General features: G+C 40.3%; 2 protein-coding genes across 4 annotated transcripts in view; one reads left to right on the top strand and one right to left on the bottom strand.

Moving 5' to 3' along the window:
- The window catches only part of HHAT (hedgehog acyltransferase), a 146695-nt gene extending 53093 nt beyond the window's left edge, over positions 1-93602 (top strand). For all 3 annotated transcript variants that reach the window (XM_033055749.1, XM_033055748.1, XM_033055750.1), the window contains 3 exons: positions 20906-21107; positions 35608-35752; positions 91316-93602. In XM_033055749.1, the coding sequence (XP_032911640.1) occupies positions 20906-21107; positions 35608-35752; positions 91316-91407 (439 nt within the window). In that variant the 3' untranslated portion in view covers positions 91408-93602. The remainder of the gene's footprint in view (positions 1-20905; positions 21108-35607; positions 35753-91315) is intronic.
- Positions 93603-101265: 7663 nt separating this feature from the next.
- Positions 101266-274770, bottom strand: KCNH1 (potassium voltage-gated channel subfamily H member 1). The gene is made up of 12 exons (XM_033055360.2): positions 274643-274770; positions 262489-262612; positions 262137-262243; positions 252331-252459; positions 244701-244819; positions 237104-237496; positions 223317-223746; positions 189834-190033; positions 186019-186271; positions 173432-173628; positions 107258-108301; positions 101266-103399 (listed from the first exon to the last, which is right to left on the bottom strand). The coding sequence occupies exons 1-11, from the start codon at positions 274713-274715 to the stop codon at positions 107453-107455; spliced, it is 2874 nt and encodes a 957-aa protein (XP_032911251.1). The 5' UTR covers positions 274716-274770; the 3' UTR covers positions 101266-103399; positions 107258-107452.
- Positions 274771-288358: the final 13588 nt, after the last annotated feature.

Below are 288358 nucleotides of genomic sequence, written 5' to 3'. Positions count from 1 at the left end.
ATATATGACTCAAGTGTCAGGGGAGGACAGGACAGGATTTGGAACTAGATTCTGGGGCAGCACTGCTTTTGTTCAGTGTTTTAGATGTTGTTTAGTGTTTTGTATTTTTTCACTGATTGCCTTTTATACCATGCAGACAGTCTTGATAGTCTCTAGCTTAGCTATCTTCAACAGCACAATATAGTGTGTCCTTGAAACCTTATTGTTACACTCACAGAATGCTCTGTCCTTTTTTAGCTTTTCTTGCTGAGAACCTTTATTCCTTGATATAGTGCCACACTGTGATGATGTAAATGGAATGGTCCAGTTGATACTGAGTACTGAAATATTTTCACTACCATGGGCCTGCCATTAACGTTCTGTGTACTTCTACCCTACTCAGTACTAATCAAGTTCAAATTTTGGACCATGTGGGGATGAGAGACCCAAAAGATTTCATTGTGAAGATGTGGGAGGCCAACCAGGGTCAGCAACTCTAAACACCAAAGATAATGAATCTTTCTACATGCACATTGAAGATTGATTTTTCCGGGAGTTTAATTCATTTGGTCACACCTTGGTAGTGAGCACCTACCCAAACTAAGGGCCACAATTTCACCTTTTTGTCCATGCATTTTGGAAAATGTATGCAGTCTCCCTTTGTGCCATACTGCTGAGCTGTATTGCACACACATTTTTCCCTCTGATGAGTGAGTAAGCCACAGAGTATGGTGGGTTCAGTTTTGGGGTTTTGTGGGTTTGTTCCTTTGTTCATAGATACTTCGTTTTTTAAAGCCACAACCAGAGTGCATTCAGGTATGTAGTGATGGGTCTAGGATAAGAGCTTTTGTAGAACAAAATGTTTGAACAAGCACAGAGTGTTTCAATGAAATACAGAACACTTACCAGTGCCTGAAATTGGCTTTGGAAGGAGCATAGGTCTTTTTGAGTATTGTGTTGAATAGATACAATATCCTGAATCAGACATGACTTGCAGAGAAGAAACTATGTTAAGATGACATTCAGTGTAACTTGTGTGACAGAACAGAATCTGCATTTTAACCATGACAGTTATGACAAATCTTGTTTAATCTGGTATCTGATGTGATATGGCTTTCCATGTATCTATTTCATGCATCCGTGTATGTGAAGCTTTACTGAACCGTATTAGATCAGATTGCATGTTTGAAAGTTATTTTCCTGTGCATTTTAAGACTGATTCCAACATGGTAATTTATCTGCTTGAAAGTAACTTTCCCAAATATGGACAAGAAAGTAATATATCTTTAGACAAGTCTAGAAATTCGTTAGAAAAAATCTTTAGCATGACACGTCAGTGGAAAATTCATAGATAAGCTGGAGGGTCTAGAGAATAAAGAACTACTAGCTGTGTTCTTCCTATATGTTATTTCATCCCTAGAGAGATATGTGTTCATACATTGATAATAATGACACTTTGGACTTGAATCACTTTCTAATTTCCAGGTGCTGCACCAGTTTTAATTAGTGTCTCACCTTGTTTCCAGTCAGCTCATTCTCACCGAGTCAGAACACATTATTCCTCAGTATGCAATGTTTCAGCATAATCAACTTTCAGGTTGCAGTCTAAAATCTGTTCTTTCTACTGTACAAGCGGTTCTTGAGAGTTATACATGGCAAGGTCAGTTGCATTTGAATAATTATGATATAATTTGAGAATATAATTACCATATGGGTAGTAAATCCATTTCCATCATTATTGGTCAAATGTCAAATTTCTAGGATACACTTAATTTCTGTCTCTCATTCCACTGCACTCTGCTTTAATTTTCATAAATTGAGTCTTGTATTTTAGTTGTATAGGAAGAAAATGATGCTGAAAAGAAACAAAAAAGTACGCTGGGTTTTTGTCCTTCTGCAGTTCATCTCCACATTGAATTCTTTTCACAGTCTTTTCTCCACTTCTGCAAACCTGCTGATGAGCAGAAGTAGGGTGCTGGCAAATGGTGCCAGCACAGTCAGACAGATCCTTATCTGTGTTTGCTTTAAGTGTGAGTTCAATCACTTAGCTATTGGATGAAGCTGATGTTAAAACTTTGGGTCTATATGAAATGGTTTGGGGAGTTTGTTCAGTCATGTTATTTCTGTTGTTAATGTCAGAATCATGATAACTTCAGAAAGCCTAGGATTTGAAGGTGAGCAATTATTTTCATACTATAATAGATGTCAATAGAGAATGTTTGACAACTTGAATTTTTTTGCATATTTGATCAACCCTTGCCAGCAGCAAATACAAATGAGAGAATGCAAATGAGAGGCAGTGCTTCATGCCTACCTCTGAACTAGTCAAATGCTGTCAGTAAAACATTCTTTTCTGTCCTGGTTTAGGATAAATTTGGAAGGGAGCAAGGGGACTTCCCAAAGGGATGTTTTCCTAAAGGGCAGAATTCAGCAGCACATTCCCCAACTGGTTCAGGCGATAATCTCCTTAGGAAAAAGTGGAAAAAACTGTTTATTTAACAAACATGAAAAAATGAATAATATTAAACACTGAAGCCTCTCGTTGTTGTGAAGAGATGGTAAATTCAGAAAGTCCTTCTGTGGTTCAGAGAAAGCGAGTCCTTTTGTGGGGTGTGGCTTGGCTCGCTCAGTCTCTCTCAGTCCCTCTGGGGCTCGGACCCGGTGTCCAGGCTGCAGAGCAGCTTTAGGTGGGGCAGGGGTCCCACACCACTGTCCTGGTGTTCTGGGCCAGACAGAAGCCAAACAGTTCCAGGAAAAAAAAAACCAACCCTGGAAACACCTTTCTTGACATAGCTAATAAGGAAAACCAGCAAAAATCAGAAAAACTCCCTGTTTCTCTCTGTGGTGGAGAACTGAGAGATCACTGCCTCATGTTCAGAGAAAGCTGAACTTTTATCTCTATGTTTTGAATACAGTGTGAAAAAAATTAATTGATCCCCTCCTTCTTTCTCTCTCTCTGGGCTTAGCTTAAAGCTACAATACCCATTTCTGAGCAAAAAGGCAGACGATGGGGATACCAGCATCCTAAAGTCACCCCAGGACATTTTCTTTCCTTTTCTCTCTCACGTGTACGTGGAGAAATTCACATGGAGTTAGCAGATAGCTGATGGGATACAGACCTTGCTGTGCTCCTTAGAGCTCTGATAAGCCCAGCACAGCGTGACCTGACAGAGAGATACTAAGACTTCCTCAGAAATGGAACCAAGGTAGCCTTGTAAAATCCTGCCTGGGCCTTGCTGGTGTCCTACCAAAGTGTGAGATGCACTGAATGTTGAGTCAGGGACATTGGATATTGGCTTGGGAGTGGTAGAATTGCACTGTGCAAGTCACGATGCTGTCCTAGTTTGTGACCTTTTCCAGAGGCAGCGATGGGATAGTTCAATGCTTCGCACTTAGTGCTGGATCAGTCTGTGCTTTAGATTTGGTGAGTGGTAGTCCTAAAGGGGTTTGGTTTTTGAGAGAGTCCTCCAGGCATGGCAAATAGAGACAAACTTGCAGAAGTGAGTATGTTGGAGAAGAGTACTGTCTGTGCAGTCCAGGAGCCTGTGAGAAACAGAAAAAATTGCTGTCACTTACTACTTGTTTAAAAAGAGGGTGAATATATGAATGGAAAGCCTTGGTTCACTTGAAAAGGTTTGGGTTCTACATGTTGTGTAAGTACATGTGACTTGTTAAACATGTGCATGCTGTCCAATTATGCAAGACAGGTCTGTGCCTAACATGGAATCCGTAGAGTTTAAATACCCCATTGGTTTATACTCACATCACTTGTCTTGTTCCTTCACATAATGGTTTTCAGAGCCAGCAATGGCAGAACAGGCTTTGTACTGTAATGATTTCGTCTGAACTGGCAAAATGTTAAACCTAAATAGCGTTTTCAACTTGAAAATTTTGAAACATGGACAGGCTTGTCTCACATGTCAAGCACTCTGTACAGGCTCTGCCTGATTTTGGATACTATCTGCAGACTGTGTGGTATCGTTGATCCTTGCAGGATTATGTACAGAGAAGATAAAATGCTTGGATTAAACAAAAGGTTCTTTGCTGCTTTATTTTTTTGCTATAATGAATGTGAAAAGAGAATGCTTTTAAAATTACTGAATTGGAATGACTAGACTAGAAGTGACACTGAAATAATGCTGGCATGTTAATTTTCAATATTACACTTCAGTTTTAAATAAAGCAGGACAGAAGTGAATCAGTTAAATGGATTACACAGTAAACAATTGATGCAGTCCATTTTTTCATCTTGTTTGCACCCAGTGCAAAAAAACCCAAGAGGGAGGAATCAACAGCATAGCAGCACACAAAAAGTATTTTCCGTGTTTGGTTCACAAAACCAAAGATTGATCATAAATATGTTTTCTTGACCATTTTACCTTTCAAGAATTCTGAGTTAAAATGTGTGGTGGTTTTTCATATTGCTGTTTTCCTTTAGAAAATGAAAAAGCATAGCAAAGGCAGTTGAAGGTAGAAGATGGAGAAGAATGCCCTTGCTATTGATTTGCTGAGTCTACCTACTCAGCAAAAGAGTCACAGGAATCACAGCTAGGCTACCATCACAGAATGTACTCAGATTTAATATTCAACTGTATTAACAAGGTAAAAAATGCTATGTGATAATTATGAACAGGTTTTCTTTCTCAGATACAGCTAGCATAGCATAATATCTCCTGTACAAAGAGCCTGTTGAACACAGGTGTTATCGTTGAGAAGAAATGTGCATTTACACAACCAGAATTAGGTGTAAAACTCAATTTATAATTTAAATTTTTGTTCATTCTTCATGGTTGTTACACTAGGAGCTAAAACTCACCTCCAGTTCTGAATGGCAGCAGCCTGCTGGAAATCCTCGACCTTCTGCCAGCAGTGGGTGCTTTAGAGGTTATAACACCAACTGTTACTGGCTTTATGCTGTCCCCTATAGCTTTAAAGGGATTTTGGAGCTTGCTTAAATGAGTCTGTGTTCAGATCCTTTTGATTTCCAACCTTTCTCATCATGCCAGGCAGGAGCAGAAAAGCCATTGCCTATTGAGATCTCAGGAGTAGCCCCGGCAGCTTGTGTGTTCCAGCTCAGAGGAGAGGTGATGAGGGAGTGCGGGAGCAATGGCTGTCCAAGAGGAATTACCTCAGGAGGCTGTGTCATATGCTCAGCTTGTCCCATAAAGACACAGAAGAGAGATACAGAGCACAGTGTTTGCATGTTTGTTCTTTAAGGAAAATTGGAGCTTAACACTGATACCTCACAGCTTCGCTGCTAAGTTAGTGGCATGCATGTGCTCAGAAGAGGATTTAAGTGGCAACCTTAATGTTGGGGACTGCAGTTTAGTTTGCACTGTATTTTCTTGCTGGTTTCTCTATCCTATCAGATAATTACTTCTCAATAAATATGCAAGTAAAAATATCAATAGATTGTGGAAGCATAGTAAGAGTGACCATGCAGGAAGGCTTAGAAGATGAAAACTCTTCAGCTAGGTCATAATTATGTACAGTTATTCTGCCCAGTGCATGAGATGAGAAAATCATTGTATCTTGCATGTGGTATTCAATTTTTATAATGAAGAGTTTTTAATTTAGGAAACATTGCTTTTAACTATAAAATGGAAATCTTTTAATGCATGTGCTCTGGAAATTGAACTAACTTTCAAACAGAAAGAATTATCTGTCAAGTTCACTCTGCTAAATCCAATCTCCAGACTAAGTTAGTGGTAAATTAATATATTTTTATCCTGCTGCTTTGCTAAATGTCTGGTCTTCTTGATGAACCCTACGCCTGCATCCAAAAACCTCAGAAAACATGCAAGGGTCCAGGCAAAGCATTTGTGTGAATACATGTAGAAAAAGAAGTATAAACACACAATTATTCAATGCTTTTTTCTCTTGAAATAGCAGTTAATTGTAGCACGATCTCTGAAACTATGAAAGGTCAAGAAATCTTTGATTCTTCAGTCCTCTCATTTTGAAGATATTTTGTTTGGCTAATTTTAGGGGTAGAGCAGAAGATGCTTGGTGCAAAAGGTATTTGGAAATTAAAACAAGCACATAATCCAGATCCTTATCCATCTGAAACTGATAGGAAAAAAATCTTGCTGACAATGAAAGAAAATATAGTCTGTCTTTTTCTTGTAGGAGCGAATAAACTCATCTTAATTCTCACTGTACAGGATATGATGGAGACTGAGACAACCATGGAATTGCCAGATGGTCTCAAGAAGAGGTTGGAGTGGGCTGCTGTTGTGGGACTAGAGAATATTTAGTTTGTAGAAAAAGGTGAGAAACAAGTGAATGCAGCTTAGCATTGCTAATGGGCAAATGTGCGAGCAAGTAAAAAAGAGAAAGTATTGTTTTATGCCCCCTCAGCTTCACATTAATAAACAGTACTGTAGTGATAGATCATCATTATCAATCCTTGCAGTGGTGCTGTCAAACAAAACATTTGCATTGTAAACAGAAAATGTTCCAACATGTTGTCAACATGCTTGACCCCACATAATTACATTTGGCTTTTTGGTATTCATGAATTCTATGCATATGACTCTGCTCTGCCACTGTATGAGCTCATAACTGAGAATTGTGAGGTTTAGGTAAGAGGTAGGGGAGAATGGGAAACTACTCCTTAAATTGGCTGAGCTTATCTAGTCTACTTCAGGGCGAAGAGTCTAATCACTGGTGAGGTTATACCTGAAATTCAGGTACCTTTTCATTGCTTCTTAGCTTTTGGTCTCAACCAGGAGCTGATGGATGCTGTACCCCCACATCCTTCCTTCTGAAGTAACCTGTTGTGGAAAGGGAAGGTGCTCATGGAGGCAGAGATCTGCTGCAGTGTGAAGGCAGAAAGTGTTGGGTAATACTCTGCTTGCAGCTCTCCAGCTTGAGTGACATCCTTGTGGGTGATGACTTGTGACCGTGAAAACCCGTTTTCCAGTGAAGGACCACTCTCTGCAAGATGGTGGAAAATCAATAGCAGAGAGCAGTGGTAGCCTACTGCCTTCCAGCTGAGGCTGGGGTCAAGGGCAAATGTTCCACTTCCATCCAGCATCATCCATGGTTTGGGGTGCAGAGCCTTGTGTTTCCTTTTAATGTGGTGGGACGTTGTCTATTTGTGCATGCACTTTTTTTGGTCATCTTCACTGCTTCATGGCAAAACTGCAGTGGGATGGAGGGATTTTGTTCTGTCTGATTCTCTCCCAGGTGTGGAGCATTCAACCCAGCAAGCTACTTGCATCCTTTTGCTGAGGGGTAGCAGTTATTGAATATTGAAGCAGTTTAAATGCTTTGTTCAATATTTGTTGAATAATTCAAACAGTTTAAAAGCTAATCCATAGCTATCTTACCATGACATTCTTTAGATTGCTTGTTAGATTTTAACTTACAGATTTGTTTTTTTTCTTGAGTTTTTTAGGGAAAATAAGCCAGTTTGGTGTTGATGATTCTATTTAACTCTTTGAAGCTACACCACCTCTTTGAATGCTATTTCTTAGCTGGTTAGCCCTCAGTCCTAAGGATGAGGTGAGCTACTATTTTTGTAGTGTGTTCCCAGGTACCACCAAGGAATTTGCTGAGCAGTTCTCAAGCTGGATGAAATTTTCTTATTCTTGTTGGTAACCCCCACTTTTGAAGAAAGAAAAGGAGTTAGTTTTCTTTTTACAGTCTGTTGAAATCTCAAGAAGTGGAAAACATGAAAAACAAGGACTGGTGACCCAATGTGTAAACCAGATGCTTCCTTGAATACCTTTCAGAGAATTTCATCAAGGCACACTGGCTAGAATGCTGCTGATCTCCTTAATGGTCTTTAACCTGTTTTCTCTCTTTTCTGGCCTGCATTTGTACTTAACAGTTAAAACTAGTTTTGTTGATTCACCCTGTTGGGGCTTTTCATGAGGATCAATGCAAAATCATTATTTCATCAACTTGCCTGTCTTTCTAACAAAAAGACTACATTTAGACAACTGGAGAGATAAACAGCTTGGTGTTGTAGCAGGATAAGAAGATTTATGGTACATTTTCTACTTAACTTTCCATAACACCTTAACTGATGATTTTTCCCTGGCACTTTTACCATTCCCTTTTCCTTGAATATGCACCTGGCTTTTGTCTCATTTTTTTACTGTTTTTTCCCCATCCTTACATATATATTTAAATTTCTGGCTGCAACTACATCTTTCTCAAGTTCTACCTTTGCACTGGAATTATTTCTTGCTGTGTGTTTAAAACTTACTGGTTTGTTTAGCTCTAGCCCCTGTTGCTACTGACTTCACAGGAACTGTCATTTTCCATTTAAGTTTTTATCTGGAGTGAACTCTGTTCTTGGTGGTTGTTAGGGGAGTATGTCTAATCTTTGTTTACAAGTGAGAAAAAAGGAGATCATCATTATTTAAGGGTGCTACTTCAACAGAAGTAAATATTTTGCTTCACTTTGCTTAATGAAATTTATATTCATTCTCACTTATATAACAATTAGACAACATTGATTTGGACTGATAAATGTGTATTGTACTCTACATCAGAGGTGATTTAACTCTGCTGGTGTTTGAAGGGTTTTTGACACAGGCTGAAGAATGTAGACAAATTCTTTATTGTGGAAGGTGCTGTATAATCTTAAGTGATTCCAACTTTACCTAGACATCTCAATGCCTTAGCTGTACTTTATAAATAGTCATTTCCCAGAACTACAAAGTGCATTTTCTAAGAAATGTGAGCTCTAGAGAAGTGAGTGACTTACTCAGTTTGGAATAATGTCAAAAATCTAACTCTGCAAACTTTGTGCTCGTGCAGTTTGAAGGAATATGTAATGCTATGCTCTCCTTAAGCAGATACTTTCATATTAGTCAAGTTTCCTGCCATATTCCTGCAACGTCTTCTCTGTATTTCCGCTTTTCATTAAAATTACATGCCTTTATTTCAGAGATCCATTGAAATATATTTTGTTGATGTTGGTTTGTCTTCACTAACTTTGGGACTTCAGACATTATTCTGGTCACACACAAATTTGTATTTCTGATGTACCCAAGTGAAATTCGTCTGACTTCTTGATTTCTGTTTGTCTGTAGAACTATACAGCCCAGTGAAGCAAAGGTATTTCACAGCTTGGTAAAACTGCTGTGTGGTCTGTGGATACTAACAATGCCCTTTGACTTGCCTGTGTACAGAGGGATATAAAAATGCAAAAGAATCATCAAACTCTCCACAAAGGAGTCTGCAAAGATTAAACAGTCTTCCTGTTACCTAGCAAATTTTAGAGTGCTATTCAACTTTATCACCTTGTCTCCAAGCAAAAATGGTTTAATAAGGAAAATAAATAGGTTCTGTTGTAGTGACTGCATTTCGTGCACTCCTTTGACAGAGGCATGCTGGAAAAGGTAGCTGTTAAGTGCATGGTGATGAGTGTATTTTAAACATCTGAATTCACACATGTGGATGAATCCACATTTTTTCTGATGTACCTGGCATACTAAGATTAGCAGAATGGCTAAATAGCTTGTGCTTACACCTATGGAATTTAAATCAGCTTTCTAAGAAAAGGGAGAAAACACAGTACTTCATTCTTGGCATGGTTAAAGCAACAAATGACAATATTTAACAGTTTTTCACTAACTGTACCACAAATAGTTCAATATGTGCAGTCACATGCAGAGGAAGAACTGTTACTTGTTGCTTCAGCTGTAGTTGAAATCTACTACAAAATGTGCTTTTTGAATGTACTCTTATGAAGAGGTGAGATGGCAGGGGAATAGATTTGTTGCAAAGGGTTTATTTGTGTGGGAAAATTATGCCTATGCATCCTTCAGTTGAGGTATGCAGAGTTGGGAATTTTGAGCTGGGCCCTCTGGTATAGAAATAGTCCAGGTTATAAACTTTCTAGCACAATTTGAAGTATTAGAAAGCAGGCATTCTTTATTACAGCACTGGACAATTTTGGAGGATTTTCCCTCTGATTGAATGTGTGTTGTGAAACTTTACAACAGTATTTAATCCATTGTGATCATACACATTCATTACAATGTACTTCCTAGCTAATACATAAACATCCCTTTCCCTAGAACTCGTTTACATGCATCTACCTCTTACTGTAAGTCTTTTTATGGTCCTAAAGGGTTATCTAAAGGGGTCTAAAGTGTCATATTTATGGAGAGCCCCCAATTTTCTAAATAACCTTGCCTTGAACTTCTCTTAGGGCATGCACTGTTGTTTCTTGTTACATAACTTTGCCACAGAAACCACTTAGGTTCCTCATTATCTATTTATCCACTGCTTCCAACTACCTTTAACATCCTGTGTGTCTACTTTTACATTCTTTAATCTAATTTTCTAGCTTTTAATTTTAGTGTAGTTTTCTAGCTTTTCTAGTCTTTAAGCTCTATTTTGCAACTTCAAGGGAACTGGAAGTTTATATTCTCTGTGTTTTCTGTCAAGTCCCTCCTTTTCTTGAGACTGTCTTTTTTCAGATAAGTCTCACTGCTTCATTTTGTAGCACAAACTGTTATATCTATAACATTAAATCATAATACAAGCAAGTAAAATTACTACAATGATTACAATGACTGCCACAGGTGCATTTTGTCTCAGTCCCCAGTTTGGTAGCCATGAAGTAAGCCAATCCCACCAAGAAGAATTTTCCTCTTTCTGCTAGTCTGCTACTGCTCTTTCTATCAGGATGATTCCTGTCTGTTGGGTTTCAAACCCATCCCTGATCTAAGTGTAACACTCCTGTCCTAAAACAGCACACATTGCTCTCTAGCTAGCAAGCAGATAATCTAAGGGTGTGCAGTTCTATACAGCCATGATTCATGTTTGCTGGAGCTCATAGGATGAACAGTTTGATATTTTAATAGTATTATTTACCACTTCTTCTAATCATGTATTTAGTTTGTTAATATAAATTCCATAGTTGAAGGCAGCACGCATGGGGTGAATGTGCAGTGTTTTATCTAAAGATGTAGGTAGTAATTGAGGTCTTGCACCCCCTTAACCATGCACATCCCTTGGGATGTAGGAGTTTGATAGGGTTGACCTATAGAGCAGCTTGTAGGGACTTCGTTTTTCTGTGCCCTTGGGTTGGATCCTAATTCTCAACAAAGCAATTGGGAGTGTTTGTACCCAAGTCAATGAGGTTTCTTGACAGATTTTACTGAGTTGCAGCTTAATAGCGTAATTCATCCTTTCTGCTTTTCTGCTAGCTTGTGGTCAGTAGGGAGTAGGTAATTCCCACTGAATTCCCAGGGCCTTGCTAACTTGTTCCACTATTTTTGCTGTAAAATGAGACCCTCTGTCTCATGACATTTCTAAAGGAAATCCAAAGTGTGGAGTTATTTGATTTTACAACATTTTTACTTCTTTCGCCGTGTTGGTGTAACAGGGAACCACTTCAGGTCACCCAGAAAAGCTATCCAGTAAGACTAAAATATATTTATAGCTCTTTTCATATGTGGAAGTTCTGTAAAGTCAATTTGCCAATAATCTCCTGGGGAGTTACCAGATTTGATAGTCCCTATTACCACTTTGTTTTCAGTATTGGGATTGTTTCTTTTACGTGTGCCACGCTTTTGAGTCTTAAATGTTTTAAAGACTTTTCTGCACTCCAATGTGTAAACTGATGCTCTCTGTCTACTATTTCTCTCATAATTTTCTTGAGAACTGTTACTTTCCCAGGAGGGGTGACTGCCCATCCACTGGGGCAAAATCAAGCTTCTAATGCTTCGATTAACTGACAAGCTTTTGCACTATATTCTGGCTTCATATCTGGTAGACTAATCTCTTGTTGCGGAACCAAAATGTGGATGCCTTTTTCTGCAGCCTCTTTAGCTGCTCCGTCAGCCAAATAATTTCCACACTTTGGCCCATTTCCACATTTTGTTTGTCTGGTGTGTTCTACAGTGCCCAGTTGCAACTTCAGCTGGTTTTTGTACTGCTTCCAATAAGTGTAATGTTTGATTGATGTACCTTGTGCTGATAACAAGCATTTCTTCTTCCAAATTTTCCTGTGAGCATGCACTACACTGAAAGCATACCTAGCATCCATGCAGATATTTTCTTCCAATGTCTTGTTAAAGTAACCAGCCTTCTGTGCTGAAACATCTGACTTTAGAGCCTTAGATTCTATTACCTTGCTTGTATTCTGACCCGTGTTTTCTGTTGCAAACAAAGCTACTTCCATCCCACATACTTCTCAATCTGGATCCTGTATTTGGGATATCCTTTAAATCTGATCTTCTGCAATAAACGTCAATCTTTTGTAGGCATTCATCTTCTAAAGTGCTGTCTACTTCAGTGGCTGACAGAAACATAACAGGATTAATAATAGAGGTGGATTTGAGGGTGATGGTGCCTTCTTTTATTCTAATTTGCTAGTTAGTCTTTAAGCTCTTTTTTCAACTTCAAGGGAACTGAAAATTTCTCTGTGTTGTCTGTTACATCCAGTGTAAGAGCTGGGAGAAGTAAAGAAAATAAGTGGGGAAAAATAATTCTTTTGTTCATGCTGTTGCTTATGTATTTTGTCTAGTAATTGTTTAGGGCACAATGAGCAATTCCTGATGCAGAAAGCTGGACTGGAATATCTGCATCTCTCTGAGTAATGTCTTAGCCACAGACTTGTTTTTTCTTGCATATTCACTCTTTGAATCTCATTTTCTTTTCTGCCTGGTGGCAGCCTGGTAACAGACAGCTGGAGCACTCCTCTGAGAGGCAAGGTATGTTGGTCTCCCTGGCAAAGAGCCTGACCTCTACCATTTTATAAGCAGAGAGTGACAGTGATATTAATAAATCCCTCTTCTAGCTGCATTTTCAAGGGAGTATATAGCCTACTTGTTGTGCTGCTGAGCCTAGGTATCATCAGCAAATAGTAGGTGTATTATGAATATCAGGAGTGAATTGGGCCCCTGAGGGGAGTTGGGTTCAGAACAGTTTCAGGGAGCTCTGCAGGCTCCTTATGGGAGGAGGCAGGAGTGCCTCCATCTGTCAGCTGGGGACACAGCCCTCTCCCACCCAAAAGGTGAGCTGTAGGTGGTTAACTAGGTTGTTTTGGCAAACCTAGGCTTCTACTGTCATCAAAATATTTGGGGTGCTGGTTTGAACTTAATGCTATAACCAGTCTTTTGGCTCTTTGGTCATCTGGAAACTCTCCCATTTCCATTCTGATCAAAGGCATCTGACTGGTAGTTTTGCATTTGACTGCAAACAGGTGGTGGTAGGCAGGGTTTCTTTCTTTCCTAGATACAGCTGGAAGAAAACTAAACACAGCAGTCCATCAGTAATGAAACTTTTTTCCACTAGAATGAAATATTATGATTTAGATTAAAAATTCATTTTAAATAAATGAGTCTCTGAAAACATGAGCTTCCTTGGAAGAGTGAATTCAAAATGATTTATTCAGTATTCTGCAGTTATCTGCCCTTTGACATATGGACTCAACTCATAACATTTTTTTTTGTGTTGAATGCAAGGAAAGAAAAGTACTTTAAACGCTTCTTGGTTTTTTAGTAGGAAACTTCACACTCAATCTTTGCTGGGAAACATGCTAACAATTGTGAAGTGAATGAGAATTCAGGTCATTTCATAAAGCTGAGTGTTCTTGCATATGAATATTCTCATTAATGCTTTGTAAACCAAATGGACTTAATTTCTCATTAAACATTTTTGTGGTAATGCAACAAGACTTGCCTGCGGCCAACATCAACTTAAATATTTTAAAGGGTCTGCATTTGTCAAGGTCTCTAAACATCAGGTTAAGCTGGTGAGGTGAGAGAGTCTTACAGAGCTGAAAAAGCTTTGCCAACAACCAGCAAAATTGTTGGAGTGTGAGAAATGGAGTTTCACAGAACAAGGCTTAGTCTCCTAATGGAAACTTTTCAAAATGGTATTTCAAATATCTCTGGTTATTTCTTTATTTCAGGTGCAAATATGCGTGGCTTAGCCTTCAAAGTCATGTTTATGGGAGATGTTTCTGTGATTTAAAACAGATTTATATGCCTGTAGGACCCAGTCTTGCACAGGTGTGCTGTATTTAGCCACTCTGCATAGCTCCATTCAAGTCAGTGACAGCTTGAAGTGACAAAACAGGAATCATAAGAACTCACCCAGAACTAAGAATTTGCAGAACTGCACCTGACATCTTTTTATTATGCAGCAGAAAAAAAGGCGGTGGTTTAAGGCCATGAAGGGAGTATTAAAAATAAACAAATTAAGGAGGCCCAGCACCTGCATAATGCTTCCTGGACAAGATTTTTTACGCATGTCCACTCTCACTGTACAGAGCCTCAAGTGATTTCTGATGTCAGGATGCAAGATGGAAGACTGCATTATCGCTTTTTAAACTGTTGCTGTGTCGTCTCTGTAATTGCCCAACTCAGAAGAGTATGATAGTCACACAGTTAACCCTTGAATGCTTTGAGATTTACAGGGACATTGGAATTTTGGGTGTCAAATGTTCCCTGAAATAAAACACAAAATCCTCATATATTAATTGTATTTACTTTGCCATTACTAGCAAATTAACTTTTTCTTTTTTCTATTTTTTTACGTTTCACCTTGTTCTGGATTAGATGTTCCAAGACCAATGCCTAGGAGAGGGGAAAAAGTAATGGATAGCATGCATCTTGCTGTATGACCTTATTTCAGAAAGAAATTCAGGCACATGTTGAAGAAAGGTCCTGGACATTGCAGCAGTTAGAGTGCTTTATTTGCACTTCCTTCAAGATATAAGTATGTTTAAAATTACATGCATGTACAAGTAAGAGCTGTATGTGGAGGTCTCAAGGAACAATAGCCCTCCTGAATGATTCTTAACTGATTACAAATGCTCCTCTTAGAGGTTTTCTAAAGTTACCAGAATAAAAACTTTGTTATGTAGAGTCATTGAAAGAAAAGAAACTGTGTGTTTTTCAAGGGAATGGTTGTCAGATCTCTTATGATTGTTCTGGAGATTACTACTTCAAGAAAGCTAACAAAATGGTTATTGGATTTGAAAGGTATTCTCTGTAAGTAAATGTCACTTTTAAGTACTCCAGCTATTATGTTTGTGTTTGCATTACTGTAGGGATTTAAATGGTACCATTTGCATATATTATCGAGTTCTCTAATGTTCACTTAGTGAGTTAAAATTAAGATAAGTTGTGTAAATGAAACAGCTTGCTGGCTGTAGATAAGGTCATTTAAACTGCTGTACCTGGACTAAAAGTAATACACTTGGGGGAAGACATATACACACACTAGGCTTTGTTTGTGGAAGTAGTGTGTTCAATCGCATGTAAGTTTTAGTTTGAAATCAAAACAGAACTAGAAAGATAGAAAACACAGAAATATGTGTAAGAGTGACATCTTTGCCTTGGGAGGGGAAGGCTAGGAACATATAGTCATGTCAGATCTGGGGGTGTACATACAAACAATTTTCACTATAAAACATTCTCTCAATGTTTGTACTTACGTGCTTCAAACACACCCCAGATGTTTTGAGATTTTAATGATGTGGATTTCTCTTCCCCCTTCTCTCCATGTTACATGCATAATGTTTTCTTCTGACAGCATGGAATACTTTTCCTTGTTGTCCTTAATTGTGGTCTAGCCAGACCCAGACTAGGAATGGTTGGCAAAGCCTGGCCTATGGCATTCACATGTTCCTCTCTGATAGTCTGCCTAGAAATCTCTATTCTTTCACCTTCAAATTTCTCCTTTGAAATTTTGGCAGTGATTGACTTCTGGCCTCCAAAATTAATGTTTTTTTTAAATACTCACCTTGCCTGCGTTTTTTTATGCTAAACATTTTCCATAGGTCTAATTTTCATGGATCTTAACGGGTACCATTGACGGCCATGCCTCTAACACAGCCTGGAGACACGTGACCAATTACTACTCTCAAATCTGCTTAACTCGACATCCTTTTCTCCTTGCAAAATACTTTGCTGCTTTCCTTAGTCCACCTTTGGCTCATTGATGACCAATAACTGCTGAGTTTTCTTTTTCTGTATGTGAGTTAAGATAAATTTGTTGTATATTAGTGCCACATTTTTCATCTTCTCTGCCTTCCTTGCACATACAGAATAAATGTGTCATCTGTTTAAGAGCTGTTAAGAAACTCTACTACAAGGGTGTTCCTTTGAGTTGTGTTAGGCTGCTGTGAGTACCCATGGTTACTTTTATGTGCTAATAGTCCCTGAACTAGGGATTTTGAACTTCTCTGTGGATTTTCTGTGATTAGAAACGGGAATCATCTTAAAAGCTGCATGAAAGCTTAAAATGAGATATTTATGTAATGCTGTTCTACTTATGGTGCAGCAGATCAGCATGTTCTACAGCAACCTCTCCATTTGTGTAAATCCTGAGTACAGTACAGGATTTACAGACCAAAGGGACTGCAGGGATAGATTGCAGGTAGATGGAAGTATTAGGAAGAAGAAGAAGAAGAAAAGTTAGGAAGCATGCAGATACAAAATACATCGATTTGTTGTAGCCATTACCCCTAAAATTCTTTCCCTGCCTCCTTCCTTCCCTCCTCACGGATTTTCTTAGCAAACTGGAGGGCACCACAACTTTCTGAATGCACTGTAGGAAATTCTTTTCCTTCCCCATCCCATGGGGAAGGGTGTGTGGGCTATAGCTGCTGGACAAGGTTAAACCACAGCAAATTGTCAGTTACAAAGTGTGTGTTTTGTTTTATAGATGATAATACAGAACTAATATATTTCTTCTGTCATCTGGCTTAACTATGCTTTTCACAGGGTTATTTCCCCTCACATTTAAGGGTTTCTCTTTGTAGCTTTTTGTAATCAAATGGGTACTGTGTAAATACATAGGGAAGGTATAGAGAAATTGGATTCTAAACTACCCAGTTGCTCTAAAATAAGCAAAATGCATCTTTGCAGCAATGAGAGTTCTGGCATGGTTCTTTTGCGAGACAGTTTTGGTTATCAGAGTACTTTGGTAATCTCAGAGCACAGAGTGCCTGGTTTTGAGCCAGGCTCTGCCCCTGGCTGCACATGAGTTGCCTGTTGCTTGTATGCAGGCCTGGCAGTGCAGCAGTTACGCACGTGTACATCACATGGATATGATGTCCATGGATGATAAGGTAGCAAATATTTTTTTTCCCTTACGTGTTATGTAATGTAGTAATGACTTTGTATGAGATTTTTCTGTGTGAAAAACACAGGAATTTACAGAATTGCTCTTCACACTAGTCAAGATAAATGACTCTCAACATTTATCAGTCCTTTATAACCACTTTAAAACTGCCACTGGGAATGCCCTGACAGGGGAAGGCAAGACCACACAATCTGAGAGTGCTTACTGCCCTTGTGGCAAGGAATGGCAGCCAGCTGCCTGCCCATTTCCTTATGGCACTAGCAAGGTAGGAGAGAGGCATTACTTTCTGTTTTCCATTTCTCCTCTGGCAGGGAGGCAGATTCTCCACAGTACTGGAGGGGAAGGTCAAAGTGAAAATTTTATTATTCCTTTTGGCTTCTGTTCTTCTTCAAACAGGTCTTCACACAGTGGATTTTCCGTTGCACATTTGCCATCAGCCTCACTAGGAGCTAAAACTTCACTAACCTCTAACATTACAGTAAATTCACGAATACAAGCCGCACGGAGTATAAGCCGCATATCCGGTGTGTTGGCAACATTGATGTCTTTGTCAATAAATAAGCCGCACCCGGAATATTAGCCGCACTTTAGTTCGCCACGAACTTTCACAAAGTCGTCATTTAGTAACACAATCACGGGATCGCCAGGGCTTATTGGCTTACTGCTGACCTCGGAAACATTGTTTCCAAGTGAAAAAAGACACACCCTTTATTTACAAGCCGAAAAAGACAGGAACAATAGTGTGGTCATTTTGCGAGCATTCCCAATGGATCCGCGTTGCCTTTAAACAGCCACTCAGCCACGCGGGCAGGCAGCTGAGCTCCGAGCGGAGCCACATCTCCATGCTGGCACAGGAGCGGCCATTGTAGCCCTTGCGGCCCGTGGGGCGAGCGGCCGTTGTAGCCCTCACAGCCCCGCGGGGGGAGCGGCCATTGTAGCCCTCGCGGCCCGTGGGGCGAGCGGCCGTTGTAGCCCTCACAGCCCCGCGGGGGGAGCGGCCGTTGTAGCCCTCGCGGCCCGTGGGGCGAGCGGCCGTTGTAGCCCTCACAGCCCCGCGGGGGGAGCGGCCATTGTAGCCCTCGCGGCCCGTGGGGCGAGCGGCCGTTGTAGCCCTCGCAGCCCCGCGGGGGGAGTGGCCGTTGTAGCCCTCTCCCTGCGGGCTGAGCGGCTCCCCCAGCCCTCTCCCTGCAAGCCCAGCCAGCCCCGTAGCCACACAAGACTGAAAACACTTTAAAAAGTACAGAGAAATATCACACACTTTTATCGAACTGCCGAGGTAACTCGCCGAGGTAACTCACCCCGATAACAACCCCCGCCCCTCAGTAACGCCGCCATCCACAGGCAGGCAATAAGCTGTTCTCTGATTGGTTCATTGTCGGAACAACGGGAAACCATGGATTTCAAACTGTTTCGGCTCGGGACTGGACTGGTATGATACTAGGTAAGGGCAGATATCACATTTTTGTTCATAGATTAGCCGCACCCAAATATTAGCCGCACTTCTGGGTTTCCACCAAAATTTTTGTCTAATTACTGTGGCTTGTATTCGTGAAATTACTGTAATCAGAATTATGAGTTGTTGCTGCTCAATTATTTAGCTGCTGTTGTTAAACACTAAAAATCAGAAACTACTCTGTTTTTCTCTGCACAGTAAGCTGAAAGCCCTTCAGGCCAACCAAAACTGAGCTGCAGTTGGAAACACATGAGTTGATGTTGCTGAGCTCTTCCTGGCAATGCCATTGCCAGTGGAGGCTGCCTGTGCTGGCAAGATGGATGGAGCCTACACAACAGGGACTGTACAGAAACCTGAAGATAGCTCTGCAGCAAAAGCTACCTTTTGTGCCATGCATTTAACCTAGGGCCCTATGGATCAGCGGAAAGGTTTCTTTGGGAGTTAAAGTCAGATCTGTGTCACAGAGATGTGTCTTTTTGATAGTGCCTGGGTTCCTTTGAAGTGCTGTGTTTCAGAGATGAGCTCCGTTGGTTGGAGCATGGTGCTAACAGGGCCAAGGTTGTGGGTTTGATCCCTACAGGCCATTCACTGAAGAATTGGATTTGATGGTTGTTGTGGGTCCCAGACGATTCTGTGAATTGACAGAGATGAATCAGGTGGCAATTAAATCCCTAAATGTATAACAGAGGGCTTTGCTAAGCATGGCAGGGCTGGCAGTGTCCTGCTTTGGGCTCCTCTGGGTGCAGCTCTGTGAAATGAGGCGCTGCTTAAAAATGAAACTAATCAGCCTTTAAAAAGGGAGAGGAAAGGTGTTGGGAAAGTCTGTCCTAAGAGTACTGAGCCGCTTAGCCTCTAATGTCTGTAATCCTTTGTGTAAAAGGAATTTGCTGAAGCAGCAGAGTCTGTGGCTCTTTACCCTCTTTGCCACAGCCCTGCAGGAAATTCTCTGCTTGCAAACTGCTAAGATAAACCTCTCTGCCATTAGATTAATTGATTGCAACTGCAAGTGTCTGTTACTGCCACACTGTTCAAACATAGGAAGGGGAAAGGGAAGAAAAGCACAACATAAATAGGAACTATTGATTTTAATTTCTATTTATTTTCATATGTTTTGTGAAAAAGCACACCTACACTGAAAAACATGTAATCAGATGTTCCCTGTAGCAGATTGAAGTAAAAAGGTGAATTGATGTTATGCTAAGAAATAATTTGGAACATTTGATGCTTGTTTTTTTAATGACATTTTTGTTTACCCTTTAATTATGTTCATCACTGTCTTTTACCCCATTATTTGTTTTCTTATATCCTAAGATTAGGAATAAAGCAGTATGTTAATTTCCCATTTAAATTTTAAAAATAATATTTATCTCTGAATAGGAAAACTGATAACCAGAGATAAAAATTTCACTGGAAAAAAAAAAATCATTGAATTATCTTAGCAAGTAGGAATAGTCTCAACTATGAGTACAGTGTCATGCCAAAGGAATGACAGCTGAGGAGAGCTGTCACTGGTGGTTCTCAGATACCACATCTCCTTGTTGGTACCCATGAGCTGGGTGGTGACTCCCCTGCCTGATGGGCTTCTTCAAAGTGTTGACAGAAATATGCAACTCTTTCAGCAAATGTCTGGCCAGTGGTCATGCCTTAATCAGAAAATTGAGGGGGTGGATGTAGCTTTTCAGGCTGGAAGTGAAATGACACACAGAATAGTGTCAGCTTTAAGAGTCCCATTGCTTCTGGCATGTTTTCTGAAGGAGTACTGCTTTCTGGAGACTTATAAGCATCAGTTAATGACTAAGGTTATGACTCCTGGGTTCAGTTTAAATGCAGAATGTAACTGCATGCAGAGTGCTTCAAATGGATTTCCAGGCTTTTTCTGGTATGAGTGTTCCAAAAGTCATCAGACTGACATGATCCTGAAAGTATAATAAAAGAACCAGATAGGAAATATTTGCAGTTCACATAATTTTTAATGAAATATTTAAAGAAAAAAGAAATTGAAATTACAACCTTTTAGAAATAAAGTGTTTGCATGCCTCTACATTTCTGACATAAGTCTATGGGTTGTGACTGTATATGTGTAAATTCTGTAGTTGACTTAGAATTATTTAAGAAAATTTGAATGTTTGCTATTTGCAGTTTTGAAATTATAGTTTGTGCTATATATCTGCCTAATGTAGAGTTCCCAGGACCACAAAATTGTCCTTTTGCCAAGTGGTACATATTTATGTAGTATTCCATGAAATGGTCTACAACTTTGCAGAAAATAGGACAAGCTCTGTAAATAGAGCATGTCAGGTACTTTTTTTGCTACAAATTGACACATTTGTTCTGTGGTGGATGTTTTCCTGAGATTTCTGTGAAATCTCTAACAGCATTGCTTATTTGTCATTTTACCTACAGGTACATTTATGTTCCAATGGGAGGATCTCAGTCCAGTTTGCTTGGAACGCTGTTATCTACAGCCCTCACTTTTGCCTTTGTAAGCTACTGGCATGGAGGACAGAGTTATTTGTGGTACTGGGGCGCACTTAATTGGCTCGGAGTGATTGTGGAAAATGGCACCAAGAGGATACTTTCAATTTCACTTATTCAAGATTTAATTGTAAGTTGAATCTCTGTGCATTTCATATTCTTGCTTCCTGGCTCCATGTTCATTTGAAGTTTCTCATTACTAGTTTGGTTTAACCAAGATTAAAAGTCATGGATAACACATAGAATTAGCATTCCTAACTAACTGCCCACCCTCCAGTATCTGAGGTAATAACTAGTTCATATCACCAGAATTTTGCAAAGTAGCAGCAAAGCAGATGGTGAAATATGCATGGTCTTAAAAGCTTCCTCTACAGTCCTAGAGTAAGCAAATGCTTGTCACGTTGTATATGGAGGAACAGAAGCCAGTTTTAACATTTGTATTCTGATTTCACTCAGGATGGCCTTAAAATATTCATCTTCACTAAAATTAGGAGTGTATATTTCTAACCATGTGTTTCCTGGACAAATGTGTGTGTAGCAGCTGCTTGCATCTGGGAATAAGCTTACACTGGGAAAACTTATGCCACTTAAGAGCCAAGCAAAGAAAACATTATTTTGCCTTGAAATACTGTGAAATTTTCATTTTACTTACACTTTTGACCTTCATACTGTAATTTCCAACAGACAAAATTTGACTTTGACATGCAATTAGATGCAAAAACCACTGTTTTAATTTTGATGGTTATTTTCATCTGCAGGTTTGCTCGCTACTAAATTCTAAATCTAGTAACTGTTTGTAAGAGTAAATAATTCATGTGTCTTGTGTCCTTACTAGTGATAATTACACAGAATTCATACTCCTATATATTGTTGTTTTGGTGGAGACTCACTCTGCAGCCTGTTGAAGTCCTAATGCTCAAGGAATGATTCTTCTTGTTCTTCCTACCCATTTCAGTTTCACTGTTGTGCCATCCTGTGTGTGGCAGCTGATACAGCTCAGTAATTTAGTAGGCAGTGCTACCTTATATCACCCAATTGTCCATCACTGCAGTTTCAGTGATGGTCTGGAAGCAGATTTTTGCCTTTCTAGAGAATGAATTTATCAGATCCATTAATACTCTCTCTAGGGTGGAACTCAGCTTCACCATCTGATCAACTGCAGATGTTTGTCTCTGGACTGGAAGACAACATGATTTTTTAGGCATCCAGTTATAAGAGGAAATAAAAGTGTGGGGGCTTGCTTTTTGTATCTGATGTCACTGTATTAGAAATTTTAATTGAACTCCTAGGGAATTAAGTTCTTAAATATCATAGGAATTATAATGATGATATTATAAAGGTGGGGTTATATATGTTGGATTAATTTCTAACACGTATTTCTAATTATAGTTAACTGATGCTGGCAGTAGGGTTGTTTTTTGTATAAATTAAATCCCTAGCCGAGTGCGTTTTAGCTCTTTCCTCCACCTTGTTTTCATCTAGCATTTTAAAGGACTTATCCAGTGTCTTCCATGTTCCCTTTGTTTCTCATTTCTATTTGGAAATATAGTTGTAGACTTTCTTTAGAAGACCCTTTCATATCTTTTCCAGAAATAATTCTGAAGCCAGTATTTTTAAATGCATAGTTTTGGCATCTACATTGGTGCGTGAGGCAGATCTCACTGCAGCTATGGCTGAGTCATGATTTGCCTTGTGCCTTGAAGGTTTCTCTACAAGAACATGAGCTATAAACCACTCACTGTTGCTCCCTCCTCACTTGTCTAACTCCCATTTCCTTCTTGAATACTGATACTGGGGAGCAGATGAGTAGTTGGACTTCATAATTTCCTTATCAAGGGGTGGAGTGATATGACTTTCTCTGAGATGCACCACATTTAAAAGAAACTGAAAATTTCCTAATGCCCTGTACAAATTTCCTCTTCCCTCTTTTAATCTGTTTTTTGGAAACATTCCTATAATCCTGTCTCAGTGAGGGGTATGCTGCAGGTCTAATCACTGTGTGTTGAAGACCCTCCTCTGGAGGATGGGTTTTTCACTTACATTTCATCTGTTGACAAGCTGAAATACATTGCATTCTTGTGCTTCACTCAGTTGCTGTGTTGGCTCTTGAGGGCTATTTTTGAAAAGGAAAGTCTATTTTTGTCTTCAGAATAGCAGACCAGTTTTTGAAAAAATACAGAGCACAGGTTTATGCTTTTTTTAAACCCATTCTGTTCACCAAACCTCTTCATATATTATTCTCAAAGTTGAGAAACATAATTCAGTTGAGCAGGAGGTGTTTAATTGGTAAAAAAAAATCTAGGGGTATAAGTTGAATTTTAATTCTACTCTGTTTCTAAGATTGAACTGATCTCTAAGAGTAACAAGAATGGTATCAAAACTGCCTCATTTTTTTCCCTCACACTATATTGTCTCAATTCTCTCACAAAGGGAAGATTAAAAATCAAAATACAGCATAGTCAGGTCTCATCTTTCCCTGAATCCTTGTGCTGACTAAATATATATATGTATATATTGCCTATATTTATGCAGATTTTATGGTAATTTCAGTCCAAATGCTTGAAACTGACGCAGTATGAGGAAATAACACTCTTGTAGCAGTCTGGCAGGTTTTAAATATTATCTCAGGCATATTGAGCTAGAATGAACAAAGCAACACAGTCGTTATTTGTGAGAAGTAATATCAACATATAAACAAATATGTACTGAAAACAGTAAATTCCAGAACCAATTTTTTGGGACAGGGAACTTTTATTTGAACTAGTTTCAAACCAGTGGCTGGTTTCGTGCATTCAGCTCTAGAAGAGCTGATGCTCTTACATCCTTTTCAGTTTACACTCTTCTGAACTTCAGTGTTTCAGTAAGTTGTGTGAGGAGAAGTTATTTCCATGTCTTTTTTCCCCCTATTGATTACATGTTAGCTCTCAGTAAGTTAGAGCTGAATGAATTAATACTGTTTTTTCAGCAAGACGTTATGTATAAAACAACAATAAATGCTAGACTTTCTAAGATAGGGCAGATCTGGGGACTTCATATTAAATGGGAGAAGTTTCATGATGCTTATGTCAGATTTTTTTCTTACTCTTTCTGATCATATTTAGATCTGTACTGAGCAAAGTAGTGCTTTGCTTCACTGTTTCTATATTAATTTCTTACAGATTAACAGACTCGAGTAGTAACTCATTTAAAATCAGTGACAGAATTTGTATTGACTTTTAATAAATAATATGTCTGATTTGTGAAAGAAAATGCTAATGGTTAATGTTCTCCCAGTGATTTAAAGTTTTTCCTTCTCTTTCCTTAAGGAAAATGATCTATAGAGAAACAGATCTATAAAAAAATTAGATCTTGGTATAAAAATAGATTTTAAATTAGTTAATCCTTAGAGTAGCTGGCAACACCTTTAAGTTAATGGATTTTTGAAAAAGAAATATTTGGAAATCATCCAAAAGGAAGATGTAGCAAAGGGAGTGAAGCTGGCAGATTGATAAAATTAATGTTTTAATCTGAATTGAAATAGCAACATTTATCTTTTTAGTTCTTTAGTTAAGTGAAAACATGTCATTCAGTCTAGTTAGGATTTTTAAATTCAGACATAAAGATCTCTCTTCTCAAAATCATACTAAGATGAATTTCTTGTTTAAGATTTTATTTTTAGATTTATTTGGTAAGATGCCATAAACAATTCATTTTGGGAAACCAACTAATTTTATGTATGGCATATTTTAAATTTTTACTATCCTTGTAAGTGTTTTGGTTTTTTAAAGTATAGAATACTTTGATTTTTACATTGCCATTTATGGCTGCAATGAGGTGCACTAATTAAGTTCATTTCAATATGCTGTCATTTCCTACCCAGGCCTGCTTTGCAAAAGGGGAAGTAATTTATATGATGTCCGTGGTTTTCTTAGTGGTTTAGATTAGACTTTGTTAGTGTGTTAGATGATTCTTTTCCCAAGAGGAATGAACTCCTTGTATTTGTCTCTGTAGTTAAAAGATCACCATTATTTTGTGCACCAAAGATGAGGTCAATGACAACTGGTATTCTCAGCTTTCCAGAGAGTGAAATTTTAGATGATTTTCATAGTTTGGGTGGGGTGAGGCATTTTTCGTCTGTTTTTTCCCACTCTGCTTAATTTTGTTTGCCCTATTTGTTCATCTAGATGGGTTGCAGTTGCTACAGTTATTCATACTAAGTTATGCATTGTGCAGTGATCCTGCAGACAGCTGGTGTGGAGCATGGAAAGGTTCTAAGTGTTTCTGATTGGGCTCTGGTTCCACAGGGAATTAAACTGAACTAAAAACTCATTGCTGTTGAAGGGGGAAAGGTTTAATTTCTCTTTCCTCCCTTCCTTGCAGTCTTACCACTGCCTCCTCCTCACACCTTCCTGCTGGAATCTTTGCTCAGTTGATCTAGCTCTTTATCCCAGCAGAAAGCTCTACTTCCTTGGTTTATTTTGTTGCTAGATGCTTTGACTCACAGAGAGGAATCTGAAAAGCACCCAAAGCAGTATGGCGTAAGAGACAAAAGCCAAGGAAAGGAAATGGAAGACGAGGAGCTCGACTGCTTGGAACCTTCTGCTTGTAAATGTGCTTTAACACATGTGGGGTAGCAGACTGAACCTCTGTATTTAAGAGCACTGAGACAAAGAAGCTAATTGGGTCCTACTGCATTATTACTGCTATGCTAGGGCACACATTCAGCCTAACCAAGATGGAAATGCCTGTATTTTGCAACCATGTACATATACAATGTTTATTAAATGTATATGTCCCATATATATTAAAAAATGAGTAATTATTTCCTTTAAATGTCAGAATTTCCTTTTGCAAGTATAACTCACTTTAAACTACCATGAGACAAGTAAAGTTTCCTTCTTCAGTAGAGACAAGATCGGACTATTATGAAGTCATTCAGGGAGGTATGTTTGTTGACCACCTTGCAAGATTAAATCTTTAATAAGATCTCTGCAATAAATAAAGATCCTAACAGCTGTTCTTCAACATGCACTGGGCTTTGATCTTCCTCTTACTTCATTTGGTGGAAAAAGTATTTATGTCACTTGTTTACTGTTGTTGAGCCAGTCTGGCCTTTTCCTTTTTTTCAATAGTTTTATATAATTCTTACATTGCAGCGTGGTGATTTGGCTAAGTGACAAGCATTGGTACTCTCTTCATAACATCTTTATGTACTTGCTGTAGAATTGTGTTGAGTTTGTTACTTCACTTTCTAAGAATGAACAAATTCCCTTAATCTGACTCTTATTCTCTAATGCAGAGTTGGTTTTTGAGACTTGATACCAACCATAATGTCAAAACCCAGACTAGGGGAAGGGCTTTGCCACCTGCTTCCTACTCCCCACCCTGACTTTGAGTTCAGCCATATCATTGCTCTAACCAGAAATCTTTGCAATACAAAGTAGACATACTCTTACTCAAAATTGGTGGAAACTTGTTCCTCTACATATGAGCATTAGTCAGAACAAAGTTGTGGCTACTGATCTTTGGTACTAAGATGCAGCAAGCTGAGTCAAGGTGCTGTTTTGTACTGAGATGCTGAATGACCATCAAAGGTAAATACGGATTGGCTGATGCATCCTAGTCAGTGCAGTGACTTCTAACTTTGCTGACAGTAGTTCTGAGTCAAGCAATTCTTGCCATGTTTCTGCTTTTGCTTGGTTTTGTTTTCTTCTCTTTTTTCCACTCTCCTGTGGAAAGGTTTCATTTCTCTTAATGGAAGTAAATCCCTAAATGTTTTGAGTGCCCTGCTAAGAAGTGTTCACACAGTCGCACACTTGCATTGAGGCACTGGTTTTCTTTGCTGAGGGAACTTCTCATCTTGAACTCAGTAACAAAAACTGAAAATGTAGTAGAAGGACAAGCATATGCAATATGAGACAGACTTTTGTGTGGTGAATGACAAAAATGACTGCAGAAATATTTCAGAGATAGCATTCTATTGTTTTCTACCTTTTGAGGCTTTTTTTTTGTCCAATCTTTGCAAGAAATATTATTTTTAATGCCAGAAGTGAAGAAACTGTTGTGATTTTTCTGGTATGATTCCTGCTCTGCTCCAGACAATATCAGCTGGGAAGCCCCTGGCATAGCTGCTTGGTTGTCATTAAAAAACCCATTTCTCCCACCTACTAGCATTATTTACTTCCTCTTCCATTTTGGAGACATTGGGCAGTTTTCTGGTGCTTGGTCAGTAATGCTGTTTGAAGAGCACGTAAATCATGCTACAATGTGAAAACAAGGCAAAATGATGCTGCTTATGTGCTTCTTTGTTACTGTTACATGAATATAGCCTCCCTGTGTGGTTTGCCTCAAAAATTAGTCCAGGCCATAGATGTCAGCAATTATAGAAATATGAGTTAAAGTCTGAGGAGTGGTTGCACTCTGGTCTTCCTGCTCTGCCTTGAGCTGCAGAACCTTGCTGCAGGGAAAGCATTGTCTTGATTTGCTGAGAGTGTTTATCAAATGTCTCCATAGGGGTTATTGCTTGTGTTATTTATTTGGTAACAGTCATAAGAGACAAAATCAAAATTCAGTACTAATAGCTGGTGAAGCTTGATCCCTTCCCAGCTGGATTACGATTTAAAAGGTAAAAAATGTTAAAATGTGGATGAGAGAACTGAGAGAACCAACATGGGCAGAATGAGAACCCAAAGAACAAAAGCAGGGATGTCAAGGATCTGGACACAGAGAAGAATGCACAAATCTCTCGATCAGTGAGAGCTGAGACACATTTACAAGAGTATGTACACTGCCATTACTTGGCTAAGTTCCCTGCTTTAAACATAAAACAGAAAAGAGGATGGTGCATTTCACTGCTGTTGATTTTGCTCTTTTCACAAGCTGCCACTTAAATAAGAATAAATGGGCAGGTTCTTTGAGAGCGAAGAATTAAATGTAGAAGTACAGAAATTTACTTGTGTGTATGTCAAACTTTCACACATGAATCTGTAAGTATAGTGGATACAGAAGAGCTGGTAGGAGGCTTTCTTCAAACAGAAGGGGGAGTTGGCTGTTTGCTGAGAGATGCTATAAATGTAGATCTTTTGGAAAATCTAAAAATGAAATGGTGCTAGTGCAAGACAGCGTTTTGTTGAGTGAAATGTTTAGTAAGACATCAATAGAGAAGATGAGTATCTTCTCAAATACTATATATAGCATTTATTCCTAAATTCAGAATCAAGTTCTGTTTGTGAAAATAGATCTTAATTGACAGCTGCTTGATTTTAATTGTGTGGTCCTCTTTTTATAGGAGTTATGTAGGGAATTACAGGTTGTTTGCATCATCCTGTCTCTTGGAAAAATGGTGTCAGTTCCTGCTTTCATGTGTGAACTTTCCAGGAGCTAATTTTTACCTTTGCTGTGGAAGGAAAGTATATACCTTGAAAAGAAATGGGATATGACCTCAAGGCACAGTTCAGGTTGGGTAGAAGGGAGGGAAAAACTGCAAGCAAAATGAAATGCCAGAAAAATGAAGCAAACTGAAGTAAAGGGGATGTTTCTGGGTTAGAGTTAGGTGAAGAACAGAACCAACAGGAATGATTGCCATGATTACTGAAGGGTACAGTGTATGCTGATGAGGAAGTAAATTTGTCCTTCTGTTTAGTGTGAAAGTTATTGATAGATAAGATCTGGTAGCACATCTTGTTCACTTTCTTCTTGCAGATCTGTTTTTATCTTGGTACGTTGCAGCCCTAGGGATTCCATAATTTCTTTTAGATTATTTAATAAATTAATATTTTGTACAGGTGTTCAACCATAATTCTTTATTTTTGTTGCTCTTCTGTTCTGTGCTACAGTCTCTACTCTTTCTCTGTTGAACATCTGTTCCTCAGCTTTGGACTGCAGGAATGTGTACCATATTGAGATGTCAATGAGATGCCTTTCCCTGGCTCCTGTTGATCTTCAAGCATGACTTCTACTATCATTAATGAGCATGTGTAGTCCCTCCCTTTGGTTCCGCAGTCTCCCAAACACACTTTTGTCACTATGACCCATTGCCCACTGACAATATGTATTAACAAACATAAGATGCTCCATTGCTTGGACCCAACTCATCTTTATTTCTACTGCTCACTTTAAAAATTAAATAAATTGACATTCTGTTTGGCAGAGCTTTGTCACAATTTTCAGCCTTTCCTCCGTCCCATCTGCTCCCCCAGCTGCTCAGTCACACCCTGCCCTCCATTTTCAGTGTGCCAAACTGCAGATAGATAAAATCGCCGGTAACTGTTAGTCAGGATGTGTCGCCTCCCTTCCCACTGTCCCATCTGCTCCTCGCTCTCTTTCAGCTTTTCACCCATGCTCCTGGATCTTTTTTTGCTGTCCCATTATTTTTGGCAAATGGCTGCATTGCGGATGACCCAGATTCAGGATATGTATTGGGGTGTTCGCTCTTGCAGTGGTGTGGCAATTCCTGGGGTCCAGGGGCATTGAGGAGTTGGCTTGTCATTTACCTGAGCGCATTTTCTGAATGAAAGTACTTGAGGAAGACTGGGACCTTTGAGATGGACTGGGTGGTATCCCTTCTTTAGAAAAGTATGGAAGTTTGAGAGGGGCTTACCCTTTAGTTGGGGTACAACGGAGGGTGAAAATTGAAGCTCAGAAAATTGCACTAGTAAAATAAACTTTGAGACTTTTTCTAAGCTCTCTGCTGATGTGCATAAGAACATCACCTGTACCCCTCCTGTACTGGGCAGCTTTACTCACAAATATTTTACTCATTCATCCCCTCCCCGCAAAAAGTCCTTGTAAACCCTAAATAGCAGACTATTGCAAAGAACATTTAACTTAGTTTTTGTGACGTAAAGATGAGTCAACATTGCATCAGATTTTAAGCATTGTTTGTCTAATAAAAACCTTGAGGAGATTGAAAGGATGGAATTGTAGGAAGCACACTTAGTCTCCTCTAATACACCAGGAGAGGCAATGAAAGATAAGGCAGGACTAGGTGTTATTTTCATGATAGTTAATTTGCTCTATTTTTTGAACACAAAAAATAGTGGAGTCTCTATATCTTATTTGGCTGATAGGTTTGAGTGGGAGAGAATGAAGTCTGTAGCACAGATAGTAATAAAATATTGTATGCTTTTAAAAAAAGAATTCTGATCTAAAAGTTGTTCTAGATTATCTTGATCCTTAAAAAACAAAGGCAGTTGAAAATAGAATAATGTAATCTCAAGTTTTGCAGTTTGTAGTATCAGGTATGTTTCATGTCACTCTGGTCACAGTATCTGACAGTCTTCTTCCACAGTGCATATGTTCACATAAGAAATAATTCAGCTACTTCTCCAATTTTACCATACGCTCTTGTTTTGCCATGTGCTTGGATCATCAGTTCTCTGGATGGGTAGTTCATAAAGATATAAATGTTGCAAATCTCTGCTTTACTCCACAAAGATAGATTCTTGCTTAAATTGCAGGAAATTTAATTCCTTTACATGGGACTTGTTAAAGTATTTTTAGTATAAGCAAGCTTGATAATGTCGCTGACTTTATGGAGAAGTTTTCTTTAATCTGTCCCAGAACAGCTCTATAAATGAGATGTTTTGCAAACGCAGCACATGTAGATGTTTTCCATCTTATGAGTGTTTGCCAAGAAGTTACCAGCTAATGTCTGTCAGGGGAGACTTCCTGCCACTTGTCACTCTGTCATCAAGCTGGGTGTGCAGCATGGTAGAAAACATGTGTCCCTATTCCTGAGCCCTGCCTAACTCACCATGATGCATGGGACCTGCTTCTAGAAAAAGCCACTGCAGTTGGATTTGGTGGCCCTCTCAATAACAAGCCTTTGGGATATGCCAAATCGTCATGATTGTCACCATTTTTGCCAGAAAAAGTTTTGGAGTGGTTGGTGTAGGAAAATGTAGGATTGCTTCCCTGATAGAATACTGAGTAATCTATTTCTGTAAAAAAACTTCTGTGTGATATTGTGTATAGGACTGCCTGGTTTTTACTGCTGTACAGAATTCAGTCTTAGGTGTCTCCTCAACTTCATAGAATTGTAGAATAGTTAGTTTGAGTTGGAAGGGACCTTAGAGATCATTCAGTTCCAACCCCTTGCTGTGCGGGACACTTTTTACTGGATCAGATTCTTCAGAGCTCCATCCATTCTGGCCTTGAACTCTTCCACGGTTGGGGCATCCACAATTTCTCTGGGCAACCAGTGCCTCATCACCCTTGCTGTAAAAAGTGTTTTTCTAATACCTAATCTAAAGCTACACTCTCAGTTTGAAACCACTCTCTTGTCCTGTCACTGCATGTGGCTTGTCCTGTCACTACCAGCTTCCACCTGGAAGGCTGGATAAATTATTCTGGTCAGTCTTCCCCACAGCATGTGTTGTTGGCTAGTTGAGATAACTGAATGCATTTGCCTGGACCCTCAGTTTAATCTTTCCATGCCATTCAGTGATATCTTTGTGAACAGTCCTGCAAAAACGTGAATTTACTGTTGGTAGCTGTAACTGACCCTGGAGAGAAGTTCCTTTAAATTCTGCTTTTCTACCTGGAGCCACTTCTTCTGCCATGTTTGTGTATTTTGTGCTCATAGTGGTGTAATTAACTTGCATGGAAAATTAAATAAGTATTTTCTCTCTAATGTAAAATTACACCATGTCCTTTACCTTAACTCAGTTCTCACCTAAATGATCTATTCTGGTGCATGTTGTCCTTCATCAGCTTTCTCAAGAGACAACCATTATACAAGCTTCCCATTTCTGTCTTGGTTTTCTCTTAGAGGCTAAATGTGACATGCATGTGTAAGTGGAAATGGATTTAGAAATAGAAATATTTGGACCGTGCAATTTCTTTTCACACCGGTCTTCCTCCTCCATTCTCAAACATAAGATTTGCTTATCAAGATGCCCCACGACATGATAGTACCTTTTTTTTTTGTAAGATGGCTGCAAAGCTGGGAGAGCTCTGATGGCAGCCAATTTTGCTAGACCAAACAATGTGCAGAGGGAAGTTTTTCCAACATCTGGCAAAAATGTTTCAGGCTAATCTTCATGTACAGCAGGAATGGGTTTGGAATAATAACCTGAACTCCATTCAGTTCCAGGACAGGTTACCTGAACCACAGTTTTACAAGTTACCTTCTGTGTCATACTGCATGCATTTGGGCTGAGTATCATGACTGTATGTCTTTTTTTTTGTCTAGTTTAAGTGCTACAGTCCATTTATTTCACCATGTGTGGGGGAGATGGGGATGCTAAAAGTAAAGTATGGTAAAGTATTGATGTGAGATTGTAAGATGGAGTATTGAGGAGGGATGCAAATCAGGGTTTCTGCCGGGCAGCTATGGTTTCATTGTCATTTTAACACAAGATTGCCACTCTATCTTCTGGCTGTATTTCCAACAAGAAAGTGGAGAGAGAAAGAGACAGCAGTAAAATCCAGAGAAACACCACAAATCCATTGTTTATATCACTGTAATGGAACATATTGGTAAAAGCATTAAATGGCATAATGAAGAGTTGTCGGTGTTGAAGGTTTTTTAAATTTTGCTTTGATGTAAACAACTTGCTGTACATTCACAAAATTTACAGCCTTGTAGGTATATAAATAAAATTCTTGTTATGGGTTATCTAGACCAACCTAATTTCTTTTTCATTGCTAAATAATGCTTCCACTATATTAATTTGAGCACACTACCTGCTTGGGTACTTTCCCAGTTAGCTTATTCTAGATGACTTGAGATGTTTAAAGAAAGTTCTCTTTTATACTTTCATAGCAGCTGAGTAAAATCTGCATTGACATCAAAGACTGTCAGGAATATGTGTACTGCTTTTTGGATCAATGCCTAGCAAAGCTAATGGAAATTAGCTACAGCAAAACCCAGTGAAGATTCAGTGATTGTCTAAACTGTGTCTGTCATAAACTGCTTTTTTATACCTTATAAATGGCTAAGGGCTTTTATGGTCTATACTACATTTAACTTGCCTTGTTTAACGTGCAGCACTTCTGTGCAAGGTGATGTACTATATGTGACAGTTTAATTTATTCTTTTAGTAACTGTATTCATTTAGGGGGGGAAAGGTAGCAAAACTTTTTTAGCTGTTTTTGTTGTTTTAGTTGTACTGCTTTGGGTTGTAAAACAAGCAACTTTAGAAACTTACCAAGTCTGATCAGTACCTTGATGGAAAATGCAGTTGTCTGATGGGTTATCCATCTCCATCTCTTTCTACTGCTTCAGCAGAGGATTTTTTCCTTTTCTTAATTAAAACTGTTTCTTCTTTAGAGCTGACAAATAACTTTGATAGACAAAGGGAGAGTGAACGATAGATCAGATGACAGAAAATGCCATATTTGAGCTGCAGGTTAATTCAAGCTAGCATGATCATAACTTGTCCTTATTGAAACTTTGCTGGTAACATGGATTTCATAGCAAGATTTCAAATGTTTTCTCTGTGTGCCCACACTTACACATTCTGAAAAGGCATACATTTTTCATGTGTGGGACCATACATTCAAACTATGCCTTTCAGGAAGAGACAAGCTGTCCTCTATGTGTGTGTGAACAGAAGAATGCATTGGAAGTCCTTGGATAGCTTTGGAGATGTGAAGTACTACAAAGGGAAAGAGTTATTTCACTAACTCAGCTGTCTGTGTCTGTGAATTTTTATATAATTGTTATATTCTCTACCTCTCTCTTATCATGCCCTAGTTTTCATCCAGAATTTTCAGAGAAAAATCTCAGTCTCTCTTTTCATACATGACTGTTTTTCATAGCACAATGTGGAAGACTGGCTATTGCTTTATTGTACATACTGACTGATCTAGAGCACTTATCCTTAAACCTTATCTGTCCTCATTTTTGTGCTGACTCAGACTGACTCATATACTAGATATCGTTCTGACCAAGGCTAATGTTCAATTTTCCAGAGATTACTTTGCAGTAATGAGTTGAAATTGTGTTTCTATGCCTGTAACTGTCATTTATTTGAAGATTTGTCTCCTTATAATCTAGCAGTTGAAACATTTGTTTTGATGCTTACAGAAGCAGCAATTTAATTGTCTAGAAATATATTTTTAGGTGTGTTTTAAGCATGCTTTTATATTGTTTCAGGTATCTGAGCATGAACTCTGGTCTACCTGTAGCTATTAAAGATTAATTACTGCTCTTTTTTTTGTTGTTGTTTGTTTGGTTTTTTGGATGCTACCATCACAAGACTTTTTTTTTTTTTTGCAATGTCACCATTTATGACATGAAGGCTGAGCAGCTCCCGATACTTCCCTTTTTTTCCATGCCCTGGAAGATGCTCATCACTTCACACAAAGCATTCAATCTTTTGTAAATTCAAGCACTGTGTACAGAAGCTTTCAGCCTGGGGCCACAATGTGCAGGATATTTTTTTCCTTGTGTAGTAATGAGACAATATTTCTTGGTGAAGTACTGTAATGTCCTTTAAAATTTCCTCTAGCAACTGGATAATGGAGGAAGCTAAAACTTCCTCATTCTTCTTTTACCATCTTCTTGCAGTCTCCATGCTGCACTCACACCTCAGGTGATAATGCAAAATCAGGTTCAGAAAAATGTAAACTAGTATGTGGTGGAGAGAGACCTACTTTACTTGTGTCATTAGAGCTAGTTATCAACAGTACCAAAATCTGGATAATTATGCTTCTTGAACATGAGCAGTAACATTTGCACTGAAAGGAAAATTTGAGATTGCATGTATATGTGAACCTTTTTTAGAGGTATCTATTTGTTGAGAGTCATTGCTATGACCAGATGTAATCTGATTCTAGAATCTTTCAGTGATGTCTTCTTAACCAATCACTGGATTAATTACTTCTGAAGCTGTTTGATGCTGTTTACTGTGTACTGAAGTACTTTACTCTATGTTGAATCCTACTGGAAGTATCACTCACGCTAGAAGCAAGTTGTTCACATCTGTCAGCAAAAATGCATCAAGGAGCATATTTTGTAAAATAAGAATTGATTCACTGAATGTATAGAACTGTGTCCTGTTCTGGGCTCCTCACAACATGGACATGCTGGAGTGAGTCCAGCCAAGGGACTGGTAGTAAATGGACTGAAACCTCTGCCTTAATAGGAGAAGCTGGGAGAGCTGGGGCTGGCCAGCCTGGAGGAAAGAAGGCTCAGGGGAGTCTTATCCATGTGTATAAATACCCAACTGCAGGCTTTTCTAAGTGTTACTCAGTGACAGGAGAAAAGGCAGGGGGCACATACTGAAATCCAATTTAAATATACAAGAAACCATCTAAACACAAAAAAATCTCTTTTGTTATGAGGGGTTGCTAAGTGAGGTTGTGCAGTCTTCATCACTGAAGATATTCAAAACCCAAACAGATACAGCCCTGAGCAGACTTCTCTAGCTGACCCTGCTTTGATCTTTCCAAGTAACCTCCAGAGGTCACTTCCAGCCATAGTTATGATTTGAGACTGCTTTTAATCAGGAAGTCTTACTCCAATTTGAATGGCATTGATGAGAGGTTCTGTTAGATTTTTAAAAATGTTTGGGATCTGTTCTGTAAGGATTTGAACTTCTGTATGAAAGTTGTTTGTTGTAATATCAATGTCTTTTTTTAATGCTGCTTGAAAATTTGCAGGGATTGTTAACTTCATCTGCACCTTTTGTTTTGCCCCTCAGGAACGTTTCTTCTCGCCAAGATTTCGTCGTCGACTTCATGCTGTCCTAGCATCTGTTAGCACTTCAATGCTGATTTTATCAAATCTAATATTTCTTGGAGGAAATCAAGTTGGAAAAATCTACTGGAACAGGATCTTTATGGAAGGCAAGTTTATTTTTATGTGTTTTCTAGATAACAGAAGGTTCCAAATGTTACCTTGGGTGGGCTGAGCCAGGTTTTTCTGTCAGTGCACTAACTGGGAGTTAATTTTTTTCTGGTCAAAACTATCAAAAATCTGAGAAAATTTAAATATTTCTGCAGGCTGCATGACTACAAAGTTGCCTTTCTCCCATTCAAGTCTAGAAGGAGGGCTGTCAGGCTTCTCTGTCAAGTGAAATCACTGAAGATCATGTAATAAATGTGTGACAAATTACCAAGCTGAATTTTTTCTCCACTCTGCATTTCACACACATCAGTAAGAACAGGCCTACTAAAGCCAACTCCATAGATTCTGAGGACAGTTAGTGGGTATGATCTCATAATACAGCATAATTGAGCAATAAATGGCTTTTTTTTAAGTGAATGTGATTTCAGGTTGGGGACCAGCTGACTATTGAGGACAAGTGTGGGGACAGGGAAACTTGGGTGACAGTGGCAGCCTGTGATGCTGCTGGATAAGCAGTATGGGATGTTGTGCTCTGAGCTGACTCAGGAGACAAGTCAGGCTTTATTTTTGTTTTACCAGAGGTCAATGTAAGTAGGACCAGTTTTCTTTTTAGGTTTTTACTGGTGCCAGTCTTGTAGAGGAGTATTTCTTCCTTTTGAAGGAGGTACTAATAGGCTTCTGTGCCTAGAAGTGCTCTTAAAAAGACCACCACTGTCTATTGCAGTGTTTTCTCCTCTTTTCCTTTCAATGGCTTAGAAATCAGCTCTGGGGTTCCAAGATCCTACTTAAGCATCCCAAAATAGTGAAACTCTTTAAGAGTGAGTTATGTACATGAGTGGAACAATTTATCCTCTGAACTAAAGGAAAAAAAACATTCAAGGAGCTTGAAGAAGGGAACATTTTTAGCTTGAAACATAGTGAATCTTTCTGTTAATATTGGGCAGGAAAGAGGGAGTACTAGTTTTTGCACTTTAAAGCATAAAATACTTGTTTTCTATTTTTTTTAAAGGCTTTGTTTTCTCTTGTTTCCTTTCAGTTAGTTGGCTAGTGGTAGAAAATAAGCTGAGAGAAAAGGTTAAAAGTAAATTTAGACATCTCTTCTTATTTATTAAAAAAAAAGGACTAGTGAAGTTATCTATCTCAGGCTTATAGCTCCATACAAATGATTTCCATAATGCAATCTGTATATTAAATGAGAATTTATATCAAGAAGGTATGCCTTCCTTGTTAGAAGGGCTAGCAGTTGAGCTGGGGTTTGCAACTGATGAAGGATAATGTTTTATCAAGTATAGCAATATTTAATTAAACCAGAATCAATTATTGATTGTTTTTCTAGGTTTGTGTTTTTTCTTTGGGGAGGGGTAGTTCTTTGATCTATTCCTCCTGCACTTGAATACATTGAGTTACTTAAGAATTAGGTACCAGTCATCTAAGACAGGAATAGGAAATTAGTTTAGTCATTTGCATCTTTGTTTCCATGATGTTTTAATCAAATTAACTTTATTTTTAGAACATGAAAGCTTTTGCTTAGTGCAACTCATACTCCATGAGTGGAAATCTCAGTGTTTAGCTTTGTGAGCTTTATATGCCTTTATTATTTGATCTCTGAGATGACTGTGAGTGTATTGTTTAACTGCGTTGTTGATTTGACAACACCTATGTGCAAACTGAAACATCCAATAAAATTTGATTGCATCTACACACCTGACCCATTGTGGTTTTCTTACTGTGCAACAAATGGGGTGAACTCTGGTACCAGTCCAGTTTAGGGAATGAACAGATAGAGAGCAGCTCAGCAGTGAGAGGCTTGGGGGTGCTGGTGGATGAAAAGCTGGAAATGACCCAGCCATGTGCGCTGCAGTGCTGTGTCCATCTCTGGGCTCCTCAGCACAGGAAGGACATGGACCTCTTGAAGCAGGTCCACAAAAATGAGCAGAACGATGGAGCGCCTCTCCTGTGAGGAAAGGCTGAGAGAGTTGGGATTTTCAGCCTGGAGAAGAGAAGGATTTGGGGTGACCCTAATTGTGGCCTTCTAGTACCTGAAGGGAGCCTACATGAAAGATGGAGAGTGACTTTTAAAAAGAGTCTGTAGTGACAGGACAAGGGGGACTGGCTTCAAAATGAAAGAGGATAAGTTTAGAATAGATACTAGGAAGAAATTCTTCCCTGTAAGGGTGGGGATGAACTGGAGCATGTCCAGAGAAGTTGTGGATGCCCCATCCCTGGAAGTATCCTAAGTTAGACTGGATGGATCTCTGAGCAACCTGGGAATTAGTGGGAGGTGCCCCTGCCCATGTCAGAGGGCTAAACTGGATATTCTTTAAGGTCCCTTCCAACTCAAGCTATTCAATGATTCTATGATTGATGGCCAGTCAAATCCAGAAGGACTATTCAGAACTTGGTCTTCAGTTTCAACTAAATTTAAGTGCTGGTCTGTAGGAGAGACAACAAAATCTACATTTCGAGTCTGCAATGTTAAAAGCTAAAGTTAAATAAATTTGTTTGTATTCTGCACTGTTCTAGTTTATCCAATTTATTGATATTTACAGACCAAACTAAACACTACAAATACATAATCTTTGATCATTCTTTTGTCAGCCCAAGAACAGATGAGATGATCTAGCTACTTGGCTTGAACTCAAGCTTTTGTCTTTACCTTTATAAAAAATTCAGTGTGGATATGCTTGACTTGTTGGAACTAAGGGTGGTTGTGGGTGGGTGTTCTGTGGGGCAGGAGGGCATTTATTTGGGTTTTTATCTTTGTACTTAATTTCTGGTGTGATGCAAGCAATAAAAAGTTCCCAAGAATGAAGATTTTCATCTGTGCATTGTGATTCTGGAGACCTTTGATTAGAACAGATGTTGACATTCTGTCATTGTCTTGTGGAGAATAGTCTAGATATCTGGCAAAGGACCCCCAGTGCTCTTTTGTACATAATACCCAAATCTGTGTCCTTTAACTTAGTAGACAAAGCAATGTTGCAATGTCCAGTATGTTACTGAGATCTGCTAAATATGTATCTAGTTGGTTTGAGTCAGTAATTGTTAGCTATGGGTCAAGAGGAAAGAATATAGTCTGTGAATCTCAGGTTAAAATATTAGAAATAATATTCTCTATTTAAAAGCTTTTTGATCTCTTTGAAATCTGCCTTGGTTTAGGAAACCCAAGTAGGGTTTTGCACTACTCTAAAACCAGAGAGTAGACATTTGCATTGGAAGGACATCTCTACATTCTCATGAACCCACTAGCAGAACTTGAGATTGGTTGACTGAGGTGGCAGAAGGCTCTGCAGCACTAGTGTGACATAAAATCCCTCTGAGGTCAGGAATAGAGAGATGTGGAAACAAAACTGACCACCTATGCACTATCAGCTGCAAAGAGTAGTCAGTTCCTTTCCTTTGTGCAAGTCCCACAGAATTATGTCTACAGAGATCTGTACATGTATGGGTAGGAAAAAAAATAGGAGAACGGATGTGTGCTTCACAGTTTGTAAATGTACTTGGCATTTATAGGTCACTAAAAAAGTTAGCCAAGAACATATATGCTAAACTCCAGCAATAAAATGCATCTCAGAGCAGAAACAGTTCTGCAGGTTTAGGTGGAACATAAGGTGTTGTGTGTGGCAGTTTCAGGTCTGGCAAGTCAATGAGCCTCAGAATATCAGTAAGGCCCTAAATACCCAGCCTACAGCACTTCATAGTCAGAAATTAGCAGATCTGTTGTATAATACCAGAAACCAGTTTTTGAAGAGCAACTTCCTGCTAGCATGTGTGTGATAGTGATGCAAATTTAAACTAACAATCTCTTAAAAGTTTTACTGACACTTAAGATGTATGAAATGCACTTCTAGTTTTGCCCTTTGGTTACTGAAGAAGATCTGCTCTATTCTTTTGCAAAGACTGACTATTGTCAAAAACCTCTACAATTTTGGAGACTGGAGAAGAAAAGATATGGATATGAAAGCACTCAGGGCCAGCACAGTCAGTTCAAGGACAATCATGGAAGTGGGATACCTTTGTTATCAAAGCTTTGCTTTGAATTGCATTTTAGGAACAGGATTTAGAAGTTTCCTGGGATCCTTATTTGACTGATGCTTGAACTGTTTTGAAGTGCTTTGGCAGTACTTTGCACAGTTCCCATACCATAAACAAGGAGAATTGATATCTAAGCATGTATTTTTCAGTGTTTCTTTTCTTTCCTCATGTGAAAAATAGATTAAATTTATCTGGCTTTAAAAATAATTTTGTGCATCATTAAAATCACTGGTGTCAAAATTATGAGAGCAGAGGTCTTGTGTCATGTATATTTGTTCTTAATTTTGTTCTCAAAATTCTCTCTGTTCTTTCTGTTCAGAACAGCCTTTGTGCTTGTTTCTAAAATGTAATCTGACCCTGTTATTTGCAAGGGAAAAAAGTTCATATAGCAAGCATAGGCACTTTGATCTTTATTTAGTAAAAGTTTTCTCATGAGGGACAGTGTCACAAATATCTAATAAGAAAGAAGGAGAAATATCTTCTATGTAACAAACCATTTTTTAATCCTGTATTCTCTGTAATTAATTAAGACTTCTTCAAAATGAGATGTTTCAACGAGAAGGGTTCTCTTTGGAAGGGCTCACTCCTGCAACCAGCACTGTGCAGTGCTTTTGGTTAAGAGACTGAAATATTTTATCAAGCATGGACAAAGACATTAGACTGGGAGGAGACATAAGTGTATTGGGTGACAAAAGTCTAGAATTCTTCCTGGTCTTTTTCTGGTTTACAAAGAATAGAGTCCAAATCACTGAGGAAAGCACACTGTGCATTTCAGATGTATTTTACTTTGAACAGCTGTCTGAAAACTGGACAGTCATAATTTAACTTAACTGTAAACCAGTACTTTATCTATCCAATTTACCTTGCCAGATTTTGAGGAATGTCTCTGTGGAGGGCAGTTCAGCCCATGTACATCAGTCTTAGCATGGGATGAGATGCATTGTCACTCTTCACTGCATTCAGGGGCATTTTGTACAGCCTAGTTTAGATTAGATTGGACACTCAGCCTTTGAGAAGGTACCTTTAGTAGACATCCAGGGAAGACTGCATTTCACCCTCAGTTAGGAGTGATTTACTGCAGGGGTACAGAATGGCTGGCTGGGCAGAAGTCCTGCAATGAAGGATGTCTGACTACTCTACCAGATTGTGAACTTTGTGCATCAACAGTGTCATGCCACCTGCAGCAAAAATAGACCTTGTGCAAAGAAGCATTGACAGCAGCGCAAAATGTGTAAGTTAACCTCTTCTCCTGCGTGATCTTCTGAAGGCTAAAGTTAAAATATGTCCACTTTTGGTTACTGCAGTTTAAAAAAGCAGTAAGCTACCAATTAAGAAGAAGGAAATATAACAGCTCAGTTGTAAGTCTAGAGCTGTGATCCTGAATAAATGGTATTGTTATGTTTTGAGAGAAAAGTATTGAGAGGAGAAATGGATATATAAATGTTTCTGCAAATTAAATTTTACCAAGATACTCTGATCATCATTGGGGTCAGAAGAAGGGGGAAAACCCTGTAAAATGTAGCAAGGAGTGACACTTCAGTGGTCCTTGTGGGTCCCTTCCATGTCCAACTCTGGATAGTCTATGATTATATGATATTACCTAGGTAAACTGTTGGATTGCCAATTTCTCAAGATAGTCTCCAGGTAGACAAAAATCTTTCAAGCAACGTAGAAAATACCATCTTCATCATGATGTAAGAGTAATCTCTAAATGGTGTCCAGACCCCTATTTTCATTAGCTATTTAATCAACAATTAGAGATGTTTAAAGCAAAACTAAAATTTATTTCTGCATGTCTCATATTGTTCACTAGTTGAAGATAGTGATGCTTTTATTTTGCCTCCAGTTTTCCCTTTTGGCTTGCTTTGAAGCAAAATCAAGTCCTATGCTAATCAGAATTCAGATAATTGGTAAATTTATAGGGAAAAGAAAATATGTTCTCATTAACACTTTACCTACTTTACAGAGGCAGAAAGCCTTTGGATTTCTTCCCAGCTGTGCAGCACAGAAATCTCAGATTGTGTTTCACAGGGCGTCTTAAGCACTGATTTGCAAGTGGGAATTTCCACAATCATGACATACAAGATTCAGACATATGAGTGAAACAAAGATTTTGGTGTAACACATTTGATGTAACATACCTAAATGTGGATTTTTTTGCTTACTTTGACAGAAACATTAGACCATTTCTTATGATATTAAGATAAAATTATGCTGATTGGTAATTACACTGTATCACAGGTCTGAATATTGTTCTAACTATCTATATTTGTTTCATTTTATGTGAATCAATGCATGAGTTGAGAATTGCAGTGGTATCAGCATCTTTCAAGGCATTGTCCTGAACTGTTGTTGCCTTTAGAAGTTTTACCCTTGGTTATGAAGACAATGAAATTAGGTTGTTGCTCTACAAAACCTCATTTGTGTATTAGTAGCAGAGATGCCTTTCTAAGTTCAACAACTAAATCATTTAACGACTTTGAGTTACTTATTGTGCAGCTCCACTGCTGTGTGAGATGTCAGTACCAAAAACAGATGAGAGATTCCTGTATTGGTTGTTGTATGTTCTAGTCTAGCTCATGCAAGATCATGTTTTCCCATCAGATAGGTTGTTGACTGTATGCCTATGTGCTGCTATAAGGAGTGTAGGTAGACAGCCTCAGGATAATCACTTCATACAACCTCATCCTTCAGAAGCTGAGTACTGCTAGTTGGATTAGGTCACGGATTTAGCACATTTTAAGGGCTGAGGGAAGAGGTGGAGTGTTGGGTTTATCTGGGATATTTTTTCTCTTATATTTACATATATTTATGTACACAAACAACAATGGAAATGCTGGAGCAGCTGTCTTGAAGCTTTATTCCATCACAATCATCAATGTACAGAACCAAGCGAGGAGATGGAACAGCTTCAGCTGCTAGCACAGCAGAGGAAGTTCTCTTTGTTACAAAGTCTTTGCACAACATTTTAGCCAATAGCATAATGTTAAAAGTTGACAAGTTGACAAGCGTTTGCTCAGGGCAATTAATAAAGCCACATCTTACTTTGAACATCTTACTTTGAACAATGCTTGCTTGTAATAGCTTAAAACAATGGATAAAGCTTCATTGTTAAGCTTACATATTTCTACTGTCTTGCTTAACATATTTTCCTGAGGTCTGTCTCTACACAGCTCACAGCCCTATTGTTTCTTGTCCTTGCATCTTCGGCATTCTTGCATTTCTCCATCCTGAGATTTGCTTTCACACAGCTTTCTAAGAGTTCTATACCTTTTCCATTTCCCACAATGGAGCAAAGTAGTTAGAACTCATTATTCAGTAGGGAGTTTTAGCTCTGAGGTCTTGCCAGATAATATACAACGTCTTTGTACCCACATTGTGTGTAATAGCTTCTGAAAAGGGTTGCAATGATACATTATCTAGCTATGAAGGAGTTTGAAGGTGCAGGAGGAAAGAAGTCATGCAACAAAGGAACTCCAAGGAATCCACAAAACCTGTCAGCTGGGGCATCCCTGTGAGTGTGTGATACTTCACTGTCTATTCTATGCATCTCTTGCAAGGTCTTTGCTCAAATTTCTTTGCAGCTGAAAGAAAAAGGAGGGCTGCTTCCACGATTGGCAGTTCAGAGTTTCAGATGGCCCTTGTTTTGGTTTGGAAAATTCTGTTGTAGAGTAACTACAACAGTAGAGTAGCTAGTATGGTCTTCCAGCATTCTTGTTCCTCCAGATTTTCTCTTTCACTGAGAAATCCCACTTGCTGCTCTTATGCAGAAACTTACTTAGGGTCATTTTTTCCAAAAATACATTTATGAATACATTATATTGATGAATTGCATAATTTAGAGAAATATTGCATAGTGGCAGAAGTATTACTGAAGATGTCACATTTTTCTAAGTGATTCATTCTTCTTCATGTACAAAGGAAACCTGTTTCCAGAATCATTTATGTGACCTTGCTTAGTGGGTGCAGTTCACTGGGATGTGAACTGGCAAAATACCAAGAAAAATTAATTTTGGTCTGCAGCAATAAGGAGGCAGTATTTGGGTTTTTTCCTCTGCACCTCCCAATTGATGACAGCTCTAGGAAAGCAAATATTCACGTATTTTTGGGGGGCATTTTCTTCAGAGTTGTAACAGTAAAGTCTGTTGTGTCATTTTCTGTTGAATCATGTTGGTTTGAGCTCTGTTCTATGTGAAAATCGTTGGAGCATTGCTATGTTTAAATTCAACTCTTACTGTTTAATCTCAGTAGTTTGTTATTTGTATTTAATTTGTCTTTAGATTCTTAGGACCTGATCCTGCAACCAAATCAATGCAGAAAGATCTTTCTATGTAGAAAGTTCTGGAACATGTGCAGGCGTATCTTCTGGGATCAAAATGATTCCAAGGCCAGAATGAGTCACAAAGAACCTGTATTTAATATATTTTATTAAAGCCTTTATTTTACATATTGCATGGACAAGTTTTAAAAAATGCAGAGCACTCCACAGTGTGACACACAGAGTTCACTGTTGTCCATTGTGCTGCATCTGACTTACAGAACTAACTGAATTACATCGTGCTACCTTCTTGTCCATTTGCAGCTCTTTGATAAAAACAGAAGTTCATTACTTTGTGAGCTTTGCTGATCACAGGCAAAATGCCCCCAGATCTTCAATTACTTTGGCAAGGCTCCCACAACCTTTCTTAAACGGTGAATGGTGTCACCAAACACACTTGTTCTGCTGGTATGGCAGGTCAGCATGTGCTTTTTTACCATAGTCCTGCAGAGGCTGAAGCACTTTGAATGTGTGGGCTCTTTATGCCTTAAACATTGCATGGACATAAAAAGAACAAAATTTTTGTGTCAAAAAGCTTGAAATTGCCATGACCTCATCACTGCTCCTCGATGGGTAATACAGCTTTGCTTTCTCATTCCCCTCTGTTTTTGCCATACCCAGCAAAAGCCTCAGAATGACCCAAAGTATCATAGCCTGGTATAGAATATTTGAAGTACTGTTATATTGGGAAATTTATGCATAAATGAACTCATGATTGTGGTAGCATGTATGTATCTGATTAATAAGAGATATTATTTCAGCTAACATATGCAGAAATCAAGAAAAGGTTTCTGAGGAATGATGTAATCTCTTGCTTTTCCTATATTCAGAAATTTTCAGGAGTCTTGCAGGTGCTACTTCCTTCTTGTCATTGAGTCCTGTTTCTTTCGTCTGTCAGCCCCTTCAATTTGTCTTCAGATTTGAACTAGTCCTGACTGGCACTGTTTTTTTTTTTTAAATGATTTTTGAGAGAACAGTTCCCATGCACAGAAAGTAACCTTTTCGCAGCAGGAACTGGGACACCAGCTGTATTTAGCTTTGCAATCATTGAGACTTTCATGACAACTTTCTAAGTTGTTTACTTCCTGAAAAGTAATGTTAAAACAGCATTGTGGTATTCCACAATTACTACCACTTGGAGCCTGCTCCATCAAGTTTTCTCAACTTACAGCAAAAAAAGACACTTTTTTTGCCCCAAATGCCAGCCTTGCATATCAGCTTGAGATTGACAATTCTAGCAGTGTTCATTCTGGTTCTTGCACCTCCACCAGTGAAATCAGAGGTGATAACAGTCCTCTTGTAAAGATGCATGGGTCACAGAGAAGGCTGAGCTTTTTCTGAAACCAGTGTTCCCTGTGCACAGGCATGAAAAGCAGTTAAGAACCTATTTCTCTCACTGAGAAAGCCTTGAGAGGATTTTTACTATGCTATAGCACAGTTCTGCTGCATTTTTATACTAATGCTGTTTTGCCTATAGTTTCATTCTAGATTCACAAGCAAAAATTGTTGTCTTGGACTACTTTAGGATCTTCTTAATCTCTGAATTAATTTATTTCAACCATCTTTAAATAGCTGCTGCTTTAAAGAAAGGAGAAGCTAAAAGTGCAAGAACCCTGAAAAAATGAGTTGTTTCGGCTGTCTTGACTGTTGGGTTTTGGGAGAGGATTTGTTTAGTGTTTGGGTTTGTTTAAGAGGGAGAGAGCAAAGCCTTGTATACATGTTTAATCAGATTTATAGACTTACGCCCTTGTAAGTGCTGACAGTTCTGTAAAATTACTTCTACCTCATGTCATTCCATTTATTACTAAATTACATGCTGGGACATGTTTTCTTAAGGCACTTAAGGCACCAGTCAACAAAGACCTGAAACTCTGCAGAGCTGGGATTTAAGTTCATGCTGAACTTGGAATGTAGCAAACTTTATGTGGACATTATCAAACCCTATGAGAAACAGCACCATTTGCTGAAACAAACAGCTCTGCTGTCCCTAAGGAAGCACTATGGGGCAGAAGTGTGTCTCCTCCCTAAACAGTTGCATTTTTTTGCTCAGTGCTACACCAGTCACTGATAATCTTGCAGTTTAGTGTGGTACCTGTAAAGGGTGGATAAGCAGGGAAGCATGTGGCTCTGCTATGTTTTTAATCTCATTGGACACTGTCTTCCCCTGAGAAAATGGAGAAATCTCTGTTGTCTCCTAAAACCTTGGTTCTGTCTCCTGCAGAGGCTGCACCCCTGGGTGTAGCCCAGGGACACCATGGGACACCATGTTCTTCCGTACTGTCGTGGGGGTGGTTTGTGATGGCCATTTGAATACGTGAAGTGCATGGTTTGGGTCTGTCTAAGCTCTGTGAGGTCAGATAGAATTAGAGTACTAAATGGGACAGTTCCCAGAATTGACTTAATAATCCCAGAAATACTGCAATTTACTGTTAATGCCTGTACACCCATCTTTGAGGAACAGAATGTACCTGAGATATTAGGCTAAATAAATGCAAGAAATATTAATGCCTTAAAGCCAGTTGTAAAATCAGAGACCATCACAAGCATTCCCAGTTATTGTTACAAATTGCATCTGATGCTTGCAGTTCATTCTGTACTGAAATAATTATAATTTTCAGAGCAGATAAATTCCTCAAGAATGTTTCTTCCAAGAAAGTAATGAATTTCAAATACTAGGGTAGTTTTTATTTAATACACTGTCTTCCATTTTATCTTTCTCATTTCTCATTTATTACTTCTGAATTTCCTAATCTAAGACGAGCGTGTACTGAAGCCCAGTAGTTACCTATTGGCTTGTGGCTGTCTTCATAGGTGTTGAATTTCCACTGTTGGTAGGTTAGCTTAAAAACCTGCTACAAATGTCTTGGCTGTCCATGTTTTAGCAAGATCCATTTTATTTCTGACAGTTGCTGAGATACCCGACAGAGATTTTCCACAAATCTCTGTCAAGCTGCCAAACCTGTGCATTCCTGTCCATTCTGTGGGTGAGCAATAAATGGTGTGAAGCTACAGAGCAGCATGCCTGTGTTTAGGCATCTTAAGCTGAAAATATGCTGTGTTGTTAATAACTGATTCATAATTGATTTTTCTTTTAAAGCTACTTCCTTATTTTTGCAGCTTGCATCAAAAACTGGTAAATACTTGGTAAGTTTTTTTGTGTTGTTAGTTATCCGTCCTCCTAGCCCTGTAAGAACATTGGACTATTGATTTTTATCCTTTCTGCCCTGTTTCATGTGGTTTTTATTAGACCCACAGCTAAGCCTTCTATCAAATATAATAATCCATCTGCAAATTCTAACTTAGGCTTTAAAACAATCCTTGGAGAAGAGTGACTTCTGTATTATACTGAAGTATCCATAAAAATTCTCCCACTGGTGGGACTTTTATGTCTGAATAAAGATTTATCTTGCATCTAGATTGAACAAAATCTCAAATCCTTGTACTTGTTTGGAGTGTTGTTGAAGAGGGTTTTTTGCTCTTCAAAAATAGTAGTAAAGTGTTACTGAAGTAGATGCATTGTTCAGAAGGAAAAACATCTTTAGAAGTCCTTAACACTGAAAGAAAACTGTAGGTACACTGTTCCATTACCTGCAGGTTAATATGTATCCTGCAGTGAGGAATAGTTAGCAAATAATTGAAAATGTTTTTAACTTGAATCTTCTGAATATAATGCTCTGCCAGTCCCTATGTCTATTATTTATCGTGATGGTATCTTCTATTTAACAAGTCATTTGCACATAAATAGTTGAAAACCAGCTTATCAGAGAATCTTAATGTTGTCCCAGTTGCTATTACCTTTATTTTAAAATGATTAAAATAGTGATCCTTTTTCTAGAATGTCTGTTGCACACAGCTTAAAATGTTACATACATACATATATATATATATCCCTTCACTGCTGTGTATAAAAACTGCTTCAGTGACATTTTTACTGCAGCATAAAGGAAATTAAATAATATATCTGCAACAACATAATCTTTAAAACAGGGGCACTATTCATCACAGCTGAAGTCCAACTTGTGGATATCTTGTTTTTCACCCAGCATTGAGACAGGTGACAATTTGCACATTTCTGGCCAAATGGCATGTTTAAATGTTTTAAGAACTGTCGACCTGTACCAATGTAGAAAATGAAATGCTGAAAAACTCATTGCTTATAGTATGTACAGACTTTCACCTTAGCTTCAGTTCATATTTTTCCAGGTCAGGAGCACCTGACAGTTTGTACCACCTGACAGTTTTTTTCTGTGCCTCTGATATACAATTGGGAAGAAGGGATTGGAGGAAGTTGCTGTTGTTAACACAAACTAAGTAATATCATGGTGGGTCTGCAGACTTCTCTAGGAGTGGAATAAGCTTGGAGACTGGACTCTGCTCTTGATAATAGTTTGACTACATGAGACCACAGCAGCTTTCATAAAAGCTATGAAAAATATCCATCACACCCATCTGGATGTGCCAGGAGGAGAGTTTGCATGGGGGTTTCTATATTAGTTAGAGTAGCAAAAGCAGTGTCACTCTAGCTTATTGTATTCCAACCCTTACTAAATATATCCTAGCAGAATGACATTCCATTTTCCATCATTTTCTTACCCAGAGTGTTACTTACTGTTTGATCAGAAGTAACAGGAGATCTGCATGGCTAGTACAGGAAAGTGCCATGTAAGTTAGCACATAGAGCCAAAACAAGCATCACCAAGACCCTCAGGGTAAAAAACCATCACTAGAGCCCTGATGGAAAACCATCAGTATCCCCCAGAGAGCCTCTGAACATTATTTGACTTAAAATTTTTTTGAAAGAAGACTGCTGTATTTAGTACCTTTATGGTGTCCACATGCCTAAAGCCCTCATAGTGTTCACTGAGGTGTGTAAACACTGTTGTGACCAGTTTAATACGATCTTCACAATGTGATTTGGCCAGTGTTGCATATTAAATTAGTGACACAAGTAGATGGAGAAATCAGGAATCCTGGTTCCTATTTATTAAATCTTCCTTCTGTGAAGACTTAATAGATATAATTTGAGCTGTGTAATTAATATTTTGCAGCAGACCAGCCATGTGATACACTGATAGTGGCTAACCTTTCCAGTCAAGAGGAGGGGTTTCATGCTAAACATGCAGGGTCTGTGTTCATTTTCCTTGGATGAGCATTCAGAAAAGCAGAGAAAGCAGTATTTGTTAGTTAGATGGGACTGATTCAAGTTTTACAAGCAAGCTGTTACTAAAGACACTCAATAGTCTTTTTAAAAGTGCAAATATTCTTTCACCATTGTGTCAGACCAAGTTGGAGTGCACTGTCACCCTTGAAGGTCAGTATTCCTGTGGTACCAGGTATCATGGTAGCTTCCAGAGCCAGATGCTCAAGGCAGAAATGTGTAGGGAATGGTCCAGGTCTGGAGAGTTCAGGACAGCAAAAGCTTTATTACAGTGAGAGCCGTTGCGAATGAGATCAGTGAATGTGTTGCTGACAGTGACTGCAGTGAATGCCCTTATGCACAGGACAGGCCATAAATGCTGGGCAGTACTCAGTGGTGCATAGTGTTACACCTCCCTGAAACAGCAGGATTTAATTTCCCTTGTGGAACTGAAAAAGAAGTCATTGTTTCTTTATCTTACAAATATGTGTTAGGTCTCTGCACTCTTCTGCTGTTGACAAAGGTTGCAAATATTTTGGCTTAACTACAACTAAAATGTGAGAACAGCAAAAGACAAACACTAATTAGTATTCTTTTGACTACTGTTCTGAAGGAATGGAACTGTATGCTCAGCTCCTTCTTAAGCTCCAGTGGAGATTAAAAGAAGGCAATGGCTGTGAGGGAGGACCAAAAAAAAAGAAATGGAAACAAGACAGATCCACCCAATTTCTCCACAATGCAAATTTATGCAAAATAAACCTTGAAGAGAGAGCTGCATTGAACCTACTCCATCTTTGCAGATTTCCTCCATGGTTTTTGCATAGGCTCTCACTCTTTGCTTGGAGAAAAGCTGTTGTCCAATTCCTCTTACTGGTCTGGTTTGTGGAGCAGAAAATCCCATTGCAAAGTAGTGCAAGGAACATGGATGGCACATTGTGCAGTGCAAGATACCAGTGGGATTAGCAACTGGCTGCAAGAGCACATTGTGTTGAATGAATAAGTTATACCTACTTAAAAATGTAATGCAGACCAACATTTTTAATTTGTAAAAGCAGAGTTCAGATTCACATCTGCCTGTGGCTACATTAGCTAGGATGGCCCCAGCAAGGTGCCTGATCTTGGCACTGGAGGGCAACCACACAAACTGTGGAATTACTGGCTTTTTTCTTGGGGTTTTTTGTTAAAGGGACTTAGCAATCAAAGCTCACATGCCCATTACAGCTGGAAACAGGTGGTTTTTTTTGTCCAGGTTCTCTTAAAAGAAGTTGGATGGACAGGAGAGAAACAGATTTTGGACTCTCCAGTAATGAAGACAACTTTTTCCTTGCTGATAGAGGTTAGAACAGCTGTAAAGCTTTTTCAGTTTCTGCTGAAATTTGGAACAAATTACAGCAGCTGTCAGCATGCTGAAGACTGTAGAGTGCAATAGATTCTACCATAATTTAATGAAGTCCAGCTAAGGCCTAGGAAAGATGTAAAGTCCATTTACTCTGGCTGTGCTACCTCTGACCATTTGTTCTTTTACTTTATTTCTAAACCAAAAAATACTCATTTATTATGTGCAGGATGGCTTTTTTCTGCCAGTCCGCCATTTTGAAGAGGAACATCTGAAAGTGTAACACCTTTTAGAATAATTTCTCTTTCATTTACCTTAAAAAAAACCTCCACAAAACCCTTAGAAGAAATCAAAAAGTCTTTGCCTACAGTGTCATCTGGAATAAAATCTAAACCATATTCATATTCATCTCAAATTTTTACAAACATATACTGTCCTTGACAATGTTCCTTCCTGTGCGTTCTTTCCCTAATTCCCTGAACAAATAAACCAACTAAGCAACTAGAGGGTTGAGACTTTATTATCATTATTATTAGCAGAGCTGGAACAAGAAAAACATACATGAGTTTGACTTCATCAACATCTACATTTTACTGAAATACCACAAGACATTAGTGAACTTTGTGTTTAGGAGGCACTCTACTTGCAAGGCGTGGAAGAGGCACATTGCCCTTATTTTGTTCTTTTGGTCATATTTTAATCCTTTAAAATCCTTTTTCCAAGTCATTCCTAGGGAAGAATTAAAGGCTTGACTATATTGTGAGTAGTTTTGTTTTTGTAAATGCTTTGGTGGATCACCCCTTTTGATGGTTTTGGATTTTACTTGTGGTTGTTGAAAGGCATCAGGCTTCACTCTGGGCTAGAGGATGTGTGATGGGTGGTCCATCACTCTTGACTGTCTGGCAGACTGACAGTAATATTGCTCTGCAGTAGCTGTCACAGATCTGTTAAGGATATAATGACTTTTGTGTGTCAGCCCCTCCCAGTCCCAATATCACTCTAAATATCTCCTTGATACAGAAGAATCAGAATAGTTTGAGGACATTAAGAAGCAAACTGCCTGAAGAGACTGAGTAGCATACAAATGATTAATGAAATTACTTATTTGGCACTACTGGCATTATTTTTTAGATAATGTATTCAGGAGGAAATAAATCAGTAATGGGATTTAAGAAGCACAAAAGGGGTTTTCAGTATAATGAATTACATTCACAGAGGTGATACCAAATATCTATGGATATTACAGGGATGGTTTTTATGTGAAGCACAAAGAGCATACTCAGATTTTTAACTCTGTTGAGCACTGTATTGGTGCAGTATCTGTTGGAGATGGCATTAGTGCTTTGCATTACTTTCATCAGTCACCCCTGTTTCTGTTGGGAAGTAATTTCCCCCACTGTGTAAGAAATAAGAGGACTTCATTAGTCCTTTGATGGCTGCTTCCAGAAGCTGACAAAGTTATAGCACCTGAAATTATAAATCTCATTCCTCACTGAAGTTCCAGATTGTTTTTTTTAAGCAAGCAGCACCAATGTGAAATCTTCAAACTATTATGCCCACATGTTCAGTGGTGCTGCAGAATGTACTATTTATATTTCATCAAAAACCTTGTAATATGATACGGCCCCAGTTGCAATGGGGTGATTTCAAAGCTTCCATTTTTTAAATTGAAATATATACCAATGCAGAATTGTTTGAATACAACTGTCATCCCATTGACTAATGGAGGAGGGGGAAATGCTTGCCTGATATAATTTTACTGTAGGCTAATTTCAGGTAAAGAAGATAAAGCAGATTTACTTTATGAGAACAGTCCAGTGCTTGGTTTTGAAGAAGCTCTTGTGACAGTCCCAGAGGTTTTGTAAAGAGAGGCTGATTGAATATTTTGGTTTACGCTGAAGAGTTTAGGAACAGGTTTGGTTATGCCATTGCTGTCATCAGTTTTACTGAGCTAGGGTAGGAGTGCCACATACACATTACTGCTTTTGCTTAATTGAAAGGAGCTGAAAACGTAACTTTTAATTAGACCAATATTAATTTACAGTTTTGTTTAGGAAAAGGAACATTAATAAACATTGAATATTAGCACTGATGTAACCATGATCCAAATAGATGCATATGTTTACAAACACACAAAACCTTAAACTGAAATGGCTCTGCCATTTTACCTTTTATTTACCATAAAATGAGGGAAAATTCATGAGGTAGCTACCACACATTTATACACAGGAGCTTTTCAGGGTTGAACTGAAATTACCTGTGTGGTTGAGTCAGGTACAAGTTTCCCTTGAATATTGTCTGACAAAATTCTTAATGCTCAAGTTTTCAAACAGAGGAAAGGAGTGTTAAAAAACTAAAAGTGTTTTATGAGATGCCCTTGGGAAACCTTCTTACACAAAACTTTGCTTGAATTTGATATGCTGGCATTGCTTTTTAAATTTTGTTGGTTTGTGTTTGGTTCAATTCCGATAGCTGTAACCTCCTGCCTTAGCGGTGCCCTCTGTGTCTCATGGGGAGTAGTGGCCAAAGGTGAGCTCACTGGGCATCTTGCTGTTTCCTGATAACTTATCTGAAATGTTATGGACGTATTCCAGGATTTCATCTTTTTCCTTTATGACAGTGATTAGTTTTCTGGATTTATCTCTTAATTTGTCATGCTACCAATTTCTGTTTCTTAAAATAATCATTCTGTTGCAGTGCTTCTAATTTCAGTGATTATTGCAGCTCATCTGTGTAGAAAAGTAGTGGCAAAATTCCAAACTAAGGAGTCTTCATTTTAAAGTGCCAGAGTTAGTACAGAATAGCATATTCAGTGACTGAGCAGAAAGCCTTCCATTTTGGCTTCCAGATCATAAATGTGCGCTGCTTGTCTGGCAACTGAGCTGTGGTTTCTTTTAATCTAGTTCTAATAGCATGGCATTTTTCCCTTGAAATGGGAGGAGAAAGCAGCTTGCTGGAGACATGGCATAGAGCTTTTTATCCTAACAGCGAGTTTTTACTCTGTAACAGCAAAGGAGACACAGAACTGTCATGTCATAGGTAACCCGGATGCTTCAGCAAGTGAGAAAATAGCTTGGCAATGGAAAATGTGAGTGAGGGGTGGGTGAGTTATGAATTCTGAGGGCTCTTGAGTGAGTTCTACTAAAACCCATGCATTTTAAAATATATTTCATTAGAAATAGTAATCTTTGTCACTTAGAGGGCAAGTACATTTTTCTTGTGAAGCAACAATCTGACTTTTGGTGAAATATTGAAGAAGCCCTGTAGCTACACAAATCAGTGCCCATGGTAATACTGTAGGTTGGTTTGGGGTTTTTTTCCCCCTAGATTAAACAGTGTTAAAACCCTATAAAAATCTGGGTTTTTTTCCTCCTGGCAACTCAAATTAAAATGCATAGATGAAACTAAATTGAAGGCAAAATAGAACTTGCATTGAAGGCCAAGATTTTATTCTGTAACTTAAAAGAAGCAGCACAGAAGAATCAACCATACAGTTTGTGTAACAGTGTGATTATTACCATGTTAGATTGCTCCAGAATGCTGTATTAGCATCTGAATTTTGGAGTACCTGTCATTTATTTCCTTCAGTTAATGGCAGAGTTTAAGAGGCAAAACTTGCTTTCCTGTTGCTCTTCCCACCATCCTGCTATTTGGTATAGTTTTGACCTGCAACAACTAATTATAGTTCTTAAAAGACATTTAGGAATACTTCTTCCAAGTTTTGTTGTTTGCATTTCCCCCAGAATGTCAAGTATAACCTTGTGAGGATAGTTTGACATTTCTGCAGCTGCACTCCATCCCAGTATGTTTTGTTCCTGACCTGATTTAGTAAATTTCCTATGTTCTTTATCCAGAAAGAGAATAGATTTATTGGACATAATTAGTTTGTTTTAAATCATGGCTGCTTATCACTCTTACCTTTGTCATCACAGAGGTTGTTTGTAGTTTTTGTTATCTAAATATTTGTGGCATTCCTTTAGAAATTATACATGCCAGCATTTACAGCTGCTCTCCATTAAAGTGAGCCTAACTGCTCTGCAGCTACTTTTTCATCATTTAAGAAAAATTGGCTTGTGATTTGGAAGGGGGCTCAACTCATTTGGCATCCTACCAAGTGTGTTGTGTAGCTCTTTGGATACTCTGGAGTGTCAATGGAGAAGCATTTGGTGTGTTAGCCAGGATATGCCTGTTGGATGACAGGCTGGATCCAGCAGACAAAGGAGTTGCATTTCTACTGCTCCCTGTCCTGCTAATCATAAGTGAACCTAAGAAATGTGGGATCTCATGGATGGTGGGATGTATGTTGTCTGCATAACTAACACATAAAGTTGAGCTGATTCAGACTTTCTGACTTAGAGGGGTTTTCTCCCCTGTGTAGCTGTCTGCTAATTATCAGTACAGAGTAAAGAATGCTCAGCAAATGCAACCAATTCTGTGAATCTCAGTTTTATTGCAAAGGTAAATAAATCCAGGAATGGTATTGTAAAGGATTAGCAGTGGAGTGTATTGCAGTTATAAATAGTCACCAGGGCTCATGATTGTGAGCTGCATTTACACACCATTCCCCCCAGTGACAGAAAGAAATTGAAAGGTGACAGCAAGGTGATGGATGAGGAATTGATGGATACAACTGTCCTCTCTTGGCTTCTTTGAAAAAAGGGAAAGCACTGTTTTGTATTACTGTCGTGCACAAAGCCAGTACCTTTCCTGAGGACCATGAAAAAGGTAGCACAGAATTCAACTTTGTATTTGCAGGTCTGGAGCTTGGGGGTCAGTCACTGCTTCATTAGTTCATGTGTAGGAGTGATAATTCAGGGCAGAAAGAAGATTAGCTTCTATTAATTACTGTAAATCCCTTACAGCATCTTCTGTGGTGGAATTAATAAGCAATTAGTTGCTGCTGGAAGCTACTGAGATTTCAAATATATGAAAAAGTAGTGATGAGTGAGAACTATATCACATTAGTTTTGTATGAGTGTTGAGGCTGAAGATGGCCATGAAATTGTGACAGTGACAAAATCCTACCAGCCATCTAAACAACTGCCATTTCAGACTGATGTTTGTAAGATCTGAAGTATTTTTAATTCTCCTTAATTCCTATTCAGGACCAGTACAGAAGGGATGAGTTTGTATTCAAGGGTGTGTTCCTTGGCTGTCTGCTGGAACGGTTTTGCTGAATGACTTATTTGGGCTAATGTAATTAAGCTTCTATCTGAGCCAAGCCCCTACCTGTGTTAAGTGTGCTGCAGTGCTCCTGGGCACGCTGTCCTTGCTCTCAGTGCACACAGATGGCAGGACAGGGCTGGGGCTGCATCTCCAAGCAGCTTTGTGCAGCACAAGTGGGGCTGTATAAGCAGCAGTTGATGTCGAGGGTCTGCTGATTACAAAATGCTGTTGACAAGAAAATTGAAAATGTTAACGTGGTGTAACACTCTGAAAGCAGATACTCTATCTTAGGTGCATATTCAAAATTTCAGGCTTGAGGAGGGAAGGCTGAAGGGGATCTTTATGCTCTCTCAGATATTTAAGGGGAAGGTATGGATAAGACAGGAACAGAGTCATCTTAAGGTTGCATAATAACAGGACAAAAGGCAGAAGTCACAAGTTACAAAAAGGGAATATGCAATTAAATTTCATGGAAAAAAGCTTCAGAGCAGATTGACCGGAGAGATTGTGGAGCTCTGCTGACAAAGCCCTGAGCAACCTAAAATTGGTGGTCATGGCACTGGGAGATAAGAGACCCTTTGACCTAAACTGTAGTTTATAGTCCTAGACTACCTTCACAAATCTTTGCATGGTGTGCTTTGTGAAGAGGTTACTGCAGACTGGATTTGTTGGTTAGCATTGTAAGGTTTTAGTTTCGGCAGAGAGAAATCCACTGCAGGCAGATTGTATTGTTCTGTGATGCTTTAAGCAGGGGAAGGCAGAGGATTCACTTCCAAAGCACCTCTTTTCATTTTTAAAGGGACTTTTTAAAAAAAACCTCTCCCTTATGCATTTTGTCAGGTACATCCAATATGAACTAGATAAGTAACTCTTACACAGACTCAGATCTATTGTTTAAAATAAATCACAGGTGAAAAACTGTTGTTGCAGAACCACTCTGTGTAACAGTCTGGAGCAGATTGGAAAAGCTCCAACTTGCTTCTCTTATATTTTCATGGTCTCTGGTGCTGTGATAGATTTTTGGTTTCTGAGATTTGAGTTTAGCTTTCAGATTTACTTGAACTGCTGGAACAATGAAATGTGGTTGTGTGGTGAGGCTTGCAGCTGAGTATGGCAGATAAAAGGCTTATCTCTCTTCTAGTTCATTGTTCAACATTTTTTAAAGTTGCTTCTAATTTAAAATGGAAACAATACAGAAAGGATTAGCTTTGTCTTAATAAATGCAACAAAACCATACAAACTATAGGCAAAGGCATCTTGGCTGAAACTCTTACTTGTATCTCTAAGGTGTGTGCAGTGTGTGGATGTTGACAGACAGTTCAATTTTCTTCTTTATTCTGGCCCAAATAGCTGCTTTTTAGACTTTTAATTTCATCTTTGTCTCCTTTTCTGTTTTCATTCTTATTTTCCTTTTTCCTTTGCACATAACCATTTTCATATACCCTGTGCTTAGCTGTGTCCTTACCTGCCTATCCTGCAGGTCTTTCGTACCTTCCCTTCCTTCTCTCTTTTTTTGTTACCTTTTTTTCTGATGTCTTCTCTGCCATCCTTGGCATTAGTCATGTGCAATCACACTTTCATTTTTACCCTTAGTTATTGTTGTACAATTGTGCATTTTATTCTTTATTCCACTTTCAAGCATGGAAGGACGTGATTTTGCTTCTGCAGAAAAATCCCCAGCAGTTCATTGAAATGTCTCTTTGCCAACAGTAATGGCCACACAGACCCCAGGCCTCCCACCTCCAGGGTAGCACTGAAACAGGAGCAAACTCACAACTGGGTACAGGTCCTGGGGGTCTGCAGAGATCTAGGGGTCTTTGGAACAAACTGAGATGTTTGTGTTGTTGGGCTTCCCTGAGCATGCCCTTGGCACTCAGCAAAGTGCTGTGCTGATTCCTCTGTAGGCTTTCTCATGTCCCTGTCAAGGGTGACCTGTTCCAGGGTCCTTTCCAAAGCAGATTTCTCTTTCTTGTCACCTCCGATTAGCGTGATGTGAAAAGATGCTTCTTCAGTCTTCTGTCTGCCACTGATTGATTGTGGTCAGTGGCAGCCTCTTGAAAGTTTCATTGCCCAGCTTCATTTTTGCACGTTAGCTTAGTTCTGTAAATCACTGCTTCCCCTGCCCCCCCAGTTTTTCATTAGCTGATACTTTTTGCTTGGGGCAGTTATCTACATGACAGCTCAGCAGTAGTGAATTATGGCTTTGACTCCTGAAGCTGGTGCTTAGAAATATGGAAGCAGAGAGGCACAATGTGCTCAGCTCCTGGTTTTCTGGCTGGTGTTACAGCCATGGTGTGGGCTGAGTCAGTGTCAGGTCCAGAGCCAATAGAGTGATACTGAAATGTGCTGTAATCCTATGGTCAACAGTGCTTGTTATCCTCTTTGTGAGTTATATGGCTTTGTATGCTAGAAAACCTTCTAGCTTTTGTCTTGAATTTCACATATTAAAAGGAGAAATTGAAGAAATGATTTATTTCCCAAGTTGCCTTTCTTTTTTACAGTAAAATCAATGATGGAGTGAACACAATCTACCTGTCTTTTTCCTCTGCTGTCTGCCAATGATGCATCAAGTTACAGGGGATGAATTTAAGAGCAGATCATGGTGGCATCCAGCCAACTCAGTGAGAGAGGCTGCCTGCAGAATTCTGTTGCTAATGAAATGGCCCATTTCATTGATAGGTATTGATCAGCAGTGGTGTGTGTTTCTGGGACTTGTTGCACAGAAAGGTCATAGGGAAGGAAACAAGCTGTTCACTATGGTGGATCAACCTTGGTGTCCACCAAAGCCACTTCCCCTCCTCAGCTGACAGGGAAGAAAATGTAACAAAAGGCTCCTGGATCGAGATAAGGAGTGTGAGAGGTCAACTTAGCAATTACTGTCATTGGCAAAACTGACTCAACTGGGGGAAAAATTAATTCAACTTATTACCAAGCAAATCAGAGTAGGGTAATGAGAGCTAAATCTTAAAAACACTTACTCCTCATCTGTCTGTTCTTCACTATTGTTTTTTCTACCTTCTCCCACTAAGCAGTGCAGGGGGACAGGGAATGGGGGCTGTGGCCAGTTCCTCACATATTATCTGCACTCCTTCCTCCTCAAGAGAAGGACTCCTCACATCTTTTCCTCTGCTCCAGCATGGGGTTCCCCCCCATATTCAGGGAGACAGTTCTCCACGAACTTCTCTGATGTCAGACCTTCCCATGGGCTACATTCCTTGTGAGCTGCTCCAGCCTGAGTCTCTCACAAGGGGTGCAGTCCTTCCAGAACAGGCTGCTCCAGCCTGTGGATCCTGTGGGTTCCCCACGGTGTCCCCTTGGTGTCACAAGTCACCTGCAAACCTGCTCCACCATGGGCTTCTCTCTCCATCATGCCATGGATTCTTTCAGGAGTCTGTTCCAGCATGGTCTTCCCATGAGGTCACAGCCTCCTCTGGGCATCCACGTGTTCTGGCATGGGATCTGCCACAGGCTGGAAGTGGATCTCTGTTCCTCCATGGATTTCCATGGGCTGCAAGGCCCTTCACCATGGCCTGCAGGGGAAACTGCTCTGGTGTTTGGAGCACCTCCTGCCCCTCCTTCTGCACTGACCTTTGGGTCAGCAGGGCTGTTGTTCTCCCTTTTTCTCACTCCTCTTTGTCAGCTGCAATTGTGCAGATTTCACCCCCACCCCCCTCTTAACTGTGTGATCCCAGAGGTGCAGCCACTATCCTGGAGCTGGCTGGCATTGACTCCACTAGGCCAATACACACATGTACATCCAGTACACCTGGGACTTGCATCTTGAGCTTGTGCAGATCTGGCTGTAAGGACTGAAGCAGCATAAGTTGTGAGACAGGGAGGAGATAAATTCAGGTCTGTTCTGACAGGCAGTGACAATTCCTAATGTTCATACCAAGTGCTGAGGACAAGAAGATAAATGGTGGCAGAGAGGAAGGTGCAGGGCAAGCAAGTGACCCTTGTGTCCTATAAAGGAAGGAGCTGAGGGAAAGCAGTGGCACTGAGTGTCTCAATACTGTTATGTCTGTATTGTTGTAAGTAACTGGTGGGAATGCTGAGTTCCTGTGCTTAGAATCAGTAGAATGGAAGCTCACTGCAGGACTGCAGTGCATGCCATCACCCTGGAAACATTTCTTTGAGAAGCCCTTTGTCCCTGTCTCGATTGTGTCTTGCCCATGAGATACAAGTGCAAGGTTGTAAGGGTTGTTCCATAGCCCTGACAGAGGAGATAAGCCTTGTAGAAATTGTTCCTTCTTTGTAAAAAAAGCAAAATAAAAATGTTTTGACACCGTGTATGCAGCACTTTGAGTGTTCTCCTAGACAAGGGACTAGGCATCTTCATTCTCAGATGAGTCTCAAACTGCAGAAGGTACAGGTAAGGAGAGTTCAAAGTGTTACTCGTTTATTACAGAATTCAGCAAGTTATTGGGTAAAATAGAACAAGGCCACGCTATATTCAGGATATTGAATCCAATTTATACAGCTAATAAAAAGCAAGGAAAATAGACTTCACTGTAGCACCTAACTAATAAATCTATTCTGAGAGAAAGAGCAGGAGCCACAGGAGTTTTGTTGCTCTGCGTCACTGGATTTTGTACGTGGAAATTAGTGGAATTCTGCTCACACTGCTATCAAATGACAAAAATTTGTCTTTCATGTAGGTAAAATAAGGCCTTGCTTTGTAGTATTTCTGTGTAATGATGGGCTCCCTGCTTCTCTTTACTCTGCTGTATTTGAACTAGTTATAATTAGCAGTGACACACATTTGGCAGGCAGCGGTGGGCAGGTGGCCATGCCACTTAGCAGAACTGGAGCTTAGGAAGCAGAGAGTGCTGGCCTAGCCCTTCTCTGCCAGCTCAGGTGTAGCAGCTGACCCTGCTGAAACCCTCACTTTCCCAGCATCTGATTTTTGGGTGTGAATTGTACTGGTCAGCCAGACTTCTTATTTTTTTTATAGTATTTGACAATGGCTTTCCAATGGCATTCAGTGCATCTCTCTATTTGAGCAAAATCAGGCATTGGGAAGAAAATAACTGTGCATGATGTACCGAGGAGTTTATCAGCTGGTCCAGTACCATTTTCATCATGTCCATCATTAACTCCAGTACTTCTTGTTGCCATGCAGTTTTACTAAAGGACAGTAGGGAACATTATTGTTTATTAAATACAGTACTAGTCCTATTTGAATAAACTTCAGTTAATTATAAATTCACTTGGAAACCTGATGTGATGTAAAACAGAATTACCCTTTTCCCCTTCCTTTGTTGTTGTTGTTGTTAAGTGTTTTTCCTACTAGTCTGGTTTTCCTGAAGAACAGCCTCTTGTTTTTCTGTTGCTTTAACTTTCCAAAGCAGCTCCCTTGTATTTTCAGAGTGCTGATTCAAAATAAAGGCTAAAATTTCAGAAATTATTTCAAATGTCTATCTATCTTCCCCCCTTACTTGAGGAAGCACTAGATGTTAAATTGTAATGTTAAAGGGAAAAATGTCACAAAAGAACTGATTTGGTCACAAATTAAGACATCTCATGTTACAGTGATCTGCAAACTGGTTTCATTTGATCTTCTCCTCAGCATTGCCAAATGTAAATATCAAAATACCAAAAGTCTGATAGCACAAGGTCTGCTAGTGTCTTGAAAATAATTTTAGAGCTTTGTTTCATTTGCATTTTCTGTCATAATTTTGATTTCTTGGCCATTAGTTTTAGTTCAATTGTGTTTCAGGTAGCTTTCAACAAATACAATGTCTGAATGCAAACTATCGTTTCAGTGAAAAGCTGAGATTTTAATGCAACTCCAGCACCTGGGACTTTTTAAAAATCTAGTTTGCCCAAGATAGGAATTTTGATTTCTGTAACTTTAGATAGAAGTTGAGCATTACAATTTCTTTTTGTCTCTCTGTTTAAGCTGATTTTCAACTCCAAAGGAAAATAGAAAGTTGAAGGTGGAAATAATAATGTCAGGAGCACTTAAATGGACTCACAGAAGCCATAGGGGAAATGTATTCCTTTCTATGTGCCAGTGTTAAGTTCTCACTTTCCTAAGTACTGTTTGTTGGGGTTTGTTGGGTTTTTTAATTCTTAGAGCTATTTTGAGAGAATTAGAGTTTCTTTGGTTTGGATTTGGTTTTGAGCCTTTTTCATAGGACAATTATGACCTGTAAATTTTGCTTTTCCAAAAATGTTTTTGTTTTTTTTAATCTGGTCATTTCAAGATAAAATGAAATAGATAAATGACATTTATAACTCTTCCGTTGACCACTGCCATAGTCACTCCACCACAGAAGGCCACTAGGCTGGTCAGGCAGGACTTGCTCTTAGTAAATCTGTGCTGGCTGTCTCAAATCACTCCCTGTCCTCCTTGTACCTTAGTAGGGCTTCTCAGAGGATCTGTTCCAGGATCTTCCCAGGCACAGAGTTGCTAGTTCCCAGGTTCCTCCTTTCTACCCATTAAATCTAGATATGGTGTTTCCCTTTTTCCTGTCACCTGGGACTTTACTTGCTTGCCATGAGTTCTCAGATACCATGGAGAAAGCTTGGCAGCTACAGCCAGTTCCCTAGGATCTGGGATACATCTCCTCAGGTTCCATAGAACTATGCATATTCAGGTCCTTCCAGTGAGAACAAACCTAATTTCCTCTTACAGGTGGAAGGACTTTGCTCCTCCAGCCCCTGTCTTGTGGTCCCTTAGCTGTGGGGAACTGTACAGAAAACTGGTAGGAAATGTTCTCATACAGAACATCAGGAGCTCTTATTGTCACATGTAAAAGGAAAACTAACTTGTATTTATCCCTTGGCTTTGGTTGCATCAAAGAAAATGCCTTTTGTGGTTATGGCACAAGCCACAATCATTCTGAAGAAAATACTCTGGAAAGGCTGTATAGAAAAGGTGGGGACCAGAGATTCTCAAACATGCATAACAAAACTCACCTTCTGAACCTGTGCTTTTTGTATCTTGTGATGGCTTTGGTCTTTTGTCAAAGTAACCTGTGTACAGTGCAGCAAATGTGACCATATGTTACACTGTTGTGTTTTAATAAGGTTCTCCTTGAGATGAAGTACTTTAAGCAGTAATAAGGAATGATGGGAAGCAAATGCACTGAATAAATAAATGGGGTTGTAACAAAGTTGTCGTGCCACATCCATATGTGTGTATCTATATGAATTCAAGGGAAAGAAACAAGTAAACATGACATCCTAGCATCCAAAGCTTGTGCCAGATGTCTGTTCTTGGAGTGAAGTCCTACATGAATGAAGAAAAGCTGTTGAGTTTAGTTAAAAGTCGATTCTGGTCTACTTAACTTGATCTCATGCTCAGTAGAGAGCTCATCAAGCCAAGACTACATCTGTGAATGCAGGAAAACCTCTGTTGTGTTGTCTTCAGTGTGTGGTTCTCAGTATTTAGTTCCCACTGCACTTAATGAAGTGGAGGGAAAGAATAGGCCCAGTTTTAGTTTTCTCCAATTCCTACCGGTATCCAAGGAATTCTCTGTGCTGCAGAATATAAATTCTCTAATCCCTAGAAATGAGAAGTTAGGAAGCCCTTGCTGGAGCAGCAAGGGAGCTGTTGCATGTCTGATAGCATATATTCAGCCTTTTTGGATAGAAAAGGAAATTTCAGGGCTGATCTACAGACTGGTGTTGTAAATGGGGCAAATCAAAATGCCAATGTGCTACCGTACAAATGAGAATGATGCTGAGGTCTGCTCTTCATGGTTTACATTATTAGTGTTTTCATCATTGCCATTCTTTCCTCTAGAGAGAGATTCCAAAAATCAGATTAGAGCTGTCAAAAGTGAATGGGAGTGATGATAAATTTGGAAGTCTTCCAGGAAGAGCAATCTGTATGGACCACAGCATATATGGGATTTACTGTAGTTGGACATTTGTATCTTACATTTCACAGAATCATAGAATGATTTGAGTTGGAAGGGACATAATGACCATCTGGTTCCAACCCCTCTGCTATGAGCAGGGACACTTACCACTAGACCAGGTTGCTCAAAGCCCCATCAGTTCTACATCAAGGACACAAAATTTCTAGCTAGTGCAGAAATAATTACAATAAATAGTGAAATGGAAAACTCTCATCTTTAATGTCACAGAGGAGGAAACAATGAATTATTGGAAGGTTTCTGCTCCTTGGTTTCACTGCTGCAGAGCTAAAAAGAAGACATGGATTGCACATTCTGCTTTTCCTCTTTGAAATACTCAAATTCTGCAGGGCAACTTTGAAACAAACCTAAGAGGGCAGTAGGTATTTGAGAGCAATTTAAAGTTGAGTAGGTGTAGTCTAGGTCAAGATACACAAGTATCTGATTCTGTTCACAGATCAGATGGGTAGATACCTAGTTTGTGATACTGTGTTTAAAATTGCAAGGTTTGATAATGGGAATGAGAGAAATTTTCACGGTTTTCAGTGATGTCACCTAAACAAAGTAGATAGGCAAATACTAAATTGGTGTAGTAGGCAAATACTAAATTTAAAAAATTGCAAGATCAATATTTCCACTATGAAATACAGCAATATCCACTGGAGTCAGTTCCCATTAAAAGGCAAAGTTACTTTTCTTTGATACTGGGGGCTCAGCTCCCAGAGACAGGGACAGAGTCTTTGGGGAAGACTGTACAGGTGTGGGAGGGTTTCTTTCAATCACCTACAATGGTCTCCTTAGACAATCCTTTCTGTAGTGAAAGTGCCAGAATAAATATGCCTAAATTAGATTCAGGGGTATGTTTCAAACAATGCTCATTCAGAAATCCTGCCTGGTTTGTTCGATGTGCCATTTGTTACAGCAAACATGCAGGATGGCAGGAAACAGCTTGCTGTGCATTTCTTCCCTGCTTAAATGGCTTGTTGAGGTGATAATTAATAAGCAACAGGACATTAGGTTTCTTGTAACTTTGCTGGATGGATGGTTAATCACTGAAGGTAGAAAGTACAGGAAATGTCTTATCTATTAAGGCTTTCCACATCTGTAGGAATTGCAGCAGAGTAGTACACTCCCTAAGAACTGTGATATACACATGAATTATTACTGTGTGAAAATCCTACCTGGGGTTCTTAAGGTGTTCTCATTTTCTTCAGCAGAACTCCAGGTACAATAGTTTAGTGTGATCTTAAAATCACAAAGCAAGAGAGATTTTGGCTAACTAGCAGTCCTATGTGATTTCTGTGGATGCATCTCCATTGACATTCACTTAAGCATAAACAGTGATTCAGGACTACACAGAGATTAAAGTATTGCCTGCTAAATCCTTAAATACAAAAAGCTTCTAAAATATCCTCAAAGTTTCCTTTATTAGTTCTGCTCAAATCTGTTTCTGTTTAGATGTGACGCTCTGGGGAGGCTGTATCTCCTGCACATATGCCAAATGCACAGTGCAGGCATTAGTACAAGGCAGGCTTGTGTTCAGCAGGACAGGAGGCTGACATGCAATGCATATCCTGTGGGCTAGGTCCTGCCACCAACAGCTGGGTGCTGGGGAAGGCTGCTGAGCACGGTGCAGCTGTGTACGTGTCCTCCAGGAAGATGATGGGGAGCAGGTGCTGCTGACTTACAAGCTGATGAGAGTGCGGATGCTCATCATAAGCAGCTGGCTATGAGTAACACTGCTGCACAGGAAGCTTTTCTGTGCCTGTGGCTGTCTTTCTTAGCAGTTTCTGTTCTTCTTTTCTCTTAAGGTCAGCTCTTCTGTTAAGGTGATCAAAGTGTGTCTTCAAGACAGGAATGAGAAAATCTCGAGGCGATGAGCGCGTTGATTGCGCACGCGCCTCCTGCTTGTGGATGGCAGCACTGGGCCTGTTCTTTAACAATGGACTGCATCAGTGACTCCCTAATGTGCTAATGAGCCCACCTGCTCATCAGAGCTCACTTCAGTGTGCACATAGGTGATTTGTCATACAGACAGTCTGTGCAGTGGGGCTGCCTCGCCTTCTGGAGCTGAAGTAAAGCTGTGAGTCAGGGCATTGCCTTATTCCTCTGGTTTTGTTACTGCACTGCAGATTGTGGGAGCAAGTTCTAAGTATGGACTACACATTCTTTTTCTGGAGAGGAGAAAAAAGCTCAGAAGGGAAGAAGAGCCACAGCACATCTGCAGTGCCCAAAGACCCCCAACACAGATGTCTGAGCTGGCATCCCTTAGTGAATGAAATGTGCTGCAACACCTGCCTCTCTCAGCACCATGCAGTCCCCACTGAAAGTGCAGTCCTAGAGTCTAAACGTGTGTAAATACAAAAGACCTGGTAAAGCTGTAACACTCTATACCCATTGTAAAATTTCTTTTTGCTGCTAGAGACATGTAGAAGAACTTGAAGGATTTTCAGTCCTTTATGAGCAATACTCACTCTCAAGCTTCTGCTGGGGCATGGAGTAGAAAGGGCACAGCTGCATACTGAAGGCCTTTCTCAGTTCACGCTTACTTAATGTGCAGGGTTGTGAGCATCACTAAACATTAATGAAATTTGTGCATTTGAACTGTCTAGTTCTTTGAAGAGGCACATTTTAGTTCATCTTTAAAAGCTTGAGGACATTTCTTCATGGCAGTCTGCTAATGCAAGGACGGTGTTAACAGGTTGCTTGGAAAGGCTTGTCACGTTTATTTATCTACTTGATGGAACTGAGCTCTGCAAAAGCTTCTCTACTGGGGCTGCAGTGTAGGAGGAGTCAGTAAGGAACAGCAGTGAAAGGGCTGCATGATCAATCAGATAGGACAGCTACAACACTTCATTCTCTCTGCTTTGGCGAACACCAACTGCTTGGCTTCTTGGAGGCATCTTCAGAGCAATGGCAGATGCTTTGGCCTGGATGCATACAGCAAGGTTTGTAGCATGTAGGAGGTAACAACCTGGAATTCCCTTCCTCCTGAGATGCAGCGGGCACTCTTTCGCTTCAAATGGAAATTATTGGCCAGTGTCCTGTGCTGGACTTGTCCTAATCCAGCAAATTCTTTCATAGAAATCCGAGCAGGACAGAAAGTGGTTTTCTTGCCTCAAGGAGATATTGAGTCTCCAAAAAAATGTCTGTCATAATATGGGTTAAAACCAGTCAAAAAGCTGTTAGTTTTCCTGACCTGTCAGATAGGATCCAGGGAGGTGTGTTTGCCTTGGATTTAAATTTCATTTAGTTTTGATTTTTTTAAATTGAAAATTAAAATCTTTGCTTGCATTTCAAAACAAACATTTGTGGGCAGGGATTGCCCTTTTATCCTGATGTAGGAAATGGTAAAAGGTTTTGTTTAATTGGGCTTTTTTTTAATGAGAGACCACACACAGAAGGTTTGTATAAATTTGACTGTCCCTGTCTAGAGTTGCAGCCTCAGTGTGAGAGTATATTTTGGGTGAGGAAAGTTCTCAGCTCATTACTAGTAAATAAATACCTTGTGTAGAATACTAGGACATTTCATTGATCTCCTACTGCAACACATTTGCATATGTTAAGTTTGATTGTTTTGTCCTATCAGTTCAGCATCAGATTCTTCAAAGGGAGAGAAGAAGTTCAGTCAGGATTGCAAAGAGTTAGAAGTAGATGGTGACCTGCAGTTGTTCTCCAATTGCGATTGGAGGAAGCAATCTTTTCAGCAATCTTTGCCTTTTTAACCACTGGCAACCAATTCAGTGGTTTACTCCTGGTTATATTCAGTCTGTACCAAAATTTCGAGTAGCTCTGTAGAAGACATGAGATTACACATTGGTCCAGTTATGGATATATAGTGTAATATAAATATATCTGTTTCTAACTGGCTTCTTACTATCTCATGTTTGGAAATTATGTGTGTGGCTGGTGAGTATTTCCACTCTGTGCCTCCAGCTCTGACTCAAATAGCTGGATGAATTCTTACCTGCTTAAGGCATTAAACAATTATCTGAGGAGGAAGGATTTCAGTGGGGCTGAAGCTTGCTGCACTCTTTCCTATTCTTGCATCTTGTTATCCTCACGTTGCTAATTTTCTGGCAGACAGATGTGTTCTTCTGTTGCTGTCTGCATACAAATATTTAATTAAAACAGGAAGTGGTAATGCTTCTCAGAGGCAGCTGTTGTCCCCATCTCCAAATGCCATGGCAGTTTAATAATAGCTTCAAAATGCCGAAAACCAAGCGATGACCTGGTCAGTAAGTCCATGCTGGCATCTGGTGCCTGTGCAAAGAAAGACCAGGAGCAGTGTCTGTCCATCAGTGCATTTGGCAGCATGGCTGGCTGTGGCTTGCCTCAGGTCACACAGCAGCAGCCAGAGCTGTGCCTGCTGGAGAGCAGGATGCTCATGGAGGAGTCAGGCTGTCAGAGAAACAAAGAACTTGGGGATGCTGCAGAGCTGGCCAGACTTTTAAAGCAGAGGAGCTGTGATCACTCAGTAGTGAATATAGGGAACAAAATCAGTCTGATGGTTCTGCTACAGCCCTCAGCTGCCCTCCAGGCCCCTTTGATGAATCATCACACTCAAAAGCTTTGTGGTGCTAACTGGCATCAAAGGTGCAGTTTTCCTTTACCATAAAGCAGTACACTGAAAACTAAATTTTTTTTTTTTTTTTTTTTTTATGCAGCAGAAGCACTTTTTGTGTGTGAGGGCAAGAGCACTATGCTGACTGCTGCCTTTCTCATTAGAATGTCTTGGCAAAGGTTGTTGAACAGCCTCCTTGGCTTGTTCATCCCACAAGCATGCAGGAGGATATTCAGAAGTAGGATATTTAGGGAAAAAACCCCACATGGCGTATTTTTTTTTTCATAATGAGAACCATTTCTCTGAGTTCTAATCAAAACTTGGTATATTTATATATGAAAAAGTTTTGTATAATTATCACAGAAAAGACTGAAAATATAAAGATGCAGAGAGGAAAAACCACCAGGGGAAAAATTCCTTCAGCATTGTCTTCCTGCTTTGATCTTAGATTTTTTGATGTTAAGAAATGTCTCAGTTAAAAGCAGGAATTCTCTAGAAAATGTATATGTACACTAATTCGTTGACTAGCTAGCAGGTGAACAAGAGCCATAGCTGGAGAATGGGTTGCCATTTCACTGTATAACCTGTTACTTTTACCAGAATACAATATTCCTGACAGTGACATAGAAGAATAATGGTCCTTTTCAGGACTATATGTTCCATGCTTCAGATTTAATAACAAAATAAAACTGAAAGGAAAAAGAAAATGGAGAGAGAGAGAAAAACCCACACCCACTGAGGACTAAAAGGCAAGTATATGGAAATCAAGTCCATAATACCTGTCAGTCATTTTCATACATAGTTTTGAACAATAAGTAATTACAGCAATTGAAGTATTTCTCTTGGATTGGCATGTATTAAAATCCCCTTGAATATAAAATGAATATGGCTAATATAATAAAAATATCTCTTTATTCTCTCACCTTACCACTTCACCCTGCTGTTGTATGCTTGAAAATATATATTTTTTTTTTTAATCTAGCAATGAATACACAAAGCATTTGCTACAGTCCTTCCTTTAAAATACAAAGAGAGCAAGACTATTTCACTTTTAAGTTTTGCTGGGCACGTTTTAAAATCAGTAAACATGGTCAAAAGTTCTCTTATAACAGAGTGTGTTTAGCTGTTCAGGTTTAGAAGAACATCTCTGCTTGCAGGTGTGTGTGTGTACACGTGCACACACTTGAGTGAAGCTGGTGTTATGACAGATTAGATGCAGCATCTGATTTGGAGTCCACTAATGAGAAAGCAGCTCTGTCTTATTCTTTCAACTGCATTTGTGATGAGATCTCATTCCAGTAATACTGATTAGTATCAGATAGACTTTTCCTTTAAGAACTGGAGAGCATCCCTGGCTTATTCCCTACAAAAATAGCTGGTAGTTGGTAATGAGATTTTGTACAAGCTCCTGGGAAAAAAAGAAAGAAAAATTCTTGATCCAGCTGCTTCTTTTTCTTTCTGCTCCGTTATCTGATTGAAATTCACAATACAGTTTTGCCTAGAGAAAGCACTTCTCTCACTTTTGCTCCCTCCATTTTTTCAGTGGTTCATTTCTAACTGTGTGTTAATGAAACTCACAGTTTAAATAGATTAACTAAATTAATAAAAATCTTAACATTGCAAGTGCATAATAACAAGTGATCAGTACAGTACCTTGCTCCTCAAACAAGACAGAAAATCTATTTTTCTATTTACACAATAGATTTTTAAGAAATCAGCTTCAAGACAAGTAACCCTTTGATTTGATACCTGAAAAAGAAAAAAAATGTAATACTGATTTCCTGTATTTGCTACCATACTTAACAATTTCTGTTCTATAAAAGCTCTAGTCTTGTACATGGCTCTAAAGTGTCTGTGAAAATTAAGCATCAGGACAGCCTTGCCTCTAGCAAATATTTTAATAAAACTGCCTTAAGAGAATGAGAACAGCTGGGATATTTCATCCTTTATAATCCTTTCAAATCCATGTAATTTCTCTTCAGTGAGGCAACTTAACTACCAGTGTTCTATGAAGTTTGGCATTCCAGTCACAGAATGGAATGGTTGCAGTATTATTTATTGGTTGGTTCCATTTATTATAAACAGAATTCTCCGGATTTGCTTCAGACTTTCTTTCTGACACGGTAAATCACAATTTTGGAAATTAAATGCTAAGATTCAGATTTTTAGCTGAACTTTTCTTAAAAGGCAGTTTTCATGCAGAGACTGCATTAAATTATATAAGTTTGGTCAAAGAAACATATGCAGTAAGCATTGACTGCAGAGATCCACTCATTATTGAAACAAATAGTCTTAACTAGGTTTGATTAAAATATATTGAAGCTGTGTTCTTGGAAGTTATAGATGTCTGAGCACTATGTTTCAATTCTTGGGCTGTTCAATCAAAATATAAACATGGGGTTTAAACAAGCTAAACAGGATATTTCTCTGCATAAGTGCATGTCATGTATCATCTCCTAGAAGATGGATAGGATAAACAGGTTGTATTTTGTCACATTTACACATCATCACTGAAAAAGAACTTCTCTGAAATGATTTTGTGAAAATGCTTCAGCTGATTTGTGAGAAAAATTGAGCAATCACACACACAAAAAAAAGCAGAAGATGATGATGATGATTATTGTTGTTGTTGTAAAGTGTGACAGTAGATAGCTTCAGGGGATTTCCAATAGCACAGAAGAGCTTGACAGTACCTCTGGTTATCTAAGACCTTCAGAGTCTGGCCTATACTTTGTCCTTTAGCACTGAGCTCTTACGACTCTGACAGTTTTCCTTTCAAAAAATCATTGAATGGTCTGGGTTGGAAGGGATCTTAAATTATGTAGTTTCAACCCTGTGCCATGGCCAGGGACTCCTTCCACTAGACTAGGCTGCTCAGAGCTCCATCCAGCCTGCCCTTGAACAGCTCCAGGGATGGGGAGTCCACAACTTCTCTGGGCAACCTGTGCCAGTACTCACCACCTAGAGGGAAGAATTTCTATCTACTGTCTAATCTGCCCTCTTTCTGTTTAAAGCTATTCCCCCTTATCCTGTCACTCTCTGTCTGTCCTTGTAAATAGTCTCCTTTCTTGTAGGTTCCCTTCAGCTACTGGAAGGCCACAGTTGGGTCACCCCAAAGCCTTCCCTTCTCCAGACTGAACAACCTCAGTTCTCTCAGCCTGTCCTTGTATGAGACGTGCTCTACTACATCGTAGTACCTACATTGTAGGTACTTCAGAAGTGATAAGAGGAAGATGAGGAACATCAATTTTAGATTCACATTGTGTTTTTAACTTTTAGCTACTTTTAAAAAACATCTTCCTGCACATTTTCTGAGAAAATAGAAACTGAAAATTACTTAGGACAAAACTTCCGTATTTAAAAAAAAATACTTGCATTCTTTGCACAGGGCATGAATTTGCTTAGATACTTCTATGACATTATTTACTGCATTATTATAGAACTTGAATTGACATCCACAGTTACAGCTTGTACTTATTCCAGTCCTACATTCATATAAAATCATCACCTTTTAACTTATTAAACTTTACAGCATGATTTAGTAATGCTGTATTTCTTTAAATTCACCAGTACTTCTTATGAAATTTTAAACGAATTTGTTTAAAAGGCAAAATGCATTAAAATGTAATCTACGTGGTAAAAATTAATTCAAAATTAATTCCTTCATTTCCATGAAATCATGGATGCAACTGTTAAAAGGAATAGTTCCTTGAATGTTGGACTTTCTTCTGGCCAACTGTGCCCCAGCTCTTCAGTCCAACCCTTCCTTCTGCTGCTGCATTAACATCAACAAGTGCTGGTGTCCCCTGGTTTTGCTCCATTGGTATCTCCAGTCCTAAGTCTGAACTCTTCCTCCTCTGAGTCTCCTTCCACTGCTCTCTTTAAGTCTTCCTCTCTATTACACCTTGTGCCTGCAACTTCTCCTTTCTAAGATCCTTCCCATCTACCATGGAAGCAAATTCCAGTAAGATTCTTTGGCTGCTTTCTGCCAGTGGATGTACATATTATGCATGTTCATTGTCCATTTGGATGCTCTTTCTACATCCACATGATGCTTGGTTTTACACCCAACAATTGCTCAGTTAGCTACAGAGTCTGAAAGATTTTTACAGGGATATTGGTGAGATAAGGAGCAGACCCTCAGGGAAGGTGATGCAAGTCTTCTGACAGGGAGTACTTAGGCTGGAATTACTGACAGGTCGTCCTGACAGAGGAGCATTTTATATTCCCCAAATCTTTTATTGCAGCATACGTGGGGTCTGTAAAGTGCTTTGATGTTGTAGCTGTATTTAAGTGCTGGGCATTTATTGTCTTGAATCTTTTGGGTTAAGAGCTGTGGATGTGGGGAGGCTGGCTTTTGTTAAGCTTTCTGTTTTATCTTCTTCACACGTGGTCTCCTGCTGCACAGACTTGGCTTAAAATTATAAAATACAGAAGTAAGTATTAAAGAGGATTTTGGAAAGGTCAGTGGGTGACTGATGAACAATCTGGACTTACCATGTAAAATCACATGGAGGAAAAAATCCTCCTAATGTGAAACTGGAAGGACTCCTCTTCCTTGCTCTGCTCTGGCATGCCATGTGCCAGCTTGAGGACTCTGCCTCCTAAGGTGTGGGCTGAACTAACGCATACCTGAATTCACAAAACTAACAGAAAGTACCTCTTTTTCTCAGAAACAGAAAATACAGTTTCCATTTTCATTATTACAGTATTACTCTCATGTAAATTTATGGGAAACAATCCTGGGTAGAAGTTGCTTTGTAAACAATTTTATTATAATTCCTGAAAAGCCCTTTTCCTTTCCTGTGAGCCATCTTTCAGTTCTGTGTTTCCATGGCTGTTTGTGTCATTGTATTTCTGTCTTCAGCAAAATCTCAAAAGCCTGGAGCTGCTCATTTAAGAGAGTCTGATGGTGATTGCTCCTGCCACCTCAAGAGATCTTTTAAAGTGGAAAGAAGATTGGAAAGATCAGAGGGTAAAAATTAGGTTTTAATGGCAATTACAAGAGCACGTTGGAGAAGTAGATCTGAGGCGCTCTGTTGTTTTTAGCTGGATTGTGTGTTTTGCATAAAGTATTGAGGGAAAGCTGGGGTCACAGTACTGTGTGTGGTTGGTTTTTCAAGGCTGTACAGTCTTCTCCACTGCTGTTTCCTAATCAGTGAGAGATTCATGCAATAAAGAAAATTCCAAAGAGGCTACATATTTTGGTTATTGGAGAATTACTTCTGGTACTTGTTTTCCAAATCAAAAGTACCTCAAGCACCTGAAGCACACTAAGGCAAAACTCTGTGTACAGGTGAGTTGGTGCCTAAATGGCCAGGAAAGTCAAGGAGTGAGACTTTGAGTGAGTCCTGCTTGGGCACCCTGGGACAGATTTCCTTGTGCCATGTGAAGAAGTTACAAGACCTTTTAGAAATCTGGTGTCTTTCACATCTACTCCAGTGGGATGAGCTCAAGGAGAACTATGAGCAGTTTTCCCATCTACTAATTAAAGACAAGTAGTGAATAAGAACTGAGAGGCCGAATAACTTTGAAAGAATATGTTTAACCTAAATATTTTTATCCATTTAAACCCTAAGCACTTACTCATGCTGAAACAAGACTCCATACTCTTAGCTTTTTTCAACAGTAATATTGGGAAACTGAAGAATAACACTAACATTTCTGTATTATAATAATCCTTTAAAAAATTGAATTGATGTATTAGTATGGTTAGGAGCATCTCACATTTCTTACTACAAGACCATTAATTATTTATTTGCTTTGGGGTGTTTTATTTGTCTTTTTTGGTTTGTTTTTTGTTTGTTTTTGGTTTTGTTTTGTTGGATTTTAGGGGTTTTTTGTTTTGGTTTTTTTTCTTTGGTTTGTTTGGTTTTGGTTTTTTTATGGTTTTTTTTTTCAGTTTTTATTTCTCCTTTCCTTCAGGCCAATTCCTAGAAGAAACCACTCAGACAAAACACTTCAGGCATCTCCAAGTGTGGGGCTGAAGTACATACAGCCAGGCTGGCAGGTTTCTTTGAAAGGCTTGACATTTAGTTGGAGATGAGGAAAAGGAGAAGGGAAGTACGGGGAGCACTTTAGATTTGTGCCCCAGAGGTGAAGAACAATTGCCTCTGTCAGTGTTTGGCTTTTCATCATGTGGGAATTGACAACTCTTTTCTTACTCAGAAATTCTTGCTGAAGTTAACAAGGATGGTTGTGTTCTTTTGATATGTAAATGTTGTTTAAGTTATTTACAGAGTCTGATCTGAAACTGTGTCAGGATGCAGGACAAAGCCTTAATGCTGGTGTGTACTGTGACTTCTTTACATCTTTCTGTCTTGCTTGTTAGTGCTTGCAGATCATGCACTGTGGTCTAGGCAGAGATACAGCCTGGAGCAGACACCACTGCACTTCCCTGAGAGCTGAACTGGACTGTAAAGGTGACTGTCCTGTTCTCCCTCTGGTTTTGGGGAAGAAGAAACCTCTGCCTGGGAGGCACATATTACTGATCTCCTCACATCCTGTGCTTGGTGCTCCACTTTGTTCAAGAGAGTGAGAATTAATGGAGGTAAAAGAGCATGCAGCAGAGCTTGACAGGTTTTGGAGAAGAGCAGGGGGGTGGTGAAAGGGTAAGATTATTTCCATTCACAGAATGATTCTGAAGATAGGTAAGTTTGTAGCTGAAAGGTAACCAAATGCTGCAGTTGAAAGTCAAGTAGATGGAGAAATTACAGCAAAGTTGGTTCAAGTGAAATTTGCAGATTCAGAGTCACTTTTTCACACAAGTGTCACTTTTTATTTTCTAAATGCTCTTCATGAAAGTTAGGAAATCTAACACTTTCCAGAAGTCTGGTAGTTACTTGTTAAACAAATTAATTTGACAGAAGTATTTTGATTATGCAAAATTGTGTTTTCTTTTTTTTCAGTGAAGTAGACAAAAAATTGTTTATTTTCCTGTCCTCTACTCCAACTGTTTTACTGGAGAGATACATCATTTTAATACTCAAATGTCACTGTTTACTAAAATATTGAATGTACTCCTCAGATGGAATGGTGTGGGGGATAGTTTGCAGGGCAGGGCAGGAGAGGAGAGGATTGTGAGAGAAGGTCCTGTCATGTATTCATAAATGTGAAGTCCTGAAATAACTGTTGCAAGCAAATGTTGTATTTTCAAGATGGGGTTGGCATCAATATTTCCCCTACTTTAAAATCCAGTCTCTCCAATTATTGAGTGCTCAGCTCCCAGCTGAGTTGATGGGAGTGGTTGTCACTGTACAACAAAGAGCGTCATACCCTGGCAACCCAGTCATATTTCCTTTAAAACTGGTAGCAAAATCCCCACTATTTTGTCAGTACCAGATTTAAATGTCTGAATCTTCTTTTTTCAGGTAAACTCATTTTCCACAAAGACCAAAGGATTTAAATCTGAGCCTTATTATGTCATATGAATATTTTAGTGGGAGCTTATCCTAGATATGTTAAACCTTCCATTTATTGCAGTCAGCCTTGTTTCTTTCACAGACACTTTCATAGCCTTAAAAAGCACCATCAAGGTGTTGTTTTTAAGAAACCTTCTCCAAGCTGTGAGGCTGTCTCACAAAAAGCTAATTTGGGTAAGCTGCATGCTGAATTTTACACAACCTGCTTTCAATGCACTTGCTGCTCTGTGCTGGCCTGAAGATCTGTGGCCTGACTCCAAAACTGAGTCCAAGTTTTGTCACATCAACTCTCTGCAGGAAGTAGCTGTTTAAAGATATTGAGCTGCTTCAACTTGTGTGGTGGCAGTTGTGTCTTTTATCCCATAAACAGTTCAATGCCAGCCTTTCATTCTGGGTCATGCTGCAAAACAAAGCAAACAAAGAAAAAAATCTAAAGGAGCCCAAAGTTATTTTTTTTACTTGATAGCAGCATGACAGTGCTTCCTGAGGGACGTTACTAATGGCTCCCTTGGTGTAAGGGACAGAGGCTCTGGTTAGAGGGAGAGCTGTTGTGTTTAATTATGTAAGTAATTAAGCTCGGATCCATGCATTTAGGAGAGGTTAGCCCTGAGTGATGCAAAGTAACCTGAAGATGCCAAATTTCTCAAGGACTAATGGCTTCCTAAAGAATGTCTGGAGGTGGTCTGGGATTCCTTTGGAGGACCACTTTTCAAAGAGGGTGAAACCATGAAGGGATTTCTGGCAGAACCTAGCTGATGCTTGGTTCTGTGTTCTCCCTTCCTATGGTTGGAAGAAGGCACCTTTGCAAACACAGGAATGCCCACAGGCTGTACCACCAGGACACCTCACATAAATCCATGCCTTGGTGCCATTTCAGCAAAACTCTTCCTAGAGTTGAGGCAGCATATAGTGTTATGAATACACTTGTAACTTTTACAGGCACAACTATGCAAAACAGGGATTGGACCTTTTTGTACTGTTATCTGTGTGCAGCTTAGTCATAAGGGACACAGAGCTTTGCTAGGGTATTTGATGCCATCTTTCTGCTTTATGCAGAACATAAATGCTGTCCCAATCACAGCAACCACAGTTAAAGCCCTTTCCTAGTAGCAGCAAGATGATTTTGTTGTTTCTCAGACATCCTTTCAAATGAGCCTGATGGTGACACTATCATGAAGCTCTGTGCACATCACTGTGTGAGCTAACCTGTTTAATGATGCATTAAACATTAAATTTGCCTTAACCTGATAATGCAAATTTTACATCATGATGCTGTTTGTAAAAAAAAAAAAAATTAAATAACACCTGTCTTTATTTCAGTAAGACCTCTGTTGCGCTTAGCAACATGTTAGACAAAATTGCACAAAATCCCAAAACACCTGTCATTATAAACCTGGTTTGTCAAAAATTGTTACTCCTGAGGAGAGAGTAACTTCATTTGAATCTGCTTTAGTCTGTTTAAGGTTACATTAGATTGCCAGGTTTCTGAGCAGTAAAGTGTGGCAATAGATGTGTGTATCCTCTTGTTGTCCAGTATTGTATTTTTGACCTAAACATTTGAAGAATTTTGTGATTCCAATTGCTTTACAAATATCAAAGGGATGGGGAGAAGTAGTAAGTCAGTAGCAGAACAGGGAGTAGATTTTGGCTTTTGTGCCTGATGTCAGTCAGTAGTGATTCACATTCACTCCTCCCTGTGATGTGCTATTCCATAGCCCTGCTGTGACACCACATTCTTTGGGATTTGTGAATGGAGCTCAATAAGCACAGAATGATGAGCAAGAAGTGGTCATGAAGCAGAAACACAGTTGAGTTAGAAGATGGTTTCAGTGCATTGGTTTTTGTGCTTCTTGAGCTGCCAGTAGTCTGTGGCAGCGTTACATGAAAAATCCAGTGCACTGCATATAAAAGGGATTGCCATGAACTAGTCATGTCTCAGTTTGTTTGATCTATGCCAGGTTTGGAAAGGTCAAGTCCTTGTTTAAGAAGTGCTGATCACTCACTTATGCAAAGGCGTCTCCATTTCAATGGGATAAGCATTGCTGCCCTGTCTCTCACTGAAGCTGGCTCCTGCAGTGCAGTCAAACACACAAGATTTGTCTCATACTTCTTTTTTAAGTAACAGTATTGCTGATGAATGGTTGTGATATGAGGACAGGAGAAACTAGGAGACAGAGTCGGCATTTACTTGCTTTGACAGTGAAGAAGAATTGTCAAAATGTATCCTGAGATGAAATATCTCTTTTGGTTCCATCGCCCTTTTTTCTCTCCAGGATTGTCTGTCTTAGTGTGTCTGTTGTGCATAGGTTAGGGGTCCTTTATGATGCTCTTGTTTTTATTTGTGTGGTTTTTTTTCTTCCTCTGAACATCTGCCCTCACCTTTACTGCCCACTGCTTGGGTGATGTGAAATAGTGAGATATTTTCCCATGGTCTGGGCTCTTGATGCCTTCTGGGGAATGATAAAGACGATCTGGAGGCATCTGTAAGGATGTAGTTTCTGCCAGTTGTGGACCATACTGGAAAGTCTGATTTACTTCAAGCATTTTCTGGATAGAAACCAAATGTAGTCTGTGGAGAAGGGAGAGGACCTCTCTCTTCCATTTTGCCACCGGAGAGTGTGCAAGCTGTGAGGTTAGAGAAAATGCTGGAGTGGATATGTAGTGACTCTAACTGAGCCATGGAGCAGCTTCCAAAGGGGGCAAAGAGCTGAGCCCAGCATTGGGGGCAGCTCCAGAGGGTGTCTGGGCTGAAGCTTCCTGGGGTAACCATGTTTCCCTTTGGGAATCTAATCCAATGTAACTATTTTCCCATCAAAAGTAGTGTGCATTGTTACTACAACACGGTGTGCAGGTGCTACAATGAGCATGGCTACTAACAAAGTAAAAAAATAAGGAAGACTTACCACAGACCCAGATGTCACATCTTAGAATGCTAAGTGTTCAGCATGATTCTGAAAAAATAAGGAGTGTTTCAGGATTTTTTTGGCTTGCTTGCACTTTGCACTGTCTGTATCATCCCACTGTCTGTGGTGTTACATAAAGTATGTATGATTTTATCTCAGTGCAGGCACAGTGGTGTAACCAACTGCACAGGTCTGCCTGCAGTAACCTTCCTGTACTTATGTTACAGGAGTAAGTGCTGACCCATCAACTCTTGAAACTGAGACCATGGCAGTGCTGTGCTTGGTCAAGGACACACAGTTCATGAGAGTTTTAATCACTGAAGTTAATTACATTAAGACCTTGTATTACATGTAGTACTTTGACAAATTTGTGCTGGGTTTGAGATGACACTAATTATTTCCGTGACAGTTCATAGATTATTTCAAATTAATGTATAGTCTGGTTATATTTCCATTAATCAAAGACAGTGGTTATTTTTTTGAAAATGTTAACATTTACTTAAGACTTTCTACAGAATTTTTCTACCATCATGTGAGTTCTGCAGGAGTAATTTAATTATTAATTCAGTTCAGCTTTATGTACTGCTGCCTTCATCAAAGAAGTTGGCTACTGACAGCACTTGTATTTAATGTTCTGTTAAGCCTGATTGAGATACAAGATTAAGTCCACTTATATCTCCAAGAGGAAGGCAATAAAATTTTTCTGCATTAATGAGATGACAGCTATAATTAAGCTGCTGGTCAACCTGTGCCAAGCCTACAACTTCGCACTGTAAACTGTCTTAAGTCTTCAGACTGAAACAAAACTGGCATCATTAATTCTGAAAGAACGCTCAAAAGACTGGACCTCTTTTTATCTGGTAAAGGCCACCCTAGTTAGTCCTAACTTGATATTACATTGATCATTTTGGGGGAGACTCTTTTGCTACATGATCTTTGGTATCCATTCTGCATGTATGGGATGCATGTATGCACCAAAGGCATGAGGCAGGCTGAGCTGGCTGCTTGTACTGAGGCACACTCAAGTGCTTGTGTTGACATACAAGCTTTCTTTACTTTTATGACTAAAAATTCAGATTTGAAAATATATGTTGTTATTGAATCTTTCTTGCAGTCTACTTTTCTAAAAAAAAGGTCTTTTTTAACAAGAGTACTTGAACGTTTTACACTCTCATAATGTACTTGATTAAGATCATTTGTCATCTAAGGTAGCATGTAGTGCCCATTCTTTGCCCATATTCTAAGTGGACTGTTGGATCAGTACTGATGAGCTGAGGAAGCCTCTTATGCCATCTTTTTTAATGAAGAGATTTTTTTTCAAATCTGAGTTTGATTCTTGCTTCCCATCTTTTCTGTTGCTGTTTCACTAGTTGAGTTCTCAATCTGCCTGTGACATCTCTTCCTTTTTACTGGAGATCTACTTGATCACTTTTCATATTTTTTGTCTAGAGTGATGCCTTCTGCTCTTGTCCTTCTTTGCACTTCCATTTATTGTGTTTTAAAGCCTCCAGTAGCAGATCAAAATGGAGACACCAATGATGTCAAAACTTCTTAAGTATTCTACCCAAAAGTTATAATATCTGTTGTAGTTTGGCTTAGGATTTAAAACAAATTCAGCTACATCACTCTCTGCAGAATAAAGGAATAGTTTATTTTTATATTTATTATATAAGCCATAGAATATAAAGGGACTTCAGCAAAAGGGAAGGTAGAGATGTTAGTAAATTGGCTATGACCTTGGTCCATCTGCCAATGTAATTTTTCTGCCTTGGTAATTGAAATGTATTCAAATGTGATTGAAAGGTCATCAAGGAGGCAAGTCAAAGACTTAAGCACAGTTTCTGATCAAAACATTTAGTATTGTCGTCGACTTTTATGAATGGCTGAAGGACTCTGCCAAATGGTGAATTTCACTTATTTAATCAGGCTTCTTTGTTACAACAAACTTTGACTGCAGCTGAGCTCTTCACTTGAGGCCAGTACTCACTCAAGGACAGACGAAGGTCTTTTATCCATAGTTATCTTGCAGTTCTGCAGAAAAGTGAATACTGAGGCAAATCCCAATGCAAAGTAATTCTTCAAAGGGGAAAAATGACTTGTCAAGAGCACTTTTGACCCATATGATAAATACAGTGTGAGCAGATGTGAAGAGTGCTAAAAGTTGTGTTGGAAAATTAGATCCAAAACACAGAATTTGCAGTTCAGTATCAGTTCAAAAGATTTTTTTAAAGGAGTTAGTAAGGTAATATATGGTGGCTGGACAACCAGATTGTGCATTTAAGATTTTCAGATAGGGAAAAGAACCAGTAAAACAAACTGATACTTTTCTTTTTAAATGTTCATTTCCTGTGCAAAGATCAGCTGCATTCAGTGACCTTGCATAAAATTTGAGAAGCTCTTCCATTTCATCCAGAGTATTTACTTCAGCATGAGGCATTGATTTTTAGTAATAATTCATGTAGAATCAGTGGAAGAGCCAAGTGAAAATAAAGGAGAAGGGAAGAAAATGAACCCTCTGTCCTCTCTGTTATGTATGCTAATTATTGCCAAAGAAAGTAAGAAAGTGGCATTATTCTCCTTGTCAAGATCAGGAGTGATACTGCCTTCAGAAGAAAAACAGCCTATTTCAGCAGGTGAGTCATGTACCCTGTCCCCCTGCCCTCACTCTGGCAAAAAAAAGGCAATCCTTTGGTTCTTCTCCAGCTAATTAGGGTAAATTACGTACACTCTGCACTCTATCCTTCTTCAACACTGGCTTTGCCCATGCCCAGCCAGCCTCTGTAGCCACCATGCTCTCCTGATTGGGCATCTTAGTATTTTAGTTTAGAAATGAGGATGTGGGGAAGTGTTGTTTGATGTTTGTAGTGATTGTAAGCAAAGATATTTGATCGTGGTCTGGGCCTGCTTGAGATGTAGCATTCATTAATTAGCCCAAATTTGTCTGTAAAATGACTAATCCATGTAGCCACACCATTGTACATGAACTGTGGTCTGAAATCTGATGAGATCCAGTTCTGTTCTATTGGATCCTCTGAGCTGATTTGGCAGTGCCTGGAATAATTAATTATTCTGGTTGTGCGTCTGATCCCATAAAGGCACCACACACGCTGGGGAGAGATTTGCAGAGATGATTGTTTAGCAGAGACTGTACATATGGAAATTTGTTCTCATTTCTTCCTTTGTGCTGTCCCATTTACAAATGGAAATGACTGCTTCGTAGCCAGTTCTCATTATATTTCTCTTCCAGGAGATGTGAAATTAGCACTAGGAGAAATCCCACGGTGGCTGGGAGTGAAGCCTGGTCTCTGCCATTGAGGCTGCCCCACCAGGAGAGGGAGCAGGGAGTCAGTGAGCCTGGCAGGATCCTGCCCCCTCTAACATGTCTTGGCCAGAGTCAGAAGAAGAGGAAACTAGTTGAACAGTACAGAGTTCATGTATACAAATGGATCCCTCCAGAGAGGTGTAGGTATATGCTGGTTTTGAGCAAGGTGTGTATATTGGCATTATTAACAGTCATGTTAAAGATTAGCAGCACTGCTTTTATTACACTGAATAGCAGAGCCCAGATGGGACAGAGGGTGTAACAGCCATGCATCAGATCATATTCCTTGCTAGTTTTAGTGGGCCAGAGAAGCACATGGAAAAATTATATCTCATTGCACTAAACTGCACTTTGTTAAGTAAGGCAATTTAAACTTAGGCAAAAACTTTCTGGCAAGGCATAGTAATTCTATAACTTTGTTACAGTTTTATGTAATGGAAAGGCTGTGAGGGTTTTTTCCTTCTAGAGAATGGAATATGCTGGTAAAGACATAACAATTTTAAAAGATGGGGTTTTATGAGATCTTTTTGTAGTTGCAGACTTGTTTCTGTATATGCTTTGCTATGCTGGTGCAGCCACCTTACCTGAAAGGAACATTGTGAGTGATCCCCTTCAGCAGCTACTCAAGAAGCTTGCTTAAAACAGGGAAGCAAGGAAAACAGCTAAGCTGTAACAAGATTTAAATCTTTCCATGTCTGTTCCTCTAAGCCAGCTACAAGGCAAAGAAGGGTTGTATCCCTCAGTGTCAGCTTGGGTTGATGGAATGGTTTTGATCTCCATTACCACACTGGGAGGTTACTTACTCAGATTTGTGCTGATCAGACTTCCTCCCCTTGGGTGGCTGCTTACTGGCCTGAGACCAGATCCCAAAAAAGCAGAGCAGGGCTTAGGAAATGAGATCCCTGTCCTTGGAAGTGCTGGCAGATTTTGCATGTTCATATAGCTGCCTGGGTGTTTCTAATCCGTGTTTTCTGACAAGTGATGAATGGTTTACCAGCTTTTGCTTCATTTGACCTCTGTGCTTACACAGCTCACCCAGGTAGGCCTATATTTTCAGATACTCTCTGGGCTCTGTGTTGCCCAGTTTACAGAGAAAGCAGAGAATAAGGTATTCCCTCCCTAAACTCGGTAGATGTACTCTTAAAATCCAGAGTGTGTTTTCTGAGAATATACAAGCAAATTGTCTACTTTTGTCCTTGAAGTCAATTAAATATTGACATCATTCAAGGAATTTTAAATTAGTTTTTTTTCCATTTGTTTCAAGTGGTCTTGATGATGGACTAACACAGATTTGTTTTCCCCCCAAAATTAAAATAACTTTACTTTTATCCACAAACTATCTGTAATTGAGCTATTTTACTGATCATTCTATTTAGTTGCTGGGATTCTATGGACTGCAGCAGGGCCAGGTCAGCTTGTGAAGGTAAAGAAGTGAAGCAATTGTTCTATCAAAAAGTAGCAAACTGAGGCAATCCTGTATGTGCCTTTTGCTTCAGATAACTTGTGTGCTACAATTACATTTCATGGGATATACCACCAGTGGGATGGAGACTGTTTGTTGTTTTGTGTTGCCTCATGGCCACTTCAGGCACCGCTGTCTTTCCAGGGCTGCATCCCTAAATCTGTATCAGCCCTTTTCTTTACCCTTTGGTGACACTGTGAAAACAGGACACAAGCAGAAGGGGAGTAACTTCATACAGTAGTATGAACTTCATTCAGAGTAACTGAGACCAGCAGTTCAAAATGCCTTAGTCCTGTAGCATCGATTGCTACAGCTCAGTAAACAACTGCAAGATTGCCTGGTTACCTTATCTGTGCACTTCCATCCCTCAAGATATTTGTACTTCTGTTAAGTGAGAACTCAGCTCAATGACCTCACTTGTAGTGTTAGCTTTACACTGATATAGCAGTGATCAAAATGCAGTGTTCATGTAAATTAACACCGTGCTCTCAGCCCTTCTCTTACTTGCATTAAGCTCTACATTTTTATCCATGAAACATTTCAGCTACGAGAGCTCTGCGATAAGGAGCTGTAGTTTGTTTGTTGCTAACATAGCTGGTTGTAAGTACTTGTTAAATTTGTCACACTGTCTGCTTTTTTTCTAATTCTTAATGCTGTGAAGAGACAAGACAGCACCATGGAATAGCTGCAATAGTCTTGGATAAGGAAAAATGGCAGATTAAAAAATGGATTGCAGGTAGAAAGGGGATTGTGAATAATTAATCCTTAAATAATTCTTCGTATTTAAAAATTAATTATTTTACAGTCATTTAAACATCTTATATTCATGACCATTTCAGGGTACCTTAGCCAGAAATCATGTTGGGGAAATAAATTTTAGCACTTCACCTTTTTACCCAAATGTTTGCTTGCTGCTGATTGATGGCACATGCCTGAATCCCTGGTTTAAATCCTCTTCTTTTGTGAGTATGTAGTCTTGATTTGTCAAGAGTCCCTGGCAGTAAAAGGCAAGAGAAGGAGCTTCATTTTATGTGAAAAGCCTGCCATACAAACCTAAATCCTAGAGTCCCAGTTAGACTGGTACAGAAATCTTTTCTACAGAAATTTGAAGCTGTAATAGAGGGGAAGTTAATTCACCTTTCTGCTCAGCAGGTATAACATGGGCATCTCTCTGCTCAATGAGAGCCAGATGCTCACCTCACGATCCTGCTGGGCAACAACAACGTTCCCAGCTCTGCCTTTGGGATGTTCATGTTCTCCTGGGGAGTTAACTCTTCATTCTCCTGTTTCAGCTTAAAAGTAACAAAAGGAGGCTCCTGGCTCTGATGTCTCCATTGGTGTATAGAACACTCAGCAGATAATTACAACTGAAAAATGCCTTAAAATCTTTGCAAGTCTCGTCTTTATGTACTTATTTACACCATATTTAAAGAAGTTCTGTTGGGAATACCTGAGTAGGCATTTAATGGTAAACATAGTGCTGTCTTAAGCCAGATACATGATTCTAAAATGTTGTCTTTGCAGAACACTTCATAGAGGTAGCTCTTTTGCCTTGTTTCTAGGTGAAGATGGATCTTTGTTTACGATAATGCTTTTAGAAGCTTTTGTCTCTGTTCTAAAAATAAGTGAGCATTAAGATTTCATATTTTGTGGGCTTTGATTTCATATTAGTTTTGTGTAGCTCTCAATTTAAGACATGGGAGGAAAGGATTTACAGATTCACCTCTTCTTAATCTGAAAACTAAAGCTGGTTGGTTGGATTTTTTTTCCTTTCTCATTAGCAATTTTGGCAGAAGGATTCCAACAGGCAGTTTTCATCAGTCTTCCTTACTGTTAATTCAAATTCGGCAGTAGCATGAATATGGTTCTTTTGATTATAGTTGAATTACTCCAGAGTCAACTTGATATGCATGAGACCACAATTAATGCCTAAAATATCAGGCTTTTTTCCACTGACTAGCTCTGCTGGGAAAACTAGTAGAGGGTAAAGATTTATTTTAAAACATGAAGCAGAAGGCATAACTCCTGTGAAATTTTTTGTGCTTTATACAAGGATTAGAAGTAAAAATGCTATAATATCCCAAAAACACACCAAGAAATATAGAGTGAAGATATCCTGCTCATATCAGGTGATACATACTGGGGAATAATCCTTCTACTCTACATTGTGCACTATCTGGAGAGCTGTTAGTGGTCATGGTAGTTAGCATTAAATGAGATTCTAGCTCCAAAGACAAAACAGAGAATACATGCAGGCAAGCATATCCTGAATGGATACTTGCATCCAGAGAGCATTTACCAGCAAATAGCAGAGCATGCTGGTAGTGGGGTTTTTTGGTTTGGTTTGGTTTTTTCCTTTCTTGTACATACTTAGTGCAATGAAAATAGTTTTGGCATCATCACTGAATTGGATTGGGAGGTACTTTATAAAAGCTATAGGTTAGGCTAATCTTTTGAGCTCCACCTATGAATTTGTTAATTTGTAGCTTATCTAAAAATCAGGGGAAAGTGTGGTCAGCAGCCTTTGTCCTGACATAGGTTAAAAATTGATATATTGTTGCTTAATGAAGTCTTTGTCAGCACACAGCTTTTACTTTTATGCCTGATGGCACTGAAAAGAGTATTTTAGCTATGGTAAAGACTGGTTTCATGCACAGTAAGAACACAGGGAAGCCACAATTTTTGGGACCTCTGTCTACTAAATCCAACCTGTTTGCATTATGAAAACACAAAGAGACTTTGGCTTTTCGCTTTCTGTAATGCTGATCTGAATGATTTGTGGTCATCCTGTGTTGTAGCTCATGATCTTGGACTGTTATCTCTCCATTTTCAGTTTTTCACAGCAGTGATAAGTACTCAGAAAGCCACAGATGTAAGCATTCTTCAGGATGGTATGATTTAAAATTCACATAAGTAGACTGCTGTGTTACACATTTGTTAATGCCTTTTGCTAGAAACTGCTTTGTGCTTTCTGAAGAAGCAGCTTTAGTGGTTATTGCCAGTGTACCTAGCTGAGGTTCAGGTCTAGACCTGGAAGCTTAGAATTTTGTCCTTCTCAGTCATGTTTCCAGATGGGACAGATCTGAATTATCCTTACAGTATTTCCTTGGGTTTCCTTTGAAAACTGTCTATTGTACAGTAATATTTTATATTAATATTTGGACCTTTTCCACACTCACCAGTTAAAGTGTCTTCAATACCTAAGCTCCTAAGCTGGTTCCCATTGGTTGAGCTGCTCTGCTCCCAAGTTGCACAATGGATGGAGGAGAAAGATGTGGCAGCTCTTAGCTGGGGGCTCATAATGGGACAAGGTGACATCTTGAATTTACAGATCCTGTGACTCTGTGTGCTGCTTTACATGAGGTGGGAGGATGGAGATGCCCAGCTGGAACTTGGAGGGCTGTGTGTTTGCTGGCAGAATTTATTGTCTGTCCTTTGCCACATCTGCAATGTGGAGGCTGAAAGTAACAGCAAAACACCTGCTCTGAATCAGGTTAGGGCTTTGCTACAACACAGCTGAAAACAGGTAGAGTTTTCCAAATACCTGAAGTCTAATTGGGTATCAAACTGCACCATGTTTGTAACACATGCTGTGTGACATTTCTTGCTGTAATGGTCAGACAGATCCACCTGGAAGTGACAAAAACACATGAAATTAAAATTTAAAAATGCAGAGTTTATCTAGCCCAACATTTGGAGATGCTTCAAATGTTGGGCTAGATAATGGGTTTCTTTCAGCAGATCTACTACAAACACTAGTTTGGAATGTGTTATTTTTTTTCCTGAAAAGGTGGTATTTTTACTGATCCTTTAAGTATGTTAGTAATTGTAGGTAAGAGATGTCTTGGCCTCAAATACTAGTTTGCTTTGGCTTTTTATTATGCTTGACAGACTGGTGCCTGTTCCCCCTCCTTCCCACCATTGTGTCTCTTTAATTCCACTTTACAGAGGAGTTGCTTCAGTGTCTTTGTCACATTTGAACTTTTGTTTAAGAATAAATTTTCCTGAGTGCTAAGCCTTACAGCAACTTAGGTACTTCCAAATCAAAGTCAGAGTAGATGTATACTCCTGCAGCCAAGCTTTTCAGGGAGATTAGTTCTTCTGACTTCAATTGATTTAATAACTACTCTGCACTTGAAGACTTCTGAGGACTGTGCAGCCAAGGCACATCTAAAAATAACATTTAGGTCCAAGAGCCAGTAAGGCAGTTTTGGAGAATGCAAAACATAACTACAACCCCTTTTGCTTACATCTCACAGGATGGAATGAATAATGAACTGTTTCATAGTGTTTTGATGACGATGTGAAACTTGAGCATGCCCAAAACATTGTCAGTGTGATTCTTTTTCATTACTGTGGGCAATGAGGAAATTCGAAAGAGCTTCCTTCTGGATACGTGATTAATTGTTGTTTCAAATTATTTGAACTGAGGTTGTAGGGATATAACTGGTCTTTTGAGAGCTGTGATCCAGACTGTTACTTTTCAGTTGAAAGCTTCATTTTACCCCACTCCTATCAAAATCCAGAGTGTGCTAGAAACATGACCTTTTCTAGTAATTTGCAAGGCATCCAGAAATCCTTTGGAAAGAGAGATGGGAAGCTGAAAGGAAAGAGTAACTCCAAAAGCTGTTCCTGTTGGAGCAAGTTTCTATCAATTCTGCCCTGGTCATGTAATGAAGACAAGTGTCCTGCTCATTAGGCTGAAAGCTGAGTACATAACATACCAAAATGTGGTTTTAACCAGCAAGACTCCTGGTAAGTCCATGAGCTGTGTTGGACAGAGAACTGTCTCAGGCCTGGCTAGTACTGAAGACTTCTCTAGGAGGAGGTTGTGTGATAGATGGATCAAGTGCTGCTGCTACCTCTCTACAAAATTTGCATTCCTTCTCACAAAGGAGCTTGTGTTTGATGTTTTGTGGAGTAGCATGCCTCACCATAAGTAGAGAATCTGGTTGTGATTCTCACCCAGTGTTCCTTTGTTAAAAGTGATATCCAGCTGTCTTAAAAGAAATTTCTGCAGGTAAAGCTCACAAATATTGCTGGATTTTCAAACAGCATATGAATTAGTCCTTGTATCTACAAATAGCATGTGTTAATGAATACAAATACATCTTTCTGTGAAAAAAAATATGAAAATCTGAGTAGTTCCATGAAACTCAGCCTTCAAGCCCAAAATCAAATTACTGAAACCTGTCAAGAAATGGTAAGATTTAAGGTGGTGTGTGGCATGGTTTTGAATAAACATACTTAACTCAGTCATTTCCTAACAGCCTACTGCTTGATCTGAATTCAGTAATGTTTTGAAGAGTACATTCTATGTGTGACTTTATAGAGAGATACTGATCTAGAATGCAGGCATGTAGCCTTCCAAGCAGAGTTTGGAGAGTAGTAACAGCATAAATGCAGTGGTTTAGAGGAATAAGATAAAGCTGAGGAGTCACCAAAAAGAAGAGCCCCCTGAATGGTGTCTGAGAGTAGGAGCAGAATGAGAGGCAGCAAAAGGCCTGAAGTACAAACACACCTTAAGATGCTGGCCCAGGGTGAAAGGAAATTTCCTTGGAACTGTGCATCCAAGGCCATCGGTACTGTTTGGTTGCTTGGAGAAACTGGAAGCCAGAAAAGGCTCCTGTGACCTTACCTTGCAGGAGAGCAGCTCGTGCTGCTGTTTAATTATGGAAGTCACCTACAAGGAAAGCACATGCTGGACAGAATTTGAAATTGTACCCTTGCTGGATTAGCATTGGTCCATGTGTCCTTCCCTACATCATCACCTTCTGGACACCAAGGTCTTCAGATTTTCAACAACTTTATTGTCTATCCAGTCCTGAAATGGAAGAGATGAGTGAAAACAGTTTAAAGGTGCCCTGTTTGCTCCCGGCTGTCCTTGGGCTGCTTCTCAGGTGTGGATGCACCTGTGCAAATCTGCCTTGAGTGAGCTGGAGCTAATCTGGGATTGCCAAGGAGCAGAACATGATGCCTTTGCTTCACTCACATGCATTTCCCCACCCCCACCAGCACTGCATGTGGTTCCAGTATGGCAAGAAAGGGCAAGGTCCCCTTACCCCTACTTGGAGCTGCTCCTGCTTGTGCAGCAAGAAATGCTTTGGGATTTGTGCAGTGCCTCCTAGAAGAATGGTAGCAAGATTAAATTTTTAAAAATCCTCTTTTCCTTTGCCCATGTTAGGGTCACTTTGTCTTCCCCCTTCCTTCTCACCTTCATTAGATCAGGAGGAGATGATGTGCTGAATGCTCCCCCTGACACTGAACAGGACAGACTCCCTGCATTCCAGGATGATTACCACAAGCCTGATTATTGTGGCTAAAAGCCCTGTGAACCCAAATTCTGGGCACTGTGGAGGAATATTATCAAAAAACTAAGACATCTAGAAAAGATTTCCAGTGCACAGCTATGTATTCTGACAAGATCTCTAATATGATGGTTGGGGAGAGCAAGCAAGTCAGCTACTGTTGGCACATTTTCTGTGTGCCAGAGCTTTACAATATTTAAAAATGCAAAACATGTAACTAGCAAATTTCCAAAGTGCCCCTAAAACAGAAGAACAATTCTAGACTCAGTTCTGTTTTAATTTTCTGGCTCTGTCTGTATAAAGCAGCCACTACAATATTGCTGCCAGAAGAGGTATGTTTTTATTACATCTATTGACATACTTTCACATGCAATTTTAGCAGAGACAAAGCACAGCTGGGCTTTAACTTGCTATTGAAGGTGAAACCCAATCTGCAGTAGGCTAATTTCACTGAAATAAAAACAAGACTTTTATGGTTAAAAATCCCTTTGGAGATACCTCAGAAAATTTGTTTTGTGAAACAAATAATTAAACAAAAGTAAAATTTTGCTTCAGGGTTTTGTGAAGACAAGGGATTAATATTTTTAAATGTCTCCATGAAAATCAGTCCGGTTACAGGACTGTATTTCACCACAAAGCAAAGCCACAATAATTAGAGGGTCATGAAACAAACACAGCTATTCACAACAGGGATGCAAGTCTTTTCTGAACCTGTTCCAGGATGAAGTGTGACACTGCCCAGCTCTTGGAACACAGAGGAAGGGTCCCAGCACATACCATCCCCAGAAGTGCAGGACTGACTCTGTGAGATCTGCTGAGGGCAGAAGGCTCAGCTGGATGGAAGCACAATTAAACTGTCCCCTGGGTGGAATTAGCTTGGAGGTTGGACAAAACCAGCCTGCAATGCACCTTGAAAATATACCTTCAGAAAGAGCTCTTCCTGGAGCATCATGTTGTGCAGAGGTTCCAGCTTCTCTCCATCCTTTCTTCCAGGCCAAGGGGGAATCTCATGTCTGCCAGTAGGTTCCTTTAGACCAGAGTTTTCCCCAAGAGGGGCAGCTTTTCTTTCAGAAGCAGATGTTGGTAATTCAAGGACAGCATGCAGAAAACCATTCATGCACATGACCAAAATTTTTATGTCAACAATGGCAACAAAAAGGTCATTTAAAAAATCCTTCAAACAGCTTCCTCTCTGTCCCCTTTCCTCAGATAACACACACTAAAAACCATCAAGGTTCAGCACTATTTCAACCTGTAAGATCTAAATTTCATAAATTCTAAACAACCCGAATCAGCGATTACCCCAGACTCCTTTTGCAGAATAGGCAACTGGACTTCTTCAGACTTTTAATATCTCCACTGTGGCTATGCATCCCTTTGTGCCTAGGACACAACATAGTCAGCTTAAAGCATCAGGTTCACTGGGGGGGATCTGCTTGACAGACAAACCCACTACATAGGAGAGACCTTTGTAATTCAAAAGGAATAAATCTGGTCAAATACACTGAAAATGAGAAAGACAAGACTGCCAGAGGATCAGACAACCCTGGCGCTGAGACAATTTTACTTTTCAAATTTTGTGCATTGATCCTACTTACTTATGAGACTGAATTGCTAATAAAATTAATTGGAAGCATCATAAATTGGTAATCCCAAGAGTATTTCTACTTGAAGCAGTCATTAATTATTCTGACTAGGATTGTCTGTCTTTTCTATTTATAGGCTGGCCATGGGCAACACTGACTGTTCTCGGGTTCCTGTACTGCTATTCTCATGTTGGAATTGAATGGGAGCAGAAGTATGCTGCACATTAGGAATGATGCAAACAATTGTTAAGGCAGGTTGATGTTTTTTCTACACTGGATATTCTTTCTGCACAAGGGTGAGCCAGACCAAGTCTTCAGTCCATGTATTAAAACCAAAAGCTCATTTAATTGACTCTGGATTGCAAATGCAGGAGTTGAACTGCAGAAGCACTGATGGACTGTGGCTGGGGAGAAATTTTGAAGCCTTTTGATTTACATTATTTTTTGTAAAACAGCATCTTTGTGACTCTGTGTACATGAGAAGCGTGCATCTCAGAACAGGTATTTTATATATGTTGAGGGTTGTTTTCATGTTTTGCTGCCTGTTTTGATATATTGAAGAAAAAAAAAAAATTCTACCTTGGAGAATTCAAAAAGTCCAATCTCTCACAGATGGTGTCCAGGGGCATGTAGGGCTGTGCCCTGCACTTACACTACTCCATGAAGGACACAATGCTCATCAGTTCTTCTTGATTGCGTTCTGATATAAGCTAGAACATTTTGTATTCTCACTGACTGGAGTAGTTCTGCCTTAAGCTACTTTTCCACCTACTGTAACAAAGCCTGCTTTTTCTTTTTAATGCTTTCATTTAAAATTTTGCCTTTAAAATAACATGGTTTTGGTAACCTTAGAAATGGTTTTGTTTCTTTTAAAAGAGTGCGTAGGGAGGAAGGTCTTTTCTTAAAGAACAGCTTACCTTTTTAATCAAATGTGCTCTTAAAGCTCCTTGGGCTTTAGGTGCTCTCTGCCTTGTCTTAGAGCTAAAGCATTAAATACTACCTTTATTTTGGGGCTAATACCACCCTCAGACTGTTCAGTCTGCCTCTTGTATTGTTCTGTTACAAAAGGACATATCCCCAGTCTGGGTGAATGGTAAATCTGTTCAGTCTGACTCATTCTGTGGTGTCCAAGCAATCAGCTCCTGCAATATATTGCAGACACCCTAGGAGAAACGTGTTAAGACCTTGAATAAAAAAATAGAATAGTCCAATACAGTGGCACCTAATTAGCTGGAGCTCCATGTTCTTTGGCCACAACTAGAGCTGCTACAGCAGCGTCTTTGCCCAAAGACTGTGTTGTCCAGAGCTGGGAAGGTCATGCCTGCAGGTGTCCAGGTTGCAGGAGTGCTTCAGCACACTCTGTTTTCTAAGGGGAGACCCTCCCCCTGCCTGCTACTGTGGGCGTCTCCTACACTGTTCTGTTTTAAACTGATACTGAAGAGCAGCCAGAAAACCTTTAGTCTTTCTAAAGTTAGACATTCCCCCTGGGCATGGTCAAAAGGCCACAAGTTCTGGAGTAGACTTCTTCCACAAGTAGCTTCCTCCACCCAAAGCATGTCAAAACTTGTTCCATGTCCCTAGTAGACATTTCAGCCTGTTGGGAATTAGAATCCTACTGTCCATCACTCCGGCAGCTTCAGCCAAGTCTGATATAACTTCTCCCTTCAACAAGAAATTCAGTTCCTGAGACAGGTGTCTGCTTATGGCCTCCATTTCTGATGTCTCTGCTGCTCACAGTTATGGCAGCCTTCTTGTTACCTTCCATTTATTCCTGGAGAAATAAGGGCAGAGGCTTCAGCCTTCTGTCCAGCCAGAGAAAAGCCCATCTCTTCCTGTTTCAAAGCAGAAGCTCCAGCCTTTTATGTTAAGAGTCCCTCGGCTCCCCTGCCATATGATGCCATGATTTCCCCTGGAAGCCATTTCTAGGAGACACCATGGCCTGTTGAAAATAACTTACCTTGAATGCTGCCTGGCCAAAGACATGGCTCACTGACTAACTGGATGATGATTGCTGGGATTCTCTCAGCCACAGAGTGTATGGCTCTAAGCCTCTGAATTTACTAAAAGGATCTGAGATTGGCCTCCATTTTGAGGCAGCACAGAGCTAAAGGCAAGCACTTTCTCAGACTTTGCTCAAACTTTGTAATTAAGTAGCATTAGCATTAGAGCAAAAAGTCATGAATCTGTTCTTCAGTCTTATCGATTACCATTATTACATGAACTGAGGTGCTACTGAGTGATTAGATTCCAATTTGCATGCATGCAGAACTTCCAGCTTCAATATAGAAATGACCCTGAAGGTCATATAGAGCGTGCTTATTTCTGAACTAAAATTCATTTATTTTTTTTTTTCAGTGCTTTATATATCTTTCATAATTTTGTCTCTTTTTCTGTTTCTATAAATAAAGCTGAAATGGACTCTTGGCTTGTGAGCTGTGTTTTGGAAAATGATGGTTTTGTGTAAGAAAAATAAGTGTTCCACTGTTGTGGAGAAACACTACTGTGCTCTGGAAGCCTGCAGGATGGGTGCAATGCAGACTGGTCACTTTTCTCCCTGTTGTGCACTGCATGGAATATGCCTTCCCTAATGGTGTGAGTTTAAAAAACAAGTAAGACTTTTGTAGCTGGGTTAAGGAAAGACTTCAGCATGTGAAGTGTCTGAGAAGAGCAGCATGCACATAAAATGATGCTTCCACTCACAAAGTTCCTTCTCAGTCCTGCATATACAGCAGCTGTCAGCATGGGGCACATTCAGTCTGACAACACACAGCTCTATGCCTGAAGCACTTCAAACTTGCTGTTCTCCTCCTTCAGCTTGGAGACACATTCCTCAGCATGGCCTGAGAAGTGACTCTTCATGTGGCACCTGGTCCAAGCCAGGCCTCTGTGACAGTCCTAGAGGGGGGACAGTTTGCAGAGACCTGTAAGACACTGGCATAGCCATGCTGCTTGCCAAAGGAAAAAAAATAGGTGAGGGGTGTGTGAGAAAGAGACTTCCAAACACTGAAAAAAAGCTAGCTAAGGGGTGTAGGGAACAGGTGACAAGGAGAGACATGGCCAAAGTAAGACACTGGCCATTTTGCACCAAAGGGAAGCACTTCCAGCTGAGGTGAGTGGAACAGCAGACACTGACTACTACTGCTGTGAGATCCTGAAAGTCGCAAAAGTGCAATGAAGAAAAAAAACCCCAACGGTGGTGGCTCTGAAAATGAGCTGGACAGCTACAAAGGCTTCTGATAACAAGAGTTCACAAGTGATTTTGGAAAGCTAAGTGACTAGCAAGCATAATGTATAGTGATAGATAGCTTTAATGGTCACCACAGAGCTGTAGTACAGTCTCTTGCACACACACACCCCCCTCCTTACTCTAGCCCCTCTTTAGTTAACAGCACCTTCGTCATTACTGTGTAAGATTATACTAAGTGGCTCTTTAATTCCGCATTGATTAGAGTGAGCAAGGCTTTGCTCACCTATCTCTTTCACATCTGAGAGCTAAAAGCAGCTTATTTGGAATAGCCAGCTTACCACAGGTCAGAAGAAAAACAGCTTAACTGTGAAAACCTGCAGCAATTTTGTTATTAGTCACAGCAATAACGCAGAGCCTGTCCTTTCTCTTGCACACCCACCTAATTTCCTTCATCACCACTAACCCTTGAGCTGGTCACAGTTTGCACTTGCTGAAGGGGGAGGCTCTCCTTCCTCTGGCTTGGTGGCAGGATTGTCCTCAAGGAACTGTGAAGAGCGAGATTGCTATGCATGGTTTGTCACAACTTCTCCTCACGGTTCTTTATAGCTCCCCGCCTTCCATGAGTAGTGCAGCTCATTATTGCTTTCCAAAATAACTCCCAGATCACAGCCACTTGTTAGTCAAGCCATATATTTTAATCCAGCAGGGATAGCTGAAATACTGCTCGATGCAAAGCCTGTGTGAAGAACACTGTGCCTGTTACCTTTGAGGAACAGGGGAAATCTACATTACAATAGATCATTTCTTGTATTATGAGACCCTTGAGAGCAACCCTCTCTGGTGGGTCCCCACGGATGCCCAGGGGTGTTCTGTGCACATGCACTGAATTCAACAGTCCAACCAGGAGCTGCTTATAAAAGGAAGATAAAAATGAAGACAACTTTGGGGTTTTTTAAATTTTCTGCTTCATGCAAATGCAATCACATCCAACACAGGTCCTGCCAGAGCATCTGAGAATGAGTCCCAGCTGTCTGTGGCACCTAAACCCAACCTATAGATGGACAATGTGGCTCAGACACCCCCAGCCTAGGGGACACACACGGGCAGCTCCAAGCTTGAGAGGCTTTCACAGGTGCCACCAATGCCCAGGAGGACAGGAAAAGGAAAATTCTAATGGATATGGCACACTTTAGACACTCCACAAGAGATGGAGCTGAAGGGTGTCAAGGCAGCCTCAGCATCACTCCCTTTAGCTTTAGCAACATAAATTAACTGCTCCAAGAGGAAAAAGGTGTATGAAGTCTGTATCCAGTAGAGATAATGCCAGGATGAAAACTATATTCAAAAATCTCCTCATTCCTTATGCTGGGAATCACAAAGATCTGGGTGAGAACAAATTAAGCTAACATCAGGATCTAACAGAAAAATTTTGACCACAAATTAGGCTGCACCACCTTTCTTATTATCCGGGGGCAACTCAATGTGTAAATAGCCTTAGGTAGCTGCATATCAGCACCTTTCAGGAACAGAGCAAATTTAATGGGCTACCTGTGGCCTGTGCCTTCCCCAGAAATGGTCAGCCTGCAGGTAACAGAAATGCATTATATCCACAGGGATTTAAGAAAAGCTTTATAGATGGTTGGGTAGCTGAAGTGAATCATTGCAGACAGCTGCATCAGCCAGCCACTGAAAAATTAAAGTTTACTGAAGAAGTAGCACAGAAATATAACTTCGGTTATGACCTGTGGCATTTAAATTGTATTGGCACTCCCTCTAGAGCTGATCATTCTTGACAAAATTAATTAATTTTTATGGACCATAGCATTTTCATCCCTGCACTAGCGCATTTGAGTTTCCAAAATTAGGTGGCAAAAATAGAAGAACTGGAAATGATACTAGAAGGCCAGAAACAGCTACACTGCTCATAAATTAATTAAAAGGCAAGTCAGGGAAAAAAATAGGTCCAATTGATTATTTTTTTTTTTTTAGACTACTGCCAGAAGGGTTAAGGTTGCTTTAGGGGCTCAGGTATGTGGGAGGATTACTGTATAGTAAGCCATAATTCAGAGATAAAAATAAGCATTTATGAGACAGTCCTTGAAGTGATGGTATTGCTAATTTATAGTTATGTGTTTCTTTACTCTTGTGGTAATAGTTTTGTGCTGAAGTGGTAATTAATGATGAAATTACAGGCTAATAACTTGCATTTGGTCATATATTTGCTCCAGGCCACTTCAGTGACCCCTCCTTTCCCCAGCTCTTGGCGTCCTGTCTCAAGGCTACCCTTGGATTCACCTCTGTTGACCCACACTTCACACACCACTGCTGGTGCCATGTGCCCAACCTTCACTCAGCTTATTCTTCTCAAAGTCCCTCAATTTGATCAAGTCCTGCCAAACATCTCTTGGTAAAAATAAGAGACCCACAAAGGGTCTGAAGACGTCCTGCTTGTCTTGAACGATTATGCAAATAACCACTGAAACCATGAACAACTGCAAGTTGGGTACGAGGCCTGACATAGGTGTATGGTTTTAAAAAGCATGACAGCCATTCAAAATAAAATAGCACACTGCTTTTGAAGCACCAGGGGGCTCTGAACTTGGGGGCTCTTAGTTCATGCTGGTTAAGGAAACCTCTATTTTAAGAAAAATGACATTTTAATACTCATAAGGTTTTCAAGCTAAACCTTTAAAACTTTAGGGCTGCTGGCAGTAGCATAAGGGCACTCTCTGACACTGGCAGAGACAAGTAAGGCAGGGTAAAGTAGCTCACAGTTCCTTCCAGCAGGCAAAAGGTGACTCAGAGGGCTACAGCCCTTTACAACCTCCAGCCAAAGGAGCCTTCTGGGCAGTCAGTCCCCTTTGTCCTTGTGCCAGTATTGTCCTTCCCTTTGTTGCTCCCTCCCTAATGTCTGCCCCCTTGGTGAGTGCAACCTACAAACCCACCCTCTCACACTTCATTTTCTAAGATCTTCCTTGGATGCTTACATGAGACACAGACAGGTTTCCTCTGTAACAGATTTTCCTGGGTAAAGGAAATGCAGCAGATTCAAGCTACAAATACAAGTATCCAGGGCTGTACTTTGGCTACATTATATGCTGCTTCCATTTGCTGCCATGACCATAGACTTTTCCCTGGTCTACACTGGGGTCAGAGCAACCAGCCTGCAGCCTTTCAGCACACCTGGCCATAGCTGCTCTATTTGCTGGTCACAAATGAGAGGTGCCCACCCCCATTTTACAGAGCTATTTACGATTTGTGTTGGCAGAATTGTAATTTCATGCAGTATTTCATGCACACTTCCTGTACACTTTCCTAAAAGCTGCTTTTTCCAATTTAGCTTTCAGCTGAATGGTTTTACTTTATATTTTTGTCTGTCCACTTCCACTAGCCAGGTTGCATGTGCACTGTTATCATTCTAAAGGAAAACAACAACAACAAAAATACTTCATTTTGACTTGGGGCTCTGTATGGATTATCTTAGCTTTCTTTCCAGTTCTCACGCTGAGAGTGTTCAATACATTTTCCTGTTATCATTAGTTCTTCTAAAATACCTTTTACTTAACCGTAAAACTCACCAAAAAAGATTGAGGGAGAGCTTTGAAAGCAATGTATTTCTCTTCCCTAAGCCCTGCTTGCAGGGAACCATTTCTTGTTGAGCTGTCTTGGTCCCATTCCTGAGCACACAGTAGCTCCCAGGTTTAATAGGGCACTCCCTGTGCTACTGCTGCTTAGCATTTCCCCCCAGAGGCAGCCCCTGATGAAGAAGAGGCCATAATCCTCCTCTTATAGAAAATCCACATGTGTAATAGATACTCAGCACAGTTTCTTTCTGCCCCCAGTTTTGTAGGCTGGGAGATTGGGATTGTGGAAGGAAATTGCAGTGCAAAAGCACAACCCCCTCAGATCTGCATGTAGAAACTGCAGTGACATTTACAGGGTCCCCCAGGTAGGAATTAACAGCAAAGCTCATACTTTCCCCTCATCCCTCATCCACCTGAAGCGAAACATCCTCCAAAAAATCTCTACAAATGAGCAAAGCTTTAAAAACACCAAAACCTCTTCAAGGTTTCTCAGACACTTCTGCCTTCATCAGTACTTAGAGCGGGGCTGCAGGGAGAAGGCTTCAGAACTGGTAATGATGGATGGAGCTGCCAAAGTTAAGCTTGTTTTAAACCTACACCTGTGTCGTGGAGCAGCTTAAATTTGAATTTGGCTGTGCTACTTAAGGACTTGAACTTAATTAGGAAAGAGAAAGGAGGAATGGAAAGGGGAAAAAACCAAAAAGACAAGGCTCAAACACATATTTTAGAGATACAGCTGTAAAATAGAAGTAGCTGTAGCTGCTTCTGACAGACTTCAGGATTTCACTTTCCCTAATGCCTTTTTTGGATTTCTCGCAGGTTTTTACTCATCCTGTCTTTCAAGAACAGGACAGGTTAGTTCCCCCAGCTGCTACATACCAACACAGAAGTTGTGGTGAATTAGAACAAAAGAAGCACAGATTCAATCTTCTAGGTGAAAAAATACTTGTATTGGCTGAGATTCTTTATATGTGTGTTGCAATTAAACCCCTGACACCACTGGCAGCAATAAATACCATAGCAACACAGCATCCTTCCCAGCATTTTCTGGTTGGATACACAGCCTTACTAACCAGCCTAACTCCTGGAGCAGAAGGCAAGCACAGAGAGCTGCTAATCAGCCAAGGTCTGCTCAGCCTCAGTGCTGGGGCACAGCGGCCACTTCCCACAGGGTGAGAGGAGAGGGGCTCAGTGCTCTCCCTGAGTTTTGGGGGTGTCCTGAGCATTGCCCTGCAACTAGGCACACACACTGCTAGGACATGCTGAACAGGAGCAGTTTTGATGTATCCTTAGTGCTCTGAGAGCAAATGAAACCCATTGCTATTGCACACATGTGAGGAGGAGGGATTTGCTGCAGTTCAGTCCCACTGGCTCTCACAGCATAGGAGAGCTGGGTTATGCTGGGTGTCTTTACTCCACTGCAAAAAGCACCAGTGTGTAAAGTCAGAGTGCTTTTGACTTTAACACGGATACTAAAATGCACCACAGAAAAACTAAAGAACCTCCATGACCAAATGCAGAAGTTAAAACTGTGCAGGCAGCACTCACCTCCCCACAAGCCGATGCACTGCTGTCTGCCTCCAGGAGTTCCTGCTGCTGCTGCTCCAGGGCCACACATCCAGCTGGGTAAAGACCCCACATGCCTGGCAGGACTCTCCAGTAGCCGCACACTAATTTATTACCAAACAGAACAACAATACCTGCAGCTATTCCTGAGAAAAGTGAGAAGCCACAGCACACTCCCTGTGCTTTAGAAACCTTCTGTCCCTGCTGTGAATGTGCTCTCAGGTGGAGGGGATGAGGAGCAGGGGTGGGTGCAGGTGGCTGCTCACAGCTGCTGGGGCTGCTGCGGCTGCTGCTGCCCAGCTGAGCATAGGGATGATGGGCAGCATGTAGAACATGAGCCTTTGCAATCTGGCATGCAAACCTAGGCAAAAACTGCTGTGGTTATTTACCTTTGGTTTGAAATGTGTGGGGCTGCTGAAGGGAGAGAAACTCTGATGGGGAACATTGTGTGGCCAGTGCTACCCCTCCTGTGCTCACTGAAGCTTGGAGCACTGCCAGGGAGGCTGAAGAATGCAGGAGCAAACAAAATAATAAAGAATTCAGAAAATAAGCACAACAGCCTCTAGAGACCTAAAAAAAAAAACCCCACCAAGTGAAAGTACATGCCTTCACTATGGTAATTTTCCCTTTTCTGGTAAGTGTAAGGACACTGTATAACATCATGCAAAAGAAAGCTGGATTTTCATGCTGGCCAGAGAAACAATGTGAGTGACGAGAGATCCTTTCACACCACATGTGACAGTGGATGCAGGAATGGTGTTAAAAATAGCTCCTCATTGTGCTCCTTGGCCACTCTCCATACAGATCCACCCCAGATCAGCAGTCTGAAAGCTTATGCTTTATTGCTGCTCTTTTGGAGATGAGATTGACAACCCCATGGAGTGTCTTAATATTGGTGGCAGCCACATTCACCAGAGCCTTGGGTGAGAGGACAGAGAATGAACCACAAAAATGGCTGCAAAGCTCACAGGACCCAGGCTGACATCCTGAAGACTAAAACTTGTATAAACTTCTTTCTGGCCTGTAGGAATGACTGCTTACTGTGATCCTGTCAAGTGTGTCCATCCTGATCTGAAAGGATCTCCCATTCCCATGACCTTTGGTTAATGGTTCCTTTGCTGAGATAGCCAACAAAATAATACTCATTGCTGCCTGTTGCAGCAGTGTCACTGCCAGGGGCTTCCTCTGTGGGGTTCACCTTTGTGTAAGTCCATGGTGAGGTCACTTTATTCTGCAGCAGATGACAGGAAAGCAGAAGGTTCTCTATCTCTGGTTTCCATGAGTTTTGTAAAAGTTCCCAGATACTGCAGTAGTAGACACAGTCTAAAACACAAACCAAGTACAGACGTGTACCTTCAGGACATGGGATGATCATTTCAGATAGGTCACAGCCAGTCCTCTGGTGATCTCTTTGCTCAGCAGCTATCTGGGCTAGACTGAGGTCCACAGCACAGGTCACTGCCTGGGGTGTCAGGATATTCACTTTACAAAGCACCTGAGTTTAGTTTATAGTGAGCCTGGAAATGTGAATCCCTCTGCACTGATACACAGCAGAAAGAAATCTGAAAAAAACAACTTGAATAATTTACAACCAAAGCAATAATGTCCCACTGCTCCAGTGATAACACTTGAGATACAAACCAACAGCAACAAAACTGCTAGCCAGAAGTTCCAGAGAGTAATTTAAAACCACCTTGTTGATCTTAAGAGCACATATTCAACACAGAGAAAAGCACACCAAAGCAACTGTAATGTATAAAATAGTTTATTACTATAATAAATAAAATTAAACTTCTTTTTTTACAAATATTATTTGTGCTTGTTTAAAAATGTTGACTAGGGATATCATTAATGGAGGTGGCTGCATTTGAATCTGAAACATTCCCAGACAGTGCATATACATACATACATACACACACTGTCTATCTACTGGCAGCTGCTTTGCTGACCACAAAAATAGTATCTACTCATTCTCTGTTTCTAGTCATGCTTCATTGAACAAAGTGACAAATGCAAAGAAAAAGAACTGAGAGTATTTGGTGGATTTCTGAAAGGATAAAAACAAGTGAAGTACATTGAAAAGCGCCAAAGCAACTGCATTAACTGCATATCAATCAAGTGTCCATGCAGTGGTGGCTAAATATTGAAACGCAGACAGGTCTCCAACAGATGTACAAATATTGATTGCATGTAGGTACAATAATATAACACATTCATTGGAAAACTTGGTATTTCTTTATATAGCAGTTCATCCTGATACAAGATTATTGAACTTCTTTCATCTACAGCTAAAATGATTCTTTTTCTATGTTAGTGGTCACAGATTTAGTGGGAAGAAGAAAAAAACCCATGAGCCTTTCAGAACAGTTAGTGAAAACCCCAAACTGTTTTGTTAATATTAGGCATTTGGATCCAGTTACAGAGATGTTCTGGGATTATACATCAAATATGTTTACACAACACTCAACAATCAGTTTGAAACAAATTACAGTTGCAGGTAAATTCACATTGACATTGTTGATCTGTAAAAAAAAGTCTCTGAAACAAACACTTTTGCAATATGGTGGGTTGGCTCCCTGATATACAAAAGTGTTTAGACAATAGCTATCTCTCTTTGTTTTATGAGGGGAGAGGGCAATTGGAGTAATTAATTATCCTAATAAGAAGGCAATAAGTGGAGAAAGAAATGTGATTACCAGCAAGTGATTTCCATTAGATTTAGAAAGCTAATCAAAGTGCTTCATCTTTAGGCAACACTGTAAATACTACAGAACATTAAGAAGGAAGAAGAATGGAATCACAGTTTGAATTATATCACTTATGAAAGGGTCTTAAGGCTAAATGCTGGATATATATTATTGCAAAAAAAGCTTTATTTTTATTTAATTGAATCAATGCTTCCCACAACAACGTGGTCAAAATGATGTCAGATTGGAGGATACAGTATCCTACTGTGCCTCACCTCAAATTTCTGGAGCTTCCCTTGCATGGGACTCTCTCTAAAATGTTTGTCTTAATGTATCACAAGTGCAGCTAAAACACAGACTTTGTTATTGCCAATACATCCACAGGAGACTATGTGGAAATGAAAAATTCAGTAGAAGATGCTTTTTACCACCTAATGCCAGGACAAGAAAGCAGAGGTGCAGCAACTGTGTGTTATGCTGCCCATGAGAAGAAGGATAGACTCAGCACCTTTGAGACAGCCCCTGGTACCAGAAAAAAATAAATCCATCTATTCCACCATCTCTTTTGCAGGAAAAGCCATGAGAAACACTACCAGGGCAGCTTGGCTTCAGAGATACTGTGAACAGCAAACACCAGCTCATGAGCACTTACCCCACCAACTAGGATACAGCATTTTTCCAGTTTCACATGCATTTCTCTTTCCTGACTATCATGACCCTCCCCAGATCTTCTCTCAGTCACACTGTTTACCAGACTCACAGTATGAACTTGAGGCCAGCTAGAAAAATCAAAAATCATGGCCTTAGAAAGCTCAGCAGTTAACAAACAAGACACTAACAGGACACTCAGTGGATGTCTACTGGGAAGATTTAAGCTCCCTTCTTGGACTGGAATCAATGAGGAATGTGCTTTTACTTAACAGAAATGCAATCCATAGACTTATCTATACATAGATATTATATATATGTGTGTGTATGTACACGCATCTGCACAAGCGTAATCATACACATTGTTTATATAGTAAAGACAAATTATGTAGTAATTTTTTTCACAGATTGATTAAGAGTGATTGAAAATATATCACCAGATAGTCACAGTAAGTATCTTGTTCAGTTCATTAAAGGGAAGTACTGTAGAAACAGAACATCGCCTTCGAAGCTGTTAAACGGGGTGTTCGCTGGGATTCAGGGCAGAACTGTGGAAGAGATTTAAAGGAAGAATGGTGTTTTCAAAAGTATACTTGTAATACCAGACAGAAGTAAATGTATCTGAACAAGATGGGGGTGAGGGCTGGGGTTTGCTTTTTTAATCCTTTTTCATGTGCTGCATATTTGTATTCTTTGTAACCATTTAAGCATGAACTTTCAGAAGTTCCCATTTGACCAAATCATAACACAGGCTCCTTCTCTCAACTACCTTCCTTTGGCTGAAATTTAATTAGACCATATAGTCAAAATGCAACACATCATCTCTTTTAGAATTGTGTAGGTCATTTAGCAGGTTGTTAAATGGTAGAAGCACTATGCCAGAACACAGTTAAACTGAGGCTTTGGTTTTTGTTTGGGTTTTTTCTTTATACTATCTACAAGCATTTACTTCAGAAGGGGCAGTCTTATTTTGAGATCCTTCAGTTCTAATCTGGAAAATAATTTAAGTGAATAGGCTTAACCAACATAGAGAGGAACAAAAGAAAAAGGAAAAGCTGACAAATAAAATCAAATAACTAATAACAATTATGATGGGTCCACATGCCATCCAGCCACAGGCATCTGTCCGAGTGTAAGGCTCAGTGGAAAAAGATGGATTTTGTAACACAGGGGTTTTCAGCCACCTTTAAAGGAAAAGTGCTGCATTAGCAGAGCCTGAGCACCATAGCACAAGTTCAGATTAGTCCAGGCTTCAAAGGAGTGGGCATGGATTTGTTCATTTTTTAAGCTCCCAGTAGTCCAGGAAATCCAAACACCAAAGCTCATCCTAGGTAGTATATTTTTTTCAAATTCTCTTGCAACAAATACAGGTTGCTGAGGGATGATGCACTCTCCCACAAACAGTTTTAGTGCCTGACAGTTCATAAAAATGGGCTTAATCTCAGTTACAGCTGTACAGGTCTGACTGACACTGACTGCTGTCAGGTTCACCTGGAACAGACATGCTGAAGGACCATGCAAGGACCAAGCACAGTTTTTCTGCCATTTCATGACCATAATCTTCAAAGACATTAAATTTGAAGTGGAATTCAGGAGTGTGCTACAATCTTTGAAGGCTTTAAAAATAATAAATGTCTTTATAGGCATTGTAAGCCCCTGAAAAAGCCTTAGAAAAGGACTGGGTGCACCCAACCACTGTTATACAGGATGGGGAGGAGTTTGGTATCATTCTGAGCATCAGCTACACAAGGAGCATCCCCAGAAATGGGGACTTGTCTGCCTTTGTTCACAGCCCTGGGTAATTATTACAGTTAGGGGGCTTCTAGGGCTGGTCCTGGTGGGATTCCAGGCTGGGCAATCAGCAACAGCAGAATAACCTTTAACATATCCCTGAGGGCACACAAAAATATCACTGAGAAACATCAGTTCAGTATCAGCAACAAAGGGCCAGGTAACCTGCAACTGCATGTTTGATTTTAGGTCTGCACTGCAATTCTGGAGATATTAGGCACATACTTGGGAGGTTATGAACATTTCCTCCCTTGTCCACCTGGGATAAGCTCATGTCCATGTTTATCCAACTGCAGGTAAATGGGTGACACTTTCACAAAGAATTTGCCAAGACTTTCAGCCTTTCAAAAATTTTATGAAGAAAAGTGTCATGAATATCATGCTGGTGAGGAATTTGCCTGGATCAGGAAACTGACTCCAAGGCAGTTTCTAAAACCTTGCTGAAACTTTTGGAAATCAATTATAAATCCTTGTGTATCAGTACATCCCTGGGGTTTATTTAGGTGGTAGTTACTGTCTAAGAAGACTAGAAAGAAAAAAAAACATGACGAAGTTTCTCACAGAAACTGTGGATGAATGGGTTTCTCACAGAAATGGGTTTCTGTGGCAGCTGTGCCATTGCTGTTGCAGGTAACTGCTGTCACTTACAGCAATCAAAGCACCAAACACAAACAGCGTGGCTTTGGTCAGAGAGTGCCTTCCTCAGCACTGCAGGCTTGCAGTGTGCAGCTGTAAAAGACACCAGGTGCCACTGGAAAAACCTAAACATGGAACCAGAAATAAATTAAGGAAGTAGCTTCTTGGTTTCAGAGCAACTCACCTCCCTGCTTGCCTTTTCTTGTGGGAGGGAAGAAGGTAACCTACAGATTTGGACCCAAAAGTTGTTTCTCATGAGTATTTCAATCCTTGGGTATGAATTACAATCTGTGGGCACCTCCATACCAAACCAAGGAGTAAGACAATGAAAGCCAATCCTAAACCACCTGCCTCTGGACTTGGAAATGGTGGCGCTGCGCTTGGAATAATTGTTATCTTTGAGAGCAAGGGCAGTTACTGCAGCAACAGGTACAAACAAACACTGACAGCAGCACCTGAGCTGGGAGCTTTGCACAGCACGGCCTCACCACTGTGCCAGTCATCAGTGGACATCCCAACTCCCCAGGGATGGCTGACACAGTTCTGCATTGCACTGTGCAAGCATCAGGCCAGCAGAAATCATTACAATTGATCGTGTTCCTTGCCTCTTCTGTACTTAACATGAATGAAAATCTTCCCCCAAAAAAATCTTGTGTTTCTTTGTAAATGACTTAGTACCAAGGAAAAATAATGGGACTTAACACACACAGCATTAAGACCTATTGCCATTAAAAATGAAAACCCGTTAAGGTGTGGTATGGTACCATGTTTCTGAGATCTAAGATACTGTTAAGCAGTGAACACACCAGATCAGTGGAGTGAATATACTGTGGATGTAAACCTGTATCCCAAGGTGAGAACACAAGTCATGATACCATCTATGCTACCCTATATGAATAATGAAGAATAGTTTTGGTAAAGTGCTTCAATCTTTCTCTGAAAAAAAGTTATGAAAATAGAAGTTTTGGAAACATCTCCTTCTTTAAGAAGCAGATCTCTCTGTTTCCTTGCTACAATAGCACTTGCATGCAGTAAGCACTGTATTTCTACCTCTACTATCCATTTGCTTCCAAGCTAGATTAGATCAGGAACAATACATCTGGATGTAGATGCCACCATCCTAAATTGTTAAAAACTCTGTGAAAGCCTTTGGCTACAATGAACATTATCAAAACAGAAACTTCTGAATAATAATTCAACAAGAATTAAAAGAGCAGATTAATAGGAGAACAGGACATAAATGCCACAGTATATTTTCATCGGGAGGCAAATCTGCAGGACCTGTTAGTGATGTTTCAAATATGTTGTGCGATGGACTGCTCTCAGGTACACTGCACACCCAACCCTCCAGCAGCTGGAGCTGAAAACAAGAATATCAAATGTTGAAAGACATCTGAAACACAAGATAAGTTTTTTCAAAATATAAAAAGTTTTGAAAAAAAATATCCTTGATTCAGCAAATGACAGTGTGGAAGATCCCATTTATTAATAGATCTGAAATACTGTGGCCTATTTTTGAAGATGTTGCCAAATGTAATTGTTTTAGCACTATGTCAGTTTGAAATAAAAAGTACCTTTTTTTCATCTTATTAGCCCTTCTTTGACTACCTGAAAGAAACTTCAGCACACAATGAAATACGTGTCTCCTACTGCTCTTTGCATTATTACAGATATATGAAAATATACTGTGACATCCAACATGCTGTAGAGGTGACTGAGACAATGACAGCAGCAACAAAACAAAAAAACAAACAACCCACCAAACACTGAAAATATAAGCACCCTGGCAAGTGCTTATTCATATAGGCATAACCCGAGCTAAGGACATAAGGCATGCTTCAAAAACCTCAGAGATCACCTGGGGCTCACAGGGATGGCTGCTGCTGTCAGAATTCCTATTCTGACATCCCCAGGGAGAGAAGGGGGTTGGGGAGGGAAATGAGGACAAAGGGAGAAAAGAAAAACTTTAGAAACTGTACCCTTGCTGTCAAAAAGGCTTCAAAGTCAGCTGCCATCTTGACATGAGGTTGCAATTCCTGTTACCATACCTTTTTAGACAGAGGGAACATGCTTTGTGAACGGGTCCCTCACTCGTTTTCAAGGAAGATTAAATGTAAAGTGTTAGGGGGCTGTTTCTTTGTTTGTTGGTTTGTTTGTTTTTAAAAAGAAACACCTCAGCTAGCTCCAAACACGTCTTTTTCTGATTCTGGAGACTGGGGCCTTGATATTTCAAACAACTCCTGTGGCGACTGGGAGCTTCTTCTTGAGGTTAATATCCTAAGTATCTCAGCTAGCTGATTTTCTATATTGGTCATTTTTGTGTTTAAAGCCTTGATGTCCTCTTTCAACTCATGTTTCACTTCTAGCATGGTGGCCTGAAGAGTCTGTTCTGGGATGGGATAAAAGGAATGCTTGACCTCGGTGAGGACCGGGCTGTGGTCCTGCGGGCTTCTCGTCTCCCCGGCGTTATCCAAGCGCAAGTCACTTTTTGTAATGCCACTGTCACAAGAGTCTGTCTTCTTCAGGGTAGCTTCTCCCGAAGCTTTAGTTCTCTCGGGTAAAGTCTCCATGGACTCTGCTTTAGAGACCTTGTTCCAGTCTTCACCTTTGCCACAGGCTTCCTTGAACTTGGCCCAGCCTTTCCGCCGGGGGAAGTCCCCCTGGGCCTTGCAGGCCGCGTGCTCCGCCGGCGGGGCCTGCAGCTTGGCCTGGTCGGAGGCCGCCGAGGTGGAGGCGGGCTGGAAGGACACGGGGGTGGCCGGGCTCTCCCGAACAGTCACAACGCTGGCCTTGACCACAGCGCGGGCAGAGGATTGCTCCCCGACGGCGTTGCCCTTCTCCACGTCCAGCTCGTCCGGATCTCGGCCCCGCTCCGCCGCCAGCCGCGCTTCCTTCTGCTGCCTGAACCTCTGGAACAGCCGCCGCACCGGGTGGTCTGGGGGTAAGATCAGGGGGGCTTCGTTCTTCCTCTTCATCCTCTCCTCTTCTTCCCGCTTGACGTCGCTGATCTTGCGGAACACAATCTACGGGGGAAAAGAGATTTCACTCCGTGATTAACTGTACTTTTGTTAAGGGGGTAAAGCTGGAGAAAGGATTATTTGAAAGAATCTATTTTAACTGGGAAGTGCACAACCTCTGCACATTTATAGCAACATTTTCAAATGTCTTAGGTTGTGTGGAACATGGTTTATTTCATTATTTAACAGCAGACACCATCTGTCTTATAACACCAGAAAGAAAAAAAACAGAAGAAAAATACTTCTCCAGGTCTGACAGGTCAGCAAGGCACTGCCATTGTAAATATAATGATCCCAGGAAGATACTTGTTCTATGTTGTGTTAGAAAGGGCCTTCTTGTATTTGTTTTCCTGACTCTGTGGTTTAGACCAAGTTTCTAACATTGCAGAGCCATTCCCATCAGTCTCATCTCAGAGCTCACTCACTGCAAATGATCTGATATTATTTCAGTGCAGCCTGGCCACTCGTGGTGCCAGTACAGCAGAGACTACTCTGGACTCTTCGACAGTAGTTTGCAAAGTGCTTCTTGCCCTCCCTTCCTCCCACATATTCTTCTAGAAGCAATATGCAGTTTAAGGATGCAAAGCTTGAGTCAGTCCCAAAGCCAGGGCCACAGTGGGAGATGGGCTTGGCAAGACATGGGGAAGCTGCTCATTGCTTGATTACCTCAGAAGCTTGTAGAGCTTCATGGCTTGATTTTTCTCTTGTAGGCAAAAGAGAATACTTTTGCACAAAGAAGCATTAATTTTCCATCTACCCTCCTAATTATATTTTCCTGAGCCTGTAGGCCTAGTGATCTCTATAGGAGCAGCCCAAGGATCCCACAGTACTGATAAAAGCCTCACAGTGTCCCAACCTGTAGCCAGGCAAGGTTTTTTCCTCATATGTGATGGAAACACATTCTCCTCAAAAACTTGGTGCATTTTACATTAGTATTGGTATTTTCCAAGCAAACCCAAAAACTCCACTCCAGCACTAATGAAGAACCAGTAAGTAGTCTTGTTTGAAAATGAGAGGTCCCCAAAGCTGAAGTTTGCAATACAGAGACTAAAAGATGCAGCCCCCACTTCTACTGAACACTGATACCTAATCCCTTTAGCTGCTTTTAGGAAAATCCACTCAAAGACCTTACACTTCAATGCAGAAATAGCTTTGAGATTCAAATCATTATTAGGAAATGTGTAAATAAACCCATCCCTCTGTTGCAGACAAATTTAAATTAAACTAAAGTTAATAAGCACTTTTTCACTGGCACACACAAAATGAATGTTTCTCCAGACTGCAATGCTTCTTGACAGTTTTGTCATTGTGGAGCAGGGAAAAAAACATCTCAACAGTGCGTCTTTGGAAGGAAGAAGTTGTCAGACTTGGCAGCATTTCCTAAATACAAAAGAATAAAATTAGCAGGAAGGATATTTTATTTCCAAGCTGCAATTAGGAAACTAAATATGAGGTAAGAATCAGAAAACAGGGTACTTGACAGTCTTTTTTTTCTTCCCTCCAGGAAACTCACTCTGCAATGAGCTCAGTAGAAAGTGGACAAAGCAGCAGTATCCTTAGAAGTGAAAGAATAGCACAGGGAAGGAAATTCAATGCAATCCTGCAGGCTAATGGCTTCCCACACACTGGCAGTTTCCCACTTTACCTGAGGGATGAGTGTCAGCCCAGTGTTAGGGCAGCTGCCCTGCTCACTCTGCTGGAACCCAGTGGTGCCAAGCAGGGCCTCAGGGGGTCACTCCAGCAGCATCCCAGGCTGGCTCTGGGGACACAAAGCCCCTGCAAACCAAGGCAGCTACCTGACCAAGCCAGATCAATTTGTCCCTGCAAAATTCTGTGTCCCCAAGCCTTCCCTCTCTTGGACATCCACATCTGTGCCAGATGTAGCTAACAGGGCTCACTTTGTACATGAGCATATTATCTTGGTCTGACCTGTGGATCAGGACTTGCCTTAAATGCTCAGAAGGGATGTATGACTGGTTGGTGCAGTGGTCACACTCACAGGGATCATCAGGGAAGGCTTTTCAGACCCAGAGGCCAGGATGCTTCACAGAGTCAGTGTCTGGGCCAACCCCTGCTCCACACAGCCCAATCAGCACTTGTCTGGAAGGCACTGGAGCACCTCTCACCATTTAATCACTGATTTTTGCAAAATAAATGGGTAAGTTATGTGACAGAAACTGTCTCTCTACAGCATCCCATATTAACAGCCTGGCCCAATCCATATTAGCCCTAGCCACTGCACCTCAAGCAGTTGGTAGCATGATCTCCATGGTGGAGGACACAATAAATCTGCCAGCAAATGCAGAAAGGTGAGCACTGATGGACCAGCTTGGAAGCACTTACCCACCCAGAGCCCCCGCTGCTCTCCATGGCACTGCCTAGGTGAGCCCTCCCTGTGGATACCAGGGACACTTGGCCATGCAGGAGCTGCCATCAGCCTTCCCACTGTGTGGTGGTCAGCCTGAGAGCCCTGAACACACCTTCACTGCTTTGTCTTCAGGAGATCTGACTGCAACAGTAACAGGAATATATCTCAAAGGAGATGTATAAACACTGCCTTTATGGGTACTGCTACCACGTTAATGAGACCCCTAATTTCCATTTTCCACCAGACCTTACACCAGCTCCAAGAGAAGTACACCAGGGCAGCAGGCACTGCATGAATGCAGAAATGCTACCCTTGGGTCTCCCACCCTGCTTGACATCTTCTGCAGATATTCATTTATGTGACAAGCTGTGCTCATGCGGTGCAAGTCAAACATTCACACATTTGCCAGGGGACATCCCTCCAACTCTTGAGTTGGCTCCTTTTAACTGGCTCCTGAGACATTGGAGAAACAGCTGTCAGAAAGCAACTTCTCTTTGGGACTCAGGCAAAGCTGTCACTTGTCTCCTTTTTTGCAAGTTCCCCAATGCCATATTTTCTCCAGACAGCTCCGTATTTATGTAGTAAGCAAAAATATTATAGCTATGCAAAACCCAGCAATAACTGAAAATATTTTAATTAACTCCATTTTGGATTTCTTTTCTGCCTTTTTTTTAAGATTAAATGCAAATCCTTATAAATAAAAATACACATAACTTTAAAATGGACACTTTTCTTACAAATGCTAAGGAAAACACAGTTTTTAAGTGGTTTATCTTCTGCAGCAGCCAAGTTATTCAGAAAATCTGGTTGGTATGCCAATGGATGTACACCTGCTCCCACAAGCAATAAGAGTACAAAGGAAAAGAAAATAGATTTCTCTTGTTAAAAGGAAGAAAAGTCTGGACCCACTCAGAAATTTTCATATGGAATTTGATAGGGCTACAAATATGGATCTTAATCAAAGTAAAAAGTTAAAGTTAAAACCCAAAATATTGTGGCAAAGATAGAACGGTCCCTCTTTATCTCTTTCTCCAAGCATTCATGTCTGTCTGGGAAGGGACAGATCTTTATACCCTCAAAATCTGCTGGCCTGTGTATCATACACTGCTCAAACACAGGGGACTTCACAAGTTATGCAGTTCTCCATAACATTGCACTCTTCAAGACCTAAGCGCACAGGTCCCACAGAAAAAACCTAGTGGGAGCATTTTTACAGTGTGCCAAAACCAAAAGATGGACAAAGAATTGAACTGAGATGAAATAACATGAAATTTAAACACCAGGTCTAAAGCTGCATATTTCACACCTCCAATCTCAAATCTCATTTCATAATTCTGCTTTTATTAAAAAGGTGCTGAATCTTGTATCTCCACAGGGAAGCTGCCCAAGCTGCCAGAAGTTGGAGTATTGTGGAGATATCAGCCTAGATTTGCCAAAACCTTAAAAAAATAGCCCTGTTAGGCACAGATTCTTGCAATTGTATAAATATTTAACCAAGTCATGCAGTGATGATGACTCGATAACAGTTTTATTTTTTGGAAAATGCACTCAGAGACAAGTGGAGAAATGTGCTGACATGTTCTGGTGCACTCCTGCTCCCCTGTGTCCCCACAGATCTATGAAAAAATGCCCTCTGTGACCATATTCCTGTCTGTGAATGAATCCTGTCCATGAAAGATGGGGTTACACCAAGCACTCTTCCCTTTCTTCAGTATTACCTAGTTGTGAAGATGAAGTCTTAAGAGACTTTGGGTAAAACCTCTGCCTCTTTTGAATCATCATAGAATTTTCAAGTTGTGTTTCTAGAATCAGTGTTTTTAAAAGTATTTTTAAAATTAGGTAGACATAACTGAATATTTGGTTGTTAAATGAGGAGTGCCCAGCAACTGTTACAAGGATTTTACTCTGCTCAGCACTGAAACCCAAGCATCAGATAAATAACGGAGCATGGACATTATTTGTGAATATTACTTCCATAATTTATTTATGAAAAGACCAGGAGAACAGATGGCAATATGACCCCCAGGCATAACACAGGCCATAGGAGGGGCATTCCCTAGGAGGAATCTTGTTACCAGTAGATTGCATCTTTTAGAAAAACACCCAGTTTGATGGCAGTAAAGAATCCATCATGACATCCTGATGAAACATTGCTTCAATTTTTGATTCAAGACTAAGTTTCATAGAATAATAGAACCATAGAATGGTTTGCATTTGAAGGGACCTTTAGAATCATCCAGTTCAAACCTCTCTGCAAAGGGCACAGACACCTTCCACTAGGCCAGGTTGCTCAGAGCTCCATCCAACCTGGCCTTGAATGCTTCCAGGAATGGGGCACTCACAACTTGTCTGGTAACCCTCACAGTGAAGGATTTTTTCCTATTATCTAATCTAAACCGACTTTCTTTCAGTTTGAATCCGTTCCCCTTGTCCTGTCACTACAGGCTTTTGTAAAAATTCCCTCTCCATCATTCTTGTAGGCTCCCTTCAGATACTGGAAGGCCACAATTAGTTCACCCTGAATCTTTTTTTCTCCAGGCTGAACAGTCCCACTTCTCCAAATCCTTTCCCATGGGAGAGGTGCTTTGGTATGTTGTGCACTGTCTGTAGTTGTTTTTGTCATGAACAGCCCACTGTTGGTTGTTCACAAACCCCACCAGAATGGTGCTGCCTGCCAAGCCATGGCAAGTCATGTTCTGTGCCTCTCCTCACACTGCCAGAAAGGGAATCAGCAGAAGGGCAAGGCAGGAATGATGTATTAGCAACCAGATTTTGGACTTCTGTGCCAACACTGCATGAGACTTAAAGATCAGGGGATGCTATATTTAGACATATTGTGAATATATTGAAAACCCTACCCTGGCAAATGCTGAAAGAGACTTGCCTGCACCTGCAATTTAAGGATCTTTTCGTCTTGTACAAAAACATCCAAGTTTTTTTCAACTCTGATTTGTAAGGACTGACCCAAGACCTACAGGAATAGATAAAAGTACGGATTTCATCATGTTTTGAATTAGACTGTCATCATGGAGTTACAGTTATGAGGCCTCCAGCCACAAAGCTGCTGCTATTATTAGCTCCACAAGCTTCCCTTCTTTCCACCTCCATAGCATGCACGAATACTGCAAGATTTGGCAGGTCTTCCTCAGCATAACAGCAAGTAGCATGGCATTTTTCTCTGGTGCTTAATAATTCTCTTTCACAGATACAGAAACAGATTCCCAGAGTCTGGAAGTGCCAAATATCATAAACAATTAAAAGCTTAAAATTACTTCATACAGTGCTCACAGAAAATGAACTTAAGCATGAGGAAAACAATCATGAAAAGGCATTCATTATTACACAGTCCATCTAGGATCTGCCAAGAACTGATGAAAATATCTTCAGGCTGATGTTAGTCCGATGAAAATTGGATGCAATCTTTCTTCCTCTTTTATTTATTTTTTTTAAGAAGCAAAAGGGGAGGAAAAATGGAAAGAGACAGAAGGCTCAACAATAAAAATTCTTTTGACACTGATGTTAAAGAAACCAAAATTGCATTTGCTCAGTGTAGAGTGTGATAATGAGGAATCCCTATAGCAGTGTATAGCAGGTTTCAGGGCTAAAGAAGCCTGTATCTTTTGCAATCGTATGGGATGGCTTGTCAGAAAGGAAGGAATCACTGGGGCTGTAAAGGAGTGCTGGTGTCAGCAAACCTCAGGGATCCCTGGGAGATACAAACTCAAGAGCCAACATGGATGGGCACAGCCCTTTGTGCTGTGGGGTGTCATCACCCTGCCCTTCAGACAGAGCTGTACCTACTTACCTTCCAAACACCAGACTTCTGTGCACTTCATTAATAGACAAGTGCTTGGAAGAGACACAACTTCATCATTTCATGAGCATCCAGGCTACCCAGTGAACACAGGAAACAAGGGTTTCAGTCTCTACAGAACAACATCTGGGCTAAACGTTACTGTCATGAGCACTCTCAGCTTCAACAGTGCTGAAGTTCTTCTCTGTGACAGCCTGTTTTGTAGCCTGATTACAAATTCTAGAAGTACCAACTCAAATATTAGTGTTCAATCGTGTCACTGTTACTTATTTAGAAGTTCTGTACAACTCAAGGCTCTACTCCTCTATGTCAAACTCCTCATTCTAATTCATGTTTACAGGCTGTGCTAGTGTTGAGTGAAAAGGGAAAAGCTTTTATAAACATACTACTGAAAATGAGACAGAATTACGTCTAAAGCAATTAGTGGAAATAATAAAAAAACCCTGCCTGATCTGCAACAGACTCTCTAGCACATTTTGAGGCATTAAGAGATGTCTCTCCCCCAAAACAGACCCTAAAACACTGTTGACTGTAAACTTAGACAACTGCACAGCTAAAAACTAAAACTCACACTGGTTTGGACAGACACAATTACAGCACATTATAGCTCATTTAGCAACCTTCACAAATATAGAAAGAATGCAAGAGAAACAGGGAAAAAAGAAACCATTGAAATATATATATATTGCTAAAGATCTACTAGAACTTCATTATTCTGAAAAGTAGCTGTCACAAGCAAATAACTAATGTCCAAACAAGAGCTTTAGGGAAATTACGTCAGATCTGAGTGGTGGAATGTTAATACCCCCTGAGAACTACTATGTCCATCAAAATGTGAAATGCTCTGTAGGACCTTCTTATTTCTAGTAAATGAGGAAAAAAAGAATGTTTATGGGTTTTGACAGCCAAGTGTCAGCAGTTTCCAGCAGCAACTCCTATAAAATACTATTTTCATGTTTGTTTGGTGAGGGAGGTTTGCATTGTTTTGGTTTTTTTTAGTTTTCTATTTTAGCACATGGGGTGCTTTTCTAGCAGTGGAGAGATATCAGACACACTAACAATTCATGTAGTGTCATCTTTTATTCCAGATCAACATACTACATGCATTCTTGGGCAGACAACACTGCTTCAAAAACTGCTTTAAGGAGAGCCCAAGGCACAGCAGGAACTTACCTCTCTGTCACCTAAATTACAACTATACAAAACGTCATATAATCTGTACAACGTGCCTTCTCAGGACTCAGAGTCTGTTTCTCTAAGCTCCCTGTGGCTTGCTGCCATTTACTAAGTGTTTCCTGGAAGAAACCAGGCAATTTGTGAGAGTCAAGGATTTGGGATTTTTTTCCCCACCTCTAACTCAGAGACAATCTCGCTTGAGATCTGTAATGGATGCAGAGGTTGTAGAGCTGAGAAAAGCAATGATGTGTTGAGGGAATAGTTAAATTGTATAGTTTGCTTTCTGTGATTACATTTTGGATAGTAGCTTGCCATTAAGATAATTTCCTCTTAGCTAGTGTCTGCATTCACTTTTTTCCTTCTGCTTTCCCTCATCTGCTTTCTGTCATTAGGCTTACAGTGATTGACAGGTATTTTGCTTTTCAAGAGAGGAATCAAATGCATTTTCAAATGTATTCAAATTAATCAGAGCTTACCAAGAGCTTACGAGTCATTCAGCTACTTTCGAATGCCCACTCACAAACCAATCCACACAAATACAATGCTCTGTGTTCCCAATGCACAAAGGTTGTGGAGCTCTTGAAATTATAAATTGAGAATTACACTCAGATGAAAGCTGCCTGCATAAATTGCCTAAGAGAACATGAACTCTCTTTTATGTATCTCTCTGAGTTAACAGGTCTAAAGTTCAGCTGTAATATTGAAGAAAACAAAATAACCTGGAGCCTTGCACAGAAAGAGAATAAATCTACCCAAGTAGGTGGCCCAGTAGGGCTGCACAGTCAAGCACCCAGTGCCACCCAACTGGTTTGTACTGTCCCTCTTCAAAAGCTTGGATAACATGATGTGAAGAAGAAAACAATCTACTTATAACTGAATGAGAATCAGCAACAGAAAAAGTGTACTGCTTACCATTTTCCAAAGCAGCTGTCAAACCCTTTCAGCCCTAACTAACAGCCAGGAGCATAAAACCTTGAAGGGAAGACAAGAATTGTCTGTAGTGAGGTGTTTCAGAGCTTTTCATTGCAAGAGCTCCTCTAAACTCGCATTTTCTATAAACAATCTCTGCCAGTTTCCCATGGTCCAGTTGCAGCTGGTGATGGTGACTTCCTTATCAGTTGTCAAAACTGATAGCTGTCTCCCATCTGTTAAATCCACAGGTGAGCTTATTAATGTAGCCAAGGACTGACTGATCCCTCCAAGTAACTTCACAGAGAATCCTTTAGAGCTGAATTTCTTGATTTTGTCTCAGGTATTTTAGTTCTGTGCAAGCACACACTTCAGTCCCATGCTGAATGTAGATTCCAATACTGGCAGAGGTAGGTGATTTCTGTCTTATCAGTGTATTTCATTCTCCAAGAATTTTACAGCAATTTGTCAATCCTCCCAATGTGGCCAATGCCATTCTTATCACTTACATGGCACCAATGCTTAGGGTTCTACTGGGCTTTCAGTTTATACACACACAGAGCAGAATCTCATTATTCAATGAGGTAAAATTACCTTTTTCATGGGAAGACATCACAGGCCCAGCACGTTGCAGTGTCTCATGTCAGCCACACAAATATACTTGTGCAAGACATTCCTTTCTGGTACAATTAGTGAGAGTTCACCCTTACAAGTTTCAGAAAAGAGATCCTCAATACAATTTGCCAAGTGACTTCAGATACGCTAAACTTAAACATTCATTAATTTCTCCTGAAGGAAATACCTGCTCTAGAAGAGGAAAACTAGGATAATTCAGCAGGAGAGCATTTTTTCTTCAGAAGCAGACTGAAACCCTCATTTTTAAAATATTTACTATCATCTGTGTTCAAAGACTGACAAAGTTAGATTTGAATGCTGAAAACCTCTACATACCCCTTTTACAAGGAGCAGTAGGAACCACAAACTCCAGACTCCCTGAGACCACCAAATGCAATTCTAAAAGGCTTTGACCCAGCCTTTGTTGGGATCACACCTCTCCCTCTTGTACAGATATGGGCAGATACCCAGTGGTTCATTGATCCCCAAATGCCGTTCAATCACTATTCAGGCTGCATTTGCAACCAGTTTTGTTAAAAGATTTTGTTTAGAAAAAGTGTGTGCTTGCATCTGACTCTTGGACACCATGGTCATGGTTTTGTCTACCTTTTTTTCCATGAGTAGTTGACACTACCCACAGACAGCAGAAAGCAAATTCCCTTTTCCCCTCTGCCAAAAGGATTTGAATGACCCTTTAAGGAGCACAGCTCTTAATTGTCACCGCATTATGGGGAAAAAACTCAGTTCAAACTCTGATGTGCACAGAGATGGGGACAAAAACTCAGTTCCAATGCCATGTGCAGAGATGCTGTGAGGGAAGCCCTTCCTCCCCTTCCCTCCCTTCCAGAGCTTTGCCCTGTGACACGGTGACTGTGATGCAATTCCCTCCCACTGCAAGCCAGACACAGGCCAGGATGGCTGAGGTTGCCTCAGGGAAAGCTGTTCCAAATCTCTCTCCCCTGTGTTTCATTCTGGAAACACACACAACAGGACCTCCTGCCTTCCCACACACGCTACAGAGACATTCAGAGCCAGTGTTTCCAACGAGAGGGGTGGAAGGAATTCTCCTTTTAGAAGTGTGAATTGGAACTGAGGTCCCCCAGTTTTCCTCAGGCAGGTGACAGGACTGGTGCTCCAGTGTGGAGACACAGGTCCTCACCAGGAGGTGGGATCCTCATATTCTGACTCCTGCTTCAGCAAACATCCTGACCACTGAACCAAAACCAAAAAACCTCAGCTGGGGAGACAATGACACCTAATACCAGAACCCCTCCTGGATAGCAGTTTTACCACTCTCTTCATCTTTTCAAATCAGTGAGAAAAATTAACTTCCTGAACCTGAAAACTATCCCAGTTTTATCGAATAGTGCCCTCCTTCTGCTCTGAAACTCTAACCCTTCATTTCCCCGAACTAAAATGTTTCATTTCATCTCACAGACAGCTTTTCATTTAAGCTTTCTCCTCTTCTCCTATTTTTCCACTTCACTGAGACAATGCAAAACATTTAATTTTCATTTGAGAGGCAGGCAGGTTTGAAGAGTACAGCTTCGGTAGCTCAAGTGAGGCAGAGCACAGAGTGTACACTGACGTGGTTACATGATTTGAAGTGATCAATAAAATATTGATTGTTTAACTATCGCACTTTGCCATCTCTGCCTGGTCCATGTTCTAATGTCACATTGGGCTAAACTTAAATACTTCACGTGACATCTCCTTGCTCCCTCCTAAGGAGCATTGTAAAATCAGTTTTCTCCTTGATCCCCTGTTCTGAGATAAAAGAGAGATGTGACACAGAGCTCAACCTTGAGCAAACTACTTCTCTTCCACTGGTAGTACTGGGACATTAAGCCTTAACCTCAAAGGATCACTGAAATGTGATATATTTTAGTTTCAGAGTTGTACTAGTATCCAGGAGAAGCCACTACCAATGCCATACCTCAGATTAGGAGTGCAGTGAAGCTTTGTAATCTCAATTTAACTCCTCCTCACACTGCATCACTGGCTCTTTAGTTCCCCATGTGCATTTATGGGTTATATTTACATAGCATAATCTTCTCATTTTTAAAAGAAGAGGCATCTTTCAAGGAGCTTGTCATAGTATGTTTTGTTACCCACTTTCTAGTCTCATCTTTCACATAAACTGATTCTTATCCCAAGTGTAGGGATGTAAAACACCTCATCCTGATCAGAAATAAAGTCTGTGAGCAGCATGCTGTACTCTCACTTTCCTGAGAATGGGAAGAACTGCAGCCGTGGAGAGGCTGGAGAAGCTGCTGGAAGCTTTCAGGTGGATTTCATGTTGCCACAGACCCAGGGCAGGTGCCCCAACATTCTGCTTTTGGGGACACAACCAAGGCCTCAGGCCCTTGAGATCCAGTTGGGAACAGCTCCCAATGCTGTAAAGTTTTTCTGTTATGACAATGATGGTACTTGACTACAGTGTACAGATTTGTTTAATTGCTCAGAATTAAGCAAAGGCAAAAATCCCTCTCTTCCTGTCTCCATGAGAGATCTTCTCTCCTTTCTGCTTTCTCTTATGCCTTTGTAAGATATCTAGTCTTCAAGAACTGCCAGTCCCAAAATTCACTTAAATTTGTCCTGATAAGATGTATGATCCTATACCACAGGCATAGGCTGAGACATTACAATTATTTATCAAGGAAAGGAAACTATTTCCTTAACAACTGAAGAGTGCAGCAGATACTTCTGCAATTAAGTAGAAATAATAGAAATAATGTAGAAATAATACCAGACTCCACAAAGAGAGTTTTTCAATATAGTGGAAACAATTTATTGGAAAATGCTATTTTGAGATCCAAAAACAAGATTCTTATCCAAAATAATGTTAGTCATGGATCTAAACTCAAAAAAAGACAACAGCAGATATTGCCAGTGCATCCCCCTGAATCTGAGTAAACAATGCTTAGATCAATCTGTTATGTGTGCACACCTGACAATGACACAGGTGGACAATCTAGCAGAGAGCTCAGAAAAAATAAAAGTGTTTGCACAAACAGCAAACCCTGCAAAAGAATCTCTTCCCGACATTGTTTTCAAATAAGAGGTTACAGCCCTCAGGAACACAAAGCAGTCATCATTATATAACCAGCACCAGCAACTGAAAACTGGATTTTGGAAACAGCTTCATCATCCCACAGAAATGAAAAGTGCTCTTAATTTTTCACATAATGACGTCCTAATCAAATGAACTGCTTTTAAGACCATCTCCCTTACTGCATAATAACCCCATTTCTCATGGGAACTCATTCACCAGTTTGAATTTGCCATCCAGCTTCTGTGCACCCACTTCCTTACTGCAAGCACAACTCAAGAGCAGGTGGACCTGAGCCATGGTTGTGTCATTCCAATCACAGACTATCCAGGGGCTGGGAAGGATTAACAGATTTTTAGAGGACTCAGAGGCCTGTCAAAGATGCATCTCATCCTCCACCCATGCTGTGCTCTCAAATGCCCCTGAACTCTCCCAACATGCATCTTTATCACCAGTCTGCCCACAGCACAGATTTATATCAGGCATTATCTGGCTCTGTGCTACTGATCACACAGGGCCTCGCTGCAGAAATTTTGGCATCAGATTCATAAAAAGAAGCTGCAGTGCCTTCAGACTTTCAGCAGGTTTTTCAAAAGTCCACAGGACAAAACATTTTATCTCGAGATGAAACAGCACAATTCCTACAACTCCTGGCATGGGGACTCCACAGTGACCCTGCTGAAACCAGCCTATGGCACATACACACACCTGGAATACTCTGCACAAAGCACACTTGCATGCTTTTAATTTATCCATTTCCCAACACTTGGAGCTACCATTATACACCAAGTAAAATCCAGAGAAATTTCAAAGATGTGACTTCTCACCCTCCCTTCATGATTTTTATCTAATGCTGCACTTTCTAGCAAATACTTGACTGCAAAGGCACAGAAGGGGCAAAGAGATGGTGTACTCATTACACCAGCACACTGGCAAATCTGCTTCACATTCAGATGGAAACCATTTGGCCCAGAATCATTGCATAGTAAATCAGCTGTAATTTCCATTATTTTCATTGTGCTGTAGGGCATCCAGCCCAAAACGCCTGTTTGGCTGAAGTGGATGGAACCACCAGACAACTGCTGGATCCAGCTTTTGTTCTTCAGTGACAGAAGGCTCTAGAAAATGCTGTCAAGGAGGGCATGGCAATGCTGGCAGAGATCATTTAATCTCCCTAAACTCCAAAACCTGCTCACTTATAACTTGGATCTGATGCCAGCTCTCAGGACAAGAGTCCTCCTGGCAGGATGGCAGTACTGGAGCATCTCTTGACATGCTGCATGCTGTCATTAAGCTGTTCTCCACCACTGAGCTGCCCCACTGTGCTCCTCACCTGGGTGCCTGTCCCCATCCTCAGAGTGGAGCTCTCCTGACCACCAGCCCCACAAGCAGAAGGGTGGCAAATCAGCATGTAGGGTAAGTGTGGTGTCCTTGATGCAGGACAACATGGAGAGAGGGAGGCAACATGCTCAAGGGCTCTCACTGCCTCCAAAAAGTGTCTGAGAACAGTAAATACACTGCCTGCCTTTGCCCTCTCAAAGCCAGGTCTTGCACCAAAGGAGGTCAAGAATTAAAATACTTGCCAACAGCTCTCTGCTCTCTCTCTCTCTGCTCCCCAAAGCTCAAAAGCAGAACAGGCAGGGCACAAAAATCTTTTTCCAGCACATAAAGCTGAATAAACAAGGCCCCTCTCTCATGCACAGACAGTAGGGAGTGCTGGAGATCACCAATTTCACCTGCAGTACATTTATCTCTAATTTATCTCTAACACAGTGCCAGGCCTGAAACTTCTTAGGAGAGTTTGGGGTGGGAGGGGGGGAAGAGTTTTGAAAAATAAAAAAATTAAAATAAATATATTTGACCTCTCAAATCCTAGAAAGCCCTTGGGGAGATGTGTTAGAAATGTTCTGTGCTGTTGAACACAGGCACTGCGAGGAGCAGGAGCTGCCTGCATGGGTGTGATGAGCAGGGTGGTGGGAGGTCTGCAGGCAGAGGTGCAGACCTTGGCAGCACATGAGCTCACCTAAGAGGCATTCCTGTGCACACAGATGCAATAACTTCCCCAGCAGCCCCAAGCTATAAAGTATAGGTCAGTCATGATGTTGGACTAAATTAAAACACACTTTGAACAAGTGGTGCTCAGGAATGTTTTCAATTTTAGTTGCAAATTCACTTCTCCCCTCCAATAACCTGTTTTACCCAGTTAGAAAAAGCCCAATCCAGCTGCTATTAGATATTTTTCTAACAGGAGAGTTTGCCAGATCTAGCATTTGAAACAGATTTTGTCTTTAATATTCCTTTTACTTAGCATTTGCTGTTTCATACATGACTTCTTAGGAAATGTGGTTTATTAATAAAGAGGATTATTTCTAGAACATTAGTTTGCATTAAACCAGCTAAAATTCTAACTGCTGCTCTTCAAAATTACCATCCTCAGAATACTATAAGTTGAAAAGCTGTTGCTTCAGTAAGTCATGCAATTTTTAGCATTTATCTTAAATATGACTATGTCTCATCACCTGTTCTGCAACCCAGCTGCCCCCAGCACACTGTCTGGAACTCAGTTTGCTGAAAAAAAAAAGTCTCAACAGCATCTTCTAGTTTTTCTTGCTTTTTTTTTTTTCTAATACATTTATAGCATCTGCATCCAACCTTCCAACCTTGCTCAGGTGCAGGGGTGATTAAAAGAAGATCCTTTAAACTTTGTTATTAGAACTTCTCCCCTGTGGGAGGCCCAGGTTTGCTGCTAAAAGGTGCAGAGCTGCCTGAGAACAGCTGGCTGCTGCTGCTGCTCTGATGTGCAGACCCAGAAGGACCCAGCAGCAGCACAGGATGCTGCCATCACTCCCTGTTAGCTAAGTCAAATTACTTCACGGGACATACTGGAACTAATCAGCACACAAACCTCCTCTTTGCCCAGCTCAAGAGAAGAGGATTCCCCAGAGGGAAGGGGAAGATTTTCTGTCTTAATAGATGTTTGGCATATCATGTTGCATTTGATTATCTTCTTAAATACATCATTTGCTGGATGCATCTACCATATCAGAGCTTCGAAGAAGCAGTCGAGACAATCCAGACAAAGAGGAGAATACTTTCAGCCGGTACCTTGGGGGCAGGGAGAATCTAGGCTCATCTCTGCATCACATCCAGTTCTGAAAACACTTGGTCCTTGTGCCTGCATTGGTTATTGAAACTGCCTCTTGCCAAATGATCTCCAGCACTGGTGCTAAAGCTGTGAGTCACTCTGGATTGCCCGAGATTTTCCAAGGCATTTACACGCTTCAATACAATTCTGCTCTTGTACTCAGAGAGGCTTCTTCACATTCAAACCTGTTCAAGGACAAACCTACAACTAGCAACTACCGACAGCAAAGCAGTGCTGAGACACCCCAAAATTTGTTGCTGCTGGTGGCTTTGCAGTTGGTTCTATTTTTCACAGTGTCAGAAGCCGAGCGCTGCCCAGTTAGTGCTGCACCCAGGACTGGGCTGGGCTCACAACACCAAATGGGAGGCAGGGAGAGGGAGCAGTGCAGGGGCTCTGCTGCCAGGTTCATGCTGCAATTCACTCACCAATCACCACATCTCAGATCTCTACTCAATTTCAATGAAGTGGGAGTGTGATAGCAAGGCTGCGCAGTATGATGGCAAGGGAGAACACAAAAAGCCCCCTGAACTGCATGAAAACATTTTGATGGCAGTGGTGACACCTGCCAAAGAGATGAAATCAAACTCCAAACAGACCACATTATCCTTTCTCTACACACAGACCATTAATTCTTCAAGCTGTATTCTGGCATGATGATGCCATATCTATTTTTTTTGAAAGGAAATAAAAGACAGAAGAAAATAAATTATTTCTTAAAGACTGCCAGAGACATCTTTTTGCAGATCAGAGATGTAGATTAGTATCTCCCAAGTCTCACATTAATACACTACACAAATTTATTCTTTCTCTTGTAGGCTTGGTCTAAGTGATCAGAAGCTTTTTATGACACCAGGCAATTATTGATACCAAGCACTGCAGAGGTCCTGCAGGACCTAAGTGCTGCATGGTGTCTGACAGACTGAGGCACTGACAGGGAGATCCAGCTATGCCTTGCTGGGTTTGTAGATAGCCACACACACAGGAGGCAAACTCAGAAAGCTTCTGGCTAACCAAAATGCCTCCAAACACAGCCACAATTCACAGACCAATCGCCCAAGTGGAATACTGATGGCCTATGCTCTCACTTTGACTGCAGGGACAAATCAGGCAACAAATGTGCAAATGCATCATACACTGCATTGAGATGTGTTTTGCATGTAAGGGAAGAGGGACTGGCATACTTCAGACTCCCTGTGGCTGATGGCAGCATCTCTTCTATTTCTGGTTTTTGTTAATTTGCCCTGACCAAAGGCATCAGGGTAAGGAGTCAGGACAGAGCTGAGCTTCCTACTGGGAATGTCAAGCACTCCTGGGCAGTGAAGGATGCAAGGGGAGAACTCATCACCTCTGATGAGGCCATTGCTCCAATGAGGTCTTTTAAACTCTGATGGTTATATAAGGAGACCTAAATGCCTGAACAGGTGAGGGTGACAGCTCTACTTTCTCCTTTATGTTCTCAAAGCTGACATAGGGTCTGCACTCTGCTGCATGTCTTCCCTCTTCCCACACTTCACTGCCAGATTGAGCCCTAAATTTTGTGTCTAACTATAGCTGATGGCACCCTCTTAGGACTGCCAGTTTTAGGCAACAAACAGATGTCACTGTGCCTCTGACACATTGGTGGACACAGCTTTAAAGCATCATGACTGTTGAAAACATCTCCAGTTTGTACTAGTATTACAAAACCAAGCAAGTAATAGAGACAAATAGAGACAAAGTTCAAAGTGTTTAACAGATAACAAATTCTGCTTCACAACACCCAGGAAATATGTGTCACAAACAAAAGATTCAGAAAATCAAAGCCTGGCCTCATCTGAGGAACCATCCATACCATTTCATTTCTTGGCCACTTTCTATAATTCTGTTAATATCTGGCAGTCAAAATGTCTCCTGCACTCTGTCATATAAAGGACATGGTCAACACAAAAATAACTGTCAGAAGGAAAAAAAACCAAAAACAACAAATAATTCAACCACAGCAAGAGTCCAATTTTTACAGGGGCTTTCATACTGAGATGAATCACCATTCTTAAATCCCTCCACAGGACAATTACAGCATCTCTCTTAACTTTTTAGGTCTTTCTCCCTGTCTAAAAAGATCCTTATTTAAGATTAGATCTAGATGTTAGTCCAGCTATGGTGTCTAGGTCACTGAAGATGGTTGGAGCTCCAGCAGAAATACTCCTAGACAAGAGCATTCAAAAGTTCTCACTGATGTAATGACAATGAGGAGGAAGACAGAAGGTCTGTGTGAAGCCCTTCATTCCAACTGGAAAACTAAGCACTGTCAAACAAGCAATCTTCCTGCACACATAAGAATCAGTAAAAAAATCCCAGTAAAATACATGCTTTAGGATTTGATCTAAAACTTAAAAGCAACAGCAGTGAGTTTCACCTTTTTTTGCAGGTTTTCTTTTGGGTTTTTGGGGTTTTTTACTACTGATCTAGGCTGTAGAATAAACCTTAGTCTCTCAAACACCTTTTGCCTGGGAATCTTAAGTAGATTCAACTTTGTAACAGCTTCTGAGGCAAGGAAAACATTTTGCTGGAAGACTGGAGAGTAAAGAGAGTGAATAATCAGCCTAGCCTTTAAACTAGATGCCTGCAGTAGAAAGAAAAGCAATCCTTGTTTTCCCAGCAATACAGGATGTTCATTGTAAGAATAAATGTTCAAAGGAGTCACACATGCTTGTAGAACAGTTACAGATAGTGCATTGAATTACCAGTACAGTAAATAAAATACTTTGACTTGTGTAACACAACAGGAATAAGAGGTCCCTACTTTTAGTTCAATGTGATAGGCTGCTTCCAGGCAAAAAGAAAGACATGGTGGTAAAGCATCAAACTGCTACCATCACAACAGAAAAGTTAGTTTATCCAAGGGCATTTATTTGACAGCGTGCTACTAGACCTAGCCACAGATAAAATAATTCACTTCAGGTAAATGCAAATGAATTTCAATCCCACTATGGTGTGCAGATCCCATGAATTTCTATTACTGTAAAGAAGCTCATATTGCAAGGTTAAATTTCTCAAGTAGAAAATACTGCATCCATAAAGTATGCAATTTCAGAGATCATAGAATGATTTGGTTTGGAAGGGGCCTTTAAAGTCTAAATCTAGTTCCAAAAGCCCTTTACCATGGGCAAGAACACATTCCATTAGACCAGGTTGCTCAGAGTCCCATCCAACCTGACCTTGAAAATTCTAGTGCCTCACCACCCTCACAGTGAAGAATTTCTTCCTAATGTCTAATCTAAACCTACCACCTTTCAGTCTGAAGCCACTGTCCACTGTCCTACAACTACCTGCCCTTTTTATAAGTCCCTTTCCAGCTACTGGGAGGTGCTCAAAGGTTTCTCCAGAGCCTTCTCTTCTCCAGGCTGAACAATCCCATCTCTCTCAGCCCATCTGCACAGGAGAAGTGCTCCAGCACTCTGATTATCTTTGGGGCCTCTCTAGACTGATTCCAACAGGTCCAAGTCCTTCTCATGTTGGAGGTCCCAGAACTGCAAGCATTATTTTTCAATCACCACTAGATGATATTGCAGTTTCTGAGTGCTGCGGCATGCCAGAAATTTCAAAATCAAAACCAGTGTGATTTAAAAGATTCAACAGCTAAATTCTCAATGGAGCTGAACATCCTCAACCTTCCCATTGCTCAGTGGCTACACAAAGTGCTCACCACTGACCTTAAGCAGTTTCTTAGCCTCTGAACGCCCCCCCCAGGCATCCCTCCCTCACACACACACAGCGGCAGGCTCAGAAACTGCACTGGGGCAAGGCTCAGGCAGACCTGTAGCATCAAGAAACCTCAAGCTCTGGTTGCCTCTGACACCCTCCTGTCTGCCTGACATTTCTAATGAAAGCCCTGCCCTCTAGCCCAGGGCTCCTGTGTTGATGAGCAGTGCTGAGTTCACCAGGTGCTATTTTTCACAGGGCTTTGCATGACCTGTCCATCAGCCAGCAGCACCCAAACCCTGCACAGCCAACAGAGCCATTTCCTCATGGACTATGGGTGCTGCAGTAGCTTTATCCTTTCCAAAGATTAATGAATTTCCCTTTGCAGTGCCCTGTGACATTTTGCTACCCATTTACCCACAGAAGAAGGATTGTATGTCTGCTCCTAGTAGGTACTCATGCTTTATAATTAGGCCAGATTGCTTCAGTAATATCAATACATGCAGTTCATCCTTTAACTTAAATCAATACGGATCAAAGCAGGTTATGACTCTAATGCAGAAAACAGAAAAGGTTTGAGACAGTCTGTGAACAGCTGTATGGATTTTGTTGAGCCTGAAGGATGGTTTTGTTAAAAGCATGGAATGTTGCACATTTTCAAGTATTCGGAAAAGGATGGAAATGTCATCAGCTAATATCAGTGCAAGTGCACCTCTCAAGAACCAAGAACGCCAGAAAGTAAGCAGGATTGGGGAAATAATTAAAGCATACTCCAATGCAACACTCACACAGACACCCCAACCCATACTCCATTTAATATATATATATATATATATAAAAGAATTTGGGGAGAAACCATTGAACTACACCATGATCTGTCTTCTTGTAAGATGTTTGTCTTTTTTCTAGGCAGCTCTTTAGGAAGAGCCAGAAAAGTGGAAGAAACAGCAGTTGGAAGCAAGGGATTTCCTAAGAATAGGAATTCTATTTTCAAGGAATCTTAAAAACATACAAAAGAAATAAAACTGTAAGTGCATTGACTTTTTTTTTCTTTGTAATGAGAACCAGCCCTTGGAAATAAAATAATTTTAAAGAAAGCCAGAAAGCCTTTTCATGCTAGGCCAGTAGAAATTTTCCTTAAGTCTAAGGAAAACTGAGACAGAGCACAGCTATTACTCAAGAAAATGTGGCTTCCGAAATGTCTGGTTTACCAGTTTGATACATTTACATTGAAGAATGTTAAAAGCCCTGTGCATAGGAACAGAAACATAAGAGGCATGAGTCAGCAATAGGACAGGATCATCTTTCTTTTGATTTAAAAGAGCTTGAAGAAACTCTGAAGCACAGAAGCATTCAGATGTAAGCAATTTGAGGAAGATTATAATTTTTTCAATCTATACAGTGGGGACTGACCCGACAGAATTAATGGGTGTTTTGCAAAAGCCCTGCAGTCATAGCAAGATGATTCATGCTACATTGTTCTTATACAGCATATGCCTATGGAAATCTGTATGTCATATTTAAATGCTACAATATATTCACATTGTATGCAAGATTCCAAGGGATCAGAGCAAGAAAGCTTTTCCACACTGAAAAAACATCATTTGCGTTTTATTTTAACACAACTAATACCAAGCAAAGAACAGTCTGACATGCCCATACTGTGTAAAGCCACCCTCAACCTGAAAAGAAGGAATTGTCAGCTTTCCAACAGGTACCTGCTGTAACTCTGGAGATGAGACATCTAATCGGGATTTCACCCAGTGAGATGGCCAGTGGAGATTTCATTCCAAACACTGAGACACCACTGAGCTCCAGGAACTATCCCTACTGCTTATGACAGGATAATGGAAGAATATCCTGGACAGTTAATTTTTTGAGAAAAACTTCCAGTTAATTTTTTTTTTTTTTAAATCACATAATGTGGAGAAATGGTACTCAGCTCGTTTCGGATGGTACCAAAAGGCCAGATTTCTGAGACTGGCCACACAGAACCACAGGTTTCCTCAGTCTCAGGACTTGTTCCACCACCAGTGGCAGATTGGATTCATAAAATCATACAATCATAAAATACTTTGGGTTGGGAGTGGCCTTTAAAGGTCACCTAATCTGACCCTCCTGCAATGAGCAGGGAAATCTTCAACTAGATCAGGGTGCTTACAGACCTATCCAATCTGATCCTTAATTTTTCCAGGGATGTGGTACCTGCCATCTCTCTGGGAAACTTGTGCTAGTGCCTCACCACCCTCATTGTCAAAAATTTCTTCCTTACATCAAGTCTGAATCTACCTTCTTTTAGTTTAAAACTATTAACGCATGTCCTGTTGCTACAGGCCCTACTAAAAAATCTGTCCTCATCTTACAAACCTCCCCCATTCTCCTATTCTTATTTTTAGGAAAACATAGTGGGAACATCTCTGTGAAGCACCACAACATGACTTTGATGCTCCTAAAAGAAAATTGTGAGACGGGCATGGAACAGAAGCCAAGCTTCTTAAGCAGGGTGAAATTAAATGTCTGACAAAAAGGCTGAAGTGAGGTACCTAGTCCTCAGCAAATCAAGACTGCAACTTGATTGATTGGTGCATTAGAATTACGTTTTCAGAAGTCTGTTTACCCCTTTACATATGTCATTGCTTTGTTTTGGTTCTCCTGCTAGACTGAAATCAGTTATCTCATACATTTTTAATTATTGTGTCCAAAACAGAACTTATTCTCCATTGGTTCAATCATCCTTTACAATGAAAATTTTAGAGGAGATCATTTTTCCCTGGCTTCACTTCTTTTATTCTGTGGGAAGGATGAGGATGCTGAAAAGGGTCTTATAAACCTGCTGTCAGCAGAGCAGGTGACAGTGCTGTGACAGAAGCTGCAGGCTCCCGTCCTGCATGGCCACTTGCATTAGGAAAACTACTCTGGACACAAAACTGTGAAGGATGCTATGCTGCTACAGGTGGTGCAAGGCCTGGGAAATTGCCATGACACAGATAGGACAATAGGTTTGCTAAATTTCACTATGGGCCTTTCCTGCCCTTGAAATGGCCAATTTAGGAGGGGCCAAGCTCTCCATCACACCCTTCAGAGATGGAAGTTCAGCACAGCTTCACTGACATTCCAGGAATTGTCTAAAGAGAAAAGTAGTTACTCAATAAATGAAAACCCTGCTTTCAGTAGTGAGAATAAAACCCTACAAAAATCTATCAATTAAAAAAAAAAAAAAAAAGGACTAATTTTGGAAGATATTCAACCCTTATTCCTTATTTCACTTCACAGTTTAGCATCATCATACTTCTCTTACGGATTTCTCTAAAAGAAGTTTCATAATACTTTTATGATCACAAAAATAAAAGCTTTAATGTTTTGAAGCTTTAGTTGAAATAAAGTTTTAGTTGAAGTAAGTTCCACAGCAAGCTGGAACTGAGAGGCCAAGTGCTGCAAGCATCTGTAGTTAGAGCCATGCTGGAGTTCTTAGGACACCTGAGACACAGCACTTACAGGACAAAGTTCCCTACAATTCACCAGCACATCTGTTGAAGTGCTACATACCTTTATAGCTTTTAAAGAAAAAAAAAGGTTTCACATTGCAAATTAAAATATTAAAGATTTCCAGTATCTGACAGCATCTTACAGTGATGTTCAAAAGTTGCCTCCATGCAGTTATCATTTTGCCTTTATTCACTGACCCACATCACTTTCTTACTGTGCTGGATTTTAAAGCCAGTGAGAGCACAGTCTTTTCACATTCACATTTTGCTCAGTCTGAATCTTTAAATGTCCCTATTTTACCATTCAAGATAAGTTAAAAAGTCCAACTGAATAGCAGTGCACAAATGAGTAATTCTGCTACCTATTGGATTAATCTTTAATTAATCTTCCCCATCTGAGGGATGCTTTAAAGCCTCAGTCTAGGCTCAGCCCTGCAGTGCCAGCCTGCAACAAATTCACTATGGTTCAGTGCAAGTATGCAGCCTGAGCCTGCATTTTTGAGAGATGTAACTCTAGGGAGTGAGAAGTAGTCAGGAACTCACTTAACCCATTACCATTCTGTCCTGCCTTTAAAATCCCATCAAAGCTGGTGAGGAAGGTAAGTGTGTGCACACAAGTGCTGTTCTGGGTCTCTCTTCTCATTCTAGAAAGGAGCTCTTTTGAGGTTTTCTGGTCCAAAGTGTAGATGCAGACGTTCAAAATTGGATGGGTTTCCTTGGAGATTTTAAAAGTGCATGGAGGGGTTTTGTTTGGTTTTGGATTTTTTTTTTTGTTTTGTTTTGTTTTGTTTTCTGTTGAGGCTTAGTGTTTCTGGAAATCAGCTCCAAAACCAAAATACAGCACTAGAGAGGCATATGGATTTAGTATGGGCTTATGGGTTCAGAATCCAAAAGACCATATTAAAACACTTCTCACAGACATACATTGGATTTCCTATAAAGTAAAGAATTATTCCACTACTGTTCTGGTGAGTCACAAGAAAACAATGCCAATTTTCTTCATTTCAATGCTTTGGCATTTAAGCAGGTAAAAGTTACTGCTCAGGCTCAATAAACTGGGAAATACAGGCCTTATTGTTCATCCTTATGAGATGAGCAGAAAGGGTACAGCTTTTTTACTTCTTTTATAACTGCATTTGTTCAATTACTGCTGAAAAAAACCCTCCCATGCTTAAACTAGCAGATGTTTTTTGCATGGCTTGTCCTCAATTCACACATAAGATATAAGAAATGCCATTGCAAAAAAAACCCAAAAAAACCCTAACAAAACAAAAGCAGCTAGGACAGAGCAAAGTGAGAGGACATCACAATTGAAACAACAAGATTATGCCTTGCGTGCATGACCCTTGTGTAAAAATACTTCATTTGCTTCTGCACGATGCTACCCCATAAAAAGGTCAGATCTACTGTATTACCAACCTATAAATAATTCAGGGTTATAAAGCTTCTTATCTGATGCTGAAAATGCAGAGGGCACACAAGAGAGCTTTTTGAACCAAGTCTTCACAAACCTTGAAGACCAGAGAAGTGAACCTGCGCTGCCTTTGCCCCAGCCCGAGGAGCGATGCCCTGCTCCCTTCCCCTGCAAAGGGCAGGTCCCTGGCATGGCTGGCACAAGGTGCCAGAGAAGATTCACTGCAAAGCAGCTCAGCCAGCCCAGCAGCTCCAGGCTGAGTGCACAGCCTAGGCTGGGCTCAAGAGACAGAGACCAGCCTTGGATTTGCACAGGGATTTGTGTAAACACAAAAGAAGAGCCCATGTTTTGCACAATGAATTTTTGTTTAAGTGGCAAGGAGAGGAAGATTCCCTTTCTACCATCACAGTGCAGACACAGATAATTACCAGAAATCAGGCTACTATTAACTCCATATGTCCATACACTGCTGCACCTGAAACATGAATTCATTCTGGTGACAGCTCCAATGCCACTATCCAGACATTGCAATTATAATGTAATGTTGCCACTTGCTTTCACTAGTTCCCTTAGCAGAGGAATTTTAAAGAGCAGCATCAGAATTTTTGTTTTCACAACTATTCCAAATATTTTAGCAAATGGCTTTTCATTTTGTTGAAGTAGACCTGATGTGAAACATCAAAAGGCTAGCCATTTTAGCGTATTAGTCATCTTCTGAAAATTGCTAACAAGAATTAAATCCTCTTTCTTTTTTTCCTTACTTGTGACTTAGAAAATTCATTCTGATTCTGTATAAAACAAGGAATTAAGGAGATAGCTTTGAAAATGACAGGACTTTATTAGCTAAATCAAAACTAATTTGCTTTTCTTTCTTGATGATGCTTTAAAATATTTGCAATAAAGCAAAAATACACCCTTAATCTGTTTGAACCATTTTTCCTCTTTATATATTTTCCCACTGTTTTTATGGATTAAAAAACCGCGTCAAGATGAAACATCTGTTTGACCTTAAAGCATACAATCTGTCCATTCTGTCCTATGGAAAACAGAAGTTATATTGATTTTCCAGGGTTTTTTCCTTCTCTGCAATGAAAATTAGAAAATTACTTCAGCATGCTTAGACTTTAACCTAGACACGGAGGGCCCAGCTGGCAGTTCTGTAGGCAACATTGATTCTTTGGGATTTTTTCTACCTGTGCAACTATCTTTTCCAGGTATCTTGTCCCAGAAGAGATTGGGAACAGCTGCAGGGGATGACTGCTCAGCACTGGCAGGTGACTGTGTCTGCTCCTACACCCCAAACTACAGCCCCACATCTCCTTTGGTGGCAGGAGTGGGGTTATGATGCTCCAGAGATGCAGCACAGCACCAAAGAATCAAACAGATTAATGGGAATATAGGGGCCATGGAGGGGGAGCATGATCCATCTCTAACAACTCATGGGGATGGATCTGAACACTTTTATCTGAATAAGCCTCTATCATGGCTGACTGTTTAAACAGCTGCTGTGTGCTCTACAGGTGTAAAAAGTAAAATCCTTGGTTTAAAAGAAGGTGAGCTGTCCTGTCCTGTACAGCTACCTCACAGACAGCCTGAACTGAATTGCCTCCTCACATGTGTAGAGAAATGAGCTACCTGCCCACCTGACCAGGGGCAAAACATGAGGGAGCCAGTCCCTGCCTCCTACTCTGATGAACCATCCACCCAACACAACAGGGAAAAACTCCACTAGTCAGGTCAAGTAACAAATGCAATGCTTCTCCTGGAGGCTGCAAATTACCGTTTTCTCGGAACAAAGTGGAGAAGGGGTAATTTTTTTGGATGGCAAATCCTTTCCAAGGTGCTGTTAGGAGCAGCACAGCTACATACTGCAATTTATGGAAAGATGATGAACTGTGACCAAAGCCCATACTCCCCAGGTTAAATCACTGCTTCTACAGGACTGAATTCTACCAGAGACCTACCACAATCAATCCCATTCTCACAGAATTACAAGTCCAGAACACATAGCAGCAGAGCAGCATCTCAAATGGGAAGAGAAAAAGGAAGAAAGCCTACAAGCAGCAATTGTCACGATTTTCATTTCATCAGTATTATGCTTCCTTTTCACTTGTTTATCTTGTTCCAAAATTCTTATTTCTCACACAAAACAGGAAAGTGGGTCCCAAATGCATTTTATAAGTGCCTCAATAATACAGTCTTAAAAAATTTAAAATGACTGCTTACAGTGTTGTTCTCATTTTATTTTGGTGAGAGAAATAATTAATATTAATGCAGGGAACACAGTATCATTTTACATTCATTTTGTTAGCTGTTAAATTGCTGCACATTCCCCACTCACTCTTATTACTCATCGCTGTTTTCCTGCTCCCGTGGTAGCTGTAGGAGTGAACTCTTGGCTGCTGCCTGTCCACAGCACGTAGCTGTCTCTCAGTCAGCTTCAGAGCCTTAGCAGTCATGCTCTGATAAATCTGCCATGGTAGGAACAGGATTTGGACTTATGTTACTTTAGCAGGATCAGAACTAATCTTTGAATCCTTGCATATGTTACACACACACACACACACAGAGATGTGCCAGAAAGCAAAATACCTTCAGTGCTTCCAGAGCCCTGTAGCACCTCAGCTTTGCACCAATTGTTATAAAGATTGTCAGTCAATTCCCTGGACAGGAGTCCTGTGTTGTGTGAGCCACAGAGCAGGGAGGGACATGGAGCTCACATGAGTGGGACAAAGGAGTCCCACCACGGCACAGCCAGGGACAGTGTGTCTGCCCAGGGAAGGCACAGCAAGGGATGCTGAGCACGAGGATCCTGCCAACAGCCTGACCTGTCTCCTGGGCTGCTGCCACACACCACAGACTGCCTAAAGCAAAGGGGACTGCAGTGCCCAGCAAGCAGCTAAAAGAACTGAGCCCTGTGAAGACTTGTGCTGGTGCAGCCGTGACACAGTCTGGGTCCTGGGCTGCAGGAAGACCTGAGGTTTTCCAGGAGGTTTCCTCCTCCCTGTCCCCGTGCTGAATGCCTGCTCTGGTAGCCCTGGCCAAGCCTCCTTCCAGGTGCATGGGAGAGGAGCACACTCTGCATCAAACCCCTTGTGTGGATATATCCTTAACCAATGATCTGGGGAACAGGAAAGCTTCCCATGTTCACCATAGCCTACATGTTCATTAGTTTTGCCTTAGAGAGCCAATAATCTCACTTATCCAGCTGCAAAGACATGGCCCCTTCCACACACTACAGAAATGGTGTGAGAGCAAACATATGTTCTTTAGATCCCACAGCACAGGACAAAATTTGCCCTGAGGACTTCTATTCAGTTTCCTGTCCTCAGTCTCCAAAGACAATTGTGGTTTCATGTGAGCACAGACAACTCTGACCCCCAGTTGGGGCAGAACTGCAATTACAACATGAAATCACAAATAACTGGCTGTACCTACAAGTATCTCTTATTCCACAAAAGAGCTATATGGAGATAAATTATCACAGCAATATATAAAATGGAAAAGCCTATTTTGTGCAACAGAAGGAGGTAATGGGCACATCTACTGCTTTGCTAATTTTTTGACCTATTAAAGTACTTCAGAAGACAAAGGTAAATCCTCTGTCACCTTAATCAGATGCAGATGCAACTACAGAATGAGTAATTACACCAATGAATATAAAATCTAGAGCAGTTAACTCCTTAGCTGAGTGGACAGTCCACTTGAACATTTGGGAATCATACTCTTTTTTCAAACCCAGCTGGTAACAGGCACATAGGCACACAGCAAGGTGATGGAGAAGGACTTCTCTTGGCCTTCAATGTCTGGCTAAGCTACTCAGTTAATAATAACTGTGCAGTGACTTGTGAAACTTAACATATCCAAACTGTTAAATTTTGCTGCAACATTATGGTATTGGGAATTTACTGTTTCCTCACGATAAGGAAAAGTGTTAATAATGCATTTTCTAAATAAAAATTGAATAAACAGATGGAAGTGGTAATTGCAACCACTACTTAATATTTTGCTTTAATTTGTCTTGGTCTTAAACCCCTCATTTATAGGAAAGGAGGGGGTTGTCTTAGATGGCACACCCCAGGCACACAGCTCACTTGGGGGCACATGTTCTCCCATAGGCAGTGCCTGACCTCTGTTTTCTCTATTAAACCCTAAAACTGCCATACAACTAAACCAGACAGAAGCAGCAAATGCCTGGTGATCCACTTGCAGTTACACTTTGTATATTAAAGGAATTATTAAAGAAAAATAAATAGTTGGAAAGGGGTAGATTTAGAGTAGGGCAAATGAAATTTTAAAGGCTTCCCTTCCACCCAAAAAAAGCTATTTCTGGCTTTGCTTTAAAACTGGCTGAAAGATGTCAGACATGCAAATTCCCTCCCCCAGCATCAGCTCCAAGAGGAGCAGAGCTGCAGCAAAAAGAGGAGCAGAGACCAAAGCTGAGCATCTGCTGCGTTAAGTGGGAGCTCTGCAGCCTCCACAGCTCTCCTGGCTCCTTCCAGCCCCCTCTGCCCTGCACCACCCACCTCTCCTGTGAGCCACTGCTGTCAAACATGGGCCCTCAACCTTTATTTCTCCTTCCAGTCCTGCAGCAGCTTTCTTGGAGCAGAGTTGATTCCTCTGCTGCAAGGTGTACTGCTCTTCTGAATTAGGAGCACCAATCTTCCACATGGTTGTCAGACAAAGCCTGAAATATTCCAGGTACTCTTCTCAGTGAGAAAACACTGAACAGTTGGATATCACTGCTACAACAGAAACTGCCACTGGACTGGGGAACCTTTCTGGGAAACCTCCAAGGGGCAGCAGAAAAAGGGCAAGCAGAAAAGAGAAGCTCAGTTCAATCTCACTTGCAAAGCCCTGGGCTGAGTATTGCTGTTATTTGCTGCGTTGTTTTGGGACCTGTGCATGTGGAAGGATAAGTCTATGACACACAGCTACTTATTTCCAGAAGGTACCTTTCTAGGGGAAATGCTCACTGAGCTCCAAGAAACTGTGACTGCCACCACTGTCCCAAAGAGCATTCATTAAAATGTTTGGGTGGTTTGTCTTGTCAGCCACTGGCTGAACATCCCCTCCCAGGTTTTCAGAAAGCAGGAAAGCCTCATTCTGTTTCTAAGGGAAGCAGCATCAGTGTCTGAATTGAACAACAGCTAACAATCCCCATTCCTATAGAAAAGCAGAGGCAAATCTTGTGGGCCACCTGTGTAAGCATGCAACATCCATCTACCATGAGGCAACACACTTCCTCCAGTGTGTCCCCTCAGAAAACCTGAAATACGTCTCTGCTTTCTAGCAAACCGTTCTGCAGGCTCTGGTGAGATACTGTCCATCCTTCCCACAGAACAGGCAAGCTTTTTTTTCAGCTCAGTGGCAGGGTTTTAGAGCGTGAAAAGGCTTTAGACACAGCTTTTGTACAACAGGAAGGACCATCAGTGTCCATCTCCACATGCTGGCTTCTCAAATACATGCACAGAGATGTTCTCAACAGCTAGGACTGATGTATTTAGCCTCAAAAAAGGAATGAAAAATTCTGAGGAAAATTTGTTTCTGCTTCTCACAGGAAGCATTTTCAGAACCATTGCACTTCTACAGCACAGCTGCCCACAGTGAGCTTGCAGCAGAAGGGCAAAACAACAGGAAAGAGAATGTTAGATAACCACAGCAGATAACCTTCCACAATAGGCAATATCCATTTGTATGAGAAATGGTAGCTACCCCTTTAGTGCAGACCTCAAGGAAGACAAGAACTAGCCTGGCTGGAGAAAATTGAGTACCTCTGTCTGCAAGGTCTAAAGGAAGCATCCACTGACACATACCTCAGCACAGAGTCAGTACCTGCCACTGAGATTTCATTCAAATAATTTGATAAATAACTGTATATACATCACTTCTGTTGCATTAGTCAAGCTGACAGCTCTTGCTTATAAAATATAAATAAGATAGATAACAACAGGATTAGTTCAGTTTCATCTAACTCAGCACTGTTAATATCTTTTCATAAAAATGCACTCAGGAGTCTGCCTTGCAATCATCCAGGCATAACTTTGTTATCATGAACTAATTATTATAGACAGTTTGCAATGGCTACACATTTCTGTCTCTAGTAAACAGATTAAATCACTGAAATATGTCTACAGCAATAATCATGCAAGACTGCTATGGTGAAAACTCCATTTGCTAATCTTTTTCCTTAATGCTCTGTATATCACAAGCAACTGATTCACTGGTGAGGCTGCCTGTAGGAATACCAGTGAATGCTCTAGGAATGTCATAGGGGAAAATGCTGACACCTTTAGTGGAAGAATGGGAGAAACACTGCCTCAATTTTGCAATCTTTACCTCACCACGACAAAACACTATGTCAGTGCTACAAGACACACCATGTTAAAGAAAGTTCATTGTCCACCATTACACACATGATCAAAACCCACAAATATGAGCTGACATACAGCACAAAAGAGAGTGGACAGCCCACAGTAATGCAGCAACAGCACTGTCAGTGACTCATCTACCAATGTGATGTAAATGAAAAGTCCCATCTGACAGATGGATAATTTTCTACCTGGGCCTCACCGCTCTCCTATAAATTCTTTCCTGGAATTTACTGGAGTTGATAATCGCCCAAAAGGCAGAGAGCAAGCACACCACCCATACAACCTTTTCCAAAGCAATTCTTTGCTTCTGGTGTTTTGGCAGCTCCAACTGAGTGACAATAAATCACAGCTGTTGGCTGAGTCAAATGTTGCTTTAAATGCCATTGTCTGTAAAAACTCATACCAATTTACTGGAGCTATGCTCTGATGAATGGAAGACAACAGTGTTGAAATCCATTTTAGAGTGACACCTTTACTGTCAGTATTTTGTAAACAATGTAGAGGCTGATTTGGGTATCAAAGAGGAGCATGTAAATATTTTGTTACAACAGTTGTTGATGGCATTTTATAGATAAATAAGCAAATTATATGAATGTATATACATAGAAACTAAAAGTCTTGGTTGATTATGTTCAATCCCTTTGTTCTTTGAAGTAAAATTCAGTCTTGTAGAAACCTCACAGTATTGTGAGCATTTTATTGGAAATGGTTATTTTCCACCATTTAGCTTTGATTATCTCCCACAGAAGCTTTGTTTTTCTCCTGATGACAAAATAAACTTGGTGCAAAGTTCCAGACGTTAGTGACACGTATCTGCAGAGCCTGAATTATAGATTTTTCCAATATTCAAAAAGAAAAAAACAGGAGTGGATTGGGTACACAATGAACAGCTCTTTACCTTGGTATTAACCTGGGGCTTGAAACCAGACTGGCTTGATAATCCAAGAGTTTCCTAGAGCCACTTTTATGAAAGGACAAAAAAATGAACATAACTGAGTATAATGGAACTTGGTTTTATCACTCAATTGTCTAGAAATTACCAGGTACATTCACACTACTGTTGGAAAACCATTATCATTAACAACCATATCGATTCCCACTTACAAAGAAGTCTTTGAAAAAGATAATTGCCCAGTCTGACTAGACAATTCCCTTTTAACCACACAGAGAAATATGTGGCATTGCAAACCCCCTACACAACAGCATGTTCTCTACCTCTGCTGTGAATGAAGATGCAGTAGAGAAGCATTTTGTGATCTATGGTATAATTCATGTGATGGCACTGCTTAGAAGAACTGCATGTGGAATTTCTGAGTCTACAAACTACATCCATTGAATGTCTGTCTTAAACTGACAACCAACTAATGGTTCTTGCTTTGGGATGTACACTTCCCCTAAAAAAGGGGCTGTTGGTGTCATTCTGCAGGTCCTTTAAAAGAGGAGACTGTGATTGCTGAGGTGCTTGGCTGAAGGCAACACTTTGTGTCCCTTAGGAGTCCTGCTCAGATTTCATCAAAAGCTTGGAACAAATGGCAAGTTCTGCCAAGAGTCTGCTTGAGTGGTGGAGCAGACATCCAGAGAGGAGTGTAGCTGGTCAGGGGGGCTGAGCACCCACACAAAAAGGCAGGATCTGTTGCTAATTTTGATCTTGTTGCTGGTCTTGTGCCTACTGCCTATTCCTCAGATCAGTCTGTTCTGAACCACTCGAGGGAGGAAGAACAGCTATCAGGTCAACACCTGACCCCACCTACACGAAATCAGCAGACAGTCTATGTTCTTCCCAAAGTAAGTTTTAAAGAAATTACAGATCTCTCTGTGACTATCTCTTTCCTGGAAATAAAACTTCTGAGCTATAAATGTAAAAGCATAGACCAGTAACAGTGTCAGCATCTTCAACAAGGATAATTTGCCAGCAAATCCTAGACTCTAATTTGAGAAGGAAATAACATATTTAAATTACACTACAGGTTCAACAGTTCAAAACAGACTTCTCTCAATTTCTATGAGAAAAAGTTTTTCTCTTAGTTCTTTTATAATGCTTATTTGCCTTTTAACTAGTTTTCCTGCAGGCATATACTATAAAGCCATAAAAGTGGATTTTTATACTGCCATATCTTGAAAGTTGTGTGTCTGCAGCTACCTTAATGTTATCCTTTATTGGAGTCAGCACCATCAAATTTATCCTTTCATCATTTGTAATCCTCATGTAGCTGATACAACTGCATGAAGATCCAAACACATTTATTTCCAATGCATCTACATTTAAAACATTTATTTTGCTTCAGACTGTTGACAGTCCTACACAGTAATAGAAAACATTTTTGATTAGCTGAAATAAAGCACCCTTCTAGCAAATGAAGTCTTGATGAGGGTGTCATTTTCTATCATTGACTGAATTTGTTGAAGTTCTCAATATTTAAAGTTGTTTAGACTGGTTGTTCATTTGGGTTGAAATTTTATTTTTTTTACCTATTTGTACTATAGTTTATAAATACTTTGATCCTGAACGGAACATCTAGAATGAGGTAACAGAAATATTTCAGCTGTAGATTCAAAGGTTTACAGTGTCTGCTTCTGTGTGTAGGATGGAGTCAGAAAGATCTTACCCATTAGAGTTTCTGGGATTACATTTTTTATTATTTTAAACCAAGATCTTGGCTCCTGCTCTTTCTCTGTATAACATTTTCTACTCATCTTCTATCTATTAGAGCCACTCAAAACTTAGAGTTACTGCTCACCACCATCTGTGTTGATCTTCTCTGGTGATGTGACACAAATCAAACATTCTTCCCTTTTTCTTTTATCCAGGCTGAATATCCCTAGCTCCCTCAGGTGCTCATAGGACTTACTCTCCAGACCCTTCACCAGCTTTCCTAAAAACTACACAGAGAATCAATAAAAATCTAAAACATTGATTGCCTAAATAATTCTACAAAGGTTCCTTTTCTGTTCAAAAAGGCAGTTCCAGCTAAATACACCCAACATATGTTGGGCCTTACCCTCTTACAACAACTCAGCACTGAGATCTGCATTGTCATCAGCCTGTGCTGCATCCTTTACAATACTTCCTCACTGTGCACTGGAACAGTGTCCAGAAAGGCTGTGGAGTCTCCCTCACTGGGGATATTCAGGAAAATCTTCTGGATGCATTTCCATGTAATGTGCTCTAGGGTGACCCTGCTGGTGACCCTGCAGGTCGATTGGAACAGGAATGCACTTCTCCTCTTCTCTCAGAGGAAAAGGAACATTTCAAACACAAAGCAGCAGAGAACTTCCAAAATCCCCCTGAAAAGCTCATGACCTCTCTCTAGTTCTGTTCATCTTTTACACTCTCCCTGGCAAATACCATTGGTGAGTCCAAAACGAGGGATCACATGTTTGGTGGGCTGCTGATGCTGGTCCTCAACTGAGGATCCTTGACAGAGGCCCACCTTAGGGAACAATGGATGGGAGAGATATTTCAGGCATATTTCAGTTTCCCTTGACATTTAATTACCCATAGTCATCTTTACTCAATCCTGAATGCTATTCTAAACATCAGCTCCTTGTTGCACTAAATGCCTCTCCATTCCCAGCACTTGCAAGCTCCTGCACTGAAATACAGGTTCTGTGAACTGAATGGAAGCAAAGAGCAGGTTTGGTGTGCAAGGATGGATGAGGGAATGGGGAGAGGTGTTCCCCAGTAAAAAGTTCTGTGTTTTTCTATCTATAACATGACAGCCAAGCTTCGCGGGGCACTAACAAGATCCCTGCTAAAAATGGTTTAGGAGCAACATCGCTCTTCTTTGCTGGGTTGTGCTTTAAATATGCTAAATAAAAGTCAATTCATTTTGTAATCAATGGACAGCTAAATCACAAATATCTTTTTATCATCTCTTCATTGGGAATGCTTCTGCATTGACAAAACACCAAAGCATACACTCTAAGTTAGCAAACAAAACCTGCCACTTTTAATGAATGTTGTGCTAAGATTGATTTTTTAGGAGGGCACAATCACCAAGATAAAGACACTGTTACTGGAAGCCACAGTATAAAGCTGAAATTCCTTTAACATTGACTTTTCCAGTCATGGATAAGTGATGAAGAATCATTTAGACTTTTAAATGTCGGCTTTCTTAAAATGTGAACTGTGGTAATTCTGTTCTCTGGAACATGCTTGAATCCTAATGCAATAAAGCCATGTCAAAAATCAGCTAGCAGCACAACTTTTCCATAGAATCATAAAATTACAGAATGGTTTGAGTTGGAAGGGACCTTAAAGATCATCCAGTTCCAACCCCCCTGCCATGGGGAGGGACACCTTTCCCTAGCCCAGGTTGCTCCAAGCCCCATCCAACCTGGCCTTGAACACTTCCAGGGATGGGGCATCCACAGCTTCTCTAGGCAACTTGATCCAGTGCCTCACCACCCGCACAGCAAAGACTTTTTCCTTAATATCTAATCCAAACCTATTAACTCTTCTTTCTCAGGAGGAGAGAACAAATTCCCACTTTGCAATACTACAGCCTTAGCAACAAGGCTAATTTTTACTAGGTTGTTATTTTTAATGTTTGTAATCCATTAATACTGCCATTTTAAAACAAGATACAGTATTTTTGCATTTTAATATGCTGCTTTAAAGAATTTATTAGGTTATTATCAAATAAGAATCTAGCCCAGGCTACAAATAGACTTGAAAACAAAATGGCACAGATTCAAAACATAGTAATTTAACTTTCTATTCTGCAGGAGAAAGATTTCACTTATTTAATTGCCTTAAAGGAAAACACACACAAAAAAAATCCCTTAGCTTATTCCCTTGTGGTAAGGAATCACATTAGAGGTAGATACAGTGTTCCCCTCTCACTGTGTTTTCAATGACCAGGCCAGACAGTCCATTGGCAAGAGGCAGATTTAGCACAGGGTGATTCCAGTGACTCACAGACACCTCACTGTTGTATAATCATGCAGAAGACGATGCAGAGGCTTCCACAGAGATTGCTCATTTGTGGAAGCAATTTCAACTGAGAGCAGAATAAGAAAGTTGGTAGGTACATTTATGCAATAATTCAGGGGTGATGGATGCAAAAATACAGGCAGGACATTTGCTGCATAAGACTTGGTGTCTCAAGGCTGACAAGAGCAAGGAATGAGACATAAACAGAAGGAAGCAATTCTAGAATAAACACTAAAAATGGAGGGACTGTAGACATCTCAAGCCAAAGATTTGCACAAGTGTGTGTGTATTTGTACACTCAGACCTGTCTGTGTAATAACAGCAAGATTTGAGAGGGCAAAGGAAAGGGGAGTGAAGAAGGGAAATGCCAGACATAGTTTTTGGTCCCTTCTGGCTCTGCCAGAGCCTCTGGCTGGGAAATACTGTGAAACACAGAACTGACTCAGCAGGTTTCAGACTGTGCACCTCAAGCATAAATACCCTCACGCAGGCACGATCCTAAGTGGCCATGTGATTCCTCCAGTGACACGGAATAAACAGAGCTATAAAACAATTCTTGCCAGCAGGACAGGGAACAGAGGCTTGGAAGGCAATGACACCTCCTCCAAGTCCAACCATGCCACAGACAACTGCAACCTCTTCATTGGCTCCACAAGTTCTGCCTTTGACCTAATTTGACTTTTACTCATATTTAAAAGCCAATTTAAACATCTCATCCTTTCCATAATAAGAAACCTGATTTTGAATTCCATCTAAATTTATCCATGATCAATGTAGATCTATTTGGCGTAAGCCTCACTCTTTTTTTAGTAAGGAGTGGTCATTAAGTCCCATTTTATTTCCTCTTGGAATTCACCACTGTAATATTTTACATCGAAAGTAAGACTATGCCATTCTCTGCTTTCAAAATGAAGAAAACATATTGTCAAAAAACTATTTGACCACCAATTCTAAAAGAGTTGGAAGAACAGAATGTCTTAAAAGTCCAGTACATGAAAAACAATGATTAATGACAGATGCCACATTGGCCTTCTTGCTGCCCATACAGCATTTGTTGTGGCCAGGAAAATGTTTTCAAAAAGCCAAATCTGGCAGCAAAGGCAGCCTTCCAGCTGGCTGGGAGGTTGCTCTGTACCTGTTAAGAAACAGTACCCTGTTTCCCATTTTTGTAAATCATTGGGAATACTCCACAGTTTCTCCAGGTATCTTTTGGTAGGGTTTTTTGCTTTTGTACTATTCTTATTTATTAATTATAAAAGAAGGATCATATTCCTAAAACCAACTTGTCACAATATGCTTGTTTGTTATTCAAGTAAATACAGTAGGTGGAATTAAAAAAAAAAAATGTTTAGGGCCTTTTACTGAATATTGATACATCACTAAGTGGAATTTCTACTTAGCACTGTAATCAGACGCCTACAAAAGTTAACCGCACATGCATAAATATATATATATATTTACATACATAAAATATATAAAACATGCTTCTTCTGTATGAGTGTATGCCTACATCTTTAGAACACAACAAAACATTTCTGTGAAAATCTTTTCATAGCCAAAATCTTTAATAATAAAGTCCTGTGTCTTGTCTTTCCCTGTCCTTTATTTTATAATGAAGTAGTTATTTTATGAATATTATAGGAAACAAATATATTTTTTTCACCATTATTTTAGTACTTTTAAATTAAAACCTAATTTAAATAAAAGTAAAATTGATGATTTAAAATATATTGGCTATATACAAAACAGAGGATCAATATAAGACCTTGAAAAATAACGCTAAGATGGGTACAAAATAACCTTGCTGCTTTTCTCCTCTTCAAAACAGGGAGGTGATTCTGTTATCAACACTAGTATTGCTTATCATGCAAATGGCTTTGGAATTCACAAGATTAGGAACCAAAAATACCCTGCTTTTTAGGTTTTGTATTGCACATTTCCAAGTATTTATAACTGTGGGATTCCTAAATGTATGAGTTGTGTTCCTTGCATAGATGCTTGTATTCAGGAATTGTGCCATCAGAGGAAAAACACCAAATGGAACCTTCTCATGAAATTACAGGAGCTGGCAAGCGCTGCGACTCTTGCTATTTTATTGTGAATCTTAAAATATAAAGTGGGGGGTTTTGTAATAGTCAAGTTCTCAGAAGCAAGCAATGTCTGCAAATGAAAATACTTCCAGCAAGCAAAAGGAACGAACTGGTTGTTGGTCTGTAAAGGGGTTGGCTGGCACTCCGAGGTGTTACTTTAAATACGTGGTAAAAAAATTCTTCACCATTGTGTGAAATGAGATTTCTGGCACATCCTGACCCCTTCCTCTTATACCATCTGCTCTACCACTCCTCTCTTCTGAAGGCAGCTCTAGCCCCACCTGCAACCTCAGTGAGGCAGAAGAGGCTGGTGCTGCTGAACATCGGGCCAGTGCACTTTCTTCTTCTCCAACTCTTCCATCATCAACATGACTTGTTTTCCTAACACTATACTAAAGGAAGTGAACCAGTCAAATACAAACCATTCATCATCTGGACAGAAAGAGTGCTGGAAAACTAAGGGAGAAAAAGAATACACAAGGTTTGGGGTTTTTTTAACAACGGCAAAAAAAAAATAGAAGTCCATCAGAAAACAGGAAAACCATTGAGAATTTTCGCAGCTTCAGAATCTGAAAAATTCAAAGCGACCAAAGTGCAAAAAGAACATAGTCTAGAGACTATGTAGATTCATTATACCTTATTTAAGCTATTAATGCAGCCTCAGGGAGTTTTAGGAAAGGGAAGAGCACCTTGGAGTTAAAGGCTGTTCAGAGCAAATTGCAGTTCTGCATTAGGATTAGATTCCATGCAGCATTCCCATCTCAGCAGAACCTGGAGGCAAAACAGTGGCAGGGAAAAGAAGCAAATGGAGAAGGAAGAGCAATAAATGAGGAAGAGCTTTATGCCATGCTGCTGGAATGCTGCTGTCAGTCTCTGTCTCACCATTTATTGGGCAGATCTCAACTAGGCACAGACTTTTCCCAAATTCCAAGTATGTTTTACCTGTCCTTCAAATTAAAATTTTAAAGCCCATGCCAAAAAGCAAACAATTTATATTGTAATATTTTCATTTTACTTTCTCTACTTTGGGAGGTTCTGAGTACTGAGGCTTTTAAAGCAATATCAGAGACATTACAACGATATAAGGAAAATCATGGGCTTTACTGTAGAAAAATGAAGTCAATTTAGCACCTGAAAAATGACCCGAATGCTGAGATATTGAACTGCAAAATGAATGGAACCAGAGTAAAAAGCAGATTGCTTTGGAATACCATGATGAGGTACATTTGGAAAATCAACAAATTAAAGCCATTTCTATTAATATCAATGACTTCCTTTCAGAGCAATTACTCAGACCAGCTCCTATCCCCATTCCCCAAGATTAATCAGCATCTAACTCGTCTAGAGGGCACCGTGGAGAATCTTATTTAGAAGACCTTTGTGCAAGGAGGGAAGAGGGGCTGGGAATGGAGGAGCCAGTACTGGAATTGCTGTCATGGTGAGAGAAGGAGGCAGAGCAGGGTCACAGTGAGCAGTGAAGAGTCATCAGCCCAGGATCTGAAACATGGAGCATCAATCTGAAAAGGCACCAATCTGAATAAAGAGTGGATTCCAGTGATGCTGTGGGGGAAACAGTAAAGCACTTCTCAGCCAAAGTCTTACAGTCACCTCCCCTGTCACTTCTGTTTGTACACCAAAGTGTTAACAAGCCTGCACCCCACACAGTTCTCCGTGGCCTGGGACCTGACCATTTTCTACCACAAAAATTCATTTACTCAGGTTATTCTCCAAAAAGGCTTGAAGCAGCTTGTTCCCTTCATCTCACCCCTTCCCTGTGTTCAGCAGCTCTCCAGAGCTCCTGGTTTAACAAGAGCAAGAAACAGTCCAGGTCACTGCTCATTTTGTACCACTTCCCTCAGTATTGCTGGCAAAATAACTCTGATGTTAATATTACTGATTGCCACCAAATGCAATGAATTCATTACAGATTTCGTTTCATAAATAACTATTTTGCTCTTGCATTCTTAGATGCTTTCAGAAGTAATAAATCAATTAATAAACACAGCAAGTGTCTTCTTTCTCAGTGCTGACAAGGTACAAATTTTGTTAATTGTAAATGTCAAAGTCTGTCATTAAACTAGTAGGCATACTCTGCATAATAAATACCAAACAATCACCCTTAATTCTAATTTAATTTCTGCACTGTGACACTGCATTTACATTTGGAAAAAAATGAAGTTTTAAGTTATGCAAACTGTGACTAGTTATCCTGAAAAAAATAAGGGGAAAAAAAGCAACTTGTTATCAGATTGTTTAAATTTCATTACATATGCTTTAATAATTCTACTTTTTCTGAAAAAAATCTTTCTTTCTCTCTGGAATGTTCTGATTGGAAATCATAAAACATATAAATTGGTCACAAAATTGTATGCAAACTAGAAAACATTGGTAAGAACAGCAACAAACAGGCAATTTAATTAGAATGCCTGTATAACTACGAAACAACTGTGTGCTTTATTCTGTCTGGGAGTGTTGATTTGCAAACACTGTGGCAAATAATATGGTTCTAGAAGGAGATATTGATTCTCAGAGCAAAATGGATGTTCACATTGTAGCAACATAAAATATTTTTCTTTGGTGTCAGAGGTAAAATAACTGCAACCTAAGCACTAGAAACTGGAGGGAAAATAAGTAGACTTTGCCTTTTTAAAACCCAGAAGACTTGAAAAAGGCCGGGCTGGGAGGAAAGTGCAAAATGGCACCCTCATATTATACTGAAATATTCACATTGGAGCCCCTTGTTCCATGCATCTGTTTCCAGATATGTTTCAGAAAGTATTTTCATATTCTCAAAGAGCTGAGCTTGAACTTCGTTTTTAAGCTTATTCCTCTCTACTGAAGAAAATGTTTTTTTAATAAAGACTTCTAAAATTCACCTCAAAAAAATTGACACTCATCTGCAGCACGTTGACCTTCCCAGCACAAAGTAATATAGGCAGAAATCTAATCTGATTATTTTGTTTCTGAAACACTCAATGGCAGAACTCAAATGCAACCAAGAGAAACATGGGAAATTAATTTGTCCATCACAAATATTTTATGATCTTCTGAATTTTGTGCCACTTTACAGGCTGTGCACTTTTCAGGACTGAACAAATTAAATATGTCAGATACGTTCAAAAACATCGTTAAAAATTTAAATAGCCCAGAATTAATTTAGAGAAGTAAGGAATTTTTTTTTTTTTTTCATTTAGAAGTCAGAATAATGATCATTTTTGGAGAAAAAAAAATCCTGTCACTTGAAATGTTTTTGTAGTTTTGGAAGTCGTTCCCTGTCAGTAACTTCCTTCAAAATTTCTGCCATGCTTCTCATAAGATTTAAAAAAGGAATCTGGACCTAAATGCCAACTTTAGTAGTAAGATTTATTTTTAAGTTACTTCTCCAAATTGGCTCATTCCCTAACTTTACTGACTAAAAAACTATGGAAAGCGGGGGAAGGACACTTCTTTTTCCCCCTTCCAAGTCATTTTTATTTCAGTGTTCCTTTTGTTTGTTGCCTGTAGCAAGATAATTCTCCCAAAGGAAACTTCTAAGGAGATAGCAACCTTTTAGGTCATTTGCAGAATCTCAGAGCTACAGCTCAGACCATGTCTGATTTCTGATATCTGCTGATAAAGCACTGACTTCCCAGAAGAGACCAGTGCTTAGCACTACACTGTTGGTCATCTCACATTCTCAAAGTGCTGATTGAGCTTTCCATTTAATTAATGGTTACATTAAAGTAATTAATGAATGGAAGCAGAGCATCGATACACGTAAGTTCTTCAGTGCATGCTCCTCAACATAAGTTGATCAAAAAGGATAATGCTGCCCAAAGCAAAATGATGTGGAATCCCAAATGAAGGTCACTGCAATAGCAGCTGAGCCCCTTGTCGCCCCGCTTTCCATTGCTACCACCACGACTGAGCTGCCTCAAGGGCACACACAGCTCCTCTACATGCAGCAAGCAGAGTCAAATGGCTGCCAAACATGACCACTTTTGGCTATTGCATTTGTGCCAGAAAGCACATGAGTGCCAAACTTTAAACACAGATAACTGTATTCACCAAAGAAAGGATTAACAGCAGCAAGGAAACATATATTTTATGTACATTGACCATCTCACATGTTTTGTCACCATGCTATGGAAACTGAGGTTCACATCTTCAGTATGATTTCAATTCCCTGCAAATACAACTCGGGTAGAGAGCTGTGATATTCCCACTTCAGCCTTCACATATACAAAATGAGCTACACTGGCTGCCATCACGATGTTAAAAATGGAAAAGGGAGAGAACTGCCCGGCCACCTATTCTGCTTCTGAGCCAAGGAAACATTTTTGTTTGATTAGTTTGGGGTGGTGTTATTATAACATATATTTCAATGATTTGCCAAGAATAGATGGGCAATGTGATTTACATTTCTTTTGTCATACTTTTTAATGAACTAATTAATTCTAGCTCTAATGACCTAGACAGCACTTGAAATTCTTCTTACTACAGGAAATAATTTGCATAAAATAATAAAACAAGAGAATTTTTTTTCTTGTTGGACCTGTGCTGAAATACGGCCCACAGAAAATCTTATCTAGCAAGTTGCAGAGGAACATCTATTCATCTAGGAAATAATTCAGACCCCACAAAGTAACAAGCAAAAGTGCTTGTTCCTTGCCACTATTGCTATTTGTGAAAAAGCAAACTGGGAGAGACCCAACAGTTGCAATCTGCTGGCTTTGAGCTACCCACTCATTGCTATTCACACAATTACCAGCCAATATGTGCATTTCTATTTCTCATTTCTTCTTGGAACTAATCTCTGAGCTGAATCATAACCACATGAAAGATGACTTTTCCAAGGCAGCAGCATTTCAAAATTTAGTGTGTACATCAAATATGGTTGGCTTGTTTTGATCACATTGCTTTTACTGGACACTCTCGGAATTACTGCAAAAAACACCCCACCCTCTGCTGCTCCTATAGTCAGTAGATTCTCTGCAAACCAGCTCATAATGAAAATAAGTAGAAAGGTTTTGGTAAAAAGGTACTTTTTGAGAAGCCTGTCAGCCTTCCTCAGCCAGAACAAAACAGACCTGATTCCCTACATTCTTTTCACAGGCAAAATGAGCCACTTGGTCCCGACCACATGATGAAGAAGTCACTGGTTATGAAGGTTTCAGGCAGGTGTGAAAATGCTCTTTAACTGGAAAACCAATCCCAGTATCTTAAAAGAAATGAAATCCAAATGCTCCAGAAAGATAGAACTGCAAGAAGTTATTATGAAATATAAAGGAGGGTGTCTTCTTTGACATACCTACACACACATCACATCTCACCCAGACACTTCAATCTCCTATTGAGAGATAGGAAACCTGTGTCTCAAGGTCAGTCAGGCATAATCCAAAAATCATATTATGATATCCCACTGTGTTCCCACCCAGGCATTATTCTAGAGTATTATCAGGTCTACAGTTGTACTACCCATGTTTTGGGCTTAAAAACAAGAAGTAAATTAATAAAAACATAAATCTGAAAACAACAGCGGGTTCCGAAATCATTCACTGTTATCCTGCTGGCACACAGATTATTTGTTTTTAATTTCCACCCAGTGAGCTGAAAGCACTACGCTCTTCCAGAATTTCTTACATGCACATCCAGAATTCAGCAGCTCACTCCTCTGAGTGACTTTGCATTGCCATCTCTTGTTTTTCAAAATACCTCTACTGTGTGAAAAATAAATAGCTTCCCTCCTCCACAGCACTACTCACTTAACATTGTGGTGCTAAATAAATATTAATATAAGACTAGGCTCACACTGTTTTATTACAAGTAAGTGGTACCTTACTCTGCAAACATTTCCATTCTCTTTACCAGAGCAAGGTATTCCTCTGCAGCAGGAAAGGAGGCAGAGCCTGGCTCAGCCCAGCAGCACCATTCACTCCTGTTCCCCCCAGCTCAGCTTGGCCCACTGGTGCAAACACAGAAACCTGTGACCAGGGCAGCAGGGAAAGAGCCCTGCAGGACCTGGCTCAGAGCACCATGGCATGGGGACAAAATACAATGTGGAGTCACCCAGGCCTATAGCCACTGACCCACCTGACTAATTCACCTTGCTACTTATTGTCAGTTTGTAAAATATTCCCCCTGCTTCAAAGACTCATCTACTCTCTCCAGTTTTACTCTGTGGTACTTAGAATAAAACACCAAACACTAGGCTATTCTGTGACATTTCTCCACAGTAAAAAAAGCCCAAAGTTGCAGCTTCTATGGCTCTTATTTTCTTATTTGCTGTTTGATTTTTGTTTTCTTTCTTAACTATTTGCAATTTAATTCATACTGTATTGAAAGTCCATATTTTTTTAAAGAAACTGTTTAAAGGTATTTAATAATTTGCCACATTCTGAGTTTCCTTCGGTTTGTCTTCCTTCATTGTTCTAGTAATAGCAACATGTCAGCAACTAGGTTGCTATAGGCTCATGCTATACACAAGCTACATTTTAAAAAACCCACATAATTAAGAGTAAAATCCCTATTTCTTATCTGCATTCCCCATTTATTCTCAGATTTTCTTCCCAGTCTTATTACACTGACTTGTCTAGAAGGTGCTGACCGTATGTTTTCTTCTTTTAAACAATGGTCTCCAGCTTGCCACTTACAGCTCTTTTGTATGCCAGTGCTGCTTTGGGCTGGGATAGAGTGAATTTTCTTCCCAGTAGGTAGTGTGGGGCTGTGTTTTGGATTTGTGCTTAACACAGGGTTGATAAGATAACATTTCCACAGTGATCTCTGCTTCAACCATTTCAGACTTCTGATTGAAGATAGGCATAGATATGTTCCAGTTGACAGAAAACAAGATCCAGACAATCAAAGATTTTACCACCCAAAAATCAGAAGTATCAGGCCATGAGTGTTCAAACACCTCTGCCTTAGTAGCTAGGAGAAAAATAATGTATTCAACTGCACAGTGTTTCAGATTTATTGAGAAAAGCCAGATATCACAGTTAATTAATTCTGCAGAGTAATAGAGAAGGTTTTATGATTCTGCAGATTAGCTATAAACACAGATTAAGCTAAGCAAACACACTTGGACTTTCTGAAGATGAGAGTTTGGTTCTAAGAAGACTAAAATTACCTTGTATCCATATTTGTCTGGAGTTTTGTACTATCAACAAAAAAATAAAAAAGGAATAAAGAAAATATTTAAGCAGAGGGCTCTTTATGCTTTATTTTTACCTTTCTAGTAAGCAGTCAGACTGAAACTTTCAGAATAAAACTGATGATTAGACCACAGCTAGATGTCGAAGCAGTCAGAAGAGGTTTGGCTACAAACCAGAAACAGCAAAACCAAAACCTCTTGCACCAATATCTGCAGGGATAAAGGCTGCAGGGAGACCAACTCCTTCCTACTGACACCTGGTTCTGTGCAGACCCTGTGCATCCTGGGTTTTGGCTAGAAGAGGGTGTCCCACAGCTGGGGTGGAGCCAGACAGTGCTGCCAGTTTGACCTGGCTCCCACTGTGGAACAGGTGGAGGTCTGACAGCTGAAAGGCTGCAAGGCAGCACAAGGACTGAGAGAGACAATTCACTTCTTCAAAAGAGAAAAGAAAATCCCTCTTATCTGCTATGTACACTCGAAAAATGCTGGTTAACATGGAAGCAAGCTCCTGAAAGAATTCTCAAAATATGTACTTTGAGGCAAGAAAAATGCTTCATTTTCTTCTCAAGGTTTTTTCCCTTAATTATATTGTTTTGTGTTTCAATGTGTTTTTTGGTTTAATTTAACCATTATGAAATGAACAGCTGACTTCGAAAATGTGAAAACAATTTTACATCGTAATTTTTTCTCATCGTGATTTATTAGTCAAATTCAACATGAAGCTGTGAATGACAAGTAGTCTCACACCTACCTTGGGGTGGAGGAGAGGAAGAGAAGGAAAACATGAAGTATTCTACAGAGAGCTCTAAAATCATTAGTGTCACAGAGGATGGGGAAATGCTGCTGACCCTCTCTTCTGATGACAAATTAAGTGGTATTGAATGGTATTAGCAGGTTGAAAACAAGAAGGGCAGCTTTTGTCACACAGCTGACTAACCTTTAGATCTCCCTGCCACAAACCTTATGGATTTTTAAGTCTTAGTTTTAGGAGGACTCAAAAGGTACCAGAACAAAGTCACAGAAGAAAGATACACAAAGCATTACTAAATACAAACAGACCGCTTCTGATCCTCTCCCCTAATTGGTTGGGTGCCAGAAGATTATTCCAAACAGCACAGTGACATTTTCCTCCTGTACTTGGGCTGTCCCCTAGGCAGTACTACTGGTGTCACACCAGACACCCAGTTAGATGGACCTCTGAGAGGAGCAATCTCTCTATGCTTGCACCTATGCTCCTAAGCAGGCTGAGTAAATATTTGTTGTAAGACACCAATGCAGCCTGAGCCCCAGACCTGTCTGTTACTATCCTGGACCATTCTTGTTTTCCTCTGTTTTACGTAACTGAGAGAAAAGCAGAAATTCCACTGGCTCTGCAAAACTGCATTCCACCCAGATGAAGGTTTAGCAACCACAGCATGCAAATACATTCTCAAAAGATGTGCTGGTAAAAATGCAAGCACAAGCACTCTCATTTATCAGGACAAACTGAATGACTGCATGCACATTTCTGGAGCAGGAATGCACCAAAGCCATGCATGGTAGTGTTTGGAGACAGGCAGGACTGTGGACTACTGCTGGAGCCACCTCCACAACCAAGTGTGGATTACAACATTAAACATCAGCTTTTCACCAGGCCAAATTTGCATCTCTTTAGAAATTTTAGGGCAAACAGTTTTTTGCACTTACTTGTGTACAGGCATCATTACTCTGCACAACTGACAACTGACAATATTCTTTGGACTTAGTAACAAAGAGTGCATATTTCCTAAGAACATGATGCAAGCTTTTATTAAGGTAGCTAACATAAAACCCACAGACAGCAGTTTCAGCAACAACGTAAATTAAAAATTCCAAAAAGGTCACAAAAAGGAAGGAAATAATTGTAATTCAGGGATTTATACTTAAGAGACTTTATCTTGATGTGCAAAATGGGTTCTTTTATGTTGCTTTGTAATCTTGAAATTCTAATACAAAAACAAATCCTAGACAAGACCTGGAAGTGGGCAGAATATGTCTCTTTGGACTTTACGCCAAACCTACTCCTTCTGTGCAGAAGCAGAAGCCAGAAAGAGAGGTAATTTGTTTCTTACAGTTTACAGATCTATTAATTCTTACTAAGCAAACATGTTACTGAAAAGCTACATGCAGCCTGCTAACCTTTAACAAAATCCTTCCTTACTTCAGTGCTTGTAGGCAAGGCACTGCCATTGTACAAAGATCTGAGAGAAAAGCAGAAAGACGCTTGTGAGAGACACAAGATTTATAGAAGCGATTATTTGCATTACAAAAAAAAAGAGGCTCCACAAAACAATGACAGATTACAGGAGCATCCCATTGTGATTGTTGATAGAATAAGAAATACTTAGTATTCAATCAGACATCTTTACTGTAATGCGATAGAAGAATGTAACAAAGGCGTAAAATCCTCCACTATTCAGGCTGATGCACAAGGCTAGAAAGAAAATCAACATTTCTATTTTTGGTGTCTGTGACGAGTACATGAGGTGCATGTAAGCCTAACAACTACCATTTACTGATTGAAAACACTTAGCAGGCATGCTGACAAACTCTTCCCTGTAGCTCTGCACAGACAATGCCATGAAGGAGGTTCAGTGTGAGAAGGAAAAGCTGGAACTGAGAGAAGTATCACCAAGGTACAAAGGATGTTAGCACATTGCCATATGCTGTATCTGAGCCTGCAGCTGAAGGCACTTTCACACCCCAGAGAAGGGTGGTGAGTGGAAGCTCAACATGGGGAAAACCCACCCAGCTCCTATTCTGCTCCTGAGGGGCCCTGTGGTGCTGAGTACAGCACCACCAGACTGCCCTTGGAGGTTCACAGGTTGGACACTCCTCCTCTAGGAAATAGATTTTCAATCTCACAGTAAGAATTTCCAAAAAAAAAAAAAAAAAAAGGGATTTTAAGGATTTTAACTTAGTGGCCGCACTGGAAACAGCAAACTGTCTCCAAAAATGGGTAAGGAGCTCCTTACCCAAAAGAGGGTAAAGAGCCCTCTTAGGGTGACAGAGCTCTGCTGTCTGAGCTGTACCCAAAAGCTGGCAGGAGACTCCTGTTCCAGCTCACAGAGAAATCTCTAAAGGACATGGTGCCCCACTACATCTCGAGGCCAAAGTCAAACTGCCACAACAGCACAAGCGAAATTAAATTGCAGTCCCTCACTCTCAGAAACTTTACCATCAGATAAATGACATCACCACAAATTAGTCATTGTGAATGTATATAATTAAGTCAAGGTCAATTTGTCTCTACATTGGGTTGTCTAGCTAAGCATTGGATTGTGATTAAAGTAAGGCTCAGAGATTTTTAGAATTCAGTATTTCAGATGGTAGTTTTTAGTGATGTGTCATTAAAAGACACGCTAATACTGTGCAAAAATGGCTACACATGCAGGTCTGCTTCGTAGGTTTCCAGTCTAAGAGGCATTATGACTTTCCAGAACTGCCACTTGACCTACAGTCTCTTTTTCAGGATCTAGCTTACAGAAGTGCCTAAGGATCTGGAATAGGAATCTGGCCATCTGGGTTTAGTACCTGGGTCTGTCAGAGATTTCCTGTGTGAACCTTGGCAGGCCATTTAATGACAAGGGACAAACAATAGGAAATAGTAGAGCAAATAGTAGAGCAGAACTATTAATAAGGTTAAGTGACTTTTATGGTAACTGGTTTAGGAAATCCCACAAGGTAATGAACTCTTTTGTCACTTCCAGCTCTTCAGAGAGAGATTAATTCTCCATCACTGCAACAAGAATCATGCATCCTCTGTCTTAACCACTCTTGCTTCAGAGCAGTATCTTTGACATGTTGACTGCAACAGGCAAGTCCAAGGGTCTCAATTTCCTAAGGACACTTTTCTGTTACTGGCCTGAAATCATGAAATACCATCATCACAACCTCAGCCCTCAGTGGGGGCACAGATCAGCAGGAACTTCCCAGCACTTTGCAGTAACATGCATCACTGCCCAAATACAACTTTTAAAAACGAAATCTGAAGTCAGAATAGTGTTAGGCAAGTAAAATAGCCATCACTGGCATATTTTGTGGTCTAGGAAAGATCTTTTCAAGTTGAAAAACAAACTAAGTCTGTGGTGGTTGGCATAGCAAAGTCAATTCATCTGCTCAGGAGGAGGAGTCTGTGAGCAACATTACCTTTGACCATCTCAGCTGTCTGACAGAGATTCTATCCTTTTCTCTTTGATGCTGAGCTTGTTACCTCATCTCAATTCATTCTTAATTAGACTATAGATTGACACAATTTCTAATTATTGTAGACCATCTAATTATTGTAGACCACCAATGCAAATCCTCAATACCATCATCTTTTGTGATAACAACATACAAAATCTCAACTTCTCATTGAATTCTTAAGAAATGTAAAACCTTCCTCAGTTTCCCATTTTCTCGCCAGCTCCATAACTTCCAGGGGTATGTTAAAAGCATTTCATTTCTAGAGGAAAACACAAAGTCTTGTGTTCAGTGGTATGGAAATTACTTTGTACTGTAAAGGCAAACTCAACTCTCCTCCAAGGAAGAAGAGAGAGAGGAGGCATGTTGGGCATGTTGCCCAATGGCCTGGACAGGAGGAAGACCCTGCACTAAAATCATCATGCAAGAAGCTGCCCAGAACTTGAGAAAAGAAGAGACAGAGGAATGGCAGCATGACCACAGCTCACTGCAAAACTCCACAGAGCTGGCAGACCAGAGAGGGGGAAAAGGCAGCAAGAGACAACAAATCCTTTTTTTTCCATAGGGAAAATTATTGCAACAGTTGATCTATCAGGTTGCTGCTGCCAGAAAGGGGGAACCTCACTAACCTTTCCACTCCAGCACTTCCTCACCTCTGCTTCCCAGTCACCTCTTGTCCCTTGCTCATACCCAATGGTGCTCCTCAGACTGGAATTCCCCTGACCCAGCCTCTCTCTTTCTGCCATATCCCTGAACTGAATGTGGCTGCAGACAGGGTCTGAAGAGACACAAAAGAAGTGCCAGAAGTATCCACCAGAAACAGGGAGCAGGAGACAGCAGGGATTTTTTGCTCTCAGCCACTGATTCTACCAGATTCAATCAAGTCACCTCATGCGATTTTAAATTATTTGGAACTACTCAAGCTTTTAGAATATAAATTATCTTTCAAAGACAGAACAACCTGAGAAGACCTCTGTGTAACTTTTTTGCATTGGTGGTGTGTTCCAGAATCACACAGAAGAGAATGCATTTTCAGAAGATTACAGCACTGCTGGAGTGCAGAAAAACTATCCCTTTGAAAAAGAATACAGAAAATCTCCCTACAGTCCTAAAATGTAATCCATTTGTCATTGTTCAGTGGAGATGCAAAGCTGTTTTTATTGTGAATTACTAAGATCTTTATTTTTATATATACATAAAAAGTCCATTTTTCTCAATACTCACAAAAACTCCTCAGGTATGAGATTTCATAGAAGGAATAGCACGAATGGCTCCTTACCTTTCCCAGAAAAGTGGAATGCTTAACAGGTCAATAAGAATGATAATAGGTCTTAAACACTGAAGAAATGATCACAGCTAATGAAGAAGAACTGTTGTAGCAGAGGAAGGCAATTCAGAGTAGGCTTCAAAGTGACTTCCTGCAGTTCCCAATACTATTAAGGGATGATAAAAAAGAAACTTGAGTAAAGATAAGACAGATGAAACAAAGAGGGTGAAGATTAAAGAGCTGCTGGGGATGGAAAGGACAGGATCTATAAGCAAGAATAAAAGTGATTTTCTAGCTTCCTTAATGCACAAAGTACCGGGACATGTATTAAAGGAGATGACGTTTAAAAGAAGTCGTTCCAAGGGACACCACCACCGCTGTGCTTGTGCAAGAGCCCAGCTCATTAGGAGATGGAATTGGCATTAGGAGATGGAATTGGCATTAGGAGGAGGATGGAGGAAGCGCCCTGAGGCTTTTCCCTGCCCGGCTCGACCAGTAGGTGTCACAGCAGTCAATGCTATCGGTGCACAGCAACTCCAGGCCACAGAGGTGTCACAGAGTTTGGAGAAGGCTAAATTACTGTACTTAAAATAAATCGGCTTTAATTAAAATTAAAGGGGAAAAAAAAAAGTCATTAGTCATGTCTATGACTTTCTATCAGATATTCCAAGTATCCTTAAAGGGTTTGGAAAGAACACAAACAGATTGCCACACGTCAGCAAATCCCACAGCTCTTACACCTGCACTTGGGGCTTTATTGAGGCATTAAACACTCCAAGCTGGCACAGGTTAAAAGAACAGAGATGCTTGCTGTCCCCTCCCCAGCTCTATCAGCCAGCCTAACCACACACCTCAGGTTTGTTCCCAGACATGCCTGGTCTGAGAACTACAGCTAGAAACCACGAGGCTGTCACAACATGAACATAAAGCCAGAGCAATACAAGTCGCAGAAGCAAGAGAATTTAAAATAATTTTTTAAAAATTTTTTACTTCAAAGGAAATTGAGGACAAACATATCTAGGAGAGCTCCTTGGGTTTAGCTTCTTTTTTTCCTGGTGTGAATTCTCCAGCAGCAAAACTTCAGGCTGTTTTGCTACCCTTTCCCAGCACCAAGGGAAGCAGATGGGCTCTAATCATGCTCTGATATAGCACAGAGAAGAAAAGCATATGATGGCATTCCCTATCATGAGTCTGCCTTAATGCTTGCCAATCAGCTGTGCACACATAAAGCAATCATGACTTTGTTTGGCATTTCCTCTGGAACATATGGTGATTTACTATGCAGTTTCCAGCATGTATTGACACTGTTTTGAATCACACTGAAATCCTTCCCTACTACACACAAAAACATAAATACATGTGGTTTATGTTTAGGGTCATGTCTACCTGATAGCAGAAGGGCCCTACCAACAGCTATAGAGCAGCTGCTGGCAGCTGGGCTTTAGTTTTGGGGCAGAATATGACAAGTTGCATACAAAACAAGACAGCTTTAACCAGACCTCCTGCGCCCAGAGGACCCCCCTGCCTGAGCACAACAAGTGGTTTCTGTTCAGCATCCAGCCCTGCCCTATCATTTCTGCCTAGTCCCACTGAGTAGTGGGTTGCATAATGATCCAAAAATAGATCACTAAAATATGAAAATTATTAGACATACTTAATAATAATAATCCCTGCAGCTAAATTTTTCATAACAGGCAATTGGTTGGCAGGTTACACAACACAGCATCCAAGATGTGAGTCAGAGCAAAAAAGGGAGAAGCCATAAGAACATCAGTTTAAAAAGCCCAGGAGATTTAGGCAGTGCTCTCAGTTCATTACCAAAATACATCAACTGTGGCAACTGGACCTTCAAACCCTGTGCAACTTTGAAACAAGTAATAGCTTTCTTTTCTCACCAGTAGTTGAAAAGACCATCCAATAATTAATATTCTTGTGAGAAAACCCACTTTTTTCTTCAGTAGCAGTGGTATGAAGAACATAAGTTAGATTTAACAGTCACTCAAATTTTGTAAAACCAAGAGAAATGCCAAATAAAATGCTCTATGAAACACCAAGATCGAAATATTTTTTATTGCTTTTCTTAAAATTAAAAAAAAAAAGGAAATCTATTTGATTGCCACAGTGTCTGCTGATTTTTACACAGTCATATTTGTAACACTCTTGATGCACCTAAGAGAGGAAATACAGTCTTTTAAAAGAAGTAATTCCAGTGAACAACTCTTTAGCCCTTGACTCCTAGGGAAAATAACCATACTGCCCACAAGATGCATCTCATCAAGAAAATGTGATTAGGTATAATTACTTCACCTTGCTTTTAAGAAGCTATAACCTTTTGCTTTTCTTGGTGCATAGGCTCCACCTTCTCTGATATACATGTACTAAAAATCCTGATCAAAGTAAGCCAGGATACTGAATATACATTTACTTCTCCAAGGAAAAGAGGTCAGAAAGAATAAACTACCCAAGACAGATGTTCAGATGTCAGTTTGTGGGTTTGCTTTGTGCTTCACCAAAATACACTGGGACAACACAGTGAGAAAGGCAGTGAGAGCCTTCATAAACCTGTATAGAGCTAGAAAAAAAGGAGGAAAAAAAAGCAAATATTTTAGCAGTACAAGAATTTAACCTAATCAGATGAAAACAGGCTATTTATAGCACTTTTAGAGCCTGAAAAAGCGTCATGCAAGCAAGAAACCCGCCTTTAAATGTTTAATCTTGGATTGCATTAAGCAAGCCAGATAAGAAGCACTCATGATTGCTCAAGGCACTTGGGTGAGTGGTTCACCCACCCAAAGCTCCCACCCATCTGCAGAAAGCTGCTGACTGCTGGCTTCCAGCTCTGAGAAGACTTGCTGAGGCTCAAGAATAACCTGAACAAGGGTGCTTCACAATATCACACTCAGTCATCAAAACCTTGGTTTCAACAATGGCCTTATCAAAACAGGTTTATCAGTTAATATAATAAATAAATAATGCTATTGCTGTTTTGCAAAGCCCCTGCTCCAGTCTCACCTAATGTTGCACAATCCTCACCTTAAAGGGGTAAGAAAAAACTTTGGTGCTCTGCATTTGGTCACAGGCTTTAAATGTCAAGCTTTGTAGAGCCCTGTAAGTCAGTCCCCCACGATGTAACTCACACCAGGTTGGAGAGGGGAGATGTTCTCTGGAAAGCACAGGTTTCAAGGGAAATCAAATGGGAGCTCCTGTCTGGGTGGCAGCACTAGAATCCTAATCAAGGAAATAAAAGGAGCTTGATGGCACCCTAACAAGCATGAGTCAATGTATTTCATGCTTGTCTGCCATCAGGAAAAGCAGAGACACTTTACCAGTGCCCAATAAAAAGAGCAGTTTAATTTCCAATGTCTAGCAAGCAGCTTGTTCCAAATCTGTTGTTTGCTTCATTGGAGTATAAAGCAAAATCAAAATTGAATCATTTGTCTGTTTCTCTAAATCACTTAAGATGTCTAAAGGCAATTGAAGCTTTTTAGTAGAAAACAAAGAATATTTATATTGCAAAACAATCTTAATTAATATTATGCTATTATAAAGTGTTACTCTTTTACTGCATTTAATGCAAGTTGCCACATCAATAACCTAAACAAAAAATAAAATGGGAAGCTTCCAAATGCAATCATGATTAGTATGTCCTAAGACAAGCATGTGGGAACTGAAGAGTAATGGATCCAGCAATATCCATGCTGGAGTTAGTAATTCTTTAATTAGTAATGCTAGTAAATATTTGTAACTACTATAAAATCATTACTAACATTAGCTTTCTTTACATTGCAAAGGTAATTTGTTTAGCTTATCATTATTGCTGTTGCATCTTCACACCCCATATGAGCCCTTTGGATGAAGTACTCCATCTGTATACCTTAAAATGTCCAGTAAAGAAATTCCAACATGTAATAAAATTATTAATAATAAATATTATTAAAGCTGATTTGGTAGGGGCCTTACAATTCTACAAAGCATGCTTTTCTGAACAGCTCTCTGAAGAGCATGATGGGGCTTGGAAAATCCTACTGATTGGAAAATGTGGTGAAACAAGCAATATGCAATATTTAATGGGAGATTCTCAGAGAGCATACCAAGAAACACCCCCAGAATTTTTGAAGTTGTGCCTTCACATCACTAACAAATATGCTACATATAAAAATAACAGAGCAACTGCAAATTTAGATGAGCTTTTATAAATTTTGGGAATACATTACAAACCAGAAGCTACAAGTTTTCCAGACTCGCTTCATGGCTGTATCTATGCTACAGAATGGTTTGGGCATGAATGCTGAAGGTCAGTTTTATGAAGTATTTTGATTGTCAAACACAAATGACCATTTTCAAGGTTGGTGAAAAAGACCACTGTAACGCTTTTATGTCACAGCATATAACTGATCCCAAATGACATTCCAAATAAAAGCTTTTCATTATTTCTTCTTCCACTCACTCCCATGAATTTGTCATTGGACTAAATGTGAATCTCCTCTTTCAGAAAGGGTACAGGGTAATTACTGAGAACATGTAAACCACTGAAACTTTTACTCCTACAAGACTTGCTGCTTGAGCAATTTGAAAAGTGCAGGCAAGGAAAACCAAAGGTTAATATTTCTAGACTACATCAAATTTCTAATGGCAAATCCAATATCCATTTGTTAGAGCTAACACTATTTCCTTCCTCTGTTATTGCTTTGCATCTTAGCATGACCAAAGGTTACAACATCCTCATATTTCCACTCTAGCCAAGCATCTGATCAAGTATGTGATGGAAATCAACAGCAATTTTGTTTTCATTAATCAAGATAATAGTTGGCCATAAATAACATCTTTGCAGTTACTGTGAAGCAACAGCAAAACCTTGAAAAACAACAAATTGCACGTCTCCCCACTCAGAGGAAGACTGCAACGTGCCTCACTTCTGCAGCACTACAAAGAATGCTGGAATTTACATGACATTTAAATTTTATACTAAATCCAGGCGTCAACCTTGAAGATGGGAGACACAGATGTATCTATTCCAGTCAACTTAGGTATAACATTAGTTCCTTTTAAAGTATTTTGTTTGGGTTTGGCTTTTGGTGGGGTTTTTTAAGGATCAAAGTAAAAAAGAAGGTTCCGAAAGAGGAATGTAATTCTGTATTTTCACACAAAGTCAATGCTTACAAAAATAAATAATCCAATGTATTACAAAATTATTGTGGCAGAAATTTTCTTGGATTCTCTGATGTCAGCTGTGTAAATTAATAATGAAAAAAAATTTGTTGTGTAGTACATTTATTACAGAGCATATGAGAGAAAAGACCAACCATGAAGTATGTCAGAATGGTGGAAGCACATACTCTGAAATTTTAAGATGGAGGAACAATATAAAAAAGCCAGGTTGGGGAATGCTGGGGAAATGTTGTAGATGTGGTCTGCCAAGTCACAAAGACTTGGAACAGTGCATGTGTGGAGCATTTGCTATCTGTGTTTGGAAAAGACCCCAGGAGATGGCAACAAAAAAAACCTACAAAAGTATATGGCAGTAAAAGCACAAAGTCCAAACATTTCTGTAATTGGGCATTAGGTTTTCACATTCATAATGCTGTGCTAATTAAAAATGGAATTAGCAGACTTAGCTCCTGATAAAAACCTGGTGAAAACATTATGCAGTCTCACAGCTGCACAGAGAGACAATGGGTTTGGACCTGTGGTTAATTATGATCCCTTCACGTCCAGCTGCATGGCTCTTTGTGGATAGTGAAATTCCCATTCCAAGCCCTATAAGGACAGCTTTTAGGTACACTGAGTACACTCAGAGTAGCCTACCTCTGTATGCTCCTGCTTCAGTTGAGGGAGGTGTTACTGAACACACTCTGTGTGTATATATATGTGTGTGTGTGTGTTTGTTTTTATATTTTTATATATATACATATACAAACACACAAGATGCTGAAGTTCACACCCCATTTTGTAATTCAAAAAACAAAAGACAAACTTAATGGGAACAACAAAAAAAAAGCCATTAAAGGAGGGAGACTATTCATATTTTCAAGTGGAGCTAAGAACCCTCTGCAGTCTGCTAATTTAGAAAAAAAGTACTCAAAAAAACCCACTTGGTACATTCACTTTTATAGGGATTTTACATTCTACAGTGTCAGGTATCACATTTCTGTTTGAAAATCTGAATTCAAACAGCTGTTTGACACAGCACATAACAAAGTGCACTTCCTTTTGAGGAAGGAATCATACACAATTTGAACAAAATCCCAGTTGCTGGCTGCAAAATTAATACCAAATGAGAGGGGATGATTTGTGATGCTACTCTCAGTGCATTTTTCAAAGTAAGTTCTTATACTGAGCCACAGCCCAACACACTCCCTAACACCTGGTTTTAGCTGAAGGAGTAGGTGGTAGCTGAGTTACAGCAGATCATTGGCAAGGTGCCCTATCAAGTTTTGTTTGCAACCGGTTCATTCCCATGATGGCAAAGCGAACTGGATTTCAAATTCAGAAACTCTCACAAGGCCACACCTCGTTCCTCCACTTCAGATGCAGCAATCAAACACTCCAATGTCCCTCTGGAATGGGCAGCAGCCTGCAGAGCAGGTTGACATCAGACACTGAGTTACCTGCCTGACTTCCCACAGCATGCCTAAGGAATGTGGCACGCTCCTGGCTATCCTCCCCCAGCAAGATGCTCATTCAGAGGCAACTAAAAGGATTCTCAAGGATGGATACAGAAAAAACATCAGCTGTCTGCACACATAGGTTATTTTCACCTCTCAGTGTTTACTTGAAGTTTATCTTTTCCCAGATCTAGCTGGGAAACTGCTTTGGGTCAAAATCTTAACAGGATTTGTTGCACTTAAGGTGGAGCTACTTCTTTTATGCCCATCATGGGGCATAGCAAATAGAGCCCTCAGAGGAACTGAGGATGAGGCACACAGAGAGGGAAAGGACCTCCTTGGTCTTGCTGTCCAAGAGCTTATAGTTGTTATAGAAGTCTCACCATTTCAGCAAGAAAACAGAGTACCTGAAGGAAGGGTTTGGTGTGGAGCCAGGATCACAGTGTCTACACAACACTGGTTGCAACCTCCAGAACTTAGTTTCTTCTACTTTCTTTGTTTTGTTTGTTTTCCCATAGGGGGCAGGTATTTCAGCTCTCATTGCAGTGCCAAAAAAGGATCAGTTGGATGACTTAGATTACAGAATTTGATTGCTCAAGGATGTAGGTTGGCCAACATAACTCAGCTTTCATATAGCACAGTTATCTGCATTTTCTCTCCTTCACGGAGCACCTTGAACAGGTGGTGTTTGGATCTGCCAGTCGTATGAGTTCTGCCCTTACTGACCCTAGAGAATGCCAGAAGGTTAAAGCTGTTATGCTAGGAAATCATTTCCTTTTAATAAGTTTGTCCTGGACCCAGCTGCTTCCCAGACCAGAAAAAACATTTTTAGAAAAAAATAATGCAATAGGGTATCAAGTCACTGTATGTCTTTTGCTTGGTCAGTAGTGCTTCACAGTGAAGCATCAGCTTATACCAAAACATAAAACCACCAGGCCACAGAGGGTACCATGGCACTGACATAATTGGTGCAACTATAATACATGACAGAATGTGTCACAGACGTGCAAAAAAGCCTGGATAGCAGCATGAATTTATTAAAAAGAGGGTGACATTGAAATTACTTGGAAGATTCAGCAGTCAGTCACTGTACACATACCTACACACACACCTATGCACACACAGAGATGGCAGGCAATAAAAAAACCCAATAAAACCATACCTTTTTCCTTTTTTCATTAGAAATACAGAAAAAATTTCAAACTCTGGCCACCCAGTCATGGTAAGCAGAAGACTGCTTTGGAGAAAGGGTAGGAATTCTGTGAATTCCCCTGGAATGTCCCCTCTTTGCAAGCCTGGTGGAGGATTGGACTAAGGCACCTCTTTACACTTGACTGTGAGCAGGTGGTGGAGTGCCACGCACATACTGAACACACCACGCAGACAGACTCCACATACTACACTTCTATTTCTCTAAATCAACACATTGGTAAGAAAAAGCAGGAGTTTAAATTTGGGATTAATCCTTCCTACTGTAAAAATACTAGCAAGAACTTCACTGTTTTCACAAGGAAGACTAGATTCCCAGACTGTGTAAGAGCAGCTACACTGTCTTTTGGATTGTTGTCTTCTGTCCCTGGTGGTGGGCCAACATTTGGAACAGGAAATGCATTTTCTGTTTTAAAAATGCTTGGGGGAGCTATTCTGGGGATTCCTCATTTACTCTGAATAACCTTTCTCTGTATTAAAATTATTTCTGTGTTTTTGTCTACGTGGGTGGAGGAGGGTAAAAATCAAAGCAATGCATTTTCTTCTGTTGGGATAAACAAGTTGGTGTGGGTGGTTGTGCATGCTAAAATGAGACAAAACCCTTTTTAATGTCAACTTTCTATTGCTTATTTGAAAATAGTTTCACAAAAACCAAATGTGTCTTTTTTTAAGGATTAAAAAAGTATGAAAACAAATTTTATTTTAATTCACCATCAACCTTATTAAGTGGATTTTTCATCTACTCAGAACAGCTTTCCCGTATATGGAAAGACTTTATGAACACTGTACACATCTCAAAAAAGTCAGAATTTTTCCTTTTCTATAAAAGTATAAAAGTATTACTTTTACTGAGTATTTTATGGGTGACTGAGGAAAAGAAAACCCTTTCAAAAACAATTCAAGCAGGTCTCCTCAAAACATGATAAAAACAAACAAAGCATCAATTTAGTTTCTGGATTGATTAATTAAGTGCTTAACCCCAATTTCTGGTTGATCTCAACTTGCTCCGTTTACTGCATTTTTCTTCCAAGTACTGACATAGAATTGGAATGTCTTTATTGACATAACATTGACATAATTTTCTATATTTAAAAAACATACTGTGAAACAGTCAAAATTCTGGGTTTGCAAATTTAGTCTGCACACATCTAATTCCTAATTCAGTGATTAGAATGTAAATGATAGTTAAGAATTTAGTGACCAGCATGAGGAAAACCTATAAATGTACAATAGAATAGGAAATATTCTCTTACTGAAGATACTTCAAGGCAGTTATGGTTTTATTATCAGCTTCATAAAAGAATCATATTCTTCCATTTTAAGGTGAATTGGAATTTGAATTTTACCCATACCAGGTCTTCCATCAATTTTATTGATGATTATTAATACCGATTGATGACTGCATTACTTTTAATGGGATTTGCTAGTGAATGGCCTATCAGAACTTCAACAACTTAATATTTTTATGAAGAAATACGCGGTTACTTTGTATGGCATACTAAGTTACTTCTTCATAACAACTATAAAGACATTATACTACAGTACCAAATCTATGAAAATTGCTCATTATTCATAGTAGCAGAAAGCATCTCAAACATGTGATGAATTAATTAAATCAGTTTAGAAGGGATTAGTCATTTAAGAGCATTCTAAAGAAGCATTTTGCTACTTATCCACAGAGCTTTATCCAAGTCACAGCTAAAATTTACATGACAACATACCGTGTAGTGAGTGACAGCCACAGAAAGAAATGGCAGAGAACAAGTGTTATGAACTGACCACAACCCCCATTCCCCACATCCCTGTACTGCTCAGGGGAAGGAAATAGAAGATTTGGGAGTGAATTTGTACCTGGGAAGAAGGGCAGGAATGGGCAGAGATTGCTTTTTAGATTTTTTACTTTATTAGTTGTTATCCCACTCTGATCAATTGGTAATAAATTTTAATTTCCTTCAGTCAGGTTTGTTTTGCCCGAGATGGTGATTGGTAAGTGATCTCCTTGTCCTTATCTCAACTCACAAGCTTTTCATCTTATTTTTCTCTCTGTGTCCTGATGAGAAGGGGGAAGTGATAGAGTCTTGGTGGGCACCTGGTAACCAGCCAAGGTTGACCCACCACAGTGTTTTAGAACTTCCTAGTTAATTATGTTTTCTATTGTACACACACATCCCCACTATGTAAACTATTTGTTTGTAGCCAGATTTTCCTCTCTATAGGGCTCCAGGCCATGAGCACTAAATAGAACAGAAATAAGTTTAGAATTTGGAACTTTTGGAAACAGATAATGGAGTTACTTTGGCTTGAACACAATCACATATGTCAACAATCACTGTAGATGTATGAATGTTAAAGGTTTGCAGTTCATCAAATCTTCTCTAAGGTTGGGTGTTAATGCTTTACCTGGAGGGGTCCAACAAACTACAGAGGAGGAGAAGGAAGAAATCCAAGGGTGCATCCTCCCAAGAGCATGAGGTTTGAACCTCATAGCACTAAAATCATCCACAGAAGGTGCGCAAACTTTATGGCACACAATGCCTCAGAGCACTTACAGTACACGGTAAAGTCTGTCTGACCAAAAACTCTGTGGGCTAGCTAAACAGTTCTCTGTTAGAGACAGACAGAAGTTAAGATGTCCATGGCCAGAGGAAAGATGCAAAATTGCAATATGGAATCTACCAATGATGAAACAGAATAAAATATGTTTTGTTTAGACTGACATAGAGAAACCACGAATACAAGAGTATCCAACTCCCTGAACAACTTTTAAAGGGCAGCATGGGAAAGAACACAGTGCTTAATTGTTCATTTACATTTGGACAGGATTTTTTGGAAATTGACAACTTTGCTTCCTTGGGAATTTGGCATAATTCCCAAGCCACAGGTCCTTTCAGACATCTCAGTCATGTCCAATGTCCTCGGTTTTCAGTGCTGTAAGATGCATGCCAGTCAAACATCAAAATCCTCTTCCCACAGGACTTGTGGGATTGTTTTGGTGAGGAAAAAGAAGCAGGTTGTCAGTTCGACCATTATGAAATCCATTATCATTGGGACAATACTCTAAAATTAAAACCTTTCTCTTCTCAGTGTAAGAAAGCTTTGTTGAAACCTTCCTGCAATTCTGGCTTCTGTGTACCAGAAAGAATTCTGGGATACCATTTTGAACCTCTACCATGAAAAAGAATTTAAAAACTTGTCAAATGGAAAGGCAGAATGCAAGGCCATGGACTGCCCCTCTGAAAACAAATTGTTGCCAACACTCCCTGAGATTTAAAATCAGGACTTGAGGCACTCCAAGCTGAAATGAATGTTTTGAGAGAGGTTCTCTCTCTTGTTAGAGCTTACACTATCAAAAGGAGAAAGATTAAGCTAATGCTGAAGAGGAAAGCACAATTACATTTTAAATTGCTTTTTGAAAGAGATGCTGGGAGTCCTGTCCACTGGCACAGTTGGAATACCACAGAATAAACACACCATTACATGTACAAAAGCAAGTAATCTTACACTGCCGAGGAGAGAGACTATTCTGTTACAATCACTGCCCTCTCAAGTGTGTTCTGACTAGGAGCTTTGGCTCTAACTCACTAAATCATGTTTGATTTGTAAAAATGCAGACCATTCTTTGCCACTTCTTTCACTCCAACAAAATCCCCTTAACATACCTAGATCCTACTGCGTCCCTTCTTTTATATTAGGATACAAATTTCAGTTTCTGGCAAAGCTACTTGGACTTTCTATATGACACTCCAAAGTAATCAGAATTAGTAATTTAATCTCTATCCAGGCTAAAATGGCTTACTAGAGAAATCTCAGCTTAATAAATTATGTATAAGAATTCTCCCTTCTATGTAGTGTGAGCAGACATTTGAGCTATAACATCATTTATGGCTGCAGCAGAATGAAATGAGCAAATACAGGGTGGTACAACCCAGCAGAAGTTAATATTGGTCACAAAGCTCATACACATGGAAAGATGCAAGTGCCAAAGCCAGAACATTTGCCAAAAACCTGTCCCATCCTTAAAGACAGCAAACTTGACCCCATCACAAGCCAAAGACAATGACGGGTAGCTACTGAGCAAGCTTTCCTCTTCTTATGCTTCCACCAACCTGGAGCTATGATGTCTAATTTAGAAGCCCAGAAGTGTTTCAGTATTTGGTGGGAAAAACCTGATCTGCTCCATCTAGCCTGTGAATCCTGCTGCCCTCCCCACCTGCAGATTTTCTTTTGTCCAGCAAACCCTTCAGGAGGATGAGTTTGTCACTTGACTAACCCACAATATCCCCAGTGTCTACACTAGTTCCCCTCAAATATTCTAAATGTGGAGAGAAACATCAAGTTAACCTGCTTTAATTTCAGAACATTGTTACAGCAAATATTCCTCTGAAAAACCTCTGTCAGCATCCTTTCAGCTGCAAAGTCTTCAACACATAGCACCTGCAGGCACAGACTGCAGTTTCAGTTTCTTAGGATGGAGGAAAGAGAGATGCAGCAGATGATTATCCCCCTGTTCTCACTTAGATGAAAATCTCACTGACTGGCAGCAGAAGGAGTTAATTAAAGGTCTGCTTTCTCTTTTCCTTTAGGAAAAATAAAAAGTTTTCTAAGTCTGAGCTCCACTCTGAGGTAACTAGACAGCTAATAACTTCAGGAGGGATTTTAGTCACTTGAGGGAACTGCTCAGGGAGTCACCTGACAGCAAGCTGACACTTTTAGAAAAGAGGATATTTCACTGGCATTTGTTGAGAAAGTGAGTGAAAGGAAACTGCTTTCACAGCACAGACAGGGACAATAATGACATGCCAGGCACACTGGAAACTTTTCCTTTGGCCACCAATCTTTAATTATCACAGGCAGTAACATTTTTTAGGCCTGTTCTAGGGAAGGCATGCAGCGGGTACAGAAGTGTCCTGCCCTCCCAGCTCAGCTCAAACCACATTCAAAACAAGCAGGAAGAGCAGCACAAGGAATGTTGCCTTTTACTTTGCCTAAATCCAACTCTAGGTTTAGCTTAACTCGAGACCAATTGACCACTTTGGGTCCCTTCCAATGAGCCTGCATGTCTGCTTATCTCTGTCACAGCCACCAGCACGTGGATCCAGAGCCAGCAGTGGGGGAACATCTCTTCAAGGGCACCAAGGAGCCTGGGGCAGGGAGCCCCAACTCCACCAGGGATCACTAGAGGAGACCCAGCACACAAGGAATATGTGAATATGGTAAAAATATGGAACGAAGCTCAAGCTGAGTGAAACTTGTCTACAAGGCACCTAGCACTGCAGCGTGGGACTGGGTACCACAACCAACTAAAGGCATAGCTACCCTGAAGATGGGGATACCTCAGAGGAATAGCCAAGTCTAAAAATATGAGCTCCTTCTGAAAAAAAAATCCCCAAAGCTGTTTTTTTATGTATTTGGAATCTGTATGAATATATTTGGGAGGAATAGACAGTATCTTCATTTCAAACTAGCTGAACCCTTTTGGAGCCAGAGATGGAACTGTTTATTAAAATGAAAAGTGTAATTCTGGTATTTATACTCCAAAGGATATGCAATACATCACAAATACAACTAGCAGAAGGTACCAGTTCATCTTAATTCTACAAAATTCCATTTGCAGAAATAGACCAAAGAAGTGTTAGAAGTGACAGGCTGGGGAGCTATTTCTATTTTAAAAAAAATCATAGATATTTAAACCAGAATAAATTCTAAATTTTAAAAAGTTGCCTTTTAATGTGCTTCACCTCAAATCTCTAAAGTATTGTACCTTCCAAGCCTTTCCAAGAGCATATATTATTCACATTATTTAACATTTGCATTCTGATTGCAATCAGCCTTCTTTTAATAAAATAAATAGTGTTACAGTCTGTTAACCTAGAACCATCAAACTCTCGCTTCTATTATCAATCAATGCCACTTTTCTGCTGACTGCAACTCAATTAAAATCCAATTATTCCAGTAACTGGATGGAAATTGCTATCATAAGATGTACATTTTTATTAGGAACATTTTGTGTAGAAAATTGACAGCACAGGAGTAGTGACACTACGGTTAAAAAATGTTTTGTAATCTGGGCTGGGAAAAGCAATGCAAATAAATATGGAGGGACAGAGTCACTTCTGAACAAGGTATTTGATTCTAAAGCTGGGCTTTTTGATTCAGAGCAGGTCCAAAACATGAATTCTGCTAGCATTACTATGAGTTTTGAAAAACTTGGTCCTTCTAAGCATCAAAGCTTGCTATTTCTACAGATTTTAAGGAAGAAAAAAGTAGTTATATATTCTGAGAGCATCTTACCACATTACCCATGGAGTTAATTATAAAATATGTCAGTCAGTGATACTGATTCTTGAAGTGATAGCAATGTCAAATTCTTCCATTTATTTTATTTCTTACATTAACTAAGACCAGGTAAGGAGCTGTTTATTAACAGGACATCCCTCTTAATATGCTTGCAGCTGTGTACCTTATTAAAAATGTCTTAGGAGGAAATCCCCAAGTATAAATTTGCTTCTTGGTTTTTAATGACATCGATTTTCTACCAGAATTCTGATTTATTTCACCAAAGTGTGGATCACACATTCTTCTTTCATCCAATACTTAAAAACTGAATTATTTTATACTGATAACATATGCAGATTAAAAATATCATCATACTACATTACTTTCAGTATGCCAACTCTATATATTAAAAAAAATCTTTAAAAATGTCTAGTTGTAAAGTGTAATTTTACTAAGTAGATTTAAAAGATTAAAAGATTTCTGTTTTTTCATGTCTAATTATCTAGGACTCACTTGGCACCTGAAAATTACTATGGAGAATCATTTTTAGGAACAAAAAAGTCTCCATCTAACATTCTTCTTTAGCTGATCTCAAATACCCTTATAAAGCAAGTACAGGTTCTCTAATATATTTCTTTTCAATCTAATATTATTGTCTTCTACCTTGCACCATAAAATCATATAATCTGAATTATACCTACTACAGTTTTAATAAATTTCTGCAGAGGTTATTCACTGAAGATTACTCAGAGGATTTAAACTGGGCTATTAGATTATGATTACTTACATTTGACAAAATAACTTGAAATGGCACACAGCAAGGAATGAAGAGACAAAAAATCAAGGATAAGAAAATGGAAATATTATAGATAAGCAAATTCCAAAATGTGATTTATAATAAAAGAAACAACTCTTGATAGAATGTCATGTTCATGTTACTTTTCCATCATGTTTACTCTACTTGACTTTTGTTCCATATATTAGATTTTATATCTTCCCTGTCATTTTCCTTGTGATTTCAGGCAACATCCCTAAAATATTTTTAGCTGCTTTACAAACTGTGAAGTTGCATTAAGTAGTGAACACTGTTTATCACAAGTGCATGACAGTTTTCATATATGCTGGAACCTGTCTACTTCCTGGAAATGTATAATACTTTCACATACACACAGTCTAGCTCCCTCTGAAGCTAATAATAAATATGTGCTCATAGTCTTTCGACTCTATATGCTAGCAGGGTCTCTTAGGCAAGCTCTGAAATGTCATCTTATAAAAGGGGTCCACAAAAAATTCCAGAACCCAAGCCATTCAATTTTTTTTTCACGCAGACAGCCCTTAAAAGTGAGAAAATTTAGATGATGTATGTTAAAATCACAGTTACTTACCCTTTTTCTCAAGTTGTAGGTCAAAATGAGATTTCTGGAGAAGGAGTGTGAAAAGGCTGTGTAGAACTCCAGCACTTTCTGCAAGGCATCCCTTTTAATCACATGGAGATCACAATAAGTCAGAGCTCTCACATTAGCACAGGACTGGGCGAGAGTCGACTCCTTCCAGAACACATCACCAAAAACGTCTCCTTTGCCTACAGAAAATCAACAGCATTGCTTTCAACAACAGCACTACTTCCACCAAAAATATAAAAGAACAGGCATCTCATTCAGACAGTCAAGTTTCTTCTGTTTTTGCACTCAGGAAAAAAAACTGTCTGAAAAAAAACCCCACCAACTTTGAAATATTTAATAGATAACTTTTCCCATTATCTTTTTCTTAATTACAACAGCCTAGCAAAACTTCATAAGAAGAAATCATACTTAAAAAGTGTTCTATGTGACAAGTCTCCTTTAAATACCAATAGAGATTTTTCTTTAAAAATTGAGAAAAGTGGTTCATTCTTGGTTCATGTTCTCTTCTGATCCCTTTCAAAGAAATTAATTAAAAGGAAATGGTTTTTCCCTTCCTCCTTTTAACTGTCACACGAAGGATCTGTTTCTTACATCTGTGTTGTTGATTTTTCTTAATCTGGCTAACATTTACCCACTGTTGTGTCAATACAATCACCCTGTATCACACATCAGTGCAGTTACAGGCTGCAGCTAAACAGAGTCCAAACCAAGAAGAGTAAAACCAGTTAATATAACAATGACAAGGCATGAAAGTTTAGCTGTTTCACACTGGAAGGGAGAAAACAGCCATTGCCTCACACTCATTTACAAGAGTAATGGTCTTTTTTACCCCTATTTTCCAATACATAATACTAACAAAAATATCCACTTGTTAACTTAATACTAAAAAGCGATACTCTTCTTGTTTTGATGTGTGTTTTCCTCCCAAACTTCTGCTGTGCTCCATCATCACTGCCCATCTCTCAAGACCAATGACATTCCTACCAATCAAGCTGTGGTAGGAATGGATCCTTGTCTTCCAAGTAATACCTTGCCTGTAGCAATTCTTAAATCCAAAATATGTATTAGTTTAGTGACTTCACCCAGGTTCTTTTAGATTTCCTTCCCTAAACAGCCTGTATAAAGTCAACAGAACTATCATAAGAGCTCAAGAAAACTTCTAAATCAAACTCAGAATTCCCATCCCAGTCCTTCAGCTGTACTTCCACCCTTACCTAATCTCTTCCATTAGATGATAAGCATTTTTTCTTTGAGGAAAAGCTATCAGCCTAATGGCAAATTACCCTGAATTGCAATAAGTTGTCATTGATTCTACTGTGTTTAGGTCTTCCACAGAAGACCTAAACCATCCACCTCACATGGATCAGTTTAGCTCCTGACTTAATTTTAAATGTGCATATACACTGAAACCACCTGTTCTGTTAGCACAAAATTAGGCAAAGACACCATAAAGATAATCTTTCTTCCAGCTCTAGTCTCTTACATAGGACAATGCCAATATCTGGAAACGGTACAAAAGCTTCCTATCACCAAGCATGGTGGTAATCCCACAGCCCAGTACAGAAAACACCTTTTCTTTTAAATAGGAATGACTTTTCACGTTTTCAATTATTTGTATGGGTTTTGTTAGTAGATACATTACGAATGTCTAAAGAAAAAAAGCTTCCATGCACTTGAAACAGATCATCTACAAGGCTTTTAGACAAATACACAATATATTCAAAATTGAAATGAAACAACTTTTATGCACCATAAAAACTGATATGCTTCACTGGGTAAAAATGGATTGTTTGCCTTTGGAATAAATATGCTTTTATTCACAATCTTCCAGGCAATTAGCTAAACAACTGTTTTAATTAACGCTCTGGAATCTATCAAGCATTGAACTGTGCCATCACTGATGAGCAACTGTTAGAGCTGGTAGCCCAAGCACAAGGCAGAGGAATTCTAACTCATTTCTTAGTGTATTGCTTAACATCACCAGGGATAAGCTTCCCTACCTTAAAATGACAACTATTATGTTACTGCCCCATAGCAATGTGATGAATAATTAGTGCAATTCAAGCACAAACAGCATGGTGCTGCTGTGCCCACCTCAGAAGCGTGGTACAACACAAGTTAGTTAGGTCTTACTCTTCTTGAAATTTAACTCTGTTTTCCATAGCACAGAAAGACACAACTTTGTCTTTCACTTGTGGCAGCAACTAGTTTCCCTTCACTATTTGAAACTCTTCCCTCTGAAAAAATCTCCCTCCTGCAGTGTCCTGCCATCTCCCACCAGTGGCAAGAACAGCACAGGAAGGAGCTGGGTCTGCTGGGTGCCCGCTGAGCCAAACCAGAGAAAAGCAACACATGAGCAACTCAGGTCACAGAAGCCCCTGTTTTTAAGAAATAAACTAAAAAACCCAAAGAAGCTGTACTTTTTTCTTTCATTAAAAAACTTTCTTGAAGTTAACAGTCAGTGATCTAGCTGAAAATGAATCCTACACTGTATTTCAGTTTCCAAGGCAAGGCACATGCAAGCACCTCATTGCTTTATTTCTGTCAAGGCCATTTCCTAAATGGTGCATATCAGAAGTATTAAATTTGATTGTCAGATTCTAAAAAAAGGAACTTGTTTGACACTATAGAAATATGAGGGGGGGAAGGAGCAGTAGAAATCTATATAGCAAGAAGGAATTAAAATTCCACCCAGGATTACCTGCACTGCATTAGAACAATTGGCCTCTTATGCATAATAAGGAATTGCATACCATCTCCCTTTGTCTATATGTTCTCCACAAAGTAAGATCAATCACTGTGGAAAAAGGAATAAAAAGAAAAGAGGGGCAGACTAAGTGGGTGTTTTATCAAAACCATCTGTAGTTGGAAAGCAAAAAGGGTATGGTGATACTCTGAGTCAGAAGGTGGTTGGCAAAGTCCATTAGGGAACCCGAGCCAAAAGCCTCTGTTCATATATAACTCCAGGCTTTATATATTTCAACTCACCTCTGAAGAAAGATTAAAAAGCTAGAGAAATGCAGATGGTCGCTTGTTTGTCAGTACTTTGCATTTCTCATTCCCAGCTTGCTGAATTCCAGATGTTTGCCAGGAACATTATCTGTCAATCACACTTAAAGTGGATGATCTAAGCTTTTACCATCAATCATTTATATTCCCTGCTGGATTTGTGGGCTGAGGACCTTTTCCACCATCAGCTCAGCATGCACTGGAAAGCCAAGTAGTTTTCTGCCTTTTATATTTCCTTGTTTGTTTTAATTATAATAACAAGTCCCCAAACCCTGATATATTTAAACTCTGAAGAAATATTTTATAAAACCGTCTGTTTCCATGTTTGTTCTTTCCCAGTTTCTTCTCCACATCAAGTTTGCTGTTTATCTCATAAGTGAAGAGATGATTCCTCTGTTACCACTGCCAATTCAGCCTGAGTCAGGCACAAGGTCAAGCCACATCCATTGTGATGCACCAGTGATGAAAATCTGTTTATTGCAGCTCAGTCAGGTGTTCAGCTGATACCGAGGAAAGAACCACACTCTCACATCACAACTGCACTGCCTTGATACCACAACAACCCCCAGCCTTTTCACTCTTACAAGATGAAAGATTGAAGAGCTCTTCTCTCAGACAGAAGATATTCCACTCTACTCAAAGGAGTACGACTCTTGGAATATGTGTTTGGCTGATAACCTGCTCAGACCACTTTTGGGTTCTGGGTGTCTGGAAGCCCTGGTGCAGTTTTGGTGTGATAGCTGGGGGAGAAGATGAGGCTATGGATTCGTGTATTGCAGGTCTTTCAAATATGTATTTTGAAGGCATTCACATGAATCCATGGAATTTCAGTATATCAGAGAAAATATTCATGTATGAATCATTCTCAAAGCAATAGCAATGGTTGTTACAGCAGCCAGCAGCAGAATCCAGGTCAAGTACCCTCCCAATTTGCCTCATCTACAGGACTTGAACAATAGAATTAGGATCTGACACAGTGTCAGCAGATCCAAAGATTAGACAGAATGGCCAAACATTGCTCATGATTGAGCAATGAATGACCAAACATTGCTGTCCTCGGTGGCACTGCAGCACTAACCATGTCTTGGCAATCAGGTGTTTAGCAAAGACATTTATCTGTGATGCTGATCCACAGTAGCTGCCACAATGACTTTCCCAGCACAGCTCCCTGGAGCTCCCACCCTCGGGATCTGCTCTCCACCTCCAAGCAGTAAGAGACACCAACTGCTGTAAAAGCAAACACACAGATTTTCCAGGGTCAAACTCCTTCTGTGATCATCACATGATTATGTGACTTCAACTGAAAATCCTTCCCTTCTCCTCTCTTCCCTCATTTCCTCCAAATCTAAGTAAGGCGTGCAATTTAAACTTTCCCACTTTACAGGGAGGAGAAAGAATCAAGGAAAGTAAAGACACTAGAGCAAAAATAATTTTTCCTCTCGGTGCATTAATGCAACAAAAATTGTCAGCCAGAAGAAAACAGAGCTGTCATTTGGCATTGAGGTGGAGTATTCAGCATCTGTCCTACAGATAAATTGCACAACTTGACAGGCACTGAATAGCCTTAGTTTCGTTCTCCAACTCAGCACAGCTGGCAGGGGATGATGCATGGAAGTGGCTTGCTGCTTTGGATTTTCTTAAGATTTCTCAAGTGCAAACTGAGACACGTACTGAAAAGTGAATGACCAACTGCACTGCAGAGAATACACTATTTTCCATTAACCAGAGATTTTAACTACTCTTTTCCTCCAACTAGACCTCCAAAAAGCCTGGGTATCTTTGCCACAGAAACCAAAGTAAGTGTCACAGAGATAACAAACTGAAGTGGCTCTTTCAGTGATTTGCCTGGTGTACAGACAGAAACACAGTGTATCTGTTCCTGCTGTAAACCACAGCCTGGCAACATTTTGCAGACAGTTTACTACACAACTGCACCAATTTTCTCTGCTGAAACACATTACTGTACAGGCAAAATAAAAACATTTATCTTAGAGATGAGTAGCAACAACATGATCTCGTTACAGCAAAAATTTCTGTTGCTATAATAATAATTTGTCTCTCAGAATACAGCATGGATTATATTTCACCACTCAATTGCACTACTGATGTTTTAAACATCAACTGGGCCCTACCAGGTTTATTCACAAAAAAAGCTTCACCAGAATCTGCATGATTTATCCTTATTTGCATTTTATTGGTTACTCTAAAAATGTTATAAATATGTGACCAGTTTGTACAAACTCACAGGATATGGAATACCTCAGGTAACTGGAGTAATAAATATATTTGAATGCATTTGCACTGGTTAAGTATTAGGAAAAACAAAGCTCAATCTGTGTTGTCATTGCATGGGAAGTGCTAATTTTCTAAAAAAACCCAAAAAAAACCTATATAAGAGTCTCAAATTGCATTATCCTCTGAGTTACTTCCCTGATTACTTAGGGACAGGATTTATATTCTAGATATTGCTTGAAACATACATTAAAGCCCTAAAATTTGATTATTTTATTTCAGACAGAATGGATTCACAAGAGTTTAAATAGTAAGTTTTGTGTTCTGAAATATAAAAAGTAAATATTTTTAAAACCTCATTAAATTTGCATCTATCTTGTATTTCATTTTATCTAGTATTTCTAGTAACTCCCTCAGTATAAATTTAACAATGTTTCAGAGACACATCTCTGAAAAAAATATTAATTTGAAATTTGGAAAAAACAAAGAAAAACTAGTGTTTCATGAAAATTTTTTCAATTATTTTTGACCTGTCTCTTCAGTGAAAAAAGAATTATTCTTTCTCCTCCATAATTCCGACACAGAAACAAAACCATACCATCCCCCCCAAAAAACCCAAAAAACCAAAACAACAAACAAAAAACCAAAGAAAACTATTCAGTGGTTCACCTGCCAGAAATCAGCATCTTTATAGAAAGCTGACTTCCTTGCTAAATTATAATTTCTACCTCTTCACACCTTTTGTTGCAGCATGCACACAAATACGGTGTGCAAGCCTTCCTAACACAGATATCCTGAGGTATCAAGGGACATGCTGGAACAGAGTCTCAGCCCCACCAGATCTCAATTTCAGCTCCCAGTGTCATGGATCACTGCTGCCAGTGTCCTGCCAGAACCTGCCAACTTCCAAGGGGCACTTCTACGTGCAATGCTGTTGGACTATTTAAGAGCACATAATGCAAAGCTGTATAAATTCATGGCAATAAAACATGAAATGTGCCCTGAAGTTCCCTATTGAGGCCTCTGTTCACAGGGAAAACTCCTCCTCAGTTACTCCAGCAAGTCATCAAATATTTTAAAAATCTGTTTTTCCAATACCCTGTGGAGTCTTAAACCATCTACAAACAGCAGTGGACAGGAGCTTTGGCAATTCACACTTTTAATGTCTATCAGAAATTAGACATAGAACAAACAAAAAGTCTCAGAAATGGCAAGTCCTGATATCAATCCACCCCAGACGTCTGGAGGACAGGAATAAGGAACATTCTCTGTCTGAAACCACCATGTGGGATAAACCTTTTAGTGCTGCTCCTGCATCCATCATGAAATTAAAATTTTACATTAATGTAGACCTCTTTATGCCATGGCCTTTAAAAAAGTTTAGCTGGATCTCCATCTGTAATGCTTTTGCTAAGTGTGCCTGGACACTCATTGAGGAAATCAGACTCTGAAAATTGTTCCTTCAGTTGATGTTTATTGAATCACTTCACAGAAACATGCAACTTGTCCAACCTGCCTATACAAATCAATCTAAAAGATCCCACCTTTCAACTATAAATAGAAAAAGCACAATAGAAACTACTGAGGATAAAGGTGGATTTTAATTTCAATCATTCCTTTGTCAAAGCACCACTGGTCATGTTTTAGTCTTATTCAGTAGCACAAACAATGCTGTGATGTTTGATACTGTCAGAAAACTCCTAATGCCTTCCACAGTCCTGTAACCATCTCTTAAGCATGAGAGCTGAGGGGATTGGCATTTTTAACACAGAGAGGTGTACCTAAATTAAAAACTCAGGTGAAAAATGAAGCAGAGAAGTAAGGGACTTCTTCAAAAGGCTCTAAAATAACAAGACTAATTTTTGAAAATGGGAGAGTACACAGAACAGTTTAGGTCAGGAAAATCTGAGTTAGGTCATGTACTAGGGACAATCCATAGATAGCAACGTGGGTTCAGTTAATTTATCTGCTTTTTATGTTAAAGTCTGCTGAGAAGCAGTTTTCACATGACTTGTGGAAGTTACAATGTTTTCCATGGAGAGGGTCTAGCACAGACAATAGTTCTGCACTGCTATTGTCCTTCCTCTAAAACAGACCATCCCTGTGGCACAGCTGCCCTTGCAGTTGGCTCTGTCCTATCAGGATGCAAATCTGTCCCACCAAAATCGGAATCAATCCTCTGGTGTCTACATCGAAACGAAATGCTTAAGGCTAAATGAGTAAGCTAAAGCCATTGTAAAGAAAACAAACAATTATTCTTATAACATTTCTTTAAGACTGCAATTAGATCAAATTAAATCAGCAGGAATTTCTCCACACATAGCAAATGGAGCATTTAATATCCTGCAGAAACAAAACATAGCACACCAAGGTGTCCTATAACATCATGTTAAAACCACAGTCTCCAATCTTGTCAACTTTTAGCTTTGTAAATAACAATAAAATATCTGTTTTTCAGTGTCATGGAAATTTCACTTCCTCAGCTCCTGTGTGATCTTTAATATAAATCTATGTGCATCCTTTGCATACTCCCTGCCCCTCTCCCAAGAAATCCCATTCTTGACATTGTGTTACTTGCATACCTACACAAGATCTCCATGCTGTTATTGCCTTTCACCTTTGATAGCAGCACAAGGAACAGCAAGAACAAACTGACCTGCTGGAGAGCAATTGTATTCCTTACTCACAATAAATTCCTGCCTTGACTTCCCTTCCTGTCTCACTCACTTTACTTGCCCTTTGTGGAGCCAGGAGTTGGACTCAACAATTCTCACAGGTCCCTTCCAACTCAGGATATTCTGTGATGCTAAACCAACAGTGACGAAAAACGTTTATTCTTTTGAAAGTTTTTTAGCTCAAATAAAGATAGCAAGAACATAAATGCAGAACAGCTGGTATGTAACACTTGGGACAAACTGTTTGGAGAGTGTTGTGTCTTCTTTTTAACTGAATCTTCTAGTTAATGCTATTTTTCTCATCCAGTGCTCAGCTCTGAAGACCACAGTGGCTTTCAGGGCATTGGATTTTAGTTCTTTACTAAAAGCTTAAAGCTCTCTGTCTCTAATCAAGTCCACAAAACTAATCTCCAATCTTACCTTCCATACACACATGGCCCCCTCGCAGGAAGTATCAAGACCATTTCAGCAGCTTTTAACACCTCATATAAGTAAAGATCTGCTGCTCAGTCAGGCCCTCTAGGAGCCATTAATTGACAAATTTTGCAGCAGTCTGAAAAATTAAATACAAGACACTGTTTTCCCCACTGCTATCTAGAAAAAAGAGCTTTTAACCCTAATTTTCAAGGGTCTCCTCCTTCCTCTCTCTAGTCTTTTACTGGAATGTTTTCCTAAATGTCCAAAATTACCCCAATTTCAGGCAGAAAGACTTTAAACCAACTTGGATACTGACAAGGTCTCCTATCCAGCCCTTCCATGTATTTCCAGAAAATATGTACAAAATGTTATTTTTGCTGCTGTGACATTCTTTTCTGTAATTTTCATTAAATTATCTAAGCACACACAGAATGAAGACATAGCATAGGAATTAGCACTTTTCAAGCAATGGTGAGGAGAGATTGAAAGGTTCAGGCTAAATGACTGGAGAACAGTGAAGTGTCTTTTCCCCTGCATATTGCAAAGAAAGCTGCCTAATGGCAGACCTTATGGTCTGTGCCTGGAACACTGTTAATTCAGGAGGAATATTTTTAAGAAGTTATTTGATAAATTAAAATGTAATTATCTCCTGAGCATGAGCAGGTTTTAAGTTTTCAAAGACCTGAAGTAAAGTCAGGTTTTTGGGTGGTCAGTGTCTCAGCTTGAAAGATCTGCTCCAAAACAGAGAAACTAGAGCTGCCAAATGAAGTGCACATAAATACTTGATTGTTTTTAACAGAAGGAACAAACCCTCACATTTTTTCTAACCACATCAAGACAAATATCTAAATCTTTAAGTTAGAATAGTTCAAAGTCTCAGGTAGATAAAGCAGCATCAGACCAAGTGGGAGGGCTCAGGAAAGTTAAAAGCAAAGCCAGGTTGAAAACACTCTCTTAACAGAAGTCCTGCATGACCTGTGCTTCACTCAGTTCTCTCCAGGGCAGGGACTGTGTGATTTGTCTGTCTTGCTCAAAGTGCTGAGTGTACGTCAGCACTTCATCCTACGCAGGAGCAGCAGTGCCAGTGGAAGAACAGCAAACCACCAAAACCAGAATTGTGTCTCACCCAGGCAGCTTCCCACCAGCTAAACTTCCCTTCTACATAATCCCACTCTCATACTTACACATTAACACAGAAAACATAGTAATAGAGTGGCTTTTCTTGCTAAGTCTTCTTTTTCTGACTCATTTGTATTGGAATGAGTCACAAATAAATCAATTGCCTGGCTTAGAGGTCATTTTCTACACTTTTGTTTCTGGTTTTTTGACGTACCAAATTCAAAGATTGTGTTGCATGAACATCAGTAATTTCTGTATTTTAGCATAAATTTTGCACAGAATTCAAAACATGTATCTGTATCTTTCATCCCAACAAATCCAACTTCATACAAAGTACACCGATTTCCTTAAATTTTTACTAAAACATGCAAAGGTTTGGGGTTGGTTTCTTTTTTTTTTTTTTAATTTGCCTATTTTTGTGTTTGTGTCTTAATTTAAATTAATGGGAAAGGCAATCTTAGGGGACACACAAAAAAGGTACCTTTATTCACTCCTGGCCTATGTGCAATTTCTTCCAACTCAGTACTCATATTAATCCAAGTTAATCAAAGTCAGTGTTTTGTTCTAAGAACATAAGCCTGAACTGAGAATATACCTGTCCCCAGGGTATTACATGGAACTGATTTGGAAGGATATTATGCAAGTGTACACAGTACACTCCAGGGCTACATAATACACTCTTTTAAGCCAATCTGCAAGGTTAAATGGTTTCAGAACTTGAAAATGTTTCCTATGCATTGCATCCTTTAAGGATTAAGTGCAGTTTGCCTTTGGTTTATGCAATGCTGTACAGCAGTCCCGCAGACTGATTCAGAGTTGCAATTCATTTGTCCATTATAAGGAAGATACAGGCTACACTGCAAGCTGCAAAGGCTGCTTCATTACGTGACAGCCAGAGCTGAGCAAACAATTCACCTTGAATAATTTGTGCGCTTATTTTTTTTCATTTTCATTTCCAGAATACCTGAAAGAAGATTACAGTCTCTGTTACATACCTGTCAACTAAAATTACCCAATGGAATTCCTCACATGGTTTGCTGTTACATGCCTGATGTTCACAGCTATGCTTGGTTTGGGCTGGTAAACAAAATTTATGGCATGGGTTGTTCTGGCTGAGTGATCAGCAAAAATCACGTTTCTTGTACAATGCGCCTTTCCTGTCCCCCTTGTAGTACCTGTTTTTCTCTGGTATACATCCATAAAGAGCTTGGCAAGTTTAGTTAATTATGAAATTAAAAAAAAAAAAATTAAAACAAAAAACAAAAAATCCAACAAAACAAAACAAACAACAAAAAAACCTCCATACCCCACCCTAAAACACTCTTTTCTACAGATAAGAAAACTAGTACAAAGAAGTCAGAGAAGAAACCCTGAACCATCTCCTGGCACATCCTTCAGTAGTGTGGTGATTAAATTACACATTGCTGAAGGAAAAATAAGTGAACGGTGAAATAGTTAAATACGTAATTTCACGATAGAGAAACCTTCAGCAGAAGTCTTCACAGCCTGGGGAAGGTACACACATGTGTGGAAGGAAAGGGATTCCTTAGTCCAGAAACTGAAACACAAAAACTGATCCACATCCAAAATGAAATCCCACAGAATCCCAAACAGATCCCACTTCATTTTACTTCCCTCTCCACTTACAATCTTCACAAAGAAAATGTGAATACAACTCACCAACTTTAGTGAGAGCCAGGGAACTGACTCCAAATTTAAAACAGAAAAACAAAGAAAAAGAAGAAAATAAAAAGTTGTGGAGGGAAGAGGATCAATAGTTACATCCCAAGAGAAGAGCAGCAACAAAATACTTCTATTCATCCAGATACCAAGGGAACAGCCTCATTTATCCATGGCTATCACTCTGCAGCAGAGAGTAGGAGTTAGGTTTCCTTAACACTGATTCCTCAAGCAATCTTGGCTGAGGGTTTTCTAAAGTGAGTGGTAAGATAAAATGCAGGAGTTGCCAGTAAAGATGAGAAAATTGGTATCTTTAAAGTACATTTTAAGGTGTTTTTTTTACCTATACTCAAAGAGAGCAGAAAGATGTTTTGAGGTTTTCTTCTGAACCCAGGTGGTGTCATAGAGGCACACAAATTGAGGGGGTCTTAATTTGTGTTCTACATTTGTCATGTTAAATCATGAGAGTTCAACATGGCAAAAGGTAGCAAGTTCATGATGTGCAGCATAAACAAGCAGAAGTTACAAATATCACATAGCACTGAGAAGCACAGGTGATTCCAGAACAAAAGAGAATCAGTTCTGCTCCAACTTCTCACCTTTTTAGCTTGTGTGGCTCAACTTGGTTCCTCACAACTGTAAATTTACCCTATGTTATACATGCAATCCTGCTCAAAAGTAGAGAAAAATGGACCTCAGCATATTTATTAGCCTCCTCATGTCTCAGCAGACATTCTTAGGAGAGAGAAGTGTATATGTCCAGAAAAAAGTAAGATTACCAAGATGTTTTATTCTCTTTTTCCAGGCTGCTGTGAGTAACAGTTACAGGATTAAGCTACCATGAGAATCTACCTTATCACAAAAGGGCTTGACAGAATCAAATGGTATCACTCCTCAATGTTCCAGCCACCCCATGATTCATCTGCATCTATTGGATTATCCCACTCTTTTGTGTTAGCTTTGCCTCAGAATGCTGTTCACCCCCCTATCAGTTTCTTTTCAAAGCCTCCAACCCAAGTTAACACAAATCAGCTTTAAATGTTTTAAATTATTTTGACTTCAAAATAGATAAATATTATTTCAACATGACATTCTAAATAAATCTAACTGGAAAAATTCCAGCAAAAGTAGATTATTATGGGGGAGTGGGAGTGAGGAATTTTTCTGACGTTCTAAATGGAATTTCTAATTAAAGGGATATGTCAAGACAGGGAAGACCCCAAGAATGACTAGGACCCCATGCTGAAATGAAGTTTCCATTGACCAGATGAAACAGGGTTGAAGCAATCTGGACATTAAATGGTTGCCCTTTAAACCCCTCCAGGCTGTGGTAAAACAAACTTAACAGGAGCTTTTTAAAGAACGAGTAGAAGAGGCTACAAATTGCTGGACATATTTGTATTTATGCAAATGCATACTACCAGCTCTGAAACTCACCTAGTATAGCAACGACTTCATCATCCTGGATCACCTCCAAAGAGCCCGAGACCACGAAGCAGAGGCTGTCGACGCTCTCGCCAGCGTGGTAGATGAGGTCTCCGGGAGCACAGTGCACTGTCTGGAATTCCATGGCCAGCGCCCGGAGGCAGCCGTCGCTCGCCAGCCTGAAGGCGGGATGCTCCTTGAAAACCTTGCGGTTCAGGTGCACGCAGATGTCTGCTCTCATGTCCTTCGGGCAAATCTGCAAAACCTGAGAGGGAGACCAGGCAATCAGTTCCTGCGCGTGGCTGCTACGTGACTGCCCCGGCACAGTTTACCACACAAGGTTTAAGGTTTTAAGGTTTTTTACATTCCTCTTTCTTATAAAACTTCTAATCTCGGACTGTGGGTTCATTTTTATATTATTTATCCACATAAGCCACAATACTAACTTTGTAACATCTACTTTATAACATCTGAAAGAAAACACTGTTTTCATCTCAGCAACATGCTCTGCTGGATATTGAATTACCAGAAGGCCTAAGGTTTTTAAGGCAATAAAACTTAGAGCACAGCAGTACAGAAAGTGTTGAAGAAAAGCTTCCTGAAGAATTGTTTCTAGAGGGTAGGTCATTTCTTTGATAGGCAGATTCCATGAAAAGTCTGCACAAGTTATAGGCTTTAACAGCTAAAATAAATTATTTAAAATTTAATTAACGGAGACCATTGAGAATTGCAGGTATCTGAATTTACCCCTCAGTGGCACTAACAAGTTTTTTGTTTACACATGGAAGGGACTTTAAGGTATGATGCTGTTTTGATGTTCCAAACACAATGCTCCTCACGGCAATCCATGATGTGTGCTCCTAAGAGGACACGAGCTGATGCTCAGCACAGCAGGTACCAGCCAGGGCCATTTCTGAAGGGTTTTAATATAATATGGACAGCAGAGTGGAAAGAATACAAAATCACTGCTGAATGTATTACAGATTAAAAGTGGAAAGAAGTTACATGAACAGGGTTTGGGGACAACAAAATCCTTGGGGGATTGGTCTATGATGAAGCACATCTAGGACATATTATTTGAGAAAAACACTGAGTCGTCTCAGTCTGCCCTTTTATTTTTTTTTAATTACTATTTTCTTAGTAATAACTATTCCATCTAACTAAGGAACATGCTGGTCGAGTTTCAGAGTTACTCCCACACATTTTCCTAGATGGAAAGAGAAGACTTGCTGCAAATACTCCTGAAAAACATAAAGGTAACACATGAGGTACTATGGCTACGCCTACACTTTGAAATGGGGTTCTGTGCAAGATCTGAGCTGAGAACCAAGGTCTTAATTCTGTGCATGGCACTGGTACTCCAAAGGCAAATAGCTCCACCACCAATATCATCATCTTTGGCCCACCTCCAAAAAGACATTTTATTACAGATATTACTTCTAAAAAGAGATGTATTTCTGTAGTTCTTAGGTGTAGGGCACTCATGGATGATTTTTCTTGGCTGCCCTGTACAGAAGAGCTGCCAAACCTGCCAGTTCTCTGTTTCCCAGGCTCACAGAAATGGGTTGGGGCAGCAAGACCAGCATTTAACATGGAACACAGGCAGCAGCCATATCTGCCTTTTCCATTATTTCATTTATTCTGGCAACAAAAATATTCTCTAGTGGCATATTCTTGCCAAATTTTACTACTGGAATTACACACACGTGCAGTTACCTGAACATCACATACAAGAAGGTTTCTCGCAATAGAAATAGTAGCAAAAAGCCCTGAATATACAAGAGAATATTTAAAATTATGCTGTTATCCAAAAACCTTTTGGTATAGCAGTCTTATCAGTAAGTTAACTAATTTTCCATTCACTATTTAAAGAAGTTGTCTCCAGACTTCACAAAAAATGAAAGAGATTAAAGACATTTGAGAGATATAGATAAATGGAAGAAGCCTTTCATTTGTATGGGAGGTAAGAAATATATCTTCATGCATCAGTTTCAGAATCTTTCAGTAGCTCTTGGTTAAATTTTGTTTAACTGGCATTTTCTAGACCAATAACTAAGCATGTCTGCAGTGAACACAGACAAATTTGTGGCCTAAAAAATAGCGATAGGAGCAGTTCTGTGCTCAGTTCATATTTAAGTCTCTGCCTCATCTGTAGGAAGCTGTGCTACATTTCAGAGGAGCACAACCACCACTGCTCCGTCTCATGAGCAATACATGTTTTATTCATAACCAGATATCCCAGAAGTTTTACACAGGCATCAGAACAACAGAGCTCAGACCTGGGAGTTTATGGATTGGCACAGCCAGCCACAGCTTTCGCTGTGCAGATGAAAGCTGAGTTCTTGGCTTAGCAGTCCCGGCCAGCAGCAGTTGAGCTATGAACACGCCAGTCACTGAAAACAGCACTGTATTAAGCCCTTTGGTGTCCTGACAATTGGAGACTTTTTTTCCTGTTTATTAAGATAATTCTCAAAGGCTACACTGAGTATTATTGTGCTTGGCTTGGTGATTCTGCTGTCTCCAAGTGCATCCTTTAAAGCATTCCTCTCCTTATCAAAGGAAGCCAAGAATTAACTTTGAAGATAAGCTAAAAAAACCCCAAACCATGTTTTACATAGCAACAATTTTTTCTTGTTGTTTTGTTAAAATGATGACAGGAGTTTGTAATGGGGGCTGAATGAAAGCACCAGCCCTCATTACACTATGTATCCTCAGATGTCTCTGCACCTTCCCCAAATGCACCTACCTCAAATCACAACCCCACACAAAGACAGATTGTGAGAAAACATGCAGAACAGCTTCTAACCAGTGCTATCCAGCACTAAAATACCATTTCTTTCTGAAAGCTAGTGTGGTAGACAGTGCTTACAGCATCATGTCTGGGATCTAAAAATGGCAGATCTGCTGAAGACCATTTAGGCAAGTAAACCGTGTCCTGTGTGCCCTTCAGTCTCCAGGCAGCTCAGTGCAAGGCCACATCTGTTCTGCTCCTTCCTAACGATGCTTTAACAGCTGTACACAAATGACACTGTTTGCTCTTTAACTGCATCATCCACAGTTCAGAATACTAAATTAAGCTGCCAACCAGAAGGCTGGTGACCAGAGCATTGCTATGGATTTCCTGAATGATCGCCACAGATCACATGTCTTTACAAGCTGAAGAAAAACTGTCTCTCTCTACAAAAGCTGGCAACTAATATGAAAGCAACAAGGAGTTACTTTTGTACATTTGCTCTGGTGAAAGGTCATCTGTTATTTTAAAAGACACAATGGGAATTTATTTGTAAATTCAATGAGTCAGAATGATAACATTTGTCTTACATAAGGTAGATTTCAAGCAATACATTATTAAATACTTCCAGTTTTCATTAATATCTTTAACCTGCACACAGAATATTGCATTCAAATTCTCCAATGACAAAAATTACTTTGTTTTCAGACCCACAGAGCTGCAAGCAACCTCACAAGAAATACTGCCAAAAAAAATCTCATTTGGAAAAACTGTGAGGTTGTGTTACAATCCGGAACTTGTTATTTACTTATCACCTTTATTTATTGTAAACTGAGTTTTTTCCTTTATAATTTTTGTAGTACTTCATGCCATTTCACACGATTTCACTAGCAAAACATACATACTTCTACCACTATCATATGTCAGTATAATAGAATAGCTGAAATGCTGCATTTGAAAGTTTAAAATTAAGGGAAGCTGCTGCTTAGAACTATTTAAAGAATATTTGTCTCCTTTACTAAGACAGTACCTCCTGTTTATTTTAATGGACTACTTTCAGGATGTGACTTCTTTCCTTGCAGTTTAATTTACTTACCTTTTCAGTATCTATTCCCCTGGACATTGACCAGGTGGAAACGATGTAATCCATCACACGTTCACTCAGTCCTTTGGGGACCTGGTAGAGCTTTAGAAAGTCCCGGACACTGTTCAGCATTTCGTGGTATCTGTTTGTGTTAGCGTACATTTGCTGAAATATGGTTGTCACGTTACCAAAGATGGTGGCATACAGAAGGGCTGTGGAAAAGAAAAAAAAACACAGAGAAAATACACGGTAAGATGTGGTGATCAGTCTGTGCTCCACTGGGCTTTAAGGCTGGGAATGCTAGGTCATAAAAATGCATGCAAATATCGGTGCTTTATTAGGAAGGCCTGATGAGCACAAGTTTTTTACTGGTCACCTTCAGAACTACAATTTGAGGACCACCACCTACTTTTGTGAGAGCATGTCCTGCATCACAGAGCTCTTAATACACGACTGTTTGTCCATCAGACAATTCAGTAGTCCCCAAAACCTTACAAAACCACAGCAGAAGACAGGAGAATTTTAGGAGAAACAGCTTGACAGCAAATACTTTAATTTTTCATGTCAGGTTTATAGCACCAGTGTTGAAATACCATCAGTGACAGATTTCCAGGCTTTAAGTGCATTATCACAGTAGTAAGCTGAGTCATCGGTACCCACCTCAGTGTGATAACAGCAGTGCATCAAAGCAGAAGATGGAATATGCAATAAACAGCCACCACGGGTCAGTAATTTATAAACAGAAGTTTAATAATACATAAAAACTGGCATTACGTTTTATATTCTTCAGGCAAAAGAACAGCAAGGCCTGAGGCAAGAGCTAGAGCCCTCAGAAGCAGACCTTTGCACAGCTCTCCTGATTTCACACAACACAGTCGTGAAGCCAGCTGGTTCGTCAAGATGGGTTTAAGAATAAACACAAGGAAGAAAAAAAGGCAGAGTTTCCAAGTGTGGAGAGAAGCAGATGCAAACACACAGGACTTGAGAAGATCCATCTGCTGAAGCCCAAGACAGAACAGCAGGCTGGTGGCAGCCAGGTTTGATAGCTTGCAGAGGCTGAGGCTCTCCCAGCCAATGCAGCCCTGAATGAATTGGAGAGACAGGAAGCCTCAAGGGGAGCTTTCCTATGTTGTGAATCAGGTCAGGGATATGTGACAGGTTGGCTGTACAGGGAGAGGAACAGTCAGACTGCAGATGTGATGATAACCACCCATAAGTGCTCTGGCTTGCTGAGTAAGTTCTTCCTCTTAATCATTTCCTGTCCCCCAAAACAAGCACTAAATTGTGAGTATCATATCTCTTCCACTTGAGATAAAAATAAATCAATCAGAAGCCATATTTATAAAAAATATATTTTACCATACTGAAGAACCCCCTTTTTGCTGTTTATTTACTCTCTCATCAGCTATTTAAAAAAAAATCTTCATCCCATTCCTTCCTTTGAGAATGCAGCTATTTATTCAGGTAAGTGTTACAGGCAGATATCCTTAAGCCAACTAAGATGCTCTAGAGTTCTATGACCAACAAAAACCTTTGATACTGTGCAAAACAAATTTATGGGACTGTCTTTGCCCTAATCACCGAGAGATGTAATTTAGGTTTGCTCAAGGCCTTTACACTGCTGATTTTCTGCTGAATTCCTTCTTGATGCTGCATTACTTCTTTTCTTTTTATGAGTTTCTGTAGAGAACAGCTCTCCCTTTTTCTATCTACTCCTCTGTACAAACAGGTATAAAAATGTGCAGAAAACTGTGCACGCTTAGTTTAAAGGAAAATGGAAATCATTAATACAGTGACCAGAAACACATTTTCCCTGTTTAACCTTAACTTGTGCCTGAACAAAACCATACCAGGCAGCTCAATGAGTCGTGAAGAATAATAAAATGCTTTACAAAACAGATTTACCATAGCAGTTCCTTAATCTATGAGTATTTTTGTATTAGATCAGCATTACCTGTTCCTAAGTAAGTCTTGGTTTGCTCTCTGTTATGCAGATGACCCTACAGGAGACTGCAGCAGCACAAGGCAGCCAGCACAGCACTGAAATAGGTGGTAAATTAGAGAGAGGCTGGCAACCAGATTTATATCTCTAGATTTCTTGAGAACACCACTTGTGTCCATACAACTCTCTTTGCTCTCTGGCAAAGTAAGACCTGGGGGTTCAGCTCCATGCCAGCAAAGGTAAAATGGAGTGCCCACTGTCCCATTAATGTCCAGCTACATGAAGCTTAAAGAAAAAACAGAATTTTTATCATGTATTTTGATTACTATGAAGCAAGCAATTCCCAATGCAAATTGCAGCTCCAGTATGACAATTATCTTGGCAAGAAAATTTATTCTTGCCTAGATTAATTTTTTTAATTCTCAAACTTACAATACTTAATTTATCATTAGCCAACCATTTTGTTACTATTAAAGACACATTAAAGCCAAGGATTTTTGCAGCCTAATATTGGGTAGATACATTAGCATGTTAAACCTTGAACTATTCTGCACAGAAGTAGCTGGCTGTGTGCCTTTCCTTCTTTTTAAAGGAATAATGAAATGAACCCACTGCAGTAGACTGCAGCCCCAGAATGATTTCAGAAACACACACTCTACTAAAGGAAGAAAGTTGGGCTATTAATGACAGAGTAAAATCTCCAGCATTTCCTCTCCAGGAACGTCAAGAACCCTCAGAAATTATATAGACCTTACCCCCTGATATTAATATTCTTTTCTGAGATTAAAGAAAAACACGTTGCCCCCAGCAATGTGGGTGCTCATTTACACTGCAGTCTGTGATACTCCATTTAAACCAGTGTTTAAATAACATCACAGATAGGACCATAGTAATTGCAGTAGCAAATTACCCACAAGTGAATCATGAAGGTCACACACAGGTCGCAAAATCATCTGCTATTTTTAGTGATGTAACAAGTAAGAATAGAGAAATAAATACAAGGCAGTGTAGGCCTCAGCTACCACAGTAAAAGATCTGAGGTCTGATTTTAGAATGATAAGAGGAAGAATTTCTATCTGTAAAAATGAGAGGTTTACAATTACCCCAATTACAGATGTAAGTGCTGCATTCGGTTCCTGAGATGAATCAACAGATTGATGATGATTTGTTCAAAATGCACTCATCCAATGACCTGGCACACAAAATGTGTGTAGAACTACACAGCAACAAGTGAGACCAACATCAGCTAGTGAGCAATCTCTTGCCCCGAAGACTTGCAGTGCTTCCTGAAAATGAGCTGCCTTCATTTCTGCTGTCTGGGAAGTTGATTGAGAAAGTCTGCCTGCCTGTACATAAATTTCACTTGACAATTAAAAAAATCAAAATAAACCCCTTTTACGTACTGCACTAACCAAAGTACTATTCAAAGAGCAAGCACCTGCATTTGCAAACAGTAGATGATTTAAATTGATAATTGCACTTTTGTTTCACCAACAAGTTCCTAGTATACAACAAATTATTCAGTTCATAGATGGCTGAAAGCACAGCCTTGAAAATCTGTTGCACTGTATCACTTCTTACTGAATATGAAACACAACCATAAATTAACCAGAAAAAATGCATGTCTCAAAGGCATTTTTCAGATAACAAGTTGTGAGGTCACACAAAATTAACATTTATCAGATAAAAAGAAAGGCAGAAATTAATTGTATGGATCATCTCATAATTATATGAGAAAATGACATTATTTTCAAATGTGCAATTAAAACAATGTAAGAGCTTATAATTGCTTGAGATTGGGGGTCTTGATTAGTGGCAATTATGCCTACTTATGGGTAGAGAGCATGCAGTTAAAAGAAAAACACTGAACTGTTAAATACATTATGCAAGCAAATACCAAACTGAACAGGCATCAGAGAATTGTTTACAGAACTAGTTTGGATAGAATTGTTATTTGTAGTCTTGCAATCTGATATCAAAGCTTCTAAAGTGAGATGTACTTATCAAGTATCTACACAATCTTCTAGAACAGTACAGACCCAGAGCTGCTTAATTTGCTACTTCCTAGGAAGCTTTGTGCATTATAAAGTTTCCTATTTGTAATCTTTTATCTACCTTTTGGTTTTTTACTACACAATGTATAAAGATATAATACCATTTAGTACAGTAAAGAATAAATGTGAACAACTTAGCCAAAATCTAATAGGTCAGTTAATTTTCTGCACTTCATGACTTTTCACAATATATATCCAGAACATTTTCACCTGCTATAAAACAAATTACAATTGCTAGTCTTAGCATGTAATTCACTTTCTGAATTTCCCAACCTGGGGAAAAGACTTTTTTTAAGTGAAAGTAAGTTCCCAGAGGAGCTGTCCCCCATGCTGTCCCAGTAACTGTTAAATCCTGCTCTTCCCACAGCTCTCTGTTCTCCTGGACTGAAACAATACACTGCTCCACCTCCCTTTTTCACCAGCTTCTAATTTGCACCTCCGAAGCAGGGCAGCAGCAACGGCAAAGATCAGAGAACTGGCACACTACTGAGCAAGTCTGAAAATCAATTTAATGGCAAAAAGCAAAGCAGAAAGCCTGAACAGGCCATGAGGGACATGCACATCAAACCATGTGGCGCAAGCACTTGACTTCTAGGATGAAAGATGAGAGACCACAGGAAAATTTTATTAAACTCTTCATTGAATCCTACTGCAAATCTTCCCACTGTCATCATCACATTTGGTGAAATCACCCTGCTGGCAGTAAAATTGGGACACAGAAGGACAGCAGTGGGCTCCAGCTACAATGGAAATGTCTCCCCTGCAGAAGGGTAGGACACCAGTGAGGACACAATTGATGAAGGCTAAACAAGACAGCATCAGCACACGGGGTTTTTTTCATCTTCTCATCACCAAAAAAACCCAAGAACTGCAATGAAATGAACGTCAGAGACATAAACAAGGGAACAGCTGCTCTAAGAAGCCACTTAAGCAACTACCAAGGACTAGAGTAGTAGAAACATCTGTGCACCTTAAAATAGGCTGTCTGCAGTGTGGAAGGGCAGAAAGGGAAGTTAAGAACAGATATGGAACAAACACCACATGCAGCTCCTGCTGCTTCTCTCCTCACACCCTTTCCTAACTCTACAAAATAAAAGCAGCCTGCTACTACAGCAGCACAGCCATATAACCTCCTGTTATCTCACTGATCTGCTATGACTTATATTTTGCCAGTTTAAGACCTAATATGGAAGAATAGAGGCAAGTGTTGGTAAATTACCAAACCTCAAGGTGCTGAACTCCAGCATCCCTTAGGATGCTTCAAAGCCTTTTTTTTTTTTTTTTTTTTTTTTTTTTTTTAGTTTTGATCTTGAAGCACCCACACAGCTGATAGCAGCAATCGCAGGTGTTTTGGCTCACAAGCATCATGCACAACACAACTTTCTAACAGGTTTTGCTTTTGCCTTCAGCATGTTTGGGCTAAGATAAACAGCATGGAAAAACACATAGAGCAAAACTGATCAGAGGAGCGATGGGAGCCAGAGGAGCATAAGCCAATAGAACAAACTTCAGCATCAGCCCTGTAAGAAAGCTCTTCAACATGAACATCTCTCTCCAAACTGACAGTGAAGGGCCAACACCACCCTGCTCTCTATGAGAGGCTGCATCTTGGATCCAAGAGCCTGCTCACAAAAAGAGAGGATGAAGCCTCGTGCCAATCCATACAAAGGAAGAGTGGTGGCTATTACCTCCCTGGCCAAGGCTCCTACTTCTGCACAGCAGCACCTGACTAAATTAACACAGTCCCACTAATTAACACTGTAAAATCTGGATTCTGACAAATTGAGAAGTGTCCAAACAAGTAAAATGGCAAGAATCCTGATTCACAAAACTCGTCACTTATTTTTTGACAGCTACTGTTAAGTATTGTATTTACCCTGAAAGGTGCCAACAGTCATCAGAGGGGGATTTAATGGCAGCCACAGACTCCACTGCAGCTAGTATGCTTGCAGAAAAGCAGATTACTAAAGTAATCAGATTCACAACAAGTCAGAAGTAGCCTGTGAGGTCTTAGATGTGTTCTTGGTTGTGAAATTAAGGAGTAAGAATCTGGTCATACTCTACCTTTCTGCTGTAAAAGGACAACAACAGACAACAACAGAAGCATAATGCTGAAAGGAATTAAAGAGAAGAGCATCCTGGATACAGTGAGGCTTCAAGCTGATAGACTTTGAAATCCCTAACCACGAGCATCTCTCAGGGAAACAGGGTTGCACACTCTTATTCTATAAACACACAGCACTTGCAGACCAATGAGTTCAACTGACTCTTCTTACTAAATTACCTGAACACATCCATTTCTCTGCAAGGCCCAGCACTGACTGGTGAGTCCCAAAGGGGATAGCACTGTTTTACATCCAAAAGTGCATCATAAAGCAGACAGGAATGTACATTCTGCCTCAACTTACAGGTAAATTCTTAAATCTGACAAAGCTATTACTAACTCCAAACACAGTAACACCTAGTTATTAATTGAAATTAGAGCCTTAATCCTTGAAAGAAAAAAGATTTTCCAAGAATTAGCACAGTTTAATCAACAAGTCCACAGAAAACTCCTTGCAGAATCAATTTATTTCAGTCAAAATATAACAATATGGGACAAAAAGATCAACAGGCAAGATTTGAAATGGGAAATGCCAGCATGATAAATCAAAGGTAAGACTAGAGAAAAAGGAAGATTCTACAGAAAATGGCACTTTCCAATCACCTCTCCAAATTTTATTCCCCACAAGATAGGTTTATCTCCAATAAGGTAAAACAGAATGGCAAGAATATGTACCAATTTTCACAACTAGTTACAGCAACTGCAATTCCTGTAAAGAGCAGCATTTATCACAACATCTTCAGGAATGTCATAAGGGATTAGTCTAGAGCAACACTGAAGTACACATGCTCAAAACATGGAGCATCATCAAGATCTTGCTTGATGTGCCAATTTGATTACCAAGAGGAAACTAAGTGTACAAACAGATAACAGCTGCAAAAACCATCTCTATTTCAGACATACCAGAGCAGAGTCCCCAGTGGGACACTTTTACCAACACAGGCTGAACTCAGCTCAATGTATTCACTAGCAGGTTTTACCATGATGAGAATTAATAAAATGCCAAATCTGATTAAATCCTCTGCAATTTGTGAGAAAGGACACTCTTTTACTGTTTTGTAGAATTTTATGGACAATAAAATTTAAATTGTCTAGAAAATTGAAATGGATTTCCATTTCATTTCCCAGCACTAATGAACAGATCACCATTTAAATGAGGGCATCATTTTTCTTCTACAGTTTATATAGGGTAATGCATGGCCATTTTCACTTACTTAGTTAAAATTAAATCTAAAGATACTGCTTCTAGATTTTTACTCATTTGCACCAATATGAAAGCTTTTGCTTTCAAAAGTAGTTTTATCTGCCCTCAACTTAGCTCAAATGGTTTCCCCCAATTAAACACCAGCTCTCCTCATTTTAAAATCTATTAGAGATATAACAACACAAACAAAAGAACAAAAATAAAAACCAAAAGCCACAACTGGGAAAAGTTCTCTTCATGTGAAACTGCTTGCCTACATAGTTGTTAGCATTCCTCTGTTCATGCTATTTCCTCTATGACTCGTATGAGCTTTTCCACAAGGCCTGGCAGGAGGGAAATCTAGGGACATCAAGGACATCACCTGTTATCCAAACTTGCTGGTCCTTTCCCTACATCGCTGCCACGCGTTCTGCTGGGCTTTGCACTGCTGGCTCAGGCCTGTTCCTGTTGCCAGCTATTTGGCCTCTTTTTGCAATAACCTATCCGTGGCCTTTGAGAATCCAGGACTGGATCTGAATTTTGCACACCAAAACCACCATCCAGCACTTACACATATGGATTTCTGGACAAAACTTGCCCCCATCACTGATGCAACACAAGAGTTTAATGGCTAAAGTCACTTGCGAAGTTCAAGCAAAATTCTCCTGTCTGATTCCTTTTGGTCATTGCTTCAACCTCACTTAATTACCTTATCTCACATTTGAGTACAGTATTTAGAGTAATTCTTTGTTCCAAATGATAATTGGATTCAGGTGGCTTCTCTCTACTCCCACCAGAGCACCCATGTGGGAAGTTCATAGCTGGCTGGATTCCTTGCTGATCATGTTCAGATCTGAAACCACCAGTGAGACCACAAGGAGGAGGGACCCAAGGCTTCCCCTGAGACTGCAAAGATCTCACTTCTCATTAGGCTTAAAACCTCTACTCAGCTGTGCTTTAAACACCACTGCAAGGTGTTGGCATGTCTGCCTGTGATGAAAGCTCAGGACACAGTTCAGAGAAATACCAAGACATTTCTCTTTGACCACTAACTTTCATCCAATGACTTACAAAAGCTTCTGCTGTCTATGCAGCAGTACAGCACAGTCTTTTTTTAGGCTTTTTCTTCTCTGAGAACAAAAGAAAAGGTAAAATTTTAATGCTTATAAATTACCCTAACATAAAAGCAGAGTGGGATGGAGGTACTATGGCTTCATTGTGACGAGAACCAGGGGTGGGTGGTAGAGTGCTAGCCTCAACCAGACAGCTGATGGGAAAATCACATATCCCATGTCTCACAGGTTTCAGAGAGAAGATACTTTGGATTAGATGTATTGTCCCCAATCCTAAAACTGAAACAAAACCCTGGAAACAACTGGAAGCCTGTGTCTTCTGTAGCTCACCTGGTTTACACTCAGCAGGCCCTTCAAGCTGACTTTGCTCTAGGCTGTCACACTGTGAAAGCAGCAGTGACCTCTGCACTGACCAGACGCCAGAGAGGCTGTGCTAATCACCCAGGAGCTGCCAGGTCTGTTCAGGTGACAGACCAGCCATGGCTGCACCTGACAGGATTAATGGGTACTGGACATAAGGACAACAATTAATTCTCAGTTCAGATCTCCTCTGCTGTGAAATTAAGCCCCTAAAGCTACTGCACTTAACTGGACTACGCTGCACCTGTGTGCTTTGCCTCTCTGCAGCTCACTCTGAAGCTTTTGATGCAACAAAACCTTGGCAAGCCACCCTGGGGTGTTGTTACTGCAATAACCACAGCCAGACTGCAAGGTGCTCATCACCAACCTGGCAATCCCTTCTCGCCCATGCACAACTTTTACTCCTGGGTGCAACAAGTACAAACAAGTTATGTGACCATATTCTACACAGGGTTTTCAAACACTTCCCAAACAAACCTAAAGACAAAGTGGTCCAAAACCTCCCCTTTTCTGCTATCACTAAACAGTTACAAAGACTTAATACTGTGCATAACACAAATGAGGAAGATGAAGTTTGGAATTATGTTGACTAAACCAGCGAGGTTAGAGACAAAGATGACATTTACCAATGAAGACAAATTTGGGGTGGATAAAGAATAATTGCCACTGGAATGACTAGGTCTGAGTCATGCTCCTCCCACACACTAATCACAGGTGTGCTTGCAGACCAAAATCAGGAGGTGCACACAGTATTTACAGGAATGTGACATGGGAATAACTCACAGACAGAGGCTTCTCAAGGGGGCCATGCTTTACTCATGAGTGAAATGACAGGCTAGTGAAGACACAGAGGGTTTATTAAAAAAAAACTGGAACCACTGTTGCATTTTTAATGACAAGCCATGGATGACTGCATGTGAGAGGAAAACTTGCCTCTGGAGTGGTGAAGAGGGTTACAACCTAACTTTCCAAAGCAGGTATTCATTTCTGTTCCTACGGCTTCAGTCTTAAAAGTACTTCTCTTCCAGGCTGAGTCTGCTATTTTATTAGAACTCAGCAGGAGTAAAAGCAGCAGTAAACATGCATACAGCTGTGAGTGCCACACTTCTAAAAAGGATTGTATTTATCATGATATTCAGGAGTAGATGCTATTGCATATGAGATACTGCCTAAATTCTTTTTAAAGTAAACATTACACAGAAATCAGCTGACATCTGAAAGATGTCAGTTGCATTTTGTGCTTTGGTGAGTTTGTTATCAAGTCACCACAAAATGCAAACATATTTGCACATAAACAAACATATACAGTCACAAATAAGGATGTATTAAGGTCCACCGGGGCCTTTTTAGAGAACTATTCTGCTTGTGCAGTGCCTGCCAGGCACAAAGGAATGGTATTTGCAGATGCTAATAAGCTGAAGCTGTCCAACAGAAAGTACAGAGGACTCTCAAAGGTAATGAAATATCTCTGTCAGTTATTTGCAGCTACAAACCTCATCCAATAGTCAGGCACACAAAGGTTTTCCTTGCTTAGGGAAGAACGATTGGGAAGATTATACTTCAAGTATAATCCCCTACAGTCACTGAACATCTGGGATACAACAGGGCTATGTTTCAAATACCATGCAGGACCAGAGACCTGAACTCAGATCTTCCATTTTTCTGAAGAGTTCCTCCACCTAAAGGTGACTGAGTATTTTGAATCAAAGAGAAAGGAAAGGAAAAGAGTTTTTACTAGTAGAACTGTTCCAATCTCCATAAATACAGCAGGGGTGTGTTCCCAGTATTTCCATATCCTTGAAGTCTTTGAACCATGAAATAATGGATAAAAATGAAAGAGGCAGATATGTCTAGACATTAACATAGACTTGTCTGCAAACACTTCTCCACAACGTAATGTGTTTTCTGGCAGGTTTGCTCAGAGAAGCTTTACTTGACCAGCCATAGCAGATTGAAAACATCTACTATCCTAGCATTCCCAAAAGATCCTAGGAAAAGTAATTTCTAAGATTCGCTGAAGTGACATCACATATGTGCATGAACAAAGTCTTAGCAATCACAAGGAAATAAGTACCAACTGGTGAAAGTAACCAAAATCTCAGCATAAGTAAACCCTAGCAGATCTTCAGGAGTGAAACCTCAGAATAAACTTTTCATCACTGTGACATGGGGTAAACAACATAAGAAAAATGGCTCCTCCTGAACTTAAATCTTGATCTTTGAATTCCAAAAGGAAAAGTCCCCCCAGCTGCCCACTGTCTGCTGACACAACCCTGGATGTAGCTTAACCCCACAGCAGCCCCACAGTAGTCACTAAGGTCACATTCCCTGAGAATTCTTACAAATCACAAATAGCTTTCACAACATCAGAGGACTTCCAGAAGAGTTTTTGCACTTGCCACAGGTCTTTTCCTTGTTTAAGCACTGAAGAACTTGACTTCTGTAATTCAATTCTCTACCATGTACAGGATCACCTAAGTAGATTTTCCAGATCTTAAATTCTTCCTTGCCACTGATGGAGGCAACAAGAAAATGTTACAGCTCATTGGAGATGAATAGTAATATTTGGGCAAACAATTGTGGTAAATATATTCCATGTCATTTACAGGCATTGAAGTTGTCAAAGTATAAAGAAGTAAAAAAGCAGGAACTTATTTTTGCACCTAAACTGTAGTAATAACCTGCGTGCTCATTTTTTGAAAGCTGTGTGAAGTGAAGAACTGTTTGTAAGCTGTGTGTGCTTCCATGAATATTCATTTACTAGTCTTCAGCACAAGGCAAGGATAGAATGCTTTTCAACAGCTTGAATTTTTGACATTGCATAGCTACTACTGGCTGACAGATATTAATGATTCTTGACAGAATGCTTATCTTTGAGCTGTTGCTGTAATCAATCAGCACAAGAGCAGCAGGCTATTAAAATATTTTTCTGTCAAGCTCTCTTGACATGCTTTGAATGGTACACAGCCTCGATGCTGGGTTTGGATTTTTTTAGGTGCTTTGTTTGTTGGAGTTGTGTTTTGTTTGTTGGGGTTGGTCTATTTGTTTCTGGTTGTTTTTTGGCAGGTGTTGTTTTGGATTGTTTGTTTTAAAAGAGAATCTACCTGAAACCACACAGCTGGACTTCCTTGATCAGCACCTCTTGAAGTTATCCTTAAATATCAGCCCTGATGCTGAGCATTCAGAATCCAGTCACCATGGTTTCAGCTCCTTCTGACAAATGTCCCTCTGTCTTCTTTCTATCCTGCCTTTCCCCATCTACACATGCACACACACTCTTCTTCAAAACTATTTCTCCCTGTCAGACTCTTGTCATCTACCTGGCCCATAATTACTCTCCATGCTTCCAGAAATTCTACCCTCCTGTTTTCTCTCACTTCTTCCAATTTTCTATTGAATACCCTGTCTTCCTCCAGCCTTTCAGAAACCTGTCATGGGAGCAGTGATTTAGCAGTCTCTCTGCATCACAAAGCATGTAAAATTTAAATCAACAGCTTAGCAAACCCATCAAAGAGGCTGCCAGACCTTCTTGGCCTCAATAGAGAAGCCTAATGACTAGGAGGGAATCAAAGTTAAATTAGATGGTCAGGAGAATTGGGACTCATCACAGATCAGAGGAGGGGAAGGAGGGAAGGAACAGGGATACAAACCTAAATATGTAAGCACGGGGTGAAAGAGCAGAAAAGGAATACAGGTGAAGTTAGGAACACAGAACACAAAGGAGTAGCTGACAACTGAAGTAGAGAAAAAAGCACAGAGAGAGTTTAAATGTCCAATTTTCAGGCTTGGCTTTACTGCTATCAAGATTAAAAGACACTTGAGGGGCACTGCAGAGGGAGGGAATAGATACACAGTGGTATGGTGTGTGCAGAGCACAGTGAAAACCACTCTGCGCTAGTAAGACTTGAAGAATTAAGAGTGGCAAGGAAGGCAAAGATCAGGAGCAGATTGTCCATGGCACAGAGGAGCGTGTGACAGAGCTGGGAACTCAGTCCAAACCTGCCAGCTGAGAACCCCTCCCCTGTCCACCAGCCCCACACTGTCAGCACTGAAGACACAAGCAACAGGGCTTTTTCGCCTTTTGCTTTGCTCTTTGCCTATCAGCTTATTTCCTTTGCAGGTCATAACACCTGTTTGCTGCAACCAGAACCTTCTGCAAATTCAAGAGGGCAACAAGCCCCAATCTCTCTGAATGTCTGGTAATCAATCTCCAGAAGAAAAACACTGTCTCTGGCTGAATCTCCATTACTCCATAGAAAGAAAACATACCAAAAGCCTGCTTAATGAAGAAACAGTTTGAGTTAGGACCACGTTCACCAAGATCAGAAAGTGAATTGCAGCTGTAGAAAGCTGAGCTACAGCTTAAATGCAACCCTGAAAACTTGGTTGGAAGAGCGTGTCAGCATAATGACTGCCATGCAAGACACTTTAGATTGAGCAAGTCAGACCAAAAGAACACAGTGCTGGTGATAACAAATACTTCAGTGAGAATGTTGTCTTTGATAGAGGCTAATGAATATAAATTCATCCATCTTTCTATCTTAAAGCAAATACTCTATGATTTTTATTTGCTTTTTTCCATTATTTCAATGATGAAAGCTTAAGGAATAAGCCAGAAAGGTGAAAAAATAAACACTTTAGAACAAGTCAAGGAACACCAGACAACAAATCCAGAGATGTTATTGCAAGGACAGTAAAGAGGATAAAAACATTGGGTCCTAACAATATCCTCCATACAAAGCCTAAGTAAACAAGTTGTCACAAGCAAGGTGTGAAAGAGAGGGATGAAGTCCTTTGTGTTAATCTGCACACTGACCGAAAACAGCTTCAAGAGCTTCTGCACAGCCACAAATCTCTTCAGAGCATTTTCACTTGCCCAAGTTCTCATCATCAGTGTGCCATGGGAGACAGCATCCATCCCATCCATACAGAGACCACTGCTCTGCAGCTGGCAGCAGAGGATACAGTGGCTCTTCTGAGCATGCTGCCAACATTTTGCATGTTGAACCACTTTTCCTCCCCAGCTCTGTGGATCTGTCCCTTTTGCCAATATTTTCCTATCAGTGACAAGCTAGAGGTGTTAAATCCTGAACACTTTGAAAGGCTATCACATTCCACACATATTAGTTTGATTTGAGAAGGGCACAGGAAAGAGGTAAATTGCTCAGAAAACCATTTCTGAATAGAATCACTATGAGGATACCCAAAATAGAATAGACTATGTTTTCATATTCCTAATCCAAATGCAGGAGAGAAAAAACAGACATATGTACCACACAAAAGGCAGAAGATTCTGACCTTTTTTACTTTATCTCACACATTAACAATATGTTTTCCTTTCCAGATGATGACCCCTGGGATCTGAAAATTTTCAGCATTTAATGGCCAGTCCTGACTCCCTCTGCTGGTACTTCATACCAGTCTCCTCTTCCTCAGCCTTAGAATAATATTTTGTTAAGTCTTAAAAAATACATTGGAATCTTTGAGGGTTCATTATCTCAGTTTTTATATTTCCTATATTATTCTGTGTTTGTACTTACTGTCTAGTGCATTTAGGCTTCCAGCTAGACTAAAGTCAGAACAGAGTTAAGTAGTAACAAACATAAAACCTTTCCTTGCCTTCATGCATGGTTTCACACTTCATGCAGAGAGGACAACTGCTAATAAAAGTCTTAAACACAATTTATCAACTCTGCAATAAGAGTGAAGCACAAAGAAAGCTTTAAATACTAGAAGTTGCAAACTGGCAGTGTGGGAGCTCATTAAAAAAAGCACTGCACAAGAATGCTCAAGGCAAATGCCAGTCAAACTTTTTCAACTCTGAAGTTATTTAATCGTCACAGCAATCACAAGGGATAAGGCATTGTTTAAAGGAACTGGCTTCTGTAGGCTTGGTGCTGCTCAGTCTTCTGGAAAGGTATTCACTGTAAATGTGCCATCAATTTTAAATGCTCCTCAGGTCTGAAAAGCAATCTTTCTGACCTGAGGCTTGATACTTCAAGTTGCAGAGCACCCTCAGCTGAAACAATCCAAAAATGTGGGGCTTCTGAATGCCTCAAAAGACCACAACCACAAAACTGGGGCAAACTGAAATATTCTGAAAGTAGAAATACTAGTTTTACACACATACAAAGCTAAATTCATCCTGCTGTGCGTGTTTGTCGCCAATTTCAGTAAACCAGCATTAAGACAACATAATTTCTGCATTAGTACTTTGTTTGCATTCCCTGAGCATTAAAAGACATGGTACCAGGGCAGTGAAAAGTCTATGTTTCCATGCAATATACATTTGCATGGAACTGCCCAGTTTCCCTTTTCATTTCATTTGCACTCTCTTAGACTGTTGTAACTGGATGAAAGCATGCTAAAAAAGCAGCATAGAAATTATCACAATTGCTACAAAGCTGTGGACAAGCCAGTCCGAGACTGGCTTGTAAGTCTGCTTACTTACTCAAATTTAAAAGATCTGATTTATTCTGGAAAAGGTGTAGCAGCATCAGTGCTGCCACACAACTCCCTCCACCACAGTTACAATCCTTCCTTGTTGAAGTATTCATTTCTACTTCGTTTTCTATCAGCTAACAATCCATACAGAAGACCCACTTCTCCCCTTGCTTTCAGGAAAACCACAACCTGGCACAGCTGTATGTTTAGTGAACTGCTGTGGTTTAGTCTCATGATCTGTATATCCAGCACAGTGTCCATAAGCATCCCACAAAGTGCATACATGCACCAAAAGGCAAATTAGCATAAACAGGTGCCATAGGCTCTCTCCATCACCTTGGAGAACAGTTACACTTGGAAGAACTTCCAGAAAAACCACACTATAGAAGTTGATCAATGACATTTAATTTTTTACCACAGGGTTTTAACAAGAGGAAGTTTAAAATTACAGGGAAAAAAACTGAGTACAGTGTTGGTGCTGACAGTTGTGTTGGTATCACGCACTCAGTACTCAACCCTGCCAACTCAAACCAGCAGGTTTCGGAAAGAAACTGAGGGAGAGCTTGAAGACAAATGATTTAACAGCTGCTGTCTGGGACAAGAGTTTAATTAACATAATCAAAGCCATTATTAGGCTAATCACCAATTAGCATCACCAATTAACTCACTTATGGCCAGTCCCGAATACCTAAAAAGCAGTGCCCAAAATGAAGCATGCACAGCACTCTGTGGTATCACACTGGAACTAGAGAGAAACACAGCAGAAGAGAATTTACTCCCCAGAAGAAGACACAAAGGAGGATGCTTTCAAGGATCTCAGGAAAAAGAAAAAAGAAAAAAAAAAACCAAACCCAACCAAACAATATAAAAAATATAAAAAGCCCCAACTTTTATTATAAAAAAGTCACAATTGGCTGAAAATCAGACATGCTAAAAAGCACCTGTGCACAGCACAGCTTGGGCAAGATCAAGCACAGAACCCCCCGTGCAGAAAACCACAGCTGTGCTGTTTGAGTCGAGCTTACAAAGGCACAGCTACCAAAGCCCAGCCTAGCTAATGCAGCAGGTACATACTATCCCACTGACTAAAAGTTCAATCTGTCCATCACCAATCACCTTTCCCCAGGTGCTTCTAAGCTTCCCACATGCCCTGGGCTCCAGCAGCACCGTGTCTTCACCAGGTGCTATTGCTGCCCACACTGCTTCTTACAGTGGGTACTTCCCCCAGGCACGTGGCTGTGGCTGGGCTGTGGGAACTGGCAGCTAAATGGTGTCTACATGTGCTAGCTTATTCTCAGAGCAGTGGCTTTTAGGACCTAAACATCCCCATCTTTCTCCATGATTCATTCTCTTGGGTTTCATCCAGGGAAGGCAATACATATAATTTTCATGTCTATTCTGCACTTCCACTGACATTAAACTATGTATATGGCTATCTCAATAACTGCATAATCTTGTGTTTCTTTCAAGTTCAACACTTTCCAATAGGTCACAATTAAGTGTACATTGTTGGTATCTTTCTTGAAAGAAGACTTGGGTTTTTTCTAAGAATCCTCTATGAGTATTCTCTTGCTGCCTAATTTCAATATCCAGCCCTGCTGTTCTTATATACCTGCTCTGAAGATGAAAATATAATTTTAAAAAATGGATAAACACCAGCCTTGCTCTCAGATATGGCTGACCTTGATTATACCAACCTGAAAATTGAAAGATTTAGAAAGTTACAAACATGAGTCAAATGGAAAATAGAGAGAAAATGTGCAGACAACCCTAATTATAGATATTGTTACATTTTGTTCTAACACTATCGTGATGACAGCAGACAGATAATAGCAGTAAAATCATAAATAGTAGGAAGGACTCAGAACATAAGGAATAACACAAAGCCCATCATCAGCCTGTGGATTGAACAAAGCCATCAGTAAAAAAGCTCTTTGTTTTTGGGATGTGTTTGTTTTCCCATTCTAATGAGAAGACACAAGTTCAATCAAGCTGTTTTGAACATGATCATAAATCACTGAGATTGGAAAAGACCTAAAGAACACCAACTGCCATCCCTGCACTGCCATGTTCACCACTAAACCATGTCCCCAAGTGCCACATCTACTTCTTTTAAATACCTCCAGCATAGAGACTCCACCACTTTCCTGGGCACTCTATTCCCACATCTGAACACCCTTTCCATGAAGACATTTGTATTAATAGCCTATCCAAATCTCCCCTGGTGCAACTTGAGGCTATGTCCTCTGATCCTGTCACTTGTTACCCAGGAGAAGAGACTGAACCACACCTGGCTACACCCTTATTTCAGGGAGTTGAGGAGAGTGACAAAGTCTTCCTGAGCCTCCTTTTCTCCAGGCTAAACATCCCCAGCTCCCTCAGCTGCTCACAGGACTTGTGCTCCAGACCCTCCACCAGCTCTGCTGCCCTTCTCTGGACTCACTCCAGCCCCTCAATGTCTTTTTTGTAGTGAGGGGCCCAAAACTGAACACAGGATTTGAGGTGTGACCTCACCAGTGCTGAGTATTGGGAGATGAACATTTCCCTGGTCCTGCTGGCCACACAATTTCTGATAAATAGTTGTTATCATAGCTGTTAGGCTCTGATTGCTTATCTGAGTGTGATTTTTAAAGTCTACAGTTTGAATTACAGCATACCCAGTGTATTCACTACACAGAAAGAGCACAGAGATCACACACAAGGCATACAGAAGCACAGTATGGTTTTGTTGTTGCAAAGATATCAGCACTGACCTTATCTGTTGATACTGGCAGAGAGTGCATATCTGCAAGGTGCAGCTCCTACCTGACAGGACCAGAAATATTAGTGCCACCGCTGAAAGTGCAGCTGTTTCCACAAATGACTAGGGGGTTTAGGATGGTAGAATTAGCCTGTGCTGCTAGGCTTCTCTATTTTAGTTTTTGTCATTTTAACTTCTATCATTCATCTGCATTTTATCCATTAAAATTCTGCGTAAGTGCCATTTACATACAGGTATGTACATCCCTGAATTGAGAAATCATATACTCTTATGCCTCTCTTGTCTCCTGTTGACTAAGGTCAGAGTTTTCCAGTGGGTCACCAACATGGATAGTTTTAATTCTTAATGCCAGGTTCATTGTTTTTTATAAGTATGATAATAATAAAGGTAATAAATTATAAATATATTCTGCCTCCGAGGTGTAGCAACATAAAGTCAGGCTTTCAGTCTACCAAATGGGGAAAATCTGAAGCTAAACCACAAATTATCAAGCCCTCATGAAAAATACTGGCAAAAAAAGATCATGTGACAGCACACAAGATAGTCTCCAATTCCTCCAATAGACATTTTTTTGCTTGAACATTGAAAATTGACATAATTTAAAATCTATTCCAATATGAGGAAGAGTAAGTGCATTTGCAAACAGCAATTTTGAGTCAAGTTCAGAAGAAATCCAACCCTTTAATGAAAGATGTTTTACCTTCCTTTTCTGCAAAAAAGAAGAAACTTTTTGAAAAGCTGATGCTTTCAAAACTCTTGAAACACTGGCAGCTCTCACAGGGTCTCAAGCCTTTGCAACTCTTCCCAGAACACTTCAGGTACGGCATGGCTGGAGTCAGGAGAGAAGAACTTGACGCAAAAGTAAAATCTTACCCTTAGGGTAAACAGGATTTGTGGGCTGTATGTTATTTCCTTCAGCTGGAACATTTCTATGCTACCCTCCCTCTCCTGGGGGACCTGAGCATTCAGAAAGGGGGCACCAGTTTGCTTGCTTCCCCTGCCCTCCCTTGGACATGGGCTCAGCAGAGACCGGGAGGAAATTTGCTGTTTCTCAGCTGTAACTACAGTAAATGCTCTATTTTCACTTTAGATGAATCTACAGCCTGTTGAAGCGTGAGAAGCAAGAAATCCTGAGGCTTTTAAAATGACCAACAACCAACAGGCACTTTAAAGAGCAGGTTGTTTGGGAAAGCAGTCCTGCTTTACAAGAGTGCTCTTGATTCACCAGGCAACTGATGGCGAAGTCCTCCAAAACTGCTAAAACAGAAGTACTGCTGTGTAGCTACTGATGGACAAACTTTCCCATTAGCAACCAGCAGGAAATCTGGCTGTGTGGCCTCAGGCAAATATTACTGTGTATCAACCATTTTGTGCATCACTGCATAGAAAATGGTACAAAACCCCAGAAACTCTTCTCTTAAATGTATAAAGCAGTATTGTCTGGCAGGTTAAGGTTAGAGACAGCAACTGAAGGAGGAAAAAGCCATGCTAGCAGCACACACACGTGCACAAACATAGCAGTCTGGGATTTAAGTTCTTTCTTTTCTTCAATCCATATTGCCTTCTTCTGGGAAGCAGCTTGTTTCACTGCCCATTTACCCAAAATTAATCTAACTCTTCAGCCATCTCCAACGTTAACCTTAAAGCGTGGTCCTACAGATCCTGCCCCCAACCCCTGAAAATAGCCAACATCAAAAGCTTACAGGAATTATTTCTCATTCACATGCAGCTGCTTTCCCAGAATTCTTCCCCACTGCTCTTCCCTTCGGTCTCTGTCTCGTATTAAACCTCTGGAGAGTGAGTACACCCATGATGGTGCTTACAGAACAGCTGTAGGAGGGAAAACTTGGAACTGCTGCCACAAGGGCAGTACTTGTGTCATCAACACCGATTCAACATTCAACCTGTTTGTGCAGAGTGTGCAAGGCTGGCAAGTCAGTTCTGCTCCTGACCAGTTCTACCACAGCTAGTGCCCCAAAGCAAGAGGAGACAAGCTTCACAGCAGGCTGTTGTCCTTCCCAAATGAAGGCAAACAGCTTGGGAAATGTGATTGCCCTCAGGCTGTTACCTTCCTCAGTTTTTGTATGTCTTATCTACCCCAGTATTTCATTGTTGAACTGCCCATTTCATCGTGCTTTGGACCCTTGCTGTTGTACCAGAACTCCATGTACTGAACCATTCATATCTTTTTTGATATAGTTGCCTGCTGTATCATATTTTCCATTTCAACCCAAACTGGCTCAGAGCATTTTCTTCTGTCTGGCTGCCCAATGATACAACACAATGGTCCCATAAAACAGTAGTCTTCCCTCCAGTCTTCTGTATTATTGAAGGCTGCATATGAATAAAAAATAACTCCATTCTGGGCCTGAACTGCACCCTCACAAAGGGAGATATCTTCTATGTTGACATAATCACAATCTGATGCACTTTCTACAGCACAATATCAAACCTTATAAAATCAGCACAGCCAACTGGCCATACTTACCTCATGCCCCAGCATGCACTTTTTCCTCACATAAATAACTCTCTCAAATTCCCTCTTCAAGTCCTTGTCTGCTTTAATGCATCATCACACTTCAAACCACACTCTTTCAGCCACAAGGGCTGAAGAAGAGAAATACTGCCCATCTTTTGGACAACAGGTCTGTAACCACCATGGGGAAACAACCGTCTTAAACACCAATTTCTCTCTGAAAAATTCAGAAAGACCCCCAACTCACTGACTCCAACAATGCACCATGTTAGTTTCTGTTTGTTTTGGGAAGCAGTCAAAAAAGAAGTTTAAGAGTTTGTAAAAGAAAAGGAGAAACCTTAGTTTCAACTTCAAGTTGTATTTCTCTCTCTCTCAACACCTGCTCTCCTTTTTTCTCACCCACACACCCTTCATCATAACAGCAAAAGATGCCAGGGAATCACAGTAACCCACATTCTTCCATCTCACACCTGTCAGTGCACTTAGGAACTGACCAGCAGAAGCCCAAAAAAGTGAATACTCAGCTGTACTGGCCTGAAAGGACCTTCTGATGCCATCACTGGAAAACTGGAGCATCCATCTACTTGGCAGCTTCAAGTCATACCCCAGAAGGCACTTGGCAATGTCACACAGATCTCTGCCTCACTGCTCTTCTCATACTTCCAAACATACATGGAGAAGTTTGGATCTGACTCTTGTGGTTCTCACAACAAGTGTGCTGTCTTCTCTTATATCAGTGAGGGGAAAAGAATGTGACTCACCTGCCTCTCCCCTTTTCCTTTTTTCCCCAGAAAGCTGCCCTCTTGGTCAGATGCCATACTGCAGCACCATGCCAGCATCTACTGGTGAGTCACTGTTCTCAGGTGCCTCCTGGAAACACCTACACCAGTGCATGCAGCATGGGCAAGCAGGAGGATCTGGAACGTGAGGCAGGTCCTCCCTACCTCCCTGCACAGTCTAAATACATAAGAATGGCAGAGAAGGGAAAACAGGGCATGGAAGGTAACACCACAGGTGAACACCTCACCTCAATAAGGGCCTCAGCTCCCTGTGTCTGCAATGCCTCTTGCAGACAGCATCTGGCACAGCCTCCAGTCACTTCAGTTTACCATATACATGAAGGTTCAGAGCACGTTATTTTATTATCTAAAAAAATTAGACATTATTTTCACTGCATGAGTAGATCAGAATTGCATTATGAGCCAAAGGTGGCACATTGATAGGTCATCTTCTCCTTTCCATGCCCACAGTCTGTGCAGCACCTACACTGCACAGTGGTTTGCTCAAAGTCATGTCTCTGTTTGGTAATTCCTCTGTGATTTTCACAGGATGTTGCTAACTTCATGTGGAATAAGGCTCCTTTCCAGAAAAATGCCCATTTTCCCCCTCACACATTCTGTAGCTGTCATCTCATTACTAACCTGCAGACAACTTATTTGCAAGGAGTGTGAGAAAGACAGTTCCTGAAATCTTTAGTTTTGGCATACTTAGTTCCTGATAAAATTGATTTTATAATTTTCTAGGTCATGCAAAGAAAGGCTTTTATAAGGAAAAAATAAGCAAAATCAAAAATATCCAAAACAGAAGTGAATTAAGCAATCAAAACTTATTTGCTGCAATACAGGAAATCACCTTCATTTCCCCTCTCATCCCTCCCGATTTAAATGCAGCAAACTCAAAAAGAATTTAAAAGTGCAGCAAATGGTTAAGGAATGAGAAGCTCCAGGAATTACAATTTATAACAACTTCCCTCTCAAAAAGCAAAGGGGCATAACAAGACAAATTGAGTATCTCTTCTGGTTCCTTGTTTCTTATTAAATTTTCTCTGTGAGGAAAAAAAAAATAAAACCAGGATGATGGTGCTAGTGTGGGATGGCAAAGCTCAGAGTGGTGACAGGCCCAGAAATGAAGGCTTATAGAGGGAAATAAGTGAGAAAAATGGTGGTCCATTTTAGGAAAGAGAACTGGAAGTAGGCCACATGAGATTTAGGGTGCAGCTCTGTGAACTATTCTCAGTGGATACTGAGATTTCCAAGACCAAATCATTGCCAGATCTGTGTGTTTGATGCAAAAGGATGCACACTGTCCAGAACCATACACACAAAGTGCCACAGCAGGCCTGACCATTAGGACGTGAAATTCCACTTAATTGCCTTCTGAATATGAAAGAGGAGAAAGATTTTGGAAATTAAAATTAGGATAGTGTTGGTTCAAAACTGGAGCAAGTCTTCTACTTCATATTTGGCAAAACTTGTACTAAAAGTACAAACTATCAGTAAGTCATAGAACGGTAATAAGTAAGTTTACAGCTTTCAGAATTCACTTGATGAAGTTTCTAGAAGCTCTGAGACTGTTTAAGACCTTTGTGGACCAGGATGATCCAAAAACTCCATTATTTTTCATGCTTTCCAAGTAAATCTTAATTTTATCAGAAAATAACTTGCAAAAAAAAATTCCTCATTAAAGTTCAAAGACAGAAATTAATTATCTTAAGCCCAATTCTGTCTCCTTCCATTTGGCCTCTCTACACTTAGAAGATATTATCCATCTCCAGTTTCCTGTTATTTTGTAGTGAAAATCCTGCAGGACCTTTGCAGTGAAGAAGTACCAAACCACAACCCTGAATCATCCCACTCAGCTGCACTCATCCACCAACACAAATTTGCTTTTTGGATGGTGACAGGGGAAGGAAAGGTTCGCCCACTATCTCACCAGAAAAATTTAATTCCACACCACTTGGTACAGTTACTGGTTTGATTTCAAAGAAGGAAAAAAACAGTCCTAATTCACATTGAGGTGAGTCAGAAAAGCCATGCCTTAGTACCTCAACTGTTTCATTCTTTACCGTAAGGCACTTGAGATTTTAGAACCTACTAGCTGCCAAAATCCTTTGGTTAGAAGAATAAATTTTCTCCTTTTCTTCCAGGCAATATGACCTAATAATATGTTACTTGTCTCGTTCCACATTTTTCACACCAGTAGCAGCAAGAGTTGCTGTACAGTGGATAAAAGATACTGATATTTTTTACATATATTCCATATTCTCTCAGTAGATCAGAATTCCTTCCAACAGGCTGCTGCTTATGATAGGATATGTCTTCAGATAATAATTCAAATTCAGATCTAGTGTATTTCAGAGCTTTCAACTCCAAGAAGTAGACTGCATGTGAGCCACAGCAGCATTTGCCTCCTCTAAAACATTCCCTATCACTTTTATAAACACCCAAATCTTTCTTTAAAATATAAAAGCAGCCAAATGCACTAAAACTCAGTGATCTGATAGCACAACTAAGCCTTATTCATTCTCAAGATGTCATGAGACTGCTTATCCAAGTGGTTAAGGTCATATCATGATCTACAAACCACTTACCCATTCCAGATAGGCAAGCTACTTCTACTCCAACACTTTGTAACCTACAGCAGGTCTGAGTCAAAAAGAAATTAGATATTAAAATAACCATACAATTTTTGAAGCTGATGCAGAAGTGAAAAGTGCTTAGAAGATGCTTCAGAATTTCCATCATATTTCACATATTAGATGACAAGTGGCACAATGTGTCATATGGGTGGATGTGCTATTTTACTATTTCTCCCCTGTCATGCCTATCTAATTGCATTTTTCTTAGTCAGAAACAGACTTATATAAAACAAATCCTTGACCAGGATTGCCATCCTTCAGCAATACAGTAGGCTGCTTAAAGAAAGGCTTCCCAGCAATGCAGAGACACTGCAAAATTTGTCATGCTTTCTGTATGTTCCACATATTTAGCCAATTCCACAAGCAGGAATCCATAATGTAATTCTGACAGACAAGCCAACAACAAGCTGTTGTGTAATTCAGCAGTTTGAGAATAAATTTGTAAACTGAACCCCAAGGTTTGCTATCCTGCATAGCAAAGCACTGTGTCTCTCACAGATTTTTTTTTAGGGAACAAAATATTTATCTTGCATATTATCCCCTGGTTCCTGCCTGAAATATTTTTTCATTCTTTTTATATTCCTCACCTCTCTCAGTCCATGTCCTGGATGCATCAAGCTCTTCTCTCACAAATTAACTTGGGTGAATCCTGTTCCTTTAAGATTTTAAACCAACTTGGTAGCACACTCTGATTAAAGTTTGATAAAGCCAGCACATTTCAGTGTTTTAAATCTACTTATAGGAAGTAATGTTAGAAATGTCTAAAGAAAGCAAAATCCTGCATGTGATATGAAAGACATCAGGTGCAAAACAAAGATATCCACAGCTGGGACCCCTTATCTTTCTCCTACCTATTAAAAAGACAAAATTTAGAAATGCTGTGTGAAAGAAGGAGAAAAGGCAATTATCTATAATATTACTGTAGTGTGAGCTCTCCTCAAATCCTGGAAACAGCAAACCATTAACACTTCAAACTTTTATCTTCTCTTCTGTCAAACAGAACTATTTTTCTCCATTTGCATTTACAGTTCTTTCAAAAGTTGTCCAATGTCTCGGGGAGCAACGTTAAGCTCTGCAGGAGAGAAATGAATTGTAAAAAGCTTGAGAAAAAGAATTTTTTTAAAAAATCTCACTTCAAAAATTGTCCTGATTGGATTTGCAGAGTACTGGTAGAGATATGGACTATATCCTGGGACTATTCTAGCAATTAAATTCTAGTATATTCTGAAGTAGGGTGTTTCTCTAGCTCTATTAGGCTGAAGTACAGCCTGAAATTTTTTGTCATTATGGCAAGATAACATATCAAGGGACAATTCATAGAGTATAGGTATGAGATGTAACTCTGGAACATCCATATTCTTTTTCCCTACAGCCAAAAGTACATGGGCAGTTTACACTTGCCCTTTCCAAATTATATTTTGCCAAAAATTTAATAGCAAGCATTTAATCTCGCTTTAATCTGGTCATATATGTTTTAAATAACACTAGAAGGAATACTGGTTACTCATTTTTACATTGTAAGAAATAACATCTCACAGAGAATTAATTTAAGCACCCCCAACCCAGGCCAAGAAACAAACTACTACCATACGAATATACCACAGAAAGCACTTTCTTCTTGCTTTGAAGTGTGTTGGGTTGAGGAGGGGACTAACCCCACATGAATATGGCCATAGTCATTGGCTAAGACAGATTTATTACAGCATTAGCACTTGTGTTGCGAACCTGAAAAACAACAGAGCCCATCTTTGCCTGGAGATGATTTTGTAGGAATTCTCTGTTTAGATAGGCATCACCTAAAGGCTTTTTTTCTGGCTTTAACACCACTGTTTTATCATAGAACCACAGAATCATTCAAATTGGAAAAGATCTTTAAGATCATTGAGTCCAACCTTAACCCAGCACTGACAAGTCCATCACTAAACCACGTCCCCAAGTGCCACATCTACATCTTTTAAATACCTCCAGCATGGAGACGCCACCACTTCACTGGGCACTTTATTCCCACGTCTGAACACCCTTTCCATGAAGACATTTTTACTAATATCCAAGCTAAATCTCCCCTGATGCAACTTGAGGCTATGTCCTCTCATCCTATCACTTGTTACCTGGGAGAAGAGACTGAGCCTCACCTGGCTACACCCTTATTTCAGGGAGTTGAGGAGAGTGACAAAGTCTTCCTGAGCCTCCTTTTCTCCAGGCTAAACATCCCCAGCTCCCTCAGCTGCTCATGGGACTTGTGCTCCAGACCCTCCACCAGCTCTGGTGCCCTTCTCTGGGCTCGCTCCAGCCCCTCAATGTCTTTTTTGTAGTGAGGGGCCAGAACTGAACACAGGATTTGAGGTGTGACCTCACCAGTGCCCAGTACAGGGGACAATCCCTGCCCTGCTCCTGCTGGCCACACTATTGCTGGTACAAGCCAGAATGCCATTGGCCCTCTTGGTCACACTTGGCACACACTGGCTCATGTTCAGTCCCTGTCACCAGCACCCCCAGATCCTTTTCTGCTGGGTTGCTTTCCAGTCTCTGGGCCCCAAGCCAGTAGAGCTGCACGAAGTTGCTGTGACCCCAGCACAGGACCTGTCACTTGACCCTGTTGAACCTCACATCAGCCCCAGCACATCAATCCAGCCTGTACAGACTCCTCTGCAGAGCCTTCCTGGCCTGGCTGATGGTACACTGGTCCCCCTCACCCAGATTATTCAGAAGGGTATCAAACAAGACTGGTCCCAGTGCTGAGTCCTGGGGAACAGGGTTGTGCTTCAGTACAAAACCATGCAGGTCCTGGACATCCTTACCCAAAGAGGAGGAAGCTTTTAAGAGCTCGATTCTGACTTAGGAGCTTGCTGTGTTGTGAAGCCTGCCAGCACTGATTGCATCTCTCCTCCATGGCCTGTCTGCACTGAATGTCAGTGATGTAACTCTGTGCAGGCCAGGAGCTCTGGCTCATCAGTGGGGCTGAAAATGCCACCACGACCCAGTGCACCCCACGTTTACTGATGAGAAATGCCGACATGCTCCGCTGAAAATTGCATCCCTCAGGACTCCGATGTCTGAAGGATTGTTTATATATCCAAAAAGCCAGAAACAACATTGTCTATCTATTTTATTTCTATTTATCACAATGACTTTGAGGTTTTGGCAGGTTTTGTTGTTGTTTTTTGGAGTTGGCTTTTTGTTGGTGGTTTGGTTTTTAGGTTTTTTTGGTTGGTTTTTACTCATTCTTTACTATTACCAAGAAAAATTGAGACATTTTCACCTTCAGACATAACCAGACCAAATCCTGCCCTAATAGTTAAACCCTCTTCTAACCCACAGAGAAACTCTACCCACTTCTCTGCCAGCCCCATCACTTTGCTGAAATTTGCTGTAGCACAGAAATATATCCACAATACTTCTGACGGTTCATTCCAGTGGAGAAAGTATCCAAGCAAAATAACATTCAGAAATCCCAAACAGTTGTTTAACAATTACAGCAATAGCACACCATCTCTTTAAATATCATGACTAGCATCAAATAAAAAGTAACAAAGCTCAGCATAGAGGGGTGAAGAAACAGAACTGCAAAGACTGAACATACTTATTAAAAAGAAATTTAAAAAATAAATTAAAATCCAGACATTTAAAATAGGAATTACTGGCTAGAGTAGTGTTGCTGTTGGGTAAGATAGATGAGAATGAAAATTAATGCAAAAACTATCAGCCCTATAGAAAGCATTCCATCTGCAACTTCAGGAGCTTGCAAGAGATCCATGGCACCTGAGAGATTTTTGTCATTTTGCCAGGGATGTGACAAAGACCAGGAATTCAAGAGAGAGTTTTTGCAAGACAAGGTTTCTTTTTCCTTTCCCAGCATTTCCCCAAACCCAAAACACTACACTGGCAATACCCTTGAGCACAGAGAAAGTTGCTTTGGGCCTTTATCTTAGGCATTTGTGCTGCACCCATTAACGATACCCTCAGCAAACCTAACTAACACTTGGCACAGGGCTGGCCCTTAGCTTCAGGCCACCAACTTCCAGCTAAAATTATTCCAACACATTCCCCCATCACCCAGAAGGTGTTCTAGGGGTAAATGCATTGCTCTTGTCATTATATACATGTTTAGTAAATGGCAACATCCATTTGCTTTTCAATTTATGACCTGCTTTATGAGGGGGAAATCATGCCTCAGGAAGATCATCAAACATGATGCTGCAATGCCTCCACCTTGTCCAGGTGTTTTGGTATCAATAGTTTATTGTTTTCCGTTCCTCACTATCCTTGTTCACAAGAGCCACTAAATACTTCCTACCCTGCTGGAGATCACCAAAGCACACCAATGCTCTGTGAGGCTGTGAAAGGGAAAATCTGACCTGTGCATTGTGATATCTGCCACCAAGATTTTCCTAAAGGGATGGTCACACCACTGTTCCTTTCAGCAAGAGTGCTATAAACAAAACTGCCTATGTTTTCACATTTACCAAATGTTATTCTCATTTCTGGATTGTTTTGGTGGTTTTGTCTGGTTTATTTTTGGTGGGGTTTTTTAGTCTAATGAGAAAGAAACTATTCACAGACAAAGCTGATCAAAGCTGAGACAGCTACTCCGTTCTCCTGGGATCTGTGTCTACCTTAATCAGAGAAATAGCTGAAGTGCTGCAGGACTGCATGATGCTTGCACTGCACACCATCAACAAAGAGGAGTGGCTTGGGTTTCTGGACTGTTTTGATTAATGAACTCAGTGGCTGACAATTCATCACAGTATGTAAGCATGCATGTTCATGAATCTGACCTTTTAACTTCCTACTTTTGTCTTTTCCATGATCCCTCTCACTATCTGGTCTAAGTACAGTGATCACAGGGGAATTTATGACTTCATTTAGCATTCAAATATGTGCCTTTTCCTTCATATTTTGGATGAGTCAAGCCCTGTAGTTCCAGTAAGTTCCTACCTAACAAAGGAGAATTTAGCATAAACAAGCACTAAAAGCTTGGGATCTTTCAATGCAACTGACAACACCAAAAAAAGACTCCCAAAAATGATGGATTTTGCTCCATTGCTCAAAATCCAAATAGGCAAGCATCCATCAGTATTATTTTCTGTCAAAAGTCAAGAACACCAAGCATTTTTAGAACTGTTCATCCCTACTCTGCCTGCATAGCAAGGGGATTGCTGACACAGTATCTAGATACAAAAACTGCAAATGAAAGTCCTCAGATTTCTGCTAGTGCTAAGGAAAAATAAACAATACCCAACCCAACCTGACAGAATCACTGAGAAAAATATATAAAGACTGTAATTTCAAGGCATATGTCTCCACAGGGAAGAAACCAAAAATTGAAACAGCTTTTTTTTTCTCAAGTATTAAAAATGGAAAATATATGTCTTTCTGCAGACCCAGACAGCATTTTTAAGCCTGGTTTTATGTAACATCAGCCTCACTGAAAGATTTGTCTGTAGACATATTCCCTATTAATTAGCAATTTAGTGGCCATCTGTGGAAAGGGATAAGCAAATATGTTTTTCATTTAAAATGAAGCTGAGGAGTTAATTGCTTTTACTTCCTGTAGTAACACTCCTCCTTTTCTCTCTATATACATACACATACACTCGATAAAGAAAGTGAGGCAAAACCATGCAGGTCAGTTCACAGATGTGAAGATATTTTGCTTTGCAAAACTAATTCACTATATGTTCAGCAAAAGCAGCTACATAGTAACATGAAACACAAGCTTCCACAGAATAGAAATCGTTAAAAGCAGCCACCGGGTACTTCATCTCTATTTTAAAATGACTTGATCTTCCCAAACAGATGTGTTCTATTTGAGGTCAAGAATCAATAGCAATTTTCACCTACCCCCTCCAGTGGAGCTGGCAAAGTGACAAAACATCCCCGGGGGTTATGAGTATGCCACAACCCCCCACAAATCTAATTGGGGGCTTCACCTTCCCATATCAAAACAACCAACAGCAAAACACTTTCTCTCTGGAAACTGCAGCCATAATGAGGTCAGTAGGACAGCATGTGCATCATTGCACTTGACAGCACAAGAACACCTCCCTGCAGGAGGAGGTCCTGAAGCAGAGACCAAGGATGCTGAGACAAAGCCAAGCTTTCTTAAACTTTATCCCAAGTGTAAACCCAACCAACAAAGTCAGCCCCACAGGCTCAGTACCCACAGACAACTTACTCATCTCAATCACACCTTCCCAGTGTCTGTGCACAGCTATTACAATGCACCCACTCCTCCTACAAGCTACATACATTAAACCTTCTACTGGGTCAACATTTGCACTCAACTCAGCCAAAATTCCCACTGGTCCAGGACAGCTTCACTAAAGTATTTATAATTTTTCAATCAAAAGTTACCTGAATTTATTAATTACCATAATGAAAGCTTGAATAAAAGAGAATGGAAGTGGTCTGACCTATTTTTTTTAAACAGCGGTGAAATATCACAGTAAAGTACTATTACTAGTGGTCAGTGTGTCTACAAAGAGTTAATGCAACACAGATAAAATTCTGCCACAGGATCAGCTTTACAGAGGGAGTAAGCAGCAAGTAGAAGTGGACACATCCATGGCTGAGCAGCAGGGCAAACCAAATTTTGTCTTACAGAAAATGGAATTAAGTCTTAACTCCATCTCTCTGGGCATAAGCATACTAGACCTATGGAAGGACACTAGTTATGAACTGCTTATGCTTTCAAACACCTCTAATATTCTGAGCCATTCTGACACAAACATTTATTTGGATGTCACCATAGGCCTGTGCTGACTGTAGCACAAACCTTTCAGTCAGTTTGCCAGTGGAAAAGAAAGCAATGTATGTCTTAAAAACACTTGTTTATACAGCCAGTCCTCTTCAGAAACAGAGGCTCAATAGACAACAATCCAACATCAAACAAAAAAGTATCACTGCTATTCACACCTTTCTTCTTCAGAAACTGTTCAAGACACTGAGCCACTAAACCAAAACAAAACTAGAACCCAAGTTGCTAGAAACAAGGACTTGAAAGTTTTCCAGAGCCACCATACCACCTAGCAATGTATACACACTATGACCAACCTTTCCCAGAGGTACAAGAACCTTGCACAGTCAAACCCATTGTACTAAAAATAATCCTGAGCACGAAGAACTCACATTTTAAAAGCAAATTCTTCATTTCCCTCTACTTGATGCCAACACTCCAGGGAAGCAGCTCCTGAGTGCCCCTACCAAGCCATGGAGACACAGTTCACAGAAACTGAAGCCAAGACCATCAACACCAATAATCAGAGGGAGGCTGCAAAGGCAGTGTTGTGACTCTGGATGGATCCAGGACCCACAGAGCTGCAGCTTCTTTGACAGCCACCAGCAGGAAGGAAAGTCCCTGCCCTGCACTGCACCCTGACTTTCTGCAGGGCAGCCTCACATTCAGCCCATGCCAGAAAAGTGGGGCTTGAAGACATTTTCACACATGTTCACCTTCTCCATCACCATTTCCAGAAAAGTCAGCTTCTTTAAGAAATAAAGATAAGATAAATATTTCAAAGGTGATCTTCCGAAAGAATTTGTGACTGTAAGCTTAGCTAGCCATAGTATCGTTTAAGCCACTAGTCTTTTGACACTGCACTTATTGCTATTCAAATGAGCAGTGGCTAAAACACACAAAAAGAAAGGTTATCATTTTCTTTCTGCTCATCTAAATCAACATTATTTATGCATAAATTCAGTTTCTTTCTGCCACATTGTCATATGACAAGTTTGGAACAGGTACAAGTCCAAAATAACCCCATGCACATTCATGACTTTTTGAAGTCTATGCTTAATCATTGTTCATAGTACTAAATAATAATACTGATTAATACTAGCTGTTCTTGTTCTAGCTAGTATCATGGCCATAACAACAAGCCAAAGATCAGGATTATTTCCTATCAAACTGGCACCTTCATCAGGAAATATGTTTGGAAGCCTGTCTTGTACTGCATCACTACATTGCCTAAAGCACCTTCTCATGAGAAAACTGCAAAATTTTATCCATGTTTTATTGAAATTTCCCTTCTCCTACAGGGTGTTTTATTAGGATGATAGGACTCTTAGCCCTGGAAAAAGCTAGAAGAATAAAATTAACAATTTTTATTGCTAAATATCCCAATCCCTGTGATCAACAATGCTTGTCTTGATCGTTTTTCTCACTAACCTTCAGTAGGCTTAACATTGCACACATAGTCTCAGTGTGTGACTTCAGTGTTGCTGTAAAAGGACACATCAGAATCAAAGGTTCACATTTCTACAACAGGCACTGTGCTGCTAATTGAGTTTCACTGTGTATTTGGTTTTAATTTTCTGGTTAGCAAGGATTGACTTTCTCCTCTTCTGGATGCAATATTACCATACAGAAGCTTCTATCTTTCTCCATATAATGACATGTTTTCCCATGGACAAAGCAGATTTTTTCCTTATTTTTTTCAAACTCCACCCTCATCTAGAAAACCATGACCTAGTTTAACAGTGGCCACCATATGGTTCTTACCTCCAAGTAGCTCTCAAGGCACTTTGAATGCCCATCCTGCATTGAAATGACAACATGGCCAACAGCTTGGCAACACACATCCATTCAAACAAGGATGTCTGAGCCAGAGGTGCCCAAGGACAGCATCACCCCCCTTGCTTTAGGATATGTCTGTATGCTCAGCCCATGGCAGAGTTCGTGGTTCCTAAAGAGTTCCACTTCTCTCCCCTTTGAAGATGTTGGTCTCAGACCTCCTCCCACACTCTGAGCCACTTATCAAATGTATACAGCTCTCAAACATGAAAAGAGTTTGCCACACGCTAAAATGGTGGAGGCAAAAATGTGCATTAATTCTTAACAGTTCCAGCTTTAAGTATTTTATGGTTTACTTACAAGAGCATATTGGACAGAATATTCCTTCCAAAATGACTGAATTTTTGCTAGTCACAACAATACTCCTACTTGTGATTTAAACCTAACCAGTAAGAAAGTGTGTAATGCTTACACTGCCACCAAAAATATTTTCAGCTGCATCATATTTACCAGGATTCCAGGTTGTGCTAGGTTACAATGTAAAAAAGTGCCTGTAAGTATGTATTCTATCTCCATGTGCTGGAACCAGGTGGGGCAGTGATTCTTATCTCTGTGGGAGATATCCTCTGCTAATGGGCCATCTGGTAAAACCAGGTGGGGCAGTGTTCTTTATCTTTTCCATGACCCATCCTTCCTCCAGGAAGATATCTTCTGTTAATGGGCCTTTGAGTCCTACTGCATGACTGATAAAATTACATCATCCCATTGGGAGATGCTCCACCACAGGGAGGAGCCAAGCTTTTCTACCTAGATAAAAACTGAGATTTGGAACACCAAGGCAGCCCTTACCCACTGGTTTCCAGAGGACACGAGCTTCCAGACCTTTCTACAGGATCACTACTTCAACAAGGCCACTTCACCTGGACTGCCACCACCACCCTAACTAGTGGGGTGTCAGGTTGTATTCTGACTCTGTCAATGGTTTTTCTTTTGTACTAGTGCATGTATTTTATTTTTCTCTTTTTTCCTATTAAATTGTATTTCTGACTGGGAGTCTCTCACTGGTTTTGCTTTCAAACCATTACACAGATGCTCTTATGAAATCAGCATTCATGATATGCAGCCACTTGGTGTTGTGTATGAAAAAGACAGAACCTCTAATACTTACAGCCAATCATCATCATAGCCACAGCAAAGATCTTCTCCCCATCTGTCGTCGGAGCGATGTTCCCAAATCCCACGCTGGTGAGGCTGGTCATTGTAAAGTACAGCGAGGAGATGTAGACGGAATCTTTGCTCGGCCCGCCTTCCCACTTCCCAAATCCCGAGGTGTTGAAGCGGTAGGGAGTGCCTATGGACTCTCCCAGCTGGTAGAGCCAGCTCTCAGTGCGGATGGTGTTGGTGTCCTCGTCGATGACCTCGTAGTCGCCGATGCTGTACCAGATGCAGGCCAGCCAGTGCGCGGCCAGCCCGAACACGCACACCAGCAGCACCAGCACGGCCGCCCCGTACTCGATGTAGTGGTCCAGCTTCCGAGCCACGCGGCCCAGCCGCAGCAGCCTGACCACCTTGAGGGAACTGAAGAGGCTGCTGATGCCCTGGAAGGATAAAGCACAGCGGCCATTAGAATTTCATGTGAAAGCAACAATATTCATTACTGTAGCTCCCTGAGAAACAAGGTGACCCATAAAAAACAGAGAGCCACCAGAAAACAGAAACTGTGAAACACAAAAAGCTTAGTGACCCTCTCCAGGGAGGAATATATGCACTCCTGCCTTCATCCACTACCATTTTGTGTGCTCTCTGAACTCCCTTTTCAGATTATTTGAATAGGTTTACCTTTGTAAAAACTCCAAATGACAGACTGTCTGTTGCATATCCAGTTGTGAATTCTTATGCAACACATCAGATGTAATGTCTCAGATTTAACACAAATGCAGTATTTAGCTCAGATATATCAGAAAGAGAAATAAAGAAGGCCAAAAAGTACTGGAAGCACCTGGCAATTTGTAGTTTTCCTATTTCCTGCAATGCATTTCCTATGACTCCACCTTCCTAATACAAATTCATGCATTGATAATCAGTCCTCTGACATTTCTCATATGAACTACATATAGCTTAAATATTTAAAATATCTCACTAATCCTCAAATTATATCCTTTTTATGACAGCTTTGATATCAATGCAGTACTTCTGTGCTGAAAATAATATGGTTCCCATAAAACAGAATTAAGCCAGTATGCAGGATTTTGTGTTGTTAACTTTTATACAGATTTGCACAAGAAGTCAAATTAAAAAATTCAAACCCATTTGGGGCATGAGAAGATCTGAATAGCATATCATAAAAATCCTTTTTTTTTCTCTACTTCCTCTTACCAAGACTGCTTCATACATAGAAGTCTGATTAAAATTTAAGCAGACTGGTTTAATGAGTATTTCTGGAAATGCATAATTGCATACTTCTGGTCACCAGCTTTTACTGGAAGTTTGTTTATTCCTGCATAAATACAACTGCCTCAGTATCTTGGGCTGCTTCAATGCACTAGAAAAGATGTTTTATTAAATAATTACATAAAGTATATTGACTCATGTTCCCCAGGACTGCAGCAATATCTTTTCCCTTTATTTCATGAATTTGTCATGATTACATTGACTCATTTTCAGAGACAGATGTAATTTGTTACCTGGGAACACACTATCAATTTCTATTAAGTATCTGGACAAGATCTAATGCAAGCAGGGGGTGGGGAGTAAAAAGAGAGGGGAAGAAAAAAAAAATAAGATAAAAAAGCAGACTTCCTTTAAATCAGAGATATTTGCAGAAATCTAGAAGAGAACAAATGAACTATTCTATTTATGAGCATCTATGCCAAACTTTTCAAGCCACTGACATAAAAAATTGCTACACAAAGTAAGTTAATTTACATTTGCCATTCATTCCACATCCAGCTTTGTTTTGTAAACACTGGAGCAAAGCCACAATGCCAGTTCTGAGAATATGACACAAAAGGCCTTAATTTCCAGGGGAGGGAAAGCAGGTATTTCTAAACACTCAGTATGGAGAGGAAACGCAAAGTGGAAAACACAAAAAATTATAACCACATTTTACAATTAGGTATATGCAAGTTCTGGAGTGACAAGCACATTTAGTGTCTGCATTCTAATTATTCGGACATTACAACACAGCCTTCTGGTCTTTTCCCTCGGGATCAATGCCCATCTCTCCCTTTTCTCTTTACAAACCTTAGCAGTGAAACACTAATTATTTACATTTTGAGAGGTCTCCAGAAATGGTGCTCTTTTAGTTTCAGTCTCAAACCAAGCCTTGTAATCACACAGTGCTTCAGAATCTCCACCCCAACATCAGAGAAAAGAGTGTTATTTTTGTTCAAATGCAGTGGTGCAAAACCTGTGCTTCAAATTAAACATATCCCTGATATTAAAAAGAAAAGCCCCCAAAAATGTTGTTTGTCAGCAAGGGTCCTACCAAAGCCAAAAATTAATAATGGTTTAGGAAGGACTTAATAGCTTAGAATCTGACTAATTCTTATTTAAAAATTAAACAGAGTTAAGGATTAGAAATACAGTAATTTCACGAATACAAGCCGCACCAATTTGACCAAAATTTTGGTGGAAACCCGGAAGTGCGGCTAATATTCTGGGGCGGCTAATCTATTAACAAAATTCTAAAAGCTGCCAACACGGAAGTGAGAGCCCGCGGCAGCCCCAAGCCAAGCTGGAGCCCGGCCGGCCCCGGCTGAGGTGGGAAAGCCTGGCAGAGGCGGGGCCAGCAGTGTGGGGGGCGGGCGGCAGAGCCTGAGCCAGCAGGGCGGGGCAGGGAGGGCGGCAGAGCCTGAGCCAGCATGGCGGGGGAGCCCGGGAGAACTGGGGCTAGCAGTGCAGGGGAGCATGGCAGAAGCAGGAAGGCCGGCGGGTGGGGCTGCCTGGCAGCGGGGGAAGCCCAGCAGAATCGGGGCCAGCAGCGTGGGGGAGCCCGGCGGTGCGGGGGCCTGCAGTGCCGGCCAGGGCGAGGAAATGCGGCGGCGGTGCAGACGAGCCTGGTGGCGGCGGCGGCAGCCCTGCCGGCGGGGCGAGCCAAAGCGGCGCTCGCGAAAGAAGCGCCGCTCGGCGAGCCAAAGCGCCGCTCGCGAAAGAAGCGCCGCTCGGCGAGCCAAAGCGCCGCTCGCGAAAGAAGCGCCGCTCGGCGAGCCAGAGCGCCGCTCGCGAAAGAAGCGCCGCTCGCGAAAGCGGGGCGGGGCGGGCGCGGCGCTCGCGAGGCGCGGCACAGGGCGAGCGAAAGCGGCAGCGGGGCGAGTGAAAGCGGCAGCGGGGCGGGCGGCAAGCCCGGCGGCGGCAGCCCTGCCAGCCGGGCGAGCGAACGCGGCAGCGGGGCGGTGCTGACGGGAGAGGGGGGCCAGCGAGCCCGGCGGCGGCGGCAGCACCACCCGGCCAGCCCCGCCAAGCCGTGGCACTGAGCTGGGCCACCCGGCCCCGTCGGCAACCATGAGCGGGCCGAGCCTGCCTGGCCCCGCCCCGAGCCAGTAAAGCCCGCTATGCCGCGATCCTCTTACTAATTGGCCAATTTGTGAAAGCTGCGCACGGATTCTCGCGACGAACGAAAGTGCGGCTAATATTCGGGGTGCGGCTTATCTATTGACAAAGACAGCAACATTGTCGAGGCACCGGGGGTGCGGCTTATAATCCGTGCGGCTTGTATTCGTGAAACTACTGTACTTGGGGAAAGGAAAGAATCATAGAAGACAAGTTCAAGAAATTGGATATGAAAAATTGGAATACTAGTTAAAATACATGAAATTAGATTTTAAAAGTCTAAGGCAGAATACTTTTTTCAAATGTTCTCTTACCCTAATTTCCCTTGTGAAATTCACTAAAAGAAATTTTATTTTAAAAATTTAAATGGGATTGAAGTGCATAATTTGGGAGAAACTGATTCTAACAAATTCTGACCAGAAATAGAGAGAATTAGGCTTTTTGTACAAAAAGAACTTCAATACTTACAGAAAAATATATACTTGATTTGGTTGCACTGGAAGGATACATTAAATACTCTAATTACTCCTAATACTCACCTGACTGCATTGCCAATGAGATTCTAAAAGTTCAGAAAAAGCTCTATTTTAAAAAATAGATTTTTTTTTTATTATTTCAGCGTTAACAGTGTTCTCTCTTTGATTTCTTCAAAGGAAAGGATTTGTCTATCCTAAAGGGATCAATATCAAGAGCAAGAACTGCACAGGGAAATGATTATGCATATAACTCTTAAAAATTTTTAAGTGGAAGAATTTCAAGTGGTTACAAACAACAGAAACATAATAGACTGTTTCACAGATCATAAATTAGGGGAAAAAATCAGATAGTCCTGCAATACCTTAAGTCAGTACTTTTTGGCACTAGATTTAGCAAGTTATATTTTAATGCTCACTGGAATAGATCTGCTGGATTGAAAAACCGACAATTTTAGATTACCACTTTCCTAAATAGAACTCTACTTTCAGATTATTGTCCATTTTAATGCTCTTATCAGTGCAGATTATTTTTATGCTTTTATCATACAGATGGCTCCACAATGTCACGCAAAGGAGCCTGAACTCAATTTACTTCTCTTGATGTGTGTCCCACCCTCTTGGCCTGCTACTCCTGCCAGTTTTGAGAGGCAGGTGAAGAGACACCCAGAGATTATTCTGCCCAAAGGAAACAGGATAACCTCAGTTCATAAAGAGCTAGAAATGGCACTGCAGGCGCTCCCAGAGGTTCTGCTCTAAAGGGTCACCATAAGGAATATCTGTGTGGCAGCCAGGGAAAGGACAAGGGCTAAGTAATTTTCCTTGGAGTTCTAGCTGTGTCTGAGTTACCCCACACAGTTGCAACTACTGGTACTCTATCCAACAGAAAACACCCCTTGAGGCTATGCAAAAATTTTTTTAAAAAGTAAAATATCTGTTATATGGCCAGAACAGACACATAGTACATTTTTATTGTATTTTTTTACAGAGAGAACTTGGGTGCAGTGTTCACTTCAATATGCAGGACTTGGTCAAGTATGTCAGAAAATACTGAATTTCACACACACTTGTATTTCAACCGTTTTGAAGCAACTGAGACTAAAAAATTCTACTGCTGATGCCTGTATATAGATGTTGATAAATATTTCATAGGTTGGCAGGTTTACTTTCATTGCCAATGATAGCTGCTGCATAAAAAAGGAAGAAAGTGTAGCCAGTCCCTTCCAAACCAAAGGGCAAGCTCAAGGCACTGAGGCACTGAAGAAATAAATCCATAGCCACTGATTGAACAGACTTGAATATCAAAAGCCCTTAAAATAATAAACACAACCACTTTCCCTCCCTCTCCTTCTACACATACTTTGCAGAGTAGAACTGTACCCCAAAAACAGAAAAACAGACCAGCCTCCATCCCAGGGGAAAGCAGTGCCCATATTTTATATTCAAAGAAAATACTTCATAAGTTTGTCCATAAAATACTGCCAAAACTAAATTTCCACGTATAATTTGTCATTGATTAGACCTCCTCATATACTGTGCACATTTACACATATTTTCTTCTGTATTTCCTTGCTTTCTGCAAGATCTAATCTACTTAGAGTCAAATGCACCCCTTGTCTCGCACTGGTACCTCAGCCATGTAAGTAGCTTTGTCTCCAAACACAGGATCCAGGGTATCCATGTTTTGACTCTACCTCTCAATCAGACAACTTAAGAGCTGTGCTATTACTTCCACACCCAGAAAAAGAGACAGAGACACTGTGAAAACACAAGGGTTGTAAGCAGGGCAATTATTGGTACTTGTGTTATTGTGGTCCCCAAGAACAGTGATAGTGGACACTACAGTGATAGATGCTGTACAGACAAAAACAGTGGCTGCTGTTCATTTGCCATGCAAAATTAAATTCAACTCAATTCATTGAATAATAAAAGCCCACCTAGAAAAAAACCAAAATACAAATTGTTTAAAGATCAGTCATAAAAAATAACTGAGGCCACCCCACCTGCCCCCCCAAAAAAAGTGAGAAATAATTCATTTTCCATTCTAAACAAGATGTAGCATGAACAACTGCAGAAAATAAGTAAAATGCTACATTCACCCCACCTCCTACAGCTGCAGTAGCACAAGTACTTTAGTAATAGATTCAATCAACATGACAGTATTCACTTTTTAGGCCATTATTCACTTTCTACATGTACCGAAAGAAAATGCACTTAACCCAAGCATTAAGATTTTTTTCTAGGCTCAAAGGCAGGATAATTTACTTCCTACTTACTACCTATTTTTAAAAAGATAAATATTCAGCATTGGCACAAATGTTTCCTAAGTTTTCCAGCACTTTTCTCTCATATGGAACTGCTAAAGTTCAGGCTTCATCTCAATTAAAGGGAGATGCAGGAGACTAAAAGCTAACCATTAAAAGAAAGAGAATGAAACAGACCAAAAAATATAAATTATTTATTCCAAAAGGGGAGGCAATGAACCAAATTTATCACAACTGTGAGGCGAGAGAAAAGCACTGCCTTCTTTCTTGACACTTCATTTGAAGTCCATGCCACAACCTGGCTCTGCCTATCTGCAGTAGCCTGGCAGCCCTGTCAGGTCATCATTAGGACTACACATTTCCATCATTTGTCTCCTCTGATTTTCTTAATTAGGTCTGAGAACATGACCTTTCCTACAGTTTGCCATATTTAGCAACCAAGAGATGAGATAGTTTTATGTGCACAGGTCAAAATCAATATCTAAGCCCTCTGGATATTGCTGTGGTTTTCAGCACTGAAGAAAACAGATCTCTAGACTCCTGAAGCTTATTTTAGCCAGACATCTGTGAGCTTGGTTAGAACTGGGGGAGAAACAGCAATAATTCATGTATAAGAGCACAAGGGAAGGCTGATTTTTCATTTGTAGAACTATGTCCACGCCTGCCTTACGTGCATGCATGTGCACTCAGAGAAAAAAAAAAAAAAAACAAAAAAACAGGAGACAAACTTTATTTTCCTTTTGCTTTATGAGGAAGAACAAGAATGAAAATAACACATAATTAACCTAAAACTATAGACAACAATCTGCTTTCCAATGCTTCCAATTCAAAGCAACAGCCAGTTCCAGAAGCCTTTTACTTCCCTCAAAGAGGCAAAACACCCAAATAAGACTTAGTGTTACTGGCATCTAATACCTCTTCACCTTCCCAATTCTAATTCCATCCCTAACATGAAATAGACTGCAGAGCAACCACTTAGCTAGTCAAACAAATATCCTTTGTCATCTCATCTGACTTTGTGCCTCAGACCCATACAAGTGTGCTGAATGGGGGGAGAAGAGGAGAGTAACTTATCCCTGTCTCTGGAACATGCCTCCCTTTATACACAGTGTAAGCCTCACTCTAACAGCAGCTTTTTGTAATAATTCAGAATCTAATATATTCAATTAGCTCTCCTTCTTGGACAAAGGCAATCACCATACATTATCACTCAAAATGTAATTCAGCATTGTAATTCTTTTAGCCTGATTCAGATTGAATAGCTTATGTAGACTACTATTCTCTCTTTAACAGAATGATAGATCATGTCTGGCCTTTCAAAGCTACGAAGAAGTAGCCCAGAAATTCAATAACACCCTTACTTATCTGTGACTTAGCAAGAAGACTAATCTGAACATTTGGAGTGCAGAAGAAGGGGAGTCAATTGGTGCCTCGACAGCCTCAGTAAAACCTACAAAGGTCAACACCAGGCAGGGACACAGCAACACATCCTGCTCTGGAATTCTCTTTTGGTAGGGGCTATCCATCAGCAGCAGATGTCTCTGAGCCACCAAGGTGTATGAGCCTGGGTAATACCAGGGAAGGTAGAAGAATTAAAATAAACTCAACGCCAGTAACAGGCTTACAGCATAGGAGAGAATTTAACCCTGAATGCCTTCCAAGGCATAAGAGCTCTGGAGTGCCTATATACATCAACACCATTTGGAAACCTGAGGATTTTAGGGGAAAAGAGAGCCTGCCCCTTCACAGGGTAGCATAAAAATGGCATGTGATGGGTAGCATGGAGCTTGGGTTTTTAAAGAACAAAGACAGAAAAACTCATATTTGTTGGGAAAAAAAAGGGGGGGTGGGGTGATGTGAGGAGATGTGGAACAATGCAGACAAAGAAGAGAGACACCCTCACTTGAATTCCCAAGGGACTCTGAACAGCAAGTGCTTCTTTTGCCTACCTGGTTTATATCCTGGCTGTGCACTTTACCCCAGGAATCTGCTTTAGACCATTTGCATTTCCCCAAAATACTCCTTCCACCTACCTGTCTGCCAAGGAGTAATTCCTGCCTGGCACAGCCCCCTGGGACCATGCTGCAGAACAGAGGCAACTTACAGGAGTCAGACAAGCAGCCCTCCTCCTCCACCTCTGCTTTTCCTTTGCACTGGAAAAAGGGGAGTCCCTTTTTCCACAATTCAAGCCTGCCAAGCTCCTTCTGAAGCTCCAAATACCACGTAGGAGGCCCAGCAAGGACCTTCCTAGCCATGCTCCAAGGGTTTTGGGCAGGTTACAGCCCCCAGCACACACCTCCCCTGTTTCTCAGGGGCTTCTCACACAGGGACATCCAACCAAGCAGACCTCCTTCATCATCACACCCCCAATCCAAGGCCCATGTTCCAGCCCCACCTGGGCACAAAAATTGCTTGATCCTTCCCCGGAAGCCCCAGTAGGTGTCACCCAGTCCACAGGGTCTCACTTATCTCTCCTCATCTACTTTCATCTCATCCAAGAACCAGGATTTGCCAACATTTCCTCTATGCCTGGATCACACTCAGTGATACACAGCTGGGGTTTTTTTGTTAAAGACATTACATAAAAAGTAGGTTATGATTGCTTTCAAATTTCAATTAGCCATAGAAAATTATTCATTCATTACTAAATTTAGCAATAGGCTCACATGCAAAATACAGCACTGCCTCATTGGACAGACTCAAATACAAGTGGTGAACTACCGTTTCAAACAGATTTCATATTACTCAGCTGTTTACAGTTTAAAAATACTTCTAAAATTCTATTTTCCATTTTGCAAAATTCATCTAACCCAAAAGCTTCCTTTATAGGTCCCAGTTTATTCCATAAAACTGTAAATATAATAATTTATTCCCTTGCCCCTTATTGCATGCAGTGGTAAAAAAAAAAGGGAAGTTGCATGCTTTCCAGTGAAGCCACTTCAGTAATTTCTAAATAGCTAATTTGTATTAGCATGAGAGATTATTCCATTAACAAGGTTTAAATTAATCTATTGCAAAAGTACTGCCTCAGAGAGTTGCCAACAATTTGACCAGCAACACATTCATTTTTTCCTCTCTCAACTCACTGTTTACTTTCCAGCTACACCACACTCACTTAGCACTAATTATCTTCATTTACTTCTATTATTCTGTATTGTATTTTTTTCTGGGACTTTTTTATCATCATCATCATAAATTTTGGCCTTTCAAAGCTGTAAATCTTCTTTGCCTACATGCTAGCTTCTCTCCTATTCATTCACTTAAGTGAGCACTAGATCATTTATACTGAATACATCTTTCCTGATGATCTTTTACTACGCATTTATTTCTCTTCTACCTCAACTAATAGAGTGATACATGGTTCTCAATTTGGTATCAGCCAACAATTGATCACAGTGCTCTGCTCAAACACATATAGCAATTACTACTACAAACTCCCTATTTCAGAGATTTATATGGTGGTGACATGACTGGATTCCACTCCTACCATGAGATTTCACAACAGCATCACATGCAATAAGTCAAATTTTTTCCAATATAAATTATATCTTATGGCATTATGGATGAAAACCACAGTATAAAATTGCTCAAGCTGACACTGCAAAAATATGCTTTGGAATTCAAAGTCTTAAATTGCACTGTTCTTGGCAAAAATTGTGGAATTTTCTTTAAGCCTGGTTTTTGTTAAATTTACTGATTGATGTCTGAACACAAAAAGATAGATAACATTATCCACCAAAGTAGGTGGTATTTTCTTAAGTAAGGATTAATACTAATTACTGTAAAGAATTACTGATAAATGCTATTTTGATCATTCACATTTGAAAGAGACTAACACCACATGTTTCAAGGGCTGTTTAAATTTTAGCCCAATATTTTCTCTTCTTACTCAGACTAAATTACAGCATGATGTATTCTCTTAACAATAGAAAGTTCAAGCCTAGCATTAAGTTGATTCATCAATCAGTGGTATATTTTCTTCTGTTGAAATTCTGTCAGGTCAAGAAAATAGTTAGTATTTAACTGCATAATTCACTTCCCATATATAAAAGCCAGGAGAAACATCTATAACTTTACTTGCAGTTGGGTAACAACAGAAATTTCTCTACAACTATTCATTTCTTCATTTGTTGAATTCTCCTCATGTCTGAATATGAAATGCTGTACAGTCTCTTTGAGCACAGCACTCAAGATCAGTCTCTTATATAATTATATGGCCTTGAACAAAGACATTAATGTTTTTTTCTTTCCTCTTCCATCTGTAGAATGTGGCTATTCATACTTAAGTGCCTCTTGAATTAATTGTTAGTTATTAATAGTTGTATTGATTAATAGTTAATGAATTCAAATTATTTTTATGGACAAAAATATGCTCAACCATGCAGAGAGGAAACTGGAATTTCAATTATATTGAAAAATGTGAATTGAAAATATACTAATGTTTCAAACAGCAACAAACCCAAAGAATTTTGAAATTGTCTGAAAACCACAGAAGTCACACTCAATTTTGTTTCAAGAAAATATTTTCTGTTGTATCTTATAATGGAATAACGAAGTAAATTGCAAAACAAAAAGCCACTTCAAAATCAAAACCAAAATCCAATACCAGAATTTTTTCAATTTAGTATTTGCTTGCCAAAAATAGTGATCAACTCTAGCTTCACCTATTAGAATTAGTGGATCATTTTAGAGATGACAAAAATGGTTTCACTATTAATCTAGAGATAAGTAATAGGACAGTCCCAAAACATCCAAAAACAAACAACACCAACAAAAAAATCCTCAATACCCTATTATACAGTTTTCTACTAATTCAGTGCTGCAGGTCCTGTGTCCCTTGCAAATCAATTAGTCCCCATCACAGTAATTAAAACATTCTTAAGAATAAATTGACTTGTCAGCTTAGGTCCTCCATAACATTCTCAGAGTCTCCAGTGCCTATTTTTTTAAGAGAGAATGACAGCAGACAGCAAAATAAACAAGATTCCACCTGGCCCAGTCCTCCTTCATTATAGGGACTCAACAAAGGATTCTATTTCCTCTTGTCTAAAATCATGTATGGAAAACATCAGGCCAGGAAAATAGCAATTCATATTCTTCATCTCATTTTATCACCACTGTCAACACTGCGTATCATTTCATCTCTGGTCATTTTTAAAAGAATATTCTCATTAGGACTTCCAAAAAAACAAAAAATTCCTGCAGCAGCTACAGACTCCAGTGCCATGGTTCCAAAGGCATTCCCTCTAGCAAAATTGAAGTGACCCACAGGTAAGAGTTCAGTTTGGTTACTTGTATGTTGAGCAGGGCAGCCTTGCACCTGACTTAATCCAGCTGCAAAATTATATGGTGTATAATCAGGGCAAGAGAGAGGTAATTTAAACCAGCAAGAAAGGGAGTTGACACACAAGGGAATGCTCTACACAACAGGAAAAAAAGATGAAAGGCAAAGATTTTCTGCTTTCAAGATTCCTTGAATGTGGCTTTTATTTTTTTCTTCTTTAATAAAAGGTTATCTTTCTCTCTACAGGCAGCTCTTGAAACAGTGATCACCATACACTGTCCCAAACCCCCTCCTAATATGCACTGTGTTATTCCGCTGGCATTGCTGGCAAAACCCCTCAGGTCCCATAAACCAGGCTATGAGCCCTCAGTAGAAGCATGGCAATTTACACCAGTGGAAACTCTGCTCCAATGATTCTACAATGATTTATCCCAACCAAATGTCAGAACCCACTATGGGAAATGCAGATGAACAGTCTTGAAAGGACAGCATCAAGAAAAATCTTGATTTTTTTTTTTTTTTTTACCTCAGGCACAATAGTAGAATAACTAAAACCAACACTGCTATACTGATTAAGGAGAGTTTTGAAGAGCCAGGGGAAAACTGAAGTACCAATCAGCTTCTCATTGCTACAAGGCTACACTGAGATGAAGAACCTGCAGAAATACAAACTCACGCAAGAATTTCTCTGCAGAATTGCTGCCTTGAGTCCAAAATCATCTGTGCTTAGTTCGACAGCTGTCACAGCCACTGATACAGACATTTTCCTCAGGGATGTTCTGTAGGTCACATCACCAGTCTAAAGTCAAAAAGTGCTCCTTCAGCAAAATCTTCACCAGGTTGCTTCTATCTGCTGTGGGTGAGAAAAGCTTCCTTCCTGGTTTGTTGGTTTTTGTTGGTTTTTTCGGGTTTTTTTTGTCTCTTGTTTTATTTTTAATTTTTTAAAATTATTTTTATTCTTTCTGTCTAAATGTCAGAAACTGACATATGGCCACTCCTTCCATCACTCTATCAGTGTCACAGCAAAGTAATATGTGAAAGCCCTGAAGAATAATCTGCAGTCTGGGACTTTAATATGACAAACAAATACTTAAGGACAGGTCTCAGAAGGCTTTTTTGTTTGATCTAATTTGTGTTATTTCAGTCTGTAGCTTGATATAAAATGAAAACTTCTCTAGGGAATTAAACATCAAATAATATCACATTTTTTCCACTGCATTTAATAGTTTGCCTACCTGTCCTCACATCATTGAGAAAACCACTTTAAATTTTATAAAAAATAGTGGAATTTTAAAAAAGTACTAGGGTTTGTTTTTGCCTATATTTCACTTGGCATAGTTTTATTTTGATAGCTAAGCTGTTCTCCGGGCTGGACTAGATGATCTCTAGAGATCCTTTTCAAGGCAGCCATCCTGTGATTCTGTGATTCTGCATCTTATAGCTTTAGCATGTGTCACAAATAACCTCAGACACATAACTAGTTGATGTTTTTATATCGTGTAACCAGAAAGCAGACTGCTGGAATCCTCTTTGAGATTTTATTAAAAATTCATTAACTCTCTGAACTCTTTAGGCATGGAACTTTAATGGATTTACCTTAGGAATATTTTCTTGGTAGACTTATCCAAAAAACCAAGCAGTTAAAACATACTAGTTTTTTGCATTCAAGTGTCTAAATGTTAGTTCTTTTGCTGGATTGTGATCTACTCCCAGAGAAATGAAGAACTAAGGAAGAGCCTAGATTTCCAGATTTCTCCCTACCCTTTCATTTAATTATGAAATTACCAAACAAGGATCTTCAATTCAATTCACCTTCCTCTAAAAATACTGCTGCCAAACAATGCTGCACAGATCAGCAGGTGCTTTCTAGCGCTCTAAGACAATTCAGTGAGTCACTGCCTGCCTCTTTGCCACCTGCTATAGTGTACTAGAAGCAGCTGATAAATGTGTATTTTACTTCCCAATTGTTCCTGTGAAGAATTTGCATTAGCAGAACTACCCTGATCAATCATCAGTGAAAGCAAGCAGCCTTCCCCAAGAAGGGGGACACACAGCCCAAACTATTCCTGGTAAGTCAGATGGAGCAGTTTTCCTCAGTGCTGTACAAAGGTGCTGCTGTCTGCCTCTACCTGTCCTGAACCCTGAGGATGCAGAAAGAAGGAAAATAAACATGGATTTTTAACACCAAAAACTACAGCAGCAATTAAAGAATGAGCCTTCTGGCTAGGACTCATAAGCGAACTTTTGTGCATTCTGTGGGTGGCTATCAGAGACATATATACAGTAATTCAATAAATTTAAAACCATAAATTTCTTTCCTCTGCCCCACACCTCCCCCTGCAACCACCGAGTAATAATTAATGGATGGAAGTGGTGTACTGACCTCATCAACATTTTCAAATGCATTGATGACATCATATGGCAGGCAGGAGAGCAGGTCAATCACAAACCAGGTCTTCAAGTAATTCATGCGAATCAGCTTGGGGTCAGAGATCACCTCTCCCGCCGGCCCCACAAAGGTGGTGTGGAAATTAAGCACAATGTCCACCAGAAAAATGACATCTACAATGCTGTCAACTACCAGCCATGCCACGTTGTTCTGTTTGGTTTTAAAGGAGACATTGTAAGGGACCAAAATTGCAGTGTAGAAGGTTAATATCAAGATGATCCAGTCCCAGGTAGTCTTGAATACACAATAATGCAAAATTATATGCGGTGGAGTCTTTGGTGCCTCTTGTTTGTACTGTGGGAGGATTTCAGAACCCAGCTGCAGTACCTGTAGTCAGAGAGATTTGAGAGGAAAAAAAACATGCTTAAGTTTTTCATGGTATTTTTCACGCTGTAGATTCTCAAGCTCAGTACAACAGCTCATAAAAATTCATGTCCATTAACTCCTTTTATCATCACCAAATGGTAAGCGAGGCAAGAAATGCATTCTGTTACACAAATCAGCATCAAACTAAGAACAGTTGTTTCTTTTAATGCCATTAATTATTTTTTGACACTAACCTGTGGAGTGTCCAAGAGAAAGAGAGAACCCTTTTAGCTATCTAGACAGACAAGACAGAAAAACGATGGGCAAGAACAGGCAGGAAGGCTGGTCTGAGTAGAAACTGATGGCAAATCCAGGAACAATACACAACTGAGTTCCAGTCCAGCAGCAGGACCACTGGACCACATTTTTTTCAATATTGGTTATTTAACTCTTCACTACACCGTGTCTGAAATAATCTCATTCTACAATCTATCATGAATAGATTGCTTCTTTCAGGCCTTTCTTCCTCTTCTCTGGGCTGTGCAGGTCCAAAGCACACGGATATCTATTATTAGCCTCAATAAACTCATTTTGGACTTCACCTTTTCATTCAGAGAAGTTCAATATGTTAACTACCTGATGGTGTAGAATCACAGAAAGGTAGAATCACAGAAAGATAGAATCATTAAGGTTGGAAAAGACCCCTAAGATTCTTGAGCCCAACGATTAACCCAGTACCACTATGTTCTCCAACAAACCATGTCCCCAAGTGCCACATCCACACACCTTTTGAACCCTGCCCACTGCTGCAAAAACAGTGTTATCATGTATGCAATTTTTAGGACCTCAAGTTTCTTTCATATACCTATGAATAAGAACGTATTTGTTTATCTGTATGGATATACATGAGGGCGAAATCAACATCAAGAACCTGCGTCCAAATAAAGTTAAATTTTACAGCATATTTTACCCTGGATGAGTTATGAATGAAAACTGAAAGGAACATGAAGGCTTGCTTGAGTGAAACGTGTTTGGTAATGCCTAACTCACAGAATCTGTGAGAAGTATTTAGGAGCATAGTTCCTTTTTCACATTTATTTACACATAGTTCAGAGCAATAGGAAGCAGGGAAGGAAATTAAATAGTGGCTTTTCTCTGGGAAAAGATAAGACAAACACAGTTAGAATAGAAGGATGTCTTCCTTTCATGCTCCTTATCTCAGCTTTTTTTATGTCAGTTATTTAGACATGGATTTTATCTGCAGGCTTTTTTGAGTGCCTTTTTTTTCTTCTTCATCTTTTTTTTGGTGAACTGGTGAGATATTTTCCAACAGTTTCAGCCAAAGGGGACAAAAGAAACCAATCAGCTACAGAAGTTCTACTTGGACAAAACAGTCTCGGATGAAATTCCCTGCTGCTCTGAACCTCACATAATCACTTACCCATGTACACAACAGGGGTCAGACACTGCCAGATCACAGTTCCTCACACATGTGTAAATGAGAATGGGAATTGCAAGCCTGCTGACTTTGAGCACAGTATGTTCTGCTGAAGAGAATTAACATGACCTGCTCTGACAGACCTGCATCTTACCACAGAGGCATTAAGATTTTGAAAAAAAATAAATTTAAAAAAAAAAAGAAGACTCAATATTTTTGTTTCACTGAGTTTCTAGAATGACAGCAAAGAGAAGAAAGGAACATTTCACCTGCAGACCCAACTAGGACTCAGATGTGTTCACTGAAGTATTATGTACTCTATTGATCCTGACCCTGATTCATGTAGGTTCTCCCTACTACCAAAAAAAAAAGGGAATTAAGCTGTCCTGTGTTGAGAGGAGTTGGAAGCAGCACAAGGCACATGCAGTTTCTCTTCTCTGTAGGAGGCACTGGCCAGCCCATGCAGTCCCCAAAAGTCACTGGTGTGGAAGAGGCAGAGGTTGTGTATTGAGTCTGTGTGTTACCCAGAGCATCATTCCCTTCAAGGTTTGTTTGCAGTCCCAGTGACAGATGTTGTGATGTCTTTTCCCAACAAAAGCTCTAGCCCAAATCAATATTGCAAATATCTACTGCCTTTCCTGTGCGCACATTGCAGCTGTACCCGAATCACTTGGAAAGCAGCGAGTTACTCCTGGTTTATATGAGGCTCTGCACAAGCAGCAGCTCTAACACAGGATCCTAAGCCTGAAATAAGCTTCACTGGGTAAGGAGAGTCCTCTGCAATACTCACTCACTGGAATAATTGATCAGTAAAACCAAGCACCTCCATCACACAGTAACATTTTTCATTTAGCGGCATTTCAGTTCTAATGTTCAGATTTTACTGGTGGGGGGAGACAGGATCACCCGTCAAATGCAGCAGGAAAGTATAATTGCTTCTTCTGCAATCACAGGCCTACGGTTTATTATTTTAGCCCCTGGTATTACATGAATAAGTCTGATATTTTGATAACTATTCTAATCAGCACAGGAACCTCAACCATGAAAAACTGAAAAAAAAATTTGTTTGCTCTTGTCAGATGGTTCTTACCTATACATACATAAGTTCTAGACTGAAAATTATATAACGCACTCCGTTTCGGTCAACGCTTCTCTCTTTGTACTCCAAGAATTTGCAGAAGTATTGCATTAACAAAACTAAATTTACTGGAAAATATACTAATGCATACCTGCATATACAAATAGGGGAAAAGGCAAGAACAATCTCTGTTTGGCAAAAAGAAGGGGCTAAATGATGGTGTCCATTATTTTGTTGTAAAGAGAAAACAACATAAAAATAAAGCCAGTGGAACTGCAAGGATGTAAAACTGAACTGAAAGCAGAAAAAGCAGTCTTCTAGTTCCAACTCATTAAGATAATAAACTGCTGCTTCAGTGTTTTAAAATGCCATCACCAAATACGAAGCACTCTCTCCTTCTTGTTTGAGATTCAAGGGCTACAGCGCAAGAAAGTAAAAGGACTGATGACTGATTGATCTCCTTCCCTTTCTATTTAGAAAGTAAACATACTCTAAACTATCTGAATAGCTAGGGACCTTACTAATAAGTCTTTTGAACTTCTGTTACCCCCCTGGAGTCTGTGATGAAGACCTGCCAATGGTTATTTAAAGAGACATGGGGCCATGGCTTTAGTTCGTCTCCAGCAGAAGGATGTGCACCAGCACTGTGGGCATCGATCCTGAATGGAGGGGCAGGAGACAGGCATCAAGGAACGACACAGGGATTCCAATCACTCACCAGGTGGGGAAAGCCACCTGCAGCAAGCCTGAGGTGCCTCAAGTCCTCTTTTTGGGTGGGTTGGAGGTGACAAGTTCTTGCCTGGGCTCCCTCTCACTACATCACTAACATACACCTTTGTAAAATCACCCCATCTTGCTGGCACTGCCAGAGATGATTTCACAGCCTGAGGTGAAAGAAGGGCACTGCCCCAGCTCACACTGTCTCTCTCAGCAAAGGCAACTTGCTTTGCACACTGGCAAGTTCACAGCGCCTGGCACTGCCAGCCAAGAGCTTTCAAAGGCACCAAAATCTTCGTTTCACTGAAGGAAGAGAAACATGCCAACAACAAAGCTTTATAACCTCAGAGAACAAGCATGTGCCTTAATTGTAAAGCACAACAAAAGAGCTCAGTACTGCACAGAAACCATGGAAGGAGGTCCACAGAGCTTAGTGCTAAAGCTCAAGGTTTTGTCAGGTCACTGCACTGGAAGTTACAAGAGCTCCTTTCTCCACTTTTCATGCCAAAGGACATACAGAGTATTTCTTCACCACCCTTCTCCACACAGACCCTACCCCTCAGTCATTTGGAGATCAAGAGCTATAAACCCCAGTCTCTCTGCACCGTCCAGCAAACCCAGGTCGATGCAAAATACCCTCTGCCCTATTCCAAGGTGCTCCTGCTGCGCTCCAGCCTCTAGGGAGAGTAGTGCCAACCTGAGACAGGTTTGCTGAAGCAGTCAGGTGTAGTTACACACCCACATGAACCAACCACATTCAAACTGCTGTAAAGCAAATTCTCCCGGAGAAGAAAAAAAAAACAAACCCCAAGAGACTGAAATTAAAGTAATCATGAAGAAAATGTACTCAACTATATAAACCAATATGCTGAGCTCCCATTCATTGCACTGGACAATTTGATTACTACAATTTTCTAAATAATTGAAACAACTCTGGTTTTGGAAGATTTTTCACTATTATACAGTTTTATCGTAATAAAAGAAATATTTATTTCAGAAACTTATTAATGAATTTATTATTTCAGTTACTTATTATTCATCAGATAATACAGCTTTATTATCTGCATTTATTATTTGTGGTAATGATGCATGGTGGTTTAATAGCTCTCTAATGCTGGAGAATTTTATTCCAAGAGCAGAAATGCCAAATTTCATCATGGGTATTACAAGACTGTGTTCCTTTTTAAACACAGCAACTTTTTTAAAATCCTTTACAAAATGGTGACTATATCCCAAGTCAGGAGTCATAAATTGCGTCATAAGTGGTTACAATTATTTATTTATTTTTTAGACTGTATGACTGGGGGGCAAAAAAAAAAAGCTAACACATAAACATTCACTCATTTCCAGCTTAATCTCTCCTTTTCATGTTTTCAATTGCACCTATTTGCTTTCTCTCACTCTCCCTTGCTTTTGTTTTCCCAAGCACCCACACAAATTGCTCCCAAGCTAAGGGCTAGGAGCTAAGCCTCAATATTTTGATTGGCAGTTTTAATGGCAGTTATAAGTTCCTGGTAAACAATGTTAAAAAAAACATGGCAGAGGTTCCATTCTTAAGCAGTGCTGCTAAGCACCATTATAATTTCTCTGCTTTTATTTCTCATAACTATCATATTTTTTTTGATTTTGACACAGTCTTGTTTGCCCAGAACCACCTGGCAAAGGTGCAGAACACATCAGCTGAGACTATAGGTGCAGATGACACATGTATTCATTCAGCAGTGACCAGGAAGAACCATCCCTACAATCAGCTCCTTGGCAATTAAGCAGCAGAAATGCATCAGTTGCTTTACAACTCCTATTGCAAAATGTTGTCTCACAGCTACCTAACACCCTTGTGTTAATTGCATAATTAATTTGAGGAGTTTTCATATGACTGCTATTAGAGAAGTCAGGCTAAAAAAAATCTGTGCCTGTTGCTGAAAGTTGGAGACTGAAGCTTCACAGACACTGCTTGTGTTATCCATGGCCTGTTAGTCTGTCACTAACACCTTTCTCAAACTGTTCCACAAACAATAAAAAGTTGTAAACTGTTGTGGCAGGCTCCAGCACCTTGCTCTACTCAGGTTCTAGGATGCAACAGCCTCCCGAGACATTCAAATATATAAGTGATAAATAACTAAGAGCAACACAAATAACACTGCAATAAACGTGGAGCCTTCTCACGCAAACAAGATTGATGTGAAATGTCATAGTGAGAAGCAAAAGAAAAAGGATGAATTTTAAAATTTCAGATAGGCTACTGCAGGGATGAAGAAAAAAATATATTTGAAAATACAACAGGGAACTGTTAGAGATCCCATATTCAATATTATCAAGAAACCTTTGCAGAATAAGAAGCCTGGCACCCCATCTATCTTCAAATAAAGAAAAGTGGTCTTGTCTGTATGATTATCTGCACTCTTCTTTTCCCTAGTGTAGTTCTATTGACTTAAATGGAATTACAGCAGGAAAAAAAAGCTACCTAACATCACAGCTGGGGCTAATGTTCTTTGTAAAATTATGACTGCAATATTCAGTCAGCAATTAAAGAAACTAATTTCAGACATGTACACTATACACTTGCCCTTTATTATTTGTAATGAATCAGCTGGCTGTGCCAGTAAGAACACTTGCAAAGGCTTCTTGAGCACATGGCCTTGCAAAAAGTTTTGGTAACATATAGTCACTGACATCCAGACTGTTGCCAAACAGAATAACCTTTGCCTTAGGTTTTGCTGCCTACATTTTAGCATTAACTCAAATTCAAGGGTAGAGATCTAAAGAGAAGAAAGGATTATTTGATATTAAGCCTTGAGTAGGATTAGGAGGAAAACTATTCCACATTCCAGGACACTAAAGCAACCTCAGGGTGGACATGTGCTAATCACATGGTCTTCCTGGAGTATGGCATCCATGTAAATGTCTGTCCCTCCCCTGTGCTAGTATGATCCGTGTTACTTCTCTGCTTCCAACAGAAATTGGTTTCCCCTTCTTGAGTTCTTCTGTATTAAATACTGAATAGGTAAGATCCTGTCTGCAGGAATTTTGCCATTATATGTGATAACAAGACAGGAGATTTTTAGTTTGCATAGAAACGAAGATGTATACAAAGGAACTAAAGAGTATAGTATAACTGACTATATAGAGACCTCATGGCACCCATCAACACTTTACACCTCCAGCTGCACAGGAAGATCAAGAATTATTGTCAAAGCCATAGCTGCCATGGCATTCACAGCAGGAAGTGACACAGGACTGCCATGTTATACTGGCTGTGCTGTCATTAACACCACACCAATCTTCTCCCCAAACCATTTTTACACCAGGGAGACCCTGCCACTGGCCCAGGAGACAGTTACAGGAAACTTGGGACAGTCTCTCCCCCTCGTGGTGAAAGCCCTCAAACCTAAGTGCTTTGAGGGGCCTTCTCTGCCTGGAGCTTACCTCAAAACTTTGAAAGGCTACTTAAACCACAAGGTTTCATTTTCCTAATCTGTCTGCAGTGCTGTTTGTGGCATCTTACAACTGTTCTGTCCATAAAAGCAGTAAGTTAAACATAGGTTTTAACCAGTTGGTAATGCAGGGTTGGGATCCCACTGAAAGGTAAGTAGATATAAATTAATTCAGAGAATAATCATATCATGGATTATCCATGTGGATTCTCCATTGTGTACTAGACTGAGTTCTTCTCACCTCAGTTTTACATAAGTAGATAATCCAAGATCCTACTCTTATTAGGATCCTCAGAAGAGTGGAAACTAAACAAGAAAGAATTATTTTAATAACACCTTTCTAAGGCTTTGCTAAGATATGGAACACAACACTGCAATTAGTTTAGATGAAGTCTTTGGGACACCTGTTTGCATTGTGCTGTTATAGGACACATTTCACAGCACATGTACCAGATTCCCAGGGCAGGGAGGACTGACAGTTCTTGGCTCATGCAGAGATGACATACCCACAAAGGCTAAAAAATTTCTTTACAGCTTCCTGGGGAAAGAAAAAATTACCTCAGCAAGTCTTGAGTGCTTGTGAACGTTCTCTCCTTTCTGCACGCTGGGAGCAAGCTGCTGCAGCACTCCTCTGCTGCTTGTGAGGGCACGGGTCAAGCGGGCAAACTTCCCCCAACCTTGAGAAAACATGCAAGATAGGACACATTAGCAAAAACAGCTGCAAGTGTACCTCATAAAACCTCTTACAACTAAAGGGAGGAAAAGACGTTAAAACAGAGCAATCTGCTTTAATACTGATGAGAAGGGAGGATAATTTAACCAAGCACCAGATAAAAGCAAGTCAGAAAATAGGTGTCAGCATGGTATAGAAATAAAATCCATGACTTCTGTGACTTTGTATTCAATGACTCTACACAAGTACTGCTACACGAACTGCATATTTTGCAAGGATAAATGACCACTATACAATAATCTCATATTAAATCTAATGATCAGATTTGGATCTCACAGCACTGCAGAAGACACTCCAGACTAATCAAGATGTAAGGCTAGAGTCATGCACAATGAAAATTACAGTTGTCTGTAACAGAAGTGAATCTGGCCTCAGATGCATCAAGCATAGATCTGGAATAAGCAGAGAAATATACATAAGATAATAAAAAGCAGAGCAGAAAAGCAAAACAAAATCATTAATTTTACTCTCTCTAAACAAAAGGGGGAATATACTAATAGATTTTCTCAAACTCAAACATTTAGCAGCTTCTAGCAGAGACGTCATATGCTGAATTTTAATTCAGAATATTTTTTACAGTGATTTCAAATATCCCTCAAACTAGAAGACCTTCAACAATAGTCAAAAGAGCTAGCTACAACTATAATTTTTATGAGCAGTACTTCGCCATAACAGAAAGGCAAAGTATATGCCTGGATATTTTTGGTAGACTGAAAGGAAAGTATCAGTGATTTTAGTCCCAATCTTGAAAAATGCTAGCACCACCTGGGAGCTCTTGAGCTCATCTCCTATCATCTCCTACTCCAACTAAGGACACCTAGCACCTTGAAGATGCAGTTTATATTGAGAATCTGGAAAACACTGCCTACACAGCTATCTTGTAGAGATTTTTTAGGTACTGAAAGGTGATATAAGGTGTCCTTGCAGTCTTCTCCTCTCCAGGCTGAGCACCCACAGCTTTCCCAGCCTATCTGCACAGCAGAGGTGCTCCAGCCCTTTGAGCATCTTTGTGACCCTCCTCTGAACCCGCTCAACATGTCCTTCTTACACAGGGAACTCGGAGCTGAGCACAGTCCTCCAGGTGTGATCACATAAGATTGGAGCAGAGCGGGAGAATCATCTCACTTGACCTGCTGGCCAAGCTGCCTTTGACACACCCCAGGAAATAGCTGGCTTTGTGAGCTTCAAGTGCATCTCAGGCGGCCGGTGCAGGACTTGGCAGGTGCTCGGCCCGAGGGGGATGCGCTCCAAGGCTCGCCCGGCGCGGAGGGAGCGGCTGCGGGACGGGCGCTGCGGCGCTGGCCGTGGTGCTGAAGGGAACGAGCGGGGCTCGCTCGGGAACGCCGGCCCCGCGGGAAACAGCAGAACACGGAGCTCCAGCTCCAGCCGGGAACTCGAAACCTGCCTCCCTTACCACACGCAAAACGCTTCTAATGACAGACAGCATCGACAGCTCCTTTAACTCAAACCGGATTGATGGGCAGGGCATTCTCCTGGAAGATGTGAAATTTGGTTCAAAACCAAACTTTCAGTGTGAATTTTCTTCCCGGCATTGTTCTATGATTTGGGCCATTCGGACATACACAGAGAGAGGATGAAAAAGACGCGCCCCACCTGAGTTTTCTTGCACAAAAGCACTGCCAGACAACTCTGGGTCGTGAGTTGTAGCTATGAATGCTGAGCACATTCGGGTGCCCCCCTTCTTCCCAGGAGTCGTCCGTAAGTACAGCTTAACCTATTCCTCTCTCCTCAGCATCCCCTGCAAGCATCTCCTCTGCCCTACATGTTGAACATCTCACTTGCAGGTGCCTAAATGGTACACAAAATAACTGTTTCCACAAACATTAGCTCTCACCCTCTACTCCAAATTCTGATCTGAAAGCAATATAACTGTTTTAGGCAATAGATTGTGTCACGAGGGAGGATTTTTCAGCTTGGCTTTTTAAAGCAGTGTGGACACAAATCGGGAGTACACACCCTCCACACTCAGGGAGCCCAGCTTGGAGATACACACTCCATTGTGCCATGGTGTGCCTAAAACCAGGCACTGAATCAATGTGCAATGTGTAAGAATTTCATCTTTAGAACAGAACACTCTCCTCCTGGTATTGCCTTTTGGGGTTTTGGTTCTTGTGAAAGAAAACGATAAAAAACATGGCAGCTCCAACATGCAGTTAGACCTGAAGATTGAGGCATAGGAAAAAGAAAATAAAAATTAAACAGCATGCCAATACTAAACCTTTTGAATGATAACATCTCCAGTAATGCCTGAAAAGACAACAGTACCTGTTGAATTTATTGCAATTTTTCCTCCAGAATCCTAAGGAGAGACATAGCCAACAGTAGGTCAGTTATCTATCCAACGAAGACAGGTCAAATAATGGACTTAAGCCATAGGACCAAACACAAACACTAAATTTTAAGTGTCATGGAGCTTTCCAGGGCATGGAACTAAACTTCAGAATTGTGTAAGAATATATTGGTGCCAGTCCTGCTAAAACATAGGGACCAAATGACATGGATTAGGAGTATTTTCTCCTAATCTCTTTCAACACAAGCAGTTGGCATAGTCCTACATCCATAGTTTTCTTCTAGAAACAGATAAAATATAAATTAAATTTAAAATCTAATGATCCCAGGTGATTCTAATACAGGCATATATATTCCTCAAACAAGATAAGCTCACACAGAAGACAGCTTGAAATTCAGGAACCAAACATAAAGCTGGATACCACCCCATGGTAGTGCTTGCCTGTTCCCCATCTGATGCTAACCCATTTTAATCAGTTTGGTCTCTTCTCTCAGTTCTGCAGAAAATATCATGCACAGACAAAGCAACACAATGACATTAAAACATTTCCAGCTTCAAAAGGATGGAAAGCCTTCAAGATTAACAGCACTGATTTCAGCACTCCTGCATTCCACAATGCTCTTTCAGTTTTCCACCATTTTTTCTGAAAAAAGGGTAAATAGAAATTGCTTCTGATAATACCCAAGACAAGATGATTACAAAAGCAGTCCCCTGAGATTTGTTTCACGTGGAAATATGGCATTGAAATATACTTTTGTGCTGTGGCATTTAACTCATCAAAACTTTTCTTCTTTAAAGCATGAAGTTTCATTTAACAATGGCCTTAAGTTGAAGAAGCCAATTTTCTGTATTTTTAAGTAAGTTGATACTCAAGCACAACAGCTTTTATTGTTTATTTGTAGGTAGCTATTTGTCTCCTACCACTCTTCTCAATTCATTCCTGTTAACTTGAGAATTCAAACACTGGGAACTGTGGCAGTTACAGAACTCTTGTTACCACATTGCTGATCCGTGACTTATACGATTCCTAGAGTCAGCACAAGAAGCTGTTGTCCACAGGTCTGCTGTTCACACAACTGTGTAAATGTGAATAAATCAAGATTCCAGCAGTTCTTGCCTCCACTCAAGCTACCTTTGTATTGTCACACATGAAAGATCCTTGTTTACATCCATCCAGCTTCTCTGCAGTGCTCCTTCTCTTTGAAACCTCATGACTAAAACAGTATTATTTTTCCATCTGGGCTGGGAAAGCATACCAAAGTTTTTTAATATACTCACTACTTCCCTTTCATTTGTTTCCTCTTTTTAAGAAAACATTTCATCCAGATGAAAGCAGAATATATCTTAATCAAAATATTTCAAACACTGGCTCTGTTCATATAAATACATCTTTAAAAACAGAACCAAAAATCCTAAAAAAAACCCCAAAAAACCAAAAAAAAATCCCAGAAACAAAAAGGGGGAAAGAAAAGAAATGTGAATTTTTCCCTGAATTAAGATGAAGGAGACAAACAAAATATTTTTTGTGTCTGTACTTCTGTTTGTTATGCAAAGGATGGCTTAGCTGCAAAATGAAATAAACTCCTTCTGCAGAGGAGATGGCAACTGATGATTGCTACAAAGCACAGAAGGCTACATCATCTTGGAGGATAACAACCATTCACTGCTTGATTTAGTGATGTTGAATTTGACTACTTCTTTGTATAAAAATAAAATATCTAAAATGAAAGTTAGGATCCAAAGCTTAGTTTTCAAATTCTTATGAGACAGCATAGATGCTTCTAGATATGTTCACCTTGTATTCATACATTCCAAATCTGTTCAGGCAAACTTCTTACAAGCTGCTCAGAGTGCAAGCACAGTTTCTATTTGTCTGCACAAATAATTGTTTCGCATAAAGTGATGCATTCCACTTTATACACGATTCTCAAGCATCTCATACTTGGTGTGTTAGATCTCAAACCAGGAGAGACATATACAGACAAAATGCATTAATTCCAAATATAGTATATACTTTAAAATTCAGCTAAGAAGGTGACCTACTACTTGACAAGCCAAATTTAGCTATGCTATAGCTTGATTTTGCCTTCCTCTATTCAAGCAAACCTCGTTTCCTTGATTTTTTCCAAGGGGCAAGCAAACGGGAAAAAGTGGAAAGAGGTTGTTTTAAAATATTATCAACACCACTGACACGCTATTTTTAAGTGGTTTTATTTAGAGCTCACTATTTTTAAAGCTGCTGCACTTAAAAGCAAGCTTACTTACCTTCCATGGAAGTCATAAAATAAACATCTTCTAAATTATCTGAATCAATTAACAAAGGCTACAATGAGAAGTCTGGTTTTTTATGTGACTTTCTTGTTTCATCTATTCCAATGTGTGACATAATTAATCAATTTTAAAAATTTAGCATGAAAAATGGTACAGGGACCTTCTATCCCTCTGAGTCACCTTCAGATGAAAGATGCCTATTCATCTTTGTGTAGTCAAACACCTGCCATTACAGCTCTACACTTTTCACTCAAGGAGCTGCATCATTTGCAGCTGAACAATCAGGCTTGAAATTGCCAGCAGGTGATAGAAAACCAAGATATACCACAGCTAAGCAGGCTTAGCCTGACAGATTAGTTGCTCTTTATGTAATACAAGTACATGATTGATTTAATGTTTTTCTCTACATAGACATACAGGCACTGATTTTGAAAATCTTAAATACTTTAAACTGTAACATTCTGCAAATGTGCAAATAGCACATTTTATTAACATATTGGCATCTACAGGCAACCCATTACATATTAAGTACTCACAAGCATAGGAAACTACACATACAAACACAGTAAAAGAAAAGTACTTGCTAAGCTGACTGAAGGTGAAAGAAGGAAAAAGAATTGATTTAGCAATCAGTTTTCATTTCACAGTTTTAGTTTTTTTAGATTGAGAGTTCATTTGGGTTGAGAATATGATAAATATTCCTAAGAAAACTGCCTTCTTTCGAAAGCATGTCATGAAGTTCCTGTGTAACATTATACACAGCAAAATAATATGCCCCTTCTTCAGAGCTCGTGTGTGTTAATGATTCTTAGAACAAGCTAGTACAATTTTACCTTTTTTAGATCTTCCAGAAACATTTTTCCACTCAGTGAATCTCAGAGCCTACTAGAGATGATTATCTAATACCCCATACCTGCCTTTTCTTCCCTCTCTCCCAGTATACAATTGCACAAAGAGATCTAACATTAAAGACATGGACACACATGTCAAATTCTGTTTGACAAATCAGCTCTTCCAAGACATTGCTCATCTAGCCATCAAGTGTTGGCATCAAATTCTGTTGTGTGATCCAGTACCACACAACAAAATTCCAAAGCTAGCCTCCAGCAAGTAAATTATGGAAGAAAAAGGTATAAATTAAGGATGAAAACAGAAAGCGCAGTTCCATTTATAACATGCTTGATTCGTGTATAAAGTGTCAGAGAACTCTTTTACCAGCATGAAACTTCTGCAACTTTATTAATTTTAGGAGAAATAATATTTGGAAGACATTTAGTGCACAAGCCTTTCTGTACATAAAGACATGGCACTCAGGGAAGGAGTGCAGAGCTGTGAATCAGTGGCCTCTAAATAATACATCAGTTCTATTTGCAACCTCTGTTAGTCACTTTGCCAGTTTCCATGGGCCAGAGGGACAAATTCTGCTTATCATCCACTTCTCTGCAAGTCCATGCACTTATGTGTAGGTTTAGTGCCTATACTGCTGTAGATGTGAAACTGCTGATAATTACCATAATCACTGCAAGAGCAGCATAATTTCAAGATCCAAAAATATTTTAAAAGAAAAACAAAATTAGCATTCCTTTTCTTCAACATACTTGTATTGGAAAAAAAGTTAAAGTGTTTCTTTGTATTGAAAGTGAAGGACAAACTGCCTATTTCTACCACATTAGGGAACTCCTGTGAAAGCAAAAGGACACAGCTACCACTCCTGACAGAAAGTCGTGCTTATCAACTGACTAAATGAAGCAAGGGGCTGCACTACCAGCAAATAAATGAGAGCCAGCTTTACTGCATCATGCTGATTTATCTGTGCTGTCTCTCCTCATCAGGATACAGTGAGGACCACTAGGCACTAGTAGACTCAAACTTTCTGACAAGCTGTTTTTTTTAGTTTTATTAAAGCAATAAGGAGCCAAACAAATAGCATTAACAAGAGAAAAAAATCACCCACATAGTCTGGAAGAGGGTATGTTTGTCAAGGTTCTACTTCCTTTTTCATTGTAACAGGTGTTTCCACTTTGAGAAACTATGTTTTTAAAGAATAACATTTTGAGAACAAATGTAAATCAGTTCATCTTCACAGCAAGTTTCCTGTTTAATTTAATACTACAAATATTATTAAATACTACAAAAATGCAAACAACAGGAGAACTTACATCCTTTTTTACCCCAGAGAATGCAAGTCTCTGTAATTCTCCATAGGGTACAAAAAGTCTATTTCTGACGGGATCTGAACCTGAGGGAAAGTTTATGCTGCTGTCACAGCTGAGTTTGCTTCCAAGTTTCCAGGCTGTAGCTCAGCAAGGAGTTAAGAGCAGAACACTGCAGTGCTACTTCACTCACCAGAACAGCTTAAACCTGATTCCACTTAAGATAACTGGAATCTCTTCACATAGGCTAAAGGAAACTAGTCCAGAACTTTAACATTAGAAATCCCATAATAATGACAAGTAATATCAAGTCAGGCAGAATCTAATTGTTCTGATCTTTGCTAGACTCAGCCAGGGTTAATTCCTCAGCTCTTGCATACAGTTTCACACATGATTTGTACAGGGCTGTTGAGCAACATTGTGAATCCTTGAAGGCTATGCTGGAGAGCAGGTTAATCGTGTATTTTAAAAGAACAACAGTACCTATTTACCATGTAAACTGGGCTTTTATTAGCAATGACCCTTTCCAGAGCAGGCCAGAGCAATTTCACTAAAGAAACCAGCAACCATTTCTTGTACAAATGCCATCCCCAGTGGCACAGCTACAAGCTATTATAACATTTAATTCTTTGGCTTGGGTATTTAAAGGACTTCAGCTCTTTCAAGACCAGGGCAAACAAACAAAAGCAGCATAAATATATAATTGTGAAAAAGACCAACCTTTACATGAATCATCCTCAATGGGCTGCTTGAAAGCTGTTATGTCATTGAAAGTGCAAAGAAATAAAACCACTTTATCCTGCTCATTTCGAATTGGAGCAATTTTCACAAAGAACCAGACAGGTGTTCCTGGAAACAAACACATCAAAGAGTTGGTCAATGGCAGGCAGAACAGTAAATGTGCCAGTTTAGATGTTTACATCTCAAATCAGCCATCTGTAAAAGTTACTTTAATGTTGGCTTTTTTTACAAACACCTATTTGGAAAAATAACAAAGCAGCTACCAAGTCTGTCATTTAAGTTCTCTGCTCTGTCCCTGCTTTGCTTTTTAATCTTCAGGAATCACCCAGTTTCTGAACTTCACCTGCAAAGTTAACACTTGGACTTATGAACTGCTTTGTGATCTGAAGGAAGAGTCCCACATATGTGCGAAGGCTGCACACAACCACATCTTGCTGGCTCTTGCAGGATTTGAGAACAGGCCAGCTGTGCCTAGGACGTGAGCATAACACAGAGTCTCAACTCAAGAATATGACCAGTTCAGTTGACTTTATCATTTCCTGTCAACAGGGAATACCCTAGAAAAGACCATGCCCTAACTACTATAGCAGACTATGTCTAGATTCAGAGCCAGACTCCAGGAGTTCTGGCCCAGCCTGGAATTCCCCCATGGAAGGGAAACCCTTTACAAGCTGCTTTCCAGCTTGCCTTGTCCTGAGTCTGTTCCCAATCACTCCAGCATGAAGCAAGACTCCACTGAATTCAGGACAGAGTAAGCCATTAGGACCAGAACACAGGCTGTGGATGGCATCAAGCTCTACTGCATAGAACTGCACCTTTCTAATTACTGCAGCAGATGAACTGCTAATTAAAACTGCTTGAGAGATTAACACCTGCACATGCAGATAAAGTTGGTGGTGCCACAACAGAACCCTTCAGACGCTGCTGCCTTTTCTCCTTGACCTCTATCCACACAGATCACCTCGAGGAGAGAATCTGTCAGTCAGCCCTGCCTTTCCATATTTCTGGCAGTTCTACTGGGAAGACCCTAGTGATATCACTGATGTTCCATGTAACAAGGCAGTGTCTACCAGTTCCACCAGACTCACCAGAGTGCTTTTAGTGATATTTGACTATAAGCTGATGGGAGGGCTCACAACAAAGCACTTGAGCACTTGGCTCCTGTAAGCAATAACATGACCTCCTTGAAGGCACCACTTCTAAGTCTGCAGTCTTAACTTTAGACATAAAAAGATGACTTCTCCCACTCTGAGGTACAAGGCAACAGGGACACTCCAGACCTCAGCCTTCAGGGAGTTTGTACATGGGTTTTCAGACCATCCCAACACCCTCAGAAATTATGAAAACAACTCATTGTTGCTTTTGCAAGCACAAGAAGTAAGAGACAGAGAGGATTCAGGCTTGCTTACTGTGGGCAACCTTTTTTTTTTTATGTGTCCCTTTTGAGTTTTGTTTGGAGAGAAGGGTCTACATACCAGGGTCTACATACCATATCAGGATCAGCAGGAGCTTGACCCTCTGGGAAAGCCAGAATAAAGAGTATCACACAATCTTTGTAACTCATGTAGCAAAGTCTATTTGAGAAATAGTGATCTTAGAAGATTATTCCTTTTCTTTATCAGTCACAGAACCCTTCTCTATGCTAGTGATCAGATTGTTTTTCACCTGAATTGCTCAGTATTTTAACATGAGCACCACATGGTATATTTAATGCAACAGTTTTTAGTAACAAGGGTGACTTGTATTTCCTGGCTGTCAAAAGGTGACAAGAAAACCTCAGGTATCTTAGAGGTTACTGTTCAAAAAAGGAAGCAAAGGCAGCTTTTTTCCCAACTATGTTAATATAAGAGAGGTTGTTGTTACCAGCCTCACCTGGCTGTTTCCCAGCTCAGTGCTGAGCAATCTTTTCTGGCTACAGAAAGGTAGGGCACCTCCAAAACCCATGGACAACTTCCATAAACCAAGTTCAATTCCTAAGGCTCCCACTGTGCCTGCATAACACACAAGCAGTTTCAAACTCTGGCTGAGATTCCATGCCATATGTACAGACACTTCTATAAACAGCAGGGTCTATGATGCATGGAGGCCTCTGCTCAAAAAGCAGAGAAATCCAGATGGAATCACTGGTGGCCATTTCTGAAATATGCCTGCATGGCAGAAAGTATTCAAGGGTCCATATACCTTTTTTTTTCAAAGAGTTAACATTCCTGAACAACTCCTTCCAAAAAAGTATGAACAAACAAATATGCTAAGTGTGAAAAAAGATTGAGCAAAGTACCCATGCCAGTAAAATCATCACTAACTTGTTAATGAGCTTAGAAGACAGTGCCACAAGGCAGCCAACAGCAATTTTCTAGACAGTAACACCCTTTACACTACCCTTTCTCAAGGGCTCCTAAAATCTCAATTTCTTCTTGCCTACTTGTTTTTCCCAACTTCACATGTGAACTATACTGAAGCTGATCAAATCCATACCCTGCTTTTACAGAGACTCCTCGTTGTCATTTTACCCTCTTCAACACCCTTCACTAACACTGCACCTTTTTAATCAGCCGAGATCTCCATCCATAGCCTTGCTTTTTGATCTTTATCTATATGCATATTTCTGATTAGGGATTTTTTCCCCCTCCCAAAACCACTTTGTGTTGTTTTACTGCTTCCAAGCTACAGCCATTCTGCTATGGGCTGCTCACAATATTAACCTTCACAGCATTGAGGCTGAATTACACACTCTGTTTCTTCTCTGCCTCTCACAGCTATGAAAACTTACTACTGTGCTTTTGAAGATGCTGCACTCAACACAGAGAGGATGCAATTCACCCTCCTATTCTGGCTATTTTTCAGATGCATGATGTCATCTTCCCTTTATGGTTATGCTGTAGTATGTTGTTGCAAGCTTTGTCTAACATGTTCTGAATGCAGCAAGAGGACTTCTCCCAATAACCTCTCTAAGGCTGCTGCAGGGCAAGGAGCTTTTATCAGCAGAGTTTTTACTTTCTGACTCCCTTGACTCCCACTCATGTGTTGCATTATTTATAGGAAGAAGGAAGACAAAACACTTTTTTACCTAGAACCAAGTGTATAACTTAATGATACACCCCACATGCTAAAAGAAAGAGACAGATGTTCTTGACAGCTAAAAGTAGGCTTGTTTGATGAAATGCAAATCAAGTATTTGGTGCCCTTGTAATTTCCAGAGTGCCACAAACAGAGCAAAATTCAAAATCAAGGTGGCACACAGGGCCTGCAGAAATCATCTTCCAGATCTTTTGGGATCTACAGAGTAACACGGCAAAGGCAGAAATAAGTAGATGGAAAATTCTGCCAGGCCATGTACCTGCCTCCACAACATCATATTTACCCTGCAGTCCCTAACATCTTGTCAGTGTCTCTTGTGAATAGGAGACAAGTGATATTAAAATACAGTCATGAGGTGAGTGCTCACAATGCTGAGTTACATGGACTTGGCATGGTGCTCTGCAACCAGGAGCTCATTCACAGCAGAATCGGGATCTGAAATGTCCTGCATACTGGTTTAATTATCAGAAGAATTTTACTTCTTAAACAGTTTATTTAACTATTAAACAGGAAAGCCTGAAGTATAAACTACTTATAAATCAGGTCGGAAACTAGAATTTCAACGTCCTACAGGCAGCCCTCATGCTCTTGGTGTCAAATCCAACATCCCTGCTCAACCATGACTAGTAAGAGGCACAAAAAAAAGCCATTTTAATGGAAAATGTGGTTTTCAGATTCAGCCTGTGGGTTATTCAGGCAGTGAAACTGCAGCGTGTTCCAGAGCAAAACAAGAGCAACTTCCCAGTCTGCACTGATGTACAACCACACAGAAAATGTTTACCAGTGTTTCCAACAATACATCTACTTCCATTTACATTTTGTTTTCAGTCCTGGCAACCTCTCTACCTGGTAAAGTTCAGTGACAATACCAGCGCACAAACAACAAAGTAAACACTCATGAGCTACATTGGCTTCTGTTAGATTTGGAATCAGCAGTGAAAGAATCCAGCATTTCTCTAGTGGCATAGCACCAATCATGCTAGAAAAGGGAATGCCCCTTGAAAGCTGCAGGACAAGCAGTGTGGACAACTGAGAAGAAATTAAAATCTACAATGAATGCCCAACAGTACACATAGGACTAGTCTGACTCATGGTACCAAAGTTACTTAGCCAATCCAGAACTAACAGGTGAAGTTCTTGATAGGTTTTCATGGCCTGAGCACAGTCCTTGTGGTGTTACCTTAAAGCAAAGGCTATTTCAAAGGCTGTGATTCAAGTTCCAAGTCTTCTCCAGACTAATACACTCTAAATGTCTGCATATCTTTCAATTTCCCATCTGAAAGACAAATAGTATTGTCTCTTCCCTATCCTTTTTTCCAGTCCTGTGTTTTTCATCAATATGTTCAGCCTCTTGCTGGGCAGGACCACCAGCATTTCACATGCTATTTAACTTTGGTTGAAGTCTTTCAGAAATTCTTACATCAAAGTGAAAGAGATCTTAAAGGTCTATTCCAGCTTCTCCCCGAGCACACCATTGAGCTCTCCTAAGTTTTCCCTCCTGCCAAACAAAAACAGGCTGTATGAAAATCAAAACCACTGTTTGAATGTGCTCTTTGCCCACACCTTGAGCCATTTAACCAAAGAGATAAAAAGCACAGTTAACGAAAACTGGAATACACAGTTTTTCTTTCCACTAATTAAACAAAAAACAATTTTAAAATACAATGAAAAAAAACATGTTTTGGCAATTCAGCTGACATCTACACTGCCATTAATGAGTGGGGCAAGTTTCCTCTAAGCAGCACAACCTCTGCATTACTTGATAATGTCTCAAACATCATCAGACACATACTGTCCTGAAGGGAAACAGTCGAGCAGTATGGAAATAGAAACATGTGCCCTTTCTCCACCAATTCCTGCAGCAATGCCGACAGCAGGAGTTAAGGTAGTAAACAGTGTGGCTGACCATTACAGCCACTCCTTTTAGGGTTTCACTAATGCCCAGGTACTCAGTACGAGATTGTTTGTCTCTATCCCACAGAGACTGAACAGTTTTACAAAGCCGATGAGGTGTGATCAGAGAAAGTTTGGCAAGCCATTATACCCACACAGATATTTACCAGGTGCTCAGAGAAGCCCATGAGATCTGACCATGCAAGACAAAGAACAGAAATCTTCCTACAGACTTTAGCTTTGAGCAGAGAATGCGTACCAAAGGAGAACAGACTAACTCAGCATGGATTTCACCTCTCTGTGCAACCAGAGTGGAGCTTTAAATACATTCCCAGCACTTTTAAAGCTGTTACCTTCGTGTCTTCTCTATCTGGTGTGGGATGCTGTGGCACCTAATGGTTTTAAAGGTCAGATCTTTACATGCTAAGCTAAGAAAAATCAATTTCAGTCCCCGAAGGTGGAATTGCTATTCATAAGGGTTATCCTATGACACCAAAACAACACAGCAGAAAACAAGGTTCAGCACACACTCTCATACTGCAGTAGTGCTGGCACAGTTCACCTGATTCTGAGTTCTCTGAAGAACAGAACCTGAGTATAAGGAAGACACAGTAAAGTTTTGAGATCTTTCCATTTACCCTAGGGAAAGTACTTAAGGATTACTACTGGGAATTCTGTACATATTTGTGGAGATGACAGCAGGTCTTGCTTGCCAACAAGAAGTTGACAAGATCAATGGGAATTACCAGTTTTATGAGTCCAAAATATTTAATTTGACTTTGCTGAAGGTAACTGAACTCACACAGATGGATTTCACAGGGGATGCAGGTGTGCATACTGCTTGACAAATAATGGAGCTACACTTCAGTGAGAGGTCGAGGAGGATACACGTCACTTGATTCCAACACCCTCATTCTTTCCTGCTTCTGTTCCTATGTAACAATATGGGTTAGCAAAGGTTTCCATCTGGAGAACTACAGGCACAGCACACACAAATATAAATGGGTTTAGATGCTTTGAAGCAGTAACAGTTATGAGAAACTCTTTAGTGGTGGCAATCACAGGTCTACCACACTTTTTGCTGCCTATAAATGGGGCTATTTGCTTTTGAACCTCTATAGAAAGCACCCAAAGACAAATGCAAGTGGAATCTACCAAATCACTTTTTTAGGCTGATTTGTCATTCTCTGACATCTGAAGGCTTTCTAATACACTAGGGGAAGAAGGGAGAAGGAAGGAGGGGAGAAGATTGTGCACATGTTAAAATGAAATTTAAAAAATCAAACGATCAAATAAAAAAACCCACACACACAAATACTCATGCTATTAAATGTGTTAAATGTTCAAGCACCCAGAAAATAGGGAGGTGAACCTCAGCACAAATTAAAAGTGCATCCCAGCCTTTGGGACTCTCACCATAATATGTCTACTCAGCAAAGAGCTACTGCTTTACCAAACTGCTTTGCCGTGTGAAAAATAGTTACCTACAGCCAACCCACCATTCTGGCAAGGATTCTGCTGGTCCTATCTGTAGAGAACTTCTGAGACAAAAAAAAAAAGGTGTCTTAACACTCTTCTGCAGCACAGCTGCAGACCATAAGCAATGGGAATGCCTCTGCTCAGACAGGGGACACTTAAGACTCTTTCTAACTCTTGATGCACTTCACCTTTGATGAGTACACCCCACTTCAAATATTCTTCCACTGAAGTAGGTCAAGTACTGCATAGAAAAGGGGGTTAGATTTCAATTGGACACCACCTCTTCAGGGGCAGATAGAAGCAAGTGAATTCCGTATTCTCACAAAAATTTACTTCATCAATAACGAAGGCAAGTGCATACAGAAAAAGCCTGGGTTGGCACAGCTTGTATGCCAGGCCTACATTGTGGAAGAAAAACAAGACAAAGAAAATCCAAGTTTAATTTACTCAACCATTTTTAACTCATGAGGCTGACCATAACGTGTAAAAACTTAAAAATGTCTGTCATAAGAAGTTAGATATTTAAAATGTCTTCTCATAAGAAGTTAGATATTTAAAACACATCAGTTCAGGTAAGGTAAGATATGACTAAGGCTAGATACAAAATATTTTCTAATACATTAGCTGTACCCTTCCTTGGTATAAGTTCATTTATCTCCACTGACTTCAGATTTAATAATGTTTTAATTTTCCCATATAAAAATAAACAATACTTCCAGCATCACGGGGCGCTCACATCTAATTAAACAATGGAATTGAAGCTCTCATGTGAAATTACTGTCAGTCTGTCGTCATTTTGCAGTCCTGATTAAAGAAAGCTTTCACTCAGTCTCCTTCCAGGTATGACAATGAATCCCCACTGAATGCAACTGGATGGCATCAAAGCAACAATGACAAAAATCTGGTGGCTATGCACCTGTTTGCTCTAATTGCTTCCAATTATCCTGGAGAAGCTTTGTATTTCTGGGAAGCAATTCTTCCAGAGAATAACAATGATTTTCACATATCTGCTAAGTTATCAAGGGCCTAGCCTAAGGAATCATCAAAACTCTGTCACATCTTAACTTCAAGTTCTGAAAACGGGGAGCATAGTCACTTTTGCATGTGGGGAGGATGGCACAAGAAAGGGAAGGCCAGGGTAGAGGCAGCATCCATAAATGCAAACATTATGAAGGCAGCAAATTATATGTTGTTTCCAGAGTTAATAGTGTGAACTGCAATGAAGTTTGTGGATATACTGCACCTACCATCAGCTGGATGGGGTATTCTTATCAGACAACCAAGTAAATCCTAGCACTGGGTCACTACCATGGAGAGTGCCATGTCAAAATAAATAAATAAATAAATAGCCTATCACTTCTAGTTGCATCATTAAATGTCTCAATCTGCTTTGACATGTAAGACCAGGGAATAATTGTTACTCAGACAAAGAAAATAATGGCTGCTGCTCCTAAAAGTACAAGACTGACTTGCACCACTCCAGACATCATTAGCTCAAAACTTCTATTTTGTTTTCCTTTGTTCCTCCAAAAGGATAGAGACTGTACTGTAAAAACAGCCAGAATAACATTAAATGTGCAAGCTGTGGAAACCATTCCAATTATCCAACTACCCAAAAATGGGGACAAAACCTTTTTATTGTAACTATTAGTTTATAAAAATGGAGTAGACAGGTAAAGAATAAGAAAGATCTATTTCCCATTTATTTCACTGGCTAATTTGAAAAACAAAAGTAGAACGAGTAAAGAACAGAGAGACCAAACAGAAGAAACAAAGAGCAGGAAAAAATGTCTAACAAAATTCAGGGTCCTTTCCCAAGCTTTCAAACTGAGAGCAGGTTAGAACCAATCATGTTCATTGCCATAGTGGCAAGCAGAGGTAAGGTGACCACAAATAAAAGGCCACTCAGTAATCTGGGTGCTTAGTGCCTGGTAAATAGCAAAGTGTTTTTCTGTGATGTGGCCTACATGGAGAAAAAGTTCCAGGATGTCCTTTTTTTTTATGTTTTTCAGTTAAAACTCTCTAGTGTTATAAGCCAGTCTCTGTAACAGTAGTTAATGTATCTCTCAAGCTGAAAATCTAGCAAACATTAGGCGCCCTGGGGTTTGTTAAAGTTGACAGCAAGCTCTGTGCTTTCCTTTTTCCCATGCCTGTGACCCTCTGCGTACGGAGCGTCATCGCAGCTCCGTCCTTCGGCATGTCACACAACACAGCTATTGCACAGCTGCACTTTGTTCTGGGCCACCTCTCCTCGCAGGAGTGCACTGCAGGGCAGGAAATATTGCTCCCTGCATGGTTACCTTGCTTTAAATCTGCATAAAAGGCAGAGAGGCCCCAGGCTCTACTACAGGCCATATGCTGCAGCATGACAGAGGAGTAGCTGCATAGTCTCTTGGTGCCAAATCACTGATAACTAAGAGAGAATTCCAGACTCTCCTGGATCCCAGGACTGCAGCTTATTTACTTAGCTTTGGATGCATAGATGTGAGCTGCATATGGTCCCCATGGCCACAAACTGAGCTAGGAACAGAAATCAGTTTTTAGAAAATAGGTAAACATCGGAGGTAGGTAGCCCTAGGAGGAAAGCAGCACAAAGCAAGGCCATAAAGACTGTGCATGCAGGCAGTACCAGCTTCACTATTAGAAAGCAAAACTGCACAAAAAGTTACAGAATGCAATTTTTTCAGCTTAACATCTGGCCAGGCTGAAGACCTCAGTGTATTTACACTTTAAGTGACATAAAGTAGATGAAAATAACTGTGCATGACATAGTCCACACTAGGTGAGACATCAAGTTTGGGGCAAGTAGTTCATCTGCTGAAACATGCAGTAACAGACAGACTGAATTTCCTAGGAAAAAAATCCCATGCCAATTCAGGATTTTTTTTGTCTGAACAAAAAGCGTATCATCTGAAAACATCAGAAGTAGCTCAGTTTCTAAAACAAAAGATGGCTTTCTTTTATTCCAAATCTACTATATACTGGCTTTGCTATATCAAGTTTTTAAAAACTGAGAAAGTATGTTCTCTCTAGTGGAAACTTGCCTAAACCTAGCTTGTGTACTACCACTGTTGATGGAATCTTCAGTGTTGTCTTAAAGCATCACACACAAATTACTCTAAACGTCAGAACAAATTAGAAAGCTTCCTCTGCCTTCCTGAGTGACTTTCATCTCTAATGTTCTCATTTCTCCCTTTTAGACCAAGTGGCAGAACTGGGGCTTATTTAGCCCTAGATGAAGCACTGTCCTCCAGGGTGAAAGAATTGCAGTTTACACTACTACTAAGAACAACTTTATGCACCTACATAAATGAATAAACCAATCCACTACTTACTGTTCTTCTTGTACATCAAGATTTCAAAGGAGTTCATCTCATAGTTCTCAAAGGTTTGCCGGACCTTGTCAATTGTATCTTTGTCTGTCAGCTCTCCATACATAAAACTGCAATAAACAGAGAAATTCAAGTCAGGTACCAGACAAAAACACAAAGCCATTTTTTTACTGTGTAAAAAAGGACCCATTTGAAATGGCTCTTCTTTGATTTTGTTTCACCTGGAAAGCATATTTGACAGATGTAGCCCCAGGAGATAAAAGACAAAACTGGAATAAACAGATTACTTTTCTCCTCAAGCAACAGGCACAACACTACAAGCTACTTAACAGAAAATAAATCTGTTCTCAAATACCTGCAGGTGCTGCTTTTTTGCATAACTTCTGCTCTGTGATATCCTGATAACTTGCAAAATCCATCATTGCTGTAGACAATGGGCCAATCCACGATCTGGGCATTACCCAAGACAAAATTAGTATCTGTTTGAAAAAACACATCAGTTAGTCAAAGGTATAACATTAGAGGAAATACTAATTTCAGAACCCAATCCCAATTGCTTCAGTCCCCACACAGTTTTCCCAGATATCATTTCCACTGCAGACAACAGCATTATTCCTGGTTTCAATTTTAACTGAATTTTTATTTTTGAAAAGTGTTAATTACTCAGACAGAGCATAAACAAAACCCATGATGGTTAAGCAGGTAAAATTAATCTCTTGACTGAAGACAGATCCACCAAAATGTTTCCCTCTGTGCCACATGCAGTGATCCACCATGACACTCAGTTTGAATGTGAAGCCTCTCACAAGTGGCCAAACCAATACATGAGTAATATTTCTCCTCCCTGAGTGCAGACACAGGGGCTCCTCTCAACACTGCCTTCACTGCTGGCCACACAAGCTCAAATACTTGTGCACAGCATTCCAAACAGGACACCAAGAACAAGGGCTAGCAATTACACCAGTAGAAAGAACTCCTTGTTTGCAATACAAGCCAGAAGGAGTTTCAATCAGTACAAAAAGCAACCTTAGCAGGATTCACACCTCCATTCTTGCTGGAGCTGTGAGTGTCACATTTTTTATGATTGCCAACTCAAACCTACACCTGTGCCAAGACAGCAGTGCTGCTCCCTGGGCACTGGCAGGGAGCAGGAGATGGTGGCTCCTGTCACAGCTGCAAAGACCCTCTGGCTTTCGAAAGAAGGGCTGGGCTGTCACATGAGATCCAGAGGCACTCGTTTCCTTACAGGAATCCATCACACTGTCTACCTTTCAGTATCAGCTCCCAGCTGCTCACACATCCACAGATCTCATTAATGCTTCCTCCAACCAAATGACATTTTACCTATTAATTGCAGAGAGTTTAGTTTGTTTCAATTGCTCCTTTCAAAATATTTCAACCCAGACGTCAAATGGGTTTAAATAAAGCAGTCCTGCAGCTAGCTAAATCCACTGCCCCATTCCACAAGCATGATTAAGTGTATTTTTATACACTCTTCAGAATGAAATACACCAGTAATATAACTTCAGGATATTTTAGCTGCTTTGTTTCTCACAGCCTCTTTTGAATACCATGCGTTTTGCTTAGCTGAAGCACTTTCTCCCCAAAACAATACACCTCTTTTACCCATTCCTACTAATAAGTAAACCAAGTAATTTCTCACTACTAAAGCAAGTGGGTTTGAGTGTCTATTATAAACACTACATTAGATTGTGTTAGGATATTTTTAAATTTCATCACAAAGTATAAAAATGACCAAAAAAAAAAAAAAAAAAGGAAAATACTAATGTTGGGCCAGGTGGTCCTGCCCTGATCTGAATGGTGTTATTTCATGCATGAATTGCTTAAGAATTGCTTCTTACTGCCTTCCCTTCTCAAAAGATAACTTTCCCTTGTCTCCACTTCATAAAGAGTTCCTGATAAGCATTTGCCTGCCTTTCACACTTAAACCTTATTGTCTTCAGATAAATGATCTCTTGGGTTTTTTTACTAAAGGCTATATAGGACACATTTCTGATAACCATCACTGTGATAATCCTACTTTTATCTAGCCTTGCAAGGCTTCTGTGAGTTACAACAATGCTCCTGTCTCCTATTTATAGGTGAAAACAAAGCCCTAAATTCATAAGGGAATTTAATCTCCAAAAGACTGCAACAATCTAGTCCCTAGATGCCCAGCTCTCTCAAAGACTTGGGAGCTGGAAGCTCTGTGAGCAGTGCTGGAGAAGAGAATTGAAAAACTTTAGTACAGCAAATAGAAATCTGACCAAGTTAAACCACAGAAAACAATGAAAAGGGGGGATGTTTTAAGGTTGGTTTTTTCCCCCTTTCCTACGTTTGTTACAATACCTAATTTTTAAACATCAGCCCAGTTCTCAGATTATACTCAATTCTTTGCCATTATTGCAGGAGCTGAAGAATTAAGTTCCCACTTATGCTTTGGCCCAGCAAACCCCATTTTTTTTGGACTGGCAGTTTCCAAAGGATGCATAGAGAAGATGCACACATTTCTCTCCCCCAACAGCAGTTTGGACACACTCCTAGAAGATGTAGGCTACCCTAAAAAAACCCAGCCATTATTTCAGCTCTTGAATAACTGTTCTAATCATCAAGCTACCACAACGAATAGAGGCCAACATCCTCACCATGTGATTTGTAAGTCACTAGGACTTGGCTACTGTATTTTATGCACCCCTATTAGGCAACACCGGGTGAGCCTCTCCAGCATGGAGAGGTACAATGTAACATGAGAGTCTAGGCTGGGTTTAGTCCTGAGTTAGAAGCAAGCTGAGAGATGCTTATGTACCCATAAAGTTGTAAAGGAAAAATTTTGCTCAACTATCAAACTAAAGAACAAGTCAGAGATTTTGATGATCCCGTTATTCCATAAGTGTCTCTCCCTTCTAGCTCATTCCAACTTCATGCATCTTGACCTTCCTTTCATCTGGGCTTTACGTAGCTGACAAACAACACCTCATTTCTTCAGAAGTGTCTCTGACAACAGTGCCAGTGTGAACACTGTCAAGACACAGCATAAAATAAGGACTCCCACTTAAAACTTCCCTGCATAGCTTGTTCCAACAGACAACCCGAGGTAGAAGGCTGTCCTCGTTGCTATCATTTACATTCAATTGCACTGACATCCCTGACAATGTGCTGCTTGGGGACAGCTCATAATCTGTTAAAAATTTCTCCTAACATAAGAAAATATTGAATAACATCCAGTGAGGCAAACAGTGCCATTCCATCTGCAGGGACACAGGGTCTCAGAGGCCACGAAACAGCTGTGGCTTTGTTACACAACAAGTATGAAGGGATGCTCTAGTGAACTCTGAGTATCACAGAGCAGAGACCCTTGGGGACCCACAAGTGGGTCAGCAAGGCCAGGAAAGGAGTTGGCCAGAGGAAGACCATGAAGAAATCCACTGCTCAATTCTCTTCAAAGACAGAGATGCAATGGACATGTAACAGCAGCAGTATCAAAACTATTTAGTGACTTGAAGCACCTCTTCGAAAGGACTCAAGGAACTCCCCTACCTGGAAATCAGTTTCTATCACAATGGCAACTGTGTTAGCAGTATTGCCTGGCCCAAGAAGAAGCTGTAAGCATCACTGGCCCTTCTTATGAGCACCAAGAAAACCTGAGCTTGAACAGGAGAGGGTAGGCTCATATAAAAGACCTGGGCTTCTGGCTTGTGTTGCATTTGGCACAGTCTGAACAAGGCCACTGGGAGGCAAGGAAACAAGCAGAGATGCAGCACAGAGCACAGTGTACTGCAGAAACACAGGTAAGAGCTGTAGCACCACAAAGGCAGCATAATCCATGAGTAGGGCAGGTTCTGCAGCATGGATTACTTTGTGAAGGGCATTACTTCATATTTTCTAGCCTGCATTTTCCCCAGGTTAGTTCTGCTCACTGCAGTACACACACGTCAGCATCTACACATTCACATGTCAGATCCAGTTTGGATTATCACTTTAAAGTAGACATGGCCACTTAAAAGCAACAAGAAAAACGTTTTAACTCCTTCCAAAACATAAGAATGGGTGTCACTCAGTCACTGAAACCAGTACTTTCTTCCACTCAGAAAACAGACCATCACAGAAGAAACAGAAATCACCTTCTAAATAACCTTCATCCTTTTAACAGTAACAATCACAAGTGTCTAGAGCACCCATCTTACCAAAACTACTCTATCTGCTGAATCCTACTGTTACATTTAGTACTTTGTTTAACCAAACCTCTCCATCAGCTTCTAAAATTCCTGTAGATGAGCTGCACTCACAGACATTTATCTGGCCAGGACTAGCTGACTGAGGAGCAGTCACCTCCCTGCACGAGCGTGGAGCAAGTTACTGAAATGTTTTCTGCCTACCATCCATTGCCCTGCAAAGCTACATATTCACTCCCACTACACCCCAGCCTCTCCTGTAACACAGATCTTGACAAGCTGACACCCCTCAACTCTTCCTAAAGGCCAGCACCCCAGTTCTACCTTCCCTGTCCCACCTGTGAGGCACAGGTGCTCTTCTGGAACACACTGGCAGGAGGTCAGAGACCAACAGCCAAACATATACCCACAGCACTGCCAGACACATTCCCACACTGAAGGTGTTCCCTCACTGCACAGAGGAAGCCAAGGGAAACCTCTGCCCAGGCACCTGCAGTGCAGACCTCAGCAACAAGAGAGGCTGGTGCCCACTGCAGTTTGCATAACTGAGCCAGCCAAATCCCCAGGGTGCTTGGGTTTGTGTAGTGCACAAGTGTGATTTAAATATATTAATATATTTCCCAACAGTCATCATACAAACACAACACTCAAAAGGTTTAGTCCCAATTTATTTCCTTGTCAACAAAAGGAGTATGGTGAGAGGAGAGGAGAGGAGAGGAGAGGAGAGGAGAGGAGAGGAGAGGAGAGGAGAGGAGAGGAGAGGAGAGGAGAGGAGAGGAGAGGAGAGGAGAGGAGAGGAGAGGAGAGGAGAGGAGAGGAGAGGAGAGGAGAGGAGAGGAGAGGAGAGGAGAGGAGAGGAGAGGAGAGGAGAGGAGAGGAGAGGAGAGGAGAGGAGAGGAGAGGAGAGGAGAGGAGAGGAGAGGAGAGGAGAGGAGAGGAGAGGAGAGGAGAGGAGAGGAGAGGAGAGGAGAGGAGAGGAGAGGAGAGGAGAGGAGAGGAGAGGAGAGGAGAGGAGAGGAGAGGAGAGGAGAGGAGAGGAGAGGAGAGGAGAGGAGAGGAGAGGAGAGGAGAGGAGAGGAGAGGAGAGGAGAGGAGAGGAGAGGAGAGGAGAGGAGAGGAGAGGAGAGGAGAGGAGAGGAGAGGAGAGGAGAGGAGAGGAGAGGAGAGGAGAGGAGAGGAGAGGAGAGGAGAGGAGAGGAGAGGAGAGGAGAGGAGAGGAGAGGAGAGGAGAGGAGAGGAGAGGAGAGGAGAGGAGAGGAGAGGAGAGGAGAGGAGAGGAGAGGAGAGGAGAGGAGAGGAGAGGAGAGGAGAGGAGAGGAGAGGAGAGGAGAGGAGAGGAGAGGAGAGGAGAGGAGAGGAGAGGAGAGGAGAGGAGAGGAGAGGAGAGGAGAGGAGAGGAGAGGAGAGGAGAGGAGAGGAGAGGAGAGGAGAGGAGAGGAGAGGAGAGGAGAGGAGAGGAGAGGAGAGGAGAGGAGAGGAGAGGAGAGGAGAGGAGAGGAGAGGAGAGGAGAGGAGAGGAGAGGAGAGGAGAGGAGAGGAGAGGAGAGGAGAGGAGAGGAGAGGAGAGGAGAGGAGAGGAGAGGAGAGGAGAGGAGAGGAGAGGAGAGGAGAGGAGAGGAGAGGAGAGGAGAGGAGAGGAGAGGAGAGGAGAGGAGAGGAGAGGAGAGGAGAGGAGAGGAGAGGAGAGGAGAGGAGAGGAGAGGAGAGGAGAGGAGAGGAGAGGAGAGGAGAGGAGAGGAGAGGAGAGGAGAGGAGAGGAGAGGAGAGGAGAGGAGAGGAGAGGAGAGGAGAGGAGAGGAGAGGAGAGGAGAGGAGAGGAGAGGAGAGGAGAGGAGAGGAGAGGAGAGGAGAGGAGAGGAGAGGAGAGGAGAGGAGAGGAGAGGAGAGGAGAGGAGAGGAGAGGAGAGGAGAGGAGAGGATTGCCCTTCTCATTCCAGACCACAGCCTCGCTCATGCTGGGTGATGACAGTCCTGGTTACTGAGACCCGCAGGTCTTTTTTTATCCTGTCTCAAACTCCTCCCATGGATCTTCAGAGGAGCAAACCTAGTTCTTTAGCGTTACCAAACACGAACTACAGCAGAACTAAAAGAACTGCACATCAGATGTGTCTCTTACCCTACCCATGGAACAGGGGGGGAGGATACAGCTACTGCTGCCTGAGCTGGGCACAGAACAGCAGAGATGCTGTGTCACAGCCAGTGTAAGAAATGTGCACCAGGCAAAAATCACGTGCTGCTGTCACAGCAGTAAAGATTGTATCATACAGCTTAAGGACAAGGGACACATGGTATTTACAAACTTGTGACTTTGCATAACAAACAGCATCATTTGGATACTGCGGGGGGAAGAGATCGCTTCATTTCTGTCTAATTTCTTCCCAGGCCATAGAAATCTACCATTGTATAAGTAGGCCTGTCAAAATTGCTAACAAAGGATAGGTATGTATGAATTTTTGCTCACGTTCAGTCTTAGCTTTGAAGAAAAAAGTAAACCAGAAGCATTTAGTCACACTGATTAGTTACATTGTTCAAATGTAACTTCTGAGATCAAAATATGGCCCTAAGTCAGTACAAATAAGTCACACTGAATTTCAAGTACGTACTTATTCAATCCTTTCTCTGCACACATGGGATTTGAGACTTGCACTTCAGGGACCAACCACATTTTCATCCTAACAGAGGTGGTGTAACTGTAGTCAAAGCAAGCACAGACCTGCTCAGATGACAGAAAGACCATTCATATGGTAGAATAAAATAAATAAGGAATAATTCTGCTCTTCCACCCATATCCTCCTGTGGAAGTCAGTGGTGTTACATGAATACTCCCATTCACTCAGTATTACCTTGTATTCATTCCTACAGTGGAAGTGCTTCAGTGTTTAAATATCCCATTGAACAACTTGATCTCTCTATAGAACAATGATATAGTGGACTCAAAATTATCCATCATTAATATGGAGGTCAAAAATTTTAAGCTCGCTGTAATATAAAAAATACAAACCCCTACAGATAGGTTCATTTGGGGTGTTTCATAAAAGATTTATATAACTATCTATTTAATTTCCAAAACGAAATGGATTCAAAAGTTCCTTGGTTGCTACAGCATGAACACAATTCCCTAAATACAGACATTTCATGTTTATTCAAACATGACTTACACTGTCATGTGTACACCAGAGCAAAGTGCAAGTTCAAAAGAATTATTAAAAAATTTATATCATCATCCTTTCCACAAATAACAAGAGAGATTCTAACTAAAGCAACAACGTCAAGTGAGTCACTTTAAATCATTACAGAAAATGAATCCTAATTGCAGTCAGCAAAATAGACAAAAAACTACCTTTTCCATCTCAACATTCTTACTTTGCATTGTTATAGAAAATATTTCACAGTAGGTATCTACCATGAGAAAAGTTTAAATTGAAAATTATGCATTGTTCTAACTCTTGTAGCTATAAAATCTTCACAATAACCTATATATTTTTTAAATAAAAGACATTACTGTAGAATAACAGAAAAAGAACAGCTGAAATGGCACCATATCATGCTATGGATAGCATGATTTGTCACCTATCCTTGAAGTACTGCCCATACTGGGAAACTGAAAAAAAATCCAACACAACCCCCACCCAAAAAAACCCAAAATAAACACTAAAACACAAATCCCACAACATTTACACACATGTGGCAGAGTGAGATAATTAGATGATTTTCAGAAATGAGAAAGTTCATCATTTGGTAAGAGTCAGACATTGCACCACTCTTATTAAAGGGCAAAACCACTGTTTAGCAGTGAGACGTCATCATTCAGCTGCTCAGGGGTTTGCTTTTCCCATCCCATATGACCTGAACACTAATCCAGAAAAAGGCATATTTTAGTTGCATCGATTATGAGTCTTTCTTTAGTTTAAAGCAGCCTTTTGATTTACTGATTATAGCTTTAAAAGTATTTGAGACAAGACCTAACTCCCTGATCACTTTTATCTACGAGTTACAAAAATGCATTAACCAATTCTCCAAATGGGTTTCATTAAGATTTGTCTTACAATCTTGTTCTAGGATTTAATGTAAAACTGGATTGATACATTGAATTATCACAGGAGAACGTCTTGAGCTTTCAGAACATTAATTTTAAAGCACATTACCCATCTTCTCTGTGCTGTACATTTTTTTCCTTACTATCTATAAAAGTAATTTTAACAAAATCAGGTTGTAAATTTCTAAATGCATAAAGGCACACATTCAAAACCAAACTTCTGGCCTAGTAAAAGCCAGCACAAAAAAAAAAAAAAGACATTTTACATTCAATTCCAGTGATACTGGAAAAAAAAGTTGTCAATAGTGAATAGGTATTTCAATGTACTGACCAACTGTATGAAAATCATTGATGAAAATATATATGTCTCCACAGTTGTTAACACGGAAAAGAAGGAAGATCAGGAAGCAATAAAACCCTTTGTTTCATTAACTTCAGGAAAATGTCCTCAGCACAGAACCTACAAGCTGTCCTCTTGCAGTTTCTGAAGGTCTGCTGTTTTATTTCCTCATTCTCCATTAAGTTTCCTTTGCATTTCTCTCTGGCTGAACACAAAACCACTCTTTTCAGTTTCAGAAGTGTTTGCAATAAAGTTAATTTCTCTCCTAGGTCTCAGATGATGGTATAAGGTTAGCATGCCCAGGATGCAAAATGTTTATTGTACTGGCACTTTACAGCGTGTGATGAAAGCAATGCCATAAATCATGCAAATGTCTGTTATGCTCAAGATCTATGTCTGAAGGTACTTTTTCTTCCCCTCTACAGGGAACTCTCTGCATTCTCCATCAAAAGATGCAGGTTTGCTTCCATAACTGATGTCTCCTTACTGTGTTCCCAGGGGATTTTGTCAAAGGAAAATGAAATTCACACAAGCCTTATGCCTTCTAACTTACCTTTATTCCAACCTCCTTATTTTGTTCATAAATCAGAAAAGCACCTGTGACTTCCACTGAAATTCCAAAGCCATTTAAACACAGGATTTATACAATTTTTTTTTGTATAAATCTTTTGCCATCCTTATACATGCGCAATTACCACGCATCTCAATGAGAATTTTGACCAAGGAAGGACTGAAGAATTCAGCTGGCATTTACATAAATCAAAAACTATTTTTGTCTCCAGATATTGATAAAGCATTGGAATATCACAAATAACCACTATCCTCTACAATAAACTGCACCAGTTGAATTGGGTGCCCTGGCCACCATCCAGGTTTATAACTGTTATTATTACAGTTATTATTACAGTGCTTGTATACTGTGGATGTATTACATTACCAAGAAAAACATTAATATCACATTAGCAGTAACCATCAGGGGCTAGTGATTCTTTATATACTGCACTGTGTTACAGCATGGGTTCATTTTCTGTCCCACTGGGTGTTCTGGTCTTTAAATATTTCAATGCTTCAAAGAAATTTTTGTCAACCAACCACTGCATGTAACATTTATTTTTCTAGCTCTGCATGGTTGGTACAGAAACACAGATTTTAAACATTAAATTCAAGATGAACAGAGTTATGGTGTCCCTGATTTCAAAGAAGGACAAACCTTAAGCTCGCACTTCATCCACAAAGTCTTTGTATGAGAAAAAAATCACAGAGGACCAGACAAGGTCCACAGGTCTCAGAAGATGACACGCTACATGTTCTTTCCTGTGTGTGCTATACTGAGGCCATCCCATCCTCTCATTACTCCACTGTGCAGGAAGGAAATGCTTTGCAGCTCTAACCCTAGCACAGCTCTTTCAGCTGGCATTTAGTGCATGAGAACTTGTCCCAGTTGATTTGCAGCCTGAGAAGAAGCTCTCATTCCTAATAACTCTGAAGCAGGCGATTCAGACCAAAGGAGTCAGAGGCGAGTCTTGCTGCAGAAGGTGTGCTATGAACATGAGCCAAATTTTAACCCTCATGGAAAACACCCTGAACTTGAATGCCTACATACACTGCTCCTACCTTTAGCCACAGATTGTGCACCAGCTCATCAGTCCCACATCTAACATAAAGGTAAACAAAGAATTCCTTGTTAAAACTACTGGTAAAATAATGGTGTGATTAGTGCTGTCCTTAGAGCAAAAAGAGCCCCTTACAGAAGAGGCTGAGTGCCCATTCCTTTGCTATCCCCATACAGCTCCTTTCATAGAGTTAACAGCCCCTGCCCCAAAACACACTTTCCTCAGCCCAGCCATGATGATGATACACATACCATGTACAACTTCCTTCCCGTGAAACACCTAGTACATTGTTTCTGTTCAATGACAAAATTCCTCTCTTTTCAAAGGGAATCCTCCCCAAATTAGGAACACTCCTATATCTGTATCAACTTAGTATCTGTTGGCACTACTCAACTTGCTTGCATGTGCCAGCAAATACAAGCTTGACAACAAGCCCAAGGTTTATTTGGCAAATCCCAAATGGCGTAGATAGTTTCATTGTGGGTCGCATTACTACCCAATTGAACAAAACCAAGAAAGGGGAGCCAAACCTCAAGCTTTATGGGCCCATTTAAGCACTTATCCTGTGGGCATCCCAAATCATCTCAATGGCCAAGTAGGCAGGACCAGATGAGACAGGCAACAAGGAGCTGGCACCTTTCCACACTGCCCTCATGCTGGTCAGCACAGCCCTGCCTCAGCATGAGAAAAAGGAGTCCCTGTCCCTTCAAAGCAGATGAAGGTTACAAAAACTGATTCATCCAACATTGCTATGTGACAGCACCACATTTACAGCAAAGCTGGATTGGGTCCAGCAAAAACTTGAAGGCACATCACAGAAGAAATAGGCTTCTAAACCTGAGTCACTTCCCTAAGCTTATCCTAGTATGTCTGAACTGTGCACCATTTCCTACCAAGCTTAATCTAAAAACTTGTATTGATTCCAGTCCTCAGGACTTGCTGAGTATTTGAAAATGAAGTGCTGTCATTCTACCTGTGCTGTCTAGCACCATGGTCTGTTATGACACCTTCTTAATAATGGGGAAAGAGAGGAAGAAACAGAGCACAGCTTCTGCTGCATGATTCCCCCATATCCAAGCCTCAATTGATTTATTGCATCGAGGCTTTGGCACTGAAAGCCAAAAGAGGAAATTGGTTTTTAATGAAGAAAATAATCTACAAAGTCGAGACAGTTTTGAGAAAAACCTTCAATAACTGTAGAGAAGCAGCCTGAATGCGATGACATGTACCATTCATTTTAAAAGACATAGAAAAAATAAAAGGGCATGATTCACTGTAAGACTGGAGAGTAATTTTTTCAGGAATGTAGCCTCCAGCCTCCTCCCTTCTACAAGAAAGTTGCAGAGAGAAATAACCTATAAAAAGGGCACAATTTTATGTGAAAATATGGTCTTATCAAAGGCTAGTTCTCCAATAATACTGCCTCATTTAAAAAACTTGAAAATCATTCTTGGCATCATTTGAGTTTTTAGCTGCTTATCAAGAGGGTTAATTGTCTTTGCCTTATCAGAACAAACTGACTATGTTTTTAATTAATTAACTAATTTTGTCTTCAAAAGGAGCTTGATCCTGCGTATTCTCAACCACACTTCAAGTTCTTAATCCCCTGAAGTAACCCCATTGAAGTCAGTAGAAGCATCAAAAATGGCACAACTTAGGCTCGGGGCTTTAAAAGAAATGCACATGCCTACGTTAAACAAATCCATGAACGCTTGCATGGTCGCCGGCTCACAGAGGGAGCAGCTTTTGCTAAGTCCCTAAGTGAAAGAATCTGGATAGCATTAATACATATTTGCATGCAATTGTGAAATTCGAGGCATTTTCCACTCCACAGTTTTCCAAGAGAGAGACCTGGTTACAGAGCACTAGGAAAAAAAAAAATAAATATCAGCGCTCAGCCTTGAAAATAGCAAACTCTCTCCTCACTTGAGACAAACCTTCCCCTCCAAGCCGGGCGGGCAGCCCTGGCCGATGCCCTCGCACCGGGCTCTCCCTGCCCAGGGACCATCTTGAATCCCCGCACCTCCTCCCGGAGCCGAGCCGCCCCCGCCGCTCTCCGGACGCCCCGAGCCCCCCGCCCGGCCCGGGCGCTGCCCCGCTCGCCCCCGGCACGCCGGGCTGGCTGCGCTCCCGCCGAGCCGCCGCACCTGCAGCCGAGCCCCGCCGCCCGGCGCGGGGGCTCTCGGCAGCACTTGGAGACGCAGCCGGCTCGGGCTCCGGGATGCGCCGCTCCGGCGGAGCCGCCCGGCAGCGGCCGGGGCTCGGCGCCCCCCGCCCGGAGCTGTCCCCGTCGAGGACGCGGCGGGCTCCTGGTGGCGGGCGAGCGCTCGCCCCCGGCGGCCCCTTACCGTTAGACCTTCGCACGATGTTCTCCAGGAACGTGTTCTGAGGCGCCACCAGCCCTCGCCTTCCCCCGGCCATAGTCGCTGTGCGGGAGCGCAGCGCGGCGCGGAGGCTCCGCTCAGGGCCGCGCCGAGCCGCGCTCTGCCGCGCCGCCGCCCGCCCGCCCCGCGCGCCTCATCCTCCGCCGGGACCGGCACCGGCGGCTGTGCGGCACCGCCGCCGCCGCCTCCCGCGCACCGCAGCCCCGCGCCGCCGCCGGCCCGCCCCGCAGCGACCCCCGCCGGCCGCCGCCGCGCCGCAACGCCGGGGCTGCAGCGCCACCGTCTGGGGCCTGCGCCGCGCCGCAGCTGCGGGCCCGGCAGCGCCCGGCCCGTCCGCGCCTCCCGCCGGCCTCGGCCCCCGCGCGGGGCGGCTGCCGCCCTGCTCGGCCCCTCGGGCCCCCGGGCTGAGAAACGCCCCGTGTGCTCAAAGACCGCTCCAAACTCCCGGGAGGCACCGCCGCCTCCCACCCCGGGTGGGTCGCCTTTGCTCGCCACCCTCACTCCGCTTCCCTGGGATGACTTCTGTTAGAAGGCTAGCTGGGATTATGTTAACTGATTAACAGTGAGACAAACTCTTTAAATATAACCTTTGGCAGGTCTTGAGCTCTTTGAGATATTCAACGTCAAGCTTTCATTCAGAGATTAATCGACTTTGTTCTTTCCCTGTACCAATCTATCAGTAAATGGGAAATACTCCGATCTTTTAAATTTAAGAGGCATAGTTTTTCTTGCTGGCATTTACCTGCTGTAATGCCTCATTAAGTGCAACACCTTCAGGCTCTGCAGCTCCAGGCGTATTGGAGACATCAATATGTTTCTGCATGTTCATGTGCTTGAGGAAAAGCCATTTCTCACAGCGTGAGCAAGTCAAGTATGGTAAATACGATGGCATGCGTGTGTCACCCGGGATTTTTAACCACTACCATTGTTCCCACAGAATTCTGGCGCTGCCCAGCTTGCTCTCTCCTGGCTAAGGCTTGGGCCAGGACCACAGCACAGCCAGGAACCAGACAGCTCCAGCACAGCCATGCACATGATCCGATTCAGCCACACAGTTGTGCCCAAACGCTGACTGTGACACAGCACTGCCTGAAAAGTGTCATCTCCCTGCCACGAGCCTCCTGCCTCCCACAGCATTTTTAAGTAAGGAGTGAGAGACTCCAGGGGTGAAGGCAGGTGACAATTTCAACACAGCAGGACCTACAGATCAAGTCTCTGAGTGTCCTGGTGCCGGCAGTCCCTCACACAGCCTGGCACCTGGGGAACTCCTAGAGCCCACACGGGCCAGCCCAGCTGCCAGGCAGGAAGTCAGTGCCACAGAAGCCTCTTTTAATCTGTATGCTAAATACACCTGCATTTGCTGCCAAAGAGAGGCAGGTTAGGAGAAAAAAAAAATCAAGTGCCTGAAGGTGCAAAGCGGCCACTAACTCTCACTGAAATGTTGGGGTTTAAAAGAGCCCCTAGAAGCATTTATTTGCATCTTTACACATCCAAGTATCCCTAACAACCATCCATACAAAGACAGCAGTTTATTTAGTTCCTCCTAGCTTCAGTAGCACAGGCCAAACCTGAGGAGATTCTAAACTCTCTGACAGAATCCCAAATGTAGCCTTTGACACTGAACTTACACAACTGCTAACAAGCAAGAGTGTGGTTCGGAAAACTGGGATGCAGAGTAGCGTTTCATTATTCCTCAAAGCCACTGTGCCAGAGGAATAAGTGCATGCTGAGCTTCTGCTGGGCTCTGCAGGAATATCTGTGACTTAGGAGACACCTGGCAGCTGACGTACATTACGGGAATTGTGAGGCCTTTAAAGGAAAAAGGTTTTAAACTGCATCAGCAAGTACACAGAAGTGAGAACAAGGTGACATAAGAGTAAGAAATGGAAGACATTTTCTGGAACTCCATGAAACGTGGGCTGGCTGCAGTTGATGTTGCATTGTCCAGTCTCTGATTACCTAATATTTCAGTGTCGTGCTTAACCCTACAGGTTTCATGTCAGAGGTCCTATTTTATCTACAGTGGGTTTCCATCTACCCTGTAACATTGCAAATGACTCAAATGTTATAGCAAATTGCAGTGGGTTGACCTTGGCTGGATGCCATGTGCCCACCAAGTCACTCTATCACTCCCCTCCTCAGCAAAATAAGATGGGAAAAAACCCTTGTAGGTCAAGAGAAAGCAGGTTACTAAAGGAAAAGAAAAAAAAAATGTGTGCACAGAAGCAAAGGGAAAAACCAAAGATTTTATTATATACTTCCCAGCAGTGAGTGATGTCTTGCCACTTCCCAGGAGGCAGGGCTTCAGCATACACAGTGGTTGCTCTGGAGGATAAACCCTGTAAATAACAAATACCCCCTCTCCCTCCTCCTTCTCCATCTCAGCAGGCATCACGTGGTATGGAATATCCCTTGGTCAGTGGATCAGCTGTCCTGGTTATGTCCCCTCCCAAGATTTTGCCCACCCCCACCCTGCTGGTGAGGGGAAGATGATGGAGTGACAGCGCTGATGCTGTGCCCGCACTGCTCAGCAGCAGCCAAAATGCTGGTGTCTTATGGGCACCTTTACAGCTGCCAATGCACAGCACAGCTCTGGGGGCTGCTGTGGGGAAAATGAACTCCGTCTCTGCTAGACCCAATAACAAATGGAAGATTCCTCCTGTATCTTCTACCTCCTTCAGACTTTCTTCCCCCTGCAAAATATGATTCTTTCTGGCAGTATGGATTTTTCCCTACTAGAGCAGAGGGATATTGTGATATTTTACTGTGATTATTTTGAATTCTATACTCATTTTCTCACCATCACTGGTAAATTTTGCAAATGATACAGAGGTAAAGCCCCACTTGAAGGAGGACAGATGCTGTCTGACTTCATTACTAGTGGGTTACCTCTCTCCAGCTATCATTTTTTTCAAAGTTGAAAAGCGGAGTTGCTTAATTTGCATGTTTGCTAAAAGCCTATTGGACAGAACAAAACACCTAACACTTCCATTTAAGGCTAATATAAAAGGTGATAGCTTGGAATAAAAGACATTCAGCTGCCTTACATTATGCTGCTCTTTCAGCCTGTTCTTTCCTGAACAAGGCCCCAGGTCAGGACATTTAGTACCTATCGACTCAGTGAGTGACCATCTCTTAGCTGCAGATCCTTACCTCTTTTTCCATGGTCATACTGAGCAGCTGCTGCTGCAAATGGGACAGATTTTCTTTCGTCTAAGCTGTGCATATTTGTCACCCCACTGAATTGAAAACCAGCCTGAAAAGGGCAGCGAAGACACTTCCCTCTTTGGCAGCAGCCTTTGTTTACATCAGCCCCTTTACTAACATGACTGTCGCCTTCCAGTGATCATACACACAAACACCTTGAAAGCATCAGTTCCAAGAATTAATTTAGGGGAAGGTCAGTTAACCTCACAGCATCTACGAAATAAAAGCACTGGAACTGGACAGAGCTCACTTCTTTCACTTTGTCACATGGTTTACTCTTGAGAGATACCAAGGTAACTTTATAAACTTTCCCTTTGTCAGCCATTAGTCTCTTGGCAATCTGTTCCAATCTCTTCTAACCAATCTTGTGAGAAAGCTTTTCCTAAAATGCCACTAAGTCATCTGGTCTTTGAAGGCAGTAAAAACTCTTCCTTCTGCAGTCACAAACATCACCAACCCTTTTGCAAGCTTTCAAATGCGTGAAAAGTTGCTATAATGCTCATGTCAGCTCTTGTTGCCTCGCAGTCTGGACAAACCTAATTCATCCAAAGTTGCACAAGGCTTCTTCTGTTAGACTGTGCCAGTACTTTGGGACTTGTCATTTCACGGTCACAGCAGCAAATGGGTAAAGAAACATTAGGAGTAGTTAGGGACATCTCATAGGCTAAGAATTTAGCTAGTTTATATTGAAAATAACTGGTTAGTTTATTTATTGTATTTATTATTTATTTTTGATTTCTTCTCTGTTTTGTATGCTTCCTTTTGCTCTTTGTAAAAAAATAAACTGTCAAAACCAAGAATCATAGCACAGTTACAACAAACTACCACAAACTCTGAAAACAAAGAGTATTAGATCTTTACATTGAGTTCAACTTGTATACTACCATATGGCTTTTGATAAACTGCCAAAATAAAATACAGTAATTGGTAGTGTAACAAAATACAGAAGGTAATACACGAGTTACGCTGCCATACAGATACTAAACAAAAAAAAAAGTAATTCTGAATTCCAACAAAGATGGAGAAACAATTGTAACTTTATTTATTTATTTTTTCCATTCAAATCAATAAAGCAGTCATTATTGTACAAATTCTTACCCCCAAAGGCATGCAGGCAAAGGGCCTCCTGTTAAGTAAAAACATCCACGAACTTAGTTGCTTGTGATTAACCTTATTTGTTATCTTGTGGCAAGAGCAATGAGAAACCAAAGTCCTTAAAACTAAGGCAAGTCAGTAGTTTAGCAAGCACATGTCCATCAAAAGGAAAGAATTTGAGAAGATATCTGTGCATCTTACTGGAACTGTTCAATTTATTTCTGCACTATCTCAAGACACTGGTAAAGTTCAGCCTGAGGTTCCTAAAGGTCCAATTATTTCTATAAACTCAAAGAAATATTCAGTTGCACAGGAGACTGTAGAGCTAGGAAACGAGATATGTTAGTATTTTCAAGCAGCCATAACAAATTTGTCACACAATAAATATTGACACTTTTTCAGTTTTGGAATGACTGAATTTCCTCTAGACTTTTTAAGGATAACAATTATGGAAAAATAACTAAAAAAATCCAGTGTTCTGAAAGGAAGGGGGAAAAAAAATCTCAAAATAAAACTGATGAGGGAGTACACAGACAGTTTTTATTTATACATCTAACATTTGGAGTGTGGGCTAACAGGGAGGAACTGTTCTTTCTTAAAGAACGCCTCAAAAGGGCATAGAAAATTTTTCCCCATTTGGACAGCATGTCCATCTCCATTTATTTTAACAGGAGGAAGCCTCCTGGATTTCCAGACTTAGGGAGGGAAAAAAATAAAACCCCCAGAACATAACATAAAAAAATTCCCCACACATCCTGTTTGGGATAACAGTTACGATCAGAACAGAGGCAGTTACCCACTGGTGTTGTTACTCAGAGAAGGAATAGAAAGTACCCATGGTTTCTTTGGTTCCAGGTTTGGTGAGATTTTTTTTATGAACAATTCTATTGTGTATTTTACCGGCCTCATATTTCCTGTGTCTCTCAATCAATGTAACACAAGGCAAAATTAAGCAGTTTGGATGCAGTTTGCTTGAATTCTAACAGAATGCAAGGACCTGCTAAGTAATCGTAACAAACAATTTTATTTGCATGCACTGTCCACAATAAGTCTAGGAACCCACAGCTCTGGGTGATTGTTTTTTGTAAAGTAGCAAGGAGCTCTGCAGGCTGAATTACTGTATTGTTACTAATTGCATCTTTATCTCTCTGCTGTTGCCTAGTAGTCTTTAATATAACAATACTTTTTAAAGCCGCTTTTAATTTTAGGGTTTCATTATATACTGTCCAAAGAATTAAACCGAAAATTACATGGTTTAGGCCCAGACTCAGAAAAATAACTCCTAGATAGGAATATGCTTGTGCTAGCTAGCAGGTCCTTTTTTCTTTGTATTCCACTAGAGAGCATTTTCCAATAATGTCATAATACAGAGAATTCCCAAATAATACTGAATCAGACTCCCCAGATTATAACATAGCCTCAACTCTTTGGAAAATTTTAATAGCCCAACAGTCTTAAAACCCTCATTGTTTGCTTTCTGGACAGAAGCATCTACCTGTGAGGCTGAGTGTGTAAAGGCACTGCTAGTGCTTCTCTCCAAGAAACACACCTTGAAGAGTACCCAGCATAAAACTATCCTCAGTACAGTGAATAAGTTTCTTGCACAGAGCTTCTATTTCATAAGTTTTGCCTTACATGTAACTCAGAATTCCCACTGGGAAGTCACATATTCTATAAAGTTTCTTACCTTAAGACTTTACTATACCAACTCCTTGTACTTTTTCAGTTATGGAAGATTTATCAACAGCCAGAAATCAACCTCTCCTCCATAAAAAAACCCTAGAATAGAGAAGGGGAAAAAAGCGGATTAAACTCTTCTCACTTTATTTCATATTTTTACCGAGTTTAGCATTTCATCACATATTTTCTGCTTACTAATGTCAACAGACTACATTACTCACAGTATTTTCATTCTGTGTAGACAAAACTTTGTTGCATTCTTTGACAGTGGGAGGGAAAAGCAGAATTAGCCAAAAAAAGGGGAAGGGAAGGGGAAGGGGAAGGGGAAGGGGAAGGGGAAGGGGAAGGGGAAGGGGAAGGGGAAGGGGAAGGGGAAGGGGAAGGGGAAGGGGAAGGGGAAGGGGAAGGGGAAGGGAAGGGGAAGGGAAAGGAAGTTTTGTAACTAGCTTAACACCACCATTTTTATTTGCATTTAAAATTTAAATGAGGTGATAACAAGCTTTCTCAGTCTAACTAGTGTCTTATTACTACCTCCAGCAATTGCACAATTGCACTGAGAAAAAAAATTACTAATTTTCTAAATTTGATCACGTCTTAAAAGCAGTTTTTTCCACAGTCTTTATCAGCACTGGACTCACATTCATACCTAGTAACACTTGAGCTATTGATTTTCATAAACACTTGAATACTTGCTGGGGGTGGGTGGAGTTTTTGGGGTTTTTTTTTGTTTGGTTGGTTTTTTACAATACAAGTAGAACAGGATTCTTTTCTTTTTTTTTTTTTTTTGCTTCCATCTATTATAGTGATGGAAAGACTGCTACCAGTTAATTAATACAAAAATATCTGTGTAAAGTCACACAGTACAGAGAAGTATCAGGACATTATTTTAGAATATCAAGACCTATGTGCAGCTACCAAACTAAAACACAGCATGTGGCACATGGGAAGGTGAAATTGGGGAATGAGTGGATGGGCTGGGAACACACTTGTTAGAAGAGTATGTTTACACAATTAACATCAGCAGAACATCATAAATCAAAAATATCCTTGGCAGCTCTGCAGTATCCATAGGGAGGATCTCTGGCAATGGGCTCAGAGTGTAACTCTGAAACCTGGGTCATCTCTTTAGTTTTTTAGAACAATATGTGTCTAACACAAATGGACCTCTTAACAGGCTTCCTGACTGTAACATATTTCAAGTTTTAATTAGTTTAATTTAACTGAGGATAAAAAGCCACCTTCACTAAAAGGGATGCAATTTAAATGGAAGATAGTGAACTACATAAGAGCAAGTAAAAACAATCTCCAGTAAAAAGAGAATTTAAAGCACTGGCAGAGAGTGAAGTTGAGTGGATGTTTTTCTAAAGACTGTGTGGAAATCAACAATAGCAAGGTCCTAGTGGTATCCAACATTTTCACCCTCAAATTGTGTAGGCATGAACTTTTATTTTTCCTCTCAGTTTAGCAAACACTCCAGCAGAAATTTTGTGAACAGTTCATTCTTCCCAAGGACAATTTTGTTACTGTAGATTGACCCTTTACGTACTGATCCATACCCTCAAATGCAAAATTGCAGATTTCAGTTTTATATTTATGTAGTCATATCTGCCTCAGACAGGAGAAGAGAGAACATCATTCCTGGAAACACTGTATAATACAACTTGAGAGCCAGATACAGCCATATTGATTTGTTTGTTGTTGAGCTGCTGGGTTTTTTTAACAGCATACTTTCAAGAGAACCATTTGTACTCCTAGAAAATTCCAGTGAAATGATATTATAATAACAATTTCCACATGGAAAAATAAATCTTACTTTTATGAGAAAAAATTCATTAAAGATTACATTTCTGTTGCTTGCAACTCCGTCTTAGACATATTCTCAAAATGGAACCTCTTGCTGATCCACTGACCTTCAAAATCCAGCACCGCTCCACAACAAAGGGACTTCTAAGAAACTGTGTGTACTTTTCTACAGAAACAACAAGATAGAAAGCAGAAATACAAACTCTTGTAATACAGCAGGGACCTTCTTTTGGTCCTAGAGTGTGTTATTTACCACTTTATACTCTCCTCCTTCTCCCCACCCCTAAACCCCAAGAAGCCAGGAGGATAGGCTATGGAGGACAAAATCTAGCAGAAGGTGCCAGTATGCTACAACATAAAATGCTCTGACAGTCCAAGGCCTAAGACATACAGCAAAAAAAGCTGCCATTACTGGTTACTACACCACTCCTTACACCTTTCTTCCACATGTAAAAATGCATCATCTTCCTTCAGTAAAGTTCTTAACATTTGGTTATTTGACATCCCCCAAGATTACTCCTGCAATAACATTGTATCTTAAACACGAGCAGTAGAGGGTTACAGTAATTTTATGTAATTTGTCCATGTTAACATATTACTGGTGTTTCCTCTATGGTCCCTTCATTTTCCTTTCCTAATTGGAATTACATACACTGGCTGGATCCCAAACAAACTGTAAGCTGTTTGGGGCAAGGTTCTCTCTTTTTCAGGATTAAGCACAAAACAATGGTAACATAGCAGAGTATTTTCTTTTTTTCTTGTAGTATGTTTTAAAGGGCATTTTTCTCAACAAAATGAGTGCTTGGTACCATTAACTGCAAGGAGAAAATCTTGGACAGTGTGTTCCTTTTGTGATGTTGCTTCATAGAAGGAAAAGGAGGAGAGGTCCATAGGAGAGAGCATAAACATTATAAACTCACAGCAAATGGTCACCTCCTCAGGTCAGCACAGCAACAGACAACTTGACAAGAGACAGTAAAGCATAAATTTAGCAGTTTCCCAACCACCTGGAATCAAAGCACTTGCTTTGCTTTGATTTAAAAAAAAAGTAACGAAACCCCTCCCAAACCGCAACAAAGAAACACGCAAAAATGTAAACACCATGCAGAAGAACCAAACTATATTTCTTACAGAAGTCCAACAGCATTAAGTATCGATTAGGTGATACCTGCTTTCTGCTGAACAGTCCTAGGAAAAGTAGTTTAGGTAACTATGCAAAAGTGAAACAGGACAAAGTAAAGCACACCAGCTTACCAAAACAAATACAGTATCTTTTTTTCCCTTCTGTGGGAAACAACTGGCTCTAAAGTCAAATGAGTTGTAAAGAGATGCTACCATTTAATTCATGTATACAAGATCTCCATACACAATCTGACAATCTTCACTGACAATACTGAATGTCAATGCCCTGATTCAAAGACATACTGCTAACTATTACCAAAATTTCCTTTAAAGAGGGTATGCAAAAATGGAAGTGGTTAAATAATATCTGTAAAGTGACTTTCTGAAATGACCTGTTGTCCTGAGTTGCCTATGTAAAACAAGATTGTCAGCTACACTCAGGCTTTTCCCACGGTGTCTCACCATAATCAATCAGACAACCTCTTTTCTCTTGGCAAACAGTACAGCTCACCAGATATTTAGATTAATTGAAGAGAAATCAAACAATGATACTGAAAGGGCTAAGCAGGAACACCTGTCCCTTCTGTCCAGAAAAAGAGAAAATAATTTCTTTTGAAAGAAAACAATATAATCATACAGTGTCAGTAAAATTTGCCTGTAGGAAGTCACTGAAATAAGTCTACAAGTATATAAAGGTGGAAGTTTTCATAACACATCCATAGGAATAAGAATTTTCTTTTTTAAAGATACCAAGCTTTACACTTCAGAGTAAAAATCTTTAGAAGACCACGAACAGGTTTTTTGCCAACACGGAATGAAGATTATGGTACCAGCTCCAAAAGGAGCTCCTCTGTAGAACTGTCAGGATCAAAGCACAAGGCAAGATGGATGTTAGCACTAACCCATTATGCTTGCTCCTGAGCAAGCCTTCCTACAGTGCAGCAAATAATTTATCTCAAAATCCTATTTTTAACAGAGTGCCAAGTCCTAACACTGCCACTCCATGCAATGGATCTACCACTAACGCTGTACAACACAGTCTGAGTCTCAAATTTTGGCAAAGGTTTCAGAAGGGCATGGTATGATACCTGGTGACAGGCATTTTAATAGGAAAAGGTGTTGACAACTGCTGAAGTTCTTAGACTTCTCAAAGGAACTGCAACTGCAACTTTCTCCATCTCCCAAGAATAAGTCCTGATGCAGAAGAATTCTGTTCAGATCTGGAAAGCAGGTAACTCTTGAAACCTGTAACTGGAAGACAGCACTACAAAAAGAAAGAAAACAAAGAAAAAATACCTCAGTTGGGGGATATTAACAGTAGAAAGGCAGTTAGCAAGTGCTTTGTTGATGCATTTTAATGGCCAGTTATAGAACACATTTTTACTGACTTCTACCTTAAAACATTAAGACTAGAATTAAAAAATACTGATAAGTGCTAGCTTGAGACTGAAGGCCTGATTTTCTGGAGTTGTAGAAAATCCACCATCTTCCACTGGTTCCACTAAAATGTGAAGTCTTTGGAAAATTCAAGAACGTTGAATGAAACGCTGCAACAACCATCAGTGTAAAAGAACTAATCAATCACACCCTGTCCACTCTAAGCCTCCCACTTACCACCCAGCAGGCCTAGATGTGTTTAATAGAAAAGAAACACAGTACTTGACAGATGACACCTATATATTTTCCAGCAGAGGCGTGAACAGACTCCAAGCAGTGTAATTTATCTGAAATTACCTTGATCCCAAGCATGCTTTTCTTAATGTGTTTATGACGACAAAAAGCTTACTTTTCTTTATGGAACAATTATAAACCTTCACATTAAAGCACAAGTTTCCAGGCTGGATGTTGCCAAAAGGTTTCCACAGTTATCCTTGATTTTTTTCTGGAGAAGCATGACAAATCTGTTGACCTGTTTCCAAAAATATTTAAAGACACAGACTTTAAATGCTGTAAAGTAACATTCCAAAGATGGGAATCTGTCAAAATGCTCTTTCAAAAAAAAAAAAAAAGCAAAATTAAAAAAAAACAAAACAAAAACTGAAAGCATGAAACTGCCACCATAAGATAAAAAGGCCAAACATGGGATCTGCAATCCTTTCCTTGACCTAAAAATTAATGACAGAAATTTCACAGGTGAGATAGGCATAAGATGCAAGAGGTGCTGAAGAGCATCCAAAGCTGATGAAGGGTCTGGAGCATGAATTTTGTGAGGAGCAGCTGAGTGGGTTGGGGTTGTTTAGCCTGGAAAGAAGGAGGTTGAAGGGAATACTCACGGCTGTCTACAACTGCCTGAAAGGAGGATGCAGCAATGTGGGCATTGGTCTCTTCTCACAGGTAATAATAGATAGGATGAGAAGAAACAGCCTCAAGTTGCACCAGGAGAAGTTTAGATTGGATATTTGGAAAACTTCCTTCACAGACAGAGTGGTCAAGCATTGGAACAGGCTGCCCAGGGAAGCAGTGGAGTCACCATCCCTGACAGTACTTAAAAGAAGCATGGATGTGGCACTTAGGGATGTGGTTTAGTGATGGACTTGGCAGTGCTGGGTTAATGGCTGGACTCAATTTTAGAGGTCATTTCCATCCTAAATGATTCTATAGTAATATAGGCATGTTAGAACCTAGTTTTAAGAATTTAGCTTCTTCTGAATAAACATTCTTTACTTTCCCCTAGCTCACCACTCAACAGTCAATACTGTGAATTAACCCTTACTGTAAGGTAACAATAAGCAGGAGTCCAGACTCCAATCAGAGTCTGATTTTAAGCAATAAATTCCACACCAGCAGAACCACCCACACTAGCAAAAATTTCAAGAGGCCTCAATCCTGTGGGGAGCACCCTCAGAAGCCATGAGGTTTTAAACTGAGTTAATTAATGGATAGGGAAAGCTGTTTCCTTTCGTGTTTCTGTTTCTACTTTTTAGCAATTTTACTAAAAGGAAGAAGCCACTGCTTTACCTCCCTTGTCTGCAACTCATCCACTCCCTAATTACCTTCCTCTCTGTTGCAATCCACTTTGTACTCCAAGGATCTCCGCCCTCCTGCCCAAACACAAACCTTCCCCCAAATGATGACTCGGGAAATACGTTTTAAGGAGAAAGCATTATCTCCGAGAATGAAAAAGTGACAGGCTCATCCAGAGAATCCTTAGACCGGCGCAATTTGCACCTTCTGAAAGCACTGGTTGCTTTGCTGCCCTCTAGGGATTATGCCCAGAAACAGAAATTACAAATAAGGATACAGAGAAGTAAGGATATACAGAAGAAAGGAGACAACAGAAAGCCGGGAGAGGTAGATGCCCCATCCCTGGAAGTGTCCAGGGCCAGGCTGGATGGGACTCTGAGAAACCTGATCTAGTGAGTGGCATCCCTGCCCCTGGCAAGGGTTTGGAACTAGATGATCTTTAAGGCGCCTTCCAACCCAACCCATGCTGTGACTCTATATGCCAGTATTATCCTAAGATAACTCCTTATGCATAGTTTCTATAACAAATGCAGGACCAATCTCACAAGCAACTATTTGATTATCGTGTCACATCTAATCCAGAAGCACCCATATACTGAATGTGTCAGAGGAATGTGGAGAGAGGGATAAAAAACAAACAAAAAATTAAAACAGAAGACAAGAGAAGGATAAGACAAGAATCCAAGGGAAGAAATAGTCCAAAGCAACTTCCAGACTACATGGGGGGAAAAAAAATCATTACATGCTAATATCTAAGTGCTTGACTAAATGAACCTATGCCCTTTTATTGTAACCTCCGAAACGCAGTTTCACAGCAGCAATGCAAATGACGGAAACAGAAAAGGTCAAGCTCTTCAGAAAAGTCTCCTCCAAACCATGCTACAAGGAATCTTTCTTCCTTTCATGACACCTGTAAGAACTTAGCATGTCTGAAAGCTCGAACAGCTTGCTAAAATTTCCAGTAGCTTTTATCAGTAGTTAAGAACTGTCAGACAAGTGGTACTGCAAGTATGCTCAAATTTGACATCCATAGAAAATAGTCTCAAGAGAACGAAAACAACAAATCCAAATTTCCTTCAAGTTTTCATAATGATGCTGTGCCTTTAAAGTAGAAACACTGGTTCAAGATTTTCCTGTGGCTCTGGCATTTCAGTGGTTTCTTATTGTGAGTTCTTTTGTGTACATTAAACTGTGAGACTGCAAATTCTCAGCTGTTGAGGCACCTGCAGGCAGTCAACCACTGCTGCTCCTACCTTCTCCTTGCTAATCTTTCTCTCCAGCTCTTGAAAAACAGCAAGCATAAAGGAGTCACAGCTGGTTTACTCACATTTTTAATAGCCATCTGCCAAAAGCCGTCACAAAAACAGTTCTTCAAAGACCACAAAATTCTCAAAGCAGGAAAAGCCTTGACACTATTTTCCTGACACACTGTAGGAAGCACACATACACCAAAAGTTTTCCAAAAGTATATAATTTGACCATAACAGGCTGCTTTCAAGGCAAGTATCAAGAAACAGAAAACACGACTAGCTACATCATATCACAATCCTACTATAAGGACTATGAACACTTAGTAGCCATAAGAAAGGACACAAGCAGTCATCTCTCCTTTATCTCACTATTCCTGCTAGCGTTCTTCAATCAATCAATCAATAAACCAACCAGCCAGCCTGGCGTAGGCAGCCACCAGGGCAGAGCTCTCTTAGCTGGAACACGAGACTGCAGTTCGATATATAGCAATTTAAGTTTATACTTTCTTCCCCTACATCTGGAAATTAGACTGACAAGTTATCACTGCATCATTAAAAA

This window comes from Catharus ustulatus, chromosome 3 (assembly GCF_009819885.2).
Source record: "Catharus ustulatus isolate bCatUst1 chromosome 3, bCatUst1.pri.v2, whole genome shotgun sequence".
Classification (NCBI taxonomy): Eukaryota; Metazoa; Chordata; class Aves; order Passeriformes; family Turdidae; genus Catharus; species Catharus ustulatus.
Note: the sequence above shows the minus strand (reverse complement) of the source record. Positions and strands in the feature narration are given on the sequence as shown.

Bases quoted from the DNA above. Each gene is read 5' to 3' on its own strand.
- KCNH1 (XM_033055360.2), bottom strand. From the start codon at position 274,715: ATGGCCGGGGGAAGGCGAGGGCTGGTGGCGCCTCAGAACACGTTCCTG. The intron at 262,244-262,488 runs GTATTTGAGAAC...TGTTTATTGCAG, and splicing joins CAAAAAAGCAGCACCTGCAG to TTTTATGTATGGAGAGCTGA. The intron at 244,820-252,330 runs GTTGGTCTTTTT...TGTTTTCTCAAG, and splicing joins TGAGGATGATTCATGTAAAG to GTTGGGGGAAGTTTGCCCGC.